The 288358-nt window shown below is 35.2% G+C and overlaps 3 protein-coding genes and 1 pseudogene across 4 annotated transcripts; 2 read left to right on the top strand and 2 right to left on the bottom strand.

Moving 5' to 3' along the window:
* Positions 1–77594: 77594 nt before the first annotated feature.
* On the bottom strand, positions 77595–280041 carry LOC149535076 (putative peptide/nitrate transporter At3g43790). 2 transcript variants are annotated; one of them, XM_089807859.1, is made up of 17 exons: positions 279475–280041; positions 278886–278926; positions 245898–245955; positions 245671–245773; positions 245384–245486; positions 245056–245109; positions 244818–244880; positions 211069–211118; positions 210816–210891; positions 198643–198855; positions 198462–198549; positions 142469–142554; positions 142230–142337; positions 134187–134231; positions 133905–133993; positions 78540–78583; positions 77595–78037 (listed from the first exon to the last, which is right to left on the bottom strand). In XM_089807859.1, exons 1-17 carry the CDS (start codon positions 279620–279622, stop codon positions 77865–77867), a joined length of 1542 nt encoding a protein of 513 aa, XP_089663985.1. In that variant the 5' UTR covers positions 279623–280041; the 3' UTR covers positions 77595–77864. The 2 variants fall into 2 exon arrangements, with proteins under 2 accessions (XP_089663985.1, XP_089663986.1); XM_089807860.1 differs by lacking the exons at positions 210816–210891; positions 211069–211118 and having other exon boundaries at positions 279475–280027.
* Positions 219804–223440, bottom strand: LOC149535079 (uncharacterized). Its single transcript, XM_089806476.1, has 7 exons — positions 223288–223440; positions 222442–223096; positions 222070–222302; positions 221802–221954; positions 221253–221653; positions 220710–221115; positions 219804–220575 (listed from the first exon to the last, which is right to left on the bottom strand). The coding sequence occupies exons 2-7, from the start codon at positions 223062–223064 to the stop codon at positions 219995–219997; spliced, it is 2397 nt and encodes a 798-aa protein (XP_089662602.1). The 5' UTR covers positions 223065–223096; positions 223288–223440; the 3' UTR covers positions 219804–219994.
* Positions 276907–277326, top strand: LOC149535078 (dihydrolipoyl dehydrogenase 1, mitochondrial pseudogene; annotated as a pseudogene).
* On the top strand, positions 277367–278137 carry LOC149535077 (uncharacterized). Its single transcript, XM_089803438.1, has one exon. The coding sequence runs from the start codon at positions 277367–277369 to the stop codon at positions 278135–278137; it is 771 nt and encodes a 256-aa protein (XP_089659564.1).
* Positions 280042–288358: the final 8317 nt, after the last annotated feature.

The following is a 288358-nucleotide window of genomic DNA, read 5'->3' as shown; positions in this document are numbered from 1 at the left end:
ATTTTTTTTCAGTATATATATATATATATATATATATATATATTTCATTATGAATGAATAGCTATTTCTAAAGTGTTCCAAGGTGTACAATGTGAATTTTAAATTTATATATGATTAATATTTTCAATTTTAGTTTCTACTTTGAACTTTTTGACATGTTTTACTTATTTCTATGAAACTACATTTAAAAAAAAAATTTCCACACTATTTTAAATTGCAAATATCAATGATGTACTCTAAACCAATAGTTTAAATTAGTTGTAATTATGTGTGGCTATATAAATTAGGTTTTATATTAAACTATTAAAATTATAGTTATTAGACTTATTAATCTTCAATTTCAATTAAAATTCATTATTTTGTGTAACTGATCTATTAATCATTAATTCTTTTCATCAAGTGGCTTCTAAACATTTCTTTTTACATAAGGCACCCTATATTATGTTTATTTTTACAAGACTCGCACTACAGAAAGCAACGGTTGATATCAGTGGAATTAAAAGACAAGGACTCACTTTTACATCTATATCCGGAGTAAAAGAAATAGATGGTCTTTGTGTCCAACCCAATTTAACTTTTGAATGATACTAAAAACTAAAAAGTAATCCATATACAATTATATGCAAACAAGAGGAGGACCGCCTATATGAGATGGCTCTTCAGACAAAGCGTTTGTATTCTGAGTTTGACAAGAAATCAAAATGACACACCTAAATCAAACATATTACATAAAAAATATACTCAAAAAAATGTTCAAAAGTACATTAAGATTATCGACATAACCCCTTGCACCATCAAAGGTGCAAGTGCTAGTTTTTAATGTTGTTTTTACATGAATTCAAATAGTCATGTAGGCAAAATGAGGAAACATTGATAGTGCCCCTAAAAATACTAAGGTCTTGAGTAGATTTAAGAAAATTTAAAAGAATTTGAAACGTTTCTAACACCTATAAAATATAGTAAAAGTCACACTACTCCATCTTTCAACCCATTTAATGTTGTATTGTAGAAATCCCTTGAAATTCTAATAATGGAAACATGATAAATAAGGATGTTGAAGGAACTATTTTGTTGTTAATCTTTTTGTTGGGATCCACCTCCAACATCTTCAAGAGAAAATCCATGCCTTTTGAGCATTCCATCTTTTCAATTGTACTAACACATTCCTGTTATAAGCTTGTTCATTTTGTATACTAGCCCCCAACTCATTAGAGCCTTCCTTAGAAGGACACCCTATCTTAAAAACACTCACTTCCAAATTGCCATATCCCAAGGCATTGAGAGAAGTATAACATGCATCCACTTGAACATATAACATGTTGTCATAGTGCATAGACATTTCTACTCTATGTGACTGATGCATTGACATTTTTATTCTATGTGATAAGTAGTCATTGTACTTACTCACTATGTACTTATTTATTTCTTATGTAATTTATTGGTCATTTGGTTATTATCCATGCAAAAATTTCTATACAGATAGTTCTCTTCAAGAAACTTTTTCACTTTTATTTTTCTAATATTATGTGAAGAATATGAATAATTATTTCTTACTCCCAGGTTTTGTCCTAATTAATTTTATGAAGCAAAAAAATAAGTTACAATACATTTTTTCATTAAGTAAGACATTGCTACAATAAAACACCAGTTAATTTTTGCTCTTTGTGTTTTAGTTACATCAATCAGTTTCTATTGTTCATAATTTTGTTACACCAACCAATTTCTAGTTGAGTACTAAACTATTCAACCCATCACTCAAACTCTAATTTCTCTAGCTAATGATGATTAATATATTGTGAATGTACATGGTGATTTCTTGTTGGAATTTTTGCAGCTACTAGTCTTATAATATATCAAATTTCTTCTCCATATACAAGCAATATAACAACTTCTAATCTTGGAGCTAAAAATGTCTTTCACAAATCTCTTGATCAACATGGATGAGAAGGATTGTGTGACCCCCATTGCTTCTTCTTCTAAAATTACAAAAGTGGTACGAAGCAGAGAGATGGAGCAAAATCTTCTAGATTTTCTCCATGAGAAAGTTCCAATAGGAAGAAAAGGTGAAGGAGGTTTTCAAAAAGAAGCTTGGACTGCCATTGAGAAGAGATTCAATGAAGAGGTAAAGCCAAATCTTGGAAAAGAAAACTTCAAGAAGAAGTTGAAAATGTGGAAGGCATGTTATAGAGTAATGAAAGAGTTGAGAAATACAAGTGGTTTTGCATGGAATGAGACAATTCAATGCATAGATGTTAAGGATAACACATGGGAAGAGCTTTTGAAGGTAGTGTACTCTTTAAAGTGTTTTGATTTAAGTAAAATATCTCTTATTCAATTGTAATGAAAGAAAAATATCTAATTCTTTAATTATGCCAACTTGTAGAGAAAATGATTCAGAACTACATGAGTGCACAAGAGGCAACCATTCCATTATTTCAATGATTTAGCATTCATTGTAGGTAATGACATGGCTGAAGGAACCATAGTTGCAACACCACAAGAGACCAAAGGACACATTTTGGATGAGGTTGCTAATCTAGAGGATGATGAAGATTTTAATATGCCTATATAAATTTTGCTACTAATTTTGATTCATAAGATTTCCTTCAATCAAACCATTCTAGTGCATGAACTAGACAAAGTCATTCTACACCATCAACAAGGAGGCTAAAGAGGAGGACGACAATCATGATTTCTTCTTTGGATGTAATATCTAAAAGCATCCAAATTATACATGAGGTCTTCAGTAAGCCTCACACAATCAAAGCTGAAAAAACAGATACTAAGAAAGATCTTGCAAGTGTGTATGCTATCCTCAAAGCCATCCCCAAACTTAGTTGAGACACTTTTATTGTGGGATATGAGAATCTTATACTTGAACCTGCAAGATCCGTAGGGTTCTTAGAGATGGATATACAGGAGAGGAAAGATTATGTTAAATATAAGTTTAGAGGACACTAGTTACTTCAATTTTTAGTTTGGTGTTGTTTAGACGTTTGTAACATGATTATTATCTTTGAATGCCAATAAGAAAAAAAATACAATTTCTATAATATTACTATTTACAAGTTTAGAAAATAGCATTTTATATTTCACTATTATTTCAGATTTTGATCAATTATTTTCAATTCATTTTCATGCTTATCATTGAAACTACAAAAAGATAGTGAGATGTGTCTTTGCTTACAATAGTTATTTCAGTTAATTGTCTTTGTTGCATAGAAAAGATCAATAGTTATTTCAGTAGATATCTTTGCTTACACAACATTTACAACCTTTCAAAAAGTCAAATCAGATATTAAAGAGATATATTAGTTAGTTGTATATGTCTATGTGTTTATATATAAAAAAACTTCTTTGCATGTGGAGATGTGTCTTTGATTGGGGCATTTGTAGGGATACACATGAGCAAAGTAACTTAGCCTTACCCACATCAGATGGGGAAATTTGTTCCTGCAATTATAAATAAATCTGCACTGTTCATTTTGGTATACATAGATAAACAAACCAGAATGCGTATAGGTGGCCTTGATTGTGGAATACATTAGGATTTAGCGTTACATGACCCACACGAGTGCATCAAGTAAATTCTACTAATGGCCCGCATCATCCATTAAAAAAGTGGCTACTATCATAGTGAAATCTGTATAGTTGATGTGTGTAATAATGTATATGTTAACATAGGAAAATTGCAATATTGATGTTTGTACATATAAATCCACACATATAAATACTGGATTCATTAGGAAATCGATCAGATACAATGATTTATCATCCAAAGTAGAACAATTTAATAGCGGAGAAAGTATTTACAGAGAATTAGAAGATATAAAAAGGAGCAGTACGAGATGAAATGTAGACACATGGAAGAATATTGTCTGGATGTTGATTTTAGTTGTGAATTTCTTGTTAACAAAATTTCCTTGTAGTTGATTTCATATGACTCACTTCAGTATAAAAAATCCATTCATATTGCGTCCAACTTATAGTTCTTAACTTTTTGTGTGCAAAAGAGACATGCAACAGGACCTATTTAATAGTTAGCAACATCATAAGAAATTCCTCCAAAAGTTTAATAAATTTATTAGGAGTATGGTGTACAGTGTCAACAATGTCAACAAGACTTGATGATCATGTAAAACTCAATGAAAGAACATATGTAGCCAGCCATTCTACTACAAGCATGTAAATAGTGTTAAAGAAATTTAGTTGTGCATTAAAAAATGAAATTGAACAAAAAATGGATATCTAACCCCATTCCTAGAGCAATATATCTCAATTCTGAATGTCAGTCAATGGTAATGGGCAGTATTAATTTTGTAACCTTATACAAATATTTTATTTCTTTATTTTTGATTAAATATTTTGTTTCTTTGTTAATCCTTGCTTATCATCGTTAGGCATTCACAAGAAAAATGCATATAAGACTAGCTATATATACCTCTATATATATTACGCCGAGAGTAATCGTTCTCGAGGCGCCTATTTTTATTTAATCCCAAAGTTATTTTAATCGAAGTTGGGATTAATGAAAATAAAAATAGGCACCTCGAGAACGATTACTCTCGGCGTAATATATATAGAGGTATATATAGCTAGTGGCAGTCGCGGCGCAATAGGAAAAATATTTACTTTTTATTTTTTATTTTGATAAAGTTACTATAAAATTGTTAATTAATTTTTAATTAGAGTTGTATGAAGTTAGTATAAAATTATGCTTCAAAATATTTTTAAAAATTTAATATAAGGAGTTTAATATAGATTAAAAATATATTTTTTATTTTTGGGATATTGTAATGTAAAATGTTATAGTCATACATAGATATATGGTTAGGGACAAAGTTACCATTATAGTTAATGTTAACCTTAGGGATAGAATTAAGGTTAGGGTTAGCATTAGAGTTAGGGTTGGAGTTAGGGTTAGGGTTTGAGCTATGGTTAAGGTTAGGGATAGAGTTATGGTTATGGTTATTGTTAGAGTTATGGTTATGGTTTAGATTAGAGTTATGTTTATGGTTAAGGTTAGGGTTAATGTTATGGTCATGGTTAAGGTTAGGGTTAGATTTATGGTTATGGTTATGATTAGGGTTAGTGTTAGGGTTATAGTAAGGCTAACGTTAGAGTTATGCTCATGGTTAAGGCTAGGGTTAGAGTTATGCTTATAGTTAGGGTTAGGGATAGGATTAGAGTCCAATTATGGCAGAGTTAGAATTAGGGTTAGAGTTAGGTGTAGAGTTATGTTTATGGTTAAGGTTAAGGTTAGAGTAATGCTCATGGTTAAGGTTAGGGTTACGGTTAAGGTTTGAGTCAAATATTATTTTAAATTTAATATAAGGAGTTTAATTTAGATAAAAATATATATTTTCTTTTTGGGATATTGTAATGTAAAATGTTATAGTCATACGTAGATATATGGTTAGGGACAAAGTTAGGGTAAGGGTTTGAGCTAGGGTTAAGGTTAGGGTTAGGGTTAGATTCTAATTATGGTAGAGTTAGATTTATGGTTAGAGTTAGGGGTAGGGTTAAGGTTAGTGTTAGGATTAGAATTAGGGTTAAGATTAGGATTAGAGTTAGGGTTAGGATTAGGGTTATAGATAGAGTTAGGGTTAGGGTTAGGGTAAGGTTCTAGGTTAGGGTTAGGGCTAGGGTCAGGTTTAGGGTTAGAGTATGAGTTAGGGTTAGAGTTTGAGATAGGGTTAGGGTTATAGTTTGAGTTAGGGGTAGACAGAGCATTATAATTTGGGTTAGGATTAGGGTTAGGTTTAGGGTTTGAGTTTGAGTTATGGTTAGAGTTAGGGTTAGAGCTAGAGCTAGAGTTAGAGTTAGGGTTAGAATTAGGGTTAGTTTTAGGGTTTGAGTTACCAATAGAGTTAATTTTACAGTTGGGTTAATGTTAGAGTTAGGGTTAGGGTTAGAGTTTTGAGTCAAGGTTAGGGTTAGAGTTAGGGTTAGGGTTAAAATTAAAATCCAATTATGGTAGAGTTAGATTTATAGTTAGAGTTATGGGTAGGGGTAGGGTTACGCTTACAGTTAGGGTTAGAGTTATATTTAGGGTTAGGGTTAGGGTTAGGGTTAGGGTTAGGTTTATATTTAGAGTTAGGGTTATATATAGAGAGAGTTATATCAATGTTAAGGTTAGGGTAAGGGGATTGAGTCAGGGTTAAGGTTAGAGTTAGGGTTAGGGTTAGGGTTTTAGTCAGGATTAAAGTTAGGGTTAGGGTTAGAGTCTAATTATAGTAGAGTTAGATTTACATAAAGAGTTAGATTTAGGGTTAGAGTTAGGGGTAGGGTTAGGGTTAGGGTTAGGGTTAGAGATAGGGGTAGACAAAGGGTTAGGCTTAGGCTTAGGGTTAGGGTTAGGGTCAAGGTTAGGGTTAGGTTTAGGGTTAGAATATGAGTTACGGTTAGAGTTTGAGGTATAGTTAGGGCTATAGTTTGAGTTAGGGGTAGATAGAGTATTAGAATCCTAGCTACGATTAGGGTTAGGTTTTGGGTTACGGTTATGGTTACGGTTAAGGTTAGAGTTAGGTTTAGGGTTATAGTTATAGTTAGGGTTAAATTCCAATTATGGTAGAGTTAGATTTAGGGTTACAGTTAGTGGTAGGGATAGGGTTACAATTATAGTTAGGGTTAGGGTTAGGGTTAGAGTTAGAGGAAGGGTTATATTTAGAAGTTTTCTTATGGTCATAGTTATAGTTAGGAGGGGAGTAAGGGTTGGGATTTTAGATTATATTTATTATTATATAAGGTGCCCTATATAATAATATGTATATTCCCACGCTCATGGATAAGGTTAGGGAAAGAAGTAGGACTGTGGTTATTAGTGTTACATTTAGAATTTCATTTAGGAGGGCATTGTGTGCTATTTTTTCCCCCTATTCAACCCATCACTGATGTCTGATCTGAGAGACCTTAAATGGGATAGGTTCTTTGCAGAGGGTTAACATCGCGAAAGTTGGCGGCTAACATTTTGTGTTGGCTTGGTTTCTTCATTGACCACGCTAGATCATTTTTTCTTGGTCGGGTTGATTCATGCTGCGAGATTCGATAACTCTTATTTCTTTGCGAGCTATCTTCCCATCTTCCCAAAAGTGCAAGATGTTGCCATGCATTCCCATTCTAACGTTTCTTAATATGCTAGTGTCTTCGAAACACTCTAAAGCCTAGAATTGCACAAGATGCTGCCATGCATCTCCATTCTGATGCATCGTCATGCTACATTGTTTCTTCAATTCTCTAAAGCCCAAAATTGCATCATGCTACCACGCATTGCCTTTCCAACATTTCCTCACTCCACAATGCTTTCATGAGTCTTTAAGACCCAAAATTGTGCCACATGGAGGGGGTTCACACCTTTTGTGCTATCTACTTCGTTTGTTGGGAGGAATCTCTTCACTACATCTTAGTCATGCATTGGAAATAAAGCCAATCTTGATCGAAGAATGTGACTTAATCCTTCATTGGGAAGAGTTTCCTCGTTGCATCTTAGTCATCCTTTTTGAGGGGAGAATCTACATCGACGGTTGCGACTTAATCCTTCATTGGTGAGGATTCACGATGCATCTATGCCATCTATTTCGAGAGGAAGACCTTCATCGATGACCATCATTCATTTTTGGGGAAACCAAATTCCCCCTTGGGATCAACCTTGCATTTTTTGTGGAAGGTTAAGACATCATGTTATCTCTTTTCATGGTTTTTTGCCAGCGACATGAATGTCTTTCCTCTTCTTTCCATGAGTCTCCATTCTAGCGCCTCCTTAAGCTGCATTGTTTCTGCAATGCTCTAAAGCCCAAAATTACATCATGCTACTACATGTCACCTTTATGACATTTCCTCACTCTGTAGTGCTTTCGGAAGGCTCCAAGACCCAGAATTGTGCCATGTAGCGGGGGTCCCCACCTTTCGTGCTATGGTTACAATTTAGATTTTAGGGTTATGGTTAGAATCAAGGTCAATTCTAGAGTTTATAGAATATTTAGAGTTAAGATTAGGGATTAAATATACATGAGGGTTAGCATTGGGTTGTATGATAATTACAGTTAGGATTATAGTTAGATATATCATTTAGATTAGGTTTTAGTCAGGGTTTAATTAGACTTAAGATTAGGGTGAGGATCAAGGTGAAGTCTATATTAGGGTTCATATCATGGTAGGATTGAAACTAATGTTAGGGTTAACATTGAAATTATGATTAGGGGTAAGGTGAAGATTTATATTTGGTCATGATTGTGGTTTGTGCTAGGATTAGGGTCTAAGCTATGATTAATTTTATGATTGTACCTTTAGGGTTAGGGTTTTGTTTAAGTTTATGATTATGGTTACAACTATGGTTTATGGTTCAAGTTTAAAGTTGGGAATGTGATTAGGATAAGGGATTAGTAAATTTTTAAAGAGTTCGGTTATAGGTTTACACCATGGTTAGGACCTTGGGACTGGATTTAGAGTTTAATATCATGGTTATCCATATAGGTAGGTTTAGGATTTTGATCAATATTTTGGAGTTTTTTTTTACATTATGGTTAAGGGTTAGATTTTAGGGTTAGGACTATAACCAATATTAGTGTGTAGGTTTTTGGTTTAGATTATGGTTTGGACTGAGATTTTCATTATATCAATAGGGATATGTTTTAGTGCTATAATTATAGTTTAATGTTGGATTATAGTTATATTGTACATCATTGTTGGGGCTAGGGCTAAGGTAGGGGTTGTTGTTAGGGTTAACTAAGGATGACAATTAGGATGGTTTATCTTTTCAAGTAGAAAAAAAAACTCATATTGATTCAAAAACAAAGAAATTATACTTCGAAAATATTTTTCTATGTCATAATAGATTCATTTATTTTAATTATTGTATTAGTTAATTAGTTGTTTGATGTTTCAAAGTAAACATGGCTTATTTTATTTAAATTTAAATAATATTATTGTTTTAAATTGAATTTAGCTTAATTGTTAATGATCATATTTATATTTCTAATATTAACTCCAATTTGATCAAAGACCAAATATATTTTTGGTATTTTTGTAAACGAACTTGCTTAACACTTCCCTATTTCAAAGTTAATAAAATATCATTTCTATTGTCTTAGATTTGAGAGTAAGTATATTAAATAAGTAATAATAAATGAACATTATGATTAATATATTTCTAAAATAAAAATATATTACTTAAAAACTTGTTTACTTTAAATGAATAAAGTACTCATTTACTTGTAAATTTTAAAAATAGAAATTAATCTACATATATATAAAATATTTATTCTTTTTCCTATTTGCATACAAATTAATTAAAATCTAAACTTTAAACTACATAAATATTTTTAAAATATATATCCATCAATAAATAGTTTAGAATAAAGTAAAATCTAAAAATTAGACACATATAGAATCTTTTTAATTTCTATATACATGTTTTTCTAATTTATTTCTACAAACATGCAACTGATATTTCTATTATCCATTTTTTTCCATTCTAAAAAAATCTAGATGTAAATAGAATTTTTTTAGATGCATGCAATCTTTCTAATTTTTTCTACATACATATATTAACATTTCTATTTTATATTTTGTTTTTACATTATGGTTATTTCAATCAAAATATGTAGATGTAAATAGAATTCTTTTCAAAAAAAATTATTTAAATTTAAATAACATTATTGTTTTGAACTGAATTTAGCTTAATTGTTAATGATCATATTTATATTTCTAATATTAACTCCAATTTGATCAAAGACCAAATATATTTTTGGTATTTTTGTAAACAAACTTGCTTAACACTTCCCTATTTCAAAGTTAATAAAATATCATTTCTATTGTCTTAGATTTGAGAGTAAGTATATTAAATAAGTAATAATAAATGAACATTATGATTAATATATTTCTAAAATAAAAATATATTACTTAAAAACTTGTTTACTTTAAATGAATAAAGTACTCATTTACTTGTAAATTTTAAAAATAGAAATTAATCTACATATATATAAAATATTTATTCTTTTTCCTATTTGCATACAAATTAATTAAAATCTAAACTTTAAACTACATAAATATTTTTAAAATATATATCCATCAATAATTAGTTTAGAATAAAGTAAAATCTAAAAATTAGACACATATAGAATCTTTTTAATTTCTAGATACATGTTTTTCTAATTTATTTCTACAAACATGCAACTGATATTTCTATTATCCATTTTTTTCCATTCTAAAGAAATCTAGATGTAAATAGAATTTTTTTAGATGCATGCAATCTTTCTAATTTTTTCTACATACATATATTAACATTTCTATTTTATATTTTGTTTTTACATTATGGTTATTTCAATCAAAATATCTAGATGTAAATAGAATTCTTTTCAATAAATCTAGATGTATATAGAATTCTTTTAATTTTTTACATACATAAAATCTTTCTAATTTTTTTCTACATACATAAAAGAATAATTTCTATTTTCTATTTTAAAAAAAAAGCTATCATAAAGATTGATAAAAAAATTGATTGCATATGCATTCTTTAGTTTGTGCATTAAATGCACAAAATAAATTGTATAGATTAAAACTTCCCGTGCTGGGCACAAGAATATACAATAGAAATATCAGTTACCAAGAATAGTCGGCCATAAGCAATCAAATCTTAAACTCTGCAAAATTTCTTGCAAGCAATCTTTGTTCTGTCTTCGGCTGAAAAGGAAAAAAAGAATTTCAGATCTGAGATTGTTTAGATTGCCCTATTCGATTCAAAAAGCCATGGAAGTCACCGCAATTACATCTCCAAGAGGCCTAATGTGCCTTGATTCAGTACCCACATGCTTATCTCCACGAAAAACTCTGCACAGGTCCTCCAGTGGCCTCAATTTCGGTCATATGAACAGAATTCTAAATCTAAATGAAATTAATTAAAATTGAAATATAAATCAAAGTAGAATATTATAACTAATTTTGAATTTCAATTTACTTCTACATCTAAATCTAAATGAAAATGTAAATAAAAAATAGAAATCTCACCTGCAAAAATGTTACTCCAAAACTTCAATTTACTCCTATTCAAAAACTCCAATCTAATCCTCCAATAACCTCCACCTCTTCCTTCCTGCAAAAACATAAAATGAAAATGAAATGAGGAGCCTTGGTTTTATAACTTCTGAGAGGCTCCTCATATCCCCCAACAGACGTCTCTTCACATTCCACGAATTTGTTTCAAATTCCCCCACTCCCCGCAAAAAAAAAAGCATGAATGTGCATGCAAAATTATATTTAACAAAAAAAAAAAATCATATTGAAATTATTTCGCCCCAATTTTTTCGGGCCCTATTTTTTTAGGTCCTACTTTTTCGGGCCCTACTTTTTCGAGCCTATTATTTCGGCCTCCATTTGGCTTCCTATTATTTCAGCCAGCTATTATTTCGGGAATTCTTTTTTAATATTTAATTTGGAAGTTTGTAACTGCTCCCAATTCTTTTTTATTGACAAGGAATCTTGGCATATTCCCGTGCTGGGCATTTGTGTTGCCATTGTATAGAACGCCTCTCGGCGTAATAATGAATGTGGATTCTTATGTAATGAATGTACACCAAATTCTATCACGATGCTAATGTAAATTTTTTTTTGGTGTGTTTTATTTGTCCATTATTTTTATAGGGTTGATCGATTTGGTTACTTTGTAAGTGTGTGAATGTGGTGTTGGCTCTATAGGATTGAAGTCCTCATACACAATGAGTAAGCTTGGACAAAATTTTTGTGTTGTCCAAATGGAAAAAAGTTTGTTACTATTTTTTTGTCATGTGAATATTTTATGCAATAACTAATTATTGTGACAAGTAGTATTGTAAATTTGATAATGTAGGGGGACAATGCTTGTGGATTCTTTTGGTGGGCCGATGATACCCCACCTACATCTAGCAAATCTAAATCTATAGTAGATGAAAGTACGAGTGCAAGTTGTGCAAGGTTCAAGAGACTATTATTGTCGTCGAGATTGCTTCCATGACAGAAGTTGAAATCATGTTTTTATGATGTGTTCTTTGTGTTGTAATTTTTTTAATCCCACTAATTTGTTGGGACCAGATGCATAAATGTGGTTAAAAGGTAGAGAAACTTTTGTAGACTCTAACATTTTAAATTTTTTTGTATAGAAATGGTGAACAAAACTTAGTAATGACATGACTATTTTGTTGTTTAGAACTAGTTTATGATTGTGGATATTATTTTTTAAAGATTTTATATAATTCTATTAGTTTCATGAGTATTATTGTGTATAATTTGTTCATGAGTCTGTCTATTTTAAAAAAATAATTAAATAAATTAAATTCTTGATAAATTGAAAAAGAAATACATTAACTTCTTTAAAACAATAACCAATTCTATAAAATGTAAAAAGGAAAAAAAAAAAAAAAAAAAAAAAAAACTTAATCTTATTAAAAACAAGTTTAAAAACTTAAACATAATCTTATTCAAATTCTAATTTTGCACAACCAAACACAAGATAAACACATTCCCATCAAATTCTACATGAACCAAATGGACTAAGAATAAGAAATTTGGAATATTAACAAATTTGAAATAACAAATGCCTATTCCCGCAGCCAAAGAAACCATACAAAACTAAAATGAACATGAATAAAGCAAATATATACTACAGCTAAATTATCTTATTCTACTTGATCAATGTCGCTTTAATTCCTTATATTATTTTTAGTTATTTTTATTATATCTTTGAATTGCCATTTTCCATTTCCATAAAAGAATTAATAAAATAAAATAAAACATTTTATCAATATATTTAATATTTATAATATTTCATTAAAATAGACACCAAATTGTATAAACAATATTGAAAACTTCTAAAAAATGAAAGAAATGTCTTTTTATTAATGTACAATCTTATTTCTTAAAGAAAAGCATGTAAACATGACTTAGTGATAATTAATTATAAAATATTTTATTGTTAAGAAATTATAATTTTTGAACTATATTTATAATAGCAATTAAAAGTTAAATCATATTTACTAAGAAATATAAATTTTAATCTTAATTAAACACATGTTCTATACAATTTTTTTAAAAAAGTTTAAGAATTAAAAATGTCTAAAGGATTAACTAAATTTAATCAACTAACTAGATTGCGGTAAACAATGATGAATCAACCAAGTAAATGTATTTATTAGAATTTAAAAATTATATTTTATTATGTTCAACATCATTGTACACATGAAAAGTAAGATTTATAAATGAATGAAAGTTATTAAAGTCTTTTTTTATAATGAATTCATCTTTTCATTTGGTCAAAACTAGAAATCAAATGTAGTATTCTTCCCCTTCCCTTGTCCCTCCTTCCTCTTCTTCCCCTTCACCTTCCCCTTTCCTCTCCTCTTCTTCTTCTCCTTCCTCTTCTTTTTCCTCTTCTTCCTCTATTATGCCTCCATCACGATAAAATTCTTGAAGTTGTATTTTACCAAATTGAGAAATTGCAAGTATTCCTCTTCTTAATCTACCCTCTCCTTCTCCCTCTCCCTTAAATATGAGACTAAGTTCTTTCTTAATTTTAAAATCAACAATGTTTTATCTAATGAAAGTAACAAATTTCAATTAAAAATATCAAAATTCACAATGGTTTTGTAGACACGTGTTATGTCAGTTTTAAGTGCTTAAACTATGTATAAGTGGGGAATATTACAAGCTAATTTTACTATTTTTAGACATGTCTATTGTTTACTTGGTTACAATGAGGTGATTACTATTTTATTTCATGATTCATCTTTTTTCATTTAGGAAGTTCTCCTTTTGGATTAAGGTTCAAGAATCCAATTTGAAATGGAGTTTAGATTCCTTTGTATAGAAACAATGTGTTATACATTTTTTATTTTTGTCATGTCTAAATACCATTCTTTTCACAAGTTTGTTTATAAGATTAAAACAATTTTGTTGAAATATAGGCTCAAGTTTGGCCTATTCTATTCTTATGCCATATAAAATGCGTATAAATTTTTATTAATAATATTTATGAGATCAAATTTTTAGTAATAATGGTTTAAGATCTATTATATTAAAAAGATGGCTCTACAACTTGCGAATGTTAATTCTCATGCAAATTCAACATTGTACTACAACGAAACAAAGTATGCAATCTCCAAACCACTTACAACTGCGAATTGATTTGACATTCTCTAGTCTATCATAGAACCCACTTTAGTTGTTAACAAGGATTAGAGGAAACCTCTCAGGCCTCCATGCTATGAATCCCATAGTCCCTTAAGGAAAGCATAGGGAGAAGCTATGAACAAGCAAAAAGTCTTTTTCACAAAAATAAAGTACTCCAAGAAAGAGAAGCCTACCTATTTAAAGCTAAAACCATTGAGGCCCTCGATTAGGTAGAACAAATCTCAAGATCAACATAATAGAAACAAGGCGAGTCTTCAAAACCAGAAGTCTAAATACTTGTATTTTGAAAGTTCAAGCAGATGAAAGAGAAATGGATCAAAGTTACAAGTAAAAAAGAGTGAAGAAGGCAAAAATCTAATCCCACTCCCCCATCGTCTCTTAGATTACAACCTCTCCAAATCTTTGAGGCTAATAGGATTCCTCTAGGCCCAAAAATTAGAATTAGTTGTTAGAATGTTTAGAATAATTGAGAGGGAGGTGGGGGGTGAATCAGTTACTCAAGGTCCATAAGTACCATTTGAACAATCAAACATCAAACATTCACTATTTTTCATATCCCGTTGTAGCTCGATCTCTACCGAATACTGATAAACAAAATTACTAGCAATTCACTATCTTAAGATAACAGACTTAGCTGAATGCAACACAAGTTTGACACTAGGATTTTACGTGGAAACCCAATTTGGGAAAAACCACCAGCAACATGTCACCACTTTTTCACTCTTTCAAATTGAGCTCTGTTAGGAGCCAACCCTATTAAAGGTTACAATACACACTATTAAATGTGACCTGGTTAAAGGATTTAATCACCTTGTTAGGAGGGGCCTTGTTAGAGGACTTTGATCATTCTATTTAGAATGTCACCTTGATAAAGGATATACACAGACTGTTAAGTCCTTCAAATGACTATTAGGTCAACCTTTGATTAAAAGGATTTCAATACACACTGTTTACAATTATTAGAAGAAAATAATAGGGTTTTGATTTGTATGTTTACAACTCACTTTTGTAGGTACATATCACTTTTTGGTTCATATGCTGATTCACTGATAAGTCCCCCATTGTCATATCCATCCTTGATCTACCTAACAACCCTTCAAGTAATCAATCTTCTCCTTCCAAACACTTAAGCCTTTTGTTCAAATTCACTTATCAACTTTCAGTAGCATCTACGCAAGCATTTCCTTTCTCTTGCTTCACTCTCTCTCTCTCTCTCTCACACACACACACACACACACACACTTGTGTATTCACCCTTGTGCACCTTTGTTCCACCTTTCTTTGTGTTCATGTCTCTAAAGTTTGGCTCTATACCTCTTTGAATAGGTAATTATGGCTTTGCTATTTTTCATGATCACCATAGATCTTAGGGTTTGCGATTTGGTTCATCAGGTTCATTGTATCTATCCATCTTCCTTCTTTTCTAGAAACTTCTCATCATCAAATTTGATCTTAGGCTTTATACCTAATCCTTACCTTGAATTAAATGATCCAACTCATCAATCTTATCTTCAACATGTTTTCCATATCCTAATAAATCAATTGATTCAACTGTAAATCAGGATTCCTCAAACACATTCACAATACTATCACTCGACAATCACTAAGTTTTGAAACTCGATCATCACTTAATCACTTGGTCGTTACAAAAATCTTAGCTTGACATCAACTAGATTGCTCAGTCAATACCGATGCTCAGTCAACACTAGATTTTCTTGGCACTTATTGTGGCTCATTTGTCACTAACATCACTTGCCATTCCTTAGTCTTTTAGTTTATTTCTCAATTAAGCTTTACATAAATGATATAAAAAATCACTTTGGTTTGTAAAAGTCTAACTAATGAAATGTTCATTGTAACATCCTTTTCATAACTCGACCTTTCCTGTATGTGCTTTTGTTATGAGCAATCTCTTAAATCCTCTTCATCAATGAAAATAGATATGAGATTTAGATTAGATAGCAACATGTGGCATTGGTAGATTTGACATCAATGATGACAAAACAACAATTGTTCCAATTATAGTTTCCAACAACAATATCCCCAAAAAAGATAGGCACTCCCTTGAAATTGATTAATCCTCTATCCACCCAAAATCTCTTAGTAGGGAAACCCTAGATAAATAACTCTCATCGCCTCTTAACCAAGCTCCAATTCTTCCCATAATACACATAAATAGTTGAAATGTTCTTTCATCTAATAGGCCAGCCCAATAATAGAAGCCAAGGATGTAACTATGCATGTATTGGCATAGTCTCCCTGCGAGGATCCCAAGTATCTACTATTTTTGTTAATTTCAAGGGCATCACTATATGATCTAGAATGTTATGAAGTACTGAAGCTGGCAGTAACTTCTCCCATGTCTCTAGAAAATTTAGCATAGGTTCAGGGTCCCTTGGCTCCCAGGGATTTGTATAAGCTATTCTCACTGATAGAAGAATAACTTCAGTGATGAGTTGAGTTTAAGGAGTTGAAGAAGGAAATTATGCTTCTATGTAAATGCCATAATCACAAGGCCCATTCCATTGCAAAAGCCTCTACCATAATGACATTACCTCTAAACCATGCAAAGGATGTCGAAGTGGTTCCTAACCTTGAAACACTCTTATAAGAAATGGCAAAGCAAATGCAGATGCAATACATGACAAATTGCACAACTTGTAGTCCTCCCAATATTTGGACTGTAAATTCTCAAAGACACTTGCAAGTGATTCCAATGTCATAGTGCCTACTGCAAAATTGCTCCCATAATATCCTCTATGTTGTCTAGCTATTGTTTCTGTTGTGCAGTCTCTTTCTAAAGTCGCTCCTTCTCCTTTTGGTATATTGCCATAGACTCTCTCTCATGCCTTAAATTTTGATTATCAAACTTCTAAATATCTGCCTCTACCATATCTAAAATCAACTTCACATTGTGTTTTAACTCTGGCATAGGTGTTTAATCCTCAATAGCTTTCATTTCAACATTCAAGTTTTCAAGATTGACCAACACCCTCACTTGCAGACCTCTCATGTCAAGCACATTTTGTACTTTTTCAACACCAATTCTTGCTTCTCAGCTAATGGTTCTTCAGGTGCATTTTCTTGTAAAACATAGATTTTTCTAAACAATTGTAAACTCTTAGAAAGTGCATTGTTGTTTTCTATTAGCATTGATGGGCTTCCCTTGAACAAAATCAAAATGAAGAGGCATAAATGAAACACAAATTATGACATTTCCTTCATTGCACCCATATCTTCTCTTTATGTCCCTAAGCTAGACAATAATGTCTATTGGTTCTCATCAACAACTAAGATAATTAGTTCTTTGCCACTATCAAAACTTATTAATGGGAGAAAGCTAGTCCAAATAAGTAATCAATATGAAATGGGAGTTGTGTTGATGTAGTAGATATATATGTATGTACATATATATGTATACATATGTATATGTATATATTTGCATGTATACATACACACTCATATGTGTGTGTCTATGTATGTCTCTTTATATATACAGAGAGATCTTTTTCAAGGCCAGTATGAATGGACATATACAGATGAGAAGCAAAAGAATTTTTTAACTGGAGGTCCTCGAACCACATCGTCATATATATATATATATATATATATATATATATATATATATATATATATTCTGAGAAAGAGAACGATTAGAATAGGTTTGCATTCAAAGTTAACACTCTCACCAATTTGGAGAATGAAAATTGACCCAAGATTCATTAATATTTATACATACTAGCAATCACACCTCAGTGTGCAATAGGTATGTCGTAAAGTTATCAAAGGTCAACTAAGTACTTGTCATTTTTTTCCATCTCTCCCTCACATTCTCTCTATATCTTCCTATCTCTTTATTAATCTATCTCGCCCTACTCCATATCTCTTCCTCTTTATCTTCTCATCTCTATGTTTTTAAATATATCTCCCTAGTTCTTTGTTACCTATTGATCTATCTCTATATCTTTTTTTTTTCACATCTCACTCTACCATCTTTCTCCATCGTCCTCTTCATATAACTTTAACTATGCACATCTCCATAATTTTCCCTCATCTCTATCTCTATCTCTATCTATATTTTAGTATCTCTAGATCCCTCTCTATTCCTATATATCTCCTCCTCTCTATGTCTTCATACTCTCTCTCGTGTTCTTCTTGCTACACCTCTCCATCTCTTTATTCCAACTCTCCTCCTATCTCCTCATATCCATCTTCTTTACAATCTCTCTCTCTCTCTCTCTCTCTCTCACACACACACACACACACACACACACACACACACACACACAAAATAAATAAAAAATAAAAATAAAAATATTGATAATAATAAGAATTTTTTAAATCTTTCTCTATCTCTATAGCCCCACCTAACCATATATGTCTTTATAAATCACTTTATATCTCTATCTTCATCTTTCTATCTCCCCATCTCTTATTCTTTTCTTATGTCGCCTCTGTACATATCTATCTCCACCATCTGTATCTACTCCTTTCTTAGCTTTCTTTGTCTATCCATTCTATCCATTTTCTTGTCTACATATCCTTATCCTCTACATTCTTTCATTTTCTTACCTAACAAAATATCCAGCTACTGCACCATAATAATTTGCATAAACTATTATGCCTTTTTAATCCATCATGTCTATACATGATAATCACATGTGTATCACCGATAATAGTATCCTATTCAATTTATAATTGTTGAAGGTTTGTACTGTATTGAAACAAACTAAGACACTCCTCCATTTGTTATGTTGTAAACTACATATCACTATTTTTACATGGCAATATTCATCTTGCATTGATAACATAACATACCAATACAAAGAAAATATAAGTGTGACATATCACAAGTTAAACTAAAATATGTTGATTAATTTTAACAATATTTTTAAATTTGTCATCTCGATAATAAAGAGACAGATTATTTAAATACTCTACTCATCTATTATATTAACGATGAATTTCCTATGTGTTGCATATTTTTGATAGAAAATAAATTTTATATGATTGAATCTTAAAACTAGATACCCTAGGCATTGCATATTGTAGAAATCTAATGTATCTAAATTTACAAAAGAATAAATTATCTTGCAAATATTTAAACAATTAAGAAATTCGTTTATACATCTCTCTTCGTGTAAAACAACATAACCACACTCTTATTTAGTACTTTAGGTTTCATTATGTTAGCTTATATAATTTTTAGATCTAGTTCTATAAGATTTTCTTTTCATAATTGATGAGGATAATTTTTTGTAATTTATTATTTCAATATAAAAAATTATTCAAGGTTTGTTTTTACTTCATATTTCTATTATCTTGACAATAGATTATGAATGTACTATGTAATCTTATACATTCAAATCCAGAAAAATGTCTATCATATAATATTATAAATCTTTAAATAAAAATAAAACTCCATAGAAAAACTACAGGACAACAATCAAATTCAAATTTGTGGGGTTTTATATATATATTTTGTTTATCAAGCATTGAAGTAAGTACATATGCTCCAATAAGTTAGTTAGTGGAACTCGGGATAATGAGAATGAGAAAACTCCAGTTAATAATGGCAAATAATAAGAAATTTACAATGTATGATTAAGTTTTTTTGCCAAGTGCAGCTTTACTAAGTGAACCTTCAAGTAGCTAATATGTACTGATGACAAGAAAGCTCTTCTCAATCCAAGAGAAATTCCAAGTAAGCAAATGATGACTCGTCAATTATGATCATGCCAAAAATTGACTCATGCTCTACCTATCATTCTCATAAGAAAAATATAAATTTTATAGAAATCAAACATGATAAAGCTTAAATATATTTCTTGCTTGCTTCCACTTAAATTAGATACCAATGTACCTAACATAGAGGATCTATATAAAAATGAAATTTATAAGCAGGGGAATCAAAGTAAGAAAAGCTCCAATATTGGCAGGCGAAGACGGATTTACGTAAGAATTAATATTTAAAATTTTATATAGAGCACCAAGTTCAAGTTCTACTTCTCTAATATATCTCTTAAAAAATAATAAAAAAAAGTTATTTCACCCAACGATCTAATCGACAGGATCCTGACGAGAAAGTTTAGGTTTCTGTTAGGAGTTCTATTTAGGTTTCTGATAGGAGTTCTATTTAGTTTTTGCTTTCAGTTTGAATAAGCCCTAGTCTTTAGGGATCTTGTTTAGCATTTCTTGTTGCACTTATCACATTGTTTAGCTGTCAGCGTGCTGTCAACATGCTTTTGTTTTTCTCGTTCAGTTTAGATTGTAAAGGCTATTTATAAGCCTAGATTGTTCAATAAGAAGTAAGTCATTTCCAGAATCATTCAGTATTCTTTTGTGTTTCAATTCTTAACAGATCCTCCACAATCTCTTGCAGATCATAAATTTTATGTAAAACCTGATAGGAATGTTGAAATATAGATTAAAATAGGAAAAAATGAGCTTATGAATGTCAGATTTTACCAATGTAAGATTGGAGGATTGGACAATAGAAAAGATTTGGAATACAAAATTTCCTCAGTTCATTCCACTGAAATTTGATCACGTTAGATGATGTGTCAAGCAATCGTCGGCCACATATTGATAAACTACACAGCTTGACTTGAAATAGGCTCCCACAGTCCTCACCGAGTGCGTCTTGTATGGATCTCAAAGTTGCGATCTGCGAGTAGATAATTGTAAGCAACACATATGAAAACAGAGGAGAATGAATTTTGTTGTGCTTTGAAGTAATTTACTGTATTTTGACCACATCAACAGACAGAATCTCAATTCGCTTGTCTGTCCATGACCAGCCACACACTTCATTTTACCTTTTCTTTAGGCGAATCCTGTCTACTTCTTCGTGATCATGGGAGAAGGTGGACTTAAAAGACACAGCACGATGGTGACAGCTGCAATCAGAGGAGCCTTCAATGCATTTGGTAACGTCAGAGTGATGGCTTTCCTTGTGGTCTTTTGTTGGACATTAATAATATTTTGACTAATACGTTTAAAACAATTAAAGTATTCGAAAGTGGTTTGGATAGACTAGGTTGTAATGTCTGAATTGCATGTCTATCAATAAATACAATATCAAAGAGAATCAAGTATCTGACCTGATTTCAATCTTGTACGATAAAGCTAGATATCTTTTTAGTTTCATCTTTGCCGCCGCCTAAGATTTCAAAAGTGATTCAAGAACATGGTGTTGCTTCTAGAGAATAGTCTCGATCATAAGAAAGACACTAGATTTGTTTAACATGTTAGTGAGCAGCACATCAGAGGGCTGAATTGTGGTAGACTTGTTTACAAATGTAACACCGAAGGCGGTAGAGAGCATCGAGGTGTTCTGCAAGCCCCTCTATGTCATTGTCATTCCCAGCTTGATGTGTTTTGCTGGTGACAGTACCGCTGGATAACTTAATGGATTTTTGCTCCCTTGCCTCTCTTCTTTGTTCTACATAAACTTAATTTAGTAAATTTAGTCAATTGTTATTCTTTATTTTTTAGCAGGGTTTGAGCGTACTAAGTGACTTCCTTATTTAATACCTCTAGCATAGAAATCTATCCCTTACTGAAAACCATAATCTGAACATTACCGAAAAAATAAAATAAGTTAAAGCGCGCGGAAAGAATTTTGGGAATTTTTGAGTGGTATATTTTACAAGGCGACAATTATAATTTAGGGGTTTGGCAATTCTAAGGGAGTCTGTATGTGTCCTTTGGAAGCATGGGCATAGCGGTTATGCTAATGAAGGCTCTGTAGCTCTGCAAATTAGGATTTAAAGGGGGTTTGAAACAAAATGGCTTTATTCAACCCAATGTTTTGAGACCTCCAAATGTGGGCCTGGTTTAAACATCACACACTAAGCTATTGACTTGCTTAGGTGGATGTGGGCCTAGTCCTGTGAGTTAAGAACCCACTATCGTTTGTTCCGTCTACATAAACGACGCGGGTAGCATTCGAATTTGAATTGTCCCGTGTTGAAGTTTTGTCATATGTATTAGATCGCTTTCATCCAAATCAGTCTTTATTTTCAACGTGCTCCTTTCTTTAGACAAAATGGGAGCTTTCGAACAGGGCAGACATCCATCCGAGTATAATAGAAGGGCAATGTTACAGTCGGAAATGCTTTGGTAGACATTTAGCTAAAATGTTCACGCATTGACGAAGCACGAGAACATTTTATCAACCACCTGCCTCATAGAAATATATATGGTCTCACGGAATGGGATGTTATGATTGCAGTATCTGCACAATATGCATTTCTTGAAAAGTGTTTAGGGTCTGGACATTGTCGACCAAATTTGATTAGCAAGTGTGTCAATATCCTCCAGCCTGTGCGAAAATGGGAGCTTTGGAATAAAGTTTGGACGTTCATCACAATATAAATTGTACATGAAATTGTTAAGTGCTGTAGATGCAATTTACCTTGTAGACATGTATGAAAAATGTTTAAAATTAGACAAGGCATGTGAACTGTTTGACATAATGCCTCAAATTAACATGTATGAGAAAAATAAATTTGTTGCAAAGTCTCTAATTTTTTTTTGAACCAAATGTCATTTTTAGACATCCTCTCAACTTGTGTTAAAATGGGGGCTTATGAACATGGTGTGCATATCTATTCGCCACTAAATAATAGAGGAAGTTATCACATGTTATTGCTGCAACTACTTTGATACACGTGTAGACATTAATGTGTAAGCTTACACAAGGCTCATGAGCTGTTTGACATAATGCTTCAAGTGATGTTTATGCTTCCAACTATTCGGATGAGTATGGATGCATTGTGTCAGGTAATATTCATTTATATCTTAGAAATATATAATAGGACAATATAAACAAGACTATTGGAATGTTTGAGACATTGCACATTTTCTATCATATAAATGGATGAATGATAAGCTAGTGACAAACCCTGAAAATAAAAGGCAAATCACAAATAAAATAGTTAAAAAAGAAAGTCATACATATGGACTAGAATCATTAAAAAAAAAAAAAAGTAAAATCAATGATTAATAGAGATGTAAAAGGAAGTTTATTAATAAATTGGGGACCTATCTATATACAAAATATTATTATATATTGTCAGAATTGATAAATATTGAATTATAGGTTTTGTTTGCAAAAAGAGGGGTAAAAATTTATTAAGACAGAAAGAAATACAACAAGGAGAGCTCAACAAGGAGCTCGATCCTGAGCAACAAGATCATCAAATTCTTGCACCATCTCAAAGGACAGTTGCCTCCTATCCCTAATATTCCAACCCGGATCATGACTAGATGTCCATTTGGCTAAACAATCAACAGTTCTATTCCATTCACGAGGAATATACGTGAACCTAATGAATTGAAAAGAGGAAGAGAAGAAAAGAATCTGCTTAACAACAGTGGCCAGCTGCCAACTAACATCCTCAAGCTCTTGCGAAGAAAGCATGTTCACCACCACTTGGGAATCAGACTCACAGATAATCTTACTCCATCCCCGCAAGCAACACTATTCCACAGCATATAAAATAGCCTGAGCTTCCATGAGATTGTTAGTATAACCACCCTTATGAACTGAGAAGAAAAATTTAACATCCCCAGAACTACAACGAGCCACTCCGCCAATACCAGCCGGACCAGGATTCCCACGGGAAGAACCATCAGTGTTAATTTTCAGAACTCCACATGGAGGAGGAGTCCAGTGCCCATCCCAGTTAACCCGACCCTTCCTCTGATGGTGAAGCTTCCTGGACATAGAAGGAAACCTATGAGCTGCAGTCCTATCCTGCAGAGGAAAATTGAGGCGATTACAGATAGCAAGATCAACCGGATCCATACCCCCATCAAGCTCACACTTCACAAGAATAGTTTCCTGAAGAGAATGTGATATTTTCCACCAAAGATGCAAAACACCAAGCCGAACATCTTAGAATATGCGACGATTCCTCTCCAACCAAATATGCCAAAGCATGAAAGATGGGCCAACAATCCAAGCAACATGGAGAAAAGAAGACTTGGAGGGAGCAGTACCCAAGCGGGCCCAAAACTCAGGCAAAGAGGAAGCATGTCGACAAGAGCAACCCCAAGCGCTCCACCAAAGATGCCATATCTGAGTAGATTAGGAGAAATGGAAGAACAGATGGGAGACAAACTCCTCTCCATTACCACACAAAACACAATAAGAGGGGCCCTGAAATCCACGTTTACAAAGATTATCCTAGGTAAGACAACGGTTGTGAGCCACTAGCCACATGAAAAAATTGCACTTGGACCAAGAAACTTTATTCCAAACTTGCTTCCACCAAGGGACCTCAACATCCCCAAATAATTGTCTAGTTATCTCCTGATACCCAGCAGAGACATGATATTTACCAGACAAGGTACCGCCCCAAGCCAAAACATCTGGACCAAGCAAAGAAGAACACTCTCTAGAGGCTAGAATTTGAGAAAGCTCCTGACGATCCATGTCTGTACCTCCAGGAGGCCAATCAGAAGAATGCTTCCATCTGTAACCAACAACAGGTCCCAATTGATAAGGAGTCTTGTAATGAGCCACTTTATCCCATCCAGCGGCAAGAAAAGAGTCACAAAGAGGCTGAAGATGAGGGTATATGGATAAAATGGAAGGGAATCCATCCCAAGCATCATACCAAAACAAAGCCTGAGAACCTCCTTTACATATCCAAAACAGACCCCTCTTTACCAACATTGCACCTGTCTTCAAAGTATGCCAAACCATTGAGCCACGACCTTCAAGAGGAAGTGCAAAAACAGAGCAAGGATCAACACCATGAAAATATTTATGAGTGATAATACGAGCCCAAAGTTGATGTTGTCCAGAGCACCATCGCTAATAAAGTTTAGCAGCCAAAGCTTGACTACTCAATAGAGCAGATCGAAGACCAAGACCACCCTCCTTTTTAGGCCTACAAACAGTTGCCCAATTAACCAGGCTCCATTTAGTACTATGCAAATTACCACTCCAAAGGAATTGTCGAGAAAGAGCATCAAACTCCTTGAGAAAGTAAATAGGTGCAGCGTGAACCATGCTTCGATAAGTAGGAAGAGCTTGGATAATAGCTTGAAGAAGAGTAACCCGAGTAGGAGTAGAAAGCCATCTATGAGTCCAATGATTTACCTTATCCTGAAGCTTGGTAATCAAATTTTGCCAGAAGAGATGTGGCTGCCTGGAAACAGCAATAGAGATGCCAAGATAAGTCAAAGGAAGTGATCCTATCTAAAACCGTAGGATACCAACAATCCTGTGCTGAATAGAATCAGGAGTGTTAAAAAAGTAAATGGAAGATTTGTGCTCATTAACTTTCTGGCCTGAAGCTGCCAAATAAACGTCCAAAGCATGTCGAAAGGCTTCAGCTTCCTTGATCCTAGCAAGACCAACAAGAGCAGAATCATCAACAAATTGAAGATGGGAAAGAGAAGGTAAGCCATTACCCCACCGCCAGCCTTGAATAGAATTCTGGGACATCTGATGCTTAATGAATCTGCCCAAGCCTTCAGCCATGATGATGAATAGATATGGAGAGAGAGGGTCACCTTGGTGGAGGCCTCTAGAAGCACCAAATAGTTGAGAAGGTTGACCATTAATAAGAACAGAAAAAGAGGCAAAAGTAACACAACTCATAATCCAACTCACCCAGTCAGAGCTAAATCCAAAAGAAAGAAGAATACTCCTTAGGAAGCTCCATTTAACTCTATCATAGGCCTTAGCCATATCCAGCTTAAAAAACATGGCTCTCTCCCTGGAAGTAGCCATAGAGTGAATAGCCTCAGTAGCAATAACCACCCCATCCAAAATTTGTCTGCCAGCAACAAAACCACCTTGTTCTTCTGAGATAATAATGGGAAGCCACCTTTTCAATCTCTCAGCAATCAACTTAGTAATAACTTTGTAAACCACATTACATAAGGCAATTGGTCTAAAACACTCCAATTGATTAGCACCCTCTCTCTTAGGAATAATAGTCAAGAATGTAGAGTTCAAAGCTCGAAGCATCTGCTTGCTAGCATAGGATTCTTTAACCACCTCCAACAAATCATGATTAATGATGTCCCAAAATTCCTGAAAGAATTCAATTGGAAAGCCATCAGGACCAAGAGCCTTCCCCTTAGGCATGCCAAAGACCACCTCCTCCAGCTCTTCCAAAGAAATAGGACGCATGAGATAATCATTCATTTCTTGAGTGATAAGGGAAGGAATACAGGACAAAATAAGATTTTCTTCATTATCAGCAAGAGGAGAGTCCTCAGAGAAGAGGGTAGAGAAGTACCAAATAGCCTCCTGGAACAAAGTTGGCAAGGAATTCAGTTGGATACCTTGAGAATTAACCAAAGAAGAGATAGTGCTTTGATTCCGACGAGATTGCACTGTTTTATGGAAAAAGGCAGTGTTACGATCACCTTCCTAGAGCCAATCAACTCTAGCCTTTTGTTTCCAAAAATTTTTCTCTCGAAGTTCCCATTCTTCTAGAGCTCTAGAAGCAAGGGATTCAGCCTTGCCAAGAGCCTCTAAGAAACCTCGATCTCTAATCTCCCTTGTGATGACATCAAAATCTTCTTGAGCAAGCCTTTTCATGAAGTGAAGGTTCCCAAAGCATTCCCTATTCCATATCTTGAGCTGCCTTTTAACATATTGAAGCCTTTTAGAAAATGAGAACATTGCAGTACCATATGCAGGAGCACCATCTTTCCACCAACAGAAAACATAATCATGAAGAGAGGAGTCCCAAAGCCACATCAACTGGAACTTAAAAGGAGGATGCTTCAGAACATAAGCCCCTATAGTGGAAAATTTGATTGGCCAATGATCTGAACCCCTCCAATCAAGGATTTCTGAAGAGATAGTAAGGGTGCCACTAACCCATAAGCAAGAAACAAGAAATCTATCCAGACATTCTGAGATAGTAGCAACACTAGTTCTGCGATTATTCTAGGTATAGAGACCATTAGAAGGCTTAACATCAGAGAGATGCAAAAGAGATATATGTTGCCGAAGAAGAGTAGAAGAAGGCCCCAATCTAGCCAAACCACCATGCTTCTCCTCCAGACTTAAAACTAAATTGAAGTCCCCTGCTAACACCCAAGGATGATAAGGATGGCAAATTCTAACATATTGAATATGTTCCCAAAGTTCCTCCTTTCTCACAAGATCAACAGGTGCATACACATTAGTAACCATGATTACCTCTCCTGAGTCTAGAGAAGAAGCTACCATAGAGAGAGCTGAGTGAGAAGACATCCAACCAAGAGGAGAATTTTTTTGAGGATCCCAAAATATAGCTAAACCACCTGCACTGCTTGTTGCCCCAACACACTGGCATTGGCCACGAGACCAAATACTAGAGGCATGTTGGACCATAGACTCCACAGAGAGCTTAGTCTCTTGGATACAAAAAACATCAGGGCTATGATCAACCACCAAGTTATGAATAGCCTTTCGTCTAGGGATCCTATTCAACCCCCTTACATTCCATGAGAGAATAATCATCATTGGGTAGAATTGGGAAAATGAGAATCCAAAGGTTTCACTAAACCAGACTCAATCAATATATCGCCTTTGAGTTTAATCTTCTCTTGGTCTGTTTTGCGCCCACTCCTTAGAGGAGTAGAAGAAGCCTGCTTAAAGGGTCGAGACATCAACCCCAAGGGGAGAGGAGAACCCTTGCCCTTACCTGATGGTAGCACATCCTTAACCAAGTCAGCTAAAACAACATCATTATCCTCCAACACTGCAGGAGTCACCAGAGCCTCTGTCACAGGAGCTACAGGGCCCTCATAGTTCTGATATACTACAACTTGGGATGCCCCACAAGCATCATTAGGAACAGATCTCTCATCTGGGCAAACTGGATCAGAAGAGATAGGAGGAGGAATACCCTCCTCTAGAACCATACTATCCAGCACCTCAAAGCGGTTAAAACTTGAATTAAATAATCTTTCTTTCAAAGGCCTCTTTTGACCACGACCCTTAGCACGAGGGCGAACAGGGGTAAATCCATCCTTATCCTGCATTTGAGCCTTACCCTTACCTGTAGCATCTTGCGGATTCATCCCCTTGGTAGTATTAGCCATTTGAGATTGTCCTTTCCCTGTAGTATCTGCCAAACCACTAGTATTGCCAGCTATAGAACCATCCACTCCTTTGAAATTTGAGTTACGGGGGCACTAATGCAGTAAATGACCATACTCATGACAAATTCGACAATGGAAAGGGAGAGATTCATAATCTAACTGCTGCACCCAAGAAAAATCCCCCATACAAATTTCCAAAGAATCTGGTAATGGGTTCTTCAAATTAATTTCAACACAAATTCTAGCATAAGAAATAACCTTTTTATCGAGGGATTGATGTGCGATCGCAGCCGGCTTCCCCAACAAAGCAGCAATTTGTCGAAGGATGTCTTCACGCCAACATTCCAAGGGAAGACGAGGCAAGTGAACCCAAACTGGCACTGTTGAAGGGAGATCCTCAACGGAATTAAAACCTGAATGCCAAGGTTTGACAAATAACCCCACATGGTTGTAGAAATAAGGGCCTCCTTCAAAAAAATGATCCCGATCAGACATGCAAGAGAATACAACAAAAAAATAACTATTCCCTGCCAACATAATCTCCATATCACCTTCCACTTGCCATGAGCGGCGGATCCATGCCTCAAGAACGGATAGGGAAATCCGAATTCCAAGAAATTTGCATATCAAAGCATGCTTGGTCCAATAATCAATGTCCTCCATTAGAGCCATTGGAGGAATAATCAAAACAGGGCGATCATGGCTACGCGGAAAACAACCATTAACTTTTTTCAACTTGGAGCTCTCCCCTGAATAAAACGATTCAGATCGCATTGCATTCATAGTTGGAGAAGAACCATCTGTTCTCACCAACGAAGAAGAAATCCCAGGCCCTGCCATGCAAACAATAAAACCCCAATCCAAAATTGACTGCAGAAGATTTCCTAATTAGAAGTTGTAGTCTAAATGTATCTTTGAATGTTTTCACAACAAGATTTTATAATTTTCCAGAACATTTCAACTTAAATCACCTTGAGTCTATCAATTATAGGTTTTGTTCTCTTCTTATGTAAAATCTATTATTCATTGTTCCATGTTGAAGAATTCCTTAGTTGACGAACTCCTCTCATGTTTACAGAGTGTGAGTACATCTTATGATGGTGTAAGAAGTCAAAAAGCCTTTAAGAACCTTACAAATTTACATTTGGATTAATATCAAAGACCAAGATGTTACTCCTTGTGCTATGAATAATACCAATCTAAATAAATCCATAGTGTTAAAATTTTTTGAGAAGAAGAGTACCCACACCAACAAGATTAATATTGTGAATAATTGCTTGCGTGCTTATCAATCGTTTATTCCAAATGTGATATTTTCCAATAGCCCTAGCTTTTCACTAATATAGAAACAATCATAGAAGAGATGTCAATGTTGAAATTGTGTCAAACTAATTCTTTGATGATATCCATACTAAACACTTCTAAGATATGATTTTATTGAAGTTTTAAAATCAAGTGTTGGTAAATAAGGTAGAAAATTATTAGTGGTGATGTTAACAACATTCATTCAAATCCTTTGAAATTTTCACCAATAGATAATGAAGAATTAAAACTAGTGCATTATAATATGAAACATCTTCATAATTTACATGTATATGTATGGTAGGTGTTATAAATTTCATGGAAAATAATAGTAAGTTCCATGTAGATTTGTCTAGAAACTTTACAATTCTAATTTCTTATAAAGAAAAGTATAGGAAGGATTTATTTCATGAAGTGGGTTCTTATTGCTTGATCTTATAGTTGGTAAGTGTCCTGAGGAATGTAAAGTAGAAACAAACTACAATAGAGGTTAAATACCTCGTAGATTTTAATGTGGGATAGAGAATTTAATAGTTTTGTGTTGAATTTTTTTTTAGATGTCTTGACATCTATGATTTTGTTGGTTGTGTATACACGTTTTAAAATTTATATTTATTTTCATTATTTTTTCATTTATGTGGTTGTTTTTGTATTTTGTATTTCCTTATATTTATGTATAGGTACTTTATAACTGATATTATGGCGATTCATTCTCTTATGGGTGTAATAGTTATAATATATTCATTTCATGGGAAAAGGTGCTAATAGAATCCCCCAACAATTTTATTCTAGAGAATGCTAACACTACATCAACAAAATGTAAACATCATTTATTTTTTATAAAATTAGATATGAAATACCAATCAAGGAGAACTAATATACGATACTCTGTTATACATTATAAGATATATTAATAATAATAGAAAATAATTGTATCATGTGAGATCTTGAATAGATATTTTAATCAAAAGGTCTTCACCTTCAAAACCATAACCATATGAAGAAAATAATTAATTATTGATTATTGGGTAAAATTCCATTATTTGATCACACTTTGTGATAGTTTTTAAAAAACACATAAAAGTACTCATCATTAAATAACACATTATTTATCATGGTTAAGTTGTTCCAACTTGAAAAAATCTCAAGTTAGGATACTAATTTTCAAGAAACTTAAATCTATCAAGACACTTTATAAGTACACATAATAAATGATAAAATAGATTCAACCAACAAAATTCTATCTACAACAAATATGCCAAAACATTGTGAAAAGAGGTACATACTATTAATGTGTAATAATACCCAGTTCCAATTTTAAGAAATGATTTTAAAAATGTAGCATTGTCTCCAAAATAATTCACATTAGCAAAGTTATTGAGAAACACAAAATTGAACTTTCATAGATCTAGAAGAATAGTTTCTAAACTATTAGGTTTTATTATTTTAATTATTGTTATTATTTTGTCATTTCTCTACTTGTAACTCACTAATGCCTGGACACAAGGTTGTTTTTTTCATAAAAAGGAATGATTATATCTTATATGAATTAAGTCATTGTATATATAGGAGAAAAAACTATTTATATGACGCTAATATGAGATATAATAAAATTTAAAATTTAAAATACTATGGTCTATGAATCGAATTTTTAAACATAGTATTAAGATTTAAAAGTATAAAGTTCCTAATGATCACAATATTTTATTTCACGTATCCTTTCATTAGTTTCTAAATTTAGTTACCCATTTGTCTCTTTAACCAAACCACCCATTTCTCACTCTATAGCTCCATATGGTATTTATATTTATGGGAAGTAGTGTTTTAATCTATTTTTCATTAGGATTTATTCTAATTAAGATATCATTAACTCTTGAAAACACCCATAACCTATATCTTTGAGTCAATAGTAAATTTGAGTAATGTTGATCCTTTTATTCGCATCATCTGATTGATTGCTGGCATATTCATATATATGGTCTCTTACTTTATTGATTTTCCTTGTCATATTCTTCTCTACATCCTATCATAATAGGTGTGATAGAAATAAATGTAAGGATTTACAAAATTCCACAAAAAAGTATAACCACTCATTCTAGGTTAAATTGAATCCACCTTACCACCATACATTACAAATGATGTTCCTCAAGGGAGCATTGAGATACTTTGCTTAGTGTCATCTCTAATTTCCAATTTAATTATGCAAACTTAGTGTATAATATAGACTTCCTAATTGAACTTAGTATATTCAATTTATTTTTCTAGCGTCATGTATTTATACCCAAGTTATTATTTCTTATGATGATATAATCAGTGGGCCTCAATTGGGGCATTTATTCTTTGTTGAGATTCTAAAATAGTTCTCATGTATCTTATTATATTTTCAATAGTATGTGGACTAGTCTACTTAGAAATGTTATAGTAGTTATTATACATTCCCAACACTCTCATAATGACTAGCATAGGGATATTTTATCAACTGGGGTATTCAAGGTATATGTAGTAATCAATTTCTTATGTTGGCATGTGCTCATCCTTGATCCCCCACTATTTATCCTTCCTCCATGGAATTTAACTTGTTATTTTGGAATGCTCATCTCTCCCTCTCCCACTTCAATATAAAAAAATATTTTTGATTAAGGTAAAACAAGTTTTGAAGGGGCCCAAAATCTTACACAAAGTAGGTTTTAAACAAAGGGACTTGAAACCCGCATCAAAAGATATACAATGAGATCCATATAGAGAAATAAAACAAAGACAAAACATGACCTAAACAAAGAATAGGGAAGCCAAACATCTCACAATCCCCATAGACACAAAATGGGAGTTGCAAAAATAAAGAAATCAAACACCAAACTTGTCATGTCCCCTTTGTAAATAATTAAAAATAATAATCTTTGCTAAGGCAAGCAGGCCCAAAAAGGTGAAGTTTTAGAAAAAGGGGATAATCTTTGGAAGCTAATGGACTAATAAATGAAGATTATTATTAAAATATGTTTTATTAACCCCTCTTTGATGTGAGTTAGGGTTATGCCCTCTTTTAAGGGGTTTGGAGGCATTTTGGGCTGATTTCAGAACTTGATTTTGCTCATTTCTTTGTTGTTCTTCAGAGGCTGCCAAACCTGTGGAGAAGGAGACCCAAGAATGGGAGTTTGTAGGTTTCCAAAAAGGCTAAAGATGTGAGTTTGAATCCATTCCATGTGCATGCTCATGCAAAGTTTGCCTTTGTGCTGAACAGTGCAGATTTGTGGGTTTTCGGGTGTGTTTTTTTGTAAGAGTTTGGTGTTTCTGGTTGAGTATTTCATATCAGTTTGGGTTGCTGCTGTATTTAAGACTTTTAGATGTTAAAATAGAGCTGAATATATATATTTGGTCATGATTATACTTCTATGATAGATTATTAGTGTTTTTGTGGTGTTTTTGGGCTATTCTGTGTTATTTTCGGGAGCCCGATGAGCATTATTTTTATCCTCCGTTTGGGAGCTGTTGTGTAAATGTTATATAGATCTAGAAATGTCATTTTTTAGGCTGTTATGCTGCTGAAATTTCTATAAAAATTTTCACTTTCAGATTTATTAATAATATGTGAAGCTGTGAAGTTTTTGGCACTAATTCGGGCATACCCGATTTGGGGTTTATTGAGAAATTGGTGGATCTTTGAAATATTGGTTGTTTGATTTTAAAGATCTGATTAGAGGCTTGAAATATTATATAAAATTAGAGAAAAAGACATTTCAGTGGTATCAGAGCTATGATCTTGCCAGCTTGAGGGTTTGTAGAAGTTTGCATGTCAGTTTTGACAACTACCAAAATCTTGCATGCCATAATTTATGATTGCATGTTGCTTCTAATCAGCTGCATGTCAAAATTTATGGTTGCATGCTACTTCTAATCATTTGCATGTTAGTTCTTGGTGAATTTGGTGGTTGCATGTTGCTTCTAATCAACTGCATGTCAAAATCTATGGTTGCATGCTACTTCTAATCATTTGCATGTTAGTTCTTGGTGGATTTGGTGGTTGCATGTTGCTTCTAATTAGTTGCATGTCAAAATATATGGTTGCATGCTACTTCTAATCATTTGCATGTTAGTTCTTTGTGTTTGAAGAAGTTATAACCTATTGGGGTTACACTCTACTTTATTCAGAATGGACAGGTATAGTACAGAGTGTATGCCTAAAATGTGAGCATACTTCTATGAATCATTATATTCAAGATTACTCAAGAATGAGGTCTCAAATGGCGACTCATAGCTCTCTAGTCATGGAGTGCAAGAGTTTTGCAATGGAGGCCCTCAATTTGACCTAGTTCATGCCCATGCAAGTACACCATGAAATGAGAGATTCAAAGATCCAAAATGCATGCAAATGGAGATGAAAACTAATCTATATGATAACAATGCAAGAACAATGCAAAATCTAATCTATGAAAGCAAGATCTAATCTTATGAAAGCAAATATGACTCTAAAATAACATGCAAATGCAATAATAAAAGCCCATGATGAAAGCCATGGGTGCAAGAGAGAATGAGACAAGAAGATAGAAGTTCTCCACAAAAAGCTTTAGCATTCAAAAACTCCTTCAAAAATTTCTCTCCAAACCTGCAGCATAACAATAACATCATCCGTGTCTAAAATGAGGAGAGGGCTCTCCCTTATAAAGGAAATTATGGAGGTGAGAGGCTTCTCACAACCAATATGGGATAATAGAGTTTGATCCATGTGAAACGAAATTCCCCCAATGATAAAAGAGGAGTGGTTGAGAAGAAAGTGAAAAGATAAGTCCCACTTAGAAATATGTGCATTTAAGTGTAGAAATTAAATAAAAAAAATTATTTTATTTTCCTTTCATCAACAAGAGATATTTAAGTGAGATTTTTATTTAATTAAAAGGGAGCAAGTTCTTTTAATTAAACAGGAGATATTTAATTAAATTAAAAGAGGGGTTTTTCTCTTAATTAATTAAATGCGGATGAATTATTTAATTAAAAGAGAGGTTTCCTTTTAATTAAATGGGGACTTATTTTATTTAATTAAAAGAGGAGATTTTCTTTTAATTAAATAAGACTTAGGATAAAATGATCAACCTTAAAAATAAAATAATCGAATTTGATCAAGGAAATTGATTTGAATTGATTTAATAAAATATTGCAAACCATTGATTCAAGAAACTTGATAAATTGATAAATTAAATAATGGGGGCCCATAGTCTAGGCGACCATTTTAGGGTGTATATATTTGCCCCTCTTTGACTAATGTGTGATCGATTTGGGAACACATGTAGTCAAAGAAAGAAATTGAATCAAAGATTGAAGTTAATAATTATTGCCCCCTCATGACCAAAATTGAAATGAGATAGAGGAGAGACAACAAATTGATAAATTTGATCAAATCAAACATAAGATAAGGTTCTTGATGTAAGATGAAAGATATAAGAATCATTGAACTAAGGTAGATCATCAAGCATGAAATATTATGCCCCAAAGGTGATTTTAGAAGAAAAGAAGTGGGGGAAAAAAAGAAAATGGAAGATAGAAGTTTGAAAGATATAGAAAGAAATAGAAAGAAGAAAAGAAAATGCCCCAATATCAATCAACTGTTTAAGATAGAAATTTTGATTGAGATCATGAAATAAGATAAGGAAATGAAGATCAAAACATGACCACAGTTGATTAAAAGTCCACAATAAAGATGAAGGGAGAACCCTCTCAAACTCATAATGTAGCCTAGAAATGCAAACTAACATGAAGTCTAATAATGCAAGCTACCTGAAAATGCAATGGTGTACTTGCAAAAGAGCAACTATAACATAAGATTTTGTGTTCATCATTCATTAGAGAATGTAAAGAACTTATTTTCATCATTGGGCCATTATTAACGGACATCAAAAAAATCACACAATCATCACTAGTCACAAGTGCAACTATGAAGATACCTTTCTCTTTTAATTAAATAATTACATTTAATTAATCAAGATAGGTGTATTTATTAAAAGTTATTTAATTTAAGGATTGGTTCCAAAGTCGATGATACGAAGACCAATTGCTAAGCTTTTAAGGACTATCTCTAGAACAGATCTTAATCCCAAGGAATCCAGGCAGAGCACCTAGATACCTAAGATTGAAAGCATTTAGAAGATTATCTCCAGAACAGAGCTTAACCTTCAAGGATCCAGATAGAACACCTAGATACCTAAGATTGAAAGCATTTAGAAGATTATCTCCAGAACGGAGCTTAACCTTCAAGGATCCAGATATAACACTTAGATACCTGAGATTGAAAGCATTTAGAAGATTATCTCCAGAATGGAGCTTAACCTTCAAGGATCCAGATAGAACACCTAGATACCTGAGATTGAAAGCATTTAGAAGATTATCTCCAGAACGAAGCTTAACCTTCAAGGATCTAGATAGAACACCTAGATACCTGAGATTGAAAGCATTTAGAAGATTATCTCCAGAATGAAGCTTAACCTTCAAGGATCCAGATAGAACACCTAGATACCTAAGATTGACAACATTTAGAAGATTATCTCCAGAATGAAGGTTAACCTTCAAGGATCCAGATAGAACACCTAGATACTTGAGATTGAAAGCATTTAGAAGATTATCTCCAGAACGAAGCTTAACCTTCAAGGATCCAGATAGAACACCTAGATACCTGAGATTGAAAGCATTTAGAAGATTATCTCCAGAACGAACTTAACCTTCAAGGATCCAAATAGAACACCTAGATACCTGAGATTGCTAAAAAGATAACAAAGTCTAATCATGAGTCGTAGAATCATCCCCAGAATGAGGCTTGATCCTCAAGAGTTGAGGTTTAGACTGTCCCAATACCTGTCCATCGAACTCTGAGAGGAGCTATTATAAGGTTGATCAATTGATGAAAAGATAAGATAGATAATAAAGATGCCAGATAGAAGGGAACAAGATGTCCCGAGTGATGAGATGCCTCAAGTGATGAGATGCCTCAAGTGACGAGGACATAAGATGGGAACGAGATGCCCTGAGCAATAAGTATTCAATGATGTAATCATCCTGCCCCTTCGGGAGCGAAATCGAAAGATGACACACCAAAAATATGATGTGAAGCAGTATATCAATTTTGAGATTCAATAGAAGAAGTCTGAGATGTAGCAGAATGTAGAAGGAATCATAACAGTTGAAAGAAAAGATGAGAAGATCAGAATGATCAGAAGAAATTGAAGAGATCAGAACGATCTGAAGAAATGTGGAAGTTGATCCGAAGTGATTTTGAGGTCCAAAAGTCTAAGTTCGATTTGAAAAGATTCCAAGAATCACAAAGTATCAAAAGAATTTGGATTGCCCAAAATTCTAAAATGCATTTTTGAGCCACTTAAGTGTGTTAGATTTAGAATTCGATCTTGAAAAAATTGGGTTCTAAGAAGCCAAAGTAGCCGAAAGAGTGATTAATCGATCATTTGTGCAATCATGAAGAACATGATACTTTGAACAGATCAACAATCTCTCATCAGAGAAGGTGAGAGTAGATTCGCAATTGAATCGCATGCTTATACAAGTGAAGTATGCAATGCAAGACTATGTTAAATGCAACCTTAGGTCTGGTTACCAAGCCTCAATATTTAATCATCACCGGATATAGAACAAAGCTTGTAGGTCATACAATTCCCACTGACATTGCAATCATGGAAATATGAATATAACATACCTTATTGGTTTGTCGGGATTAAATGTAAGCATTCGAGGCACAAGAAGCCAAAATGACCAGAATATTTATCCCTTTTAATGTAGCAAGTTAACATAAGCATCAAAGCATAAACGCTAGGATGACCTAAATGTTGCTTACGTAACAAGCACACCAAACACACGGGAGATCCCTCTTATGCTAATTATTTAGTATTTATTCTGTCCACAAGGACCCTTGCATTCGTAACCTAAGACAAAAGTGTGCTAAATATACTCGCAGTGACCCGTACGTTCACTTAGCAGGACGAGTATCAATATTTACTGTAGCGTGAAGAGTTCACTCCAACAAAAAAGGAGAAGAACCAACGTTATTGATGTATTCATATAAAAGGAGTCGAGGTACACATGGCCATCCAATACGAGATGGAGACTCTTATAGTGGACACCCCTCTTATAGGAGTAGATCAACTTATTGGAACTAAATCGCAAACAACAAGCAAAGAAAAAGATCATGCCCCCAGTCATTACTTCTCTAGTCAAAGATGACATCAACGAGTTGCTCGAGGAGATATGATAAAGCAAAACAAAGAAAAAAAAAAAAATGCTCAGCATATCCAAACAAGTATATCAGTTTTGAGTTCAATGTTTTGGGATTGATGTCAAGTGCTAATGTCCAGAATACATTCGAAAGAAATCTCTTTAGTAGGGTGACAATAGTAGGTAGATGCATCAGAATGACTTGTGACTGATGTCAAAGAGGAATCTTCACGATGAAGAACCTAAAGAGGACTGGGCGACAGTAGACAGACACAGCCAGAACGACTGGTGACTGACGCAATAGAGATCTTCCATAAATGAAGCTGGAGACGTGACCTAAGCAACAAGAGGTAGACACAACTGAAACAAATGGTGACTATTGCGAAAGAGATTCTATGAGGAGAATCTCAAAAAGCATGACAGTAGTGACAGTAGGCAGACGTAGTTTGAAACAACTGGTGATTGTCGTGAAAGAGATTCTATGAGGAGAACCTTGAAAAGAGTGACACTAGCGACAGTAGGCAGACGTAGTTGAAACAACTGGTGACTATCGCGAAGGAGATTCTATGAGGAGAACCTCGAAAAGAGTGACACTAGCGACAGTAGGCAGATGCAGTTGAAAAAATTGGTGACTATTGCGAAAGAGATTCTATGAGGAGAATCTTGAAAAGAGTGACACTAGTGACAGTAGGCAGACACAGTTGAAACAACTGGTGACTATCGCGAAAGAGATTCTATGAGGAGAACCTTGAAAAAAGTGACACTAAGGGGGGATGCCCCTGAGCTAGGACAAGACTCAATCCATGGATACATGAGCAGGAAAAGCAGGAAAGCAAAAGCATGAAAGCGACTGTACAGAGTAGCCAGAAGATGCGCTGCAAGATGGAGCATTGGGAACAAGAGGCACCTGTTTACCAGGTTTTCACCTTCTTGGTAGAAATGTTTCTTTTTTTTGCTACCATGATACCTATTTCCAGGTTTTCACCAATGGCACTTTTTTTTTTTTTTTTTTTCAATTTTTTTGTATTTTTCTCTTTTTTGATTTTTTTTGGTGTTACCAAGGTGCCTATTTGCTTGGTTTTTAGCAGGGTAACAATTTTTTTTAGGACTTTTTTTGATTTTTAGAATTTTTTTCAGGACATTACTAGCTCTCAAGAAGGATCACCTTGATTTTGTTCTAGTGTCTAGCAAGGTGTAAGATGAGATGTAGTAGCAAGCTGGTGGATAAGAAGAGATGGAAAGACAAGGAGTATGAAGCGGTGAATGTTACCCTCAAGGAAATTCTTCACAAGATTACCCAAGCTAGGGAAAAGGATAACAATATAAGCTCATGGTGTAGTGAAGGGTATCATGTAGGTAATCCAAGAAAATGACCATGTCAAGAGATTGCTAAGAATTGAGTTGTCTTCTTTCTTTCATTGATCAAGACCAAAGGGTTAACTAAATAGGATAGAAAAGTTTTATTTTATTTTATGGAAGTTATGAGTGAATGACTTCAGAAATGAGGACATCTGAAGGATAAGCAAGATCATGATAGGATGTCATGGATGGAAGAATTACGCATGATGCCTGTTTACCAGGTTTTCATCATGGTACTTATCCAAGGTGCCACAAGAAGTGGTTTTCACCATAGGACGAAATTATTTATCTTTACTTTTGCTACCAAGGCGCCTGTTTCCAAGTTTTCACCAAGGCACTGTTTCTTTTTCTTTTTTTTCTTTTTTTCTTTTTTGAATTTTTTGGACTTTTAGAGTTTTTGGAAAGAATTCAAGCCTTTCTCAAATGAGATAGCACTCCTATAAGAAAGATAAGTTATGATAAGCCAAGGCCATAGCAAGGTACGCTCAAAGATGCTGATAAGGTAATGGAGGGAGATAGGAAAATGACAGGTAGATGGAGGATAAGGTTGTTGGTTTTGGAAGATTGAAACAAGCAAGGATGGCAAGTAGGCATAAGATTTAGAGGATCTCATGAGGGTGGATGATATATTAGGCAAGATCAACATTGACACATACCTTGAAGGGTAGTGGAATGATGGAGGAAATATGGATGAAATAGATTGAGGCTTAGATATATGAGGTAGAAAAGCCATTTTGGAGAGGGGTGGAGTAGAAGGTTTTGAAACCTTTTTAGGAAGATGTTGGGAAGAAGATGGAGTGGAAGCCTTTGGAATCTTGAATGTCAACTTTGATTTGTTTTCGATATTCAAGTCCTTCAAAAGAGACTTGGGAATCCATATAGCTTTTAATTTTTCATTAGATGCTTTGGAATGCATTTCTTCAATAACAGATTTAAGAACCCATACTTTCTTTGGTTGAGCTCTTTGAATAGTGGACTTTTGCAGTCTCTTTTGCATATTTTCCTTCTTGATATTCACATGTTGATTAGGGGAGACATAGTGAGCTTTTGAGGATGGATTCATGCACTTGTTTTTGAGTTGATCATCCAAATTACTTCCAAAGGACTTGGGACTTGTGGATGAATGAGGCCAATATGACTGGTTTAGATGGAAAGTTGAATGTGAAGAGTTCAAGTATATGCATCTTTGTTGATCTTAGGGAGTGTAGGAGGAACATGTAATGAGTTGAGCATGGAAGTAGGAGATAGAGGAACATAAGGTCCCAATATGGATGGAAGACTTGAAGGTTTTAGCTTAGATGGGTAGGGACCAAGGATAGATTTAGAAGATGTGAATGAACCATGAGTATGGATATTGGCATCTTTAGAGTGAGCAATATGACCAAAGTCATCAATAGATTTATGAGTAACTGTTATAAGAGCAATACCTTTGACAGGAGTGTTTAAAGCTTGAGCATAGTTTGGAAGTGAATGTAGCGAGGTAGAATAAGAGAGCGAGGGAACACTTTTCTCTTCAAAAGGAATTTTGGGTAACATAGGAAAAGTATCCTTCTCTTGGTCTTTTGTAATATTCTTAAGGAAGGTGGAAGGAACATCTTGAACTTGCTTAGTAGAGGTGCATAACATGGGAGATGGAGGACTATGTGGCTCTTGAGATGGAGGCACGAGATCTTGGAAGACTTGAAAGGGGATGAAGGAATATTGGTCTTGATCAATACTTGTTTCTTCATCATTTAAGTGGGCCTCTCGACATGAAACCAAATCCAAGGATAAGGGGGTATCTAAATCTGTATTCAAATCCATTTCTGGAGGCTGCATAATAGGCTCTTGAAGAGAAAATGGAGGGATAGTTGGAGTGGGGATAATAGGAGGAGCAACACATGGAGGTTTTGGATCTTTGGTTTGAGTAGTATGGGAGAGGTTTGTAGCTAAGTCGAGATTAGCTTGAGTTTCCTTTAAAAGCAGTCCTTGAGGGTACACATAGTCAACTGGAGGAGTAGTGAGTTTTTTTGGTGAATATGTGTCGGAAAGATTGGACACTTTAGAAGGTGAATGCATGTTGGAAGAAGTAGAGATTGCGTTTGAACCATTACTAGACATGGTTTCATGAGGTTGATCCTTCTTGAGAGTAGAATCTTTAGTATATGAGAGCTTAGATTTTTGAATTATGCCATTGTCAAAGAGATCTTGGATCTTGTTTTTCAGCTCCTTACAATGGGAAGTTTTATGTAAATTATGTCTATGATAGGCACAACAGTTACTCATAAAGGAAACTCCCGCCAAAGTGAGCTTAGGTAAAGTAATGAGTTTTTCTTCAAGAAGTTCTTCCAAGGTTAATTCATAAGATTTTCCCAAAGGTGTGAAATCACGCTTTTGTTTAGGTTCCCAAGGTTTTTCTTCAAAGATATTCTTAGATTTCTTGGGTGTTTGTGAAGTGTTCTCAGATATCTTGGATTCAAGATCACAAGAATTTGATTTTTGGTTATCATAGGAGGATGAGAAAATTTCTCTCAAGGAGAATCTGTTCAATGATGTGTTTTCCTCTTCTTTTAGTCTTTGAAGTTGAGCACTTATCGTGTCAATTTGTTTCTTCATGTTTGTAATCAGAATCCCTTCTTCCTCAATAGGAATATTGGATTTAGTGCATTTGTTGTTAGCCATTTTGATGTACTATGTTTCAAGTAGTGACAGCCAAGTTTTAGAACATAAGTCAATGACAAAAAGCAAAAGCTTAGACAAGGACCACACTAGAACGTAGTCTCAGAAAAGAAAGATAAGAGTGCAATATACTAAGGTATGAATAGTCTGATTTGAAGGCTAGAACAACCAAAGATTATGACTATCATAACACGGAGTACAACAAGCACTAAAGGACAAGAGCAAGATAACTGAGAGACAAGACTAGTTAAAGTATGGATCACAAGTCATTAGCTAAGAAGGATGCCACTATTTGAGACTATTTTTAGATAGAGAAGCAATAAACTGATGCAAGAAACAAACTTGGTATAAAGCACAAATAGCTCTAACAGACTAACTTGACAGTTCAGACTCAAGATCTCACGTGAAGATCCTCTGAAAGGCACATGAGAAAGTACACAGGGCCATGCAAAGACTCAGGATAGCATAAAGATTTCACATGAGGATGTGATGTGGGCCATGCAAAGTAGTGCAAGGTTAACTTGGATAGCATAAAGATCTCGCATGGAGATGTGCAACTGTTTGCACAAGAACTTGGACAAAGCTGTGTGAAGAAATAACAGGGCAACAAGTATTCGAGCAAAAGTTTGCAAACTGTGTGCGAAAATGGAAACTAGACTGACAACTGAACTAGATTTTGAAAAGACTTTGAAGATTTCAGACAGTTTTGGATAGATTGTTGATTCATTTCAGTAACCAGGCAGATAAATAGGCACGTAGAACAACAAGTAGGTGATTTCAAGCACGTCTGAAAACAATGAGCAAGGGAAAAAGCAACCTTGCACATGAACAATCAAGTGACTTAATTTGTGCTAATACCTAGGAGAGCTATTGTGTATGTTTTTAAAGAGTTTTTCAATCATTGCACACATTCCTAGAAAGTGAAAAGTTGGCTTCTCTAAGGTTTTTAGTAATGGTTTGACTCTGCAACTTTTATGACTCACAGGGGTGACCTCCAATCCCGGCGCATCAAGGTTTTGACACAGTCCAAGAACTTAATCTTCAAGAGCTACTGGGGAGATCTGACAACCCACAATGAACCACACCTATGGAGATTTCTTCCACAGGGACATTTATATTGCGGTTGTCACTACCATGGCGAAAATGGCTATTACCGCTTGAGGTTCCGTCAATGCAGTTTTCCCTATAGAGGGATTGTCTGCTACGGTTAACCCTCTCTAAAGGTGACCGACTCATAATAGTGTACCACAAGGGGACTTAGCTTCCAGATCCAAGGTTTTGACACCTTTTCACTTTTAGCCCAATCAAAGAAGATAGATTAATTTGACATGCTAAACTAAGAGTATCTCTTAAAGATCTATGATATCAACTCCCAGTGATCTATCAACCTCTCCGGAGAAAGGATGCCTCAATCAACAAGTTGAAGATTCATCTATCTACGAGATGCTCAAAGTATCCTCCCCACCTACAAGGAATCCGTCGTAGAGAGGAGTTTGACTAGGAACCCACTCTCTCAAGATCCACGAATAGTTTTCATGAGGCCTAATTACTATATGTATACAGATGTTAATTCCTGAAAGCAAATCTATCCAAAAGCAATCAAAGAGCACAAGGTGGTACACTTAACACTTTAACTAATGCAAGGTGAGTCTAAAGATGTGGAACATTTAACCCCTCACACAAGCCAAAACGAGTCCACAACTCAGAAACTAGTGAGTTCTAAAAAGCGCAAAAGGGTTGCCTAGTGGAACATTTAACGCTTCTATCCTGTAGACCCCTCCCCTTTTAACATGGTGCTGAGCTTGCAACCATAGGGTGGAACGAGGGGCCGGAAGATTAGTGAGTCCAATAACCCAAGATAGCTAATTAGATCTATCACAAGCAACTAAGCCTGCTAAATGAAAACTAATGGAGATCACAACCTAGTATCAAATTATGCATGTGTTGTAAAACAAGAACATGGAAGGAAACACACACAAGCTTGACATGAGAGATGTTTGTTTTAGGTCCAAATGAAGTCTTATCAGTCAAAGAAAATTACCTGGTAATCCTCGCAATGCATCTTTTCTTTGTTGTACCTTTCGTTTACACTTGATCGCTCGCTCACAACAAACAAAGCAACAAACTCATGAATGCAATATATGTCAACTCATGCAAAATCAAGGTTAGATCTGAAAATCTAATTTTTAAGAGTGATGATAATCAGCAAGTAACCCAAATGAAAGCCCACATTATGCATTGATTCATTGTAAAAATGAAATGAAAACTATTCATTCAATGCCTTTTTTTTCAATTGATTTTTGACTTAGTCATAAAGATAGGATCTACATGATATGAATTTGGATCCAAAACTCAAAATACAGAAAAGTAACCCCTATCAAAAATTAGAGAGCATTCCAAAAATGTAAATTTTTTGAAAAGATCTTTTAATTTGTGCCCTAGGGAGTTGTTTTGTCAAAACGGACTAGTTTTTGCAAATCAAATTATTGACCTGTAATATGACCTCTAAAATTGAAACAAAAAGAACCAAATCTATTTAAAATTCCAAGAGCTTTTCAAAACTGTTAATTTTTACAAAAAATGTGTTGATTTACGCTTGAAAATGATTTTTTATGAAAAATGAAGAAAATATCATAAAAGCTCAAAAATGTTTCAAAAAAAGTCTGAAAATTGGACCAAAGCTTCTTGGATATATCGTCGCCTTGCGCAAAATTTTTTAGATCAAAACACGCATCCGTTTGAAAGATATGAGCAAATCTTTCAAATCTAGGGTTTCTTTGAGTCTACAAACAGATCTACACAAAAACCAGCAAGCAAAGGTGGGTTGCCCCAAGGTGGGCGCCAAAAATGTATGCCTAAAATATGAACACACTTCTATGAATCATTATATTCAAGATTACTCAAGAATGAGGTCTCAAATGGTGACTCATAGCTCTCTAGTCATGGAGTGCAAGGGTTTTGCAATGGAGGCCCTCAGTTTGACCTAGTTCATGCCCATGCAAGTACACCATGAAATGAGAGATTCAAAGATCCAAAATGCATGCAAATGGAGATGAAAACTAATATATATGATAACAATGCAAGAACAATGCAAAATCTAATCTATGAAAGCAAGATCTAATCTTATGAAAGCAAATATGACTCTAAACTAACATGCAAATGAAATGATAAAAGCCCATGATGAAAGCCATGGGTGCAAGAGAGAATGAGACAAGAAGATAGAAGTTCTCCACAAAAAGCTTTAGCATTCAAAAACTCCTTCAAAAATTGCTCTCCAAACCTGCAGTATAACAATAACATCATCTGTGTCAAAAATGAGGAGAGGGCTCTCCCTTATAAAAGAAATTATGGAGGTGAGAGGCTTCTCACAACCAATATGGGATAATAGAGTTTGATCCATGTGAGACGAAATTCTCCCAATGAGAAAAGAGGAGTGGTTGAGAAGAAAGTGAAAAGATAAGTCCCACTTAGATATATGTGCATTTAAGTGTAGAAATTAAATAAAAGAATTTATTTTATTTCCCTTTCATCAACAAGAGATATTTAAGCGGGATTTTTATTTAATTAAAAGGGAGCAAGTTCTTTTAATTAAATAGGAGATATTTAATTAAATTAAAAGAGGGTTTTTTCTCTTAATTAATTAAATGTGGATGAATTATTTAATTAAAAGAGAAGTTTCCTTTTAATTAAATGGGGACTTATTTTATTTAATTAAAAGAGGAGATTTTCTTTTAATTAAATAAGACTTAGGATAAAATGATCAACCTTAAAAATAAAATAATCAAATTTGATCAAGGAAATTGATTTGAATTGATTTAATAAAATATTGCAAACCATTGATTCAAGAAATTTGATAAATTGATAAATTGAATAATGGGGGCCCATAGTCTAGGCGACCATTTTAGAGTGTATACACAGAGTCTCAGGGGACACGATCTTGGACAATTGATATCTAGAGTTAGAACAATAGAAAGGATGGTTATTTAGACATTCGAGATAAACTTAGGAAAATAAGCCATGACATGTCTGAACAGTTGGTTGAGCACCACCGTATGATGAATGACATATTGTCCGACCCACCTAAGGTGGATAAGTTGACTAGATTTCTATTTGGTAGATTTTCTCATAGGGCAGATGACACAATTATCAAGAACTTGCATGAGGAGTTTGATAAACTAGCTTATAGCCAGACAAAGGTCTTAGATTCTACTCTGCCACAGGAGGTAGTGGGTTTATATGATGATTATGAGGATGTTGTTGTGCATGATGGTGAGATACCTGGTAGAGATGAGCAGACATTGAGCGTTCATGACTTTGTTGAGAAAGAGTACCAGGAACAGTTAGATGTTTCATCACATGAGGTTGAGGCAGGTAGTACTTCACATGATTTGTCTAGCCAGATGAAGGTGAACAAAGATAGTATTGTGACTTCATTATCTCATCATGACAGGATGCGAGATATGATAGAGGATCACATTCAGATGATTCAGTTACAGGGTAGACATAAGGGAGTTTAGGCAAAGTCTCCTTGTGTTGACTTACAAGCGATTAGAGAAGGAATGGGAATGATGAAGGTGAGTTATTTACATCTTCTATTAGATCATGACCATCTTCTTAGCCTTTTTGAAGACTATTCAGATGCCTTGAGGAGGAAGGAGGAGGAAGTTGACAGGCTTTCTCACGAGCTTAAGGACACTCGAGCTTCTTTGGTGAATACTCCATTGGCATTACAAGACTAGGAGAGACATGGGGATAAGCACGACATGGAATTGAATTTAGTTTCATCTTGCACTCCTAATACTCAGCTTTCTACGAATGATAGATCATATGTGGACATTGATAATGTTGCAAGTTCATCTTGCATTCACATCCAGGATATAGGGACAATGTTAGATAGGTATGTGGAATTAGTTGGTATTGGTCATATTACTCAGGTGAGGAGTTTGCTTGAGTTACCAACTAATTATAGTTTATGGATATGGACTTGAGATTGTTATATTGGCATTTGTGATTCAGTTGATTGGAAATCTTTAACACTTTTTGGTAGCAATGATTGTTTGGGTGCTATCATGGATTTGATTAGCAGAATGCATAGTGTTGTCTTTTCTTGTGCCAGGAGCTTATCTGATGTTGGCATTAGTTTTTATACACCAGTGTTGAGCTTTGTTCATACATCCAGTCGACCATTTTGCTGGAATGTGTTGATGATCTTTCATATTTGGCAGTGTGTATAGATGAGTCTCAGGATCATATTGGCATTGATGACATCCAGGAGGATGTAAGCGGCAGTTTTGAAGACTTAGTTTTCTTGGTGGTTTCTTTTGGTACAGAGGAGTTGGATAACAGTGCTACAGTTTTTGATACTCCGTATATTGATATGAGCTTTTAAGTTGATTTGCATGATATGGATGGTAATACTCTAGAGACCAGTAACCTTGAGGATACTCCTTTAGATAGTGCGTCAGAGGAGGTTTGTAGGATACAGTCTAGCCAGTGCCATCATGTGTCTAGTCAGTTGAGAGTTAGTGAGCGAGACATTGCTATTGCTTGCCAACATTTCGATGCTGCTTGTCAATTGTTAGCAGTTTATGGATGGGGTTCTCCTACTAGTGATGAGTAGGGAGGTAGTTATCTTTCCTTGACAGAGTTCCACTCTTTATGGGAGGCTATCCGGATTTTGAGACAGGATTATATGCAGTTGGTAGCCGACAAAGATTATCTTATGGAGTGGGGCAGTACAACATATGATGCATTTTTGGCCAAGGAAGATGAGGTGAGTGAGCTTACTCAGCAGCTTGAGGTGACTTCTAAGATTCTTGAGAGTACACAGTTGGCTTTCAAGGAGTCACAGTTTCATTTGGCTAAGGCGACCATGGAGCTAGAGCAACTACAGTCTTTACCAGATTCTGTACACTCACAAGCTGTGGTGTTTGGTGATCTGAGGATGTCCATGGTTGAGATTGTCAAAGACAGTGGAGATGGGGATGCGTCCATCCTTGATACTAACATTGGCATATCGAGTTTGTCCCCACTAGAGTCAAGATCAGTTGAGTTGGGTGCTGCAACAGATTGTTGTGGTATGCCTGACATGGTGGTGACCTCTAGTACTAATGGCACGAAGACTAGAGATGTTGTATCAAAGACCATGTGTGATGTTGGTGAGCCGATAGTTGGCATGGTTCCTGCTAGTAATACTACTCCCTTGGCGATGTCTTCAGAGGTAGTAGTCAGTTCCAACTTGATTAGTGATCGATTGCAATTAGTTACATTTGGATTGCAGTCTGAGCCACTAACTGAGATTGGTGCATTCTATCGACATTACATTGTGAGGTATGCTCATCAATTTACCTTTGATGACCATGTTGGTGAGATGATGATACAGAGATGTACTTTGGTTCCTAGTGCTTATCATCATTTATGGGATAGTTTGATGCCTCGGGATGAGTGTTGTGATGGGCACGACATGGCGATAGGTTCTGCAGTTGATAGCTTGATAATACATGACTTAGAGCAGGAGTTTTAGAGTGATGCTTCAGCGGGTGTTGTTATTGATTCTACTCCTTTGGCTATGACATCTCCTCACTTAGCTTGTGATCAGTCACAGTGGGTTGTATCACTTGTTCATGGAAAATTTGGTTTGGGTTCCATTTCTTGTTGTTTATCTTGTGATGACTTTTCACCATCAGGGGTGCATGGGAGTTATGGTTATGAGACAATGACCGGTGATTTGCAGAGTTGTGTTGAGTGCAGGAGTTGTACAGTGTGTGGATTCTCCATACTTGGTACAGTTTCATTCGGGAGCATTCACCATTGTTGCAGAGTTGGGTTGTACATTCTGTATAGGCCATTGGGATGCGTTGATAGTATTTACTGTGTTGGCAGTTTGATTTGTCCACTTTACTTGGGTTTTGATGTTCTAAGAGTTTGTGTCTCGTGGGTTTTTGACTGTGGAAGTTGTGACTTTGGAGTTTGGTTGAGCTGTAATTGTCAGTTTGATTATAGATTCCTCTTGGTTATATTGCAGAGGATATTGCAGGAGCCTGTGTTAATTGACAATAGTATAGTTCATGACTACATTTGAGATCCAGGTGGATTGATTGGTTTATTGTTCAGCCATTTCTTGAGGACGAGAAATATTTGGAAGGGGAGGACTTGTCATGTCCCCTTTTCAAATAATTAAAAATAATAATCTTTGCTAAGGCAGGCAGGCCCAAAAAGGTGAAGTTTTGGAAAAAGGGGATAATCTTTGGAAGCTAATGGACTAATAAATAAATATTATTATTAAAATATGTTTTATTAACCCCTCTTGGATGTGATTTAGGGTTATGCCCTCTTTTAAGGGGTTTGGAGGCATTTTGGGCTGATTCCAGAACTTGATTTTGCACATTTCTTTGTTGTTCTTCAGAGGCTGCCAAACCTGTGGAGAAGGAGACCCAAGAATGGGAGTTTTTAGGTTTATAGAAAGGCTAAGGATGGGAGTTTGAAGAAATTCCATGTGCATGCTCATGAAAAGTTTTCCTTTGTGCTGAACAGTGCAAATTTGTGGGCTTTCGGGTGTGTTTTTTGTAAGAGTTTGGTGTTTCCAGTTGAGTATTTCATATCAGTTTAGGTTGCTGCTGTATTTCAGACTTTTAGATATTAAAATAGAGCTGAATATATATATTTGGTCATGATTATACTTCTGTGATAGATTATTAGTGTTTTTGTGGTGTTTTCGGGCTATTTTGTGTTGTTTTCAAGAGCCCGATGAGCATTATTTTTATCCTCCGTTTAGGAGCTTTTGTATAAATGTTATACAGATCTAGAAATTTCATTTTGTAGGCTGTTATGCTGCTGAAATTTCTATAAAAATGTCCACTTTCAGATTTAATAATAATATGTGAAGCTGTGAAGTTTTTGGCACTAATTCGGGCATACCTGATTTGGGGTTTATTGAGAAATTGGTGGATCTTTGAAATATTGGTTGTTTGATTTTAAAGATCTGATTAGAGGCTTGAAATATCATATAAAATCAGAGAAAGGGACATTTCAAAACTGCCCAGGGAAGCTACAAAAATAACCATACATATATTTGAAATTTCACCTTAACTTCCTTTTTGTGGGAGTTAGGAGAAATATCCAATGGATGAGAGGGAAATTTCTTTGAATGGTTTCCTTTAACTGTAATCCATCCCTCTTCAATCTTGGCCGCCACATATTTTCAAACCAACAAATTAGTGTGACTATTTAAACTAGCATAACCAACACCGTTAATGACAAGGCCATGAGCGGTACCAAGGGAGGAAAAGCCAATAGATCCTCCCTTCTCAAATTTTTTTTGGACAAGGCCAACATTCATGAGAGCCTCATTTGTTTTACATTTATCACTTTGAGCCATTACAGACCCAACAACACCATGCTAGACTAAACAATCAACACAATCTTTATCTGATTAACAACAACAATTAAATTAACACCCGAAGCTCCATGAATAGAACTAGCCATAGGAGAGACCATAGAAGCAACACCATTTTGACCAAAAGAAACATCTAATAAATGGTTAGGAGAAGGAATAATCTCACCTTCCTGGCATTGATCAGTCTTAATAGCATTTGAGGGAACTTCCACTATAGGTGAAGGCTTTTTGACCATTGTATAATGCTACTGCAAAGCCCTTTTCCACCATGTGCAAGGAATCTTAAATTTACTTTTTTCAGACTCACACTTTGGTGGAACATGCCTGGTTTTAAAGCATTTTTTGCATCTAGGCAGAAGACCTTCATAATCTAAAGACTAGATCCAAGAGCCAATAGGACTACAAGGGACTGGATCTGTTGGAGGGCCTTTAGAAGAATCTATATCAACAAGAATCCATTCAGAGGTAGAATGCAATGTATTAGAGGAATATGACTCCACCACTAAGAAATCACCTAAAGCCTCTCCAACTTCCTCAAAAACATAATCATGCTAGAGATGAAGAGTGAGGTTAGGAAGTCATACCCATATATATACTTTGTGAAAAGATTCAATTGTTGGGTTAAAATCTTTATGCCAAGGTTTAACCATCAGAAGGAGACAATTTTCCCATATGAATCAATGATCACAGAGAGTGGTTCTCATATCCTTCGCATTATTGAATCTAGCAATAAAAAAACCTTTTTCCAAAGGAAAGATTTGGATAGAATTGGTAAGATGTGAATCCCAATGCTCGTATATCCAAGCATAGATCCCCTTGAGATAATGTCAAAAGCCCCTAAATCAACGAATAATTGCATCCACCTCAATGGCCTCAATCCATTGGCCAATCTCTAAAATTGTATCTTTATCTAAGTTGATTTAAATAGGGCTACAAGTAGGAAGGGGTTTAGTAACTATTGACTTAAAGGTAGCCGCCAAATCCCCACCATTACTTACAAATTGGGCATAAGATGGCCCTTTCATACCCCCAAGCCCCCCATATTTAGATGTGTTAGAGAAGAGGACACCCCTCACAAAACCACCAATGGTTGGCCATGTACAGGGACATCGACACCAACAACTTTCGACCCCACAAGAATGCCTTTCCATGTTAGAGCTTCTTGTAAAATCACATCATCAGCTGTCAAATGAGAAAGTGGAGACACTTCCCCCTTCCAAGCACCCCTAGACATAGAAAGTGTTGGGAGTGAATGACTAGCACCATCAACATCCACTAGAATCTTGTTCCCTACAAAAGTACTCACTAATCCACCTTGGAAAAACCCATCAGTTGCAACAGATGAATCTGCATTAGCTACAGGACCAAAACCCTCACCTAAGGTCGAAAACATCTAGGGAGAAGAAGAGACCATCTCAATGCAAAAAAGTGTATGCGTGTGCAAGAGATTTCAAATTTTTCATCTGGTTAATAAGAGGCAATTGTTTACCCACAATTGTCTCTCCTATATAAAAAATATTTTTAGCTCAAGGAGTGAAATTGAAAGGGATATAATAACATAACAAAGTGGAGGTGATTAGACTAGTGTATAAATATGAGGCTATATTATAATGTAATTTATCTTCAAACTGTCATAGTAAGTCTAATGAAATAACTATTACATACAATATAAGAGATCCTATTAAAATAAAAAGTGAGGGGTTGCAATCATTGTCACAATTGTGCAAGCTTAAATATATATGAGGATGTTAGCTTTTGTGATATCTTTGTGTTGTGTATCTTATGAAGATAGTCTACATTTGAATTATCATTCGTTAGACCCAAGTCTAATCAAAATTATATAAAAAGGACTCTTAGCAAAGTATCTCTTAAATGACAACTTTAGCATGAATAAGTTTCTCCATATCCACATTTTAAAAGGAATAATATGATGAAATTTATATCTCTTATATCTACTTTTTCTACAATTGAAAAACATGATAATAAAAATTATATTAACAAATAATCTGATGAAATACTTGGAGTTTCTCCATGAAAACTAGGATAAAAATTAGATTCCATTTTGGTTTATTATTGTTATTGTTTAAAATAATGCACACTAACACAATGATAATTAAGAGCAACTCATGATGATCATTCTATGTTCATAGAAAAGATGTTTTGTTAAATGAAAAATGAACATTGAAACATTATGTCAAATAGTCAATATGTCTTGTATAAACTTACACATTATTACTTCCTTATGTACTAGAGTAACTGTAGCTATAGCATGTGATAATGCTCCTCTATCATTAGTGTGTGATAGATGTGCACCATGTTCATAAGCTCCCATTTTAACACAACAAGCATTATAGAAAAATTTGTACTTTGCACTTCCATCTGATGGTGTATAGTGTAATTCCATGTTTTAATAGTCTTGGGGATCTAAGTCATATGAAATTGGAAAATTGAGATTTTAACATTTCTAATCTAAAGTCTAAAGGTACAATGTATATGGTATTTATTTATCATCCACTCAACAGTGAGGTTTACAATGCTTTTCTTATATCTATTAGTGTTGTTTTCTTGTCATTAAATACTATTTATACTATACAATTCATTAAATACTATTATAATCCAAATTATGGACTTTGATATTTGATGTTTAGATCATTCTTACTATATCACTAAAATAAAAAATACTACTTTTACATTTCTATAGCATTAAACTATATTATTGACAGTGCGCGGTTACTCAAATATGATTGCATTTTCTCACTAAGCATGTTGTAACTTCTTCAACTGTCAGGATGGGCTTATTTTAAACATGACTCAGCAACCAAATGATGGAAGTAAGAAGGGCTAGATCCAACAACCTTTGCTAGCATCTATCCTGCTATGATAAAATGGGATATTTGGAATGGCTATCATCATCCATCAAAGCATAATGTTCAGGTTCATCATTTTCTGCAAGGTGGTTGATAAAATGTTCTCATGCTTGGTCTATGCGTGAACATTTTACCTAAATGTCTACCAAAGCATTTCCAACTGTAACATTGCCCTTATGTTATACTCGGATGGATGTCTGCCCTGTTCAAAAGCTCCCATTTTGTCTAAAGAAAGGAGCACGTTGCAAATAAAGACTGATTTGGATGAAAGCGGTCTAATACATACGACAAAACTTCAATGCAGGACAATTCAAATGCAAATGTTAACGGTGTTGTTTATGTAGACGAATCAAACGATTGTGGGTTCTTAACTCACAGGACTGGACCCACATCCACCTAAGCCGGTCAATGGCTTAGTATGTGATGTTTAAGTCAGGCCCCAAATGTGTAAAACCAGTAGATTCATGTGAGTTTTAATTGGATATTTCTATCCAGATTTAACTATGTAGTGTATTGTTAAAAAATATTATTATTTTTAAAATGAAATATATTTTTATTTTTTTCTATCTTCTAAATAATATTTGCATAAATTAGATTTTTGTACATCTAGAAAAATCACTATAATATAAAATCTTAATTTTTACACTCAAGATAAAAATTTGACTGAAATATAAAAATTTAAAATTTAAAGACGAACATAATTTTATATCAATCTTTGATTTAATATTTTCATTCCATATAAATGGAAATTAATTGTACATCAAATTATATAAATACTTAATTTAAAATTATACATAGTAATATTATTATTATATTAAAACATAATTTAAAAGATTATTCTTTTAAATGACTATATTTATTTAAGACATGTTATATATTAGATTATAGTATAATTATTATTTAATTTTTTTAATTTTAATTTAAATCTATGAAATTTTAAATATGTAAAATTTATCTATTTATACAAGTGTTTAGGAGCAAAGCTAACTATTTGAACTTTATTCATAAATTTTTTTCTTGCAGCACATTAAAACATCTTATAATGTTTTCAAACTGTATAATAATCCAATTGTGTTGTAATTGATTTGTGAGCAATACTGAGTTGACATATGTTGTTAGAGTTAGCAGGGTGTATGTTATGATATGGGGCATACATCTAGCTACATTCTAATTTCATGGATGGATAGTCGGTGCCTCGAAATAATATGTCTCTTCTTCGCTCAATGTTTTTCGACCTATAAATGTGTACAATTGATGGAGTCATGTCAATGTTATTGATGATGCTAATGAAAAGTACATTCAAGTCTATTTAAACAAGTTTTGATAAAATGATTTCATATTATTGGTGAAGTGTGTTCTTCATATCTAAAAATCAACTTATCGTGTGATGTCGCATTAGTGCAGTAATAAAGCACGGCTTAGTGTACAACCATTACTTTAATGTTTTTGGAATAATTCTGAATACTTCAATAAAATGCATGTTGATGTGGAATCTATTTGATGATGTTGATCATAAACCTTACTAATAAACTTCGGGGACTTGATTTTGTTAGATGTCGTTACTCCAAGTGCCTTGGTAGACATGTATGCAAAATGTAGAAGCATAGACAAAGCAAATGAATTGTTTAACATAATGCCTCACAAATGTCATCTTAACACACAATGAGCACCAACACTTGACACCTTATATTATTTGATCATCTAATAGAAAGCTTCTTCTTTATTCAAATTCTAGAATAATATAAATTTCATTGCACCATGGAACTAAAAAAGCATTTTATTGGCAAAATGTACATTTACTTATAGGTGTAGCAACTTGTAGAAATCCAAAAGGGGGAGACTTTTCATGGTTAGCTCTCCTAAATAAAATTTTAATAAAGGATAAGTTTAGAAGGATGGGTTGATGGCATTAAGGAATTAACTATTAATCATATTTTTAGGTAGTATTGTTAATAACTTAGCCAATGAGGGGAAGGATGGAATTAATGAAACTATTGTGTACCTTCATCATTACCCTCCTTGATCTTGCTTTATTTTTATTTTCTCCTCTCCCCATCCCTTTGCTAAGCTCATGACTTATTAATTAATATCTTATCTTGTATCTCCTATATTGCACTTAAAGAGATACCATGATAGCATATTTGGGATTTTTTACTAAATCTAATGATGCATAATTGTTAGTCAAGGACTCACTTTTCTATTTGTCGATACTGAGACTACATTGGTAATGAAATGTCGCTTGGGAAGAGTGTGGGAAAAATCATATCTAAAAGTCCCTCAATATTGTATTCTTTTATTGGAGAAGGGTTAATCTCTGGCCAATGAACACGAATGGTATTTGGATTTGAAATTCACACTCTTTCTTTGATGATATATATCTCATTTCATTTATTTGATGATATATATAGATGATGATGAGTATGTCATGTCATTTTCATCCTGATCCTCACACACATAGGTTCAAATTCAAGCGACAACTTAGGTTCATTGGCAACATCAATGAAAAGAAGCATGCTTCTAATGCTTATACTTGTAAGGTGTTTGGTACATCAAATAAGGTTATCTTGTAATCATTTGACCATTGGTAAGTGTGGCAGGGTCTTGCAAATTATATTTACAATTTTCTCTAAAGCCAAGAGCTCATTGTTGTGGAAAATCACTCTAATTTTAGTGTTTAGGGGTACAATAGAGATGAAACTTTTTCAAATTTTAACTCGTCTAAAATCTAAGTAGCACAACATTATATTTCATATATTATTTTTTATTTAGTAAAGAGAACTCAATCCATAACTAGAGTAAATACCCTTCATAAATTCAAAATGTATAATTACAAGCCTTATGGTAAATCTCAAAGTTGGGCTTGATATATTTTTGGTTTTAAAGCATAAATGAAGCTTTATATAATAAAAAGTGTCACTAACAACTCTTCCTCAAGAATACATATCCTCCCATAGTTAATGAAATGAGAGGAGACTAAGCATTTGATGTAGTGGCTATCAAACATGGTTTTGAGCTTGTCTTGTTGATTAAGAAGAGTGTCTACAATTATTATTGATGGAGTGGGGATGGAAACAAGTGGGAAATACAATAAACTAGAACTTGCACTCGAAGGAGGTGCAAGGGGATCACTAATGAGAAAGATGGAGACCAAAATAAGAAGGTTTGATTCTAATTATCTTTATGTTTTTAGGTCTAGTATGATTTGATAGTCTTTTCTATAATTTATTATAATCAATATACTTTCTTTTCGATCAGAATATGTATATGTTTTGTGGCAAATATTTTAGGATCAAACACTATGATCTTTCATCAAAATAAAAAGCAAGAGAAGATATTTGGTAGTCTTTAATTATAGTTTATTTATGTGTTCAGATTGAAATCTAGTCGTCTTTAAAGCATTTGATTAGCCATATCATGTTTTTGGGTCTAGGGTGAATTGGTAGTCTTCCATGCTTGGATTAGTATATAAGATTGTTCATTCTACATTGAAGTATGTAAATGATGGTATTCATTCTCAAATCTTAACATCATTTTTTCTTGAATTTTTTTTTTTTTTGCAATTTTGGTTAAGATACAAATATGCGAAATTCATAGATCAACTCAATGTTCTCAAATTTTACAAAGTTTAGTTTTTTGTTATTGAGATGAAAATTATAGCACATTATGATGGCCTCTTTGCAAGAAAGACATCTAGACTACAAAACATGAAAAGAACAACCAAGTTAAGGAACATTTACATTTTTCCAAATTATAATTGTTTGATTTTTTGACAAGGCATGTTAGTATACTAGAAAATAAATGTTTATAGAATAACTTGCAAAAAGAATTGATTTCTCATTAGACATTAATTTTAAAATATTAGAAAATACATTAATATGAGTACAACCATGTAAATACTCTAATTTATAACCAACAAAATTATAGCTTGAAGACTTGAATCATCAACTTAAACTTTATATCAAAATTTGATGAAGGTACACTTTGATACCACTTGATGAAGGGCCACACCACCCTACCAACTCATAACCAAAAAATGCCACAATATAAAGATAAGAGATGACAAAATGCTTCAAACAATTTTATTACACTTGAAAATCCAATATTAATTTCAATAACATTTCTACAAGATCCCTCAAGATCCAATCCAAGCCCAAGCTAGTCTAGATCCACACTCTAGTAGAAACTTTCGAGATCTCAACTTGTGCTCGCAAGCCACCAAGTAACCTCCTTGTTTCTAAACCGCAGTCACTAGCTCTTCTCCAACTTTATCCAAGATCCAAGTGTAAACTGCCTCACATTTGGCGCTCTATCTACACACTCACAACTCCATCACAATCCTACTGTAAACTACCTCACATTCGGCACTCTGTCCACAGACTCAAGAAAAATCACCCTTCACTTCCTCCTTCTTTTTCACACCTTGAAGCCTTCACACCTTCCAGATTTCACACCTTGAAGCTTTACCTTTCCAAGCTTCTCCTTCTTGAGCTTGATTAGAAATGCTCATATGCCTTGCTTAAATAGACACTTACTACCCAATGCATGACTTATCCACAAACTTCTAGAATTCCAGCTACACAATATCCACAACCTTCTACAACTTCAATAACCTTCTACAATATCCACAACTTTCTACAATATCCATAACTTTCTAGAATTCCACCAACACACCTCGATAAATGGAATGACAACCATTTTTAAAATATATTTTAAAATTTTTTCTATTATGCCACCTATGCACCTCGAAAATAGAAATTTCTCCTTTTTTTCTTTTTCTCCTTTTTTTCTTTTTCTCCTTTTTCCCTTTTTATTTATTTATTTTTTCCTCTTATTTTTTTCACTTTCTCTCTCCTCCAATTTTTATTTTTTTATTTTTTTAATAAATAATTTTCCCATGCAAGATGCTCCTGCATCAAAATTATATATAAAAATAAATGATTAACACAATCAAGCACAATAGATCTAAATAATAGTACATAATGAAGTGATTCATTAGAGAAGGTTAGTAGTCGAGGCTCTATATTTTGTCTCCTCTATCGTCAATTTGGGAGTTTTATATTTTTTGGCATCGTGTTTGTAGTAATTGTGGAGAAAAATTATGGAATGGTGAATTGGTTCAATAGGCAGGAGAGTTGTGGATGTATTAGAACTAATGGCATTAGCAAGTATCTTTTACCTATTCATCCCCTCACAATGACCGCTTTCAAATCTTACTCAAGGTTCAATAGGTGGAGTTTGTTGTAGAGTGAAGAGCTGATGACCGTACCAAGGCCATAGATGTTGGGGAAGTATGTAACATAATTGACCATCCTCAAGGATTATTCATGTGTTTCAAAGTTATATGAAAATAATTCCAAGCCATACAAAAGATTATATAGTTTTGTGTGTTGCATAAATTTCAACTTTATTAATTAGTAAAATCTTTGCAAGTGGAGGATATAACTAATTATTTACTCTTGCACTTTTTAATTCTTATAGCCAATCCTTCAAGTCTTGGGTAGTCCATTTTAAGCAATGATTTCATTTGATGTATATACAAATAGTAATCTTTGATGCATTAAAATAAATTTTCTTACTTAAAAAAGTCAAACTTGAAAATTGTCATATTTGTGAATCTTCAATCAATGTGAAGTCGCATGAAAAGAAGTAATGTGTACTAAACACATTATATTAAATTTAACAATAAAATTGTATGTACATGATTATGCTATTTTGTTTTGAAAATAGTTTACTTTCTGGAAAGATAACATACCAATTTAACTATCTTTACTTTAGTTTTTCTCTTTTAAATATTTTTTAAATTCATTTTAATAAATGTAAATGACTTTAAGAACAAAATATGTAAGTTACCCCACCTTTTATTATTTAACTATATCAATTAAGATATTTTTATTTTATTTCATCTTTTACATTTTTAAAATATTATATTAAATGCTTGACAAATAAATTATGCGAACAACTCTCTTATATAGAATTGCAAAAACAATTTAACTATTGGCATATCCCTTGCACCTCCTTCAGGTGCAAGTGCTAGTCTTATCTTATCTTATCTTTGTTGAAGAGTGAAACATGAGAATAGATCTATGTTCCAAATCATTTCAATGGTAATCACTTTCTCTCTACAATTGACAACTATAGAACTATGTTTGCGTGTAGGTGAAATACATTGGCGGCCAAGATGAATTCTATGGTCGTCAATGCCTTCTATGCTACTGCCAACTGTTGATGTCAAAAAGAAGAACCTCCATCTCATATAGGGAATGCCTTAGGCCTAATAATCCATAGATTACTTAAGATGGTATCTATAATTGTTGGCCCAAATAAGTTTAATAGGAGCTATGTGATTAGTTTGGAAAAGTTGAACTAAGCCCGTAGATATTGGATCGTGGGATGAAATTTTGAGATCTCTCCAATAAATTTTTACATATTTATATATATTTATAAATAGGAGATAGACAACACAATTTTGGAATCTTTCCAATAAAATTTTGCATACCATATAAGTGCTCTTGATAAAGTTGAACTAAGCTTGTAGATATTAGATTGTTGGATGAAATTTTATGTTATTTTGGAATAATTTGTTGTGGATGGATCATCCATAAGGAGTCCCTCTCTGCAAATTTTATTTCCGACATCATTTGTAAGCATAATTAATTATTTTAAATTTTGGTGTTGAAAATGTTATAAAGTTTCATCCTTTATAATTATATTTTAAAATTTATAAATAATTTTTATGATAGATAAGTGGACAGGACCAATTATAGTGTTTAAAATTGAATATCATAGATATTGAGAAATATTTAAATATTTTTGAATCTATGTCTGGTTTGTCTTTGAACCACAGGAGTTAAATACATTCTATACTATTTTAAAATTGCGTCCATATATTTGATTTGTCGCATCTCAATTACTAAATTATTTATAGTTGATGTGCATATAATTTTATAAAGTTGTACGTTTAAAACTTATAATATCGACTCTATCACCTTTCATCCCTGGTCTTTCTGTTACTCATAATTCATAATCCATATGCTGGCAATTATTTCACATCTTTCCTTTGAAGAATTAATATTTTTTTTTTGTTGCATTGACCAATACTTATTCTTATTTTAAAAACATTCATATATTCATTTATTGTTCTTGGTTCATAATTTTCTAGTTAAATTTTTTTTATAATTCTTTCCATTTTGGAAGCTTTCGTTGTATTCGAATTCAAGTTAATATGTTATAATTGTCTTGGACTAAGTGATTTGTTTAGGATAGGTATACCTGCCTTGGTCTCGCAGAGCCATAAGTGTAGAAGATTTGAATCGAATTGATCAGTCTTGTCAAATTGGCCTTAACCTATTGGATATCCCAACATCGAGTTGGCAAGACTTGTAGGATTCCAATCTACGATTTTGGGAACCAACAGAACCGACAACCCAAAAATTTCACACTTATGAAGTGAGCTCTGTTAGGAGCCAACTAGGTTAAAGGTTACATGCACATTGTTAAATGTGACACTATTAGGGGATTTACACCAAAGATCATCTCCACTTAATCACTCCTCATTTGAGTGACCTTCTCTAAAGGACAACCATCATTAAACATCACACATTAAGGGAAGAATTAAGCTTGGGACAAAAAAGTCAACTTTGATTATTTAACACTTTTGGTCTAGGAATTAAGCTTAGTGTGTGATGTTTAAGTTGTTCACTAAAGGACTTGTGAATATTCAACATAATGTTAGCTTAAAGGGGATTTACAAATAAGACTGTTAAGCCACTCAATTAAGAGATTTTTTCTACAATTGTTAGAGTAATAGTCAAATGACCTAACAATTAATGCAAGTACCTTTTTTTGTTTAGGATATCCATTTTGCTCATCTTTCCTCTTTTGCTGTTCCTCTTTCTTCCTTCTGGCTAATCCACTCAGTCACACATCAACTTTGCACTTCATTTTCTTGATCTAGAAATATAATTATGCTTGGTGACCCCTTGGTTATCAACTTCAACAATAACTTGATCAGCACAATGAACATCTTGTTCATCCCTTAAATAGACATATTGTTGTATCTTCACCAGATTCTCTGACATTTTGCTGCATAATCGCAATTATTCAATCTTCATCTAGCTTAGATTCATTGAATCTAGCACACTCGGGTATCACATGTTGACCTAACACTTTGTACTCCTCTTCTTGATCATTAAATCTCTTCCATTAGATCTTCTTTGAATTTCACCACTATAGAGCTCATAACAAACTTTGTCCTTATCATAGAAAATTCTCGATCAATTCATATTTTCTTTAAATGTCGCTCTCGTATTGATTCTTAGAAATTGTTCTTCTTTCCTTTGGTTTGTGAATTCTACACTCGCTCGATCAATATTGTGCTTAGTTACCATTGTTCTTGCTCAGTTAAAATATTATGTATTCTTCACTTTTTTGTCTTACACTTGGTTGGTGACTATTGTGAATGCTTAGAAAACTAATCCTTTTTTCATTTGTGTCATTTGTCTAGCTTAGTGCAACTTATTGTTTTCTTGTCTCTTCACTTTATAACTTCTTCCCTTCTTTGTTAACCAACATATCCTACTTATACATGATCTAAACACTTTTATTTGTGATGCCAACCTAGTCACATGTTGGTTGCTGACCTATTTCACCTAGGGCCTATTGTATTATTTGGTTTGGGCTTCTTTGAAAATTTTATGTTATGTACAGGGTTTTAGGGCCCTTCCAAACCTATTTTCCTAAATCAACAACTCATGTAAAACATTCAAAAAAATATTATCTTGTCAAAGTCTAACTCATCAAGTGTCAGATGAAATTCTTTACTCATCAATACTTGCTTCCATCTCTTTTACAAATCCTCTTCATCAATCAACACTAAATCATTTAGACGATTTAGCACTTTACCAAATTAGCATAATGTCTTACAAATTTGGGCTTGACATCAATGATAACATAACAACTAATATGACTCTTTCACATACATTATCTCTCATCTTCAACATTATCAATTGGGGCTAACAATATTGTTAGATAACTTATTCTCATGTCCATAATAACTTATCAACAACTAAACAATTTCATCATTAAATAAGAAAACTCACGAACAATATCAAACTTCACAAACATATACACTTCAATCACTACCAATAAGCTATTACCTTTATTAACTTCATCTATCGAGTATTAGAGCAATTAACTATGTATATTGAGTTACAACAATAAACAATGAAACATGAAATAACATGCAAAAAATTCACCCACACATTTTGACAGAATGATTTTTAATGCGGAAACCCTGTTAAGAGCATAACTACCCAACAATCAACAACCCAAAAATTTCACTCTTCTAAAGTAAGCTTTGTTAGGAGCCAACTTGGTTTAAAGTTACATACACATTGTTACATTGATCCTGTTAGGGGATTTACACTAAAGATCATTTATAGACCTTATCACTCCTCATTTGAGTGGCCTCCTATAAAGGACTTACAAACATACAATGAAATGTACTTAGTTAAGTGATTTTCTACTACAATTGTTAGAGAGTAACAGTGAATTGATCTGACAAATAATGCAACTACCTTTGCTATTTCAAATCTCCATTTCACTAATCTTTCCTCTTTTGTTCTTCATTCTGGTTGATCCCCTTGCACACACATCAACTTTGCACTTCACTTGTTTGATCTGGCAATTAAGTTCTATTTTGTGACCCCTTGACTATCAACTTCACTAATAACTTGATCATCAACAATTAACATCGTTCATTCCTTAAATAGATAGATTTTTGCCACTTCACTAGATTCTCTAACATTTTACCGCTTAATCACAATCGTCTGACCTTCATTCAACTTAGATTCATTGAATCTAGACACTTGGGTATCACATGTTGACCTTAAACTTTGTACTCCTCTTCTTGATCATTAAATCTTTTCCATCGATTCTTTGAATTTTGCTAGCCATAGATCTCATAACAAACTTCATCCTTATTTCAGAAAATTCTCGATCATTTCATATGTTCACCGAATCTCGACTTTAGATTTATTCTTCTATAAATTGTTCTTCTTTACCTTTCTAGGTTAACACTACACTTGCTCGGTTAATACTATGCTCGGTTATGACTGTTCTTGCTCGCTTAATACTATTCATTCTTCACTTGTTTATCTTATGCCCAGTGACTTTGGTGACTATGGAAAGTGTTATATTCCTTGAAAGAGGGATGTAAGAATGAGAAAGCATGGGATTGAAAAGCCAAGATAACACTTTCTCTCTTGTTTTTTACTTCTAGAGATAATAGTGGGTAGTTAAATTTTAAAAAAAAAGGGTCAAAGTGAGGAAATCCAAAAGTATATAATCATAGAAGTCTTCGAAGTAGTCTTGTTTTCTATGAGATCATGTACTTTCCCTTTGGAAGAATTATAAATGGTCAAGATGATAAGCCATGTCAAAAAGATTCAAAATATGGAGAGCCATCATTGCTCTAGAGTAATAATAGAGGAAAATCTATCTGGAAAAATACGTTGAAAGAGAAGAGTAAATGGATGAAGGAATATAATGTTAATATGTAGGAATGTCCAAATACTAATATAAGGAAATAAAAAGGTCTCTAAGAAAAAAAAGGAAAATCGTATGAACAAAAACAAATTAGGCCAAGATATGTTGCTATTAATTAGATTTTCCTTGATGGTTGACCCACTATGGTTGTCTCTGGTTCTATTGTAGTTGTCCCACACGAGTGTGTTGTTTTTGTTTGAGTTATGACTAATGGTTGTCCCCCTATGGATGTCTCTCATTCTATTGGACTCGTGCTGCCTCCATAGGTTTAGTTTGCCCTTGATCCTCATGTTTCTGATGTCCCCTCATTATGATCTCCTACTAGTTTTCTCTATCAAGGTGGGGGTGTTTTTGTATTGCAAACAATTTCTTGGTACATTGTTGTTGGTAGGGTGTAATAAGGCTATATAACAGTTAGAATGTAAGAAATCTAAGTCTCATTAGTACTCGTTTGATATGACCCTTCACTCCCACAAGGGTAAAACTAAGGGAAAATCTTAATTGTATCAGGTTGGTTTTCTTGATAGCCCTTTTTTATTGGTTGCATGTTGTAGTTCTTTCATTTTTATCTTTTGTAATGCAACATCTCGTCTTGTTGGGGGGATGTTGGTTTGTCTTGTTTCATGTATTGGATGTCTTGAATATCTTTAGTGGTGGGATTTCAAGCCCCTCCAATACATACTTTGTAAAGGGTTTCAATCCCCTCCAAATTTTTTCACATAATCACAAACAAATTGGGCCAAAAACAATCTCTATCAAATAATTCAACCTTGCAACGAACCATGAGGAAAATCTTACATAGTAATGTATTTTAAGTGGAAAGTAAAATTGTTGATAGCCCAATTAAGGGTTGGTTCAAATTATTTAAGATGCGAAATTGACAAATGGTTGATTGATTAGTAAGAAAAAGTCAGAGAAGAGAGTGCCTTTTTTGCAACAAGAGATTGGTAGAGACATAATGAAACTTCACCATGGAGTGCACTGCGTACCAATTATGTAAAGACCTAAACAAGAGGCTATATAAGTATCTTTCTTGAGGAGGCAAGATTGGATGAAATTGTAAACTTCTTGATCAAACAACATTACTGCAAATCTTATCTCAAAAGGATTAGAAACTGTATAAAGCTTTGTAGCATTGTTTCTAAGGAGATTTATATGTTGCTCTTGGGCCCCATATGCTACTTTGGTCTTAGTGGACTTTTTGAACAAAGGCAAAAAAGTCATATATATAAATGAAAATCTTACATAGTCCTAAGCAATTTTGAGAAAATCAACATGATATACCACGGTTGAAGAACCACAGAAATCCAAAACTAAAGAGTAGATTGTATTGAGAAGTAGATGAAATTCTACTTCAGAAACCACATGATATGCCATGGTTGAAGAACCACAGAAACCCAAAACTAAAGAATAGGTTGTATTGAGAAGTAGAAAGAAGTAGATGAAGAGAAGTAATATATATATATATATATATATATATATATATATATATATAGAAAACAAAACACTTACTCATGAGAACTATAATAATTTCATGCAAAAAAATGATTTTGACCAAAACCTTTGAAATTCATATCAGCATTTTGTCTAAAGAAGAGCAAAAATGACATTATGAAATAAGGCGAAAAACATTCCTCAAATCTATCAACATATCTTCCTTTTGGCAGTTCAAGGAACAAAGAAATATTGAGAGTTTTCTTAGCAACCACAGACAAAGCACTATCGTGACCATGAGCAATTGTCTCAGATGATTCACCTCTTTGCACAACATGGGGAGCATGAATATGTTGCAGTAGAAGAAAAAGAGCATTGACTTTAGAACAAACTTGCTTGACCAAGGATGAGCCTAACAAAGCCTTATGCCTATAGAGTGCTATGAACATAAAATAAAATTCAACAACAAACTTTTAATGGGATCATATAGAATATCATATGAAAATCCCTTAGCAATTTGATCCCTAGACAACAAACCATTAGAGAAAATGTAATGCCCCGCCAAAGGATCCAAAGAATTAACCTAGAATTTCACTAAGTTTGGTAGCATTTTATTTTTATTTTTATAAAAGTAAATACCACATATAACTGATACATCATAACGGAAGCAATAGCAATGTCCATCTGAAAGTAAACATAACATACATAACAGATTACATTCTTTAAAGATCCCTTAACGTTGAATTACATACATGAATCCATCTAGTACAACATCCACATGAAATAATAATGATAAGTCCAATGTTTATACATTACATTTCAAATGCTCATTCATCCACTGTACATGTCACAGGGTATGACAAGCTCAAAGAATATACATATATAGAATAAGGTACATCATCCTATTATAATCCATGATACATCAAAGTAAAGATAATCACATGATGCATCATCATAGAAGATATATACATCCATCATAAAGATCAAACATAATTAACTAAGTGCACGATTCCTCCCAACCATTAATAGCATCATTAGACCATCGTGGATCCTAGCCATCCCTCCGTGCGTAACATCCCAAATCACCGAAGAGATCATAGGTATTAACATAGTAGGAATGTCACTCCTAACAACATCATATGTAAAAAGTAATCTAACATAAGACAACAACATCTAACATATGCTAATCATCAAATGAAAGGATACATATCCACCATCATGAAGGACGCATCAGCCACGATGTCTCAATGAATCTCAAATGATAAGAGTGGAAAATACACTACCACCCGATCGCGTGGTACCTAAGTGGTCCACTCCCACCATGCTGAGGAGATAATCTCAAGTCCCATACAGGCTAAAAAAATCACATAGCATGGATCTCTATAAGTCCAAGAATCCTATAAGTATACTAACTCAAAGGTTCCAAACACAAAATCCGACATCTAATCCCTAGAGGCACACAATGACATGTAGGAACCTACTATGCAAGTAAGAAAGTGTCATCACAATTATCATGTACAAGTTACCCTGGCAGTTAGCTAAACTCCACGGGTCCATACTGATCTCATGCGGCCACTAGTATCCTCTCATACTGACGAGGCATACTACGGAATGCAAGGTCGCAACCATGCGTTCTCACTACTCCCATCCTAGCCTGTACGAGCACTCAAGGCATGGGCGAGAACAAAACACTTATCTTTTTAGGTTCATTCAGTTAGTATTAGGTGTGAATGTTATCACTTATTAATCCAACTTACAATGAGTTACCCTGGTAGCCTCTTAGGGCCCTAGCCCCCATTGCAAGCCACTTCCCGTCACTACATGCAGATATCCTACCCTAATGCTCATGGAATCATAAATCTCAAAATCACAAAAGATAATCCATAATAAAATCATCAAATATGCATAAAAGCATCAAATCTCCATGAGCAAACATCCATAGAAAATCATGAACACAATAGCTCTCTATTGGCAACTGAAGTATCACTGATAATCAAAGTATCCAATGGTTCTCAATAACCAAAATATATCTCAATCATACTGATTGAAGACTCCAAAAATGGTTGAGTCAAACATGTCACATCATGACATCATCAAGAATAAATCCACATCTCAATCCCAAGGATAACTGATTGATGACCAAAAATAATGGTTAAGTCAAGTGTCTCATACACAAGAATCTCAACTATAACAATCAGTAATCACATCCAATACATAGAGCATTCCATCACATAACCATGGTTGGGTTTATAAAGATCGAGAATAAAACATCATCATGACATCACAATCACATAACTCCAAAGCCTCTGGTAGACGTCTTATACTGGTCAACACTAGTCAACCCAAAACCCAAAACAATAGCATAAAGAATACACAATGCAAACACATGTTTTGGTTTCGCTAAATTTACAACTTGAATTTAAATGTAGAGATCTCAATTTATGTTTCCAAGTTTAGAGAAAGAATTTGAAGGAACATTTATATATGAATACAAATCCATTCTTTAAATATAATTTTAATCCAAATGTTCCCCTTCCAAATCCATTTTTAATATACTTAATAAAACAATTAATTTTAATCATGAGCCTTTGATATATACCAATTATCAAATTTACATTTATAAAACATATAATTATATTTACATATTATATACATACTTATATATATATTTATTAAAATATATACATATATGAATATATAAATTATTTATCATTTAACAAAATTGATTTAATCAAATTTGATTAATGCCAAAATCGAATATGGCAAACATTCTTAAAAAACAACACACATTATTAATATAACCGCCAGTACGCAAGACCCTGCGGTCGCAGGGCCTGCGACGTTAGTGGTACTGCGTACCACTGCCGTCGCAGTACCTGCGACAGGGTACGCTGCGTCCGTAGTGGGGGGTGCCGGTCTCGTCCCCCCCTGACTCAATGCTTAAAAATATTTACTTTTTTTTTTAACAATCGCTACGCGATTTGGTTTAAAACGTTTTCCCCCACGAGTATGTTATCCGATTTTTTAACATATATATATATATGTGTGTGTGTGTGTGTGTGTGTGTGTGTATATGTATATGTATGTATATGTATATGTATATATATATGTATATATATATATATATGTATATGTATATATATATATATATATATATATATGTATATGTATATGTATGTATATATATGTACATATATATATATATACATATATATATATATATACATATATAGATATATATATACATATATATATATATACATATATATATATATACATATATATATATATATATATATATATATATATATATATATAAAAGCAAATTGACCATATATGAATACAAACTTCAATTTTCAAAATTCCTCCATAGACCTTTAATCTCCAAAATTTTTCAATAATTAATCTAATGAGTTTGACTATAAATTTCAACCCTAGCACCGTGTTCTTTTTAGATCCATGCATATAGAAACTCTCAAATAAATTAATCTACCCATATTGAGAATGCACAGTAAATTATGAAATTCTTCAGAAGACATATGGAAGACACGAAGAAGACAAGGAATGCATAATGCGAAAATAGCATAAGTAAAAACACAAGAATCTACTCGGGTTCTGATGCTAATTCGCTTTTCCTTAGAAAACTCGCAAAGTAAGCTCCCTTCTTTAGAATTCTCGAATCCTCCAATGCTCCAATTGCACTCCAAACGCTATGTCTAAACCTCTATGAATGCCTGAATATAAAGAGCTTTCAGGAAACATCTAGAGTGCTTTTAGAAACAACTAGAAGGTGTCACCAACTAAGCATGGGTCTTTCCCAACCTTTTTGATGAACCACAGGGTTGTAGACACCATGCGCTTAATTGATGCACAAACCACCGTGTTGTTGACACAAGAGAAATAGAAAAGTGCGTTAATTCCCATGCAAGCTTATAACTCCAATTTACTTTTATATAATTTCTATTTAAATATTTATAACTTTCATTTTAAGTTTTTATAACTTTTATTATTATTATTATTTATTTATTACTTTATTATTATTTTATAATTATTATTAATTTTAATTTTCTAATTTTCTTTTATTTAATTTTTTTTCTCAATTATTCTCATTTAATTAATTATAATCAAAATATCAAATAACATGATATTTTATATTAATTTTCTCAAATAATTAATTAATTAATTAAATCTATTTATTAAGACTTAATTAATAGAAAATTCACTATAGACCTCCAAAATAAAATATGAAAACCCATCATAGAGCAAATCACTCAAAATCAGTCTAAAGGATTAAAAATCATGAATTATGTCATCCAACACATTCGGTGGGTAAAATATCCAGATACTTGTCCTACCACACTAGGACAATTGGCTTAAAGGTTTGGAATTTGGACTTGAGAATTTATCTCCCTTCTCTTATCATTGAGATAGTATAATAGGGTACGCTCATCTTGGCAATTCAAGGAAGTCGATACCCGGTACCTGCAACCTGCAGAAAAACCATGCATGTACATACAATATATAATGCTAAGCTAAACAGACAATGACAGGAAGTGGTGCATCGTGTAGATTTCGACTAAGAAGGTGACTATGACTCCTTTCCTTAACCACATCAGAAACGCCATACAATAAAAAAACACGCACACCATACACATGCAAGTATGGGGTAAGTATCCATAATAAAACACATGGGATAATAACCATCCAACTAATCATTAACAATAACTGAAAACAATATAATGATCATCATGTATGCATGAAATGTAAAGTCTAAATGATCTCATCATATAACCACTGAATCCATATCATAATATCCGATAGTGTCAAAACAATACCACTAATCCATCAACATAAAACTAGTCCATCAAAGTCTAATAATAATAGCAAGAATAAGTCTAGAAAAGATGTGAACGAGGGTATGCACTACATATATGTTGCAGTAGAAGAAAAAGAGCATTGACTTTAGAACAAACTTGCTTGACCAAGGATGAGCCTAACAAAGCCTTATGCCTATAGAGTGCTATGAACATAAAATAAAATTCAACAACGAACTTTTAATGGGATCATATAGAATATCATATGAAAATCCCTTAGCAATTTGATCCCTAGACAACAAACCATTAGAGAAAACTCACTACACAAATTATAATCTTCAATAGCCATTGATAACGAGTTATCATAAATAACACCATTTATAAGAACCTTATGGACCAACAATACTAACTCATCTTCTTATTGAACTAAGTACACAATGTTGAGAGAAACACACAAAATATTTGGTAAGGATAAATAAGATAATGAGTTACTAGAGACAAAATATCCTCACCAATGATGAGATATCCCAAATGGATATTTGCTCTACTGCTATAATGTTTAATTATATAAATTATATTTTCTTGTAGATTTTTCTTTGATCTTAAAGAGCTAGACAAAAGTTGCAGAAGGTTGTTTTTTGTAATTTTCAGAATATAGGTATTACAATGAATAAATAACAGTAACTGATAAAAATAGAAGTGATAGAAATCATATAAAATAATACATACTAATTTGGAAATGATTCTAAAATCGTACCAACAAAGTCTGATTTATTTCAAAATAGTACGAATACAAATGTACTTCAAACAAGATCGGTGCCAACTGAAGATGGGAACCAACTATAGCCAAACAAGTTCAAATGATAAGGCCCAAGCTTATGCAATAAAACAACTCCAGTTTGTTGCAAATAAACACTACAAAATTCCTCATGCGAACTGCTATAAGAAAATGCCAGGCTGAACCAAAGTGGTCGCCTTCCCTATAAATCCACTGCCTGCAAAGTGTGATTGCAATACTAAAAATTGATCCTCTATCGTGATCAAACTGTATGCATAAGAACCTTCAAATCTGATCTTATTGAGGGCTATGTCATAACAAATATGCTCTCAGCACTAGGGTTTGTGTCCTAGGTGAGGAATGCTCTACTAGAGCAATGACATCCAAAATAAAATAATAAAAAGATACTCATTTTTAAGTTACCATCTCCTTATATCCCCTCTCCAAGGCAAATTGAACCCTAAAAAAACTAAAGTGGATTTCATTTGAACTTTATAATATAACATTATTTTCCCCAATAAAGGCATCCAAATAGAAAGAAATCATTACTTTATTAATGACAAATAGCTCCAAGCATCAAATAAGTCCTAGCAAGTGATAATCAAATAGTAGAGACTGAGCTCTTTCCAACGAGCTCACACATAGGCAAATTGATCCAAATGGAGCTAGAAAACTTCTTATTACTCCAAAATGGCTAAACACTTAACCTTATTTAAATTATTAAAATGCGAACTTAAGAGAATATTTAAATATATTAAAATATTTTCCAAGTAGCCAAGGAACAACCCAAACACCTCCAAAACATGAAACTGAGTTTCTCACTTGCCTATGCTTGATGTTGGATAACCTAGGCCAACTAGCAGTCTCACCCTCAAATCTAGGGATACTCCTTAAAAATAGGAAACACACCAAAATCTCTTGAAATTGAGACCAAAGGTGATCTCATAGAACCTCAACTCCGAAAAACATCACAACCTCCTAAAAGGTAGGAATCTCCTCCTAAAATCAAGGAACTGCTCACAATTGATCTACTACAACCTGAGATAGCAAATCCAGACACTGAAAACCCCGATTGAGTCCCTGATCACCACTGCTAGCCTACGAGACTCTATAATAGGCTACCTCTCATGTCACTGCTAGATAGAGCTAAAGAGGGGACATGGCAAATGACCACATGCACATTCTAATAACATTTACTACAATCCCAATGGAAAGAGTTTAATTTAAATCTGCATCTGAGGTCTCTCTTGTAAAAGCCCTCTAAGAATGAGGAGGACAGACATGTAGGGAAAGAAACAATGCAAAAATGCCTTCCTAATGCTAATTTACAAGAGAAATAATAAAGAATTTAAATCTACTTCACCATATTGAGATAAGTAGAAGAAACAAGAACATAAAACATACCATGTAGACAAGATAAAACACTAGAAACCAAATTTACATGGGAAAACCTTTCGGGAAAAACCCACCACCAAAAAGCCCAAGTGTCTTCTTTGTTACAATAACCTATGTTACATACAAACAACAATGGATTTTTGCACTTGCTCAGATTGCATTACAATCAACATGACTTTACACCACTTTGACACCTTGCACTTCATTCCTAATTAATCCTATAGACATTTATACATTCTGCAATTCATTATGGAATTCAGTATGTCAATTGACATTACATAAATTGATCCACTGACTAATGGTCACTACACAACTGCATATCAATGACATGACATACACTACTCTGCAACAATCACCATGCATTCATTCTACAAGAACTAGCACCATTTTGGAACTGGCACATACTTGACATCATACTTAACACTATTATTGGCACCGTACTTGGCACTAGCACCATTAGTGTACCTGGTTAAATAATGGCCTTGTGTACAACTTATACCCATCGAGCGTGTTGTATTGGCTTCACTGTTGAGCATGTCATATTGGCTTCATTGTACTAGTTTTGCCATATTGCTCCACCATTGGTCTCATCATACACTACCGTTGCTCTAGAATTGGTTTTGGTGTACATTGTACAATGCTACACGATAAGTGACTTTGGCCTCCAAGATGATGTTGTCTGTACATGCCTCATTGTACGATGAACATTTACCATACAAGTCATCCCAAAAATATCACTTGACAAAGTACGTACTCATCCGTAGAGTTACTTAACACGACCATTTGTACCATTCAAACTTAACCATGTTCATGAGATAATTCCAAGGTATACACCATGAATTCAAAATCAACAACATAAACAATCTGTAGCATACAGTCTCAAGCCTCAAAGCAATATCTACCACATATGCACAAAGAGGCTCCCACTGCATAGGTAATGTCCATCTAATGTGAATCCATTCAACATCACATAAAAGCTTAAAAACAAAATTGTAGCATCAAGAACATACATAGTGCATCAACCATGTACCATGTCCTTCCACATACACCTTAAATGCCAATAATGTCAGTACAACAATCATTCCAACAAACACATCGATAATCACAAGAGAATACATCAACACCATCATCTCTAAGTATCCATGAGCACATGTAATTGATCAATCCATGCTGCTTCCAATTGCAACATAGCAATACTTTGAACCATCCGACTCTAAATGCAACATACAAATATCTTGAAGCATCCATAAGTGATCAATATATTCAATATAAAGAAACAATAACAAGACCAATGCCAAACTTCCAATGATGGTCTCAAGAAGGTAAACATGAAAAAATGATCTAAACAATTTCAGCCATAGAGATAAGATGCTCCATTTGAACATACCATAACATGTTAAATGAAAACACAATCAATACCTTTATCAAAGACCTTGTTGAGCCCTTAAGGTGTCAGCAGATTCAATCAGATGAAGATTAACATCTCCAAACAATAGTTCAACAAATGTGAGAAGATCCTTATCAAGATTTATGACACCTTTCGACACTTGTAATACTAGTGAAGATCACTCACTAACAAAAGAATCTACATCACTGCCAACAACTCCTGCTAAAGTGTAGTGTCAACTCAAACATGGCATCTACATCATTGCCAAAAACTCCCACAATATGGTGGCATCGAGTCACACACGACATCGTGACAAACATCTTCCAAATGAAGATTGAAATAATCTAACCAGTCATCATCTGATGATCGATTAGCCAAAGAAACATTGCTAGCATCTTCATCATCACTTTGAGAAGACACTAAATCACAAGAATTCTTTGTTTTCTTCTTTTTCTCATGACAACTTTTTCAAAAATGACCAGTCTATCCGCAGTTCCAACACTTCACTTTGGACTTCTTTCCAGAACATTCAACCTTCATGTCCTTGTTGCTTATGTCCTGTGATTTATCTCAAACGATGAAAGCCTCTTTAGTCTCCCTAGAAGATTTTCTTTGCATCTTTGACAAAAGTGCCACAATTAGTTCATCTGTTTTAAATTGGGTGGTAGTACTTTTGATGGCTATCACAAGATGATCCCAAGAATCAAACAATGAGTACAACAGTAAAATGCAACACTCTTCTTCACTAACAAACACACAAATAGATGTTAATTGTGCAATCACCATATTGATTGCATTTAGATGATCTTCACAGTCGTTCCTCTATCCATCTTAAGAGGGTACAAGTTCTTTCTTAGGAAGAGCTTGTTTACCAAGGCTTTTCCTTGATAAATATCTCCCAGCTTCTTCGAGAAAGAACATGCAATTTTCTCTACATGGACATTTAAGAGAACAAAATCTTTAAGGCTCAACCTTATCATTCCTTTGGCCTTTCAATCTACTAGATCATAATCTTCCTGCTTCACATTTGAAGGCTTGTTGCCAAGCTTGGCTATCCACATATCTCGATCTACTAGCACATATTCAACTTTAAGTTTTCACAACTCAAAGTCTATGTCGTCGAACTTTTCAATGTCCACTCTTCTAAACATACCACCCATCTCAATTTTCAAACATTAACTTTGCAAACTCTGACTAAAACCAAATTGACAAACGACCAACCCTACCCAACAAGGATAACAAAAATTGGTTTGGCTCTTATACCACTTGCAAGGAAAGCAACAACATGAAAAATGCCTTCCTAATGCCAATTTATGGGGAGAAATAGAAAATGTCTAAATCTACTTCAGCATATTGAGATAAGCAAAAGAAACAAGAACATAAAAAAAACCACGGACAAAAGATAAATATAGGAAACCAAATTTACGCAGTGAACTCTTTTGTGAAAACCTCACCACCGAAAACCCTAAGTGTCGATTCTTTGTATTACAATAACTGATGTTACATACAAAGACAATGGATTTTTGCAATAGCTCATATTGCATTACAATCAACCCAACTTTACACCACTTTGATGCTCTACCCTTCATTCTTAACAAATCTGCATATATTTATACATTCTACAATTCGTTGTAGAATTCGGTATGTCAACTGCCATTACATAAACCTGCCAACCAACTCACATTTGTCTAGCCAATGATCACTACAGAACTGTGTACTGACACAACATACACTACTCCACAACCATCATCGTACTTTCATTGTACGAGAACTGGCACCATACCTGGCATATTACTTAACACTATACTTGGCACTAGCACATCATCATACTTCGTTCAACATTGGCCTTGCATACATGTACCTATTGAGCATGTTGTATTGGCTTCACTACCAAGCGTCTCGTACTTTATTCATTGTACTAATATTGTCGTACTCTCCACCATTGGTATCACCATACATTGTATCATTGCTCCACCATTGGTCTTTGTCATACAACGTATGGTGCCTAACCATAAGTGACATTGGTCTCCAAGAGGTTGACATCCATACAATGCCTCATTGTACGACCCCACCATACATGCCTCACCATATAGTGAGCATATACTGTACGAGTAACCTCAACAGGATCAAACACAAAAGTTAAGAGAGTAACTCATTTGACAATGGCAACAATGCACACGAACATGAACTTGTTTGCTATTATCGTGGACTGATTCTGCATAGGTCATATTTGAAGTCGAACCACACCCAAAAAACTTGTGAATGAGAAGCCAAATGCAAGCACAAAATAATGCCATCAGAAAAGGAACAAGATATGGCATGAGGGTAGGTGTGGCAAGAAATGGTAAATAACTCAAATCCCATCAATCTAAAAAAGCTACAACTAGGGAAAAGATATTGAGCAAGTAGTGATTTTGAAAAGACATGCATAAAGGATCAAGAGGGAATGAATTAAATGTTGGAGCAATGGAGGCAGATGGAATGATTGCCTTCCAAAATTCAACCACATCATCCTACCATTAAAAGCAATGAGGTGGCAGTTACCTGATTTGAAGAGACACAGAGGAATCCGAGTCATTTCCAACCACATGGCAGCATGGATGACATAGGATCATCAGCCAAATTCCAACGACAAATCTTGACAACAGATATATTATATGATTGAAGAAATAGGGTGGGAAAGAACTTGTTGTGCACGTTTCAAAACCAATAATTCCTCACTTTTGATCCTTGTCCAATATGTTGATTATTATTGTTGAGCATTCAGATGACATTATAAAAATCTTTCATTCATTCATTTTCTACATTAGTTTAACCAATTTTGTTACTGTTTATCTTACATTTACCCAACTGTATAATGCTTCCTACCTTACATTCATTTTCTACATATTAGTGAAACAGAATGCACTGATCACATAAATTGTTCAAAAACAAAAACAAAGTTTATCTTTTGATTTTAAATAGGCATAGCTTACATTCATTTTTTTAGTGAGATTTAAACTCAGCACCATATAAACGGAGAATCCTTCTTACTTTGATCACATCGTTCTTCCTGAGAATTAATCAGGGCAGCCCACATTTGGAAATAATGTTACAATTTAAAACAATGGTGGGATGTATGGGCAATGATTGAACAGAACCAAGCAAGTACTATTAGTTCAGCGTATGAATTAGTTGCAACTCACTTTTGTAACTAGTCCAGCAGCTTACATGGCAGTAAATAACTACTCAAATTACAAGCAATCTGTACCCAGCCAGTTTCACAATCAAATTTAACAAGCGAATGGAGAACTGGGTTTAGATTCAAATATCGGTCTTACTTAGGACCATCAACATATATCTCAAGTGAGAACCCAAATTTTTTATTTTAATTGTAAGAAAAACCCTATTAAGATATACAATCATAAATAATGGGTGAGTACCTATTAATCTCTGAACAAAGCACAAATTTTTTGTTGATCTGTATGTACACAATTTAGTTCAAGACTTAAACTTACAAATGTCTACCTTACTAATTACAGAGCCAGAAAATATAATAAGAGGTTTCGGATGCTGGCAAAAAATTCCTCATCTTACGATTGTCACTTATTTACTAAATTCAATATATCAAAGCCTTTATGTTATTAGTTTCAGACAAGAAACATGCCATATCCTTTGACCATAGTAGATGTACATTTTTGGAGGTTGTGGGGTGTGATAATTTTAAACAATCTTAACTATTAGTCTTCGGCATAAGGAAAATGCAACTAACTTTGGAACACAGTACTAGCAACATTTTGAGGATGTGAAGCCTTACATAATTTGCAACGGGTAGCATCTAGTATACCAGCAATTGATTTAATTCATCTTACATGTCATACAAACTATCTCTATTTGATTTTTAAAAAAAATTTATCGGTAATATTGTACCTTGTTATTAATATTTAAAAATAAAGGTACACTGCTTGTTTCAACGATATTCCAACTGCTGCACAAACCCCTAAAACCACCCTGCTTAGCTACCAAAATACCACCTTTCTAGCTGTTTACATACAGACATTCTACCACCCGCAAGCCCTTTACGGACCTCCATACTTCCATTTTCATTATACTGCACATTACTAGACGTGTTGCAGTAGAGGGGCATTTTCGACCCCTGTAACAAAATTACAAAGGCAATATTCACAAATAACCACATTAAATCTCCCTACCATTTCCAAAATGCAGGATTTCTTATGCCCAATACAAAAAATAAGGAAACATTTATTTTACGTGAAAACATAATTTACTATACTTTTGGGTTGTGGAATTGAACACACGATACAAAAGCCTTCAATTTACACCTCATTGATGTCAATGATCATACTGCTTTTAATGGAAGCTTTTGTTCATAACATTTAGAGTAACATGTGTTACAAAACAAATATTGACGGAGGAAAATTTTAAAATGAAAACTACTGATTAAAAGAGAGCACTTGTAATCTTTTCAATTACAGAGTACAGAATAATTTGTGGTAAAAGATCAAGAAGATAACAGTGGCTCTTGCTCCTTCCTTTGTTCTTGCTGCTCAGGATTGGAGTCCTTTTGATCCTCTTGGAGAGGTTTATTAGTTGATTGTGGTAGAAAAGGCTCAAATGTTAAAATAACCACTATCACAAGGATAGTGTTTAAGAGAAAGAAGACCATATGATTACCTGACATAGCCAACAAAGTTTCTCCCGTTAAAAAAATGTGAGAGAACTCTAACATTCCAAGGACAAACAAGTGTGCTTGAATCTATCAACAATAAAAAGAAAAGAAATCTGAAGTCAAATGTTAGTAGCGGGAGTTTTATTATCTGACTATTGTTTTGTGTTCTAATTCCAATCAATGCATATAGTACAACAGGAATTTTGTTTTGGTAGTTTCAAAGTAAATCTGCAATATATCTTAACTACTTCAAATTGGATATACATTAAGGATATAAGGTATGCTGATGAGAAACTTGCTTTGAAATGGTTTGTTAAGGAACGACACAACAACTTAATAAACTTCTTAAAGAATTGAAAATAAAGTACCTTATGAACCTTAAAGAGCCTCAAATGACTCATGGAATAGACACTGACCAACAAACTTAAAGATCTGCTTGAATCAACTTTATTAATGAAATTATTCAAACATCAAACATCAAAGAAATAAAGTGTAGCCAATGTGTACCTGGAAGGAAAGATGTATTTTGACGCTTTTGTGCCCATGCAAAGCTACAGCATATGCATCCACAGAAATAGTCAGCCTTTTGCTACAGATTATTTGCAATACTTAATCTGCACCCCCTCATTCACCTATAATACTTTACTAAAACATTATCCCATCAAAATCAAATAAATTTATGCTTTTCGTATATCGAACAATAATAAACTCATGGGATTGAGTTTCCTAAAGCAACTGGTAGAAATGCAGATATTTGTGCTTCAGGATTTGATACAATATCAACACATTTAACTCATGATACATTTCAAAACAGGATTAGTTATAAGATCTGAAGTGCATCCCAAGTACAATATAAATGTGAAAAGAATGTGTAAAAAGTAAAAACAAATAATTCCATCCATTAACAAGATTTACACATGTTCCCTTTTCGAAGAGGATTTCTTTTGGGTTATTCTCAATTTCCATTGCCATACATGTGATATGGACTACAATGCATACAAATATGTAATGTCACAGTTTTTGTGAGCATCAAAGTTTGAGGGATTCGCCTATTAATTGACCAATGTAGGCTAGTATGGTGTATTAGAAGGTCCAGTTTGAGAGTTTTGGAATGTTTCGGGTGTGTTGGTTCCCAAAACCACAGATTGGAAACCCAAGAGCATGCCACTTCTCTGATGGGATTCTTCAATCAGTTATGGCTAACAAACATGAATGACTTCAACTCCCCTGCACTTCAGGCTCCACTACACCTAGGCAAGTAGACCTTCACCTCAAACCTGATCACTTGGTTCAAAGCTTTTATGTAGCAAATTTAAGCTTGGTGAGTTCTCCGGTTGGCAAAATCCTTGAACTCGATCAAAATAAAGTTGAATGTTGAATGTTTAAATTGAATGAATGTTTTGTATAATATTTGTCAGCAATGGATTTGATGCTTGTAAGAAGGAAGTATATAGATTTCTTACTTCGAATATAGATCCAATAACTACAACTCAATGACTTTACGAGACCAATGATTATTCGGGCACCAAAGTCAACTTCAATAAAGATTATCACGTACAACTTTATAAAGTTCAATGCACTAAAACTATAAACAATTTAACAATCAAGACGCAACGAATCAAGTATATATATGCACTTTTAAACTAGTCCAGATTGCACTTTAACTCCTAAGATAGGGAGATAAACTAGACATAAATAAGGAAACAATTCAATATTTCACTATAACTATGATGATTGAGTTTAAAATGTCATAAATGACCCTACCAACTTATCTGATATTTAAATTGTTTACAGAATTTTAAAATTACTTTAAAGAACGAATCAACTGCAGTTTAAAACTCCACACCTTTTAAATAAACAAAAAACAAAAAAGCTTTTATTTATCATTAAAATATAATTTTTGAATTATATGTTACAAAGCCATATTAAAACTCCTTATCCCTCCGTACAAAAGATTATATGAATATTTCTTCTTATCAAATGTCTTTTGAATATATCTTTGTTCAATTAAAATATCCTTTGTATATATCTTATTCAAAGGAGGTTGCAACTTTTCAAAGTCAAGGGTCATATTTTTTAGAAATAAATAATTACATCCTTTTGATAATAATTCATTTTAATTAAATCACACCTTTATTTCTATATTCTGGATAGCCTTAACTAATTACTGTACCACAGGGTAAGAATGAATGAATGAAAGATTTTTTATGATGTCCATGAGGCCATAAGCCTAGGGGACCCACATAGAACTCCTAGTCAATCTGATCTGATTTCTCTAGCTTGTCTCTTTTGTTGTGAATCTGCATAAGTAAAATGGCCCCGTTGAGGAGTCTTGGTCCTTCGAAAAGGTCTTTTACGTTGTTCACTTTTAACATTCTTTTAACATTTCTTTGTGGTGGCTGCGAATGTCTTCGTATGCCGTACAATCCTTCAGATAGTGACACTCTGTTCCCACCACACCCTCGTTGCAAAATCTACAAATTCTGTCCTCCCACTCTTCCTTAGGGATCTCCCATCTACCAGTTCCACATCTCAAACGGTGGGAACCATATCTCAATTGAGTGATTAGGATTTTTGCCTTTCCTTTGATCTCGGCTCCTAAATATTCTTTGTCATCATGTTCGCATGTGGGATTAAATTCTTTGACATAATAGGCTTTTTTTCTACCTAACTGGTTTGCCCAAATGACAGATCTGACTTTTCCAGCCACCCACTTTTTTATTTCAAAATTGTTTTCTGAGCATTCTTGGTAGTCAATGTTCCACTTATTGAACCATTTATCATTTTGTTTCTTCCATGTCTTCTTCCAACGAGCTAGTTCTCCGTCAACCACCCTACTAGGCCAGCGATGTGCATCCATTTTACTCACCTTCTTTAGATAGCTCAACAATCTAACAATTGCCGAGGCCTCCACCGGGAACATGCTCGCCTCCACTAAAATAATCTCGTATGGATTTGATTCCGAGATTAGTTGTGATGAAGTGTTTCTGAATCCTTTCAATTTGTCGCCATTTATGGTTTGATATGCTGCTCCCCCATACCTCGCTGCCATATAAGCAACCCAAAGAGGGATTTCTTAGTCTTCCAATCCCATAACTGTCATGCCTGACCACTTCTTTGGTTTTACTGCATATTAGAAAGTATATTTTAGGTGTTTTGGTGAAACAAATTTGTGAACATTGCGAGCTATTTATTGGTCAATGTTATATTCAGGTTATAATATATGAATTTTCTTTGCCTAGGTATAATTGTTTTAAAAAAAAATTCTATTTAATGTTACCAGATTAAGGAAATATATATATATATATATATATATATATATATACTTATTCAGTTTTTTTTTTCTGTTACCGCTGAGCAGTCATTCAATTTATATTGTTTGGGGATTATAACCTTGGGTTTAAATTATTAGTGATGTTTGTTTTTTGTTTAAGAGCTTTAACCCATGGCTATTAACATTCTCTAGTGGATTAGATCACACCATATTGTTTTAGTGATGTTTGAAATAAGGTTTGAATAACACAAACCTAATGGGATTCACATGCTTATTTATCAAGGGATATTTGTTTTTTTATCTTAGCCAAAATATGGTGGAGGTAGTGGGCTTGCCGTATACACGGCCCTGTTTTGAATGAGAGATCAATGAATGCAAAAGTTATGGGGTTTTATGGCACTGTTAGTACAGTCGACCATTTCATGTTGATAGTTGGGTTATCTATTGAAAAAGGGCCAGAAATTTGGCCGCATTGCTCTGGTTGAAGAACATTTGTAACCCTTGATGCTATGTAATCATGTTCATGGAGGAATTTGTTGAAGATGGTCTTGAGTTTTTAAGGCCGAGCATGGTTGTATTGCTCTCAGCTTGTTATTTTGATAAACTTCTCTTGGATTATGTTGTTGATCATCGAATCCACCGTTGCAAGACAGTATTTGGGTCTCTGCATTTTGGAAGTGTGGTATTTATTTTGGACTTTGGCTTTCTCGGCAAGTTGCAGATATTTTTGGAGTTGAGCAATTACCCTCTACTATTTCTCAAGTAGGGGCAATTTCTTACCCTAATCTCCCTTTTTCTTTATAACTGTATTTGTATTTCAATATGTTTGTTTGAATATGGATTAACAGCGATATGTTGAGTATCTAACACTTAAACATGGGTATATGTGAAGTCAGGTTTTATGAACCTCGCAGCTTTGTATGTATCCATACTTAAATGTGAGGTATGGTGCTGTATTTTGAGTTTTGTTGTATAGGGTATACCTATGGATGTGTATCATTTCTGAGAGTGTGTTTGAACATGTTGTATCAGCATTCATTGTGTTGAGTTCTATGTGCTCTATGTTCAGGGTTTAATAATACCGTGCAGTGTTAATAAGTTGGGCTTGGGCATTTTAACTTACCACTGTGTTTTAAATAATGTGAGAAGGAAAATTTCATTTGGTTATGATGTTTGCATGTGGGTTGTAGTAAATCATAATCTGGGCATTTTGTCAAACAATTCATTTGTAATTGTGTGTTGTAGCCTTTGGTATTGAACTCGTTTTGGTGGTTAAACTTAGTTGGTATAAAACTTTGGTTGTTGATAATATTAAATGACTGTTTTATATTAAAACCATAGCTATGATAAATCAGATCTGTGGTCGATGACATAGACATTCTGTCAAACATTTCGATTGTAAATGAGAGTAATCTTATCACGTCGAACTTAGCAGATTTGGGAATGAGGATATAGAAATTTGTAACAAACAGTAGCATTATTGGCTTTCTGCATTTTGTAAATGGTTAACATGAAACTTAACATAGTTAGATTTTAGCTTTTGGTGTGTTGTGTCATTTTGTGAGTTATGGGTTGAATAGTCAACATTTATTTAAATTGATTAAGAAATAGGTTGGTTTTTATATGAGTTTAGAAGTTTGTTAAAGACTGATAAATTGACACAATATATATATACATTTAGTTGTGAAGATGATATGAAACTTAACAAAGGATTTGTTGATAATCGTCGGTTGGCTATTTACATTAAGATTTTGTACACTTATATAACCATAAGGTAAATATAGGTTCTGAGTTTGAGTTATCCTACGTTGTATTAAATATGAATTATAATAAATAGTTTCATGTAATGGCATAGATATGATGATAACTGTCATAGTTCGAAACTCTAAAGCAAGAATGAGATATGTAATAATGTTTACTATTATTTGGGTAATCATCCAATTAAAAATGTAGATACTTGACTGAGGTTTAGTTATTGGGTAGATATGATTTCAGTCAATTTTTATTATATGTTTGATTATGTTTTAAGGTTATACACAGCCTAAATGCTGACTGCAAGTAGAACTTAACATGGTAATTTAAATTGTGTAGTTGAATATATATATGGTATCATTGTTTCCATTGACTAAACTTGGGTTTTGAGCAATCTGTCAGTTATTTTGATTATGCTGTGAAGTAATTCAATAACAATTGTGGAATGTTTTGAAATGTTATGAAACATAATCCTTTTATTATAAAGATGTTTCAGTTCATTATTGAGATGGAAAGTTGATTTCAAGTAAAAGGTAGAATTATGATATTGGTATGATGAAAGTTCATTTAAAACAGGAATATCATATGTACTTTGATTTTATTATCTTAGCCTTTTCAAAGGATAAATAAGATTATTATGACAGAAGGAAATCAAATATATATAATATTAAGATTGATATATATTGTTAAGCTATTATGTCAGTTTAACTATATGTATGAGATCTTAATATTATAGTTGTTGTTCCTGTTGCTATAGTGACCTAAGTTTACTTTCGAAATTGGCAGCAGAAGATGAGTTTCAAATAGATGAAGAATGTAGTATCATGTTGTACACTGATTAGATATCCGTTACATGTGTAATCTTAGTATATTTGTTTGATGTGTATTTTAAGAATAACTGTGATGAACGTATATCGAGGTGGCTGAATTTGGTTGATCTTATTCAGTTATTTAATTCAGTGATAACTATAAAATGAATTGGGTGGGTTAATTACATATATAGAGAAAGTTGGCCTTACCTATGACTTAGACCTTTATGGTTAAGTACGGAGAACAAGGCATAACTCTATTCTGTCATTGACAAGTATAATAGAGAAAACCGTTATGTGTTGACTATGAGCATATCATACAGGGATGCAGTATCTTAGTGCCATAACGATGACACCTCAATATATATATGTTTCATTGACGTGTTATTCTTAATGCGAGTTTAATTTTACAATAATAAGTAAGGTTTACTTCTTGCATATTAATTTTGGAACTGCACTATCTTGTAATGAAATGGATATCTGCATTATGGTTATGTATATGTTTGACCTAACATGCATGCAGGTGGATTACGCTATTCTACTCAGTGTGTACTGAGCCCTTTTTTGTTTTGTGTTACTTCCTGTGTGTTTCCAGGTGCTTCGAGTTTACAAGTAGCTAAAGATGCTTAATGAAGTTCTACCTGAATCATTATTCATTTGCTTGTAGGGTCCATATTTGGACATAGGCATTTAAAGATGAGATTGTATATCATTATCATACTGAATTCAATATGTTTTAGAATCTTCATGGATTCGTATTTGGATGATGTTTTCATCTATTTTGAGGTTTTCCGTTTAAGAATGGTTCAATCTGTGTACTTGTACTTGTATTAAGAGAAATTAAATAAAAAAAATTTTGCGTACTTGTACTTGTTTTTTTTTTATTGGTTTTGTGGATAGTTGTAGTTGTGTTACAATAACTCTGCTGTCCTGCACGTGTTTTGAATAAAATAAGATGCCTTCCATCCCCCTTGTATCCTTTTTGATCTGCATGTTTCCCAACTGAGCCAGTAATGGAAATCTATCCCCTAATACTTGTATTCTTCTACAATTTCTAGTGCTTTTCATTAAATATGAAAGTGCATTGTTATTTTCTCTTCCTTAGCAAACGGTTTCTAAGTTCTTCAAATGTTCTCTCAGCCCCTGTGCTGTTTTGGCAATGAGAATGAGGTCATTAGCATATAAAAGCAATTTGATCACATAATCAGCCAGCTGAATTCCCTCTCCATTGGCTTTGTTTAGCCACTCCTCTAACTTGTCAATATAGAGGCCAAACAAGGTAGGTGATAACGGGCATCCCTTTTTGACCCCTATGTCACTGCCAAAGCATTTTGACATGCCCACTTTGGTTCTGATTTTCGTTTTTACCCATTCGTAAAATTTATAAACAACAGCTCTATACTCTGTTGGGACCTCTAATTCTTCCATCCTATTCCATAACTTATCCCTAGGGATAGTGTCGAAAGCTTTCTTAAAGTCAACAAAGCAACAAAAAACCTCGTCCCCCTATTTATCTCACGTTTTTTCTACGAGGAACCTTAGGGTAATGCAGTGATCAATGGTGGCATTTTTTGGTCTGAAACCTGCCTATCCCATAGCTCTTTTCCCTTCTTTTTTTGCCCATCTGCTGATTCTCCGCTCTACCATACTTCCATAGAGTTTGTGTTTACCATGATGGTGTGGTAGTTGGAAGGGTTGTTGACATTCCCGCTCTTATGGAGAGGAATAACTACACTGGTGGTCCACTTCGTGGGAAAGCAGCCTTGCGTGACCATGTTAAAAATGTTCTTGATGTGTGGAGTCAACAAATCTGTCCCCCACTTTAGAAATTCAGCCTGCAGCCCATCAATATCCTGAGCTTTTCCACTTGCTAATCTCCTTATCCCTAGAGTATGTCTTCATCGGAAAATAGTTCATCCGAATTGTTGGTTGTGATGAAGCCCAAAAATTTAGGTCTCCATTTTTGAAATAACGTCGAAAGCTTTATAGTATTGTCATTGAGAAGTGAATACTTTATTAGGCTGATTCATTTTCAATAAAATCAGATGCATATCATAATAAAAAAAGAGATGTAGCAAACGATTATTCTTCAGGAATCAACATAGCTGATAGGAGTGGAAGGCAACGACAACTCAAGAGCCACATACAGCGGTAGTGTTTTAATGCATCCTAAAGGTTTCTTGAGTTCTGGCCGTGGTGGAATTCTCGCAGATGAAATGGGCCTTTGAAGAAGCTTTCCCACTTACTGATAGAAGCTCCTATGCAGCAATCACTTCTAATTTGGGCATGAAGGATTCAGAATCTAACAATTGTACTACAGGTGACATATCCACATTTTTTGACACATCTGGAACCGCTAATTGTAGAAAGATTTCTGAAGAATCACCTGGTAAAGTGCAGTCAAAGAATGAAGGAATAACTGATGCTGAGGATGACTTTAGCTCATTAGCGACTCATCTGAAAATTGAATCCAAGAACATGGATAGTATTCATCATGAAGGAGGAGGTTTCTCTAAAGAGGGCTTGACAACTTCTCTTTCTTATCATCAGACTATTCTGGTTTCTTTTTATAGTCACTGTAATTTGAAGGAGGTTGTGTGTGAACATAGCCATGTCTCTCGTGTCAACTATTATGGAAATTATGACAAGCCTTTTGAAAGGTTCGTGAAGGATAGATTATTTGACCAGAGTTCTCGCTGCCATACATGTAATCAACCTCCAACTGCTCATGCTTATTATTTTATTCATCAGCAGGGAAAGCTTGCAGTATATGTTCAACAGCTTCGTTCTGATTTTATTCTACCCGGTGTAGGGGAAGGGAAAATATGGATGTGGCATCATTGTCTGAGATGTGAATGGAAAGATGGAATTCCACAGGGAAACCAGCGAGTAGTGATGCCTGATGCAGCTTTAGTACTCTCCTTTGGAAAGTTTTTTTAAAGCTGATTTTCTTAAATCATTTTGAAGCATGTATCGCAAGTTGTGGACATTGCTTGCAAAGAGACTACCTTCAAATTTTACGGGTTGGGCAATATGGTAGCATGTTTCTATTATTCAGCCATCAGCATCTTTGAGGTTTGTTTGCCTTCTAAAATAATATTAAATCATTCAAAGCAGCAAGAATGTAAAGGATTACACTGAAGATATTCAGAAGTTATCAGGAAGCATAATGTCAATGAGATTTCAAGGTTTCGTTTAGACATGGAAATGTTGCGATGCCTTAAGCAAACCATGGAGATTGAAGGCAATTTATTAAAGCAACAATCCTTCAAACATGTCAACATAGAGATATTGATTGGAGCAGCTTGGATAGTGAATGAGGAATTTTTGAATAATTAATTTAGCAAGCGATTGTATATTAGAGGCCCTGAGCATGGATTTTGTATCAGTACTGGCTATTATTTTTAATATCTAATGTTCTTGCATTTTTGTTGTAGGACTACTTGCGCAATTGGATGAAATAGATATGGCGTCCAAAATTGAACAAGCTCCTCCCGATAGCAAGTGGTGCCATAGTTTCCAGGTGTACCTAAACCAAGTGGAGTCTGCGTTTGGAGATGCATGCGGGAGGGGGAAATGAAATAATGCCAGGCGGATAGAAGCTCTCAGATGGAGAATATCAGAACCTTCCTACGGTAGGGATACTCATTCGAATATTGCTTTGCACTCCCACGTCCAGAAGCACATCAAACTTATATGTGGAGGATGAAGGAATTTGCCTGTGCGTGAATGGAGAGGAGGATTGCGCACAGAAGGATCAGTCCAGACAAAGAAGGCATCCACGTGAAGTCAGAGTATGATGTTTGCATAAAACAATAGAGAACGAACAAGGAATGAGAAAAATTGCGTCCAAAGAAAAACACCCACAGGAATGAGGGAAATCGCATCAAAATATTAGAAGTTATGGATAGATTAAACTGCCCGCTAAAGTTAAAACATATTAAGTTTTTAAGCTTAAATGAGTTTTATAATTAATGAAAGGGTGTGATGTTTCATAAGACAACCGACACCCTTAGGTTCTTTACAAATATATGTAATAGAAAATCAAACGTATTACGAGACAATATTCATATTCATATTTTTTAATTTTACATATTCTGAATTAAGCTTGTGGATGGTGGATTTTCAATTGAATTCTTGTGCGAGTCTGCAGTCAAGTTATATTGGATGGACCATCCATAAGGAGTGTCTCCAGTACGATTTTATTTCCACATCAGTAAGAAGTATTTATTTAATTTATTTGCATTAGAGTTTTAATTTTTTATTAAGTTGTGTCCTTTATAAATGTTTATTATTACTTTCTATAAATATTTTAATACTCGGATAAGTGGAATGGACCATTATTGCATTTTAAATTTGATAAACATAGATATTGTGAAATATTTTATTGTTTCTGTATTTATGTCTAATTTGTCTTCGCAGGAGTTAAAATGCATTTTAGACTAATTTAAATTGTGTTTATATAATTGATCCGTTGCGTCTGAATTATTAAAATTGTTTATAGTTTAATATATTGAACCTTATAAAGTTGTACGTTTCAACTAATAATATTGACTTTATTGCCCATTTAATTAAGCACTGGTCTTTTATTCTTAATTCATAATCCATATGCTGGCAAATGTCTCATTTCTTGTCTTTGAGGAATTAATATATTCATCTGTTGCATTAATCTATATTTATTCTTTATTTAAACATTATTTCAATCATTTACTTTTGTTCTTAGTTCATAAATTGCAAGTTTAAAGTTTTCCTATAATTCTTGCCATTTGGAAAACTTTTATTGTATTTGTGTTCTAATCGATCTGCTTTAAGCATCTTAGATTTAAGTGTTTTGTCCAGGATCAGGTACACCCGCCTCGGTCTTGCAAAGCCGGAAGCGCAGGGGATTTAGATCGCATCGATCAATCTTGTCAAGTTGGCCTTGACCAGTTGGATATCCTAGCATCGAGCAGGCAAGGCTCGTAGGATTCCAATTTGCGGTTTTGGGAACCAACAGGTTGTGGGGAGTGAAACTTCATCCTCCGGTCTCTCATAAAGAGTCTTTGCATACTCTAACCATTGAGAATCCGTAATTTTATTTTCAACCTGTTTCCTACCTTGTAACTTCCTCCAAAAATCTTTAGGATTGTGCTTTCCTAACATGATTAGCTCCTTCCTTTGATTAATCACATATTCTTCCTTTTTGGATTTGATCAATTGCTTGTATACTCTTATGATTGTTTTGTTTTCCTTTCTCCCTTTAAATTTCCTTTTTGCGGCCTTGCATTCTTCGTCATACCATGGATTAGTAGAAAAGTTGTTTGAGATGCTCTTCTTTATCCTTGTTCTCTTGTAACCTTTTAGTGCTTCCTTAATTAGTGGGATTAGAAAACTGCTGCTGATGTGACTTTTCATCAAGATGATTTGGCAAGGATTTGTCCTTATTTCCTCTTTGAAGATGTCTTCTGCGGTGTGCCAAGCTGCTCCAGATGCTATGTATAATCCCACTGATTATATATAGCCGCTCATTGCACGTGTTTTGTTCTCCACAAGAGCTTCCTAAATGATGCCTGTATCCTTTTATCGCTGCCTCCATATATGTGTGTGATGCTTATTATTCTATTAATACTCTCGATGTTTCCCTGCTCTTTGTCCTTCGTATTAATTAAATTTCACGATGGCTCATCTTATTTTCGTTCATCTTTGTTGTATCATCATTGCTAGTTATGTTTGGAAATCCTTCCAGAATATTATAATCACCAGTTAATGGTTTGTATTGTTTGATTGAGCCACCCCTGTGTGAATGACATATGTTGCCTAGACTTCGATGATTCCTTTGTATCATACTACCAAGTTGCATTACATCATAATTTATTTTATTTCATTGTTGCTTATTCAAATATTAATGTCTTTGAATTAGTTTAACATGGGCATGAAGTCACTATTTCATTTTCTAGCCAACTTGCCCATTCGAAGTTGCCATCAAGACCATAGCCATCAAATATATACTAGCATGTATCATTTATCCCTAATTGGAGTGGAAGATTTTGCGCATACCATTGTTGTGGAATTTTGAAAAGTCTAATATAGATGTTCTTGAATGTCTGTTATCTTTATTCAACCATTCTCTGTAAAATGGAGGGCTCTATTTACACAGGTACTTTAGGTGGTAAGGTTTATGCCATAATGTAGATGAAGGGTGAAGCATCTGAAGAATTGGAGATTTTGAGAAAGTAAACCATAATAACTTGGTCAAACTGGAAGCATTTTGTATCAGTTCAAAAGGCAATTCTTTCTTAGCCTATGAATATGCATAGAATTGTCTTTTCAATTGTTGGCTCCATGCATTTGAATTTATTTCAAAGCATAATGCTTCTACTATGAGTTCTACACTATTTTATGGAGGATTAGATTGCAAATTGCCTTGGATGTTGCCAGTGGTTTCAATACATTGATGAATATACAATCCCTAGTGTTACATACAAGGATGTGTCAAGCTATATTCTCTTGGTATAATAATGATTGACAAGTAGTCAAACTCTTATCTAGTTCACATTCAATCTCCTTTTTATTTGTTATCCAAGCCATTGTAGATTTTAAATCTTGCTACAAAAAATTTGATAACTTGTCCATGAATTCATCTTACTTTCTAGACATCAATGATAATCTTTTGAGAATAGTCCAACACTATGATATCAGTAACACTTAACCAAGTCTCAAAATTATTTCGCAAATGGAGGCAACAAATATTAGTGGATATGAAAATGAGGGCTCCATCACGGTGGTCGTTGTAAGGGCTTATCTCGCCAAATCCTTCATTCGTCCCGAGGCATTGAATTCAAGGGTTTCTAATTCTATTTTGAAGAACTTACTATTTATAGTAAGTCATTGGATGCGTAGTGGATGCAGTGATTGACTCTCTAGCTCAAACGACTCATCAAAATAATGAGTATTAAATAATATATTAATATTTTAATGGCCTTTAATGATGTTTAATTATTTGAATTTGTTGATTTATGAAGATCATTGCAAATGTAATAACACTGCTTGTAAAGTACGTGTTTTTCAAGTGCAGATTTGAATGTATATATATAGTAGAAGAGACGTCTCTATGTTAATCAATATTGGTTATTGTAAGTTAGATTGCCATTAGACAAAAACAATATATATATATATATATATATATATATATATATATATATATATATATATATATATATATATATATATATATATATATATATATATATATATATATATAATTGACGATTAATCAAATGCAATAATGCTTAGCCAATAATGACAGAGGGATGGTCTCTAGATCAATTCATTCTAACTAAAGCTACAACATCAACACTCCCTCTTAGCTAGGGAGAATAAACACATGGTTAGATATTACCTCAACGTAATATTAGGTTGGCATGATTAAGAATATCTTTGATTAGAAGATAGTCACAATTTAGATATCATTTCATGATATTAGGAGTATTGGCCTCAGAATAACAAGTCATGTGATATTCACCAAGTACTCTAAGTAATGGACTCAATATCAAGCCACATGATATTCACTAAATACTCAAAAAATGTCCATAGACAATGTATGCTCAATAATACATACCATAGAAACATTCATGGTTTGTTTAAGGAACTTAATCCAATGTGCAAGTTATCATCTATCATGATCTGCTTAGACATGATAAGATGCCCATCACAATATGAGGTCATGGTTTGTTTAAGGAACTTAATCCACTATGCAAGTTACAATCTATCATGATCTTCTTAGACATCATAAGATGCCCATCATAATAGAAGATAAAGTTATTTTAAGATCGTCACTTTTCAATAACTTCTGCAAATACAAGTCATAACCATTTTGAAGTCATCACTGTCTCATGATGTTCATGATGTACACAGGGGGCAATCCCATTAAAATCATGCAGTCACACAAATGGATTTTCATACTCCCTTTATATCAATCTTTTGAGCTCCTCATCCAGTGTTGTCTTTGATGAAGTGTCACACTTCCTTTGAATCCGATATCGATCTTCCTTTTCCTGCAAGGACATCTTTGTAGAGAAATGAAAAGATCAAGAAAAATAGCTTTTATAATACGCATAGAAATACAAATTAGAGATTAACAAAAAAAGTAGTTAAAGGTAGCTCTCAACATATAATAAAAAAAAAAACTTATCTTGCTTAATATCCTTGATGCAAATCGCTCAAATGAGAGTCCACACATCCATTTAGTTCTTGTACTTGAACACCCAAGATTGCAATCAAAGGTTGATTGTAATTTGTATAGTTCAATGAAATACAATACCCATGAAATTGTATAGATTTTTGTTGATAACTTTCCACAATTTAGTTAACTAAAATTGTTATATCATATTTAATAACATATATGTTAAAGGGTTTGGAAGTCCACATCACATTTAATTATATCTCATGATTCAAGATTCCCAATATACATGAGATCTGTTTAAACATATAACTCTAATTGTTAGACTATCTGCCTTTCCTGGTATGCCTGAAAGAGATTAATTTGGCTCTTTACCTTATCCACGTGCCATTATCCCTATCTCCTTGTTCGCTCCACCTAGGCAACAATATGTCTTGTGAATAATGTCTTCCCTATCATATCCCACGTTATCCCATTTACTCCCTATTGTTCCTTCTCTAATTTTTATTTTTTTTCCTCATGTCAATCTAAAATCTCTTATCAGTCCATAACCAACGCACGTAAATAATAGTAATATAAGTTTATTTAGAATATTATTACTATCATTTTTCAAGTATGTGGGAATGTAACCTGACTCTATTTGTTTAGCACAATAGCAAGACGACTCTGCTCATTGTTTCCTAGTAAGGTAATGTTGCTTACAAGTCATGTGTCCTGACTCCTTATCACCACTGAGATCATCCTCTTTTGATGTAGATGCTAAGTGCATCCTCTAACTGATTATTAGACACTGTCATATTTGTTTGACTTCCATGTTGCTTGAATTCATATAAATCAAAAATATATAAGTCGATATTTCACTGGGATCCTTTGTTATTGATTCTGTCCAAATTGATGTTGATTCGAATGTTCAATCTCTTCTTACATTTGCAGCCTTATGAGGATCACTGCAAATGTTATAACACTGCTATGTATTTTTCAAGTGCAGATCTGAATGTTGATCAATATATCTATATATAGGAGAAAGTATGTTCCATTAATGTTATAATTAAAAGTCAAATTTGAATCAAATCGAAATCAATTTAAGTGATTAAAGTGACTAGTGGGAGAAGATTCATGGATTGAACTTCATGATATATCATAAAATCCAACGAAAAAAAGGGATTCATTTATTCATGACTTGTGTATTTTCTTTTGTCAGTGCAGAGAATAAATTGAAACAAGGGTTTCAAACTATCAGCCCGAGGAATTGTAAATTCTTCACTGTTATAGCACTTTGAATTGATCGCATGTTAACAATAAATTGTGCAAGTACTTTGGCTAATACAAAGGCCAAGATTGATTCAACTATTAGCAGAAATTGGTGATTAGAAGTTCCATTTCATTTCACAATTGTTAGCAAGGGAAGAACACTTCAATTTATACAGATCAAGGCCCATATATGGTTCAACGTTTTAAATTTTTAATGGCCTCAAGCCATATAGAACAATGGTAGACTATTTGAGGATAGTGTTCGGTGTTGAGAGGGCCGCCAATTCCCTAGAGGCAGTGAATGGGTTCTTTAGAGATTGTGATGATTATATAGTGCAGTGTTAGACTTCTATAAGGCACATTTGTGGTTGTTTGATGCCTTCATTTAGAGTTCGCGAGCTTTAGGGACCAATATGTGATTAATACAAAAGATACTGATTCGTCTTGGTCAAGGGTGGATGTGGAAGCTGGGGTGTGCAGATGCCTGGTGTGTCCGTAAGCCATGTGGATGGCAACAAGATGCGTGTAGGGTGGAACGACTATTTAATTAATCTATTTTATCTTCTGCTCAACACAATGGAGGTGATAAGACATTATGTGCAGTATGGTTGTCTAAATCCCAATGCATGTAATCAACCAATGGAATATATCACACATCTCCCACTCAAAGTCCCACTGAAATCAACTGTGATTTTGACGCATCTCCAAATTGGTCTCACTCAAAGATTTCTGCTGAAATCAGGGTATCATAATCATGAGTACTCACAATGTTATTAGACATTGTTGTTTCTGCATATGCATCTCCAGATTGGTCAATATATCTGCTAACATTTATATCCTGAGTGATGTCTTTTATTGTCATTACCCATCTGGTAATGCATTTTCTTAAACTTGAACCAAAGTTTACTCAGTAAGTCTTTGGTCAATATATAGTTTTTGAGTACTCACATTTTTTTGGGTGTGGGAGAATCGACATTAGCCAGCCAGGATAGGTTTAATGCATTCTTCCAAATGGTAGAGATATATTTACAATTGTTTTAGTTTTTAAATAAATTTTTGCTTAAAATAGTAATAATATTATTATATAGATAATATTTATATATATGTAACATTTAGTAGTATTATATACTAAGTTGTCGGTTCGGATTTTGTTCGGATGTGGGTTCAACATTCAGTTTCAAAATTCAATCAAAAAATTTTTGGGCAGGGTTCGGGTTCATTTTAGGTTCGTCCATACAAGATTTTTTTAAAAATAAAATAAAATATATATGTAAAAATATGCTGCAGCATACCAGTTCATACACCACTATGCTAATCTAAAGCAATTTAGCAAATTCAACCAACACATATATTAATGATTTGTTCGATTGGCATGACAAAATGTCAAAATATACCACCATTATACCATATGAATGTTTCAGTTCAAAACTTTAATCTGTAAAACAACAATGTCAACATTACTAATCACTAAATCAGTAATCAATAATCAGTCAGACTCATATCTGATCAAATGACAAATATCAATGTATCATCAAAAATAATCAAAGAATTCATCATCATTAGGTAGTTGCTGATTAGAAGCACAATTAGTGCCAGTTGCGTCAGTAGTCTCAACCGTAGCCTCAAGATCAGCTACATCGGTACTATGTATCTCAAGATCACCATCTTCAATTGCAAGTGCATCAAAGTGGACTTCCAACTCCACAGCCTCTGGTTCGACATCCCATTGTTTTGCCTCCCCTTTTTGTACATATTCTCTTTGTGAGTTGTGAGCCTCAAGTTTGAATGCACAAAAACCAAGTTATCTACTTTCTTGGAGTTTAATCGGTTGCGTTTTATCGAGTGGATGAAGGAGTATGTGCTCCAATTCCTCTCAGATGATGATGAACTAGCAACCTATCAAGATTTGCAAATTTTCCAACAATAAACTAAAAATTAGAGTTTTGAATATTTACCAACAAGAAACTAGTAATTAGAATGTTAAGATTAAAAAACTAACCTATGATAAAATTTTGATGACAATGGGTTGCAAGTGTTGGTATTTTTGACCACATTTATGAGCATTAGCATTGTTCTTGTCTTCAAGAGCCTCAATACCACAATCATCGATGCACGCAAAACTCATAAATTCAGACCTCACTGTAGGTCGTAGGTGCTTAGGAAAGAGTCTTCGAAGGGCTGCCTTGTACCCTTGAGCAACTTCAGGATCTTTGTATGGGGGAACTCTAGTGGTACTCCCCTTGAGCACTGATTGGCTATAGAACCTGGAGCTCAATGCAAAGGCAAGTAGATGCAAAGGGGTAGTCATTTTGTTCCATCTCTCTATCATGATTAACTGTAGCTCCTTGAAGAACTTTTCCTCAGGATCTTGCTCTTTCTCATTTATGATATTTCTAATGTCCTCAATCATGGAGTCAATGCCATCATATACCTCTCCCAAGCAAGGCCTATCCATGTCAGTGTATCGGATCATGTTCAATATAGGCTCGGTGATCTTCAGAAGGTACTCAACACGATCCCACCAAGATTCATTCAGTATCAGTCCCCTTATGGTAGTTGCTTTATTACTATTAGAGTGCCTCCATACGGTCCAATTAGCACTAGTTACCATTCTAGTCAATGTGTCTTTAACCTTGATAAGGCACCTCAAAACAATGGTGTTGGAGGCAAAGCGGATCTCAACAACCTACTTTAAAATCAAAACAGTAATAGATTAAAAATTTGAAAGCATAGAAAGTTTACTCAAGTGGCTAGATTTCTAAAACATGTTTCAATTTTAAACAATTCAACTTACCTTCAAGACCTCCAATTTTGAGAATTGTCTGAATATGGCTTGTGTCATATAGTGGTTCGTGAGAAACATTTGGATCTCTTGTGCCTCTTTAGACATTGTTTTTATCCACTCAACCTTAGTGCCAATTTTTTTGAGCATTAGGTTGAGTGAGTGCGCCGTACAAGGTGTCCAAAAAATGTGTTCATACTGCTCCTCAACCAATAAGTCAGCAGCCCTACAATTCTTCGCCTTGTCGGTTATTACTTGAACAACATTTTAAGGGCCAACTTGCTCGATAGCTTGGATGAGAATGTTTGCAATGAAAGGACCATCCTTTACCTCTCCTTCACAATCCACTGCTTTTAGAAACATTGCACCTCTTGTAGATACTGCAAGAACATTCACCAAAGAACAGTTCCTTGCATCTTTCCATCCCTCTGATACTACTATCAAACCTGTTTCGACCCATGCATCCTTGATGGGCAATATGGTATTCTCTACACAGGCCACATCATCATCCAATAAAGTGGTGCATACCTTCTCATACCCAAGGCCCTTGAACCTGTTTGGAGCCACATTAATTGCCCTCACCATGTATTGCCAATACGGTGAGTGAACAACATTAAATGACAATCCATTTGCATAAATGCATCTGGCTATGACTTGATCAACAACGTCTCTAGCTTCATTTTGGAATGATGATTCCAAGGGTCCCGCTACTCTTTTACTTACAATTTGTTGTTGAGGAGGATGCAAGAATGGATGGCCTTCTACAGGTGGTTCACTAGGAGCGGTAGTTAAAGACATAGATGATGTTTTTCCTTTCTTTAGAGGCCTACTGCTTTCCAATGGATGTAAAGAATTTGCCCTCCCAGCAACTTCCTCTGCTTGCTTTTGTTCTTGAATATATTTGCTTACAATGCGATTTGGAAGAAAAGTTTTAGGTAGCACTCTATTTACTCTTGGCTTTTCGGTACAAAATTTGATGCCTTTTTGAGGAATAAAGCACAAATGTGCTTTTACTCTACTATAAGAGCTACTAAATTCCTCTTTGCAGTGACTATAAATCCACACATAACCTCCTCCACCTGGCATTTGTTGAATCATTTGCACATGTCTCCAAAGTGGGAAACATTTGTCGATTTTGAAGTTGGGGTTGTTGACAACATATGCACTTGCAGCCATGATAGAATCTACAAAAAAATACACAACAAATAAAACATTAAAAAAAAAAAAAAAAAAAACTATTGTCAAGTTGTAATGGATTCTTAGCATCTATCAGTAACTTCAGAATGAAAAACTAAGACCAGTTCAAATCCAACAATCTCAAAACAAAAACAATGAACAATTTCTCTTAAATATCTACTATCATAGATTCATAGTTAATTTCTCTTAAATTTAATATATATTATATCAATATGCTATGAATCAAGAACAATTTACGAGAAATTCAAATAATAAATATCAAATATGAAACTATCATCAATAAACAACTATCACACTGAAAGTCTGAAACTACGATGCATAAACAAGTCGCTAGCAATGCCAATATATTATATTTTCTTACCTCTATTTTATTGAATGACTGGATGAAGGAGATGTGATTACCGCTGGTAGAAGCATAAGTAATCACCTCAAATCATGGGTCTTCCTCAACCTCTATTGTCAAAATAAATCGTTGCCTCAATGCTCTCCACCTCAAATCACAGGTCTTCCTCTTCCTCTCTGTTTCAAAGCATACTGCCTCTTCGTTTCAAAGCAAAAATCTCTATACTGGCGGCACAAATAAACATAGGCGTAGCAAGTAAACGCTTTAGGGTTTGGTCGATTACACAAAGAAATGAAGTAAACACATTTTATTATTATTAAAACATTAAAAAAAAGTCAATGTTTTTGGCGCCTGCCCAAAGTTGCTTCAAAGTCGTCAACATTCTTCCCAGGCTCTTCCATTGACGACAACATTTGCTATAAATTCTCCAAAATTCGTCCAGGATTCAAAATACAAAACCCATAGGGAATTCAACAGTAAAATGAAGAATTTGATACAAATGAGAACCAACTTCGAATTTTGGCCAATCGAATGTCAACTTTCAGGTTTCTTGAGCGAATATGGTAACTTACAAATTTATATATAGTAATATTTAGCGATCTTATATATATATATATATATATATATATATATATATAGACGCATCCGTATGCATCCACATCCTCACCCAAATTAAAATCATGCTTCCCATAACCACTTTTGAATCGGCATCCGAATTGATAACTTAGATTAATACCATAAGGCTGCCATTTGATCTGGAAAATTTTTAACATGTTATGATCCCTTGGCTGGGTTTTCCTAGTTGCAATAAACTTACTCATTATATTTAGTTAATCAATGAATGTAATCCATTTCCAAAATAGAAATGAAAGGATAAATTGGTGCAATGTTCCAAAGATAGTTTGATTTCATGTTTTGTAGTATGTTTCCAAGTGTTGACAAAATGTCAAGTTCAATAGCAAGCAATTCGAATGGCATTGCATAGTTGTATGCAAGTCTATGTCAATGAAAAATCACATTATCAGGGAAACTAGGTTTATTCATTTGTATACAAAGTGTTTGTCAATATTTCTTGAGGTCAAATTTCTACCAGACCAGCATAAAAATCAAAAGTTATAGAGTTCTTGACTTGAATAACCCAATGGGTTATTGTAGTGGTATTAGAGCAATTCCCTGTCAGCCTATTGGGGGATCTTCATACATCAAGAACAAAGGGTTAGTTGTGAATCATGGGTAAAATGAAGTCTATACAAGATCCCATGCCAGAGCTCATCTGGGCCTTTCAAAACAATGATAAGAATCAAGGCTTCTACAACATCCAAAGATTTTGGGTCCTTTGTTTGCAAAGAAAAAAGAAGCCAACATTAATACAAATCAAAAAATTCAATATAGAGGAAATAATGGAAACAATAGTGAAATTCGAAGAGAATGTGGGTACTTTCAGCATTAGAGAAGTTGTTATCAGCATGGATAAAATTTCTGATTTTTATAACAAAAGGCTTGGTACTGAGCCTACTCGTGAGAAAGCAGCCATTCCAAGTGTCGAAGATGGTTGCATGGAGTTTCCTAGTGTAGACACTCAAGTTTTGGGTGTTATAAATGATGCAGATGTAAGCCACACCAAATCTGATATTTCAATGAACAAAGGTTGGCAATAGGTCCCAAGATCAGATTTGGGATGGACATGTAGTTACTATGGAAGAAGTGCGTGAAGAGATTGTCAAAGCAGTAGCTTCCACTTTACCAATTGAGCCATCTTTCAAGGTACATAGCAGTACCTTGGTTGCTGATGCGTGTGTTGATAATAGCACACATTATATTATTGATCATGAGGTGACCATTGCAGATAAGACTTCATATTACAATGCAACAATTCAGGGAGCTTGCATAGGAGCCATGAATTTCACAGATATCATCTGGTTGGCCAGCTAAAGTTAAATGATAGAATGATTGCCACAATAGTAGAGCACTTTGTTGTTACTTGTTAGATGTTGGCTACCTATGGTTGGAGCAATCCGCTGACAGATGAGCACTATGATGGAAGTCTTTACCTCACAGAGTTTCATAAACTTCATGAAACCATCAGAACAATGAAATAAATCTATTTATAGTTATTGTTTGGTAGAGACTATCTTATTGAGTGGGCTTGCACTTTCTATGATGCGCTAAGGGGAAAGGAAGAGGAGGTAGATGAGTTCACTCATGAGTTCAAAGTGAGTATGGATTCATTGAATAGAGCACAATTAGTCCTTTGTGAGTCTTAGTCACGGTTAGATGAGTTTACTGTGGAGTTGAGTTTGGCATAGCCTTCACCACCTACAAACACTGGTACATTCTTCTACAATGGTAGTTGGTGATGACCTTATATCCATAGGTTGTGGTGGTGGACGTGTCAAGAATGTAGCTACATCCATAACAAATTTGGGTGCAGTAGTCATTTTTGGGATGAGTATATGGATAAGATAAGTAAAGAGCCACTGGATGCATTAGGTTCTCCCAAGGTCTATAATAAAATAAATAATGCAGGTAATATTGTTGATAGTTCTTGTGTAGCAATGGTGGATTCTCTTGAGAGTTGTGTGTTGGTACACAACACTACTCCATCATTGTCATGGGAAATTCGTAGAGTGTCATTTAGTTGGGAGTACAACTGTCATGTTGATTTGGTTTCCTATCTTGAAAGAAAATTTGTTACTTCATCTCACATAATTGATGGTGGTAGATAGCTTGTGTCACAAAGTTGAAGTGATCAGCTGAGGGTTGCAAACGAATAGGTTGATTCTACCTCATATTGTTTACTACAAAAATTCATTTATTGAGTACCTGCCTGAGACGCTGAGGTTTCATGAGGGAACATTTAAAGTCACTTAGGATACTATTATCCGAGGTTCTTGCATTATTTGACATTTGGTGGGAGCGATTATAGATACTCTTACTACAATCCTTCCTCGTAGAGATTTTGTGGTTGGCTTTGTAGAGAGGTTTACCAAAGGCCCTAGAAATCAGTTGTTCAAGGTTAGGAATTGAAGCCATGTTATGATTCTAGAGTTGTCATAGATGAGTCATTAACAGAGATTGAAGCCTTTTATCATATCTACGGAGTGAGGAGTGCTCATCATTTTTCTTTTGATCCACATTTGGAGGACTTGATGATGCATCAGGGTTGATTGGCTCCTAGATTATACAATCCTTTGTGGGATGGGTATTTAGTATTCACCATCTTTAGTAGATGGAATCAGCGGTTGCAAGTTGGTGGGGGACTACTTGATGAGTCATCACATCCATGGAAGATCAACAAAGGAAGGAGATAATAGTTGTGATATAGACACCTTCAAGAGTTCTTCTCTCCACAATATAGATGGATGTGTCTCAATTGCATTGGGACCCAATTGGTAATGGTGACAGGGTTAGTATTGTAGTCTGGGTGGGTCTTTTTGGTTAGCTTCACCATTTCTAGTTTGGTGAAGTTGGGATTAGAGTTGAGCAATGAAAGTCCGAGGATGTTCATTTTGGCAGACTTCCATAGTGGCTATAAGATCCAGGGATTGTTCCAACTAGAGGATTGCTTCTTCCTTTGGTTGTGCTTGACTTAGTTGTGGTATATAATAGTATTATGTTGACGCCACATGGTTTGGATAAAGTACTCTACATAGTGATTTCGGATCTGTAATGTCCCTTTTTGGAACATTAAATGACAACTTCATGAAGTATTAAAATGACTTATTTGGAGCTTAATGAAAATTATTAAAGCCAACTTAAATTTTAAAAAGGGACAAAAAAAGGAAATACAAAGATGGGCAATCGGAAAATAAAGGGTCATAAGGATGCTCTCTAAAAGAACAAGAGAAGTTCATTTGGATTGGGCTTGGTTTATTCATTTCATTTAGCAAAACTCTGAGACCTTGTTTCAGTTCTAGTTTCCTAATGATGGAAAACCTTGAGATCCATTTAGTAGATTGGACAGAAACCTATTTCATTTCTAGAGGGTGGATCCACGACATAGTTCATAGATGGGAAAACTGTTAATTCATGATTGTTTGGAAAAAAACATGGTTGTAATAGTTTATCCATTTTGAGGACAATATAAAAGATTATGTGTTTTCAAAATTACCTGCCTATTGATGAATAGAAATCAGTTTGCATGAAAATCATATGTTCAACTTTGCTGAAAAATCTGGACAAAACATCATAGTGGGATATTGCAGCGGTATCCAAGATGGTTCAACAAAGGAAGGAGATAATAGTTGTGATACAGACACTTTCAAGAGTTCTCATCTCCACACTGCAGATGAATGTGCCTCAATTGCAGTGGGACCCAATTGGCAATGGTGATAGGGTTACCATTGTAGTTTGGGTGGGTCTTGTTGGTTAGCTTCACCACTTCTAGTATGATGAAGTTGGGATTAGAGTTGGGCAATGAAAGTCCGAGGATGTTCATTTTGGCAGACCTCCATATTGTGTATAAGATCCAGTGATTGTTCCAACTGGAGGATTGCTTCTTCCTTTGGTTGGGATTGACTTAGTTGTGGTATATAATAGTATTATGTTGATGCCACATGGTTTGGATAAAGTACTCTGCATAGTGATTTGGGATTTGTAATGTCCCATTTTTGGGACATTAATTAAATGACAACTTCATAAAGTATTAAAATGACTTATTTGGAGCTTATTGAAAATTATTAAAGCCATTATAAATTTTTAAAAAGGACCAAAAAAAGGAAATGAAGAGACAGGCAATCGGAAAATAAAGGGTCACAAGGCCACACTCTTTAAAAGAACAAGAGAAGCTCATTTGGATCAGGCTTCGTTTATTCATTTCATTTAGTAGAGCTCTGAGACCCTGTTTCAGTTCTAGTTTCCTAATGACGAAAAACCTTGAGATCTATTTAGTAGATTGGATGGAAACTTATTTCATTTCTAGAGGGTGGATTCACGATGTAGTTCACAGCTGGGCAACCTATTAATTCATGATTGTTTGGATAAAAACATGGTTGTAATAATTTATCCATTTTGAGGACAATATACAAAGATTATATGTTTTCAAAATTACCTTCCTGTTGATAAATAGAAATCAGTTTGCATGAAAATCATATGTTTAATTTTGTGGAAATATCTGGACTAAACATCATAGTGGGATACTGCAGTGGTATCCAAGATGGTTCTTCCACCAGCATGTGAGATTTCAAGGGTTAACACTTGCACCATATTTGTAAGGGTTGAAAATTAGTTTCTGAAATAAAATATTTGCATATGTTTCTTATTTATAAATAACACTATTATTTCTGAGAATCCTGAAGTGAATGTGGCATTAGCTTTGAATTGCAAAAGAAATCAATTCAAGAAAATATGTTATAAGCATGACGATTGGGCACAACAAATTGTTGGGTCTTATATTTGCCTTCGTGAAATTAAATCGGATGGTGACTTTATGATATAAAGTTATATAGTTAAATATTTGTCTCTGATTAAAGTTGGAGAAAAAATAATTTATGTTTGGAATACTTCTAATGGCCAAACCATCTGAAGGAAAGTTTTATAAGTTGGAAGTGTTTAATATCTTCCGTAAAGACAGCTGAATAATAATATACAATGAGCACTGTCTTTTTAGTGGGCTAGAAATATATCTTAAACAATTTTTGGGGTTTTTCTTAAAGTTGTAGTAGAGATTTAAGCATAAGACATATAGATCCAATCTTATTCCTATCGGACGATTATTGTTTTAATTTGGGTGCACATATGACATGCTGATTAAAATTAGTCTAACTTCTAAGCACATTATTTGTGTGGGCATTTTATAAATAATCCTACATATATTTAGCAGTGTTTCTTTTCAGAATATTGTATTGTTGAAGATTGTGGATCCCGATTTCTCAATATCAAGGAATAAGGATTATATTTGTGGGTCCTATTGATTTCAAGGAAATACTTTTAAAATTTTACATTTTATGAGACTATTGTTGTGATTGAAAATCATAAGATTCATGCAATTTGTGTATTGAAGTATATTCCCAATGTCTAAGGTTTTGTTTATATTGGTTGGCAAACATTAAACACTGAGAAGATTATTAATGTTCGCTTGTGGTGAATGTCAAACATTGATGTATTGCCAAGGGAAAATATTATTCCCATGACCTTGGGGTATTTGGGATTATTTAGCTTCACAACCAAATTTTGGGCATGAGGGAGGTTATAATACTCAACCAGAAAGCATTAATTTTGACTTTAGTTTGAACAACAATATCTTGGGAAGGATTATCAATTAATAAAGTGGGCATATATAATTTTCACTGGCAGTCTAAATTAGGAGGCACCTAATAAAGATCAATTTTTCTAGGAAATGTTAATTAAGCTATAGTTGGGCACAAATAGTGTACATTCAAAATGAGTAGAGAAAAATAATGAAAAACAACTAAACTAAAACATAAAGATAAACTAGAAGAATAATCAAAGACACAAGACACAAGAAGTTACAGTGGTTCACCACAGCTTGTGGCTACGTCCACTTTCGATAGGGAATTCAAATTATTATTCACCAAGCAATATTCAATACATGACTATGCACATGTATATATACAACCATGTTTAGCTAGAAGATGAAAAAGAAGGGAATTCGAAGTGTCATGCAACCATTGGGCTTTGCATTCCCAACAATCTCCCCCTTCAAGTCCAACTAGCATAGCTATGCATTTTGAATCCCCTGTGTTCTACTGCTAAATTCACAGTAGAACCATGCCCGTCAAAGACCTGTGAATTGCCAAACTTTGTTCACGGATACTACGAATTAGTCTTCGCCAAAAAAGGCCTGAGTCAAAAAAGTCATCGGCTAATAATTTAGTCACAACATTCACACTCATTAAACTGCGTTCGTCAATAAAACTTCCAACATTTGCAAAATGCACTTCCATGTAATCCTCTTTGGGCTCTCCCTTAACAAAATATCATAATCCTTAGTCATCATAAAATTAATCTCCATTGCTAGAGCCACTTGGAGTTGCCTCAAATAAAACAAAGCCTTCACCAATTGTACCATATCATTGCAGACTACCAAATAATTTGGAACATTACTATTATTAATCCTTGTAACCTTTGCCATACTAGCAACATGATTTATGTGGGAAATATCTGGTATAGTTCTCAAACCTACTGTTGTGTTGTTCTCTGCCACAACTTTTGCTGCATGTTGAGGAGTAACTGATCCTTTGGCTACATGCTGAGGAGTAATGACTCCTTTATAGACTGCGAGCTTGTCAGTTGCATAATAAGTAATGAAACTACAATCACACATGAGCAATGGACTGTTTCATGCCCCTTCCTCACTGAGGGCTACACTATTCATCTTCTCATAGCTTCCAACATACTGGTTAATTGTCTGTTGCATAAAACTATCTTCAACTACAATCTTCTCTCTTTATATATTACACAATCTAGTCCCCATGTTCTCCAATGCTAACATCATTGTAACTAGAAACATTATGACTATGTTGCTAATGCTCTTCAACAAAATCGTGCCTTCTGCAATCTTCTCAGAAATGGCTTGTACCTCAGGAATCCCATTTATTTTGTGGCTTTGAGCATTGTTATGTGCAGGGAAAAGAAAAACTGTGGGCACAAACAACTGCTGATTATTATAAAAATATGGTAAGGGATTGTCCACTGTGGACATTTTGTCTATCTTTTTTGTCCAAACAAACTATTGCAAATCTCTTGACATTTGAGTCTCTATCTTGTCGATTTCTCTATTCATCTTCGTCTTTTCATTCACCTTCTTCTACAAAGAACATCTTGTCCATCTGCTCATGCGTGTCAACATTTTGTATCGTGGGAATTAAATCCCCAAAATTGCAATGAAAATTGCCTGGTACACTACCAATTTTTTTTTCCAGATTTTGGATGGAATAATCACTTGGCAGATTTTCTGCAACAATAGTTTGTTCCCTTCTCCTAAGTTCTTGTTCCCTTTCACGTTCTTGTTCCTGTTCTCCCCAAGGCTTAGCTCCCAAAGTACCATGCTCCCCATTAAAGCTCGACATCTCCCCACTATAATGCTCATCAATCACACTACAATGACACCCAACTCCTTGGTTCTAAGGCATGGGAGAGGAGCATGTAGTCAATGCATGACACTCTGCCTCTACTTCAGCGATTTGCAACAACAAATCATCAAGGACCTCATTCTCAAACTTGAAAAAGGCTTCTAGATCACATGCAACCTTGAGCTTGGGGCTCTCTTCAGCCTCCTTGAGCTATGTAATCTCTAAGCTCCTAATATCTCCAGTCCCCAGGCATGTTAAATCTTCTTGTGGTTTCTTTCCACCAAGGGGAAACATCTCTATCAACAAGACATAAATTTTTGTGAGAAAATAGTCCTCTGTCAACATCGCATCATTTTCCTCTTCCTCAAATAAAGAGTGTTATAAAAACTCCCACTCTTTCTCAAAGATGTCTCTTTCTGGTCTAAACAAAACAGTTGGTTTGTGAGTAAGAAGTTCTCTTCCTTCAACCTCACAAAACTTTCCTTTTCATAATCCTCCTTAGTCTTGTTCTCAACTTCCTCTACTTCATCTTCACTTGCTTCAGCATCCCCCTCTTCAACCAAGTCTAGATTTTCAAGAAATTCTTCAATAACAAAATCAATGCCATCCTCTTCTTCCTCCATCTTTGCTCAAGCCAAACCGGCTTTGATACCAATTACAGATTCAAAACAAGCAGAGGAACATAATAAGAAACAACTAAAGTAAAACATAAAGATAAACCAGAAGAATAATCAAAGACACAAGACACAAGAAGTTATAGTGGTTCAGTGTTGATTTATTGGATCGTTCTTGGTGGAGACTAACTAAATTGTATTCTCAAAATGATATAATGAATAAAGCAATATTCAACTCTATTTCTGAATTTTGATATGAGTTTAATTTATTTCTTTTATATATATATCCCTTGTGCTGATGAACAATGACTCTGTTCAATATGTTTAGACCTCCCCTCGAACTATACTGAGGCAGATTGAACTTTCTATATATATATATATATGTATATATATATATATAGAGAGAGAGAGAGAGAGAGAGAGAGAGAGAGGCATGGCCATGCAGGGGCATGATCCTATGTGGCTCATGCCACGTAGGGTCATGACCCTACGTGGTTATGTCCCAAGCACCATCAATTCAATGAAGCCGATAGTCGATACTTGATCGGCATTCTTTGATCAACATTTTAACATACCTGATTATGATTTGATTGGTATTAAGCATTTTAATAATATATGTAAACAAAAGTTGATGATATATGTATATGTGTGTGTGTGTGTGTGTGCATATTAAATTAGACTTAGATTCTCATCAACATTAACATATATTATATACTTAAAGGATTTGCTTCAATTTACTATGACGTGAACATTCTCAACACTCCCTCTTTAGCAAGGAGGGAATTGAAGCAATTTTCATAAAGTTAAAAACACCACCTTAAGTGTGGTCTATGATTTACACTATATTATGGTGTCCAGCAAGATCCGGCCCAAAGAACCATAACAATTTGTTTTTCATGGCGTCTGGCAAAATCTGGCCCAAAGAGCCATGATGAGTTGGTTATCATGGTGTCCGACAAAATCTGGCCCAGAAACCATGATACCACTTGCTCCTAGATATCCAACATATTTGGTGCTACAGGTTAATGTAGCATATCTAGGAGACAGATCAAGATATCTTATATTCGGTAGTGTAATGAATCCAAGATGTCTGAGCCTTCTATGCCATATTTCATTAGGGTTTGATGCTTCATGATTTAGGGCTTGCTTTTGGATGTTACACAGTTTATATAGAGTTCCATCTCTAGACCCTATGGTGATGGCATTCTTAAGGTTAGAATTTTAGGCCAGAACAATACTTTGTCTTCATTAAAGGTAACATGATACTCTTGATCTGCAAATCCAGAGATGGATACTATATTTCTTTTAATGCTAGGTACAAAAAGAACATCTTTTAATTTCATTGTGATCTTAGATCTTAGTTATATAAAACAAGTCCCTGTTCCTTTTACTAGATAGGTGGAGTTATCTCCAATGGTGACTCCTTTGGTGTGATAATTTTCAAGTGTTTCAAACTTATCTTTGAATCTTGTTATGTGACGGGATACACCACTATTGATTATCCACACATTCTCATTGGAGTTCATCTCACTTGATAAAGCTGAGTAGAATAAAATATTTTCTTCCTTTTTAACTTCGGCTATGGAGGCTAGAATTTTTTCCCTTTTTGGAAGAAATCTATAGGTATGTGCAAATTTCTCACACTTCTAACATTGAACTTCAGAGAAGTCTTTCCGATTGTGATTATTGTTTCATTTTCTTTGGTCATTTTTCTTCCCTTTATGTTTGAATTTCCTCTTTTTCCCTTTGTATTAGAGATTGAGAAAAGATCTTGATTTTCTCCCTCTTGGTTTGAAATTATCCCTCTAGAAATTAGTCTCGATTCTTCTAAGGTGCAATCACTTTTAAGTCGATCAAAAACTGGTATTGAAGGTCTACTAACAACTTGGATAAATGCTTTCCATGATATAGGTAGGCCTCTAAGTGCTATCATAGATAATTGTTGATCTTCAATTTTATTTCCAATTGAAGAAAGTTGATTTTTTATTGAAGAAATTCTTCCAAAATAGGATGAGATTGACTCTTGCTTTATTTATTTTTACATTCATAAGTTGATTTTTTAATGTGAGCAATCTACTTGAGTTATTACTCAAATGCATCTTAATTTTTTTACAAACTTCAAATGCTTTCTTGAGATTTCATATGGAATGAGAATATGATCTTTTACTGAATCAACAAAGATTTTTTTGGCTTTATTATTTCACCTTTTCCAAGTGGCTTTGTTTGCCTCATCTTGAAGTATTGAAATGTCTATTTCAATGAATGATTCTAATTCCAATTCTTCGAGGATTATTTTAACTTGAATTTTCCATGAGAAGAAGTTTGTTGCTCCTTCAAGCCTATCCTCGACTCTAGCATTGTTTCCCTTTATGTCACTTTTATTTTAAGAAATTAGTTTAGCAATTTCTCTACCAAGTTGGCTGTGATACCATGTTGATTTATTGGATTGTTCTTGGTGGAGACTAACTAAATTGTATTCTCAGAATGATATAATGGATAGAGCAATTTTCAACTCGGTTTCTGAATTATGATATGAATTTAATTTATTTCTTTTATATATATATCCCTTATGTTGATGACCAATTACTCTGTTTGATATGTGCAAACCTCCCTTCGAACTATATTGAGCCAAATTGAACTTGTTATATATATGGAGAGAGGCATGACCATGTAAGGGCATGACCCTACATGGCTCGTGCTATGCAGGGTCATGACCCTACATGGTCATGTCCCAAACACCATTAATTCAATGAAGTCGATAGCCGATTGTTGATCGGTATTTTAACATCCTAGATTATGATTTGATTGGTATTAAGCATTTTAACAGTATATGTAAATAGAAGTGGATGATAATTATATATATGTGTATGTGTACATATTAAATTAGACTTCCATATTTAGATTCTCATCAACATTAACATATATTGTTTACAAATAGGATTTGCTTCAATTTACTATGACACTAACATTCTCAACATTCAGCACAGCTTATGGCTACGTCCACTCTCAACAGGGAATTCACTTTATTATTCACCAAGCAATATTCAATACATGACTATGCACATCTATATATAGAACCATGTTCAGCTAGAAGACGCAAAGAAGGGAATTCGAAGTGTCATGTAAGCATTGGGCTTCACATTCCCAACAGATAGCTCATGTTCATGAAGTTCGTTAAAGATCTCCTCTTGGCAGTCTTTATATTTTTGTGGCACAGACTCTTCAAAAACAAAGTGTCTTTGAAGACAAAGCTCTAAACAATGAACTAGGTATCCATATTGCTGTAGAACAGCCAACAAACTATTTCACATCTCCAACGGCTATAGTGATTCTCAATGTAAGAGCACAGATACTAAACCTTGGTTATATAGAAGTCATTCCCCGCCATTTTGTGGATCCTGTCATTGTCCTATTGGGTGAGAATATTTGTTTGTTTGGAAGGAGTGTGTTCTTTGGAATTTATGGGGTGTCCCCAGTAACAGATTTTCTTTTGTGAATGTTGGTATTTTTCTTTTCCCGAATTGCGTGGAGATTTTTGTTTCATCATTCTGGAGTTATTGGTCATGTTTTGATGAAACTACATCTTGGAAATCAATAGTGGAAGCTTCATATTAGCCAACACATATTTGTGTTGAAATTATTGAAGAACTGATGGGTGAGTCTTGCAAAAGTCTTCCATCTTTGAACTGTGGAACCAAGGTGACTGGAAAGTGTTTTGATACTTAAGAAATACAGACTTCGCATGCATAGAGCAATTAAAAGGGAGGTCTTTGGATGATTAGCGACTACTATGCTGATGAAGTTGAGTTAAAGTGGGCTGCGTACTGGGTGATCATTGGTGCACAATCCATTGGGACTTATATTCCAACGATAGAAGACGTCAGATGAAATAATTCTTAAGGGGAATAAACAATATCACACTGCTATATTCTGAAAAGTTGAAGTCATTGTTGGAAATATTTGAATCCATAGTCATCTTGATGGGTTGAAAAAAAATAGAAGACTCCAAAAGAGGTATCGTCGTTTAGACTAGCATCAACTGAGCAATCAGACTAGTGATAAAATCAGTACTAATTAGATAAGTACCAGTCATGATGAGAGCAGAAACTCATGAGCCGTTGCTGATGCAGAGAAAAGTAGTAGCACCCAGAGGAACAAACCTAGACATTGCATTCAGACAAGACGTTGAAAAGCAAAGGCTTACAGATTTACAGTTTTTAATGAAAGCATAGTGTAAGCATGCTTTCAGCACCCGAGTTTTAAACTTTAAAAGTCGGTTCGGTAGAAAGGATTGTTTAATTGTTTGAATTTCTCATTGTTTGCTACTACTAACGATGTCCTTGTAAAGATTGATTTGTGAAAGAGGTAATGTCCCGACATTGTGTTGAACTTGAACTTTGAACCACATAGTTCAAAGTTTGAAGGTTCAGATGCATAATTCAGGGTTCACATTCAATTTCAAAGTTCGAGATGCAAATTATTTAGTGCGGAGTTCAGGTTCACAAAGGTTCAAGTGCAGGTTCAAATGTGCAGATTCAAAATAGAAGTATATTTATCTAAGTGTAAAAATTCTCAATAGCAAAAGAAGTCAAGTAATTATTATGGTGTCAAGTATTCTCAATTGAATCCAAGGATAGGGTGAGTATATTTTATCTACTATGTTCATCATCTCTCGACATCAACAAAAAATGGTGGCAATAGTATGAGCAGAAAACATCAATGCCAATATTGCTAGCAGCAATAATATCATGCATAGTCAGGCTGATGGTTAACCAGTTTTTAGTATGATGAATACTATAAAGTTATACCTTCTCAGAGAATTGTCAAAGACTCAAACATGTGTGGAATTAAATCAAATTAGTTCTTAATAGCAGCTCACAATGCAAGTATGAGCATAAAGAATTTTCATAGTTTTAGATACAACCAACAAAGGTGAACTGTTTTGAATACAGAAAAATCAGTCTCCGTGCGGGGGCCATATCTTCAATTCCAACGTTGGATCAAGCTAATTTTTGGATATGTTTTGAAAAACATAAGTCTAAAGATTTTCACCAAATGGTTTTACATTATTCTTTACAGATCAAAAGTTATGCATGTTTGAGTGCAACATTGTCAAAATTGTCCACGACAGTCACAAAATGATGAAAAAAAAACCAGTCATGTTGTGGGGATCATAACATTTAATCAAACCATTGGATTGCACTGATTTTCGGACATGTTTTAGAAATCCTATTTTTCTAAATCCTGTCCAAACGGTTTTTCTATATTTTTTATGGATCAAAAGTTATAGACATCAGAGCAGAGTACTATCAAGATCTCAATGACAGTTGTAAAATGTTGTCAGCATTCCATCACCAGCAAGTGCCACCTGTCCTTAGAAATATATATCCATCTTTTAAGTGGAGAAGTGTCTTAATTATTGCTCCTTTAATTTTATAATACATTAAAACTGATTAAATGACGAAGGAAGAAAATATTAATATAATAATGAATGGATGACATAGGGAATGAAGTTGGAGATTAATTTCAAATTTGTCAAAAGGCTTTCTTTTCAAGATTCAGTTTTAACAACTGAATAGAGTCTTCTTGGAGATCTATTTATTGTAAAAACTTGGATAGAAGGAGTTCTTCTTTTTCTGTGGGGGTCCTGTGGCTAAAGGGGAAGAAGGGAGAATACTTTTGTATTGTTTTATAGCATAGAGGGGGAAATTTTATATATTTTATTTTCTGATCAGTTCATGTAGCTTGATAGAGTTGCAGGGGCAAATAATCATGTGGTTATTTATGTTATGTGTTTTAAATTAAGAGAAAGTTATTCATTCCAGATCCTGTGGTCGGATTGCTTATCTTTCTGATTGAAATCAATCTTATGGTTATTTCTTTCTTATTCAAACACAGTCCTGTTATCATGTCAAGTCAAGGAACTTATTAGTTTGTGTATTCATGTTTTGTGAATCGAGATATTTAATCCTTCAATTTCTCTGCAATAGGGGGAATTTAGTGAGTGATCTTGTAATCATTTCTAAGTTCTTCCTCTTGATTATCTAAGTCTGAAAATAAATTCATTTCATAGTGATGAGTTAATGTCAAAAGCCTTTGTGTCTTCGGGTTAAAGACATTATGTGTATTTAATTTACTCAGAGAGCATTTGCACATAATCATCACAAGTGACTCAACTATTAGTTCAGTTTATCTTCTTGCTTTGGGCATTTAAGGTTCATTTATAAAGATTGTTTTGAGAAGACAAATCTGTTTACTAACACATAGAATGGTGAAAACTAAAGCAGTTCAATTGGTTTAAAGGGAATGGTAGAAGCTTTTGTCCTCAATAATTGACATTCACAATGTTAAGAATGTAACATGATAATCTCCAGGTCTATAAGTGCAGGTCGCACTTATTCTTCTAAATCTAGATGTCTACGAATGGCTCTAAATACTCTCATTATTTCCTTTATAAGGCGGCAACTTTTCAGATTTGCTTGCATTAATACTAAAATAATATTATATGTTTGTTAGTGTTTAATATTAAACTAAGTCTTAAAAGGTTGCCGATTTTGAGAAAGGTTATGATAGCCACACAATCTAATCCAGAAAACTGATCAACATAACTAAAATGGATTGTGGAAATCTGATCGCATTAAGGTTATGATAGCCGATCAAGTATAGGGACATATCCTTTGAGGGTTAAGTCTCTTGGTTTAGATATTTAGATGGGTGCTGATGCAGTTTGAAGGACACACACTAAACTTAAGTCTGCTTCTTCGAGTATCTTCATCCAGCGAATTATAAATCAGTATTTCTCTTCTTCAATCAAGATCGATTTTAGAAGTATTGGATCTGCATTAAACAAGGTGTTAACTTCCTCAATATTTCATAACATTCAGAATATTAAGATATCATTCTCAGCAATTTAAGACTGAATCAAAAGTCTGATCCAAAGTTAAAAGAATTTGCAGAAACTGTACATGGTATCGGAGCCAAGTTATTAAGCCCAGGGCTCTGCAAATTCAGTCATCAGACTTTATATATTCTTAGTAATTTTCTCCTATCTTCAATGGCATATACAATCAGACCCGAGGGCAGGTTTGATGGGAAAGAACACTTTGAACCCTGGAAATTTAGAATCTTAATGATTCTTGAAGAGAACCATGTAAAACAATTCGTTGCTGGAGCATCCAAACAACCCCCAGTTGAACCTCACAAATCCATATGGAGCAATGGAAATGGAAAATCTATTCAAATCATCTTGGATGGAGTTAAAAATGATATCGTACCTATGCTTATGAAACATCAAACTACCTATGATATGATGAATGCATTACAAAATGCATATGAAGTAAACAATGCAACTAGGGTTCTTGCACTAAAAAGGCAACTGAATCACATCCAAATAAAGAAAGAGAATCGATAAACTCTTATTTCCTAAGAGCTGCCGGCATTAGAGATGAATTATCAAGCATAGGAACCATCATTAATGACACTGAACTAACGCTTATGGCTATAGATGGATTGCCAGATTCATGGGAAACATTCGCACAAGGAATAAGTGCTAGAGATCAACTTCTGGCCTTTAACAGACTCAAGAATGATTGTCTTCAAGAAGAGTCTAGAAAACTAAAGAAAGGAGGGAAACAAAAAGTAGAAGATGAAGAACTTCACGTTCTTAATGCAAACTCCTATAAGGGCAAGAAGAAGCATTTCAAGAAGAAAAGGGGAAATCAAAAGAATGGAAAGCCCAAGAAAGATCTATCTAAAATAAAGTGTTTCAAATGTGAAAAGTTTGGACACTATAGATCTAATGTCCTAAAAATTCCAAACAACAGGCAATATGTACAAACACCATTAGAGAAGAAGATACTTATGATCCTAAGAACTGTGTTTTGTATTCCTCTCTATCAAATGAAATTTCAAATAAAGCATGGGTGATTGATAGTGGATCTTCTAGACATATAACGGGATACAAAGAAACTCTAGATTCTTTATCAAAGAAAATTAATGGTGAAGTTACCATTGGTGATAACTTTGCACACTCAGTTGAAGGAATTGGAAGTTGTACTTTGAAACTAAAATTAGGAAATACTCTTCTTCTTAAAGGTGTACTCTATGTACTAGGGATTAAAAGAAACCTAGTCTCAATTACAACACTTGAAGATGATGGACACAATGTTGCATTCGTGGATGGAAAAGTATTAACTTGGGCTAAGAACTCTTTCATCAAGAAAGCAAAGTTAATTGGTCAAAGAAAGGGATATTTGCATGAATTGAATACAAAATCTAGTTGATCCATTCAAGCCCTAGCTCATGAAGCTGAAGATTCAAACAAAATCTGGCACAAAAGATTAGGGCATCTAAATTTTAAAACTTTATCAACTATGGAAAAGATGGTTACTGGATTACCCAAATTAAATAAAGATCACCCTAGTATTTGCAAGGGGTGTGCTTTGGGTAAAAGCACTAGAAGTCCCTTTCATGATAGTACTAGGAAAACAAATAATGTACTTGAATTAATTCATTTAGATTTATGTGGACCTATGTCTGTTCCTTCTCTTGGAGGATTCTGGTATTATATCTTGTTCATAGATGACTCTTTAGGAAAACATGGATTTATTTCTTAAAATGCAAGGAATCAGAAGAAATCCTACACAGATTTAAAGAATTCAAAGCATTACTTGAAAATTTTTTAGGACATAAAATTAAAACCCTTAGAATAGATAACGGAGGAGAATATACCTCAGACTTGTTTAAAAGGTTTTGTAAAGAATCAGGGATCAAGAGGGGGTATACTGTTCCTTATAACCCAAAATAAAACGGGGTAGTTGAAAGAAAGAATAGGACAATTATTGAAGCTGCTAGGGCTATGATTTTTGACCAAAATCTAGAATACTATCTTTGGGCAGAAGCCTCTTGTACTGCTGTATATATTCAAAACAAAAGCACTCACTCCTATCTTAAAGATAAAACCCCTGAAGAAGTATTTACTAAAGTAAAACCCAATATAAGTCATCTCAGAATTTTTGGATGTCCTGTATATATTCATGTTCCAAAAGAAAAGAGAACCAAGTTAGAACCCTCTGGGAGGAAAGGTATCTTTGTAGGGTATAGTGAAACTTCTAAAGCATATAGAATTTTCATACTTGGACAAAAAACTATTGAACTTAGCAAAGATGTAATCTTTGAGGAAGATCTTGCATTCAAAAGAGCCATAAGTTCTGATGAACCTTCTCCTTTATCGAGTTTTGAAAGAAATAGTGAATCTGGATCCCAAAGGGAGAAATTAGAAGAGATCGAAGATGAAATTCAAAATATGAACTTTGAAGAAAATTCAAAGAAAAGACCACTTTGGGCCATAAGAACAGTTGAAGCAGCTCAAGACTTTGCCGCACCTTTAGCAACAGTCAGAGAAACTAAAAGACCTAAAAGATTCTCTAGTTATACAGCAAATATGATTGATTTATCCAAAACGGAGCCAAGCAATCCTTCTGATGTTATTAAACATTCAGCCTGGAAAGAAGCTATGACAGAAGAATACCAATCAATTATGAAAAATGATGTTTGGGAAATTGTTCCAAGACCTAAAGGAAAATCTGTTGTTTCTTCCAAATGGATATTTAAAATAAAGCATACTACTGAGGGTAGTACTGAGAAATATAAAGCCAGATTTTTGTAGCCAGAGGATTTTCTCAGAAAGAAGGGATTGATTATGAAGAAACCTTTGCTCCTATTGCCAGATATACCTCTGTACGAGCAGTCTTAGCAATTGCTGCATCAAAGGGATGGAAGGTACATTAGATGGATGTAAAAACAACATTCCTAAATGAAAAGATTTTAGAAGAAGTCTATCTGGAGCAACCAGAAGGATTTGAAACCCATGATCCTAATGTATTCGTTTGCAGGCTCAAGAAAGCTCTATATGGGCTTAAATAAGCTCCTAGGGCCTAGTATGAAAGGAGTGATAAATATCTCACTGGCTTAGGATTCTCCAAGAATGAAGCCGATCCAAACTTATATTATAAAAGAGATAAAGATGATATGGTAATTTTGATATTGTATGTCGATGATTTATAAATCACAAGTGATGATCATCTTATAGATCAGTGCAAGAAAGATCTAACTAGAGAATTCGAGATGAAAGACTTGGGGCTTCTCCATTACTTCCTAGGACTGGAAGTATGATAGAATTCTGACAGTATCATACTTAATCAAGGAAAGTACACATCAGATATCTTGAAAAGATTTGGAATGTGGAATTGCAAGTCTATGTCTTCTCCAATGGAGACTAATTTACATAAACTTAAAGAAGCAGTTGCAGAGTCACCTCCAATAGATTCCACTCTCTACAGACAGATGATTGGGTACCTTATGTACTTAGTAAATACAACTTGATATTTGCTATGCTGTTAATGCCTTAAGTCAGTTTATGTGTTAACCGAAGGAGATTCACCTCATTGCTGTTAAACACATTATGAGATACTTACAAGACACTCTTAATTATGGACTCAAATATGAGAAAGTTGCTTTAGATTTGCATGGATTCACTGGTTCAAATTGAGGTGGAAGTGTTAAAGACAGGAAAAACACTCAGGATGTTTCAGTTTAAGATCAGCTATGATTTCATGGATATGTAGAAAGCAGTCTTCAATAGCTCAAAGCTCCACAGAAGCCGAATACATTGCAGCAGCGATGGCCACCCGAGAAGCAGTATGGTTGAGGAAGTTACTTGTGGGATTATTTGGGCAAGCCATGAATCCTACGATTATTCATTGTGATAATCAGAGTTCCATCAAGCTCTCAGCGAATCCAGTTTTCCATGACAGGTCCAAGCATATTGAAATTCCTTACCATTATGTATGAGATATGGTAGATAGGAATTCTGTAAAATTGGAATACATTTGCACTGTAGATCAGATAGTAGACATACTCACCAAACCTCTATCTAGAGTAAAGATAGAACACTTTAGGAGGAGACTTGGTATGGTTGAATTGTAATCCATTTGTACTCTCTTGATTATTAATAAAATAATTTTATTTTTGTCAGGCTATTGATTGTTATGGGCTCCACCATTTGAATCTATTTGTATTCATTATTCTAAGAGGTGACGATCTCTGAAAAATAATGAACACTCGTATAAAACATTATGAAAGATGATGATCTCTTAGATAATGTGCTAAATAATAGAGATCTACTGTAAGATCTAGATGAGTTCAAGATCATTTTGTGATGCTGACATTGCTATGTTCATGGGTCACAAATTGGATAAAGGAAGAATCTTAGTATTCTCTGGCTTTATCCTGTATTCTAGTAGATCTTAAACTCAGGATCTTGTTGTGATAGAGAAATACCAGTTTCTATGAGTCACAACTTGGATAAATGAAGAAATTAAATTACTCTTCAAATTTATTCTATAACTTATCACTAGTAGCAGTGATTTGTCATATCACAGATTGAGTAATATGACATTGTGTTATGTGTTCTATTATATCACATACTAAGAAGATTCAAATAGATATAGAGTATTAATTCTTGCCTATTCATCTGTATTGATGTTGCTAGATATAATATCTCTTTGTGAGATTATCAAGTTAAGAGGGAGTGTTAAGAATGTAACATGATAATCTCCAGGTCTATAAGTGCAGGTCGCACTTTTTCTTCTAAATCTAGATGTCTACGAATTGCTCTAAATACTCTCATTATTTCCTTTATAAGGCGGTGACTTTTCATAATTTGCTTGCATTAATACTAAACTAATATTAGATGTTAGCTAGTGTTTAATATTAAACTAAGTCTTATATGGTCGCCGATTTTGAGAAAGGTTATGATAGCCGACCAAGTATAGGGACATATCCTTTGAAGGTTAAGTCTCTTGGTTTAGATATTTAGATGGGTGCTGATGCAGTTTGAAGGACATGCACAAAACTTAAGTCTGCTTCTTCAAGTATCTTCATCCAGCAAATTATAAATCAGAATTACTCTTCTTCAATCAAGATCAATTTTAGAAGTATTGGATCTGCATTAAACAAGGTGTTAACTTCCTCAACATTCCATAACATTCAGAATATTAAGATATCATTCTCAGCAAGTTAAGACTGAATCAAAAGTCTGATCCAAAGTTAAAAGAATTTGCAGAAACTTTACACACAATTGTGGGAGAAACAAGTTTGGTACTGTGTACCTATTTTGGTGATTTCCTTATCGTACAGAGCATTAAGAGGGCTGGGTTAAATCAGAGTGTTGTTACATATGTGTCTTGGCCATTACATGTGAATGCAACAAGAACACATTGGAGTTTAAATCTGGACGTTACATTGAGCAACTGGAATTAACAGAATTCCCTGACAAATTCAAATTCATCTCAAACACAAAGCTTAATATAATTCTAAACTGTTACTAATGTTTTCCCACAAAAATTAACTAAGTGGAGCTGCCTTACATTATGTTTGAGGATTTAATGTGTTAAGTGGGAATACAAGTTGAGCCGTAAAGGCATCACGATAAGGAAGTTAAACATTTGCGGGCCCAACTTTTTTAATCTGTGGCAACTCTAAAGAGTTGAATGTTTTTGTGGCAAAGATTAAACTATTACTGCTGAGAGAAAACAAATTCCGGAACATAATATCATTCTCACAAAGGGTTGATCCAAGCCTTTTTTTTGTCCTGTAGTGGGTTCAATTCTTCTGTATGGTGTTTCATGCAAGTGTATCAAGTTGTGGGCAGTATCGAAGTATCTGTGTTGAAGATGGTAATATAGACCTATATCATATGTCAAGGCCTGGAAGTGACAGAGTTTATTTCATTATTCATGGAAACTAGATGGTACTGAGAAAATATTGAAACTCCATTTTGACAGTAAGTATTGGGAGCAACTCCACAAGATCTTTAGCTTTGGCGTACTTAATCTACCTGGCATATTAATTCTGGGCATTTTCGCACTTTTTTCTAGCATGGTTGAACTTCTCAGCCATCAGCAACAAGGCAAAATTCTCTGATTGGAAGTGTTACCAGTGATTAATGCAAAATGTCTATGATCTGAAGTAAGGTGGATTGGTGCAAAGCAATTTAGGTACAAGTTCAGTAGGCCTTACAGTTACACGTCAGATTTTTCATTTAGAAAAAGAACAAAAAAATTGGCATTAGATTAGCACTTTGTTTCTTTTGATGTCATGTTATCACTTCATTGCAAATCTGTGGGAAAAACAAAAAGTTAAATGCAATCAGAAGCCAAACAGTATACAGTTCCGGATTACATTCACAAAAGCCAATTGATTGATCAAATCACCATTCGTGTGTTGACATTCAGTGATTGAAAATAGCTAATAGGGGTCCCTTAACAGTTCAAAGCAATAAATTACTCACAGAGGGCAAACCTATACCTTCAAATGATGTTCTCAAGGGAAGTAGCATGCTCTATGGTTTGGGAAAACAACTTATGAATCATTATCCATCCAAGAATGTTCTTTTTAAAAAGTTGGAAGAAATGGAAATGTACTCATCAAAATTGGTCCAATCTGATTTTGATGGTTTGAAGTGTGCAACAGACATTCCTTTGGTTGCTTTAGTTCAGTTCCAGATGATGAGGCATTCAGATCAAGATGTGAGACTTGCAGTTAGCACTCGTCTTTGTAACATTATCAGGAGTTGAGACTTTGTAACATTACGAGGATCTCAGCTCCTGGTGTTCCTTATAAAGCTGACATAATGAGGGAGCTTCTACAACTGAACATTGATAGTTTTCATGGGCTATGAGATTGTTAGAAAGTAAAGTCCACCAATATAACTTAGAGGGTGGGGGGTGGGCGGCGAGGTGCGGGGAAGGGGGTAAATCAGTTATGCATTTCAGGTAACTTTTTTCAACTTTAACAATACTACAATATGTAATCAATAGATGCAACAACCACAAGATAATAACCATGCAAAGCGACACAAGATATGTTAACTCGAGAAAACCCTTATCAAAGGGAAAACCCCGATGGCAATGATGGCTACAAAATAATGTACTAATATAGAAAGTTCCTTGTGAAAGGATGTGACCTTGTTAGGAGCCAAATGAATACAATCAGTACATATGAGTCTTTGCTAGGAGACTTTGAATCCCTGGTAGGAGATTCCAACCTTGTCAGGAGATGTTCAACCCCTGTTAGGAGTTAATAAGAAGACAACTGAACCCACCATCCAAATTGTTTTAGAAATGTTTTCACTAAACAATTCAGGATAACATATCCAAGAAAAATGAACTAACTATAACGAAAACTTGTCTTGCCAATACAGTTCCTTTGAAGTTCACAACTTATCCTTAGCATAAAACACTTCTCTGACATTAGCGAATGTGCACCCAAATCTTGCACAACATAACATCACTAACATATGACCACACATGACTATTTCCAACCAAGGAAACATCTCTCCTTCATACCAAATCCTAAAACTAATTGAGTCGGCCTTGAGGCTTTCCCAATGTACAATGAATAATATAGGACCATCATAAGTTATTACAATTAGGTTCCACACGTTACATCACAAATTATATCAATTACATAACTCAGTCAACCTAACAGTTAACATGTAACATGTTACACTTCAGCAACCTCCATAGAATGATCCTTTGATTCTGCTAGCTTGAAAATAGCTCCACAAACATGTATCTGACAAAAATCCAAGCTTTCTAACCAAGCTTCAACCTCACCAAAAAGATACAACACGAAAAACAACATACAGTGTCCTGCAAACTATCCTACAACCAGTCTTCTACAAATCTTCTATAACTCACTAAAAACTTCATTACTCTTTTTGCACACTTAGACGTAGCATCTATAAGCATTCAAGAATACATTTCTAACCCTGCTGAAAGCAATTCAGTAACCTGTGAGCTTGCCAAACAAAACTGTCTCTGCTACTCTGCCACAACTGTCCAGAAAGCTCATATGTTGACATCAATGATAAATCAAGTCCTGAATGCAACACATAAGCACTCAATCATCTCCAAAACACTTCTTGCAATATCCCTAAGGCATTCATCAATCTCCCAGAGACATTCATGCCAACAGAGATAGTATGTAAAGTTTTTGCAATCTGTTATAAAATCAGGCTTTTCTAATACCCTTAGCTTGCTGTAGATGATCTTCTTTATCTTCTAAATGTAGGAGTTATCAGAATATTGAATGTTCAGAATTTAATTGTTTCTGCAGTAAATTCGTATAGGGCAGTATTGCTTTAAGTAGCAAACATCAATGTATTGTGTGTTCTTAAACTACAATAACACCCACCTATTATACCATGACCAAAGGGCATGTCCCTCAAAGGGTCAGGGACATGACCCTCTCTAGGTCGGCCCATACTACACTTACAGAAATCAGTGTCCACAATGGAGATAATATAAATATTAACTAACCATTTAGTTATAGCTAGTGCTAAACATGAATATTTCCCAAGGATCGCCGCCCATCCTTTTGCCAAGTGTAAAGTATATAATGCTTTAAATGGTATGCAAGGGGAGAAGATTAAGGTGCAGTCTGCACTCTCAGACCAGTATGATATCACTGTTATAAATTTAACATAGTAGAGGCTCTTCTTATGATAGAAGGGTGAAGATTCTAGAAATAATGGCTAGTGTTAGGATTTGCATTCTTATGATTGATTTGGATTGTAATGATCTCATTCTCAAAATGTTTCAAATTTTCATAGCTGCAATTAATAAGGATCATGAAGAAAAAATATTCTCTTGCATGAAAACCATTATGAACTTAATCATTGATGAATGTCATATTATCTGTCAGCCTCTTCTATCTATATTATTGGTTGTTATGAAGCAAATGAATTGGTCAGCAGTTTTTTCAAGCAGAAAATTTAATTAATGAAGTGATGAATGCAGCTATTGATGGAGAAATTACCATGGAGCATAGGTAACTTCTAGATGATTCTTGGGTTGATAGAACAACTATTAAGCATGAGGATGAAAATAATGAAATTGATAAAGCAACTTTTGGCACACAATCAGAACAATAAAATGAAGTTGATGACATTAGTGTAGATGTTGAAATAGATGAGCATCTTCTTAGTAGAGAAAAATAGGTGACTATGGACAGCTATGGAGTTACTGTTGACATGTATGACACAAGACCTAATTTGGATATATATCATAGGATAACTTCTTTTGATTTGCATGAACATGGGTGGAAGACCAAATTTGAGGTGATTATGATACCCGTTGTTTGAGACAGGTGCTGAGAATATTATTCAGAATCCATTTTTTGAGTTGATTTATCGAATTACTCTTGATTGCATCATTTCTTTTGGTGGAAATAGTAAGGTTTGGGACCCAAGAATTGAGTTGGAATCTAATTTTCAGCTTAGTACAATGATAGACATCTATTTCTACTCCTATAGTCAAATGGATAGATTGGTTTGGGATTTGGTTGTTGATAGAATCAGTACTTTGTTTCTTACGGATCATGATGAGTTGTGTCACATCTTGAGACATGGTGTTGTTATCTTTCAGAGAGGCACAAAAGATTGGTGAAGCAACATTGGTTGACTTGGGGATCTTATTGATGAATGAGTGGCATCCAAACATTTTGCTTCACATTGTGACATTTTTTATTTCAATTGTTCTAGAATGTGCCAAATAGTACCTTGCAAACTTCTATGGGATCTTGCTATGGGTACACAAAATTCATGCTTGCTTGAATGAATGCATGAAGGATTTTAATAATGTCCACGAGGCCAAAGCAGCCTATGGGACCCTGCTAACAACTAGTCTAATCCACATGTAACCCTTTGACTAATTCTTCTTTTATTTGTTGCATTTTGACGATCAAGTTTGCGGTCTTGTCCAACTGCTTTTCTTCGAAGAGGTGGCTCATATTGTTGTTTTCTAACATCTCTGAGTACTCGGATCTGATGTCCTTTTAGGCCGAGCATTCCATGACAAAGTGATGTTCTGTTTCAATGGCTTCTATGTCATAGAATAGGCAAGTCCTGGTTTCCCATTCCTCTTTGGCACTCTCCATCTACCCATCTCGCATCTCAATTGGTGAGAGCTAGTTCTAAGATGGGCTATGGGCATTTTGGCCTTCAACTTAATAGCCGTGCCTAAAGATGTTTTTTCCTCGTGGCATGTGTTGGGGTTAAATTCCTTAACATGGTAAGATTTTTTCCTCCCCATGTGCCTTGTCCACATGATGCTACGAAATCAATCGCAAACAAACTTCTTAATTTCTTCAGTACTATCCAGGTAGCTATGGATGTTGACGTCCCACTTTTGCATCCATTTGTTGTTTTGCTTCATCCATATGTTTTTTCTCCTTTCTATCTTTTCTTTAATGACTAGCTTAGGCCAGTGATGACTTCCCATGCCCTGGGTTTTCTTAAGTAAGATATCAACCAGTCCATTGAAACAACTTCTAAGGGAAAGGCACCCACTTCTGCCAGTAAGATCTCATAATTTGACTTTAAGGCTGCTGATGATAAGGTGTTTTTGTATTCTTTCTACTTGTCTCCAGTTCTGATCCGACAAGCTGCTGCCCCAAATTTCACACCAATACAAAACCACAGGTGTGATAAGCAACCCAAATGACATTTTCTTTGTCCTCCAATCCTAGAGTTCTGCATTCCTAAACTTATTTTGTAAAGAATACACTGCCTTCCAACCCCCTTGAATTCTTTTAGATCTGCACATTTCCCAGCTGAGTTTGTTCTGGAGGTCTATTCCCATGTACTTATATTCGCTCACAATCTCTAGAGGGTTACCCTCAAAGAGAAAAGTGTTCGAGGGTCTCTTGTTTCTCTTCAACAAGAAGATCATAACCTCGGTTTCGTTGGTGTTAACTTCCATACCCACCTCCTAACAAAAGCTTTCTAATGCCTTCAAGTGCTCTCTCAAACCATTAGCTATCTTGGCGATAATGCTTGAGGAGAGGATTATAATGTCCCTTTTAGGGGTAATAGAAATTAAATGACAGTTCATAAAGTATTAAAATGACTTATTCGAGCATAATGAAAATTTAAAAGCCATTCTAAATTTGAAAAGGGGAATTGAATAGGGCCAAAAGGAAAGGAAATAAAGAGATAGGTAGTTGAAAAACAAAGGGTCCCAGGGATGCTCATTAAAAGAACAAGAGAAGCTCACGTGGATCAGGCTTGGTTTATTCATTTCATTTGGCAGAGCTCTAGGATCTTCTTCTTTTAGTTCTAGTTTCTTGAGGTCAGAAACTCTTGGGATTTATTCAATAGATTGGATAAAAACCCAATTCGTTTTTGGAGGGTAGATTTGCAACAGAGTTTAGAGTTGGTCGAAATTGTTAGAGGCATTTCATGATTGTTTGGGAAAAACATGGCTGTAATAGTTTATCTATTTTGAGGATAATATACAAATATTATGTGTTTTTAGAATTAACTACCAACAAATAGAGATTAGTTTGCATCAAAATTGTATGTTTAATTTTTCATGGAAAAATTTAGGCAAATATCATAGTGAGATATTATAGGATCCCGACATTCAGCAGAGCATTAAGTGTAGAGTTTTGGATACTTTGGGAACAACTGGATTTCATATAGGATTTATAGTTGAGCCATGCAGTTTCTTCAATGTGCTCAGAGTATGTTGGTTCATCCTTACCCCTCTTTAACATGTTCTAATTTTGATGCACAAAACTTTTGTATAGTGGTTGTATAGTTGGCATAATGTTTGTCCTTGGGCAGTTGTGTTTATGTTTGTACTACACAAGTTGGTTTAAGATCTGTGGGACATTATACAGTTCATTTTTAAACCTATGGGGATGGAGGTTCTTTGCAGTCACAATTGCTTGGGGACAAGCAATCTTAGGGAGGGTTGATCGTATTGTCCCCATTTTTGTACGAGATTAGCCTATTAATTGACCCTCATGGGTTAGTATGGTGGATTAGAGGTCCAATTTAGGAGTTTTGGAGCTCTTCATGCGGTCATTGTAAGGAATTAACTCCCCCTATCCTTCGTTTGTTCCAAGGTACTGCCATTTAGAGGTATTTGGTTCCGTTTTGAGAGATTTACTAATTATAGTAGGTTTGTGGATGTTAGTGAGAGACCCTTACTATTTTTAGTAAGACAGACGGATGTGTAGTAGATGCAGTGGTTGACTCTCTAGTTTAAATGACTAGTCAAACTAATGAGTATTTAATGGGATATTTATATTAAATAGGCTTTGATGATGTTTAATTATTTATGTTATACTATTAAGTTATAAATTGACTCTAACATAAAGTGGGTCATTTGAAGATAATGAGTAATTAATACTCATTAAAAAAGTATGTTTCATTAATGCTATAATATATAGTAAACTTGACATCAAAAAAAATGAATTTAAGTAATTAGAGTGACTTGTTGGAGAAGATTTAAGGATCAATCTTCATGATATATTATAAAAGCCAAAAGTAGATAACAATGAGTTGTGCAAGTATTCTAGCCTCATACAGAGGCCAAGATTGATTCAACTGTTAGCAAAAAAATGGTACTTAGAAGTCCCATTTCATTTCAGAATTGTTGGCAAGGACCGGAATGCTTCAATCGATGGAGATCACAGCTCATATGTGGTTCAACGGTTTGAGTTGTTGTTTGAGGACAGCATTTAGGGTTTGGAGGGTCACTAATGCTCTACACGTGGCAGATGGGTTCTTTAAAGGCTGTGAATGATTATATGGGGTAGTGTTTGACTTCTATGAGGAACATATTCGGCTGTTTGATGCCTTGATTCAGAGTTAGCAAGCTTTAGAGACCACGTGATTAATCCCATAAGGCTTCCATTTAATCTCTAGCATTTTTTACATGTTGTGATACATTGCCAGGTTTTACTGGTTGGAATAAATCTACTCTTAATTATATTAGTTGATCAATGAATGTAATATGTTGATTCCATGTTTTGTAATATGTTTGCCAAGTGTTTGACAAAAATGTCGTGTTGAATATTGTAATGTCCTCATTTTTAACAAGACTCTGTAGTTGGCTAGGCCAGTTCATCATCGTGGCCCTTATGAGCTGGTAGTGAGATTTGAGGGTCTCAATTGTGGGCTTGCTATTTTTAGTAAGTCTAATTTGGGCAGTTGCCATATTTGGCAGTGCAGTTGGTAGCGCTGGTAGTTGGTCATCATCTGCATTGGATGGAGTTATTTATTGGTGGGTTCACATTTATTAATTAATTAATGATACACTATTATTATAATGGCACTTAAAGTTATTTAATATTATAAAGTGTGTTATGAACATGAAGCTTCTAAAGTGAAAAGTATGAAGAAGAAGCCGAGTGCCATATTGTGTTAAAAATATGAGCCCGTTTCGAGAGAAAGGCAACAAAATGTCTATTTGATTTATTTGTGAAGTATAATGGATATGGATTGAGATTTTGGTGTCTTCTCATGCTATTGTTACTGTTGTTGAGAAGAGGGTTTGTTAATGTCTTCCATTTTGTGGCTACTGTGATTTGGGGAGACATTGTTTATGCTGAGGATTAATAATTGAAGAATTTTGTTTTTTTAAGGCTTGTTGGGCATCCAATTCCTTCAGCTGTGAGCGTCTTCCAGTCTGCTGAAATTTAATGGATTTGGACTGAGATTTTGGTTTCTCCTTCTACTGTTGTTACTGTTGCTGAATTGAGATTTTGTTAGTGTCTTCCGTTTCTGTGGCTGCTATGATTGGGGGAGACATTGCTTACATTGAGGATTAATCATTGAAGAATTCTATTTTTTTGAGGCTTGCTGGGCATCCAATTCCTTTTGCTGTTGGCGTCTTCCAATCTGCATTCAGGCATTGGGAATCTCCATTACCTAGAATCTTAATCAGTCCATTGTTGGTGTCACAAATCCCTGTAGGTTTTAGTGCCCAAAACCCTTTGTAGTTGGACGCCAATTACTGTTTTTATGGCAGCAGTATTCTCTGTGGACAAGTCTGCATTTGGGCATGCAAGTTGTGTTAGTGGCTGTAAGAGTAGACGCCATATTTTGGTGTTTTCATGTGCAATCAACGACAACCTTGGCGTTGCTGTTCTTGTCATTTCTGGGCACCCTTACCAGACATTTTTGCCTAGACTCAGCCACTCAAGTGTGGGTATTAACTTCTGCAAAATTGCTACACTTCCAATCCTGACACATGAGTAACTTTGGAGGGGAATTTCATAATCACTGGAGCATACATGTTATGGCCAATCAATCAAACTCGCTGCAAAACGACTATGATATACATGTTCCAGGTTACTCACTGAATCTAAACTCACTGAATTGTAATTATAGTTTAGATTCAATCATTATTGTTAATTCTACCAGAATTGCAAATTTGATTATTATTCCAGATATTGGATTTGTCAGTAGCAATAGCTCTTTATATTTCAGTATTTTTTTAATATACATTATTCCAAAAACTCAAAAGGGTGTAACAGAACAAAACTTCAAAGGAAACATATCATCGTTTGCATTGACAATTTGAGCCGGCTGGGGTTATTATTACAATAGTGATATCAGAACTTGCTTGCAAAGTGTTTGACGAAATGTCAAACAACTGATTAGTAAAGGAAATTGGTCAAACACTTTCCTTTACTAATTAGAAGGCAGTGACTTTCCGCATAGAGACATGTGGATGTGTCTTTGTTGTGGGTGGATAGCAGCACTAAGCTTCAGAAAGTTGAGGAATCTAAAGTTGTTGCTGCAGATAATGCAGAGGCTATCAAGGCAATTGTTACCACTAATCGTTCAGACTCTCTTGAGGGGATTGTCTTTGGAGATTGTGTAGAGAGTGTGAGCACTAATGTATATGATAGTTGTCATAGTGATAATTTTGTGTAGGAGACAGTGACTATCTCTGGTGGAACCATCGCATGTTTGGAGCTACCTTGTTGTTATGTTAGTTATCTAGGTGTTACACCGTAGTCAATGGATGTTGGTTCATGCCCTAGCATTATTGATTCACAACTAACATTGAGTCATATGTATAGAGTCAAGTGATAGCAATTGAGGCTCTGTTAGGAGATGTGGATATAGATAGTACGGATGCCTTTGCTAATCCGTCTGAGGATGCTATGAGCTACAACGGGTTTGGTGTTCATTGCCAATTGTTTGGAGATAACTCCGAGGAGGTTTTAGATGGGTCACAAAATTGATGTTTACAGGGACTTATTATTGAGAGTAAAGTCGAGACATGCAAGGAGTTTGATACTTTAAGGGCTTCCACTTCTTCGGGTGAGGAGTTGCTTAATATTGAGGGAGAAGCTTAGACATGCAAGGAGTTCAATACTTCAAGAGCTTCCACTTCTTCGGATGAGGAGTTGGTAGAGGTACCGAGTAGTTGTACCTCAGTTATTGATGTGTGCTAGGATGGTAGCACATAGGATGTTAGCAATCATGGGGTGAGTAGTTCACATTTAGTCTCTTATCACAATACAATCAGTGAGACAGAGAGCTTCCACAAGAGTCATGGGTTACAAAGGTGTCATGTGACTAGTCATGCTAAAGGTGAGTCATAGTGACATTTCTTCAGCTCTTGAGCATTATGATGCTATTGGTCAGATGTAATTCGCATTTGGTTTGGATGCTCCTAGGTTAGATAAGCACAGTGATAGTTGTTTTTCCCTAGTAGAGGTTCATGTGCTTCAAGAGGTTGTCAGGATCTTGAAGCACAATTATTCACAGTTAGTTGGGAACAGGGATTACCTTTTGGAGTGGGGTAGCACCTGTTATGAGACTTTGTTAGAGAAAGAGGAGGCGGTGATGAGCTCACCCATGAGCTTGAGGTGATTGTGGACTCTCTTTAGTATACTAAGTTGGCTCTCCAAGAGTCACAGTCACAGTTGGATGAGGTGACCATTGAATTGAAGTATGTTCAGTCCACACCAACCACAAATCCAGTTCATCTTTAGATAGTGGTGGTTGGTGGTGAGTTTACTTCCACGAGTAGGAAGGATGGATGTGGTGATGAGGCATATACATCTATCCAAGATACGAGTGTAGTAGATATGGAGGACATAAGATCATCCGTGATGGACTGCAGAGTGTTTCTTATTGTGCCAGACTCTCAAATGGTCAACACATTGATAGATGGTGTAGAGAAAATTATTGATAGTCTTGATGGGATGGTAGGGATCCTTCGGAGAGTTGTGTGATAGTTAGTAACACTACTCTCGCCCCTTCACAGGTCTTTGGTGGGTTACCATCTAATTTGGGGACGAGTTCTCATGGAGATTTGATTCCTTCAAGCGGAAGCAAATCTATTATTTTATCTCATACAACTAATATTATTGGACATTTGGTCGTTACACATATAATTTCTAATGTACTGAGTCATTCATTGAGTATTTACTTGAGAGTTCAGATTTGTGAGAGGGTTCATTCAAAGTGTTTGAGGGTACTCTCATCTGGGGCTATCGTGTTATACGGAGATTGGTGGTAAAGATTGTAGAGACCATGGCTACAATGCTTCCCCACTAAAACTTTGTACTTGGGTTTGTTGAGAGTGTTTCTTAGGACCCTACTCGACTGGTAGTTCAGAGTCAAAGATTGGAGTCGTCTCTCAATTCCCAATTTGGTGCTGATGAGCCATTGACAAAGATTGGAGCTTTTTATCGGAATTACACAATGGACAATGCTTAGCATTTCATTTTCAACCCACAGGTAGAGGATTTGGTTTCATGTCAGTGTGGGTTGGCTCCAATTTCATACCATCCATTATGGGATGGGTTAGCACCGTCTTTTGCAGATTAGATTGGCAACTACTAGTTAGGTCACTTGAAGTATTGACACACCCAGGATGAATTAGTAGAGGTTAGAGTTGATGGTGGTGTTTTAGGTATCTATGGTGGTTACCATTCCCACAGTGCATTTGGGTGTGAGTGTTTAAATTGGGACTCAGGTATTCAAAGAATTGATATTTTAGATGGGTTGAGTTTTGATGAGTTGTTTACTTTATCAGCACTTGCAATAATCTTCTGGATGATTCTATTATTGATATAAATTATTTGGGTATTAGTGCTATAGGAGTCAATTGAGCCCGATAGAGATATTACACAGTTTTACCCTTGAGATCCAGGTGGACTGTGGTGTCCATTTTTCTCTGGGATTGCTCGAGGAGAAGCAATCTTAGGGGCGGAGGACTGCAATGTCTCCATTTTTAGCTGGTCTCTGCAATTGACTAGGCCAGTTCATCATGCGGCCCTTGTGAGCTGGCAGTGACTTGAGGGTCTCAGTTGTGAACTTTCTATTTTAATTAAGTATATTTTGGGTGGTTACCATATTTGGAAGTGCAATTGGAGGTGCTGACAGTCATCATCTGCATTGGATGCACTTATTTATTGATGGGTTCATATTTGTTAATTAATTAATGTTATAACGTGGTGTTCTGAAGATGAAGCTTCTTAAGTGAAGAGTGTGAAGAGAAAGGCATCGAATTGTCTATTTGATTTTATTTGTCTCTTGCGAGGGTTTCTGAGTTGTGAATTTCAATCCATTGCTGAAGTATAATGGGTTTGGATTAAGATTTTGGTGTCTTCTCATACAGTTGTTACTGTTGCTGAGAAAACGGTTTGTTAATTTCTTCCATTTCTGTGGCTACTATAATTTGGGGAGACATTGTTTACATTGAGGATTAATCATTGAAGAATTTTATTTTTTTGAGGCTTGCTGGGCGTCCAATTCCTTCTGCAGTGGGTGTCTTCCAATCTGCATTCAGGTGTTGGGAATCTCGATTACCTAGAATCATAATTGCTCCATTGTTGGTGTCACAAATCCCTGTAGGATTTGATGCCTGAAACCCTTTGAGTTGGACGCCAATTACTGATTTTTTGGCAGCAGTATTCTCTGTGTACAAGTCTGCGTTTGGAGCATGCAAGTTGTGTTAGTGGCTGTGAGAGTAAATGCCTTTTCTGGAAGTTTTTCATGTGCAATCAACGCTAACGTTGGCGCTGCTGTTCTTGCCAATTCTGGGCACCTTTACCAGACCTTTTTGCCTAGACTCAGCCACTCAAGTGTGGGTATTAACTTCTGCAAAATCGCAGCACTTCCAAGCCTGATACGTGAAGAAATTTGGAGGGGAATTTCATTACTACTGGAGCATACGACTTGTTCTGGCCAATCAATCAAACTTGCTGCAAATCAACTATGATATACATGTTGCAGATTACTCAATGAATTGTAATTACAATTTGGATGCAATATTATTGTTAATAGTACCAGAATTGCAAATTTGATTATTATTCCAGAAAGTGGGATTGTCAGTAGCAATAGCTCTTTATATTTCAGTATTGTTTTTATCTAAGTCACAAGGTTAGCCAAATTTTTGGCTTCAAGTTCAAAATTTGGCGAACCTAGATTTTTTTTTTTTTTTTTTTTAATGCATATAAATTCAGATTAAGTTCGTACAGCAGGAAAAAAAAAGCTCTAGTTTTATTAAATAATGGCCTCCGTTCACAAGGAAACAGATCCATTTTGGTGCTCTGCTTGAGCTCCGTCGCCATTGCCGTCATCTGTTGTCCACCTGAGTTGTCATCACCACTGTTTCCGTCTCTTCTCCGCCTGAACTGATGTCGTCTCTTTGCAAGCAAACCAGACTGTGCAGTGGAGAAGTACCTACGCTACTATCGACTTGGAGACAGGTAAGAAAGTCGTGCATGGTGCAGTTACGCCCAGTGGAGAAAGAATATCCGGCTCCAAATACATTTTTCTCTTGTTCGAGCTTTTCTATGGCCACAGGATGAATAATATATTAGGTTTTCCTTTCATTTTTAGATTTTTAAGATACATTTCCTTTTATGTTAGTTTTATTTATTTATTAATATATAAAAAATATTTAGGTTTATTTATTACGTAAGATTTATCTTTATTAATTTTGATTACAATAATAATATTTAGTATATAGTTTTTTTATTATTACATTAATGTGTCAACAAAATCAAAATTTGATAATGTTTTATAGTTTTCATTATGTTTGGTAAAGTTTTAATGTATTTCTATTTTATGTTTTAATTAATATAATTGGTGATTTTATTTTGTTTTTTAAGTTTAATGTTTTATAAAATGAAAATTAGTATTATTTTAATTTTCAGGAGTCAAAAGATGAAAATGAAAATAAATTATTGTATGTATATATAAAAAATAATTATTTTATACAAGGTGAATTTAAATTCGAATTTTTATCCATGTTGAACTTCTTCCGAATTTCATTGGCGTCGAATTCAAACTCAAACTCGAACCTTGTGACTTAGGTTTTCATATACATTATTCTAGAAAGTCATAAGGGTGTAACAGAACAAAACTCAAAGGAAACATATCATTCCTCAGCAGACAGTTTTAGCAAGCTGGAATTATTATTACAGTGGAATCAGAACTTGCTTGCAAAGTGTTTGACAAAATGTCAGACAACTGATTAGCAAAGGAATTTGTCTAAGCTATAATTGGTTGGGGTTATTACAAATATTAAGCAATTTGAATGAACTTACATAATTGTATGCAAGTCTACCTCATTGAAAAATCAAAGTATTGGTGAAACCAGCTGTATAAGTTTGCATGCAAAGTGTTTGTCAATATTCCTTGACATCAAATTTCTAGCAGACAAGCATAAAAATCAGAATTTACAGAGTTGCCGAATTGAATAACCCAAAGGGTTTATTACAAAATAATAATGCTTGTACTTCATAATTTATGTCGTGCACTGTCTTAATTCAAATAGTTCTTTGATCCTATAGTAAATACTTTTCTACTTATATATCTGATGACTTTCTACTTGCATTTGAATATAACTCCTGTTTTACAATCATTATCTTAGAAATTTCTCCCCAGCTTGTCAATATACTTATCTGTTATATCAGTATTTCTGATGATACACAACTTAGTAACCCAATGTAACGGTTTCTTTATTATTGAGATACCCCTTGACATTTTATGCAATGTACAGATAACTAATAGATGGCCTCTTACTAGAGGTTAGTACCTAGGATTTGTATCTAGAATTCACAAAGTAGCCTTAGCATTTATGATGTTACCATCTAAGGGCTATGCCAGTATCTGAGCTATATTTGTTATTTAACAAATCTATATCCATTTATTAATTACAATTCAAATATATAAAGGTTTTCTTTTGTTTTGTTTACAGTGTCATATATGCATGTTGTACTTTATAATCTTAGGAAGTGAACTTACCACATATTCAAAAATATTCTTGCATGCTTTTTCTTTTGTTGTTTTCCAAAATAATGTAATGAATTTAGAGCAGCAAAAGCTTTATGTATTTATACTGAAATGTAGTTTACGTAAAAACCAATTAGTACATGAAGAATAACACTACTTATGTGACTGATGATATTCAGATGCAAAATGATGACAAGAAATGGTTTTAAATAGTGAATCTGTTCTCAAGATCTAATTTTTTTTAATATGTCCTCTAGTTCTATTATCTCAAATTTGCAATATGTTCAAACTCTATTCTTAAAATTTCAAATCACTTTCCATTTCGCACTTCCCTTTTTTGTTTTGCGAGTCCAAAAATTTCTTAGACTTGGCTTAACTCAATAGGAATATGCATCTATAGACATGAAGTACACTATTGTGAGGCAATAGCCAAACTAAGGCAAATTTCCAAAACCAAAATTTGAATAGAATTCGTCTTCGGTAGTTATAACAATGCAGTAAATATAAATAATTGCTCCTGTTCTAATACACTTACAGTGAACCTCCACCTGCTGGGCCTAGGGTTTTGAAAAGGGACATTGCAGTCATGGCAAGTCCATTTGCTGCTCCTCTTTGATCTTGAGGCTGCCAAAACAAAAGATATACTCAAACTCAGGAAATGATCAGAGCACATTCAGTATTAAGTAATTATTTTACGTGCCAAATTTAACTTCAAGTCATATAAACTCATTTTTCATTAGATAAATATAATCTCGACAGATGAAAAGTTTTTCAAGCAAGCCAAAAATGATTATATCATAAGTAGAGATGAGGATACCACTGCATTATTCAGCATAAGAAATGTTCCCGTAACAAGTGATATCTGTTCAGAAAACATGACTGATGGTAAGTAATATTACAGTATCCCTATTTATATGCCTGGAAGAAATACAGTGATAAAATATTAATCCGAAAAACTCATCCGATTTCCAAAGTGGTAAATGGAACGTTAGATCACTATTTATATACCTGGAAGACTGGAAGATATAGAGATAAAATATTAAACAGAAAAACTCCTTCAATTTCCACAATAGTAGCCAAACGTAAATTAAAAGTCAAAAATTCAAAGTTCATTCTGAATTCACAGAAGTGTGTTATTCTGAAATATCACATTTATGTAAATTCAGAATTTCAGAATGCACTTAGAATTTTCAACACTTAATTTATCATCAATTATGCCAATCCTTATTATATTCATATGGCCTTGCAATTTATCACATTGTCATCAGTTTAGATTCCTTATAATTTTGCATAATTAGATGTCCAAAAATTAATAACATGAAATTTTCATACGAATTTTCCTTCAGGACAGGAAAGACCTTATTAAGGGATACAAATATCTGTCTAGTGGTCATCTTGTGTTGAGTAGTTTTGGATGCCAAGGGCTGCAGGGAAACTTGACCAATCATTGATCATCCATTCCGTGCATCTTATGTGCAGAAGCAAACTACAAAAATAAAAAGAGCAACACACAACACATGGATTTTTATGTGGAAAATCTAATGTGGGAAAAGCCATGGAAAAATCATTCTCACTAGATGAAGAGCATATTGCAACATCTAAGGCTAAAGGCCAAGGCGTTCAATGCTCTTGATTAGGACCCGTAGACTAAGAAGCACAATCCTAATACAAGATACAAAGGACTTCCAAATTATTGTAGATCACTTTCGTCAAGGGAAGTTATAGCACAAAGTATCACAATAGGTCGGCCAGTAAGTTGTTCCGTGTATGACATAAATTGATGACCCCAAACCTAATCTTCCAAGAATATGTAAGGGAAATAAGACATGTGAGGCATCACACCATGTTAGCACACCTTTCTCTTGATATAAAATTATCACCAAAATCAACACACACCACCACATAAATGAAAACATCTTGAATTTGCCCTCAAAGAGTAAAATTGTTCATGCGCATCGACCAAGCATGCATAAAAAGTAACTCAGACCTCCTCAACTATCATGGATGCAAAAAACACCATTAGTTGACACTAACAAAACAATACTTGAGAGCCACAACACCATATCACTTGAAGACAGAGGAATGCAACATTCCTGCAAATAGATACTATGTCATTGCTGTTGAGGGTGACTTGTACATAAGGCATCGTACATTGAAGGATACGACAAGGCCCAGAACTGCAGTATGCCCCACTTGCACCCCTGCTTAAGATAAGATTTCAAACCTAAGTCCATGCTTTCCAAATGGATTGAAAGACTTTGGAACCAAAAGTAGACAGCTGAAAGTTACCAAATACCTTGTCACATAGAGGAACACTAGTCCATCTTTTATCTCTGTTTATTCCTGATCTACAAGTATTGTTTCTGACAAAAACTTTTGATGGTTCCTCCCCTAAAAGGCCTTGAATAATCCACTTAGAAGCCAATATCATACCTTGAGCTTTCAAATCTTTAATGCCCAGTCTACCTTTTTCCTTTGGTAGACAACACCACTCCCATTTGCAACAATGCCTTCTATCGTTCCTTATCCTATCAGACTACATGAAGTCTCTCATGATCCTTTCCAAGCTAGTAGTTTGATAATTAGCAAACAACCAAGCAAAAGAGAAATAAATGTGATGAGCAGATAAAACCTTTTGGACCACTTGCACTCTGCCATCCAAAGATAGGAGATGTGTTTTTCACTTTAAGTATTTCTTTTCAATTTTGGAAAAGAGCCAATTCCACATATCTTTAAGAGATGGATCAATATTATTCAATAGAGAACGTTATTCCCAAATATCTAACAATGTAATTTGGCCCTAAGCATTGCCACCCTTTGTCGACAATCCACTCCAGGGGGAAGGGAGACCACCCAAGGATGGAAGACTTATGCGGAGCTACTTTAGCCCCAAAGACCATACAAAAGAAACGGAGCCTGTGGATCATGTTATCAAAATCGCCTTCCTCCAATTCTATAAAGAAAGCAGTATCATCTGCAAACTAGGCATCAAGCAATGTCTCCTGATAAGGAAGAGTGATTCCTCTAATTGGAGGCCCTAATTATAAAGATCTGAGAATATAAAATAGGGCATCAGTTGCTATAACCAGCTGGGAAAGGGCAACTAGGCAACCCTGCCTAATAGATCTTTGTAGAATAATACTATTAGTGAGTTCACCATTTATATCAATGACAATAGAAGAATCCTTAAGAAAAATCTTCAAGTGTTATAGGCAATTTAAGTTTCTTAGCTTCATGATTTGAGATCTTCTTTGGGATAAGCTTAAGGCATTGCTCTAGATCAGGTTTGTTATTCTCATTGAATTCTGAGGTAGAGAGATCCTTATAGAATCTGAAGAAGGCATCCTTAATACAATTATAGTCATTAGTAACATCACCACTAATCTGTATATTCACGTTAGAATCATTCTTGTTAGATTGGAGCGACTTTTCACCTTCTTTAGGGTTGGCTTTAATATTACTGTTGAATCTAGGGTTTTGCAAGCTACTAAGAGCTGAACACTCCTTTTTGGTGTGCCTATTCTTTTTACAATGGAAGCATGACCCTAAATTCCCCAGAAGAGAAACTTCCCAAAATAACCTTTCTTCTTCTAAGTCCATCAAAATGAACTCAAGGAATTCAATATCAGATGCTAGAGCTAGCAAAATCCTAGCATTAAGATGCGGTAATATATATCTAGCATCTTTAACAATGAAATGCCAAAACTTTGGTTGGAGATATTTGATTTCAATCCAATGTGGGATGGAACGAGCCACAAGCTTTTCAACTTTTCCTTTGGCCAACCATTGAAAGGCTCTAAACAGAGATCCACCCACATTACAATAATTCTTTTTCAGAACTTTTTCCTGCATTCCACGAGTTTTGAAGAAAACCACAAATAACCCTTTTTCGATCATTCTACAGAAACTTATTTGAATTCCTAACTTTCTTCCCCAAATGTTAGCAATCCAGCCATCAAAGAACTTGCGAAAAGGTAAGGAATCTGTATCTAAACAAACAAAGAAGATAGCAATGTCTTTCAACCTCAACTACTCTTTCCTAATGGCCAAAACCATATCTTCATTAGGAGAGAGGGAGAGAGTTTTAAAGTCATGGGGAGTGGGCTTACCATCTTGACTGTTTCTAGCAGTTGCTCCTTCGGATACTCCACCACACAATCCACCTCCATCAGTTGTGGGTCCTCTCAAGACACCTTCTTTCCTGTAGAAAACTCCATTAAAAGATGTCAATGGTGGACATTCAAGCTTAGATTGTTCAGACAACACTACCTTATATGAGGGCCTAGCATCTCCTCTATCATTAACCAGTATTGCCTTATCATGGTTGTTGCAATAATTTTCTAGACTACCCTTATCAATATCCATCCCAGATTCAGAGTGATCATTATCCTTCAAACCTCCCGAGTTGCACACGGGTGAACTAGGCTAGGAGTCAAGAGGACTCGGCTCCGTAGACAAGTTATCGAAAACCCTACCTAGCACTCAAAACACCAAAAAGACTCGAACAAACACAAGGATGTAAAATAAATAATGGTAAGGACACCACAAAAGGCACGCAAATACCAAGAAAAAAGACTAAGGCCACTTATAGGACTAGAAAGGAACCACAAGGTTTTGAATAGGGTACGGCTGCCAACAGTGGATACATCACTATAGTTGTATAGTTGTAGAGCCCACTTTTCTAAGTCAAACTTAATTAATAACCTTCATTAAGCTCTTATTGTCAAAGCTCTATAAGCAAACTGAGATAGTCTAACCCAAGGCATCACCATTGTGCATTGCTATAAATATTAACCAACTGTTATAGCTAACTATAGATAGTAAGTTGCACCAATGAGCACCCTCAAATCCCAAGTGTCAACTCACAAGGGTCGTGATGATGAACTGAGATACCCATGCTCATAGGCCCTGCTAAATTGGAGACACTACATTGTGAACCCAATACATAACATCTCTATGAATCTGATTTAGAATAATGTGAAGCCATCCATTCTCATAGCTGAAGTCGGGGAATTCTTTCTAGATTTGAGCACTAGTTCTGGAATCTACCTATACTTCGTTTTAACAAAGGTGCATGGACGTATAGTCTAAAATCCTTTATATGCACATCATTGAACAATACATTCAAAAATATGCCATGCTTATACATCTTTGTTACCATTAAAGCATATGGATTGTGGGTTGATCGTGGTTCCAAAGCAGCACCAACAACGATTAGTGTGAGCATATTGAATACCAAGATAGAACAAATAGTTCTAAAATGAGAATACCTTCAAACACAATGGCCACAAGGGTTGGGAATAGGCAAAGCACTAAGAAAACATTTTGGACACGAGCTCTAAAAATCTCACGAATATAACTGATCAAAATAAGGCAAAACTTTGAATATCTCTCTTTCCAACAGACACTTATAGTTATGCATTATTTGTATATGACCATTAAAATTTCAATTTAAAATTGCTGCTTTGTATTGCCAGTGAGTACAAAAACCTCTGCAAGTCTCCTCAAATACTTAAAATGCTATGGAAATGACCTCATAAGATCTTCCATGTTGAAAACTATCTAAGGTACAAACTATCAAGCGGTTTTTTCAATCTACAATCAAATCTTCCCCTAAGACAATGCCTTATGTTTGGTTTTCAAAGGAAACATTTGCACGACCAAGGGTTACAAACACATCCTAAGATTTTTCTTCCATATTCTCATCAGATATCTGCACCCATGTCTTCCTCATCTTTCTTCTTTCCTCATTCACATCAATCAGCTTCTTTTTACGAAGCAAAGGTCTTCAAGTTCTTTCCTTTTGTAAAACTTAGCAATGTGACCTTATGTTTTACAATTGTGACATGTAGAACCTTGTTGTGGGTCACTCTAACTCACTCTTCCATTAGATCTGCACTCAACAAACATGTGTCCATATTGTTGCATGTTAACAATATCTATTGAAGTACTATGCATTTCATCCATTATTTAAACCCATCAATCTTCTTCTACATTTGTTGTGCCTAAACTTATTGGAAACATAAGAATAACCATTAAATCATTATGATCTCATCAAACTTCTACATTTACTACCATTATATCCACCCTTGTTAAAAGAAAAGCATCTATCATTGAAAGATAAAGGATATTTAGTTTGGGTAGGTATACACTTTCTGAAATTCTTGTTCCAAACTAAAGTAAAACCTTTTGATCTTCATTATCCTTCTTAGATTCATCCTTGGCCTTTTCCTTTCCCGTTCCCCCGTTCTCTTTGTTTGGAGAAGGCCTTTCCCGTTCCCCTGTTCTCTTTGTTTGGAGTCTTAAACAACTTTCTTCTTTGTTAAATTCATATTCACATTTGTCACTAGAGGGGTTTTGAAAAGATGACTGATGCCCTAGAGTTTCATGTTCTTTTCAACATGTTTCCTCTGCATCTTTTAATTCCTTCTTTAACATCACTATAAGAAGTTTCCTAATACAATATGCCAAGATCTACAAGCCCAATGAATAGCACAAGCAAGAGAGACACGATGATATGATTAGTTAATTTAATGGATTCAATAATGATCAATAATGTTCATAATCAATATGTTTAATGCAAATGTGCCTAAATACATAGGCAACGCATGATGCCTAGGAGATAAGCAAGAGATAATCTATCACCCACACAAGGTGGCATCACATGTCCACCAAAGGTGGATCATCCTCCATTGTACAATGAAGTATGCGCAACAATGTGAGATGTGATAAGTGCACTAAAAGTGGATCTCACACATAAAGTGAAAACGTGATAACAACTATCACTATCTAAAGTGGAATTTATCCTACACCATGTGCAAGAATAAGATGCAAACTCCTAAGTGTCTACCATGTAAACTACTATCAATGCATTATCCTATGTAAGCTTAACTAAAGTGTCAAAGTATAATTAGAATTAACTAATTACACCAACACCCACCCTAATTGCAAATTAGGGGATTGCACTTAAACTCACAATGCTAGATGACAATGTTGGATGAACCCCGACTACTAGGCCATGTTAGATACCCATGTGCAATATGCAAGTGCAGATGCAATGGAATCTCTCATAAAGCGAATAAAGAGAGAAAACCCATTGGGACAAAACTCGCCCCCAAAAGAGAGATGAAAACACAAAAGAGAATGGATAAATGAAGTACTCAAAATCCCCCTAGAACTAAATATATCATGTATATACAATCAAGTATCCCCCCATAAGGAGGAAAGGAGACATGATAATCCCCTCCCCCCCGCCCCCCCCCCCCGAATAATGAACAATGTCTTACAAGAATGGTCAGTGCTTGAAGACAAAACATAGACCAATGCCTACATACAATATTTCTCCCCTTAGAAAAAAGATAAACCAAGTTAAAACTGAGGAACGCTTCAGATTTTGGAAAGGAAATAGAAAGGGGAATCCAAATAAAGTATGAAGATGATGTCTTTGAAATATGCTCATGTGTCACCGTGCCCTTTGATAATGAAGATGTCATGAACCAACTAGGAAGATAACCAGTCATAGTAGAAGGTGACAAACAAGGAACCAATTGTAACTGAGTGTGAACAAGCTCCAAAGAAAATAATGTCTCCTCTCAATAGGAAATATGAAGAGAGACAAAGTATCTCCCCTCAACGTAGAAGGAACACCAATGGTAGATAATCCAGGCTCAATGTAGAAATTGTTCCATAACTAAACAACATTACTCCCCTTAGGAAGAAACAATACCAAAGGTCTATGAATGAAGCCTCGATCTGTACAAAGAAACCTCAAGATGTATGGTGTTTGAAAACTGAATAGGAGTCTCTAATACATAAGCATGATAACCCTTAACCAAGCAACGTAACATATAAAATGAAGGAAGAGACTCGCGCATGTCAATCTCTAAAGACTCAAATGTCTCCTCTGAAGATAAACAGACCTACTCCAAATATTGTATCGAAGGATCCACAATCATTTCAAATTCGAATGAAGGATCAAGTAGAGAATGAACAAAAGGGGCATAGTGTTCCCTCACAAGAATTGTTGAAGATAAAGAGACCTCCAAATGTTGTATCAGAAGATCCACAATCATTTCAGACTCAAAAGAAGGATCAAGCAGAGAATGAAGAAGAGGGTCAAAGTGGTCCCTCGCAATGAGAAAGTTTATCTTCATCAAAAAGAAGATGAAGGTCATCAATAGCGTCTCCAAAATCTGCATTGTAGGACTCCATGAACAAACCTGGAATGTTTGTCAAGAAGTCATCCCATGAAACTTCAATTGATATAGAAGTCCCTACACCCAAAGCTTTGGGAAAAACAAAGGAATTTTTTAAGGCATATTACATTGGATTCGTGTTTTAATGGCAGCTTATTTTCCAAGAATTCATGATAGGTTCATTTGGATTTGACCCAGGAAAAACCTCACTGATTTCACAAAGCCTACACTAACACTCTGCAAACTAAACCCGGATCTTGTAGGTCCATAGAGGTTAACCAGTGACATAGGTTTGATGTGTGGGAAAGCTCTTTATTTTAAATACACAATGATACTGATTTCCAAAATGACATTCCAGAACATACGAGTAGAATAAAATCTAATGCAGTCAGCCTCGAATAATAATGACTAAGAATTAATAGCCCAGACTATAGGGTGGGGTCTTCAAGTATCCAGATTTCTTATGTTCAGCTCATAATTTCAAATAACATAACAATAATTTTTCATTGATAAGGAATAACAAACACAATTTACAAACAAGAATGGCCACATAAGAAATTTGAAGAAATCAATCAGATGAGATATCCAACAATTAATGACAACCATCTTTTTCATGGACTATTTTGAAATTGACGTTACCCACAAAAGAATATCAAAATACTTACAGAGAGTATATTTTTTATTAAAGATGCAGAATTAATCACCAACCATAGAACTATGCCAGACAGCATGGTGAAAAATGGGTAGATTGTCAATACTGGTATGGTCAATACCTGCACTTCAATGTACATTTTGTATCATTATATATAACTTAAACCTCGTTATCAATCCATACAATCATTTCTTTTAGGGATCCAATAAAATCAAATATATGCTCTGAAGAAAGCCAAGGAAAAATTCATACTGCTGATATACGGGTTACAAGAATAGCTCCAACAAGATTTGCCATCGGTGGGAAGATAAGAAGTTGAAATATCAGTAGCCCAGCACCTAAAAAAATAATGAAAAATGAGAATGGTTAAGAAGTATACATTTATTTATACAGAAGTCAGTATTTTACCAGCTCAGCCTCAAATCAATGATTTGAATTGAAAAAAATATGCAGACCAATGTATTGTTTTAACAAGTATGTCTGAAACATATGACGGCCATGATCCATGGAAGATGCAAAACGTATAGGCAAAAATGGAAAGTAATAGTAATAAAAAAAATAAAAGATTTGAATTGCAAAAGCTGAATGATGCTTTGACAGCAACGATTTCCATATAAATAAGCATCATAGGATATGTATATTCTTACACAATTAAGTTATTAGCCACTTCATTAAATAATCATTGAAAAGAATAAAGTAACTTGGAGCTAAGTCTTTCAAAAAGTAAGCCCATGTATACCCTTATATTGCTTACATTACATAGAAGTTAGTGATGTGATGAGGAATAATTTGAAAAATAAAATCAGACTTGACAAAAACTAACAAGAAAAAAATTGGCTATCAAAAATAACCAGGAAGTGTGACCACGAGAAATTTTTAGATTAACAAAGTTGCAATATAAAGAATTAGTGGAATATGTCGATAATAAATTACTAGTTTAAGGAAACCAAGATATTATAATATAATTCAAGATCTGAACAGGTATAATAGAACATTAAAATGAGATGTCCTTACAGCAAGACATGTCTCCAGTAAGCAAGAGACATCCCCTTCCATGTCTAAATGCTTCTTGTAACAAAAACAAATTGTCAATATTGTAAACATAACTTGAATGAAATACTGTAATTCCAAAAGGCCAAAAGGACCCAACAAATACATTTCTTGCTCATTTAAAGAAAGAAAATGGCAGAAATTCTGGAAAGCATGCAAAACATGTAGATTTTCTAGACAAAGAAGATAAGATAAAGATAAAATTTATTAATGTTCAACTAATGACCACAAACAGGTCAAAGAAAAAGAAGATAAGATAAAGATAAAGATGAAGAGCAAGTTTAACAAAATTTTGAAGGTTTAAGTTTGTGAGGAAGAATCATCATGTCTATCAACTTTTAAAAAAAAAAAATTTTAAATTTAAAAAAAAAAAACTAAAAAAAAATATAATATTTTAAAGTCGTGATTATTTCATGTACCATTATTTTTCAAACAATATTCTCTCCATGCTTATCTCATTTCTATTCCCATTTCCAATGGAAATTACGATTTTTTATAGGTTAATTGAGGGTTCTATAAGGGTCATTGCCACACAAGAAGGCAAAAATATAATTTAGGTCATAGAAGTAGGAAGACCAACAAGGCTACATTCAAATTCCAAGAAAACAACATTGTCTAAAAGAATTGCACCCAATGGCGAAGAGTCTAGAAAATCTAAAACGATAACCATCAATTTAAATAGAAAATCACTAGGATGGACACAACATTGGTTACTTCTTACTCCACCTCAATGTCAAGTTTCAAGAAAAAGTGTGACGAGAAATGTAGAAGAATCCACTCTTTGAACCAATAAGGTATATAAACTTGAAACCTCAGGGCTCACATCATGGAGAGGACTGTGAAGATTATCCATATATAGAATGAAATATCCTGAACTGATATTTCTTTCCGAATTTTCTCATATTGTAATAAAGAAATTGAAAAAAACAAATATGCATAAAATTCCTTCCCATTCATCCAGCAAAAATATGGTATTTCAAAAATGAATATTACAAGCAAATCTTCAGCATAATAATAATTGAATCCAATCGTAGCACAGAGAATGCAGTTGGATTGGATAGCAAAAGATAAAGTTTAAGCCCAAGTGTGAAATGTCCCTTTACTAATTTTGTATGATATTTCAAGCCTCTAATCAGATCTTTAAGATCAAACAACCAATCTTTCAAAGATCCACCAATTTCTCAATAAACCCCAAATCGGGTATGCCGGAAATAGTGCCAAAAACTTCACAACTTCACATATTATTAGTAAATCTGAAAGTGGACATTTTTACAGAAATTTGAGCAACATAACGGCCTACAAAATGACATTTCCAGATCTATATAGCATTTACACAACAGCTCCCAAATGTAGGACAAAAAACCATGCTCATCGGGCTCCTAAAATTAGCACAAAAATGCCCGGAAACACCACAAAAACACTAATAATCTATCTCAGAAGTTTAGCCACGTCCGAATAAATATATTCAGCTTTATTTTAATATTTAAAAGTCTGATATACAGCAGAAACCCAAACTGATATGAAATACTCAACCGGAAACACCAAACTCTTACAAAAAAATACACCCGAAAACTCACAAATCTGCACTGTTCAGCACAAAGGCAAACTCTGCATGAGCATGCACATGGAATGGCTTCAAACTCCCGTCCTTAGCCTTCCGGAAAACCTGCAAACTCCCGTTCTTGGGTCTCCCTGGAAACTTGCAAACTTCCGTTCTTGGGTCTCCTTCTCTACAGGTTTGGCAGCCTCTGAAGAATAACAAAGAAATGAGCAAAAATCAAGTTCTGGAATGAGCCCAAAATGCCTCCAAACCTATTAAAAGAGGGCATAACCCTAACTCACGTCCAAGAGGGGTTAATGAAACATATTTTAATAATAATTTTCATTTATTAGCCCATTAGCTTCCAAAGATTATCCCCTTTTTCCGAAACTTCACCTTTTTGGGCCTGCCTGCCTTAGAAAAGATTATTATTTTTAATTATTTGAAAAGGGGACATGACAAGTCCTCCCCTTCCAAATATTGCTTGTCCTCAAGCAATGGCTGAACAATAAACCAATCAATCCACCTGGATCCCAAATGTAGTCATGAACTATACTATTGTCAATTAACACAGGCTCTTGCAATATCCTTTGCAATATAACCAAGAGGAATCCATAATCAAACTGACAATTACTGCTCAACCAAACTCCAAAGTCACAACTTCCAAAGTCAAAAACCCATGAGACACAAACTCTTAGAACATCAAAACCCAAGTAAAGTGGACAAATTAAACTACCAACATAGTAAATACCATCAATGCATCCCACTGGCCTATACGGAATGTACAATCCAACTCTGCAACAATGGTGAATGCTCTCGAATGAAACTGTACCATGTATGGAGAATCCACACACTGTACAACTCCTGCAGTCAACACAACTCTGCAGATCACCGGCCACTGTCTCATAACCATAACTCCCATGCACCCCTAATGGTGAAAAGCCATCACAAGATAAACAACAAGAAATGGAACCCAAACCAAATTTGCCTGCCATCAACGCCTCAACACAAGGATCAAATGCTAACTGATGTACATACCCTGCAATGTAATGCTGATAAAAAAAACCAACCTCAGTCAACAGCTCACCATGAACAAGTGATACAACCCACTGTGACTGATTACCAGCTAAGTCAAGAGATGTCATAGCCAAAGGAGTAGAATCAATAACAACACCCGCTGAAGCATCACTCCAAAACTCCTGCTCTAAGTCATGTATTATTAAGCTATCAACTGCAGAACCTATCGCCATGTTGTGCCCATCACAACTCTCATCCCGAGGCATCAAACTATCCCATAACTGATGATAAGCACTAAGAACCAAAGTACATCTCTGTATCATCATCTCATCAACATGGTCATCAAAGGTAAATTGATGAGCATACCTCACGATGTAATGTCGATAGAATGCGCCAATCTCAGTCAGTGGCTCAGACTGCAATCCAGATGTAACTAACTGCAATTGATCACTAATGAAGTTGGAACTGACTACTACCTCTGAAGACATCGCCAAAGGAGTAGTATTACTAGTAGGAACCATGCCAACTGTCGGCTCACCAACATCACACATGGTCTTTGATACAACATCTCTAGTCTTCGTGCCATTAGTACTAGAGGTCACCACCATGTCAGACATACCACAACAATCTGCTACAACACCCAACTCAACTGATCCTAACTCTAGTGGAGACGAACCCGATATGCCAATGTTAGTATCAAGGATGGATGCATCTCCATCTCCACTGTCTTTGACAATCTCGACCATGGACATCCTCAGATCACCAGACACCACAGCTTGTGACTGTACAGAATTTGGTAAAGACTGTAGTTGCTCTAGCTCCATGGTCACCTTAGCCAAATGAAACTGTGACTCCTTGAAAGCGAACTGTGTACTCTCAAGAATCTTAGAAGTCACCTCGAGTTGCTGAGTAAGCTCACTCACCTCATCTTCCTTGGCCAATAATGCGTCATATGCTGTACTCCCCCACTCCATAAGATAATCTCTGTCGGCTACCAATTGCATATAATTCTGTCTCAAAATCCGAATAGCCTCCCATAAAGAGTGGATCTCTGTCAAGGAAAGATAACTGCCTTCCTGCTCATCACTAGTAGGAGAACCCCATCTATAAACTGCTAACAACTGATGAGAAACATCAAAATGCTGGCAAGTGATAGCAATGTCTCGCTCACTAACTCTCAACTGATTAGACACATGATGGCACTGGCTAGACTGTCTCCTACAAACCTCCTTTGATGCACTGTCTAAAGGAGTATCCTCAAAGTTACTAGTCTCTAGAGTATTACCATCCATATCCTGTGAATCAACTCCAAAGCTCATATCAACATACGAAGTATCAAAAACTGTAGCACTGTTGTCTAACTCCTCTATACCAAAAGAAACTGCCAAGGAAACTAAGTCTTCAAAATTGCCCACTACATCCTCCTGGATGTCATCAATGCCAATATGATCCTGGGACTCATTTGTACACACTGCCAAATATGAAAGATCATCAACACATTTCAGCAAGTATGGTCGACTGGATATATGAACAAAGCTCAACATCGGTGTATGAAAACTAATACCAACATCGGACACGCTGCTAGCACAAGAAAAGACAACACCATGCAATCTGCTAATCAAATCCATGATAGAACCCAAACAAACACTGCTACCAAAAAGTGCTAAAGATCTCCAGTCAACTGAATCCCAAATGCCAATATAACAATCTCGAGTCCATATCCATAAACTAGAATCAGCTGGTAACTCAAGCAAACTCCTCACCTGAGTAATATGACCAATACCAACTAACTCCACATACCTGTCATGATGAGATAATGAAGTCACAATACTATCTTTGTTCACTTTCAGCTGGCTGGACAAATCATGCGAAGTACTACCAGCCTCAACCTCATGTGACGAAGCATCTAACTGTGCCTGGTACTCTTTCTCAGCAAAGTCATGAATGCTCAATGTCTGCTCATCTCTACCAGGTACCTCACCATCATGCACAACATCCTCATAATCATCATCTGAACCCACTACGCTATAGTCACTGCCTGTTGTAACTATACCATCTTGAATACTTGTGACATCACCCTTTGACGACCTGTATATAATTGTCTCAATTTGAGTATCAAGTTGACCATTACTATCAATCTGTGTAATATCCTTTCTCACTACCTCTTGTGGCGGAGTAGAATCCGAGACCTCTGCCTGGCTATAAGCTAATTTCTCAAACTCCTCATGCAAGTTCTTGGTAATTGTGTCATCTGCCCTGTGAGAAAATTTGCCAAATAGAAATCTAGTCAACTTATCCACCTTAGCTGGGTCAGACAACATGTCATTCATCAAACGGTGGTGCTCAACCAACTGTTCAGACATGTCATGGCTTATTTTCATAAGTTTATCTCGAATGTCTAAATAACCATCCTTTCTACTATTTTGACCGTGGATATCAATTGTCCAAGATCGTGTCCTCTGAGACTCTGTACTATACCTGTCCATTTTGGATAAAGTAGAGTGTAACCCCAATAGGATATAACTTCTTCAAACACCAAGAACTAACATGCAAATGATTAGAAGTAGCATGCAACCATAGATTTTGACATGCAACTGATTAGAAGCAACATGCAACCACCAAATTCACCAAGAACTAACATGCAAATGATTAGAAGTAGCATGCAACCATAAATTTTGACATGCAGCTGATTAGAAGCAACATGCAATCATAAATTATGACATGCAAGATCTGGGTAGTTATCAAAACTGACATGCAAGATCTGGGTAATTGTCAAAAATGACATGCAAGATATGGGTAGTTGTTAAAACTGACATGCAAGATCTGGGTAGTGTCGAAACTAACATGCAAGATCTGGGTAGTTGTCAAAACTGACATGCAAGATCTAGGTAGTTGTCAAAACTGACATACAAACTTCTACAAACCCTCAGGCTGGCAAGATCATGGCTTTGATATCACTGAAATGTCCCTTTATTGATTTTGTATAATATTTCAAGCCTCTAATCAGATCTTTAAGATCAAACAATCAATCTTTCAAAGATCTACCAATTTCTCAATAAACCCCAAATCGGGTATGCCGGAAATAGTACCAAAAACTTCATAGCTTCACATATTATTAGTAAATCTGAAAGTGGACATTTTACATAAATTTCAGCAACATAACGGCCTACAAAATGACATTTCCAGATCTATATAGCATATACACAGCAGCTCCCAAATGTAGGACAAAAAACCATGCTCATCGGGCTCCTGAAATTAGCACAAAAATGCCCGGAAACACCACAAAAACACTAATAATCTATCTCAGAAGTTTAGCCACGTCCGAATACATATATTCAGCTTTATTTTAATATTTAAAAGTCTGATATACAGCAGCAACCCAAACTGATATGAAATACTCAACCGGAAACACCAAACTCTTACAAAAAAATACACCCGAAAACTCACAAATCTGCACTGTTTAGCACAAAGGCAAACTCTGCATGAGCATGCACATGGAATGGCTTCAAACTCCCGTCCTTAGCCTTCCTGAAAACCTGCAAACTCCCGTTCTTGGGTCTCCCTGGAAACCTGCAAACTCCCGTTCTTGGGTCTCCCTGGAAACCTGCAAACTCCCGTTCTTGGGTCTCCTTCTCCACAGGTTTGGCAGCCTCTGAAGAATAACAAAGAAATGAGCAAAAATCAAGTTCTGGAATGAGCCCAAAATGCTTCCAAACCTCTTAAAAGAGGGCATAACCCTAACTCACGTCCAAGAGGGGTTAATAAAACATATTTTAATAATAATTTTCATTTATTAGCCCATTAGCTTCCAAAGATTATCCCCTTTTTCCGAAATTTCACCTTTTTGGGTCTGCCTGCCTTAGAAAAGATTATTATTTTTAATTATTTGAAAAGGGGACATGACAAAGTGAGACACCTAGTATGATGTCTCCAACAGACAATGGGTTTCCATCCACTAACGTTCGGCTCGATGGTTCAATCTTGAAGATGGTTGAAAGATAAAGCTTACCACAACTCTCCAAAGGAGAAAATGTAATCCAAATCATTAATAAAGCGTCTTAAAATGAATCAAGCTTCATTGTATGCCTAGTGCAATGACTCTTCAATTTCTCTTGCACATCTCTTTATCTTTTATTCTTTTACTTAAAATGCCCTTTTTCCATTTAGGCAAATAACAGGCCTTTTAATAATAAGGTGACATAATAACATGTGCTTCAATTTAAATGTCACTTATTTAAATAAATATTGAATCTTTTGGCATTAAAATAAATAACCAATCAAACTCATAACAACATATGTGATAACTCATTCAAAAGGTCTCGACAAGCCACTTCAAATCCAATACTGAAATACCAAAATACATAGCCCCGTCAACTTACTATAAATAGTAAGTATTTTGGAAATCTTGTTATATCACTTTGATTGACCTTAGACTAAAAGTACCTAAGCCAAAACTTGTACTGATACTAGTAAAATCCTAATTAGCCCATGGCACCATGGTGAAAAGGGCTAAGAAAGCATCAATAAAATAATGGACTACAAAATGGGGACATTATAGTCCTCCTTTCCTAGAGATTGATTGCCGTCAAGCAATTTATATTTGCATGTTTGTGACCATACTACCAGGATCCCATACTAATCTCAAGGAAGTTGCTCCACCAAGCCGTTGTGCTACTCTAAAACAAACATCATGTCCAAAATTGTAATGCCACTCATTAATACCCCACAACAATGCATCAAACATACTACTACAAGGATCCCAAACAATCATGTTGTCACTGTTGGCTAAAATTTTTGTATGTCACAAGATACCATAACTTACAAAATTGTGACTTAAGGCAACACCTCATGAGATTTCCCTCTCCTCTCAGCAACAGGGGAAGCTCCCTTCTTAGCATAGGTGGCTTTAACAAGGGCATAACTAAGAATGAAAAAAGCGGGCGGTTCTCTCAATCCATTCCTCTTTCTTTAGGAATGATTCAATAAACAACTTATGAACAAAACTAATGCTTAAACGAAAGGACATGTTGCTACGATAATATTGGTGACCCTACAATTGATGTAAGAATGATACCAGGGTCAGCAATTTACATTTTATATTTCGTGAAACAAATACAAAAATCCAAAGTCTCCTATACTTGTATCGAATGAGGATTCAAGTAGAATAACCAACAAGGCACAAAGTCTCTTACTGGATACTCCCAATTTTTTTAAAAATACCTACAACTGAAGCCCAAAGTCTGCAGTTCTAAGTAACTGCAGCCAATACCAACTATAAGAACTTGTCCACCAGCAGCACAAAGTCTTCAAAAGTTTAACTTTTCTTTGAATAAAATAGACAACTCAAAGTCTACACAATTGAATTCAAATCCCTCTTGAGCAAAGCATTAAAACTAACAATCAATTTAAGAAAATGTTGTACCATAACAGGTTGGACTGGCACAAAGTCTCAATAAAACCTATCTCTTTTATTGAAAGCAATTCAGAATTACATCTAAGCTCAAAGTCTTAGAGTTTATATACAAACTGGCAGAGTTTTCTCGCGTTGCCAAAAGATGACTATTTACAATGAGCTCCCTCTTATATATAGGAAAAGAGTGGAAAGAGAGGTGGAGAAAGAAGGGAAACTCCTTAACCACCTTGACTTATTCTCTAACTAACTAACTAGCTTTGACATATTCAATGCTACAACACTTAAAGCACTTGCAACATGCTTACATGTTTCAGCATTGCATGTGATACTCTCTGTTGGTTAACAATTTGTTCCCCTATTAGATTTTATAACCCGACTCTTTGATACCCAATGTTTTGGAGAGACAAAAGGATGTTACCAACAAATGGGTCAGTGTATGTATTCTATCATTACCCTCTAAATTACAAGGTACAACTCCCTTATGACTTGCAATGATATGCAATGAATATGTCTTTATTAGATCAGATGTTTTGACAAAATAAGCTCTTAACCTGAGAGCAATAAAGGATAACCAAATTGTTTGTAGGCACAAACAATTCAGGCAAAATAGATATGAACAACCTATCACACCCAACGGAATGACTGTAGTAGATTATCTTGAGATTTTGACTCTTACTTCTATTCTAAGTGCAAACTAACCATCTAAATGCAAAAGAGGAAAGGAAGAAGAGATGCACATGAGGGCAAATGAAATTGCTTTAACTATTAGTCTTGAATGAAATGGAATCCAACAAGTTACTAATAGATTCATCCACATTTATCCTTCAATTCCCAATGAAACTATTTAACATACCATTAAACAAGTGAGAGGAGAAGCAAAAACACATATGAAGAAGCAAATGGAATCACCAATATTGTAATTACCATAATAAAATGGAATCTGCATGATTATCACCGAATCACATATAACTGTCCTTCAACTCTCAATGCAGAACTAATCTATGGGCACCAAAACATGAAAAGCAAATTAGGGAAATGGAATTATAGAGCCAATTCATCATCAAGTTTGCCGACCTTTGTAGTATCAGATGAAATTACATTTATAGTTTTCTGTCATCTGTTAGTTCAGTAGTGCAACAATCACAAAATAGAAAAGAAAATGATAATACAATATGGATTATCCAATGATATTAACACTTGGCATCTTTTTTATCGATGATTCTAAATCCACGATACTTCTGAAAACACATGATGACTGTTTATCTTCATGCAACTTCAGGAAATCTTGTAAAAATATTCATTTCTTCATATTTTGTTGTTTGGCGCGAAGTCCATATAATTCATATTATAACGGTCATTGTAGCTTTGAATTTCCATCGTTGATCTCAAATCAACAGTCAAGATTAAATCATGATGAACCTTCTTTGTTTTTCCCTTTGTAATTTCCTCCATGGGTCTCTCTCTGTACATGCGTCGTGCGCTCATATTCTCAAATTATCTAAACCTCATGGAAAAGCAAGAATAGGATAGATGCCAATCTCTTCAAATATGATGGCTGAGATTGAAAGCCATAAACTCTCTTTGATGTCACATCTTCGCAACTATCATTCCTTTGATGCCTTCATTTGATACGATGATGTGATGATTGATTGTCCTTATTTCACTACTTTAATCTCTGGTTAGTTTTAATCACCTCCGACCTTGCGAACGACTTTCACAACTTCGTCGTGTTAACTCTAGGTTTCATCTAACTCCTCGCAACCATGCGACTTCTGTTTTCACTCTATCGCCATGCTAACTCAAGGTTTCATCTAACCCCTCACAACCATGTGAATGCCCAAATCTTTAAACTGTTGTGGTTAACTCTTTATCAAAAGAACAAAATGCCACTTCTTTCGACACCCTTACTCAATACAATGATACGATTAAATTTAATCATTTTCGCCAGGTCGCAACTTAACATGTCTTTATTCTATTAACTGCAGCGACTTGGCGACAACCGCACATTAACTATGATCGTGATTCCACAACATTAAATGTAACTAACATTTCAGACCTGCGATAGTGTGATTAACATGCTTTTGCATCTCTGTGACCTTGACCTTGAGTTAATTTGAACATCCTGCGAACATGCGATCTTTAGCTTTCCACTTCTTCATAGCTCTAACCAAAGGTAAGTCTTAACTCCATTCGACTATGCAATCTTTTTGTTTTCGCTTTGTCGCTACCTTAATCGCGGGTTACTTCTAACCACCAGCGACTATGCAATTCCTTTGTTTTTGCTCAATCGCAAACCTCAGGGTACCTTCAATTGCCAACGATTATGTGATAATCATTGATCTTTAAGATCTGACGGATGGGACTTGGAACTCTTGATTCTTTGGTTTTCTCTGCAGTGTGGGTCCACTTTCCAGATATGCACATTGTGGCAGATAGGTGGCACGATTTCATTGCCCAAAGGATCTAACATTGACCTGCCTTGCTTCGTGGGAGTTCGTGACTAGGTTCTAACTATTTCTCGTGGAATATGATGGGACAATCGGGACACATGTTGTTTTGTCATAATGTCGCTTTGGTTATCTTTCACGCATCTCTGAAATGCGAGAATACAACAACTGTTGATTAATTTGGAGATAAACGATGACAAGAATTTCTTAAGAACCTGACTTTGTTTTCCATAAAACCAATCAAATGAAGGCACTTATCACCTCGTTTGACAATTGTATTGGCCGCAAAAGGGAATGGCCCACAAGAACACGTGTTGTTTAGTTGTAATGTCACTTTGGTTATTTCTCATGCAGCTTCATAAAGTGAGAAAGTGACATTCATAGGTCTTTTAAAATCTGACGGCTAAGATTACAAGGTCTTAACTCTCTCATTCACTTTGCAATACAGGCCCGCCTGTTCCACGTGTCCAATCATCGCTTTTTCACTTTATTTATTTTATGCGCATCTTTAAAAAGCGAGAAAGCGAGAGACGTTGATCTTTATGATCTGATGGCTAGGAAGATACCTCTCTTAAGGACCATTATAATTCCATCTTAAAATGCCATCCGTTGATCTAATCTTCATCTAACGATCTAGATTTAATCTCTGAGACATTTGACTTGTCAACTTTGCAACGTGGACGCACGGATCAAATATCAGCCATCATTTGGATTTCAAAGAAAGTAACACCACCGTTGACCAGGTTTTTTCACCATTTCTAATGATTTATTTGCTTCTCTTGCATTCGATCTTGATCCTCTACAATGTCCTCCATGAAAATTGTAATATAGCATGAATCGTCATCTCCAACATGATTAAGAATGAAGATAGATGAATTAGTAGAATATCCAAACCTTCTTCTCATCAAGGAAACGCATAACAAACCCTCCAAAACCTAACCACCTAGCCTTGGATTGGTGCATTGCTCATATGATTTCCTGCATCAGGTTAGCTCAAAGGAATGATGAGAAGAGAGGCCATCCTATGGGCAATCCAGGCTCAAACTCAGGTCATTGACACTCTGATATGACTCTAACTTAAAGCAAAAAGATATGAATTGAAACTTGGGCAACGACTAAGCTCAAAGTCTTAGAGTGTATATACAAATTGGTAGAGTTTTCTCGCCTTTCTAGAAGATGACTATTTACAATGAGCTCCCTCCTTTATATAGGAAAAGAGTGGAAAGATAGGTGGAGAAAGAAGGGGAATACCCTGAACCACATTGACTTATTCTCTAACTAACTAGCTAGCTTTGACTTATTCAATGCTACAACACTTAAAGCACTTGCAACATGCTTACATGTTTCAGCATTGCACGTGATACTATCACATGCAATTACAACTTGTTTTCACAATTACATGTAATTTGTCAAATAGAAATTACAAATACATGATGAAAATATTTTAAATGGCTAACAAGACACGACACCTTTTACTTCATCCTTTGCTGGTCTTCATGCAACTATAGGATGCTCCAAGTTTGGCATATTTGGGTTTGGTGAAAGCATCTTGAATTGGGATATGAACATGCGTACTTGATTGTGTGTGTTGACCATTTTTGTCTTGAAAGCAGTGTATGCTTGTAATCATTTTGTTACCTCCTTGTAGGCTCCATTATGTGATCATTGTTGCCTCATGTCCCTCTCTTGTTAAAAACCCCAACCGGTTCTAACCTCAATTATAGTGGTTTTACATTTTGTCAAACAATTATCATGCAAGCTCTAATACCACTATAAGAGCCTTGTTGCTTGTACCTTCGACAAACACTATATTTGTTTCAATTTTGGATTTTTGACATTTTGTCATCAAACACTTTGCATGGAATCTAATTAATTGATTAAGAGCAGTTCAGTTATGACATTACATCAAACATTGGGAGTGCATTCTTATTCATCCACAACCAATCAAAAAAATCTACAATGACAGCTTAAGATATTTATTCATAAATTATAGAAAGGAACCTGTAGCTGATTGCATGCATTATTTGACATCCAAGTTGTAACACAGCCCTTATTGATTATCATTGTTCCCATAAACACAAGTGCTGCCCAAAAATATTGAACGCAAGACTAAAATAAACTGTCGTTGCCTGCGAATGAAGGATGGCTTCCCGACTCCTAAACGCTGGCCTCTAAAAGAAGCAATCTGCACTTAAAGATATTACTAGCTCTGCAATTTAAGATTAATATGAAATATTGGATATTGTTTAGATACCAATTTAAGCACACTCCTAACCTCTGGATGAGATTAATGCTAGCACAATTCACTCGAACAGATCAATCAATTCAAAGTGCAAAATACTGAGAAGGATTTACAATTCCTTCAACAAAGAAACTTCTCAAAACCCTCTTTAGCATCAAATTTACAAAAACATTAGTAATAGAATGATTAAATCAAATCTATAGGCTTGCTTTTATAATAATCAAGGCCAAAATATTCTTCAACACCCCAACAACTAATAGCTTCTTCCGTACACTTTTCACTTAAATGCAAAGTTTGTTTTTTTGTTGCAAATTTGAATTTTGAAATATGGTAACTCCATGCATCCTTCAATTAATGCCCTACTATAGGCTTCCATGAATTAATTAAATAAATGGCCCCTCCCAATGATAACTCAACCCTCAACTTAAGTGAAATTGAGGATAAGACCTTGTATGGATTTCGTGGATCTTTTCTCACCCATGATGAATACATCTCTAATACAAAGGCCTCCCCCATAAGATGGCAGGAAACCACTCTAATACCACTGTAAAGAACCCCAACTAGTTCTAACTTCGATTCTAGTGGTTTGACATTTTGTCAAAAACTTATCATTCAAGGTCTCATAACATTGCAAGAGCCCTACTAGTTGTACCTCGGAGAAATATTGAATTTGCTTCAATTTTGGATGTTTGCATTTTGTCAGACACTTTGTATGCAAGACCTATCTCACTGTATTTTATTTTCAGATTGTATTTGCTTGCTTGGAATTGCCTCAAATGAAGTTAGAATGTTTGCAAAAGATTATAAGGAGATCCACGTAAAGAACTGAAATACAAATGCAATTTTTTTTAACCATCCAAATGGATACATATGATTTCTACATGTAAAATGTGCATCTACATCCAATAGACATTTTAACAAACACTTGGCATGCAATCTAATAAACTAATTTAAAGCAGTTCAGTTAAGACATTACATCAAACACTTGCAGTATATTCTTATTCCTCCACAACTAATCAGAATAATCTACAATGATAGCATAAGAAATCTATCAGTATTACGGGGAGACTCGTCTTCCCCCTTGGAGACGCGTCTCAAAGATGGAGACACGTCTCAGATACTTTTTGCATCTTCGAAGACCTCATTACAGGCATCTCCTTGAGTCTCTAAGTCTCCAAATCCAAAAAGTGATGTCTCGCCAGAGTCTCTTGATAAAAAAATGAATGTAAAATATAATATTAAATATTTTATGTATTAAAACCCTCATTTAATGTATTTTAATGCAAAAAAAACCAGAGACAATTTAAATGATTTAAACACTTTAATATTTTTTAAATAACTTAAAAAATATTAGAAGCACTTAAAAAAAAAAAATTAGTTCTTGAAGCCAACCCCACCAGCAATAATTAAAGATACTTTTAACTTTTATTTAAATAATATGGAATACAGCATGGAAAGTGATGATTTTTTGGAGAGCATGATAGTTGAAGACCTTGAGATGGATGATGACAACCTTGTGAAGTAGATAGTATCATCATCATACTAGATGCTAGATAGATGTCTGATTTTCGTTTATAGTACTAAGTGTTTTCATTTTTGTTTGCATATCAGCGATTAAGCATCGAACTATATTTTTTGAATTAAAAAGTTGAAATTGAAATGATAATCTCAATGATTATTACTCCGATGTGCTAATGATCATATGCAACATTTAGAAATCAGATATTACTATGAGATACAGTAATGTGACTCTGAGTTTTGAACTATTTGACTCTATATTAATGTGACATTACTATTAGTCAAGGTGACTGGGAGACAGGAAAACTTGCAGGTCTCCGGTACTGGTACTGGTACCAGTACGGAAAATTTTCAAAAATAGGAAACGAGGGTACTTGGAGACGGCAATTTTTTTTTAATAGTTTAAAGAGTCTAATACTAAATACAAAATTTGAAAATAGTATTACTATATAACTAAAAGACTAAAGTAAATAATAATAGTAATGTCACATTAATATAGAGTCAAATATTTCAAAACTCACATAATCACAATATTGTATCTCATAGACATACTTGTTTTTTCGAATATTGCACATGATCATCATCATATCAGATTGATAATCGCTGAGATTATGATTACATATTCAAATTTTAAAAGTATAGTTTGATGCTGAATTGCCAATATGCAAACAAAAATGAACAAACTTAGTACAATAAAAAAAAACAAAAATCTATCTAGTACTAGTATGATGATGGTATCATCTACTCCACAAGGTTGTGATCATCCATCTCACGGTCTTCAACTGTCATGCTCTCCAAAAAACCATCTCTCCAACTTAGGTTCCTCTAATGGTAGTACAACTAGGGGCAATTCATTAAGGCCATTTGGTTCAACTACTTCTTCCACCATGGCTGCAACATCTCTATCATGTGTGATTTGATCCCATTTTGCTGAGGGACCTTCCATATATGTAGGATGAACATGAGAGAGAAGGCGGAGTCTTCTATGAATGTACACCAAGTTCTCTGCTTTCTTTGACCCCAATTGGTTCCTCTTCATTGAATGAATAAAACCATTAGTGCTCGAAGAACTAGCCACTTGTGACAACAATCTTATTGCAAATGATTGCAACTCAAGAGTATCACCTCCATGGTTCCACCACCATTCTATAGGGTCTTTCTTTTCTTGCATATCATATAAAGCTTCCATTGAAGCAAAATCACCCTGTCCGCATGAAAACTTATTCCATTGACTCCTTATAACTGAAGTCCCATCACCTTGACCAGAAATCTTTTTTATTGCAGCCCAAAACCCCTTCATTACCTCTCTATCCTCATGCCGGGCCCTCTTCTTGGACTCTTCTATATTATGCCATTTAAGATTTAAGGCATATGCAACACAATGAAGGGGTGTGTTCAGCTTATTCCATCTTCCATGGAGTTTATCTTCTATTAAAGGATATAAAGTGGGATCTCTAGCATTTGTTATTGTCTTGATTCTTTCACACATGGATTCCATTTCCTCTTAAATCTCCCCCAAACATGGCCTATCTGAGTTTGCAAATTTGATCATTTCACAAATGGACCTAATAAATGCCACAACAAATCTAACATCAACCCAAAAGTGATCATCAAGAACCAAACTTCTCACCTCAACTGCAGTGTCCAATTTAGTGTGAGGCCTCGCCCCGACCCATCGTAGCATAGTTGATACATTACTATTTTGATACTCATGACTCGATATGTCGGGACATTACTTGATGCATTGAACATTATTATGCTATTTTGTGATGTGTGGTGCTTTACTTTCAGATATTTGATTTCGTCATTTAATGCTTTATGAACATGTATGATGATGAAGTAAATGAATACAGAACTAACACTTTGATTATGCAATTTTGATGGTCGAAAATATGAGTAGAATCAGATAAACAATTGATTATTGGAAAGATGGATGTTTTAAATTTACATGATTTTCCTAATACGTAATTTACATATATGCATGTGGTTTCTTGAACTACTGATGTGTGCAATTAGTGTGTAGGATATTTAACCGAGAAATCTAATGGAAAGACGGAACTGTACCCCTTGCCAATTTGTGCAATTTTACAAGGTCTTTCCTTGAAGGTTTTTATATAGTCTTAAAATTCTCCTAGCTTTTGTTTGGGTTTTATTAAGTCTTTAAAGCCTCAAAACATTAAATTTAAGTATCCTAGGGGTAAGGGTATGGGTTGGGAGTACTTTCGACCCCCTTAGCCTCTTAAGTTGACTTTTAGGGTCACTCAAAAACCCTACTTTTGGTTGATTGCGAAAGTTGATTTGTCTCCTTCATGAGTTGGTGACTCAAACTCCACCTTGGGGTTACCTAAAGTCTAGTTGACTTAGGATCATATTTAGAGGCATTTTGGGGAAGTTTGGTTTTGTTACCCAATCTCTAGTTTTTAGAGAGAAGTGGAAGATTGAAGGAAAGGAAGGAGAAGCTCTTCTCAACTTATCATTTTATCATAACTTTTTGGTAAAGGTAGAGTTCTTCACTCTTTTGATCATGTTTCTTCTTATTGTTCATGCTTGATTCATGCATAAGGCATTGTGATGATCTTTGTATTGCTTGTATATGTGTTGAGAGTGTTTTGAGAGGAATCTTAACTTGTTCTTGGATGTCATTCTTATGTTTTTCTTTGAAATTTTGAGAGGATTTCATGGGGATTGTTTTGGCATTACTCACCCTTGGATAGAGAAGAAGTGGCCAAGTATGGGGGAAGGGCCTTAGTTGGACCTCAATAATATAGAGTCTCCTCTCGTGGTGAAAAGAGGGAAAGAGGGTACGGTGTATGGGCCCCTACTTGTCATCACATACCTTGTATGAAAATTTGAATTCTTGTAGAAGGGAAGGAATGAAAATCCTTGTTGCATTGGCCTCGAAAGGGCATTTGTAGAAGAACGGAAGTTCTTGAATTTTTAGCCCTGAAAGGGCTATGTTATGGTATGGTGCTTGACATCTCCTATTGAAAAAATCCACCTCCCCCCTATTTTGGTTCAATGTTGAACCTATTGTGCAAAACCGGGTTGGGAATGCATGCTTGAATTGTTCTTCATATTTGTTGTTTTAGCTCCGGGTCAGCTCTTGTCTTTTCCATGGTTCCCTTGATGCATTGAAGACATTGGAAGATATCTTTTGTGAAAGCCCTAGAAGAGAATTCAATTGAATTGTAACATTATATAAAAATGTATTTTAAATGTTGATGTATTTGGCAAAGACGTCAAATTTTCTTACTGGTTCTTTCCCGATGGAGCCTTGAACCATGGTTAATTAATAGAGAGAAAGGATTGAGAAAACCTCCTTGCATTATATCATGTGTTATTTTACTTCACATCTAAGTGTGTGGAAGAATAGTTTAAATGTTGATGTTTTCCGAGCTATGCAATTCTCAAGTTCCAATTATGTTAAGGAAGAAATTTTGTTATGTTGAAAATTTCAATTTGACTCATGCTTATTTGGAGATAAAACAAACCTCACATAGTTGATAAACTAAATCCATTCAACCCTCTTGTTAACAAAATAATTAGTAATTCAATTTGATGAGGAAGAAGATATAAACCCCCTTGTATAAAAATCCTCAAGACACAAAATATGCCTTGGAGAAATTATGCATGTTAGGAATATATTCTACACTCAAAAGAAAATGTACATACCCAGGAGCATTTTGCTCTCTGGAATTTGTATGAGAGACCAAAATTTAATTCATTAAGTAATAGAGCATATCCTATATTGATTCCTTTTTTTTTTAATCTATTTATCAAATCCTTTAAATATAATATTAGTGTTAGAAACAAGCAAACAATGCAAAAAAATAAATATATAACTGTATCCTAAAACCCACCTAAATAACTTTTTACATTTAATTTCCACCCTCTATCCTAGTCTCTAACCCACCCCCCCACTCATCATTCCACAGCCCAAGAGATTTATGGCGACATGGCTTTGTACCCCCCCTCAGCTCAGCATGGACCACGTGGGTGGCAAGGAAGTGGGTGAGATGGACATTTGACTTCATGCAAACATATTGTTTTCAAAATAAACTTTTTAACCCCCACACCCCTTCATTCCAAGCATTCACATCTTGGAAGCTTAGCATGCACGTTATGGGGGTTGTACCTGTCCTGTGGGCAGCTCTATTAGTGCCTAAGTACGATGGGACAGCAAGCCTCCTCTCTTTATTAACATCCGGGAATGCACAGGCCTGATGGCATTAAGTCCTTGGCATTAATTCTTTTTTTTAAACCTTGTTTCCTTCCTCCTTTTTGTAGCGCCACCTTGGGTTGTCGTACGCAGTGTTTGAGGGGGCACATCTGCCACAAGTACGCCCAGTCAGCACTTGGGCAGCGCGCTGCATACTTGGGCAGTGGGGTAGGTGGCTTAGGATGGCGGTAGTATTTGGAATAATTAGCATGTAGGTTAGTTTGTTATTTAGTTATAAGTTCTCTTTAAGATAGTTGTAATTTCTAATTTGTTTAAATTTATGATTGTTAGAATTTAGTTTAGTTCTTTATTTAAAATTTTCTTTTTGTTAGTTATAAATCATGATTAGTTTAAAGTTATGATAGTTAAGATTTGGTTTAGTATTAATATTAATGTTTGTTTAAAAAAAAAAACATTATTAAGTAGTGATTAGAAAAAGAAAAAAAAAAGGGATTGTAGTTAGATGTATTAGGATATTTTAGTTAGTTTTTAGGTTAGTTGTTTTAGTTAATGATTAGGAGTTTAAGTCCGTAGTAAATTAGTTGTTTTCCTTTTATCAATGTTATTAAATTTAGTTAGTTCAAATGCTATGTAAGATGTTTGATTAGTATTAATTTAGTTAGATTTGGTGTTAGTGTGTGTTAGTGTTAATTTAAATGTGTTTTGAATTTTAGTTAAAGGTTAATTTATGTTGTAAATATAAGTTATTTAGTGATGTTAACAATTCTATCAACTTTAATGTTAGATTGGTAGATGGTGATAGTTTGTTTTATTTTATTATCAAATCATGTTTGAATTAACTTATATTGTAATTGTCTTTAGGAATATTTTATTAGAATTATAGATTAAATAAAATTGTGATTTGAACTATATAAGTTCTAAGTAAAGTTTAATTATGAATGTATCGTCACATTAATTAGTAAGTTCTTTTGGAAATTGGTTTTGAATAACGTTAAGTATATTGTTAATATATTAATGAACAAGTGTCGTTATCAATTTAATAATGAGAGCTTAAATTTAACGAACTTTTCCTCATGGTTATAAACTCAAGATGACATGTAGTGAACCTAATTATTGTTTAAAAAATATATATATTTCTGTGCGTTTTGCCCTAGATTTTGGGCATGACATTTAGACTATCTCCAAGAAGCCCATGCATCGCTAACCATGGTGGAACACAAAGCTCCTTTGACTTCACAAAGGCAGTTAAGAAGAATAAAATAAGATACAAACCTTGTATCAACTGGTTTCAAAAGTTCCACTCTGGCAAATTTCTAAAGTTTTTAAAGTTACTAATTTATTCAATAAAATATTTTAAATTATTTAATCATTTAAAGCGTCATTGGTCTTAATTTTTCATTAAAAACATTAAAATGAGGGATAAAATTATTAAATATTATATTTTAAATTTATATTTTATCAGGAGACTTCACCTTTTGGATTAGGAGACTGGGAGACTTCAAGAGACTTTGCCACCTCCAACCTTTTTTGAGGTCTCCGGAGATGCAAAAAGTCTCCAAGACGAGTCTCGGTCTCCAAGACATGACTTTTAGGGGGGAGATGGGTCTCCTCGTAACCATGCTATTAGTATTTACTAGTCTTTTCGTTTTACAATTTTACAATTTTGTATTTAATATTAAACCCTTTAAACTATTAAAAACAATTGTTGCCTCCAAGAATCCTTGTCTCCTATTACTGAAAAATAGTCGTCCAAGTGCTACTACTGGAGATCTCGAAGTCTCCCCATCTCCTGATAACCTTGAAATTTATTTATAATTTTTACAAAGGAACCTATGTCTGTTTCCATACATTATTTGACATCCAAGTTGTAACACGACCAATATTAATTATCATCGCTCCTTTAAACACAAGTAGTGCCCAAAAATATTGAGCGCAACATTATAATAAACTGTCATCGCTTTCAAATGAAGGATGACTTCCCAACTCCTAAACGCTGCCCAACAATCTGCACTTGAAGATATTATCAGCACTCTGCAATTTAAAACTGATATGAAACGCTGGATCTACTTCACAATTTAAATACCAATTTAAGCACACTCTTAACCTCTGAATGAGATTCACGTTGGCACAATTCACTAGCAAAGATCAACCAATTCAAAGTGCAAAATACTCAGAGGAATTTACAATTTCTCCAACACCAAAACTTCTCAAACTTCTCAAAACCCTCTTCAACATCAAATACACAAAATAACATAAGCAATAGAATGATCAAATCAAATCTAAAGTCTTGTGTTTATAACAGTAAGCTTGATTTTATAACAATTAAGGCCAAAATCTTCTTCAACACACCAACAGCTAATTACTTCTTCCATACACTTTTCACTTAGCTCCAAACTTTTCTTTTGTGTTGCACATTTAAATTTTGAAATATAATTACTCCATGTACCTTATAATTAATACCTTACGATAGGCTTCCATGAATTAATTAAATAAAAAGCCCCTTTCAACAATGACTTACCCTCAAGTGAAATTATAAAATTAATAACTCTATAATAAGTCATTTAATAATTTAATATTAATTTAGCCAATAAAGTAATAATACCTCCCAAAATGTTTGTTCTTTTAACATGCCATCTGAAACAAGAGTTGTACCTATTATTACCCCACATGACCAAATTCCAAAATAGAAAGGGTCCCTCTCAATCTACACTAGACTTGTCATAAATAGTATGTACATAAAACTAAGTCCAATCTTGTTAACATGGATCTTTTCTGCAAATGTACTAACATGGCCATTGTAACTGATATGTTCCAAATGCAGATTTGGATCTCATATAAATATGAGAGGAGAAGACATGTAACTCAAAATTAAAATATAACATAAAACGTTCTATATAGTCAGTTAAGTGATAAAGTAACTCAAAAACATAACATAAAGTAAATTTATGTTATATTTTTCGAAAAGTGAATGTGAACATTAAAATATCTTTTGACTGTCAAAGTTGATTAAGCCCTAAGATATACCGAATTGAAGGGAAAACTGAAAGAAAGGGTTTGAGCAAAACTAAAAGACCAAAAGCAATTATACACACACTCGAAAACGCAAAAAGGGCCTTTGAAGGCTTCAAAAATCAAGCGTAGGCTTAAGGAAAACAAAAAAAAAGAAGACTTGACGAAAACTTTCAGTAAAAGAGTTCATTATATGAATTGGAGTCGACTGATTGATAAATACTAACCAATGAAATAATGAACTAATCTTAAAGAAATGTGAAACTAAGTACAAAGGAAGAGCTGATATGAAAAGGAAAGATGTCAATTTTAATGTTGGCGAAATAGTCCTAGCTCATCTTAGAAAAGAAAGATTCCCAAGAGGAGAATATAATAAGTTGAAAGCAAAGAAAATTGGTCCATGTTAGGTTCTATAGAAGTTCTAAAACAATGTGTATAAACAAGCTTCCAAATGGCATCAACATTTCTCCTATATTTAATGTTTCAGACCTATATCATAATAAAGATGGGGAATAAACCACTTAGGACCTTGAAGTTGTTGAAGAACAAGTCATCAAATGGGAGCAGCAACTACCAAAAGCCACACCAAAGCAACTTGAATTAATATTGGACACAAAAGTCATCAAGAAAACTAGAGGTAAGGAAACTCTACAATACTTGGCCAAATAGAAGGGCCACCTACCTAAAGATTCCACATGGATGACAAACTCATATCTATTCGAGTATGGTGTCAATGTTGAGGATCTCATGGACATGAGTCCATGAACAAGTCTTTTGTTCCTTGGGAGTCTGATGCAAAAGCAACGAATCAGGGCGAGGATTATGTTTCTAAAAGATAATCCTACCGAACAGATTTTATTAAATTTAGAGTTTGTTGAGATTTTAGATAATTAGAACTCTATAATGTTAGTAACTGTTCCAAATTTTGTGGAGAATGCGATTTCACATTTTTGTATGAATATTGTAGTCCATAAGGTTGAAAGGACAGATTGAATGTGTGTAGAATGGGAATAAATTGTGTTTTATTTATTTTCTTGTTATACATTATTTAACTTTGGTTTGTACCTCAGGACATTCTATATCAAAGTTGTGCACCACACTCTAAGGAAAAGGCAAAAAAAAAAGTGTCAAATTGTAAAGGGTTGCAATTTATGACACTACACTAATAAACTAAATAGAGTTCAATAAAATTGATGGGCCTCCAAAAGGCCATCTTTCTGAGTTCTTTTTATCTTGGTTTCAACAGTTATTTTGCAAACAGTGATGACTTTATTGCTTCAAGCATCTGAACTTATGTTTTTTTTATGTGTATATATATGTATGTGTGTGTGTGTGTGTGTGAAGACATGAAGTAGGGACATGGATAGTTCAAAGACATTATATTTGCTTGAATTTATGGACAGAAATAGTATAACGAAGTAGTTATACATGTTGATAAATGTTTCCCCGTCTATGCTATGTTTTGAGTAGTTTACCTCCTGTAGCCGTAAGACTTGCAAGAGTGTTAATTGGAACTTTACACCTTTTCTCTAATATTGATGATGAGAATATATATGTATATGGAAGGTTGTGTACACATTGATTATTTCACAGGTATTGACTGTGGGTATGCAAGGATCAACATTTCAGTGCTGGAGTCAAAGCCAACCGTAGATTGCTAGACCTTCACAAGTAGGGCAAAACATTTATTGCTTTCTGTTATATGTGGCGCATGGATGTAGCTTCCACAACTTGCTATATCTCTGTAAGATTTATTTGTGCTTAATGTTGTTTCTATTTTGAATTTTATGAATCTGTAATTGATCCTCATTAATGGAGTGATCTTAGATTTAGGAAGTAGTTGTAGGTTTTCCTTAAAATAACGATTATTGTAACTTTGAGGTCAGTCGAAGAAGTGGAATGAGTTGATTTTCATACCAGAACTACTATTTTTCAATTAAGTGTAATCTTTTTCCATGAATAAATAGAATGCACAGTTCAAGTTTATATCTTTTATCTTGATTGTATTTCCTGTTCACTCATCCAAGGGGGCCCACTTGATGAGAGAATTGTTCTATTAGAGCAGATTTCATTTCCTTGTTCATTCTTAAGTAAGGTAGAACTTTGTTGCTCCTGCAACCATTGATAATAGAATCAGTGAATTGTTCCTGCAGCATAGGCAGTTAGAGTAATTCCTATCCGTGATTACATGCTTTGTTAAGAGTAATTCCATTTATTGGTTTTAGTGTAGTTTTCCTGAAGCTTAAGCATTTGAATTCCATAGGTTAGTTTTACGATTGAGAAAGTTTAAAGAATATACTTTGCAAATGCCATTCCAAGTTTACATCCTTGGTCGATAATTAAATGAGATTGAATAATTCATTTAGAAACCAGTTAGGATGTTTAATCCCGAATAGGCAGCCCATTGCTTAAGGTTTATGATACCATTATTTGGCCAACCATTTTGGCGTCGCTGCTGGGGATGGTGTTAATTTAAACTAATCTCAGTAGTTGCATTTCCAGAGTTTAGTTTTAAATAAGCATTTTATGCGTAGAGGGAGAGACCTCCTTGGGAGATTCCTTCCTCATATCATTCCATCTGAATGACCTTTTTGCTGAACTAGAATACCAAAATAACACTTTTGCCCTTGCTATCTATCAACAACCACCACCAGGAATGGCTCAGCCTACATTTCCTTATCCTATCCCTCCTTAGCAAGGTAATCAAAATTTGAAGAACATACCTTCTGCTGCACTTCTCAAATTCTACGGCCTAATCACTAAAGATCCTGAAACCTTCCTCTTTGAGTTTGACATCCTTTGTAGAAGCTATGACTATACAACTGATGCCCACAAGCTGAAGTTGTTTCTATCTACCCTAAAAGAAGCTGCTCTGAGATGGTTCATGGGATTAAGTGCTAATGCTGTAGCAAATCAGCCTGTAATGAGCAATCTATTTCTCACAAAGTATAAAGAATATTGCAGGGGTCGAGATTTTAAAGGAGATGACATTTTCAAAATGTCCCAAAAAGAAGATGAAACCATGGGGGATTATGTTTCGGGTTCATGTTCAACCTGCAGCGTAACACACAGCACCAGTTGAATGAAGGATCAAAGAAACATCTTTTTTCTGAAAGGTATAAATGATGGAAGTATTGAGGCCCTAGATCTTATGGCGGGAGGAGATATCACTCAAAAAAATTGGGTTGATATACAGAATATATGTCTAAATTATTCAAGGGCTACTATGAAGAAAGGTAGGGGACTTAGAGACCTACCGCATAAGTCCAATGATTGTTCAGGGGTATCTAAGATGGAGCTGTCCAACTTGCTGTCAAATTTCAAGAAAAACATCATTAATGATGTCGCCACTCAGCTAGATACCATGCAAGCGAGAAGGAAGTAGGACAAAATTGATGCCATGTTAGCTAAATACTGTCCACATTGTAGGGAGAAGAAACGGAACTGTAGATGCAAGTTTGTTGCAAGCCTGGAGTCACAACCAGTGCCTACTGAGTTTAAAGCCATCGATGAAAATGGAGAGGTTCTCTACGTTGCTCAACAAAGGCCATGAGATCAAAGACAAGGTATGCCACAAGATCCTCTCCAAAACTATAATAATAACAATCAATGGGAAAATGCTTAGAGGGATAAGAAACGGAACTGTAGATGCAAGTTAGCTAAATACTGTCCACATTGTAGGGAGAAGAAACGAAACTGTAGATGCAAGTTTGTTGCAAGCCTGGAGTCACAACCAGTGCCTACTGAGTTTAAAGCCATCGATGAAAATGGAGAGGTTCTCTACGTTGCTCAACAAAGGCCATGAGATCAAAGACAAGGTATGCCACAAGATCCTCTCCAAAACTATAATAATAACAACAAAGCTATGCTATTTCCTTGAATGATATCCACTTAAGATCAGGAACTACTCTTCCTTCACCACAAAAGCCTATAATAACTGAAGTTGAAGATTCCCCGGCTGAACAAGTGGATGTATCAATCCAATGGACCTCTCTTGTAGCTAAAGAGCCCCCATTTCCTAATAGGTTGAAAAAACAGGGTCAACCTACAGAGAACCGAGCAGTAATTGATTTGCTTAATCAACTGGAGTAGATGACAGTAAAAATACCATTACTTGATGCTATTAAGGAAGTTCTTGTCTATACTAAAGTCATCAAGGAAGCATGTATCAAACAACCAGGAAGAAATGATCCAAAAACTATTCATGTCTTAGGACAATTGTCTAATCTAATGTTGGAGAAACTGACCGTACCGAAATATTTTGACCCTGGGAGTCCTGTGGTTACTGTTACCATTCATGGGATGCAAGTAAAAAATGCTTTGGTTAACCTAGAAGCATCCATAAATGTCATGACGAAAGAGGCATTCTATCAACTGCATATCATTGGTCTCCGAGAAACACCATTCATACTTCAGCTTGTTGATAGTTCTACTATCAAGCCAGATGGGATGATAGAAGATGTCATAGTCACCTTAAAACTCTTGGGAATATCCAATAGACTTTGTTGTCCTCTCTCCAAAGGCTAACATGGGTGGGTATCCTTTATTTCTAGGGTGACCATGGTTAACTACTACAAATGCCTATATAGCTTGCCGGTCTGGGAAGATGACAATATCCAATGGTACCCATACTAGGAACCTGACTTCATATTCCCCTGCTCGGCCATTGTTACAAGATGATCAAATAGTCTGGCCAGATTTGGGTAATGATGATCCAGAGGTCAATTCCATCCATCAGCTAATGATGATAGGTCGAGAGTCATTTGTAGCTTCTCGAGAAGATGAGATAATTTCATCCATTATCATGGAGTATGAAGTAGAGTCTCAAGTGTGTCCTCAAGCACACTGTATCCTAGGAACCATATTACCACCTTTAAACGCACCTCAACAACCAAAAGCCTCCCAATTCCTTTACTCATTATTACCTCATAAGGTAGATTCTTCTCAAGTTGCTCAGCTATTTGTGGCAGATAAGGTCATCAAGATGGAAGTTGGTCCAGAGAGAGACCTGAATGTCAACAATGCTTTACCACCTTCCCACCAGAAGAGTGTATTGCAATTACTACAGGAGAATCAACAAGCATTTTCTCGGAACTACATGGACATGAAAGGATTGGATCCTACACTCTGCACTCACAAGATCTACATCAATCCTAAAATCAAACCTATCTATCAGCATCAAAGGAGAGTCAATCCTATTTTGAGGGATATAGTTCAAAATGAACTGCAAAAATTGCTAAGTGTTGGTTTTATCTACCCCATCTCTAATAGCCAATGGGTCTCACCCCTGGTTATAGTGCCAAAGAAGGGAGGAAAATGGAGAGTTTGTGTGGATTATAGGGAGCTCAATTCAGCCACTAAGAAAGACCACTTCCCATCGCCATTTATAGATCAAGTTCTTGACAACCTAGCTGGCAAGAAATATTTTTCTTTCCTGGATGGTTTTAGTGGTTACAATCAGATACAAATAGCTCGAGAGGACCAAGAGAAAACAACATTCACATGTCTATGGGGAACGTTTGTCTATTCAATCCTACCATTTGGTTTGTGCAATGCTCCAGCCACATTGCAATGAGTTGTCATAAGTATCTTTTCTAATATATCTGCTGATTGTATGGAGATATACATGGATGATTTTACTGTTTATGGGACTACTTTTGATGAAAGAAAGACAAATCTCGAAAAGGTACTCAAGAGATGCCAAGACTATAACCTTTCCTTAAATAGTGACAAATGTTTCATGATGATGGAAGGAGCTGTACTCGGTTATTTCATTTCATCACAGGGCATCCAAATAGACCCAGCAAAGATTGAGGTAATCAATACCTTGTCCATGCCAGAGAGGAAGAAGAATGTGCAAAGTTTCCTTGGACATGTAGGGTATTACAAAAGATTCATAAAGAATTTCAGTCAACTTGCAACACCACTTTATAACCTATTAAAAAAGGATTATGAATTTGCCTAGGACTTTGAGTGTACTACATCTTTCCTACAACTTAAAGAGGTTCTCACCATAGCACCAGTTTTGAGAAGGCCCAATTGGGGGTTGCCTTTCCACATTCATATAGACGCCTCAGACTGCTATCGGTGTCGTGCTAGGTCAAAAAGTAGACTAAGTTGAACATGCTATTTATTTCATCAGGAAAAATTTGCAAGGTGCAGAGTTCAACTAAACAGTCACTGAAAAGAAGCTACTTGTAGTTATCTATGCACTGAATAAATTTAGGCACTATATTACTGGATATGAAATATTTGTTCATACTGATCACTCTGCTATAAAGTACTTGATGAATAAACCTACAATATCAAGAAGATTGGTTAACTAGTTACTCCTTATGCAAGAAATTGATATCACAATAGTAGATAAGCCCGACAAGACCAATGTGGTAGCTGACTTTCTCTCTCAGTTGCATGTTCCTGATGATCCTACAGCCATTGACAATAGTTTCCCAGATGAACACCTCTTTTTGTTGTTAGCACAAAATCCATGGTATGCAGATATTGCTAACTACTAACCACAGGAAAGACACCAACTTGCTTCTCTGCTAAAGAAAGGAAGTTATTAGCTGAAAAGAGCTTTAACTATTCTTGGATTTTTGGATTTATGTTCTATACTAGTCCTAATCAAGTCATGCAGCAGTGCATAAGGGAAGATAAAACATATGATATCTTAAGGGCATGTCATGATGACCCTGTGGAGGGCATTTTGCTGCCAAGCAGAAAGCCTTTAAAATATTAACCACTATGTACTTTTGGCCAAACTTACACAAGGATGCAACTCAGTACACAAAGAAATGTGATAAATGTCAACACATGGGGAGACCCACTAAAATAGATTAGATGCCTCTGTAGCCTCAAATAGTAGTTGCACCCTTTGATAAATGGGGGATTGACTTTGTAGATCCTATTGAACCCCCTTCACAAGATAAATCCTATATTCTAGCTTGGTATGGAACTTACTATTGTACAGCAAGATTGCGCAAGTCTGCATTGAATAATACAAAACTCATCCAGCATCAAAGGAAGCAGTGGCATGATAAGTTTATCAAGAATAAAATGTTTGTTGTGGGAGATTGGGCACTTCTATATAATTCCAGGTATCAACACAATCTAGGGAAGTTTCAAACTTGTTGGTTAGGACGATATGAAATTGTTGCTGTCTTTCCAAATGGAGTGATCCAAGTCTCCACCATTGACCTTGTGCGGTTCAAGCTACTTGTCAACGAGCATTGACTCAAACTCTACAACAAACCAGTCAGTCATGAGAAGTCCTTGCAGTAATTCCAGTACAACAAAGACATATTACTTCTTGCAGCCTAAGCATCTGAGTCTCTTACCCCGACTTCTGTTGATTCTTGATTCCATTCAAGATCTCCATAATAAATATTTCACATTTTGTCAACTCACTTCTCCGCCATACACTCCATCTCACCCTCTCTTTCCACCATTTTTCATACCATCCCATCACTCCATCAATACAAGTGATCTTTGTTTGCCGTCTGAGTAAATAGATTAATGCATACAGACAATGAACATGTAACAGTAGTACTCCTCTTATTATTCGTATGTGCCAAGAGATTACATAAAGCTTCCAATGATGATTTACAATGATCTCAAATTGGGTATATATACTTCCCACCGAACCTTCCCGAAGGGGTCAATCGGCTACATGACAATGCTAATCTACCCGTCGGCTACACAATCTTTACCAACGACATCAACCCGTCGACTACACAATTTCTACTAACAAAATCATCCCCCCCAAAAGAAAAGTCGTCTCCTGGTAACTTCAAAACTAACAAAAATAGGAGATCACAAAATACAATATAGAAAGAATATATGCTAGAGAGGAGGCCGTGATCTTGAAGAATGCTGCTGCCGGCGCAATTCATATACTTGGTTCATCTGGATGCTCAAATCCTTTTGAATCCGTGTATTAACCTCTACGGCTTCCTTTAGAAGAAGCGCTGCGTCCATAGCCTGGGCCTTAGCTAACTGTAATTCCTGCTCAGCCACTTCCTTATCCCACAAAAATGTTGCACGCTCAGCTGCCCACGCTGCTTGCTGGCTGGCCAAATCCGCATTTACCTTTTCTCTAGCCTCCCTCTCTACTGCTAGAGACCTCTTAGCTATGACCTTGTCTACTGCCCTGTCCACCTCCGCATGCCTGCAAGCATAATAGACTTCTTTGTACAATCCTACTATCTCATGCGCCAGCTTCTCCATCGGAGTGGTGCACGGCCCCAACTCAGACTCGGTGGCCCAATCCGCCAACATATCAGGTGTCTCAACTGTTGGCCAACCCCTGTCCTCAAAGCACGAACGAAATCGCTCCGGACAAACCCCCCTGATATAAGCCCGAACCAAATGCAACTCTTTTTGACGAGTTAATGCCTGTAATGCAATGGTGTGTCCCTTCTTCAGTGCAACTCGCATGGCTCTGAGGTAGTCCCTGCATCTATCCTCATCTGACCCATAATCCTCCTTCGCCACATCATCCATGGTCCACTCCCCATCACTACTTGTCTCTGCCACTCTTGCGGTAACCATGTCCACATTTGGTGCCGCCGCCTCCTTCTTGGGCGCATCCTCAGACTGTGAAACTGCCACCTCTTGTGGCTCCAATATGGTTGCTAGTCTTGGGAAGACTCCTCCATGCCTCGGGGACTGAATGGACGATCCGACCTCTACAGGAATGAGTCGGAACTACTGCCGCAGAAATGTGCTCACCCTAACTATCACCTCCATTCTCTCAGGCTGCTCTGGCTGGGCTGGCTCGATGCTCTCCTCTTGCTGTGTTGGCTATGCCTCTGTCAACAAGGAAGACGAAATAGTGACCACCGCATCAGAGCCAATCACATGCAAACGAACCTGAGGTTTCGACTCTGGCACTGGCAACTCTACTAACTCTGGGGCTGACTCTGCTAATGCAACAGAGTTTGGTGTACAATCCTAGGGAGGCATGCCCTTGGTCATGGCCATAGGAGAAACCACATCAGCCACGACCGTTGGAAAAGCAACCTCTGAAGTGGCCGCCGGTGCAACATCTGTTGTCGTCCGTAGGACATCTGCCACTGTCGGTGGACAAGTGCGCCGAAGTTGGCAACTGTGACGGGGTGAAAAATGTGGACTCGCTAACTGCTAGTTCGCTGCCAACTTTCGTAGTACACTCTTCCTCGTACTCAGCCCCACTGCTCTTTGAAGTGTCCTCCCGTCCGTTGTCCGTGTCCCCGTAAGCCTCCAATCCTTGGAATACCTTCTTCTGCCCTACTATTGTTCCACTTGTGTCCAAATGTCTCCAATAGAATATTGGAGGCTCTCCTGGCGCCAACTTCACCCGCGGTGGAACCTGAAAATCATCCATTGGTATCTGATTAATGGCTGCCTCTAGAAACAAGCCAATGGCATGACGTGGCATAAAGAACGTCTGGTGCTGAAGTGTCATGGACCTCCATCCTGTCGGCAAGGACCGTTGCCCAATCGTACACTGTGTCGTTCATGATACCGTTCATGAATACAATCTGCGACAAAGCTATATCTGACGCTCGACTTGCCCCTGTCAACTTGCTCTTGATGAAATTCATGATGCATCTCCAGTAGCCCTCCCGAATAAAATCTCGTCGAAGCCCTCTACATTTGGCACCCTTGACCACTGATTCCATTTCTTCAAGCGTGAGATCGCAGCCTACTAACTTCACCCAATATTCTTTCCGTTCCTATGACAGCTTGTCCTTTTTTATTTTCACTTTTCGTCCTCCTTGGCCAGGGATACTAAAAACCCTAGTGAAATCCTTCGGTTTAAAGAAAACTATCATGTAATGCTTCTTGTACAGAAATGTGTTGGTTCTGCTGTGCCTATTGTATGATTCTATCATGGTTTGCAAAACCAATTCAAATAATCGAATGGAAAACACTGGAAGCTGTATGGCCCAATGCACCTGTGCTCGCACCAGAATTTGTTTAATTACCTCTGTGTTCGGAGTCTTTTGCCACAATTTCCGACATTCGCTGCCATTGAGCCCTTCAAATTGAACCGTGCGGTGAGAGAGTTCAGCCCTTACTTTTTGCTTCTTGCTGGCGAATGCTGATGGCCCTGCAACTCGGATTCCAAAAGCCAAGACTCTAGCATTCTTTTCCATACTTGTCTTTAGCTAGTTCTTCCACTGCTTCGTTTCCCTGCCGATTCCATAATAACGGCTTCTTGCTTGATCTTTATAATGTAAGGTTCCTCCTCCTATCGCTTATGTCTTCCGTGGCCAAAATTTGACAATGCACACTTAGCTGTTTGAAACTTTCCGATAATCTTTCTTAATACTTCTCTTTCTCCCACAACGCGGGAAAAAAAGTTCACACGAAGCCTGGTCTTCTATCCCTTGGAGATTTAAAACAAGACAAGTCACAGTTATACAAAGCACGTCCTGCGGAGAAAAATAGAGGCTACGGAAGTGAGAAACGTAAGCCGCGAATTGCCAGGTGCTTTCACTGTCGACTTTCTAAAGAATCCGGCTTCAATCCCTTAACTAGCTTTTTCACAACCTCTTCCTACACCTCGAAGACTTTCTCTTAAGGCGATCAAAATATCAAAATCGAGGTCTTTTGCTATAGACTGATAAACATGATCTAAATCTCTGCCGCAAGAGTATGTTTAACACCTATTGTTTTCTCATTCACCCATTTTTCTATGCTTTAGATGCTGCTGCACGCGTCCTTCCCAAGAACAAGCCTTAAACCAAAGGGTACCGCACAAACTCACAATGCCGCCTTAGTCTAATGTTGCGTGCCTCCATGGAAAGGAATGAATAAGGTGCAGAAAAAAAAAAACAACTCCACGGTGATAAGAAGGCAACCCGCATAATACAGCGTCCATGGAAGAGAAAAGTTTAAGCCGCGAGGAAATAAAAGGAAACCCGCAGAACTTCCCGTGACACACACTACCCACGAGACAGGTGTCCGCAGCCATGCCTTTTTCTTTTTCTTTTTTTTTTAAATTATTTTTATTTTCTTTTACAACAAAAAATCAATTCTCCCTCCGAGATTCGCCACTTTCTGACAACGAGGGGATCGCTCTAGCATGGTACCTCTTTAGCTTCAAACCATTGACTACCTCTGGTATTTCTTGTCCGTCCAATGTCCACAACTTTATTGCTCCATTATCACCACCTCCCGACTCTTGTATGGCCTGACCTACTTGACTTTAAACTTGCCTAGTTTGATTTCATTCCGTCTATCATACTTCAACACCCACTATCCCCGTAGGAACTTGTTCAGTTTCAAGTGTTTATCATGCCACGCCTTGCGCCTGTTCTATGTCACCTTCGTGGTCCATTGTGCCAATAATCGCTTCTCTTCAAGCTTGTTCAAATTATGCAACCTTTCCCTCAGGCTTTCCATGTTGCCTAACTTATTTTCCAACGCGATCCTCAAGCTCGGTATCATGAATTCTGTTGGTACCACTGCCTCTTGTCTGAACATCAACTAGAACGGTGTGTCCCGTTGTCACCTTACACGTCGTGCAATATGCCCAAAGGGCAGAGGGCAATTTTTCCTCCCAGTCTTCACCTTCAACCGCACAAGACTTGTAGATAATTGCTACCAGGATCTTGTTCATAGCCTCAGCCTGTCCGTTTGCTCTCGGGTAGTATGGGCTCGATAATGAATGATAGCTCTTAAATTCAGTAGTGAGCAACCGGATAACATGGTTGACAAAATGTCCTCCCCTATCATTTGTCAACTGTAGTGGAATCTCGTATCTGGTAATAATTTGTTCATAAATAAATCTTGTTGTGCTTACTACAGAGTTGTCCAGTAGTGCGCATGCCTCCACCCACTTGGTCAGATACTCCGTCGCTACGACAATGTATTGGCACCACCTAGTTTTGCTCACCTTGAGAAGTCTAATAAAGTCCAATCCCCATCTTTCGAAGAGTTCCTACGCGTGTGAAGGGTTAAGTGGCATGAAGTCTCCCTTCAGCGGCTTCCTTGCCCTTTGGCAAGTGTCACAACCGACGACCCATTCCCGCGTGTCGTTGTACACTATTGGCCACCAGTCCTGCCAATAGAATCTTCCTTGCCGTGGTGTCGGGTCCCATATGCCCTCCTGCTGGTCCCTCATGCGCTTCCTTCAATAATTTTGGTATTTCCTCCAACACACATCATTGCAGGATGTGATCTAGCCCCATTTTGTACAGTAATCCATTAATCAACTGAAATGTATGTCTCCTTAATACCAATTTTCGTCTTTTATTCTCTGGCATCTCCCTCAATGGCTATCTCGTGGACAGGTACTCCCCAATACTCGTGTACCATTTTGGCAGTATTGCAATTTGAAATAGCTGTGCATCAGGGAAATCATCATTCACGCCTCCATCCGTTGGTTCTCCTGTTTTAATCTATGACAGATGGTCTGCGCTGACATGTTTCTTCCCGGCCCATACAATTTTTTTGAAGGTGAATTACCGTAGCAAAAGTAGCCACCGGCTGATTCTTCCTTGGATTACAGGTTTACTCACCAAGTACAATAGAGCTTGGTGGTCTACATAGAATACGAACGGTGTCGCTAGTAAGTAATGTCGGAACTTCTGCACTGCGTAGACCATTCCCAATGCCTCCCGTTTCGTTCTACTGTAATTTTTCTCTACCGTAGACAATAGTCGACTGGCAAAATATACTGGGTGATCTAACCCATGGCTACCTATCTACGCCAAAGTTGTTCGATTGCATAGTTGGATGCATCCACGTGAACATGAAACTCCTTGTTCCAATCTGGGTACGCCAATATAGGTGATGTGGTCAACTGTACTTTCAACCCTTCAAACACCTCATCCTGTTCTTTATCCCATTTGAACGGTTCCCCTTTGCATGTTAACTTGTCCAGTGGGTATGATACTTTGGCAAAAATTTTGATGAATCTTCTATAATAGCCTATGTGTCCGAGGAATGACTTTACCTCCGTTACATTTGTGGATGGCTGCATTTCCATTATGACTCTGACTTTGTCCGAATCTGCTTTTAATCCTTCCTTATAGACTATATGTTTGAGCTATCTTCCCTGCGGGACCATGAATCTGCATTTCTTTGAGTTCAAGGTGAGACGTGCCCTTCGACATCTTTCCATGCATTTGCCCAACGCTGTGAGATGGTTGTCCTCGGTGCTGAATACAGACCAATCATCCAATAATGCCTTGAAGTTACCAACAGACATCTTGTCGGATATGTGTAGTATGATCCGCTGGAACGTCGCCGGTGCATTGCACAGGCCGAATGGCATCCAGTTGTATGTGTACACCCCATCTTCTACCACAAATGTTGTTTTCAGTTTGTCCTCTTCTGCTATGCAAATTTGATTATACCCCGAGAACTCGTCCATAAATGAGTAAATTTCATGTCCGGCTACCTCCTCCAATATGCTGTCTGTGAATGGTATCACAAAGGGATCCTTAATTGTTACTGCATTGAGGCATTCGAAATCGACACATATCCAGATCTGAGTGGTATCCTTCCTTAGGGATATGACTATGGGCAACACCCATTCACTGGTTTGAACCTTAAAAATAATACCACCGTGCAGCATCCTGTTAATTTCTTCTGTAATCCGTGCGATGTAGTTCTTATTCATCCTGTAAAGTCACTTTCGTATAGGTACTGCACCTTCAACCAACGGAATGCGGTGAACACACAGCTCCGATGGAACCCCCTTCAAATCCTTATATGTCCAGGCGAAGACATCTTTGTATTCCAGGAATATTTTAAATGCTGTTGTATTTTACTACTGGATCCCAATTATCTCCCACCAGTATGTTCTTTGGTTCTGCTTCATCTCCCAAATTCATGGTTTGTACCATGACTTCATCATATTATATCTGCTTCCCTTCACTGAATTCATGCGCAGGTGTTTCATCCAACGGCACGTCTCCCTCTTCTATTTCCCTGAATTCTTCTGGAAATTCATCTTCAGTGTGCCCTTCCTCTATCATGAGCATGTTGCAACTTCGGAATAGCTCGTAGTCCTCCATCTGCCAGTGAAAAAGGCTGTTTACTGAGTCCATATCATCGTCTGTTGATCCTCCTTCCAATCGTAGGACGCCTTCCTGATCGGGTTCCATCCATTGCTTCCCTTTATCCTCTTCTTCAGAATCTGATGACAGAGCTTCTTCGCCCACCATTTGCGTGTGTAGATCAATGATGAATTTCCGTCCTTTGCTTTCTAGTGATAATGTATTCTTCTTCCAATCATGTTTAACTTTTGCTTGTATGAGCCATCCACGGCCGAGAATAGCATCATATCCTCTTCTCTTCAGCGGGATGACGACGAAGTCGAGCAGGAACGACTGTGTTCCAATCGTCAGTGGTTGTGCCATCAAGACGTCGAGAGGTTTAATGCCGTGTTGGTCTGCTGTGAGCAACTGGAATGTAGGTGGCCACAACGTTGGCTGTCCCAACCTCTTCCAGGTATCCTCTGGTAACACATTCACGCCGGACCCTCCATCTACAACTGTGTCTGTCAGAACCATTCCCAGAATTCCCATTTCGACGACCGCCAGATGTCGTCCGGATATAAGGACTAGCAACATCGGGTCCTCTGGACTTGCTCTAGTTTCTTTCTCCTTTCCTTGTTATCCTAGTAATTTAGTAGTTGGAGCGATGTTTGTGAGTGTCGATCGAAGTTGAGGCATTGTGAGCAACAGATCGTTTATTTTGATGGGTACCTTAGTTTGCAGTATCTATCGTACAATGTTTTGTTTCGTGCAGTTCCTTGTCAAGGTACCTGTGGTGTCCCTCAAATGTGCTTTTTCCCCCTATGTCTCTTTCTCAATCTCTGTCCGCGCTTCCTCTAGTCTCTTCTTTTCTTCCGTTGGGTCAGGGTATAGTTTTGCTTGCTTCCGTGTGATTGCCAGAACCTCCTCTTCTTCTGTCCTGATGGTGATCAAATTCACTCCTAACTTCGGACACTTGGCATCCTCATGATCTCTAGGACCGCACCATCGGCATAGCAACTTTGGTGCATTTGTCGTTGTACAGTCTCTGGCAAAGTGGCCCCATAAATTGCATGTGCAACATTGTACCATTGGGCGGCCATTCGCATCGTATTGAATTCGGCTGCGGCTTCCATTATTGGCATTGTTATTGTTTTGACCTCGCCTATTATTTCTATACCCTCCTGACGTGGCACCCTCGTTGCTGATGTTTCCACTCCCTCCTACCACGAAAGCCTCCTGTGTGAGAAGTACTTGTTGAGGTCCTCTTGTTTTCATGTTGAAGGGGTATTCTTTTAAAGAATGTCCCATAATTTGGCAGATCTCACAGAACTAGTTCTTTGGACAAGATCCCTTTGTGTGACCTTCTGTCTTACATTCCATGCACTAGAGGTCGTTTCCCTTCGTCTCTTTTTGCATGTTCTTAAATTCTTTCATCATTCGGATCATATCTTTCTGGAGAGCTTGGACCTTCTTGCTACCTTTTTCGTCATCGTTGCTCTCTTCTTCTAAAGACACATTATCGTCTAACTTGGATGAGCTACTCTTCTTCTTCTTCTTTGTTTTCTGCTCACTTTCTAAGTTCATCGCCCGATTGTATGCTTCAGTGTATGATGATGGTGGCACAATCTTCATTTTCTTCCGCAACTTCGAACGTAGTTCTTCAATGAACCATCTCTTTTGCAACCCATCTGCTGGCTTACTTTCCATCTTGTTTATTAAGTCTTTTAATTTTATGGCATATACTCGAACTGTTTTTTTTTCCCTTGCTTCGTGTTTTATATCTTTGCTACGATCTCATTGTCATCCCATAACAATTGAAATTCGGTGGTAAATTCCTTTTTAACGTTGTCCCAATTGGTTAATTTTTGGGGATTCGTATTGGCAAACCACTCAATTACTACCCCGCTTAGGGTTGCCGGAATTTGTTGGACCCATTCATTTGTATCTGTTATGCCATTCGCCCTCCAAATTGTTTCGCATATTTTACAGTGTCAAATTGGATCGGCTGTTCCATCACCATCAAACTTTGGCAACTTTTCCTTCGGTCCAGCCATTAGTACTTGATTGTGTGTACAGACGCTATTTGGAACTCCCACACCGGTGTTTTGCACTCTCACACTAGCACTCTCTCCAACAGTTGGCTTATTTCCAACAGCTATGTTTCTTGGTGAAGAAGGGTCTTCCCATTCTAGAAGTGTATCACGGATGAAGAGTTCACTCCATGCTCATGCTCCCTCGGCACTTTGTGCCGTGTGAGTTAATTCCCTTCCGTCTGGATTCTCTTCCCTCGACAAATACAGGTTCAAAAATTCTTCCCTTGCTGCTTCCACCAATTCCACCCGCTATTGAGTCTCCTCCAACAATTCCTCAGTGCTTCGATATCTGTCGGCAATTTGCTGAAACGTCCATTTGCGTTCGGCCTGTTTTGCCAAAATTAAATTTTCTTGTGCGGTGTGTATTCCATCTTTTCCCTTTAGCTTATTTCTATCCTTGTAAGGCTGATTCGGCATTAGTTTGCATTCCTCTACCTTCGTTCCAGGTCCATCAGGCAACGACGCCAAATGTTTACCGTTTGAGTAAATAGATTAATGCATATAGACAATGAAAAAGTAAAAACAATACTCCTCTTATTATTCGCATATGCCAAGAGATTACATAAAGCTTCCAATGATGATTTACAATGATCTCAGATGGGGTATATATACTTCCCGCTGAACCTTCCCGAAAGGGTCAGTCGGCTACATGACAATGCTAATCTACCTATCGGCTACACAATCTTTACTAACAACATCAACCCGTCAGCTACACAATTTCTACCAACAACAATCTTTTTCAAAAGCACTTTTCCTACAACACTCGCCAGGTTCGTGCCACATAACCTCATACATATTTTATTTTATACATTTTTTATTACGAATTTGTGTCAATTTAATTTTCTACTCTTGCATTTCCTAGCCTAATGGGTCCCATGCCTTTACTTAATTGGGGGGAGTGATATATTCATTTTTCAAACTTTCAAATTGCATGCAAACATTGAGTTTTTGTCCTCTTGAGATGACTAACGTCACATGCGTGATGATGTAAAAACCCTTTGTCAGCTATAACTTTATAACACCAATTTCTTTAATATTTAATGGTTAGACATTCTATCAAACACTTGTAGAGCAGCCTCATAACCACTGTCAATGACATAGCTAGATGTGAACTCTCATGCCACCATAGTCAAGCCAAATACTGAAATAATATTTGTAATTCAACTTGATAAGTATCAACTTATAATTTATTATTCAAACCCTTGGGGTTGCAGACTTACACTTAACAAAGATAATGATGAAAACTTTAATTACACTACCCAATAGCGACAATACAATCTTGGCATACACTTATTGGCAAACCATGTGCAAGATATAAGAAGAATCTAATTTGAAAATGTCAATGATTGGTCATAATATTGGAATCACAATCCAGATTGAAGTCAGCTTTATCCTTCTATCAATTTGCAGCCTCTAGATGGAAATGACTTGCAATGTGCATGTAATCATGACCCCAAAAACTTGATAACCTTAAACCACTAACCGCAGGGCTGAATAACTAATTGACAGCTCAATTATTGAGCGTTGGATGGAGTTGGGCAGTAATAATCCCACAAAGTGCAGCGCTAAACCCAAATTCAGCTCCCAAGTCCTCACATCAATGCCATAAACAAATCACAAGTGGTTAAGCATGAACACAACACCTCTTGGTTACCACGTGGAGCTTAGAAATTGCTATGACAATTTTGAAAAATCCCAAATGCTGCACACAAGATCAATGGTTGCTTGCAAGAAACCCACGCGAGCCTCATATGAATCGCAAGTATGCTGGAAAGTCACAAACTCCTTCACAAATCAGTTACGTCTCACAAAAGCCAATCTCCAAAGATACAAGATGGACAGTAGGAGATATGCACGCTATATAACAACACAATTTGCCAATGCAATTCTCAGAAACTTCTTAAAACCCTCAACCAAATGCACAATAATTTCAGTATAATCAACAAGATTATTTTCCCTAGATATAGAAGATACAATAGGAGAGAGTTGGCTAATTGTATACTTCAGCACAATTGCCAAGAACTTCTCAGACGAGACCCTTATACTTCAACAAGGGCTCACAGGTCAAAAATCAAAAAAGCCACAAAGGCACAAAAAAGAAATATATTTTTCAAGTGTGCCTTTCCCAATGAAATGAGCTTTCATTTATAAGTTTTTGTTGGCAAAAGTTTCCATAAAACTCCACTTCAAAAAACGAGGAAGTTTCCCAAAAGAACTCAACACTATAAACTTTCCAACTTGTTTTTTTAGAAATATCTTTAAAAGTTATTATAATAATATAGACATTATTATAATAATGCAACTCAATAAATAATAAATAAATAAGAGCTCATGCAATTATTAGCATGATCAACTGCAGGTGACAACCAATTACCAAGCCACCCACTGCACTACCAAGAATAGAAACTACTAAAAATAGACTTACTAAAAATAGCAAATCCATAAATAAAAATAGTAAATCCATAACTGAGACCCCCAAAAAAACCCTATTAGCTCATGAGGGCCACTATGATGAGCTAACTCTATCAACCACACAGACTGGTCAAAAATGGGGACATTACAGTCCTCCCTCCCTAAGATTGCTTGTCCCCAAGCAATTCCGAAGCAAAATGAACACACAATCCACCTGGATCCCAAAGGTAGAACTGTGTACCATCCCTGCTGTGTACAAGCAACTCATGTAGCACTAATACTGACCCGAGGTGCTAATGAAGGCAACAACCCATTAGAACTCAACGCAACTAGAATACCAATATTGTCCACACCTGAGTTCCCATCAAACTGATAATCACACCCAACTACATTGTGGAGATGGTAACAACCATAGGTATCTGAATCACTAACACCAACTCCAGCCTCTGTCAAAATGTTTAGGCACCGCAAGCAGTTATCAATCCCATCTGCAAAAGATGGTGCTAACCCATCCCATAATGGATGGTATGAAACTGGAACCAACCCACACCAATGTGAAACCAAGTCCTCTACCTGTGGGTCAAAAGAAAAACGATGAGCACACCTTGCAGTGTAATGCCAATAAAAACTCTCAATCTCTGTCAATGGCTCATCATCATCAAACTAGGAATCAGAAGATGGCTCCAATCTCTGACTTCAAAATATTGGTCGGGCACGATCCTAGGCAACCCTCTCAGCAAACCCAAACTTAAAATCCCTGTGGGGAAGCATAGCAGACAGAGTCTCTACAATCTTTCCCACCAACCTCTGAATAGCATGAGAGCCTCGGACAAGAGTACCCTCAGACACTCCATATGAATCCTCCCTCATATCCGAACTCTCCAACAAATACTCTATGAAGGATTTTGTGCAGTAGAGATTATATGTGGAAGCATTCACCGACTCCCCTACAACCTACAATTGATCCCTCTGAAAATGTGGCACTACAAACTGTCCAATGCTATAAGCTGTATGAGATGAAAAAATAGATTTGCTTCCAGTAGAAGGAAGCAAATTAGCATGAGATCCCAACTCCCCTGATACTCTCATCTCATCCATCCCTACTGCACCCATATCTTGGATGGATGTGTTGGCCTCATCATCATGTCCATAATCCTCAATTGTAGAAGCAAACTCACCACCAACTACAATATGCAACTGAACTAGATCTGGGGCTGGTGTGCACTGAGCATGCTCCAACTCTACGGTCACCTCATCCAATTGTGACTGTGACTCCTGAAGAGCCAACTGAGTACACTGAAGAGAGTCCATAGTCACCTCAAGCTCTTGGGTGAGCTCCACCACCTCCTCCTCTTTCTCTAACAATGTCTCATCACAGGTGCTACCCCACTCCAGAAGGTAATCCCAATCAGCAACTAGCTACGAGTAATTATGTTTCAAAATCTTGACAGCCTCTCGAAGCGCATGAACCTCTGCTAGAGAAAGATTAGTATTATTGTGCTCATCAAACTTAGGAGCACCCCAACCAGATGTAGCTAGCATCTGATGGACAACATCATGATGTCCAAGAGTTGAAGAAATGTCACTATCATTTTCCTTCAGCTGACTGGTCACATGATGTCTCTATAACCCCTGACTCCTATGCAATCTTTGTCTCACTAACTGCACTATGATAGGAAACTGAATCAGAACTGCCCACCACAAGATCACTCATACATGTGCCACCATCCTCGCACAATTCCTCATCCAAAGAAATGGAAACCCTTGCAATATCAATCTCCTCGCATGTCTCAACTTCCAACTCAAACATAAGATCATGTAAACATCAACCCTAGAACTCATCAAAACCCTCCTCGGAGTCATCACCCAATATCTGATAAGGGCTATCATACCCAGTGCAACTCATAGTATCATTAGATGTGTCCATACCATTTGCATCCACATCTCCCGACTTCGTTGTGACACCTATATCACCAACATCATAGTTGGGTGACTCCATACGTGCTTCGGTCCCACCTAAGGAAGCAACTGCCTCTTGTACTGGAGCAACACTATAGTAGTTGACATATAAGTCACCAATAACAACTCCCTCCTCCGGTGAGTCTGAAAAGTTAGTGACAACTCCATCATCAAATGCATCTGAACTAACCATAGCGCCTACCTTGGGAGCCTCAACCTGCTGAAGCATGTTAGCTTTTATAGATCTCTAATAGACAAAACTATTACAGTAAATAATGATAGATACTCTTACTTGTATGACTGCAGAACAGATTTGATTCTCAAGTGGTGACTGTTCTGTGATTGTTGAGATGACAAAGATCTTCCAATGAAGCCTGTTGATAACCTGTACTATAGAGTGAATATAATAATTGTCTTTCAACAAAGAGTGCAGAGGAGAAAGTTGAGAATGATCCTGTAATTATAGTGCAGATCGTTGGGACTTATAATGCCTTGTATTGATTGTTATCCTCAGCGATCTGCCTATCCATTTATATATTGGTGAAGGGTCATGACCGGCCACGAAGAGTCATGCCTCTACGATGGCATGACTAACAACTATTTGTTAGTGTAACTTAATATATACACAAAGCAATCGGTGTTATATTCCAACATTGCCAATATAATGTTCGCTGATACAACATTGTTGATACAATAAAGGTCGCTGATATAATATAGTCTGTTGATATAACTATCTGTCGATAATGTCATTAAATGTATGTTAAACACACACACACACACACACACAGATATATATACATACATACATACATATGTATGTATGTATGTATGTATCTATGTAAATAACAACAATGAACATTTATCAGAGAAACCCAATACAAATTTGTATATATCAAAGGAGCACCATTACTTCTACTGATGCTATACATCAACACTCCCTCTTAGCAAGGGAGAAGTAATACACCTTTAGATTTCAGAATAGAATATCTAAACACTTTATCTGATCTTAATATTCTGAAACAGTGACTAGTCAAATAATTAAAATCACCATGCTATGAACACTATCATAACGTACATTATGATCTCTAATTGTCCGAAACAATATCTAGAGTAATCTTAATGGATATGTTATCCACGATCTCTAATTGTTCGAAACAATATCTAGAGATGTCCATGATAACATAATAGATTCGTTACTCATGATCTCTAATTGTCCAAAACAATATCTAGAGATGTCCATGGTAACAGGCCTATCATTTGCAAGATCGTCACCTTACAAACAATTACTTTTTGAATAAATATGTCCATGAAAGATCGTCACCTTTCATTACATATCTGATGCGACTAAACAACAATAGAAGCATGAACTCACATGAATTGAAACTTTAAATTCAATATTCAATATTACAAATTAATCATACCAAGTTTTTCTCTGAAGTATTTCAACTTCACTTTAGCAAGAAGCTTAGTAAAGATATCAGCTTTTTGCTCATTAGTACTGATATACTCTAGTTGAATGATTCCTCGATTCACCATATCTCGAATGTAGTGGTAAGGAATTTCAATATGTTTGGAACGATTGTGGAAAACCAGATTAGTTGAAAGCTTGATGCAACTTTGATTATCACAATGAATCACAGTGGGCTTCAAAGGTCTTTTGAACAAATCTGCTAACAACTTTTGTAGCCATACTGCTTCTCTAGCACCCAAGGAAGATACAATGTATTCTGCTTCAGTAGAACTTAATGCAACTGAAGATTGTTTTCTGCTGAACCAAGAAACCATACCAGATCCTAGACTGAAGCAACATCCAGAAGTACTCTAATGTTCAGTAGGACTGCCTACCCAATCGGAATCAGAATATCCATGAAGTTCAATGTTGACTTTATCATATTTGGTTCCCATGCCAATAGTACCCTTTATATATCTCAAAATCCATTTAGCTACATGTGGATGTATCTTCTTTGGTGCACACATAAATTGACTCAAGGTGTTAGTAGCAAAACATATCTCAGGATGAGTATTCACCAAATACATTAAAGATCAGATAATTTGTCTGTAGTAAGTGGAATCTGTAGGTTCTGATTTGATCATATCATCCTTCAACTTGCGTAGATTGACTTCCATGGGAGTAGAAGATGGTTTACATTCCATCATTCCAAATTTTGTTAAAATGTCGACTGTATATTTTTCTTGATTCAAACGAATGTAGTTATCTTGTTGCCAGACTTCTAATCCAAGAAAGTAGTGAAGTAGACCTAAATCTTTCATTTCAAACTCTGTTGTGAGTTCTTGTTTGCATTTCTTTATGAGATGTTTACCTATTATTAACAAATCATCAATATATAACACAAGAATAATCATATCATCACCATCTATTTTGAAGTATAGATTAACATCAGCATCATTTTTAGAATATCCTAACTTCATTAGATAGTTGTCTATCCTTTCATACCATGCTTTGAGAGCCTATTTGAGACCATAAAGAGCTTTCTTTAATTTACAAATGTGAGTTTTGTTGTCATGAGTGTTGAGTCCTTCTGGTTGCTCGATATAAACTTCTTTAATTTTGCCATTTAGGAATATTGTTTTTTACATCCATTTGATGAACCTTCCATCCCTTAGATACTGCGATAGCCAAGATGATTCTAACTATAGTATATCTAGCAACTGGTGCAAATGTTCCTTCATAATCAATGCCTGCTTTCTGTGAGAAAGCCTATGCTACAAATCTGGCTTTGTACTTTTCAATGCTGCCATTAGATGCATGCTTAATTTTAAACAACCATTTTGAAGAAACAACTGATTTATTTTTAGGTCTTGGTACAACATCCCATACATCATTTTTTAGTATGGAGTTATATTCTTCAATCATTGCTTTTTTCCAAGACTAATTTGAAAGTGCTTCTTTAACATTTGAAGGTTTGGTTTTTATAAATTCAGTTAATAATGCAACATAACATGATTGATTTCATGTTCTTTTACTTTCTCGAATCACTTCATTAAGTTTAACTTGATTTTTTCTATCATTTTCCTAGCCCTCTTTTTATTGTTGACATTTTCAGAATCTTCATGATTAGACATAGTGGAAGAGGATGGTTCAATATCATTCTCCCTCTCAATTTCTGCTTAGTGATTTCCATCTACTTTAGGAATAGATTCAGTAATGGATTCATCACTGTTTCTAGAAATATTAAAGGCGATATCTTCTTCAAATTTCACATCTCTGCTTATCTCAATTGATCTTTGACTTGGAATGAAGACCTTGTATCCTTTTGTTGTTTCATTGTATCCAATAAGTATCCCCTTCTTCCTGGATGGTTCTAGTTTTATTCTTTTCTCTTTAGGAATGTGGATATAGATAGGATATCCAAATATTCTTAGATGACTTAAAACTAATTTGATGCCCGTAAATACTTCTTCAGGAGTGGTGTTCTCTAATACTGAGTGTGGACATTTGTTCTGAATGTAGATTGTAGTGTTAGATGCTTCAGCCCATAAGGAAGTATGGAGGTTTTGATTGTGCATCATTTCTTTAGCTAATTCAACAATTGATCTATTTTTACATTCAACAACTCCATTCTGGCGAGGATTATATGGTACAAAAAACTCCCTCTTAATCCCAACAATGCAAAATTTTTTAAAAATATCAAAGATGTATTCACCTCCATTGTATGACTTTAGAATTTTTATTTTTTGTCCTCACTGATTTTCAACTAGGGCTTTGAACTATTTGAATTTTGATAAAACTTCAGCTGATTCTTTCTGTTTTAAAAAGTAGATCCAAATTTTTCTAGAGTAATCATCAATAAAAATTACATAAAAGAAGCACCCGTTAAGAGAAGGTACAGACATAGGACCGCAAAAGTCAGTATGAATCAGTTCAAGAATGGATTTTGATTTGTGAACACTTTTAGGAAATGATTGTTTAGTATTTTTGCCTACAGCACATTCTTTGCAAATACTTAAGTGATCAATTTTGAGACTAAGTAAACTTTTTACAATTTTTCCTATGGATGATAATGCACGATAGTGAAGGTGACCTAGCCTCCTATGCCAAATTTCGGTGGAATTTGAAGTTTCATGAATAAGAGCTAGGTTTTGATTATTACAAAGTTTATATAGACTTCCATCTCTAAATCCGATGGAAATGGCTTTCTTGATATTAGAGTTCTTTGGCAAAAATAGAACTTTGTCCTGTTGGAAAGTGATTCTAAATCCTTGATCAGCAAGACCAGAAATAGAGACTAGGTTTCTTTTTATTCCTAGTACATATTAAACATTTTTGAGTTGGAGAGTAATTCCTGAATTTAGGTATACTGAACACGAACCAATGCCTTTGATAGGATGAGTAGAGTTATCACCAATGGTAACTTCTTCTGAGGATTGTTCTGAGAAAGTTTCAAATTTGTCTTTAAAACCAGTGATGTGCCAAGATGCTCCACTATCTATGATCCATGTGTTGTGGTTTGAGTTTAATTCACTTGAAAGGGCTAAGTAAAAAGCATAGTTTTCTCTTTCTTCTTTCTCTACTTCCTCTCCTTTGATTTTTGCTAAGGCTACTTGAATTCTCTTCTTTTCAGGGCAAAAGTTATGAGGTGACCAATTTTATCACATTTGAAACATCTAACTTTGGACCAATCACGTTTCTTATATGATTTGTCAAATTCGCTTCTATTATGTTTGAATTTTCTTTTCTTGTTTGAATTTACATGAAGTGCTTGAATGTCTCCCTCTTGATTTGTCCTTAGTCCTCTTCAGACTAATCTTGATTCTTCTTGTGTGCATTCATTCTTTAGTAAATCAAATTTAGGGAGTTTGGGTCAAGAGCTTAAACCTCGAATAAATGTTTCCCAAGATAGAAAAAGATCTCTTAGTGCTATCATGTTGAGTTCTTTGTCATCAATACGATTTTTCATTGTTGCAAGTTCATCTTTTAATTCAAAAATCCTTAAAAAGTAGGATGTAATAGATTCTCCATTTTTCATTTTTATATATAGTAGATCTTGTTTTAGGATTAATAATCTACTAATATTGTTGATTTTAAATGTATCTCTTATAGTGGAGAACATTTCAAATGCAGTCTTGAGACTGGATATGGATGGAAGAATATGATCTTTTACAGAATCTATTATAATTTTCATTGCTTTGTTATTATGTCTTTGCCATGTTACTTTCTTTGGATCATTTTCAGGAATGGATATGTTTGTTTCAATATACTCCTCTAATTCCATTTCTCTTAATATTATCATGACTCTAATTTTTCATGATGAAAAATTAGATGCACCCTCAAGCCTATCTTCTAGTCTCACATGATTCAGCATTTTGATTTAATAATATAATTTAGCTTTTGTAAATCTGAGACTTCAGATTTTAATTCTGAGTAATAGCTTTTCTTATTAGAATGGCTCTGATACCATGTTAGTTTTTCTAGATCTTTGATAGAAAAAACTATTACAGTAAATAATGTTAGATACTCTTACTTGTATGACTGCAGAACAAATTTGATTCTCAAGTGGTGACTATTTTGTGATTGCTGAGATGACAAAGATCTTCCAATGAAGCTTGTTGACAACCCATACTGTAGAGTGAATATAATAATTTTCTTTCAGCAAAGAGTGTAGAGGAGAAAGTTGAGAATGATCTTGTGATTATAGTGCAGATCGTTGGGACTTATAATGCCTTGTATTGATTGTTATCCTCAGCGATTTGCCTATCCATTTATATATTGGTGAAGGGTCATGACCCCCGTAGAGTCATGACTCTACGGTCACATGACTAACAACTATTTGTTAGTGTAATTTAATATATACACAAAGCAATCGGTGTTATATTCGAACACTGCCGATATAATGTTCGCTGATACAACATTGTCGATACAATAAAGGTCGCTAATATAATACAGTCTGTCAAAATTACTATCTACCGATAATGTCATTAAATGTATGTTAATCTAAACACACACACACACACACAGATATATATATAACAACAATGAACATTTATCAAAGAAACCCAATACAGATTTTTATATATCAGAGGAGCACCATTACCTCTATTGATGCCATACATCAACGAAGCTCAGTGCTGCTATCCATCACAGGCACATCCACATGTCCTCGTGAAACGAGTCCGTCATCAACATTGTGGATAGGACTAGCAGGTGCTATACTAAATGAAGGAACATCAGCATCATGGACACCTGTCGGGGAAAACTCAAACCTCCTTCCCTGCAACCTCAATGTCGGCTCTTTAAAGGCGGAAACCATATACCCCGCAGCCCTCTCAACTATCATTGCATCTAACAAACTCTTTGCCAGCCTCTATTGATGAAGCTTAAGTTTCTCCATACTCTCCTGCAAAGCATTCATTTTTAAGCTAACTTCCTCATTACTCCATCGATTTCTAGAACTGCTAGTCCTATGTCTGTCCATAGCTGGAAAAATTGAAGTGTTGGTCATTTTAATAATCAGATTTGAAAATCTTCAAAGTCTAACACCGGACAAAATTAAAACTGAGCCCAGTTCTTGCAAACTGGCAGGAAACCGCTCTATTACCACTATAAAAACCCGTTGCCGATTATAACTTTATAACACTAATTTTTTTAATATTTAATGGTTAGACATTTTATCAAACACTTGTATAGCAGCCTCATAACCACTGTTAATGACATAGCTAGATGTGAACTGTCATGCCACCATAGTCAAGACAAATACTGAAATGATATTTGTAATTCAACTTGATATATATCAACTTATAATTTATTATTCAAACCCTTGGGGTTGCAGACTTACACTCAACAAAGATAATGATGAAAACTATAATTACACTACCCAATAGAAACAATACAATTCTGGCATGCACTTATTGGCAAACCATGTGAAAGACATAAGAAGAACTTGATTTGATAATGTCAATGATTGGTCATAATATCATAATCGCAATCCAAATTGAAGTCAGCTTTATCCTTCTATCAATTCATAGCCTCTAGATGGAAATGACTTGCAATGTGCATGCAATCATGACCCCAAAAACTTGATCTGCAACCTTAAACCACTAACTGCAGGGCTGAATAACTGATTGACAGCTCAATTATTGAACATTGGGTGGAGCTGGACAGTAATAATCCCACAAAGTGCAGCACTTAACCCAAATTCAGCTCCCAAGTCCTCACGTCAATGCTAGAAACAAATCGTAGGTGGTTAAGCATGAACACAATGCCTCTTAGTTACCACGTGGAGCTTGGAAATTGCTATGACAATTCTAGAATATGCCAAACGCTACATGGTTGCTTGCAAGAAACCCACCTGAGCCTCATATGAATCGCAGGTATGCTGGAAATTCACAAATCAGTCATGTCTCACAAAAGCCAATCTCCAAAGATACAGGATGGACAGTAGGAGATATGCAATGCTATATAACAACACAATTTGCTAATGCAATTCTCAGAATTCTCATGAACTTTCTTAAAACCCTTAGCCAGATGCACAATAATTTCAGTATAATCAACAAGATTGTTCTTCTCCCTAGATACAAAAGATACAGTAGGAGAGAGTTGGCCAGTTGTGTACTTCAGCACAATTGCCAAGAACTTCTTAGACGAGACCCTTATACTTCGGCAAGGGCTCGCAGGTCAAAAATCAGGAAAGCCACAAAGGCATAAAAAACAAATATATTTTTCAAGCATGCTTTCCCAAATGAAATGAGCTCTCATTTATAAGTTTTCGTTGACAAAAGTTTCCATAAAATTCCACTTCAAAAAACGAGGAAATTTTCCAAAAGAACTCAACACTAGAAACTTTCCAACTTGCCTTTTTAGCAAAATCTCTAAAAGTCATTATTATAATAATGCAACTCCATGAATAATAAATAAATAAGAGTTCGTGCAATTATTAGCTTGATCAACCGCAAGTGACAACCAACTACTAAGCCACCCACTGCACTGCCAAGAATAGCAACTAGTAAAAATAGCAAATCCATAAATAAAAATAGTAAATCCATAGCTGAGACCCCCAAAATGCCCTATCAACACATGAGGGCTACTCTATCAACCGCATAGACCGGCCAAAAATGGGGACATTACAAATGACATGTCCTTCCACAATTACATCATAAAGGAAATTAAGTACATTAATAATTGAAGTTTAACTTTTAATGATGTATTAGTGACATGTTTAGGATGGTAGGCCTTGACACGAGCGAAATATCACGAGAATTGATACAAGTGAGATATCATTAGATTTTGTGCATTAAAAACATTTAATTCCAAGAACCCAGTAGTCCTTGTACACCATTTTTTTTTTTAGTCTATAACATCCTCTACTGCAACATTGTGAATTTTGATTGACTAGCCATTGTTGTGTTCTGCAAGCATGAAGATTTTATACAAATCTGTTGTTCATAACAATGGGAGGAGATCTTCAAAGATATGAGCCGGTGGATCACAGGGTTTCGCTGGATGATGTGTCTAGTTCCAAAATGTTTAGAAGGAAAGGATGGTTAGACTATTGCCTGAGTCTTAAGGGGTTTGATGAGGAAGTCGCTCTTCAATTTTTAAGTACTTTTAAGGATGGATTTGCAAAGGTCAAAGGTCTAGAAATTGAGTTTACAAAGGATATTGTGGCCGAAGTAATTGGTTTGTCACAAGAAGGTGAAAAGTGGGTAAAGGATTTTGATTTACGTCCAACTAGGGCACAGTTTAGTTTGCACAGTGATGCTCCGTTGGATATAGATAAGAAGCAAGGCACTTCCAGATTATCTTTGCCCTTAGAATTCATGCAACCAGCATAATTCATCAATAGTACTTCACTTGTGAAGGGCACTATAAGTATTTGGATGGTCTACATTTCAAAATTTTGGCTCATCTTCGACACGACAATAGACCAGTAAATCTTCCTAATTTCCTATTTAATCTTATGAAAAAGCAAGTTCCTTTAGTTCAATCAGGAAAAGACCAGTCTATTTCACATCATTGATTGACAAAATTAATTGTGGAAAGGGAATTAAACAAACAATCAATTGGGACATGGGAAGAGTTTCTGCAAATGAAAGAGGTAAAACCTAGGTTGGTCAACCCTAGAGGCTAGGGTGTTGGGCGTAGGGAACGAACATCCACTGGATATTGCAAAGTTATTCCAAGGACAAAGGATGTTCCTGAAGCCTCTCCTTCCAGTTCTAGATCCTCTAGGAAAAGAATTTACAAAGCTGATGCCTCTGCGTCTAAAAAGAAGAAAAGTGAAAATAAAGGAACTACCAATGTTCCTAAAACCCCACCGTCTGTAAAGACTAGATCCACCATTAGGGGAGACAGGGGTAAAATTGTGGAAACAGAAGAAGGAATGTTAGACCAGCAACTTGATAGCGGAAATAATGTCAATGAAACTATGTTGTCCCATGGGGAAGAAAATCCAAAAAAACCTCTTCAAGTAGCTACGGAGGAAATAAACACTAGCATGAGGAAACGAAAGAATCCTCCATGCTCGTCTACACCCTCTATAAGAAGAATTGTCAGGCTTATTTAAAGCAATAAGGTTGCTAAGGCCTCCATTCTAATTGTCAACCTAGAATCCTCTGAGTTTGTGGAGAGGTCCTCTTCAAAAGGGTGAATTTCAGCAAAATGTAGCCAGTGGCACTGAACTCAACAGCCAGAATCCACAAACAGAAGTTAACCTTAGTGTTAACTATGTACTTGTTAATAGTGATGGAGATTTTGAGGAGTTAGGAGGATTTGAGGAAAATCCTGTCATGCTAGACACTTGTGAGAATTCAGAAGACCTTCCTTCTTAGGAATACCCAGAATTTAGACAAGAAATTGTTAAAGAAGTGCTAGAAAAGCTCAATCAAGATGGATTAGAGACGCTGGCTAAAGCAGTACGTGAGTCTAGTAAGGAGGAAAATGTAGTGACAACGCTTGTTTAATAGAAAGGAGAACCCTCCAAGTCATGGAGCACTATAAAAGTTCCTCACCAGGTACCTGGCTGGGTAGATATTTTCAATCAAGAACCCTTGCCACCACCTGATTTGTCTACACCCCTATATGTAGGGATCAATGTCTATCAACAATTGTTGTGGGAAAGAGCAAAGTGGATGTTAGAGAAAGAAAATTTGAAACATGTCATTGATGAGCAAGGTCATCAGCTAAAGCAAACCTCAGACCAAAATTGAAATTTTGAAGGGACAAATTGGATGAATCACAAGGTTGATTCCTAAGTTTATGGCATGCAGATCACCCTTTCCGGTGTATGCATTATTCCTCAAGGAACAACTTGCTAATTTCAAATTGACAAGAATTGTCAAAGGGCTCAATCCCTCTATTTCAACTCATGAATTTTATGATGCATTCTAGTCTATTCCAATGACTCTGAAGAACTTCTTGTGTGAATTATACTTGCATAAATTGGTAGTGGCAAATGATACAAAATGGAACTCACTCCTTTATGCAGGAGATGTGCAAATGAGGGAAGATATGTCTTGGATGCAGAATGAAATAAACAGGGAAAACACCAAGATGCACCATATAGGGATAATGAAATGACAACTCCTTTGTTGATGAGGCCTAAGGTTCAACAGTCCCCACAAACATTTCTGGATTGGATTTCTATTCTGGGAAACCCAAGCAGAGCTAATAAGGTATATCCAGTAAGAGAGCAGGCTTTTACAGTTTGGGAACAGCATGCATCTCGTGATATTGAAACAACAATTGTTTCTTCAAGACAAAGGTGGACATGGATGTCACATGATTTAAAGATAAGGGAACCCACTCTCCGCAAAATTTAACTTTTGCCACTATAAGAGCCCCATGGTATATCGAATTGGGAAGGAGTTTGTGTCATTAGGAGCTTCCATTAAGGTTTCAGCCTCCCATACTCTTGCAACCATTACTAGCAATGAATGATAATGCAGAGGATCATGATATGTCTATAAAAGTTCGGCAATGGAGAAGGCTCAGAGAAAATTATGGATATTTTGATTATGTTAAGAATGGGCTTGGGGAAAGGACAACTAGCGATTGGAGAGTTTGTGCTAGAATCCGAAATTTCATGGCTGCTATGGACCAGCAATAGTTCAGTTGGGGGGAATGATGGGCCTCCAGAAGACCATCTTTCTAAGTTCTTTTAATCTTGCTTTCAACAATTATCTTGCAAATTGTTATGACTTCGTGGTTTCAAGCATCTAAACTTATGGTTTTTTATGCATATATTATGTGCGTGTGCATGTGAAGACACGAAGTAGGGACATGGGTAGTTCAAGACATAATAGTTGCTTGAATTTATGGACAGAAATGGTATAATGAAGCAGTTATAAATGCTAATAAATGTTTCCCCATTTATGCTATGCTTTGGGTAGTTTACCTCCTATAGCCGTAGGACTTGCAAGAGTGTTAATTGGAACTTTACACCTTTTCTCTAATATTGATGATGAGAATATATATGTATATAGAAGGTTATGTACGCATTGATTATTTTGCAAGTATTGACCACAGTTATGAAAGGACCAACATTTCAGCACTGGAGTCAAAGCCAACCACAGATTGCTAGACCTTCGTAGGCAGGGCAAAACATTTATTGCTTTTTTTTAAATGCAGCACACATATGTAGCTTCCAAAACTTGCTATATTCCTGGAAGATTTATTTGTGGTTAATGATGTTTCTATTTTGAACTTTATGAATCTGTAATTGATTCTCATTAATGGAGTAATCTTAGATTTAGGAAGTCGTTGTAGGGTTCCCTTAAAATAACAATTGTTGTAACTTTGAGGGCAGTCGAAGAAGTGGAATGAATTGGTTTTCATAGTAGAACTATTTTTTTTCAATCAACTATAATCTTTCTCCATGAATGAATAGAATGCAAAGTTCAAGTTTATATCTTTTATCTTGATTGTGTTTCCTGTTCACTCATCCTAGGGGGCCCACTTGCTGAGATAACTGTTCTGTTAGAGTAGATTTCATTTCCTTGTTCATTCTTAAGTAAGGTAGAACTTTGTTGCTCCTGCAGCCATTGATAACAGAATCAGTGAACTGTTCCTGCAACATAGGCAGTTAGAGTAGTTCCTATCTATGATTACATTTTTGTTAAGAGTAATTCCATTTATTGGTATTAGTGTAGTTTTCATGAAGCTTAAGCATTTGAATTCCATGGGTTAGTTTTAAGATTGAGAAAGTTTAAAGCATATACTTTGCAAATGCCATTCCAAGTTTACGTCACTGGTCGATAATTAAATGAGACTAAATAATTCATTTAGAAACCAGTTAGGATGTCCAATCCTAAATAGGCAGCCCATTGCTTAAGGTTTCTGATACCCATTATTTGGCCAACCAAAAATCACAGCATGGAAAGTACTACAAAGTTCAAACTACCTTAAGAATCAAAGTAGTTAATTTATCACGAAGTATGCTCAACTCTAAGAATGCTATAGCCAATACAATAAGGGGGAAGGTCATAAAGAGCTTGCTATAGCCTAATTAGTATTTGGAAGCTAGAATACTAAGGACCCAATAACTGAATCTCCACTATATAGTGATGAAGTAATTGCAGAAAGTCATCTTTAGTAGAAATCCTAAAAATCTAAAACCACTATACGTAGAGAAAGTTGGCATGCCTATTTTGTTAACTACAAATTTGAATTTTCTATGGGAGATGTAGATAGAAATAAACCTTTTTCGATTTATAAGTACTTGTAAAATCAATTTATTTTTGTAGTTCATTGGCAGAATTAGGTAGTTGTTATTCAATAATTATATGTGATAGTCAATGGTAATGGTCTACCTTCTTTCCAATGGGTCTTCTACATAGAATTTTCATGGTCGAGGAAGAGGTCTAATGATAATCCATCAACTGCCCTTGATCTACTTGAATTGTAATCAGGCAATGCCCTCAAGAAAGCATTTATATTGTTATTATTGTACAATCAATTTCGTGTTTATTGTTCTTTATATGTTTATTATTACAACTGAAAGTTTAAAAGGAAAGTAAACAATATAGTACTTATGTATTTGAAAATTAAGATTACACATTCATTATGAGGGAGATATCACAAATTTTATATGAATAAGAAAATCCATGTAGCTTGCTTTGGATATCTCAAATCTCTTCCCACATTTAAAAAAAAAAATAAAGTACTAGAAGAGATTTACAAGTCCAAGTATTTTGATTTATATCAACTATGCCAATTTGATCAAACATCATTGAAATGGATTTTAAAATAAATGAATTGCAAGCAATATTTTGAGTGCTCCTCATATGCTCAAAATCTAAAACATGCAATTATTTTGGACAACTTTGTTGGAAACAAGTATATAGTCCATACTACATCAAGAATATATGGTTGTGCAACATATTTATCAATACTAGCAATAAAATATTATAAGAATCGTAAAGACCATGTAATACCCGTGATTGCTAAAACAACTCCAACATCACTACTGGTAAAACTCAATCCTCCAAATTCTTTAGGGCTTACAGCCCAAAGAGAAAATATCTACAAATGTAAAAGTTAAGTTAGAGAGCTAATTATATTTGGAAGCTTTAGATCAAATGTTAACTACTTGACTATCAATATAGTATTCCATACCTCTGAATATGCAATATCATGCAAAGCGAAAGCACAATATACAATAATTGATGCAATTGCTGGCCAGTTCTTTAGCAGCGATTTCTTGTGCACTTGTTTTGTTTTGGTAGTTTCTTCTTTAATATTTTCTTGAATAGAATTTCCTCTTGAACCAAGCTCTGGATCACAATGGCCTTTCTCCTCACTTTCTAAAGGGTGATTATGAAGTGTCTCCTACATTTTAAAAACAAATAGCTTTTTTTTCAAATTTGAATTTAGAACAAAATATACACTTTAGTTTATTATTTTGTGTTTATAAATTTCTTATGGTGCTTGAAGTTCATGAATGAAATACCATACACTAAAACAGACGGAACATACAAATGTAAATTTGGAATAATACAGTAAGAAACTACATTATTCAAGTAGTATCCGAGATCCTAATAGTTTTGAAGACATTTAATTGGAAATTATCTACTTCAATAAAAATGGAAAGCACTCAATTCTACTTGCATCACTATAATCTAGTTCTATGAAGAAAAAGTGTTGTCATTGCTTCTTAATTTTTACAAAAAAATTTGAAAACCCTCTTACTGAAATTCAATCCTAGAGAATGGAAAAAGAAACAAAGATTGGATTCAACACTTCTACAGATTACACTCTTTATGGTTAAAAAGGATTTGTCTTACAATGACCTTAACGGTCAAATGTACACTTATACGCGAAATCAAGAGGTACTTTGAACTTGAAGGTATCCCTAATAGGTATCAATAACCTTTTAAGGACCCTTTTTTCTGATAGTGGTGGGTTGAATGGGTGAACTAAAAACTATGTATGGACTAGTATGGAGTTGGGTTTGATCTTTGCATGAAACCCTATGGTGTGGTTGAGGTACTATTATGGGTCACCTCCTAGGAAGTCTCAATGCTTCAACCCTTTGAGCATCAATTGGATGTAATATAGGCAAAATGGACTGTTCATGCTCATGAGATATATGTTTACATGAACCACTACTAAAGAAATATAAATCAGTTATCTTGAATCAAAAAGTGTGCAATTGAATCCCACTAAAACATTGTGATATATGTATAGACTACTTAATAGTGATAAACAAAGTCCAATTTATGAGTCTAAGACGTTAGCTTCTTTAGCTCTTTAGTCCATTGAATCAATTCATGAGATTAGATCATAGGCAATAATAAAGAAATAGAATAAACGGGTTTCTTTTATTCATGCTTTGGCAAAGTCCATTAACAAGTTGTTGAATTTGCCTATCAACTTTAACATACTTAAGATGCCACTTTTATCAAATTCAACACAAATAAAGTAAATAAATCTGTAATGTTTGACATTTTTATATGGATCTTGATAAGTCTTCTAACAAGTGGAGTTTTTTAGTAGAATAAATTATGTCATGACTCATGGGAATGTTTGGCAATATCAGGGTTTAATGGTATTTGTGAATTCTGTGAAAAGTATGAACATTTTGTGCACATTTTCTTGAGTTGAATTTGTCACATTAGTATATAAAACAAAGTAATTTTTCAAAAAAATAATAGTCATAAAAAAATTTATTCAAGGTGCACCTCTCAAATTTCTTGAAGCCACTTTCAGTGATATTTCCTATTGAAGATCTGTTGGTTTTTATGGAAAAAGTGAAAATAATGAATTTTTTGCAAGGAAAACAAGTGGTTCATAATTTATATGCTCAGTTTAAAAATGGCCTAAGTACTTCCCACATTCCTTAATGAAGGAATCTCTAGACAATGTTCCATACATCTTTTGTAATATCCCTTTTTGGATATTTACTAAACAGTAAAACTCTTGATGTAAAACTTATAAATTTTTTACTGAACAGTAAACCAGTATTTGATATAAATTCCAGAACTTAAATAAACTTTATGACCAGCAGTTATGCATATGAGACAACCTAGAAAAGTGTGTTTATTTTCTCCAATATTCAGAAGTACATATTTAGACCAGCAATGAATACAAATAGTTGCCAAATGACGTTACTGTATTATACATCAGCAATACAATAACACGCAACAATTCAGAAAATCCAATCTTATAAATAGAAATAACAGTCAGATTGGCAATATAGATAAACTTGTAAGAAGGCTAGGTTTGTGTCCAACCTCCAAAAGCTTCTTCAAAGGTTTGCATCCTCGAAAAAATAACCAGTAACTGTTTCCAACTTCCAACTTAATATTTGTTTTAAATATTATAATCTTCATAACTTCCCATGTGGAGTTTCTTGTACCTTTATCACTTTTTCCAATGTAATGCACGCTATTTGAAGCAATGTGTGATAAAGCACCTTTTTTGTCCTTTAGTCCCTTAAGTGAACATAGTACTTTTTTGAAAATAACGTAACAAGTTAAATGAACTTTAATAGTCACTTAGTCAGTAAATCATATAATCATCAGGCATTAAAATAATTGATCAAACGAACTTGGATAAGCACGTGCAATAGCTCGTTGGAAAGCTTTCGGCGAGACACTTCCAAACCAACACTGGGATATCAAGAATGTTGAGCTCTGTTTACTTACTAAAAATAGTAAGTATCCGAACAACTTGTCAAAACTGCTCTAATAGTTCTAAAACTGAAAAAGTCTACGCCAAACTTGAAACTGAACCCTATAAAGAACCTTTTCACCCCCGAAACCTAGGCGAAGTGAGTTGAAACAAAGAATTATAATGTCCCAGAAAAAGAGGACATTACAAAGCCTCCCTTCTCAAAGATTGCTTGCCCTCAAGCAATCCGCTCGTACCTGCAGAAACCAATGCCAGGATCCCAAGTGAGAACTCGTGGGCTGTCTAAGATACCACTAACCAGCTCCCGTAATATTTGTACCACTGTAACACTCCTGCAATAACTGTACCGATGACAATGCCAGATCCGGCCAATCTGACTCCACCACTATATCACTCTGGTGAAAACGAAGTAATCCTAATCTCTGGAACTCTGATGTGTCAGAGGGTTGAAACACACAAATCATAATCCTATGACTGTGTAACAACACAACATAATCCACCAGAAGTAAAATACTATTAACACCTGGATTCTCGATCACCCAATCAAGATGATCCTGGATAAAGGAATTGTTGGTGAATCACCAACATCATGAATGCTCACACTGTCTTCAATATGCTGTTGGATAAAAACTGAAGGCACCTCATGTGGAACGTAGAGTACTGTATGTCCTCCCCACTCATCTGCAAATAACTCATTGACCCCTGAAGGCCAAACAGAATCAACAAATATACTACTAACGTCCACAGGCAAGTCACTGATAGCTGGAATGTACCAACAAGAAAAATCACCAATCAACAAGTAGGTCGTGGTCATCTTGTAAGAACTGAGTGATAAATCTCTAGGTAAGTTGAAGAATCCCTCAGAGCATGCTAAGAATAAATCTAAATTTCCTACTCCACCATAAGTACCCTCGCTTATGTCAAAATCTTCATAAAAGGAAGGTTCACCATTAATTGAAATCTTTGAATTATCCTCACTTGTATCACTAACCATGTGCTCATGTGAAGATTTACAACTATTGTCATAAAAATAAGAATTTTCAGATTCATCAACTTGTTGATCCATAGAATTCTTCTCATAAATGAAGTCTCAAATGAGGAACACGTGATTGGATTACATTGTTTGCTTTCACATCTACCTGCTTTATGAATTTTTTCAATGATTTGCGTGATTTCTTGTGCCCTTGAACCACGGTTATCTTCTTCATAAGTGGCTGCCCCACTTGTTTGATTTTCAGCTTTGTGGATGGAGTAATGCGTTAAGCTCAATTGAAGGCATAGCTCATCTACCTCATTCTCCTTGTCCTTTCTAAATTTTATGGCTAGATCTCTATCCATTAATAATTGCAAGTAATCATATTTTATCATTTTCAAAGTTTCAAAAATAGTATGTAAGAGAGGGCTTGTGACACCACATACACTACCATGTCTCTCTTCTATCACAATCTTCCGCATGAGATCCTCAACCAATTTGGAAGAATCATCCATCCTTGTCAACACTTGGACAATCTTGTCCTCTTTGACCAAAAGCATATCCAATAAGTCAGGGAGCGATAATGATTTTTGACCAACTCCTTCGAACACAAGCGGGTTGTTCTCCATAGAATCTTCACCCAGGGAGACAACATTTTCATATATGTCCTCTAACTCAACGTGTGCTAGATCATCTATCTTGCCAACATTGCAGTCCATTTGCTCCTCCTCAAAATTTGACATAATTTCCAACCTAGTATTACCATAAAATTTATCCAAGCTAATTTCCATGTCGCCAAATATGATGGAGTTTTCCATGTCTAAATAAGATGGCGAGTTGCCAACGTTGACGGTTTGGTCAACTCTTTTACCTGAGCCATCAATATGCTCATTAGAAGGACTAGTGTAAACAACTCCATAAGATACTTCTGTCTCCCAATTTCCTGTCAGTATACTTGTGCCATTATTAGTATTTTGCATATTATCATGCGAAGGTTGCTTTTCTTTCTTAGAGCCATTATCAAGTTGATTGATATCTTCCCTATGCAAATTTTTGTAACTGTCCTCTGCAAGGAGATCCTGCGCCAAATCATAGAATTTGTTTCTTATCATATTTGTCTTGTTTTGTAGCTCTAGCTGAAGGTCCACATATTCCATGAAGGGTAGTTCTTTCTGAATCTGTGGAGGAAATTTGTTGCACTCATCATATATACTCATTATTTCAGTGCTCATATCAGATTGAAAATTTTGGGCTAATTGTTGTTGCGATTTAACAATGTCTTTCTTGACTCTCTTTTTTTTTTAGCCATATATTTCCCCATTTGCAAATTTGACTACCTGATGTCAACTACAGCCCAAAAACAAGAATGAACTGGATTCATAGAGGAAGGAAATAACCCTCAAACTACTTAGTCTCAGCTTCAATCCACAAAGGACTCTTCCAGATATAGCAGCCTTGGATGAAGGACCAGTATTATCCATGTTGAACAACAATAATACACATAAGGATCTAAACAATGACCCCTAAACATTTCCCGTGCCTAAGTAGGTTCTCCTGTTTAACACATTAATCACTGCATTTCCACGGCTGGAGTGGCAGAATAGAGCTGGGTGGAAGCAGAGACACACAACACTAGCGTCTATAAGTTTAATAACTTTCCAACTCAACGTATTCCTTTCCTGGGATATACCACTGAAGAAAAAACTGAACACAAAATTCAGTTATGAGATTGAGACATTTTATCAAACACTTGTTGTGTAAACTTAACCTTTTCAATGTATTATTGTTTTGCAATCACTTAACTCCTTCGAATGCTCTAAAGGTGTCTGCAAATCTAATGTTGCCTGGATAGGCAACTCTAATTTGGATCTCAGACCGCAGTGGTCTTTCCCACCCTCACAATCTTCAATAAGTTGAGGAATAGTATGTTTAATTGTACCAAACTTGCTCACAAATGCATCCAATATACACCCAAGTAAGGCCCGTCCTTCTTCCTTGCTGGCAGGATCAATGCCTCTACTAAAAATAGGTTCAACCAGATTAAGCATCAATCGTACACAAATAGTTTGTACACTAAGTGGGAGAGATGAATCATGCATGTTTCTTGAAAACAAGTATATAAACTGTGAGAGCTGAGAAAGTGAAAGATCCAACCGAACATGATGAATTAACTCTACAAGAAGAGTATATGCCAATGGCCTTAGAGTTTTGAAGCCAGCTCATCCAGTCCCTACTAAAACCCTTCAAACTTTCAATTGTTGTTATTAGCTAGTTCCATACAAGGGTGGTCTCAAACCTCTTATAAGTATAATTGGTGTCTGCTCGTCATCATTTCCAACCGGATTATCTATGAGAGCCAGCTCAAGATAGTTACAATCCACACCAAATGATGCGGCCAAGATCTGCACCTGTTTTAAATCATTTACATCCACAACAGCCACGTCATGCCTTGTTTTTGACTTCAAATTATTAGTTGTTTCCTGCTAGTCAATAAAACATCCCTCAAATTCCCAACACTCTAACTATGATAGCAATCAAAGATGCAAGCACAATTCTTAACATTCCAAAAATATCGATGAGCGTCTGCATGCCACATGCAGTCGCTAGAGATGATGTCGGATGAAACAGTCGGCAAACAAGACGAGCTAGTATGCCTGGATGTATACCATGTGGATGATGAAAACGCCTTGTAATAGCCCGTGTGTTTGGGACTGAGGAGAGCCTGCGACTCAAAGGTGTTTCCAACATGCAGCTATAGGTCGTGTTCCCTCAGAATATCCATGCTGTGTCGTCGACAGTGGTCTCTTCCAACCTGTGTAATGACAAGATAACCTCCGTATGTGGTTGCTGCATAAGCTACAAAATACTGGTGCATCCGTCGATGTTTATGTCAGTCAACTTCCAATCCGGCTATCTAAAATGTTATTTGGCAAATCTCCAACCCATGCTTCCTATCAACTGCGGCATTCTCTTTCCTTGCCCCCGTGTTCTGTGTTGTAAGAAGAACAAGATCAAATACCGCATGAGGATATGGTACTTCTCCTTCAAACAAACTGCCGACTACACCCTGTACTTATTGTTCTGATATGCTGCGAGTCCTCTATTACTGTGTTTGTACGCAGTCTGAAAGGGGTAACCGGCTAACAACCAGTTCTGTCGTATTCCAAAATTTTGTTCCTATGCTAAAACAATGTATAGTATAAATTCCGACTCAAAGAATGTTGCTCATGTGTGTCTTACCTCTACTTAGTATAAAGGGCCTCCTTGTTTGATCTGATGATATTCCTTGCTCAAATCTCATGCCTTCCAAACCGGATAGAAATTACTTCTGATGCTGCAATCTCTATTAAATCTATTACTAGGAAATCACATAGGCTGGCAAAAAGACTAGATCTGATACCACTATAATATCCCTTTCCAGATATTTACTAAAACCCTTGATATAAAACTTATAAATTTTAAACTGAATAGTAAACTAGTATTTGATATAAATTCCAGAACTTAAATCGACTTTATGACCAATAGATATGCATACGAGAAAACCCATAAAAGTGTGTTTATTTTCTCCAATATTCAGAAGTACATATTTAGACCAGCAATGAATACAAATAGTTGCCAAATGATGTTACTGTATTATACATCAGCAATACAATAACACACAACAATCCAGTAAATCTAATGTTATAAACAGAAATAACAGTTAGATTGGTGGTATAGATAAATCTGTAAGAAGGATAGGTTTGCGTCCAACCTCCAAAAGCTTCTTCAAGGGTTTGCATTCTCGAAGAAATAACCAATAACTGTTTCCAACTTCCAGGTTAATATTTGTTTTAAATATTATAATCTTCATAACTTCCCATGTGGAGCTTGTTGTACTTTTATGACTTTTTCCAATGTGATGCACGCTCTTTTAAGCAATGTGGGATAAAGCACCTTTTTTGTCCTTTAGTCACTTAAGTGAACATAGTATTTTTTTAAAAATAAAAAGACAAGTGAAATGAACTTTAATAGTTACTTAGTCAATAAACCATATAATCATTAGGCATTAAAATAACTGATCAAATGAACTCGGATAAGCACGTGCAATAGCTCGTTGGAAATTTCTCAGCAAGACACTTCCAAACCAACACTGGGATATCAAGAATACTGAGCTCTGCTTACTTACTAAAGATAGTAAGTATCTGAACAACTTACCAAAACTACTTTGATGGCTCTAAAACTGAAAAGTCTAGGCCAAACCTCGAACTAAAACCCGTAAAGAACGTTTTCGCCCCCGAAACCTAGGCAAAGTGAGCCAGAACACAGAATTATAATGTTCGAGAAAAAGGGGATATTACATCTTTGCCTTCATAATGTTCCAACATGTTCCTCATATAGGCTTGTGCCGACTTACCAATATCTATCACATTTTTATCCAACATATTTGATATGGATGTAAAGATATGATAGCTATATGTACTAATCAAGCAAAATTTCTGTAACTCATTCATAAAGTAGACATATAGAAGTGTTATGTTTGGTTGTACACTATTGTATACCTATGAAACACAGAGTTTGTGCTTTATTTTTCCCAGTTGTTTTCAAAACTGATTTACATTGTATATTAACCAACTTTAGGTTGTAGTTGGCCTCAGTCAATTCGCTAGGTAGTTGTGTCATACTCTTGTTTATTAAGTAATAAATTTCACAAGTCAATGGAGATTGCATCTATTCAACATAAAATTGTTAGGTTTTTATTTTTTCAATGGAAATGGAAGCAGCAAATATGAAAATGGATAAGGTAGGGAAGATGCACATTTGGAGTGGTTTTGCCACATGGAAACTCTATCCAAATTCTTTAAAATGGCCCAAGTGGTCAACTTCTCAAGATTGGATCAAGTGAAAGAAAATACCAATTCAAGGAACTAAAACCTTTGCTTCCTGACTTGAGCTCAGTGGAAGATGGACATTTGGAGTGGACATACCACATGAGAAATCCATTTATACTCTTAAAAGTGGTCAAGTTGAGCAATTTTACAATTTAGGCTCAAGTGAAAGAAAACTCCACCAATTCAAGGGACTAAAATATCAACTTCATAACTTGGGCACACGATTGTAATGGATTGACCCTCTAGAAATTTTATTAGAGGTCTCAAACTTGACTCAAGTGAGTGGAAATTCAACCTAACATACCATGAATGCCTAGAAATGATGTAAACTCCTACACAGACATTTGTGATGCATCACCATTCTTATTTATTGATTATCTACCTTCAAGAGTCTTAAAATAGTGGAAACATACATTAGCTAGCCTTTCAAAAGGAAATAATCACAAGTTTTAAAATATATTTGATACCAAGTAACTGCAGTAAACAATTTCACGCTTAACCTCAGATCCTACGTCGGTCCACATATATTATCAATATATAGACTATTTAACTTTACCAAGTAAGTGTTGGAAATAATTTCAAACTTAACATCAAGTCCTCCATCTTGTTATCAATGTTGATCTTCTAAGCCCATGCTTTCTAAATTTTCTAGATATGCCAATAGCAATAGTACACTTCCCTCAAAGGGAGTTCAGTCATAATGAAGTGTACCAAGATTAAATCATGATATGAAGGTCAATAATACAAGAAACCAAGCAATCACCTTATACAGAGTTATCAAAGTGGATCACATCAATGACCAAGGGATGTGGTTAACTTGGGAAAATGTTAAAATGAATTTTCAAATTTCATTATCCAAACTTTGAACAATGTGAACCATTGCTTCTCAAGGAGGGGTGACTAATATAGGATGTAGTGTATGTAGTACAGTGATTATCAGGATCTTATTTGTGTACCTAATTGGAAAATATCTACCACAATGTTGCTCATAAAGTGCACTTAAAGATGATGTCATGTGATGCCAAGAGAAAAGAACGTCAAACATCAAGCCATACATGGTGTTAAGACCCAACAATAAAACAAATAAGCTCAAGCAACAAAATCCAGACTTTTGTGCTTTATGTAAAAAAACTCTTGTATCTTTTTCAACAAAATCTGCTGAGAATAATTGCTCAGCCTCCATTCCATTGTTTGATTCATTTACATATGAAATTATTCTCAAGAGTTTGTATTAAACAAGTTATAAAAATTTTCAATCCAATTATATCTCTTGTGTCCATGTGGATAATCGTTTTATTGTACATTTCTAAATTCATCACATTTCCATTTTCTTTGCCTAAGACCTCTTATTTCTATTTACAAGCAAAAATATAAATCATTTCTACCATAGCACTTCAATCCTATCATTCAACTTGTGGTCTTCAGAATAATCCATGGTTCATATTAATCCAATAAAATGCTAAGGAAATTCTTGTATGACAAGTTCCTCCAAATATTTTGTTTGAAATATTGTCTCATGCATTCCTCCTGGCATTAGAGCTATTACAGTGTCATCTATTGATTTGAGATGAGCCTAACAAAGAATTGACCTTTCTATTATCTTGGAGTCTTATATATCATAGAAGCACATACATTTAATTTCTCATGATTCCTCCCAATAAATTTTTGTTCACCTCATCTACCATAAATTTCCAATATACTTGTGAGAAATCAATCTATCAGGTCATGTAAAAACCCCTAACTGGCTATAACTTGAGCAATTCCAATCTTCACTAAATTTTCACCAATTCGTCCTTACAAATCAGATGCTTAGCATTTTTTTTGTTACACATTTGGCACATTTATTGTATATATACATATTTGGAATGTACTTCTTTTTTGAGTTTGACATATATGAATTGCAAATTTTATGCATTCAAATGAAAATACTGAAACCAAATGCTAACTGAAATCATTACTTGTGTAATCCAATGAGTTCCAATGTTTGAGACTAACTCTTTTAAACCACAACAGCTAATTGACAATCAAACTAATTACAATCTCTCACCACCATGAAACAAATATATAAATCTGATTGCTCAACCGTAAGTAATAACAAATGAGAATCTGAATTTCGATTCATATTGCACAATGCATAAGCTCCGCAATGCCTCCGAGTTGCAATGCCTGTAGCCGCAGAAACGGAAATGCCAATGCCTCAGGAAGGGATATACGGCGAGTTACTAGTATTGCAGACCTGAATAACGTCCTCCTTATATGCCCAATTAATGCATCTGTTCATTGACACGAGTCCTCCCAATACTAGATTGCAAGCCTGCAAGAAATTGCAGAGCTATCTAGAATGTGATGGCTTGCCCACGAACTCAGTCGCTAGCACTGCAATTGCCTGATTTCCTTGGATAAGTATGTGCAGACGCAACCACAACTAGCTGCCCAATTTTGTAAATAACAGTTGATTCAGGTGTTCATGCACAATACAAACAAATTCGAAAACATTATCTTCCACTTATATCGATCTCCACTACAAGAAATAAATGATGAAGCCACAACGTCTCTCCACTTCAATCAGCTAGCCATCAGCCAATTCTGGTCTCCTTAAAACAGTAAAAAACAATAGGAGAAACTTTTACAACCTGTTATACTCCAGCAACAAGTTGCAACTCAACCTTGATAATTCTCACAAAACTCCACAGAAATCCTCAGCCATACTCTCAATGAGTAAATATAATTTCCAATGTAATAAACAAGATTATTCTCCTTAGCCACAAGAATACAATAGGAGAATGTTGGCCAGTTGTATACTTCAACACAATTGCTAAGAACTTCTCAGGCGAAGACCCTTACTTCAGCAAGGGCTCACAGTTTAGAAATCAAAGAAAAGCCACAAAGGCACAAACAACAAATATATATTCAAACGTGCTTTTTCCAATGAAAAGCTCTTATTTATAAGCTTTCGTTGGCCAAAGTTTTCTTAAAACTCCACTTCAAAAATTGTGGAAGTTTCCCAAAAGAACTCAATACTAGAAACTTTCCAACATGCTTTTTAGAAATATCTCTTAAAGTCATTATTACAATAATATAAACATTATTATCATAATGCAACTTAATGATTAGTAAATTAATAAGAGCTCATGCAATTATTAACTTGATTAACTGCAAGTGACGACCAATTGCCAAGCCACCCACTGCACTGCCAAAAATAGCAACTACAAAATATAGACTTACTAAAAATAATAAATCCACAACTGAGACCCCCAAAATGCCCTATCATCTCACGAGGGTTGCTATGGTGAACTGAATTGGCCAATTGCAGGAACCTACTAAAAATGGGGACATTACAGGTCAACACATTTCTAATAGTTTTTGGCCAATTTTTAATCTAGTTTACTACCAATAAAATACAGAAATCTAATTTTATGGTGAGTATTTGCGATTCTTTTGGAACTAAGATTTTATGTTGCTTAACTCATTTAAACTCGTGGTCCAACAATGTAAACCCTTATTTAGTTGCATTTTACACCTCAAGTCAAAGAAGTTCTGACTTGCAGACTTCATCTTCCTCAAGAGAATGAAGGATTATCAATATAATTTATAGCACTTTATGGCTCAAGTCAAAGATATTCTGAATTGCACAGCATAATGTGCTTTTTTAATTGTTTACAGTTCAAGTAAATATGTTTGATACTATGTGCTACATTCTCCATGCCAGCATAACCATTACAATTGATAACAGATGAAATACTTAAAAACTTAAAAGCGGTTGCCTGGAACGGTAGTTTTATAATCTGAAAGAGAGGAAAGTTGACTATACTTACTGGAAGCCAAAGTGTGGATACAAAAACTATAACTGCAACAACAGAGGTGCAAAGACATGGCAAAAGATATGGGAACCTGCATGTTTTGAGGCACATTCATAAGCATACAATGTTGAAATAGTTTAGCAATTTCAAATATAATTAATATGGAAATTGATAAATATTATTATACTAATATCCATGGTTGACCACAAGTTGGTCGGTGGCCAAATTATCATATAACTAAGATCCAATCATTGTTTTTGAAAATTACCTTCCAAATAAAGATTTCTTTGAAAATATAATTGGATATTTGTCTGCTGGCTGTCCCAAAAAACAGAAAAATCAACATATAAGTAACTTTAATTTGTAGAATTAAGAGAATAATGATGAGTAATATATACAATATTATTGCAGCGAAGATAAAAGACATAAAATGTTGTCCTAAAAATGCGCTAAGTATATGAAAAACTTTTTCTCAATGAAAATGGTTGTATATATCGTATTAGAAAAGGTATCTATCACAAAAACACTCCAGGGGGGAAACTAAACTTTAACAATTTAAAATCCTTCAACGTGAACAGGAGCTATTACAAACAAAGCCAAAAAATAAGAATTATATGGATATATTTAAGATGCTCACTTAACAAGAATAGCTTTTATCAAGTGGTCCTTAGGATTAGCTTTAAGGCATTTTTTTGAGTTCATAGGAAGGCATCTTCAGAAGTTGTCTCACTTAAATATGTTCGCAGTTGTGTTACATCCCAATTTTTGCCCTAATTTCTCTTTAGTTAAAAAATAGCCGTTGTGATCATGTGAAATGAATATAGTTTATAGTTGTTGTGTTCATGTGAAATGAATATAGTTTATAGCCGTTGTGTTCATGTGAAATGAATATAGTTTATAGCCGAAACGAATATATTTTTTCTTTAACCATTGTTCAATCAGTTATTATGTATGATGAAATTTCTAACGATATTTTTTAATTATGAAATTGATGTTTTGGTGAGAATGATTGTTTTGAAGGTTGCTGGATAAAGACTCGAGAAGGAGGGGAAGCATTACGAAATGAGGTCATATGGAATTGGAATGATCATATGATCTAGTTATCAGGAATATCAGGTTTGATCAAAAGTCACCATGGCAGGATTGTTAAAGCTTGACAACAAATAACAAAGTGGGAAGTTACATGAGCTAAAAAAATAATATAAGATTTTAAAAACTAAATAAGAAAATTCTTACCTTTATTTAATAGTAATATCATTTAATAATATATCATTATTCTGATTAAAATCATAATTAAATATTTGTAAAGTGGCACTATTATATTAGATCTATAATACAATAATGTCACCTTATATATACTTAATTATAATTTAACCAAAATAATAATACAACATTAAATTATATTAGTAAAACCTTTATCCACCTCTTGGTCCAACGATTCATATTCCAATCGATGGAAATTCAAATCGCAATGTAGTCTTGTAATGGCAGAAGATGTAAAGCCATGCATATCAATTTATATGTAGTCTTTGTCGTTTTCAAGGTAACAAGAAGAAATCCGCCTATTCACGTTCTTGCCTTGGTCTGAGATATCGTTTTTTCTGTAACCCGAGCTAGTGCACAAAGAAAGTCTCTCTGCTGTGAGTAATCGGTCCTTGGTCTTCCATCTAAATATCCATCAACCTCTCTGTTCAGCTTCCAATGTTTGCTTTAAAATCTGGTTCCACGACGAAATCATTAAACTGATAACACGTGAAGCCATCCTTGCATACTATTTGCGCTACGGACTTCAGTGTAGGCTGAAGACTTCTCCAATCAGGACGCACAGTATACTACAGACAAGTAAGGGTGAACTGAAAATGTTTATATCTTCTTTGCATACGTTTCATTTCCATCTCTTTTCCTGTCCTCTTTTCTGATTCGGGTTGAATCACTGTGAAAAAGATGAATGTTCAGGTTGAGTCATAATTCCACACTTGTGCTTATCACATTAGTATAATATCAACTGAGTGTTCAGCAATAACAGTAAGTAATGTCTAAGACAGAGTTGATAAAGAAATTAATAAGACCTCTGATCTCTTTTTATTGTCTGATTTTACCTCAATGATTATTTCTTTCTTGTGTGAAACTATACCAATATCAACCCATGACATAAGTCTGTGGAGTTATGTTATAAACTGTTCTGTATCAAGCCATAAAACCAGTAATAAAGATCAAGTCTGAGTACTAAGGAAGATTTGAGTAGGCAAAACCAAAATCTTATGATTAAGTATAAGATGTAATGGATTCAGGCACCGAGGAATCACCAATCTAAAGATTTGCTGATGGTGAAAAGTGTAGGTGAATCTGTCACAAGAAAAATAAGAAAGATTATCAGTAATTGTTAATAATAAATAATTTGATTAGCTCATGTAAATCCACTTTGAAGAATTAATTGTCAAGCTGAGCGGTGGAGATCGGGTTATAAAAACCCACCTCTGAAATCCCTGGCCAAGGCGATAAAAGGGCGAACATGCCACAACAAAATGATCACGTTGTTGTCCTGATACTTCAACTATTCAATCTAATAGTTGTTGGGACCTCAACCCACCTGAGTACTCTGATGACTGGATCGATGAACATCCCAAACCTGACCTCAGGGTAGGGAGGGCCATTCTATTTATTTAGAACTTGTGGGGGATAAGTAAAAAGGTCCGCGGTTGGGAGGTTAAGCCTACGTTAATGCTTCTTGTCTCACCAAAGTCAGAGCTTGGTCAATTAATTGGAAAAGTCTTTCAAGTAAATTAGTACGTATCTTTGTTTTATTTAAGTTTCTTTATTTCTATATGTATATAACTGAAAGATTCTTTCCCTGTAATTAGATGTATCATAAATTGATTCTTTAAGTATATTAGATGCAGTTTTCTGACAATAATTTAGATTAGAGTTAAAATTCAGTATTCTTAATGATTAGAATAAATTTGATAATCAGTAATAAAAATAGATTTAGAGTTTTAGATTAACTTCAGTATTATTTTAGATATATCTCATCAGATAATTAGAATATTAAATTCAGCTGATTTGTAATTGTAGAATAACCTGATGTTTCATAAAGATGTGAAATAACCTGATGTTACAAGTTGTCTGTTGCCTGCTCACATTTTCTTTTATTTGGAAAAGCTTATTCCATGATGTAGAAAACCCAAAAGATCTTGGTTTTTGAGCTTTCATTGGCTACCCTTCAATAAGGTGGTATACTTTTTGCTGCTACTGAACCAGACCATAAATAAAAGACTAATCATCAACAAGTAAATTCATATCAGGAGTAGAAACGAAGCAGACTATTTCTCATTCATTGCTTCAAAATTGCACTATTACACATAGCTTCCGCCCTCAATGGCCAGAAGATACACAGAAATACTGATAAGTTAATGTTGAGACCGAATTCTAACAAAAGCTCCTAATAGCCATCTCAAAAAATTATAATGATTTGCAGAAGCATACGCTCTTGATCAGGTCTAAGCAAGAGCCTAATTTGAAAAAAAAAGACCAGAGATAAGACCCTAGGGAGAACAAATTTTCTCAAAAGAGGATATGAAAGATCTCTAGATACCCTTGGACTCATAAAGGGGAGATTATAAAGCATATAATTATTTCCACTAGTTGCAGTTTTGGAATCCACATTTAAGTGTCTAATTAATTGAATCATGTTTTCATGGAAAGAGATCAAAGGTGTGTATGTGTTTGAAAAGCCAGCGAACCTCCAAGTCTCTTGATTTTACATAGGTGACCCATTTCTCTCTATTTTTGTCACTGCTTCAGAATGCCAGCCCCCACATCTTCTCAGTAGACTGCCTACAACTTCCTAAAACAAACATTCCTTTATTTCACATTATTATATTGGATTGAATTGCTGAATGTTTCAGCAAAAATGCCCACTAGAAATTCCATAGGAAGGATCTTCCAAGAGCTCATGCGCAATTGAATGAAGAGATCTATGGTTGGCATTCTCAGGAAGCACTTTCCTGTGTCTGATCAAGAAAATTAATAGATTGAACTTCAATGCAAACCTTTGGATTTGGCATTGAAAATTGAGGTTTGCAATACAATGTTTCAAACACGAGATTTATGGCACCTTTGAAGGATCTTTTATTGGAGTAATAAACAACTTAGGACTTATTTTTTATGAATGGAACCAATTATGAATAAATTAATTAACGAATTAGGGGAGAAAGAAAAATTACAGAATCAAAATAAACAAAGGCCAAATGACACTATTTGTAAGGCCCAAAGTAACGTGAATCGGAATCGGATCGGAATAAGCAGGGTCAAATCGAATCGCAAATCAGCCATGAACCAGAATCAAATCGGCAAATTTTAAAAACTCTTGAAATTTAGAGATTTTAACAATTTATAACGTATTTCATGCACCCTTTATTGAATATAACTTAAACACACTACACCACCATCAAATAGAAACTAAAATACATAAACAAGGAACATAAATGATTAATCCATCATATTCGTTACATGTAAAATGTAAATTGTAGCTGAAGTAAATTGAAACCATAGGATCATAAAGAGTCAAATCATAGAATGTATGTAAGATGAAGATCCATAAGACATCAAATCATAAATGTATGTAATATGAAGATCCATGAAACGTATGTCTATCAATATATTTAAACAAAATGAAAAAACAAGGCTCTAGCTCAAGCCTCATCATCATCCTCAAGCTCGGTTGCAGCCTCAACCTCTGAGTATCTTGTTTTCCTTCTACAAAGGCATCTAAGGTAGGTCATAGAGGACTGTTGAGCCATAGCCTCCACATGTAAGATGGGATCACGAACAACATCACTAGGGCCTATGTATGTGTGTGTATGCATGCATCTACCAACACCTCAGCCTCTCTATCTACCTGGTCAACCCACTCATGGTCTGCCTCAGTGAAGACGGATCCACAACCTCAGTGAGCCACTTTGATTCTAGATCAATATCCTCCAAAATTATCGGAGAGGAGTCAATGCCCAAAATCTGTCTAGTCCTAAGCTGCATAGACTGATTTTTTGCGATTTATGCAGGCGATTTTGGTGATTTTTGGATGAATCACTGAATGAGCGATTCATGGCGATAAAATTGCCGATCTAATTCAACAATTCAAACAAAATCAGGAAGCCCAAACCAAATTGCCAAAAAGGAGATTCACGCGATTGTTGGGCGATTCTCATTACTATGGTAAGGCTTTCAACAATATGTGCCATTGGGTAGAGAACTTTATTAATCCAAAGGCATAATAATCTATAGAAAGATCAATGAGGACATCATATGGGAGGCTTGTTGTAAAGTCCCCTTTAGTGGAGTGGCAGGAATCATAGTTTGCAACCTTGGACTCAGAGAGTACTCGGCAAGCCCTAAAATTTCAACTTTCAACTCGGGAAAAACTCGGCAGCTTGGGAAGAACTAAATATTAAGTTCTCCTAAAGAAACATATTTTTTTTATAAAATTCAATTATAAAATTTATTAAATTAAAAATGACATCTTGAAAGAGAAAATGCATAGTTTTGTAGCAAGAACAGAGTAATGTTCCCGTCATTAAAATAAATATTTAATCAAACCTTTGTCAATGGGCTGATTGATTTAGTATATCTCGAACCCATTTTTATTTTTGTTTCCGTAGGTAGGTGTAGTCATTGGCTATCTTTGTACACCCTCGAAAAGGTTTCTCCAATGCGTATTTAAGCACAGCTTGTTGGTAGTTGTTGGTATGCGATTTGGTTTATTTTTTCTCTATACTGCGAATTCCCATTGAGATTTCTCTATTGTTCACCATTTCGGAAGTGAAAGACCTTCCCTACTTGGCTTTTCCGATTTCGACGGGATTCAACCTCACCCTATTGCATTTGTATGATTTGGCTCGGATTTTGACAAATCGGAGCAGCATTTTATCTATCATTGTATCTGGCAAATCTAAAGTGCTATTGTTATTTCTCTATGTGCAATCATTTACAAATAGTTATTGGTAACAAGTGGTCTTCCTACATGGATGAGTGAAATACTCCAGCGATCACATTCCGTCACCCTCCACCCATACACCATCTGATTGCAGCCGCACAAATCCATCTACCATCACTGTACAGATTGTGCAACATCACCGTACGGCCTCCCTCGGTCTACATTCATATTGTACGGCTACTCTACAACACCATAGGGCCAAGGCCTAAAACACCATATGAACCATCATTTCTCTGTCGTACGGCCAACTATGTCTCACGTACACCCTTCGGTCACCCAATTTTACCCTGTATGGCCAACTGTATATCTCGATCAACACCAACTTACCACAAATAGTAAGTACAAAAAACTAAGTCCAAACGAAGTCCGATCTGAGCCAAATGAAGACCAACCTATAGCTTACTAAAATGTGGAGAAGATAAGACACTCCCAAGCCAAGCCACTGCCACAGAGGACCCTCTATACACAATAATTAGCCTAGGAGGATCACAATAATAGGCTAATCCCTGAAACTTTGATGCCGAAAAAATTGGGGACATTACAACTTTTCACAAGCAATGTGGGATATAGTGTTCTAAAATAAAATAACACCTTATGTCTTGGGCTTCCCTTTTTCAACACAAAACCCAACATGAATAACATTAAAGTAACAATTTATTATTTTCACATTTAATTAAATGTTACTTTAAAAAACTTCAAGCGTTAAAATAAAATAGTAATTGGGCTTGGAATAATATGAATGATAGCTCGTCAAAAAGCTCTCATTGAGGATCATCAAACCCAATCACTAATTATGGCATTGTCCATGCCCTGCTGACTTACTCAAAATAGTAAGTTTGCCCAACACCATGTAAATCGACTCCGTTATAACCCGAACTAGAAATAACTAGGCCAAATCATCTCAGGATCCCACTGACCTCTTCATTAGCCTCCAGGACCACACAGAAATAGGCTAACGGTCACACAACTGGACAACTGCTAAAGTGGGGACATTACACCATTATGAGCATGCTTTGGTACACTAACATGAATAAGCATTGCCTTACAGAGATCTATGATGACATTAGACTCAATGCTTGAGAAGATCAAGCAAAATTGTAAATGAAAAAGAGAAAGATCACGAGAAGACCTTAAAAGAATTGCAAGGAATTGTTGAAGAACGATGGAACAAAATGACCACTCCACTACATTTGCTTGCCTATGGATTGATGCCCAAATATTATAACACACAATATATTGATCTACCAGGAAGGCTGCCATAATATAGAGATTTATAAGTGTTTGATGGGTACGAGACAACATTTGAAAGACTCTTTCCCAATGATGATATGCAAGATTTGATTACAAATGAGTTCATGGAGTTTGCCAATGCAAGAGGTCTAAGTAATGATGACAAAGGATGAGTTTACAGAGTTTGTCATTTCAAGAGGTCTAAGTAATGATGATATTCGTCATTGGTTAGGAAATGCTCATAGTTGATGGTACCTCCATGGCCAAAGATTTGAAAGGTTGAAGCCCCTTGCAATCAAAATTATATCACAAGTTTTATTTTTAAAAATTAGTTTACTTTATCTTCATGAATTGCTAGTAATTTTTATTTTGTCAAATTAATAATTTTATTTTAATTGTTTACTATGTCTTGTCTTCATAGATTGCTAGTTCATCTACATTAGAACAAAATTGGAGCACATATTCTTTCATCAACTTAGTAAAGCGCAATAGGTTGCAATTGAAAAGGGTAGACAACTTGGTATTTGTGCATTACAACTTGTGTCTTGTCTCATACAAAAGGGGAGACGAAGATGTGGAATATAAATGCAAAAATGTGGACTTGGATGCTTCTACTTTTGGCTTGCACTTGATGAAATTGAAGATTTTGACACCAATAACATTATTAGCGCATCTGATCCTAGCTCTATTTGTGAGTCAAATAATGCTAATGAAGAAGAAGAAGAAGATCAATAAATTTTCAATCCATTAGTTGAACTTGAGAAAATGATACTTGAACTTGTTTTGATTTATCACTTGACATTCTAATGTTTTGAATTGTTAATGTTGAACTCGAAGTTAATGATGCTATGATCACAAGTTTATAATGTTTTTGGTGTTTAAATGTTTTTATGATACCATATGACATTCTAATCTCAACTCATACTTCTACGCTTCATAAATATGTATGTATATATATATAACTCTATTAATGCTTTTGTACAAACAAACCCAAACCTTTTTCAAATTTTGTCGTATTGGTGAACCGGTCCTTCAACCCCGAACTTGAACCAGAACCAACATCCTAGTACACACACATATATATTTTATATTTAAAAAGCATTTTTTTGTACAGACTATTAAATTTTATAACCAAAAGTATATACAAATTGCAATAACTAAGATATAAAAACAATATCACAAGGAACACCAAAAATGCCTTGGGAAAACCACTCCTTAACAAGGGAAACTACCCAGCCCATCAGAAATCAATCATTTATTAGGATATCCAATCCAATTACATAGTCTTTGTTTTAAAAGTAAATCTTCAATAAACAATAATCATATATGATCAATGAATTTACTCAAGATATGCAGATGTGCTGAAAGCACTCACAATATGTTTGCCTTTTGACAACATATCGTATATATTAAACCACATAACAAAACTACTAATTGCCTCAAACTATTACACAGAGAAAATTAAAATCTTATATATTGACCAAAGAAACGTGAATCGGAATCGGATCGGAATCGGCAAGGCCGAATCGAATCGTGAATCGGCAATGAATCGGCAATGAATCGGCGATGAATCGGCAAATTTGAAAAAACCCTTTAAATTTAAAGATTTTAACAATTTAAAACTTATTTCATGCACCCTTTATTGAATATAACTTAAGCACACTATAACATCATCAAATAGAAGTTAAAACTTAACATACATAAACATGAAACATAAAATCCATCACATACGTAACTATGTTATCTAAGATTCTAAAATGTAAATTGTAGGCTAGCTGAAGTAAATAGAAATCAAATGATCATAATGATTTAAATCATAGAATGTATGTAAGATGATCCATAAGACATCAAATCATAAATTTATGTAAGAATCTAAGATGAAGATCCATGAAAGTTTGAAACTTTGAAACATATGTCTATCAATGATTCAGTATCAATATCTGTAAACAAAATATAAAAACAAGGCTCCAGCTCAAGCCTCAGGCTCATAGTCATCATCATCCTCAACATCATCCTCAAGCTCGGCTACAGCCTCAGCCTCAGCCTCTGAGTATCCAGTCTGCCTAGTAGCAAGGCGTCTAATGTAGGTCCTAGAGGACTGTCGAGCCATATCTCCCGCATATAAGATGGGCTCATGAATGTCGCTAGGGCCTGTGTCTGTGCGTGCACGTGTGCATCTACCAATGCCTGAAGAACGTGCTCTAGCTGCCTCAGCCTCTATATCCACCTGGTCAATCCACGCACGGTCCTCCTCAGTGAAGACTGGATCTACAACCTCTGTGAGCCACTCTGATTCTGGATCAATCTCCTCCAGAATGATCGGAGAGGAGTCAGTGCCCAAAATCTGTCTGATCCTAAGACGAAGGTTGTAATGAACGAAGACAAGATCATTCAACCTCTGCACTGTCAACCTGTTTCTCCTCTTCGAGTGGATGTGCTCGAACATGGACCAACTGCGCTCACATCCAGAAGCGCTGCTTGGCTGACTCAGAATACGAATGGCAATTTTTTGAAGTTTTGGGGTTGTGGCCCCAAACATTTGCCACCATCTATCTGAAATAAGGGAAAATAAAAATAATTAGTCTCATTTACAAATTACAAATTACAAGTTAACTCTAAAATTACATAATCAACTTTAAGTTTAGAATCTAGATTCATGAACATTGAATATATTATTTAATTTTTACCTGGCTGTATTGTTTCCCGAGCATCTATGGCTACCCTGCTAGAGAAAAGTGGCCCTTCTTTATTATTGAACTTATCAAGCTCAATAATTGCAGCACTGCTATCCTCATCAGTACTCAACCTCTGGATCACTGTATATAATCCGATGAGAACCTCCTCATCCGCCTTGAAGTCAGGACGGAAACGAAATGCCGAATTCAAAAAGTAAGCTGCTGCATGGATGGGTCTGTGGAGCTGATTCTGCCATCTCCTATCAATGATGTCCCAAATAGGGGCATACTTCTCCTGCACTCCTGCATACTGAGCTCTAATGGCCTCCTTGGCCCTATCCATGCCCTCATATATGTAGCCCATAGAGGGCTTCTCCCCATCAGCAGTTCGTAGGAGAGATACAAGAGGCTCAGTGGCCTACATATAAAGTAAAACAAAAATTTGAGTCAAAACTTAAACATAGAATAATTCAATAATATAAGGTAAAACTAAATCATTAAACAATTAGCATAGTAAACTGTAAAATATTAAATGTTAAATTGCAATAAAATTACCTTAAGTATTTCTCTAGCAGGTTTCCAAAAACCATCATCATCAAATATGCAATCCACCACATCTATCCCTGCAGTGGTCGTAGCATAGGAAGATGAAATCCACTCCCGCCCAACAAACATGCTCCTCAAATCATCCCTTGATGTCAACAAGGACTGCAAGGTGATGAAATTCGAGGCAAACCTCGTGATCCCTGGACGAGCTAACTCTTTGTCTCCTGTGTACTTCCTCATTGTGCTAAGGACAAATGAATGATTATAAATAAACTTACATATGTTTTTTGCCCTTTCCACACATGACTTGACCCACTCAAGTTTGCCAATTTCCTCCAACATGAGGTCAAGGCAGTGTGCTGCACAAGGGGACCAAAATATGGTGGGGTGCCTCTCCATCAAAAGTTTGCCTACAACAATTTTAAGATAATTAGAAATTCAAATTTCAAACATGTTAGAACTTAGAACTTAGGAAACTTAGAAATTCTAAGTTAGAATTAGAAAAAGTTCAAAATTCAAATAAATTTATTTTCAAAACTTAAAAAGTTAAAAGTTTACCTGCAGCAACATAACTTGCTGCATTATCCGTCACCACTTGCACCACATGTTGTTCCCCCACCTCTGCTATAACTTCCTCAATAACCTCACATAAGTATGTGGCGTTTTTTACATGAGCAGAAGCATCAATGGATTTGAGGAACATGGTATATCCTACAAGTAACAAAACAACGAATTATAATTACTATTAGCAATCAACAAATCAAAATTTGAAATAGTCAATCACGATTCAAAATTATGTATGTAGGAAAGTAGAATGATCAATCACCTCCACAGGATACAAGAAAATTGAGGAGTGTTCTTCCCCTCCTATCTGTCCAACCATCAGTCATGATGGTGCAACCCTTTTCGATCCACTCCTTTCGGTTGTCCTCAAGCTCATGCCTCATATCCTCAACCATTTCCTCTAGGAGGTATCCACTGAACTCAGCCTCAGTTGGGGCTTTAAACCCCGGACCACAAATGGCAACTGCATCTATCATGTTCTGCCAATAAGGAGTCCTGTCACAAATAGATAATGATATTGATTAGAAATTTAGATGTCAAAAACTAAAATCATAAAACAAGTAGATATAATCAAAGTTTTACTTTTACTTTTAACTTTAACTTTGAAGATAACAAAGAAAAAAGAATCAATTACCTGGCTGCAATAAATGGAATGTTGCAAAAGTACCAGAATTTGCAAATCTCTTTTCTGGCAGCATCATGAATCTCCTTGTTCAAACCCATGCCCTCAAGCGTGGGTTGGGAGCCAGGAGTAGTGCAGGGCACAAAGTAACTATCCATTCTGCTTTTCCGCACTCTAGGCCGCAATAGGTTGGTGTTGGACTCTGTCTCAGTATGAGACCGACTACCACTAACACTCACATGAGCACTAGCACTAGGATGAAAAGGAGGCCTAGAAGAACCCTCCCCAACACAACTTACGGATGCGGAAGCTGATGCAGATGCACTTGCAGATGTAGATGCGGTTGCGGATGTGGGAGCACGGGAGCCAATACCTCTTAACCCTTCAAGTTGCATTTTCTTAGTCAACTTGTCTTGTTCAATTTTTTCTAATGCCACTAAACAAGAGCGTTTTGCCTCAGCGGTTTGTTGAGTGCAAACTGTGACATCATGGCCAGGTATGCTAGCAATGTGGTATTTCAATCTATAGATACCTCCCGAATTTATTTTTTCTTTGCAAAATATACATTTTGTTTGATATTTGGTTCTCCCAGGAAACTCTTCATTATATTTCCAGCATTCATCTTTTTTACCCATTGTGGAAATTGGAAAATGAAAGCAAAGGGCTGCTGCAATAAAAAAATTCATGTAAAAAATCAAAGTTTGCAACTAATAAACAAAAACTACAAAACAACAAACCCTAGTTTGCAATTTAGTAAAACTAAAAATAAAAAACATTCAAGATTTGCAAATGAACACTAAAAAAATTTAACAAAAAATGCATACTACACTAACATGCAAAAAAAAAACCAACACTTACCTCTTGCAAATGAGTTGAGGAGTGTTGATATTGACTCCTTAATGCTCCCAATGCAATTTATGGCCTCCCCAAATGGACTTCTGATCTCTTTGGTGCTCTTCCTTCTTGCCGGTTGGAAACCTATGGATTCTCTTTTCTCTTCTTCTCTCTCACTCTTCCTCTCTTCTACTCATACTAAGCAAATAGAAGGCTCTTTAGGGTTATAACAAAGAGGAAAGTCAACTTAGCAAATAAAACATGTGTTTTTTTTAAAAAATTGAACTTTCTATCCTTGCTGCCGCGGCCGATTTCTGGAGATTCACGATGGCGATTTTGGCGAATTTTGCCATGAATCGCCGATTTTGGCGATTCAGGCGATTCACACGAAAAAATCACCACCAGCGATTTCCGATTCCAAAAAAATCGGGAGCCATGAATCTTATCGCGATTTCGGCGATTTCATGGCGATTTTTGGAACTATGATATTGACACAAAAAAATTACTATCTCATATAATGACACACCATTAATTATTTCTTCTAATCACTAAGACTTTGAATATGCTATCTCCCACACAATTTCGTTACCATACAAAATGACTATATCAAAGAAAATGTTAATCGAAGCTGAAATTGAATAGTCATCATGCCACGAATCAATAATTGTCGTCTTCTATAAAATAGACAATTTGAACAAGTATGGCCACTGACAACAATAAGAGATTGCCAGCAAGGACAAGTGACAACAACCATCTCACTAGAATGCCAAGACGATAACAATCACAAACCAAAAAGAAAATATGCGCATACTATAAACGATGTCAAGAGTAAAAAAAATGACATAAGGGCAAGAAAAAGCACCAATAAGCACCTCAACAACATGCATGAGATAAACAAGAAAAGTCTGGCAATGAACTATGACATCGAGAGAATAGAACCAATATGAGAAAATATGAATGAAGACCAACAATAAGGGCAGGTATGAGTAGAAGACATTTGTCACTGCTACAGTGTGCTACTACTTCAACACTCCCTCTTAGCAAGAGAGAAATCTTAAGAATGGGTTCTCATGACAAGAGCATATAGCTACAACCAAAAATCAACACAAAATCTCATCATAGATTTTCTTAATAAACCATTGGTATCTTAGCATAACAATATTCACCATAGCTACTCCTAGAGGGTGAAACATAAAGATATAAAAATATTCACCATACCTACTCCTAGAGGGTGAATCATAAATATAGTCATGGAGTCACACACATGACTTTCACCATGCCTACACACAGAGGATGGAACCATCATGCCTACTTGTAGAGAGTAGAACAAGGGTTTTCACCTCAAACTTCTCTGTAATGTCCCCATTTTTGGTGAGTCTGTATAGTTGTTGGAGTTAGCTCATCATAGGGACCCTCGTGAGCTGATAGGGTGTTTTGGGGGGTCCCAATTGTGAACTTACTATTTTTAGTAAGTTTATTTTTGGTAGTTGCGATTTTTAGCAGTGCAGTGGGTGGCTTTGGTAGTTGGTCATCACCTGCAATTGATCAGGTTAATAATTACATGAGCTCTTATTTAGTTATTTTTCATTGAGTTGCATTATTATAATAATGTTTATATTATTATAATAATGACTTTAAAAGATATTTCTAGAAAAGCGTGTTAGAAAGTTTCTAGTGTTGAGTTCTTTTGGAAAACTTCCACAATTTCAGAAGTGGAGTTTTTTAGAAAACTTTGGCCAACAAAAGGTTATAAATAAGAGCTCATTTCATTGAGAAATGCACGCTTGGATGTTTATTTTCTTTATTGCCTTTGTGGCTTTATTTGAGGTTTTGAAACTTGATGCCCTTGCTGAAGTATAAGGGTTTTGATGCTGAGAAGTGTTGGGTAATTTATAGCTGAGGTATTGTGAATTCCCTTCTTGAAGATTATCTGAAATCACTGCTGAGGTAAAGTGATTCGGTTATTTGTTGAATCTCCCTTACTGTTATTGTCTGTGGCTAGGAGTTAGTGTTTCTGTTGGGGAAATTAATTGCAATCTGTGGAGTTCAATCTAGTTTTGAGCAATTTGAATTTGGGTTTTATGTGCAAATTTGGACATCTAATATAATAGCAAGGCTAGAGCATATTTATGTGATTTGGAGTTATTGATTGGAATTGCTCTAGTTCATAACAATGGCAAACATATAATTCTGCCTGGGGGGCATTTGTTCTAGAATTTACATTGAATTGGTGACTTGTGTTGTCTAGTAAAGAGCAATGTTTGAATTTCTCTAGACACTTGCGACTAAAATTACAACCTTGCCATCTGATTTAGGGTCTGTGATATTTATTCTAGAGCCTAATCTGAAGGGTTTGGGGCTCACGCTAGAGCAGCTAGGCATGTGGAATTGCCTTACCAAGAAGCGTCCAACATTGGCTCTGAATTGGGCATTATCTGCTACATATTGACATGCAATCAAATGTTGTTCCTTCTTCTCTAGACGTGGTTGTGTGAGGGTGCTTAAAGCAAGGAAGGACCGAATAAACTAGGGCCAAAGGCACAACCAGCTATCCAAACCACCTTGCAAGATTTAACACAACAGAAGCAAACACAAAAGAGAACAACACCACAGAGAGAGAGAACAATATTCTTTATTGATTCCTAAAAATATCATCATACATGCCCAGTTGTAAGGCCTTCTGGGTTACGGCCAGATACAAATACATTCCTAATCTATGATCTAGCTTCAGATTTGCACATTCCAGTTCTACCCTTCAATCATCTCTAAAAAAACTCTTTAGCTCTAAGCCTTAACACTTTATTTATACTAGCCAAAATGGCTTACAGATCATTCTAGAACATTGAGAAGCCACAAGTCGGCTCTCAACAAATATTAAATGAAAATAAACCTAACATTAAATACTTGAAGAGCCACAAGTCAGCCTGCAACAACAATTAAATGTCTAGAAATAGATGTCTAAGCGATATCTCCTAGCTCCGGTTGAATTAGAACTCATGCTTCAAACCGTAGGTAGTACTTTAGGTCCTCTACAACCCCTTAAATGCGCAAAGGCTGATTCACCAAGAAAAAATGCGCATCCACTCCGAAAGTCAAGCACAGAAAACTGTCGCGCAAAACTGCTAGGAATCAATAGTCCGGGAGAATCGCCGTATCTCCCAACTTATGAGGAATTAGAACTTGCGCCCTTGACACAAGGACGTACTCTAGGTCCTCTTCAATTCCTGAAGTGCAGAGTCTCTCATTCATTAAGGATAATTAGTTACACGGTTTGCAACAGGCACCTAGAAACTAGAAAACACAGTTTCAGCAGCAAGGTAAAAACTGAAAATATGCAGGATAGCAATGCAACCTAGGATGCTCCTACATTAGTGCTCCTGGCAGCATTCTTCCAATCTGTGTTAGCTGCGATTTGGGTGCTCTTGGCAACGTTCTTATTCTACAGGTAAGAGTGGCCTTCGTTTAGAAATTCATCATGTGAAGAGGGTCCAGCATTGTGGCCAGACTTGCCGGTGCATTTTGGGAGAAGAATACATCATTTCCATCAGGTTTTTTTGCCAAAATACTTATTTGTAATTGCAATATTCAGCAGAGTTGACTGTGATAACTGAATGGAAGATTGAATACTTTCATCTATGGTTTGTTTCTTGGTGTTATTTTCTATTTACTTCCATATATATATATATATATATATATATATATGTTCAAAATCTTATGTACTGAAAATCTATAATTTGCAAGACACGATAAATTGACTAATTGATATAAGGAATTGGTAAGATCGGAATTATTCAAGTTGTAGCCAAGTCAGGGTTCTTACATTCTCCCAAAGAAGATTGAATTTCCATCATGCCTGCTCGCAGAGGGTGGATCCAGCATACCTACTCATAGGGGGTGCAACAAAAGATCTCACCTTGAACTTCTTTCTGAGAAAAGAATCAAGAAATTAATCATTGAGGCTGAGACTCTTTCTTAGCAGGAGCATCATTCTCCATGATACCAAGCTTATCCCAGGAGTAACAAAACTTCACTCTTTGAAGTGGCTAGGTAAGAATGTCTACAACCTGTTCCTTGTAAAAATGTACTTAAGCTCAATGGCTCTTCTTTGAACCATATCCCTAAAATAATGAAATTTAATTTCCACATGCTTCATTCTATCATGAAATGCTAGATTAACTAACAGTTTCCCACAACTTTGGTAATCACACATAATCATAGTAGGTTCAAAAAGCTGTCCAAATAAACCAGCAAGTAATTTTAAAAGCTGCACGGCCTCTTTTGTAGCCATTGAGGTTGCAACATATTCTTCTTCAATAGTACTATAAGAAATACAAAATTGTTTTCTGCTACACCAAGAAATCATGGATGAGCCCAAGCTAATACAACATCCTGAAGTATTTTTCCTGTCAAGTACACACGCTACCCAATTTGAATCAGATTCAGTTCCACAACTGAAGAATATTGTAGACCGTATCCAATTGTGCCACGGACATATCTCAAAATATGTTTGGCTGCCACAAAATGAATCTTCATTGGCTCACACATAAATTGACTCAAAGTATTTACTACATAGCATATGTTAGGTTGAGTGTTAACTAAATATATTAAGGATCCAATAATTTGCCTATACATAGTAGGATCAACCAAATCTAAACACTTGCATTCTTGTGTACTTTTTTTCAGATTAGCTTCAATAGGAGTAGCCATAGATTTATAATCAAGCATACGAAATCTTGTCAAGATATCTATTGCATATTTTACTTGAATCAAAATAATTTCATGAGATTTTTGCCATACCTCAAGCCCAAGGAAATAATGTAACAATGCAAGATCTTTCATTTCAAAATTTGATGTAAGTTCATCTTTACACTTAACAATAAGACTATCATCATCAATTAAAAATAAATCATCAACATTGATGGAGCTAGAATTTCCAAAATTTTAGGCCCCCATTTATACATCTTTTCTGATCTTCTTATCCTATATCTTATCTTATATTTTTCATTAAGATTAGGTATAATATATGATTCCCATATTCTTGAGATATGCTGTTCGTCATATATAAGCCTTAAACATTATTTGAGATACTATATTTTATGAGACAATCCTACAGTTCATACTGTTTTAACATTTTAATAAATTTGATTTGCCTATCTGCAGATACTATTACCTCATTTTTTATAAGGACAAATGGTGCGCCTGATGCAGAATTCACTGATGTATACACACAGGCAGGGAACATAAAAGGCCCTGTGTGTGGTAGGGGCATTTCATTGGTGAGATTTCATCAGACTAAAAAGTCTGGAAATAATTCAGATGTTCTTGAGCATACTTATGGCAGAATCTCCAGACTATTTTTCAATGATGATACTTGACTGGGTGCAAACACTGATGTCAGACCACCATATTTTTACATCTACTTTATAGACATTACACAAGATGGGACTATGAAAACTTGTGAAATGTTAACTATGCACAGCTGGATACATATATTTCACCACAGGGAGATGAAATGATTTTTCCTTGTTAAATCTGCAGCAAGTCTGATTTTTGGGTTTCCGGCATGGGATTTATAAAATATTCAGAAGAATTTGTATGTAAAGCAGAAAGATGTCATTCAAAGTCAACATATCATCTCGAACAAACCATTAATACATATGAAATCAAAAAACTAGTAATAAGAATTGCCATCCAAAATCTATTTGTAAAAATCCAGATAAAACAAGCAACAAATGAAGCAATACATGTCACACGAATGCACGCAGAGGAGAGAGCATTGTTAGTGATGAGGAATTTTCATAGCACACCAATGTGCGCTAAGTTTTCATTAGGATTATTATCGAAGCTTATCTTTAAAGAGCAATAATTCAATAGATAAAGTGAGTCTCTTGTTGGCATGAAGTCTATGTGGAGGCATCATTGAAGGAGGTTTTGTTCACCAAAAACAGAAAAACATATAAATGAAGTCCAATTAGATATTGCTAAAGAGTTATGGATGTTACCGGGAGTATTCATTTTTCAAAGGGCCTCAATCAGAACTTAAACAAATCAATCGAAGAACCATGTATCATCTGTATAATGTGTGTGGGAATCAGATGAAATTAGCATAAATGAGTTGATATTGAGCATTCAAAGGAAGAAATGAGGGCTCGTGGTTGATCTTAGGAATGAACCTATGCAGGTATGGAACACACGATGTCCTCACATCATATCGATTGGAATTGGATGTCATGCGTTTGTTATCCGCCAAGTCTATGTGATTTAAGATGGGGAGGAGTGTCACCGAGGTGTAGACATGAGGATTATTATTGCATGAATGATTCACTGCCTAAGAAACCCATTTCAGATACTTGGTCATACAATTGTATCATCAATGACAAAAATATCCGCAGAGGATCTGTGTATGTGTGGAGTCCAAACACAGTGGAGCTTGTGCCGAAGGAGAAAGGCGTGTGCGTGAGAGAAATCTATGGACAGCGATTCATTGCACAAAACTCATTGGTGCAATTAGAGAATAGAATAATTCTACCAAGTTTTTATTATCTTCCAAACATTAATCAAATTGGACATAAGTTAATGTTCGGTGGGCATTAACTTTCAATATGATTTAACAAAACATACAAATTAGTTTATAGTTTGGAAATGGTATGTCGTTTGGGAAAGATCTCATATCTTTTCGCGTTTATAAATATGAAATGTAAGAGAATACAAATTCATATATTTCTCCTACAAAATTTAACATACCATATAAGCACTCTTAATATATATTATTCTTTTTTTTTTATGGAGGGTTCAGACCTGCAAGACATGAAGTCTGCGAACTAACAACCAGCAAAGGCCACCACATAGACGATGTAGGAACCCTATATGGGCCAACTCGCGCCTAAAACCTTTTCGGCTTAGAGCCAAGGACTAAGGGGCATCCACACCATCAAAATCACTCGAGGCATGATTCCGGCCTCATCCCTTATGATGTTGAAGCCTTGCACTCAACAAGACTTGATCCCTGGTGGGCTCTTTGCGAACCATTCAACTTCACCAATAGACCAAGGGCCCATTGACACATATAATATTCTTTCATTTGGTAAATAATTAGAAAGTTGACCTAAGCTCATAGATATCAAATCATTGACTGAATTATTTAAATGCAACCTTGAGATTGAATTGCAGTGGATCGATCATTAGTAATGAGTGTCTTCACTGCATTTTTGTTTCTTGCATAACTAGTAAGAATGTTCAATTTATTTATATGCATAATGCTTTAGAGTTGGAAATGTTATAAAGTTTCATCCTTTATAATAATTATTTTTTAATTCTATAAATAATTTATATGATAGATAAGTGGACAAGGTCAATTATCACATTTTAAAATCGAACATCATAGATATAGTGAAATATTTAATTGTTTATACATTTGTGTTTGGTTTGACTCCCAACCATAGGAGTTAAAATACATTCTAGACTATTTTAAAATTGCATCCATATATTTGATCCGTCGCATCTTGATTACTAAATTGTTTATAATTGATGTGCATAGAATTTTATAAAGTTGTACATTTTAAACTTATAATCCTAACTCTATCATCCCTTTAATTTCGGCACTAGTCTTTATATTATTCATGATTCATAATCCATATGTTGGCAATTGTTGCACATCTTTCCTTGGAAGAATTAATATGTTCATTAGTTGCAATAATCCATAATAATTATTCTTTATTTAAAACACTCTCAAATTTGTACATTCATTTATTATTATCAATTCAGAATTTGCAAGTTAAAAGCTTTCTATAATTCTTGTCATTTGGGAGGTTTTCATTATATTCAAATTCTAATCAATCTGCTATAAGTACCTTGGACTTAAGTGATTTGTTCAGGATCAGATACACCCACCTTGGCCTTGCAGAGCCAGAAGTACAAGGAACTCGGATTACATCATTCAATTTCGTCAAGTTGACCATAACCAATAAGATATCCCAGCATCAAGTTGGCAAGACTAGTAGGATTCCAATTTGTGGTTTTGGGAACCAACAAACATAAAGCACGAGAATCAGCACTTTACTATCATTTACCTTGAGGTATAAATTTGGATCTGCATCATTCTTTTGAAAGTCTAAACTTAGACGATAGTTATCAATTCTCTCATACAAAGCATGAGGGGTTTGCATAAGACCATACAAAGCCTTTTTCAGCTTGCACACATCAGACTCTATCATGAATTGTGAACCCTCCAAGCTGCTCAATGTAAACTTCCTCTTCAATGACTCCATTAAAAAATGTTGTTTCAACATTTTTTTGATGATGTTTCCAACCCTTCACAGTTGCAACAGCAATGATTGTCTTGATGGATGTATAACGTGCTACAAGAGCAAAATTTTCTTCATAATCCATTCCTTCCTTCTGAGAGAAACCTCTAGCTACAAATCTGGCCTTATATTTCTCTATACTATCATCAGTAGCATGTTTAATCTTAGATAATCATTCACAAGAAACTACAAATTTACTTTTTGGTCTTGGAACAATATCCCATACATCAATTCTAAGAATAGACTAGTTTTCTTCCAGCATTGCATCCTTCCACACTGCTGATTTGAGGCTTCTTCAACACTAGAAGGTTCAGATGCAATTGTGTGACTCATTAATGCAACATAACCAACAAACTTTTGAAGCCTTTTACTTTCTTTTAAGTACCACGAGGGGTTGAATAAGATTCAGCTTCTTCCATAATGTTTCTAGCCCATAAAAGTATTTTCTTATTGACTAGAGTAAAACTGGGACCTATTGGTGTGTCCATGGAATGCAATAGACTAATTTGATCCACAAGATCATCTACATTCTCCCTCTAAAACTCTGAAGGTGGATTTGGATCAGACACGACTAAATCTTAAGGATGCATAAAATTTTCATCATTATTCTCAATGATAGATTCATTTGAGGGATTCCAAACTACACTTTCATCAAATGTAACATCCCTTTTGACTCAATTTGTTTATGCCCTGGAATATAAATCCTATATGCATTTGAAGAACTACTATAACCAACAAAGATACCTTACATTCCTGAAGGTTCCAATTTTGATCTTTTCTCATTTGGACTGTGAATATAAATTGGACAACCAAAAATTCAGAAGTAACTAATGTTTGGTTTAATACCTAGGAATGCTTCTTTTGGTATCATGTTTTCAAGAATCTGATGAGGGCTACAATTCTAAATATTAGCAGCAGTCCTACAAGCTTCAGCACATAGAAATGTTTGATTATGAATCATTGCCTTAGCTGCCTCGGCAATTGTTCTTCTTTGGGTCACACTATTTTGTTGAGGATTATAGGGAACACAAAACTCCCTCTTAATCCCAGCTTCAACACAATAATTATGAAAAATGGCAGATACAAGTTCTCCACCATTTTCTGACCTCAAGATCTTAATCTTTTTGTTTGCCAAATTTTCAACTAAAGCTTTGAATTTTTTAAAACGGAACACTTCATCAAACTCCTTGGTTTTAAGAAAATAAATCCAACATTTATCAGAAAAATCGTCTATGCAAGTACTGTAATACCAAAAACCACTAAGAGATGCAACAAACATGAGACCACATAAGTCTGAATATCTTTAGCTCTAGATTCACTAAAAGTACTCTTAATATTCTTACCTAGAGCGCATCCCTTGTGAATTCCTTCATACTTCTGATTTAGCTTAGGAAGACCAATTACAGCTTTTCCCATAGAGGCTAAAGTTCTGAAATTTAAGTGCCTAAACCTCTTGTACCATAATTCATTTGAATCGAAAGAGAGATGAGAAAATGCATGAAGAGAACTAGCAAAAAGCTTGTAAAGGCTATCAAAACGAGTCCCAATTTCATGAGCTATTTAAAAATCAGAAACTTCTTCCATTCCAAAACTTTGCCATTAGCAAAAGCAACATGTTATCCTTTGTCTTCCAAGGTTGACATGGAAATTAGATTTCTTTCTATGCCAAGAACAAATAATACATCACTGAGATATAGAGGAATACCATAATCCAATTTGAAGGATGTAGAACAAACACTTTTAACTGAATAACTTGCATCATGACCAGTAACAACTTGTAAATGAGTATCTTTTTCTTTCAAATTAAATAAGTGTTCTTTGAAACCAGTGATGTGATGAAAGGCATCACTGTCAATCAGCCATGTTTCACAATTTGTTGGAATATTGTTGGAAAGTACAGAGATGAATACAAAACCTCCATAGTTATTGCTAGAGTCTCTTTGAGGAGAAGGATTCTCAATCTTTACCAAAGCAACAACATAAGGCATAGGCCTTGCGGTGCAATCTCTTGCAAAATGACCAAATTTATCACAATTGGAACATTGAACCCGAGAGAGATCTGTTAGTTGTTGTGTTTGCTGCTAGGCCAAAAAATTGGCCTGTTAAAGCACAATACACCCACACGACTTATAGAACACAGGAGACGGTTAAGCCACATCGTGAATCCCAAAGGGAAACGTTTGCCATTAGTCGAACAATCCCCCCCCTCAGTGTTATCCGAGGAGATTTGAACCTATGACCAAGCTATGATACCACTTGTTAGGCGTCACGTTTGTCACTATGCCAAAAGATCAACCAGTTAACACGTGATATAATCACATGACTTATGGAACATAGAAGGAAGTTAAGCCACATCACAAATCTTGAAGGGAAACATTGACCGTTAATCTAGCAAGGTCTATCTTCTTTTTCTTAAAGTCAAGGCCTATCTCAAAACTCTTTATCTCTAAATCTTTTAAAGTTCTCTTTCTTCCCGTTCTCTTTGAAGGTATGAGCTACAAGAAAGTGATCGTCTCAATGATGGTCTCCTTGACCATTTCCTCTTGCTTGTAATCTTGCATTCTTCTTGAATGCAATCTTCCCTTGATCTATCAAATTTTGGAAGCTCATCTCTTCTAGTAACACCCTAAATAAATGATTCCCAAGAATGAGGGAGCCCATTCATAACAAGTGTCAAGCATAACCAAATCTTTATCTGAAAATGCTTCTCCTTTTGCACTAAGCCGATCCTTGAATTCTGCAATTTTCATAAAATATGAAACCACAGATTCACCTCCTACCATCTTGACATGCAACAATTGACATCTTAGTGCAAGAACTTGACTGGTCTTGTTAAACTTGTATAAATCCTTAAGAGTTTTAAACATTTCCTTAGTTGATTCCAATTTGGAGATGGCAGGAACCAAATGATCCTTGACAAAATTAATCATAATCCTTTTAGCCAAGATCTTGTTCTTCTTCCACTGATTTTTTCCTGCAGCATCAGATGGCTCAACAACATCCGAATTGACATAATCCAAAAGATCATTTTCTTCAAGAGCAACCAAAATCTTGGGTTTCCATGAAGCAAAATATGAAGATCCTTCTAACCAGTCTTCAACGTTCAACCCATTCACCATTTTCACACATAGATATAGATTGAATAGTGACGAGATAAAGACCAAAAATGCAGAACACTTCTAGTACTGGATCAATTCCTTCAAACCCGCTCTGATACCATATTAAATTTTGAAACCAGAAGAATATAGAAATTGCAATAACTAAGAAACAAAAGCAATATCTCAAGGAACACCAAAAATACCCTGAGAAAATCCCTCCTCAACGAGCAAAACAACCCAGCCCACTAGAAATAATCTTTTACTGGGATCTTCAATCCAACTACAAAGCCTTTGTTTTGAAAACAAATTTTCAATACACAATAATCATATATGATCAATAAATTTACTCACAATATGCAAATGTGCATTCGCCTTTTGATGGAATACAATATATATTGAACCACGGAACAGAACTACGAATTAACTCAAATTGTTACACAAAGAAAATTACAATCTTATATATTGACAGAAAAATTAAATAATTCTTCCATTCGTTGAGTCTCTGAATATGCTATATCCCACACACTTCGATTACCATACAAAAACTACATCAAAGAAATTATTAATCAAAAGCTGAAACTGAACAGTCATCATGCTACAAATTAAGAATTGTTGACAATGAATAGCCAATAGCACTCATAAAATAAACAAAATGTCATATTCTATAAAATGGATGATTTGAACAAGTATGGCCACCAACAACAGTAAGAGATTGCTGGAAAGGAAAAGTGACAGCAACCATCTTACTAGGATGCCAAGACAAGAACAATCACGAAGCAAAAAAAAAACTGCGCACGCTATAAACAATGTCTGGAGTAAACAAAATGGCATATGGACAAGGCAAAGCCCCAATAAACATCTCGACAACATACATGAGATAAATAGGAAAAGCCTGGCAATAAACCGTGCCATCAAGAGAACAAAACCAATATGAGAAAATAAGAATGAAGACCATGGGTACAGGTATGAGTAGAAGATCTCAATTGCTGCTCCTACTTCAACATGGACAAAACCAAACCGAATTCGAACCCACCCAAAAAAAATTGAACAAATTTTGAACATGAATCTCAAACCCAAATCTGAACCGGCAACTTAGGTGCATAACCATGCATATATGGCAGCATAGAAACTTGGTTATGTTAAGTATTGTGGATCTCTGATAGATAAAACAATAACAAATAAATGCTTGCAGAGAATTTCTAATTTGAATAATGCAGAATATATTTACTTATCTTTGGCTATGACCTCAATAATATATTTGATTGTCTTCCTCCTTCAGCAGTAGTTGTAGCAGTGGACTGCTATGTAACAAATAAAATGGTGTTGATAACAGTAAGTAATGTTTCACAATATTGATGTTGACTGCAGGTACTCGGATGCCATGTAATTGATGCTTTCCCTGTGGCAGTTTATACATATATATAAAAAGGGTAAAGACATGACTCTGAGACATCCCTCTTTGGAGGTATGTTAGTTTAATTAACAACCAATCTTCGAATCAGTTAGTGCCCAATAACAAATCAAGGCAAGATAAGATTAACGCCCGAAAAAGTAACAGGGCACGATATGTATTAAGACTCGATACAAGGCATGAAACTTAAGTCTGCCGATAATATGAAGCTCGACTATTATGAAGTCAGTCAATAATATGATCTCTACACTGTCGATAATCCATGAAGCATAACAGGGATGTAGGCATATGTATGTGTATACGTATATTAATATGTATACATATACGTATGCTTATATCTTTGTGATTCATAGAAAACAGTAGTAACTTCAGTGTATCAAGAAATTCATGTTTTGCTTCTTCTGATGCTAAACATTAACGCTCCCTCTTTAGCTAGGGGGAAGTAAAACATTAATTAAGTCAGAATCATCATATAAGCAACACAATATGAACACTAAATGATCTCTACTTGCACTTAAGCAATGTCTAGAGATAGCACATATAATCTCTACTTGCACTTAAGTAATGTCTAGAGAAGTACACATAATCTCTACTTGCACTTAAGCAATGTCTAGAGAGGCCCAAATAATCTCTACCTGCACTTAAGCAATGCCTAAAGAAGTACACAATTTCTACTAGCACTTGAGCAATGTCTAAAGAAGCCCAAATAATCTCTACTTGCACTTAAGCAATGTTTAGAGAAGCCCAAATAATCTCTAATTGCACTTAAGTAATGTCTAGAGATGTCCATAATAGATTTATTATTTACAAGATTGTCACCTTGTAAATAATTTTCTGCAAATGAATATGTCCATGAAAGATCATCACCTTTCATTACATATCAAATACTATTAAGTAACCAATGAAATAAATCAAATACATATCAAATACTATCAAATGATATAAACTCAAATGAAATAAATATTTTATTTCAAAAATTTATCATTACAATTAATCATACCAAGTTTTTCTCTGAAGTATTTCAGTTTCACTTTAGCAAGAGGCTTGGTAAGGATATCAGCAGTTTGATCATTTGTACATATGTATTCCAATTGAATGACTCCTCAATTAACCATATCTCTAATGTAATGAAATGGAATTTCAATATGTTTGGAGCAGTTGTGAAATACTGGATTAGAAGAAAGCTTAATACAACTTTGATTATCACAATAAATCATAGTGGGCTTCAAAAGTCTTTTGAAGAGATCTGAAAGCAACTTTTGTAGCCATACTGCTTCTCTAGCACCCAAGGAATACATAATGTACTCAGCTTCGGTGGAACTCACTAGACGAAGAAATCATACCAGATCCAAGACTGAAACAATATCCTGAAGTACTCTTTCGCTCAATGGAACTTCCAACCCAATCAGAATCTGAATATCCAAGTAGTTCAAGATTGACTTTGTCATATTTGATTCTCATTCCAATAGTACCCTTCAAATATTTCAATATGTATTTAGTTGCATGTAAATGTATCTTCTTAGGAGCACACATAAACTAACTCAAGGTGTGTGTTGCATAGCATATATCCAGATGAGTATTAACCAAATACATTAGGGATCCAATAATTTGTCTGTAGTAAGTAGGATCTACAGCCTCAGATTCGTTCATATCATCTTTTAGTTTGTGTAGATTTATTTCCATAGGGGTAGCAACTGGTTTACATTCCATCATTCCAAATTTGGCTAAGATGTCAACTGTATATTTTCCCTGGTTTAGTATAATACAGTTGTCTTGCTGCCAAATTTCTAATCCCAGAAAGTAGTGAAGTAACCCTAAGTCCTTCATTTCAAATTATGTAGTGAGTTCTTGCTTACATTTCTTTATGAGGTGTTCCTCACCTATAATTAGCAAATCATCAACATATAACACAAGAATAACCATGTCATCACCTTTAATTTTGAAGTATAGATTTGGGTCAGCATCATTTTTGGTATATCCCAATTTATGTAGTTGATTATCTATTCTTTCATACCAAGCTCTGGGAGCCTGTTTGAGTCCATAAAGTGCTTTCTTTAATTTACAAACACGAGTCTTGCAATCATAGGTATTGAATCCTTTTGGTTGTTCAATGTAAACTTCTTCTTCAATCTTACCATTGAGAAATGTTGTTTTGACATCCATCTGATGTACTTTTCATCCTTTGGATGCTGCAATTGCTAGGTTAGTTCTGACTGAAGTGTACTTGGCAACAGGGGCAAAGGTTTCTTCATAATCAATACCTTCTTTCTGAGAGAAACCTCGCGCTACAAATCTTGCCTTGTATTTTTCGATACTACCATCTACAACATGTTTAATCTTGAACAACCATTTGGAAGAAACAATTGATTTGCTCTTAGGTCTAGGTACAACATCCCATACATCATTTTTCAATATAGAGTTATATTCCTCAATCATTGCTTCCTTCCAAGATTGACGTCAAAGTGCTTTTTCAACATTAGTAGGTTCAAATTTTATGAGTTCAGATAGTAATGCAACATAACAAGATTGATTTCTGGTCTTTTTGGTTTCTTAAATTACTTCATCTGGTTCAACTTGATTTTCCGCTAACATTTTTCTACCCCAAAGGGGTCTCTTTTTATTGCTATTGTTGATGTTTTCAGGTTCTGTATGATGAGACATGGAAGAGAAGTCAAAATTATCCTCCCTCTCATTTTTTGTAGGTTGATCTTCTTCTGAAATGGATTCATCACTATTACTAGAAATTTTAAAGGCTGTGTCTTCTTCAAATATTACATCTCTGCTAATTTCAATTGTCCTTGGCCCAGGAATGTAGATCCTGTATCCTTTTGTAGTTTCACTATATCCAATTAATATTCCCTTTTTCCCGGAAGGCTCCAATTTGGTTCTTTTCTCTTTTGGTATGTGAATATAGACTAGACATCCAAATATTCTCAGGTGGCTTAAATCTGATTTAATGCCTATAAATACTTCTTCTGGAGTAGTATTTTCTAATATGGAGTGAGGGCATCGATTTTGAATGTAGAGAGCAGTAATGGATGCTTTAGCCCAACTTGAGTAATGAAGATTTTGATCATGTAACATGGCTCTGGCTGATTCAACAATAGATCTATTTTTTCTTTCAGCTATTCCATTCTATTGAGGATTATAAGGTACAAAAAACTCCATCTTAATCCCAACAGAAATATAGAAGTTTTTAAAGATATCAGATGTGTACTCACCTCCATTGTCAGACCTTAGGGTTTTGATCTTTTGACCTGATTGATTTTCAACTAAGGCTTTAAACTCTTTAAACTTGGATAAGACCTCAGATGACTCTTTTTGTTTCGGAAAATAGATCCAGGTTCTCATAGAGTTATCATCAATGAAAATTATATAAAAAAGACATCCATTAAAAGAGGGGACTGACATAGGACCACAAAGATCTATATGAATCAATTCAAGAATGGATTTAGATTTATGATCGCTTTTGGGAAAGAAATGTTTAGTATTTTTACCTAAAGCACACCCTTTACAAATACTTGAATGATTTGCTTTCAAATTAGGTAGACCTTTTACAACTTTACCTATACATGATAAGGCTCGAAAGTTAAGATGACCTAATCTCCTATGCCAGATTTCAGAGTAATTTGACTTATCATTACTAAGGGTTAAGTTTAAATTAGGATTGTGATTATTACAAAGCTTATAAAGACTTCCATCTCTGACTCCAATGAAGATGGCTTTCTTAATAGATGAGTTGTCCAAGATAGAACTCTTATCTTCTTGAAATTCAATTCTATACCCTTGATCAGCAAGTCCGGAGATGGAGACAAGATTTCTTTTGATCCCTGGTACATATAGGACATTTTTGAGTTGAAGTGTGATTCCAAAATTCAGTTGTATAGAATAAGAACCAATTCCTTTAATAGGGTGAGAGAAATTATCTCCAATAGTTACTTCTTCTGACTCATGTTTTAGAAGGTTTCAAACTTATCCTTAAATCTAGTGATATGACGAGAAGCTCCACTATCTATGATCTAGGTATTGTGATTAGTGTTTAATTCACTTGAGAGAGCTACGAGGAATGCATAATTTTTTTTATCCATTTTCTCATTATTTTCTTCTTTGACTTCTGCTAAAGCTGCTTGAATTTTCTACTTTTATGGACATACATAATAAGAGTGACTAAGTTTATCACATTTAAACATCTAACTTTGGACCAGTCACGTTGTTTGTGAGATTTTTTATTTTTGTTGAAATCCTTCTTGTTACTCTTAAACTTTCTTTTTTTATTTGATTTGGTGTATAATGCTTGGATGTCTCCCTCTTGATTTGAACTTAGACATCTAAAAGCTAGTCTAGACTCCTCTTGAGTGCATTCATTCTTTAGTTGATCAAATTTTGGAAGTTCATGTCGTGAACTTAAACCTTGTATGAAAGTTTCCCATGACAGAGGAAGACCTCTAAGAGCAATCATGCTTAGTTCCTTATCATCCACTTGGCTTTGCATAGTTGCAAGTTGATCTTTTAATTCAATAATTCTTAAGTAAGAGATTATGGATTCTCCACTTTTCATCTTTATATAAAGTAGATCTTGTTTTAAATTTAATAATCTACTTGTATTGTTAATTTCAAATGTATCTTGAATGGAGGAGAACATTTCAAATGTAGTTTTAAGATTAGCTATAGATGGAAGTATATGATCCTTTACTGAGTCTATGATGATCTTCATCGCTTTATTATTATGTCTTTTCCATATTACTTTCTCGAATTCATTTTCAGGCATGGGTAAATTTGATTCAATGAAATTTTCTAATTCCATCTCTCTTAGCACTATTAATAATCTGATTTTCCAAGATGAGATTGATGCTCCATCTAGCCTATCTTCTATTCTTACGTGATTCACCATTTTAATGCTTTGAAAAACTTTCTTCCTTTAACTTTTGAAATCAGTTTAGGATGAGTATTTTGTAAAAGTTTTCCTATCAGTACAGCTCTGATACCATGTTAAGTATTGTGGATCTCTGATAGATAAAACAATTACAAATGAATGCTTGCAGAGAAATTCTAATTTGAATAGTGCAGAATATATTTACTTATCTTTGGCTGTGACCTCAGTAATATATTTGATTGTCTTCCTCCTTCAGCAGTAGTTGTAGCACTGAATTGCTATGTAACAAATGAAATGGTGTTGATAACAGTAAGTAATGTTTCACAATACTGATGCTGACTGCAGGTACTTGGATGCCATGTAATCGATGCTTTCCGTGTGGCAGTTTATACATATATATACAAAGGGTAAAGACATGACTCCAAAGAGTCAACAACCAATCTTCGAATCAGTTAGTGCCCAATAACAAATCAAGGCACGATAAGATTAACACCCAATAAAGTAACAGGGCACGATATGTATTAAGACCCGATACAAGGCATGAAACTGAAGTCTGCCGATAATATGAAGCCCGACCATTATGAAGTCAGTCAATAATATGATCTCTACACTGCCTATAATCCATGAAGCATAACCTGGATGTAGGCATATGTATGTGTATACGTATATTAATATGTATATATATACGTATGCTTATATCTCTGTTATTCATAGAAAACAGTAGTAACTTCAGTGTATCAAGAAATTCATGTTTTGCTTCTTCTGACGCTAAACATTAACAGGTTATAGAGGTAGTTAGGTGGTTGAAAAATTGAGTCAACATTTACCTCCAAAACTAGGAATCAGTCACTCATTTCTCCCTTCATATTCACCTCCATTACAATGCAAATAAATCACCTTGTATTGCTGCAACTTTCTTTCATTGTTGTTTCCACTTTCATCCAGAATTCTTGGATTAATTTCTACATCTTCTTGTGTGTTTGAGTGTAGATTTGGGAGTGCTTTTAAGGATTCTTCCAGCCTTGAGTCTTTTGGAGAAGTAGTTTAGTGCTTTTGCATGATTTTGGAGCTTTTTACTGATCTAGTTGTGGTTTATATGCAAAGCAAAATTCATTACAGACCAGCATTAATAGTTTTTTATTTTTTGATAAAAGTGTGCAGAGACAATATAAACTTTGTTAAAAACAAAACAAGGAAACAAGAAAGGGAACAAGGAGGAAGGAAGCTGGCAAGAGAGCCTCCACAAAGAAGAAAAGCAAAAGATAGGGCTGGGGCCAACAGCCATCAAAAGAACAAAACCTATGTTAGGTAAATCTCACTTCCTCTATGAGTCTCTTCACAACAGCAACCTTAGAGAAGGCCAGTTTAAGAGTATCACCATGGAATGTAGTCAAATCTTTATTGCCATTCACACCAATATTTGCCAACCAATCAGCTAGGCTTTTAGCCTCCCTATAACAATGGCCAATAATGTATTCAGAGAACCTAGGAAGGAGCTTCCAAACTTCCTTAATTATATAATGAAGGTCCCACGAAAATTGGCTTTGATTTGCAAAGGCCGAAATAACTATTTGAGAATCACCTTCAATGAAAAGGTATGAGATATCCATGGAGATAGCCAGTCTAATACCTTCCAAAAGGGTTCTCACTTCGGCCTGATTATTCGTACCATCTGGAATCCTTGCAGCAAAAGCACTAATGACTTCCCTATTAGAATTCCTAATGATGCCCCCAATACCAGATTTTCCCGGGTTTCCTTTACAAGCACCATCAAAATTTAGTTTTAGGAAAGGCCCAACTGGAGGGCACCATCTAGCCTGCAATCTGCAATCTAACTTGGTTGGTTTACTTACTAGGACCCCCTTGAGGGGAATGGAAATTCCCTTCCAGCCATTTAATATTCTGTTGTCAGCCAAGTGGAAATGGGAAGATAAGGATTTAGTCCTTCTTGTGAAGGCATTTAGATTTTCTGCGATAGAACCTTTGATTAACTCCCAAACTAGCTCCGACGAAGATTCCAGCATCAATAGTTAATTAACAAGCGAAACGTGATTAAACCAACATCTGTTTTCATATCCATCCCTCCATATTATATTGTTGTCATTTTCAATTTGGGTGAATTGTTTATGATTTTCAGCTCTTTGGGTATGTTACACCAATTCCATTTATAATATATATCATCAACACTTATTACCAACAGCTAATCTTCCTATTTGAAGGCAATAATGAATTGGTTCTAATTTTTAACCCTTAAAATAATAATGCCAAATATTTACCTTTGGCCTTCTATTCTATATTGTACCACTTTGCATTAGTACCAGCAATGGCTAAATCTTGTTATCTTCTGCTATACTTACCCCACTAAATAAGAGGTTAATTTAGATTAACTTTTCCCATCAAATAAGTGGACAATACCATTAAAATTCCCATTGATTTAGTGGGTGTACCCATTTTTTTTTGCCTCTAAAGCAAGTGGAAGATTCTTATTTCATTTCCTAAAATGCATAAGCAGTCCACTAAATAAGTGGTATTGTCTGGTTTACCACCTAGTGCTTTCCTTTCAATTGCTACTTTTTAGTTGGTTGCAATCTTGAACACTGTATGTTGCCACCTTACCCGTTTTGGGATCTGGGTGATTAGAAAATGGAAAGGAAGTTACTTTCAATTCAATTCAATGGATGATACTTTAAAAACTAAAGCCTGTAGTGGCTTCTACACAAGGGTTTCATCCTCTGACCAAAAGAGGAATATAGATGCTTAATCTTTGTGTAAGAAATTTTTGGCAAAAATAATGGATTGTTTTCCTCAGGCCCAGCTCCTTTTATAAACACTAGTCTGCTGTTTTTAACCATCTAGAAAAAGTCTTTAGAATTTATTTTTCTTTTAATTTTAATATTACAATTTGTGCTCTTGTCCTGGCGACTTTTGACAATATCAGTTTATAATATCACTTTATGTACTTCATTATTTGATGATAAAATATAAATTGTCTCTTAATGTTATTAAAGTTACATTTATGTAACTAAAATTGAATTATTAGATGATTTTCTTCATCCGTAAAGGGGTATATGGCAGGGGGGGAAAATAGACAGGACTATAGACCTTTTAAATTATTTCTCTATCACTATAATAATATAATTGGATTTGGATCTTGCCTTACAAGAATGTCAAGCCTCCTGATAAGATGAGACACATACTTTCAAACCAAAAATAAAGGTTTTAATAGTTGTTAAGAGTAATTTAATTTATTACAAACATAAAAGTAGTTACCATTAAATGCAATTTAAATACATAGTATGCACACTGTCCTAAACATAGAGACCGTGTTATAATGTTATCGACATATAGTAAGCCTTCCACCAAGATCTTAGAAATTCAAGAGAGCTACATAAAATAATGTGTAATTGCAAAAAAAAAAAAAAAAGAAGGTGCAAGCCTCAAGTATGTAACACTAAATCTATCCATCAAGATGTGATCTGCCAGGCAAGCTCCAGGTTTTGCAAACTCAGGTTCAAATCCATAAGAGGCATGATTGTGGTGTATTTGAAGCTTCCAAGATTAGTTGGGCTTACCTACAATTTTTAAATTGTTTACACCCCATATTGAGTGATATGGTTGAATGGAGGTTTTCTCACTCGCAAGAAAGGGGTGCACGGCTTGAGTAAAAGAAACGGTAGGCAAATATTGGCCTTCTGGTACAATTCAAGCTGCTGGCTCTCTCAACAAGAACACTATCACTTTCTTGTGTAATCATTCAAAAACGTAAGAATGTAAGATGATGTGCACATTTCTAAAACATGGCCTTAATTATTTAAATCGTCAATATACTCAAAATTCTCTTAAAACTAAAATCAGTAACTTAAAGATACCTGAGCCAAAAAACCTCCTAAAGCTGGTCCAATGATCAAACCTATCCCCCACATTGTACCAACCTGAAAATTAAGTGAATGACATATTAAGTTTCTTTGGACATCTAGAGCTGTCCTAAACATGTTGCATCCGAGATAATTTGAAACATATTATGCTAAATGAAAATGTTACTAATAAACATCCACCACAAATTTATCTTCTTAGGGATGATGAGACAATTTAGTTGAAGAACAGTACAATGGATAGCCCAAAAGTTTGATGTTCTTCTCTGCAAACTTCTGATGCATATGCCTGCGTCCAAAAGTAGTAGTATGCCACCCAACAATATGAAAGATAGAATTTATCAATCAAAACCTATCAAGATGCTAAGAAAATCGGAAGTAAAGCAAATTTCATACACTAGCATTTTACATAACTGTGAAAAACAGAAAATGATGGATTTGTCCATCGATCTTAATTTTCTTTTACAAGGAATTTTTAAGAAGCAGAAGGAATTTATTTGATTTCACTCTAGAAATCTAAAACTTAGCTTTGGACAAGTCCAGCAATCAAACCACAATTTTACCTTTACTGGGCCAATTATTCCATTGAAGCTTCCAAGAAGAAATCGCATTGAAACAGCCATCCAAAAATTAACGCTCATTCCAAATAGAGTATTGAATATAATTCTACAAAATTAATCATGCACAATAAAAGGAAACTCAAAACAGGTCCATCTGGAAGACAAACTTATCTTAAGACAAAGTTGTTATGCAGTACTAAGAGATTTTTCTTAAATTAATCCAAAGATAATCTAACCAAAACAAATTTTAAGATCCTGCGACTATCTAGATGGTAAAGAGTTCAACTAACACAGAAGCAACACCAATAAGCATAACAGGTTTACGTCCATATTTGTCTGCAGCCATTCCCCACAGCACAGAGGTCAAGAATCGCCCAAACATAAAGGATGATCCTGCATCAATTATATTCCAAAAACTCCAATGATTAAAGTCCATTAGTGATATTCAACAACAAAGTTTGATCAATGCAATGATGCACATTTTTATAAACAAAAGCAAGTTAGTTCATAGACTGACCAATGTAGCCTGCATAGTATCCAATATCTTGTGTCTTTGCCATATGAAAATCCTGTACCTGTCAAACAGATAGAGCTTGGAATGAGATTGTGATTTGGCTCCCACGTATTGTCATAGTAAATTTATAAAATAATATTTAGGTGAAAACGATGAGCATGTGCAATAGCATTTTTGTTAGTTCTTTCTAAGTAGTAGTTAAAATAAGCACTTCTCCTTCAAAGGTCTTTCCCTGCCGAAAAATATGATTTGATTAAGATACAGTTTTCTGATTGGAACACATCACTTTTCATTTTCTTCATTTTCTAGTTTAGCATACAAAGTTTTAAGAAATGAGAAGAGCTGACTTGGTTCTGATTTGCTGCATCAGGTTGGCAAATTTGGTTGATGTCATTGTGAACAATTGGCTTGTTCTTGACAGTGCAGTGTCAGGTTCTGAAATTGAATCTGATAAATCACATGCTACTGATTAAGAGGACCAACCTTGTAGATTGTTGACTAATGACTAATCAGCTATGTTACTCCCAGTTTCCGGGACAAGGATGGCAGGGGACAGCAGGACAGGTTTACAGGACGGCAAAAAGTTTTGTCAATTTTGGGGACAGAAGGGGACAGCAAATGGGGACGGCTATATAACAATAGGGAAAATTAAAATGTGTAGAGATATTTAAAATATTTATGTGAAAACATGGATAAAGCATGTAATTATACATAATAGAACCTTAAAATATAAGAATGAGCAGAATTTATATGCCAAATTTGTGTTACTTTGAGAGTCAAAGTCTAATTTGTTCTAGAAGTTAGAGTCAAAGTCCCCTGAGTGTCCCCAAATCTCCGAGACATCTCCAGGATGGGATGGCTGAAAATATACCGGGGACGCGGCCCCAAGTAACAGTGGTAATTAGAGAAGAGACTAAAAACTCATCTGCTCTCCGTTGCTAGTAAGTTTGAAGCCTATTGAAAAGCTTTTTTTTTTTTTCCTGTTCGAGAACTAGTGTTGGACAAAACATCCAAACCAATGAAAATAATAGACTTACTTTAATCAAATAACATAAATAGAAAAATCTACATGTTACAAAATAATTAGAATACTCTACACATAAAGAGAGGGCCATGCTTCGGAAATTTTGGTATTTCTAAGTGGATTACAAAATCAATCGGGCAACACTGAAATAAACTTCCCTCATGAGGGAAAAACTTTATATGATTACGTTGTTTGCATAATACTCTTATTAAGTGTCATGTCTCCTCTTTTAGCTCAGTCTAGCAAAGACATGTGAGTCAGCTTATTATGGGGTCTTGTAGGCTGATAGGGTTGGATAGAGACCCAATATGGTTATTCAGTGTTGGAGACTTGATGTTCTGGCAATTACTGATCAGTTAGGAGACGTTCCTTGTTTTTAGGAGGTAGTTCCTACTTTTTAGGAGGAATGATCTTGCCCAAGGTTGGGTCTCCATGAGATTACTCTTTGGGTTTAGTTTCAGAGGGATAGGGCTTGTTTTCTAAATTTCCCTGGATTTTAGGGATGACACTGCCAGTGGATCCTTGATTTCCGACTTTAGTCACAGACAGGTGATAGGATGATTTTATGGTTTGTGATGTCAGTTGGGCATTTTGTGGCTATTTGGGTTATATTTTTAATATTTCCTAAGTTAGCATTTAATAATTAAATAAGGCTAAGTTATTAGCCATTTTGGAGTAATAAGGGGTTTTTGGCCTCATCTGGATGTGCATCCTATGGTGTGATAGCTCATTGGAAAGGTCTCGAAATTCTCTAAATCTTTCTCTTTGGTCTTAGGGCAATTCAGTGAACAGATCTCTGTCTACGAGGAAAAAGATCATTTTCTAGTAACATGACCACTTTAAAATAAGAAATTATAACACTTTCACTACCCAACGCCACTTGGAGACACTTAGGATTCGATTTGCAATTGAGAGGGGTTATAAGGAGATAGAAGCTTCATTCTAAGATCATCTTTTGCATATTTGACAACTTGTTTATGAATTTTCTCTGAACGAGCGATTTCTAGTCTGGGACGCAAACCCTAGGTTAGTGATTGGTTGGGACGTAGCCCTCAGCGATCTTTAGCACCGAATCTCTTAGGTATTGTGCGTGGTGATTAAGGACAGAGGCATCAATTCTCATTGGGGTTTCAGCGTGGCATATTATCTTCCCAGTTGGGACGTGGTTCATTACAGCCTATGGGACGCCATTTGCAGTAGATACACCACGTGGTGTATAGAGTATTGCTTGTATTCACCTCTGAATGTATGCTGGATTCAAGAACAATCTTCACCTTCCAATTTGACATCAAATTTGTATGTGAGCTTTGGGAAATGCATTGGATTTATTGCTTGGCTCTATAATTCAGGCAAATCTGCCTGGTACGGTTTGCAATAATTCTAATTTTTACTAAATACCTTATTTATTTCAGTTTTGTTTCACGGTTGCTATTCCCTATTCCTTTCTATGTTATAAAACCATAAAAAACAAACAAACCTTTATGCACTTCGATCTAATTCTACAAGAAAACATAAATAAACAAGAAAACTGATTTAAAAATATAAAATTAATCAGGGATCTTTTAGGGGTATTAGAGCTTACATCCTGCCAGCTTGTAGGGTTTGTGAGAAATTGTCACAACAGATTTCAGCATTTGGGTACTGGCTAAAAAGTTTTGATAATTCATTTTGGCATGTAGGTATTGGATAAAAAAATTTGATAATTCATTTCAGCATCTGGGTACTAGCTAAAAAGTTTTGATAATTCATTTTGGCATCCTGGATCAAAAGTTTTGATAATTCATATTAGCATTTGGGTAGTCACTAGTTGGTGGATTGAATACAAATCTATGCATCCAAGAGCTGAGATACACAGATTTTATACGCGCAGGAGAGCTCAACTTGAGCAAGGGTTTGGAATAGACCAAAAACCTATTATGGCAAAAGAACAAGTGGGCGGCACAGGGAATCAAGATGATGAAGAGAAAGAGATGGTGCAGACCCTATTCACTACTCAGCCTAGGATAGCTTAGGCTTTAGACAGATTACAGGAGACCTTGGAGCGTTTGGAGATGGGTGGACACAGAGGCGAGTGAAGTAGATTAGTTTCAGTGATTGGTAATCAACACACTCATCAGTCCCATTTTTCAGTAGGGAGCTCCCTTCATTCCTCTAGGTGGCATCGCCATCATACACCTACTACAAATAGACCATTGCTTCCTCAGTTCATACTAGGTGAACGGCCAGCACAGGTGGAACCACCAAAGGTGGGGTTCCAGGAGTCAGTTTTCGTAGCCATAGCTGAGTGGAGAGCTCTACCCCCTGAGGTCAGGGATGTCTTCCCTCTTCCCTAGTATTGTGCATAGCGTACAGATACAGCTAGGTTCAAGGGAGATCGTGGTTATAGACCACCATAGCAACAATAGAACTATGACCTCAATAGAGCTACTGGGAAGATCACATTGGCTACATATAATGGCTCATGAGATACGAGTGCACGAGCTTGGGTTCACAAGTTGGATATATATCTTTCATTACGGCCCATGCCTGAGCGTGAGGCTATTCAGTTTGTTGTGTTGCATCTAGAGGGGATTGCCTATGATTGGTGGCACCATGGATTGGTTACCCAGGATCACGCCTTGGTACATTCCTATGTTGAGTTCACTGAGCGACTCATTACACGGTTTGACCGTAAGGATACAGAACTTTACTATAGAGAGTTGGTTCATCTGAGACAAATTGGTCATGCAGAAGCTTATATTAATGAGTTCCAGCACATTGCAGTTATAGTACCTAATATGACACAGAAGCGTAGTGTGATGCTATTCATTGAGGGATTGCAGGACAGGCTTAAGGGATTGGTTCGTGCTTTCCATCCGGCCACTCTTAAGGATGCTATTGATGTGACATTGAGATTGGACACCACTCCTACCTCTTATCAGACTGATAAGAAACCATCGGGGAATATACAGGAACCACAAAGACCTCCTTTACAGGCTAAGGACACACCACCTCCACCTCCCAAAGTAGACCTGGATTCTAGAAATGAACTAAGGAGGAGGAAATTATGTTTTTCTTGTAAGGAGCCTTGGGTACTGGGACATAGGTGCCTTGGGCAGGGAAAGGCACATCTTATTGAGGTCATATCAAAAGCAAACGATGAGGAGGTTTCGGATAGAAATGACAAAGATGATGGTATCCAAATTGAGCTCAAAGATGATGAGGTAGCAGTCGCAACACAAGGGACTATGGCTACGTTGTCAAGTGCACCGATGATTCACCTCTTCTACATCTCGAGTATGATCCATGGGCATACTGTGTATTGTTTGGTGGACAATGGGTCTACACATAATTTTATAAATACAAGAATGGTAGACCGATGTAGTCTACAAGCACAAAATTTTTCAGGAATCGATGTGACTATGGCCAATGGTCTTACTCTGCAATGCGTCAAGGGTATCCCATAGTTGAGCATAGGCATAAAGGGATACGCCTTGATAGATGACTTTTACATGTGGGATCTAGGGGCCACGGATGTAGTTTTGGGTGTACAGTGGTTGCAATACTTGGGGAGATACAGCCAAGATTTCAGGAAGAGGCAATTGGAGTTTATGGTGGGGAGAAGGAAGATCATGCTCAAGGCATGCCCACTTCCGTCTCAGGGTGGATCAGCTAGGAGTATGATTACTGATTAGGACTCAGATAGTAACAGTGATTTGATCATAACCCCATGTCCCTCAATATCTCAACACACAGGAGCGGATGCCTTAGATTTGCCACAGAGATTGTATGAGGTTTGGGACGGGTTGCATAAAAGACTGTTTTGGGACCGGCTATTGGTCTGAATTTTGACAAGAGGACAGGATGGCCATTTGTTTGGATTCTTGGGTGTAAGGGTATTCAGGGGTGGATACTCTACTGTGACGATGTGATCTACTTCACTTCTACACCTTACAGTGGGGAGTATGTTTGTCCTAACGAGACACTTTAGGTTTGGGGTCGATCAGTGCTTTGTATTTGGATTGCTTGGGATAGTGGAGGATTAGTGTTGTATTGCTTGTGGGCAAGCATCTCCAAGAGGGGAGGACTGTCATGTCCCCTCTTTTAGCTCAGTCTAGTAGAGACATGTGAGTCAACTTATTATGGGGTCTTGTAGGCTGACAGGGTTGGATAGAGACCCAATATGGTTATTCAGTGTTGGGGACTTGATGTTCTGGCAGTTATTGATCAGTTGGGAGACGTTCCTTGTTTTTAGGAGGCAGTTCCTCCTTTTTAGGAGGTATGAACTTGCCCAAGGTTAAGTCTCCATGAGATTAATCTTTAGGTTCAGTTTCAGAGGGATAGGGCTTGTTTCCTAAATTTTAAGAGCATCCCTAGATTTTAGGGATGAGACTGCCAATGGATCCTTGATTTCCAACTTCAGTCACAGATAGATGATAGGATGACTTTATGGTTTGTGATGTCAGTTGGGCATTTTGTGGCTATTTGGGTTATATTTTTAATATTTCCTAAGTTAGCCTTTAATAATTAAATAAGTCTAAGTTATTAGCTATTTTGGAGTAATAAGGGGTTTTTGGCCTCATCTAGATGCGCATCCTATGGTGTGATATTGGTCTCAGGGCAATTCAATGAACAGATCTCTGTCTATGAGGAAAAAAGTCATTTTCTAGTAACATGACCACTTTAAAATAAGAAATTATAACACTTTCACTACCCAACGCCACTTGTAGACACTTAGGGTTCGATTTGCAATTGAGAGGGGTTATAAGGAGACATAAGCTTCATTCTAAGATCATCTTTTGCATATTTGACAACTTGTTTATGATTTTTCTCTGAACAGGCGATTTCTAGTCTGGGACGCAAACCCTAGGTAGTGATTGGCTGGGACGTAGCCCTCAGCAATCTTTGGCACCGAATCTCTTAGGCATTGTGTGTGGTGATTAAGGACAGAGGCATCAATTCTCATTGGAGCTTTAGCATGGCATATCATCTTTCCAGTTGGGACGTGGTTCATTATAGCTTGTGGGACGCCATTTGTAGCAGATACACCACGTGGTGTATAGAGTATTGCTAAGTTGCCAGTTCGGGTTCGGTTCCAAGTTCGCAGTTCAAGAACCAGTTCGCTCGTTCGTCAAAATTTTGGAAGGGGTTTGGATTCGTTTGGGTTTGTTAGTACAAAAACATGTAATATATATATATATATATATACATATATATATATATATATATATATAATCTTTATGAAGCATGAGTTAAAATTAGAATGTAGCATAGTAACATAAACACATTTAAACAACAAAAACTTTAAAACAGCATAAACAATAAGTTATAACATATCATGGTGATCATACCATCATATAGTAACATAGTTCAATCAACTTCAACATCAAAGATGAAAGATTCAAAACATTTAAAATATCAAGTTCAAGTATCATTGTTTCACGTTCAGTGTTTAACAGTAACTAATGGAATAAAAATCTATTAAAATTCTGAATTTTTAGTTCTAAGTTCTTCAATCTTCATCTTCTTCTTCATCTCCTCCTCCGCCTCCGCTATTACTTGCACCAAGGCCAATGGGATCAGCAGCAGAATCAACAATGGTATTGACATCAAAGTCATCAAAATCATCAATTGTAAGCCTAGCCGTAGAAGCATCCAAGTCCACAATCTCTACATCAGTGTTTAACACTAACTAATGGAATAAAAATCTATAAAAATTCTGAATTTTTAGTTCTAAGTTCTTCAATCTTCATCTTCTTCTTCTTCATCATCTTCTTCTTCATCTCCTCCTTTGCCTCCGCTATTACTTGCACCAAGGCCAATGGGATCAGCAGCAAAATCAACAATGGTATTGACATCAAAGTCATCAAAATCATCAATTGTAAGCCCAGCAGTGGAAGCATCCAAGTCCACAATCTCTGCATCTACATCCCACTTCTTTGTCTCCCTTCTTTGTATTCTTGACTCTTGTGCGAAAGAAGGCACAAGTTGTTATGCACAAATACCAGGTTCTCTGCTTTTTTTTATTGCAACTTATTGCGCTTCATCGAGTGGATAAAAGAATAGGTGCTCCAATTTCTTTCTGATGTTGAAGAACTAGCAACCTATAAAGACAACATAGTGTAAGCAATTAAAAAAAGAATTAATTCAATCTTATAAAAAAATTCTTTTGAAGATAAAGTGAGCTAATTTTTTAAAAATAAAACTTACTTGCGATATAATTTTGATTGCAAGGGGCTGCAATGTTAGGAATTTTTGGCCATGGAGGTACCACCAAGCATGAGCATCCTTCTTGAAGCAATGAGGAAGAGCATAATTACTTAGACCTCTAGCATTGACAAACTCAATGAACTCATCCATGATTACATCTCTTATATCATCATCAAGAAATATTCTTATAAATGTTGCTTGGTACCCGTCAGACACTTCCATATCTCTATATGGTAGCAACCTTCCTGGTAGATCACAATATTGTGAGCTATAATATTTGGGGGTCAAGGCATAGGCAAGCAAATGTAATGGAGTGGTCATTTTGTTCCATCTTTCATCAATAATTTTTTGCACTTGTTTGAAATGGGTCTCTTGTGGATCTTGCTCCTCCTCATTTATAACTTGTCTGATCTTCTCAACCATTGAGTCTATGCCATCATAGATCTCTCCAAGGCAAGGCCTATCCATGTCAGTGTACCTAAGCATGCTCATAATGGGCTCGGTGATCTTAAGGAGATATTCTACACGTTCCCACCATGACTCAGCCAATAGCCTCTCCTTTATTTTGTTTGTCCTTTTAGTGTTCTTTTGCTTCTATACACCCCAATTGTTGCTGATTACCATACCTTGAAGTGCATCTTTCACTTGCACAAGTCGTCTTAAGACAATTATATGTGATGCAAAACGGGTCTCAGCGATCTATGACATAAATTAGAGCAAAAAACAACTACTATTAGATACATATTTTAGAAAACTAAGAAAAGCATCCACATTGGCAATTGCACAAGTAAAATATGAAAAATAAAAAATTGTCAAATATTAAAAATTAAATTACTAACTTGAGTTCAAGTTCATTTACCTTCAATAGCTCCAATTTTGAGTAGTTCCTGAAAAGAGATTGAGTCACATGGTGGTTTGTGACAAACATTTGTATGTCCTCAGCCTCTTCATACACTATTTTGATCCACTCAATTTAGTTCCCAATCTTTTGTAGCATAAGATTAAGTGAATGGACTGCACAAGGTGTCCAAAAGACATGTTGATATCATGATTCAACCAACAAACCTGTTGCTCTACAATTCTTTGCGTTGTTTGTTATGACTTGGACAATGTTTCTTGCACCCACTTGTTCAATGGCCTCAATTAGGATATCAGCAATAAATGGCCCATCTTTTACTTTGCCCTCACAATCCACCACTTTCAGAAACATTGCCCCTTTAGGAGACACCGCAAGGACATTGATCAAGGGAGAGTTCCTAGAATCCTTCCAGCCATCTGAAACAATTGTCACCCCTGTCTCAACCCATGAGTCCCGTATGGGCTTCAATTGATTTTCAACTCGTTGGACCTCATCATCCAACAAGGTGGTGTGCACTTTCTCATACCCGGGGCCACAATACCCTTTTAGAGCTTCATTGGCACCCCTCAACATGTCCTTCCAAAATGGAGAACGAACAACATTAAAAGACAACCCATTTGCCTACAGGCATCTTCCCACCTTAATGTCAGCAACTTCCTGGGCCTTATTTTAAAAAGAAGTTTCTAGTGGCCCCTTTCTTTTGTGTACAATGGGGATAGATTCAGTGTCAGTTTCCATTGTAGTACTGAAGAAGGGGTGGTCTTGTACTATAACATCTGAGGGGGGCTGCATTCCCTCTGCTTTTTTACTTTTATTGCTACTAGTACTGAGTTCTATTGCCTTGCATCCTTCTCTCTCTTTTGCTGCCTCATACTCTTCAATATATTTTAACATACAATGATTTGGTATAGGGACACCATTTTTGCCAGGGCATTTCTTGACTCCTCTTCCAGTATAACCACATAAATGACCTACCACACGATAATAAGAACTATTTCTTTCTACACCACATCCTCGACATCTCCAACGGAATGCACCACCTCCTGGAATGGGTTTTATAATGTCTACATACTTCCATAGAGGAGAATCAGAGTTGGGTTCCATTCTTTGTTCGGCGTTGCCTATTGATGAAGAGGTAGATGACATTCCTTTCGAACCTTTCCCTATGGCAAAAAATTAGATACATGTTCATAATCTATATGCAAGAAAATGACAAATTTTGGAAAAATGGAAAAGATTCAAGAACATATGAAGATTGAAAGAGAAATGAAAAAATGGAAATTCAAAAACTAGAACAAAAACAATAGCAAATGGAATAAGATCTTACCTTTTGGTCCTTTTCCAGCCATTGCAAGTTTGTAAATGTGTATGAATGATGCACAAACACTTGAAGAACACCAACAAATCAATCTTCAAACTACTCCTTGCATAATCGGATGATTGCTCAAAAACTTATGTGCTCTCCTTCAAGGCAAAATAACCTATTTAGAAACATCAAATGACAATGAGAGGGCAAAAAACCAATTAATAACACCTTTTTAGGTTACATGGACGCCAAAAATTAATCAAAAAATGCAAATAAATCAGTCAAATTGATGTCTATAGCCGCGGGTTCGACCTTGGTTCAATTTTTTTTATGTGGTTCGCCCAGGTTCAAACCCTGGTTCGAACCAAATCGAACTAGGCCTGCAAAAAAGAACCCTGGTCGAACCAAGTTCGAACCGGACCCAAACTTGGAACCGGTTTGAACCAATTCGTGGTCCGAAGGGGGGGGCGGGAGGTACCCGTGCAACTTAGGTCAATATTGCTTGTATTCACCTCCAAATGTATGTTGGATTTAAGAACAATCTTCACCTTCCAGTTTGACATCAAATTTGTATGTGAGCTTTGGAAAATGCATTGGATTTATTGCTTGGCTCTATAATTCAGGCAAATCTGCCTAGAATGGTTTGCAATAATTCTGATTTTTACTGAATACCTTATTTATTTCAGTCTTGTTTCATGGTTGTTGTTCCCTATTCCTTTCTATGTTATAAAACCATCAAAAACATACAAACCTTTCTGCACTTTTGTCTAGTTCTACAAGAAAACATAAATAAACAGGAAAATCGATATAAAAATATAAAATTACAGCAGATCAGCAGAAGAGATCCATCAGGGATCTTTCATTAAGGTTCAAGGATCTCAGTATTGCATCTCTGTTTAGAAATATTTGCTATTTAAGAAATAATAAGGTCCTTAGCTTTTTGTTTTGTGTGTTAGTTTCTGTTGGTCGATGGCATTCCCCTACAAGGACTAGAGAGGGCTTTGCATCCCTGAAAAGAGGGTATTCTGATATAAGTTAGGTTATATTGGTTGGGCCTCTTGAGACGAATTACAAGGCAGATTTGAATTAAATTTTGAATTATTTCATGCAGAGAGACTCACATTTCCTTTATTCTGAAAGCAATGGATTTTTCTTGTATAACCCTGAACTGGTTATGTACTCCAACAATGAGGGTCAAGTTGCATTGAATAATTAAAAACCGTCTTTTGACTGTACAACTATATATATACTCTTAACATCTAATGATCTTGATTGTCAGACATCTCATTTAGGATTTCTCAAATGAAGTAGAATCCGATTTGTAACTCCTCTCAAGTTAATATCTTGACATCAAAGTCGGTGATGTTCAGATTTTGATATTGTAAATATTTTGACACTCATTAATACAATATTTTCATCTATCTCTCTATACATTTGTAGAAAATTTTAACTCTAGTCATAGATAAATGGCTGAAAGTTTGGTCTAAAATCTTTCGCTCCTATCTGGCCTTCCTTTCTAGAACCAAATTTATCCAAGTTCAGATGAATTTTTGTTTTGGGACAAATTAATTGTTGGCTTGTTTTGAAAAGTCTGCCCCTTATGATAGCTTTAGATAGAAACATATCATCTCCCCCGAAACTGTTAAGCGTGAATTCTACGAAATTGAATTGGCAGTTACAGCATATTAAGCTGACAGCATTCCAGATTGGAAGCTATTTTTACTGAGGGACATTTCATGGATAGATATATAAACCAGGTAGCTTCATCTCATTTATAATTTCTGAATTAATAAGAAGCCTTGTTTGTTTTTGACTGAAATTCTTTAGCTATTCCTCTGATTTCTCTATGGAGGTATTATTTTTATCTCTTGAGCATTGTTATCATCTGCAGCTTGAGTACTAGTGGTAGTGATATCCAAGGACAATTTATAGTAAGGACGCCCTAGCTAAATAGGTGAGGCACTTCTCTCATGCACAAAGCAGAAATAATAGCAACACTTCTCAAGCCAAATTTGCAAAACCAGGTGTTGAACATGTTGCTATCAATGCACTTCATAACATACTACTACATTTGTTCTAAGAGAATTGCTTTTATGTCCATGCATATGAGCATAATATTATCAGTGAAGCTAATTGGTAAAAAGAACGCAATTTAGGTGCATAGATTCCCAATACCCAAAAGAAGATTTTTTCTTTTAAAATCCATGATGTCAACTATATTGAAGCCATTGCCTACCATGCTGCATCATGTGTGAAAACCAGCATGTCTTAAATGAAATGACGTCAACACTAGAAATTACTTTCATCTACTCATCTTACTTCAACAATTCTACTTTGTCCATGGGAGATTTTAGAGTCATCTTGGCAGTGCTTTACAATTCTACAAGTGATGTGAAATTGCACATGAAAATTACATAGGTAATCATGATATCATGTATCTACATACAACAGTGAAAAGTTTATTTTTCTATTTCCAGTGTTCTCAAGGAAAAAACATTGTTCTAGGGCTAAGTTGCACAGGTACCTCCCCCCCCCCTCCGCACCCAAGAAAGTTTGAACCAGTTCGAAGTTCGGGTTCAGATCAAACTTCATTCGACTAGGGTGCAATTTTGGCATTGCTGATTTGAACCCGGGCGAACTACCTTCATATTTTAGAACCCAGTTCGAACCCGCAACGAATTGGGCCCCACAGACGGCTGGAAAAGTGTATTATGAGCAAGTTTTAATTGTTTTTTGCCATCCATAAAACCTAAAAGTTGTTATGAATTGCTTTTGTGCCCTCTCATTGTCATTTTATGTTTCTAAACATGTTATTTTGTCTTGAGGGAGAGCACATAAGTTTTTGAGCAAGCATTTGGTTGTACATGGAAGAGTTTAAAGATTGATTTGTTGGTATTCTTCAAGTGTTTGTGCATCATTCATACACATTTGCAAGCTTGCAATGGCTGGAAAAGGTAAGATCTTATTCCATTTGCTATTGTTTTTGTTCTAGTTTTTTCATTTTTCCATTTCTCTTTCAATCTTCATATGTTCTTTTGAATCTTTTCCATTATTCCAAAATTTGACATTTTTTTGCATATGAATTATGAACATGTATCTAATTTCTTGTCATAGGGAAAGGAATGTCATCTACCTCTTCATCAATAAGCAACAAAGAACAAAGAAAGGAACCCAACTCTGATTCTCCTCTATGGAAGTATGTAGACATTTTAAAACCCCTTACAAGAGATGGTGCATTCTGTTGGAGATGTCGGGGATGTGGTGTAGAAAGAAATAGTTCTTATTATCATGCGGTAGGTCATTTATGTGATTACACTAGAAAAGGAGTCAAGAAATGCCCTGGCAAAAATCGCAAAAAAGATGACCCTGTACCAAATCAAACTGTGTTAAAATATATTGAAGAGCATAAGGCAGCAGAAGAGAGAGGACGCAAGGCAATAGAACTCAGTAGCAATAAAAGTAAAAGAGCAAAGGGAATACAGCCCCCCTCAGATGTTATAGTACAAGACCACCCCTTCATTAGTACCGTAGCGGGCACTAACACTGAATCTATCCCCGTTGTACACAAAAGAAAGGAGCCACTAGAAACTGTTTTTCAAAATAAGGGTTGGGAAATTGCTGACATTAAGGTAGGAAGATGCCTGTATGCAAATGGGTTGTCCTTTAATGTTGTTCGCTCTCAATTTTGGAAGGACATGTTGAGGGGTGCCAATGAAGCTCCAAAAGGGTTTTGTGGTACCGGGTATGAGAAAGTGCACACCACCTTGTTGGATGACAAGGTCCAACGGATTGAGAATCAATTGAAGCCCATAAGGAACTCATAGGTTGAGACGGGGGTGAATTTTTTCAGATGGCTGGAAGGATTCCAGAAATCGTCCCTTGATCAATGTCCTTGCGGTGTCCCCTAAAGGGGCAATGTTCCTGAAAGTGATGGATTGTGAGAGCAAAGTAAAAAGTGGGCCATTTATTGTTGATATCCTAATTGGGGCCATTGAACAAGTGGGTGCAAGAAACATTGTCCAAGTCATAACGGACAACGCAAAGAATTGTAGAGCAGCAAGTTTGTTGGTTGAATCATGATACAAACATATATTTTGGACACCTTGTGTAGTCCATTCACTCAATCTTATGCTACAAAAGATTGTGAACCAAATTGAGTGGATCAAAACAATGTATGAAGAGGTTGAGGAAATACAAATGTTCATCACATGACTCAATCTCTTTTCAGGAACTACTCAAAATTGGAGCTATTGAAGGTAAATGAACTTGAACTCAAGTTAGTAATTTAATTTTTAATATTTGACAATTTATGATTTTTCATATTCTACTTGTGCAATGTGTATACTTTTCTAAAATATGTATCTAATAGTTGTTTTTTGCTCTAATTTATGTCACAAGGTATTGAGACCCATTTTGCATCACATATAATCGTCTTAAGACGACTTGTGCAAGTGAAAGATGCACTTCAAGATATCGTAATCAGCCACAATTGGAGTGTATGGAAGCAAAAGAACACTGAAAGGGCAAACAAAATAAAGGATAGGCTACTGACTGAGTCATGGTGGGAACTTGTGGAATATCTCCTTAAGATCACCAAGCCCATTATGAGCATGCTTAGGTACATTGACATAGATAGGCCTTGCCTTGGAGAGATCTATGATGGTAGACTCAATGATTGAGAAGATCGAGCAAGTTATAAAGAGAAGGAGCATGATCCGAAAGAGACCTTTTTCAAACGAGTGCAAAAAATTATTAATGAAAGATGGAACAAAATGACATTCCATTACATTTGCTTGCCTATGCCTTGACCCCCAAATACTATAGCTCACAATATTGTGATCTACCAAGAAGGTTGCCACCATATAGAGATATGGAAGTGTCTGATGGGTACTAGGCAGCATTTAGAAGAATATTTCTTGATGATGATATGAGAGATGTAATCACGGATGAGTTCACAAAGTTTGTCAATGCTAGAGGTCTCAGTAATGATGCTCTTCTTCATTAGTTCAAGAAGGATGCTCATGGTTGGTGGTAGCTCCATGGCCAAAAATTCCAAACATTGCAGCCCCTTGCAATCAAAGTCATATCACAAGTAAGTTTTATTTTAAAAGAATTAGTTCACTTTATCTTCAAAAGAATCATGACTAGAAAGTAATTTTAAGTTTTTTATAAGATTGAATTAATTCTCTTTTAATTGCTTACCCTATGTTGTCTTTATAGGTTGCTAGTTCTTTTGCATCAGAAAGAAATTGAAGCACCTATTCTTTCATCCACTCGGTGAAGTGCAATAGGTTGCAATGAAAACAAGTAGAGAATCTGATATTTGTGCATTACAACTTGCGCCTTCTTTCGCACAAGAGTCAAGAATACAAAAAAGGGAGACAAAGAAGTGAGATGTAGTTGCAGAGATTGCGGATTTGGATGCTTCCACTACTCGTCTTACAATTGATGATTTTGATGACTTTGATGTCAATACCATTGTTGATTCTGCTATTGATCCCATTGGCCTTAGCGCAAGTAATACCAAAGAAGAAGAAGATGAAGATTGAAGAACTTATGGCTAAGAATATTAATAGATTTTCATTCCATTAGTTAAACAATGAACGTGAAACAATGATACTTGAACTTGATATTTTAAATGTTTTGAATCGTTGATGTTGAAGTTGATTGAACTATGCTACTATATGATGGTATGATCACTATGATTACAAGTTTAATTGTTTATGGTATTTTAAAGTTTTTGTTGTTTAAATGTGTTTATGCTACTATAATACATTCTAAATTTAACTCATGCTTCATAAAAATGTGTGTGTGTGTGTATATATATAATTTTTACACGTTTTTGTACTAACAAACCCAAACCCCTTTCCAAAATTTTGTCGAAACCTATTCTCGAACTTCGAACTTAGAAATGAACCCGAACCGGCAACTTAGTTCTAGGGGATGGGGGCATCCCAAGAAGTGTGGGATGAGGACGAACTATCTGCCATCCATAGGCATTTCCATTTAGGGAGTGCTTAGGAATAGGCCATCATGTAGTCCCTGGGGCAGACAAGGGACATGCAACTATTCCTCAACCATGCTAGGGGTGGCACGGCATCCCTATGCCACATTAACAAAATATGGAAAATTATAATATAAATCTAATGACAAAAAGAGGAATAGAGAATGAGGAAAAATAAGTAACCTATGGTTCTCTTACAAATTAGTCAATTAAAATCAAAGTTTTCTAAGAAAAAAAGGTGTGTGCATCATGAATGTCCTTGTTGCCTCCAAGGCTTTAATTTGACATAATGACAGAGGCTTTGCCCCATTAACATACCCCGTAATCTAAGAGAGCATGTGCCTGAGATGTTATCCTTGGACCTAAAGGGCCGAAATCTTAGCTCTAATTCTGCACCATATTAAATCCAAACTAAATAATTTTCATTTGAGCTTATGCTTTTGCTTTGCTGAGTTAAAATATTGATTTTTGAGTAATGTCACTATGATTACAGCTACATTGTTAAGTATAGTGGATCTCTGATAGATAAAACAATTACAAATGAATGCTTGCAGAGAATTTCTAATTTGAATAATGCAAAATATATTTACTTATCTTTGGCTGTGACCTCAGTAATATATTTGATTGTCTTCCTCCTTCAGCAGTAATCGTAGCACTGGATTGCTGTGAACAAATGAAATGGTGTTGATAACAATAAGTAATGTTTCACAATACTGATGTTGACTACACGTACTCGGATACCATATATCAATGCTTTCCTTGCGGCAGTTTATATGTATATATACAAAGGGAAAAGACATGACTCCGAAGAGTCATGTCTCTACGTGGCCCAAGAGCCACGTAGGGACATGCCTCTTCGAAGACATGTTAGTTTACGTAACTGCCAAGCTTAACAAAAAATAATAATAAATCAAGGCCCGATAAGGGTTAACACTTGATAGAAGCAAGGCACGATATGCATGAAACCCGATACGAGGCATGATCCTCAAGTCTGCCGATAATATGAAGCCCAACGATTATGAAGTCAGTCAATAATATGATCTCTACACTGCCGATAATCCATGAAGCGTAATAGGGATGTAGGCATATGTATATGTATACATATATTAATATGTAAACATATACGTATGCTTATATCTCTGTAATTCATAGAAAACAGTAGTAACTTAAGTGTATCAAGAAATTCATGTTTTGCTTCTTCTGACGCTAAACATTAACACTCCCTCTTTAGCTAGGAGAAGTAAAACATTAATTAAGTCAAAATCATCATATAAGCAACACAATATGAACAATAAATGATCTCTACTTGCACTTAAGAAATGTCTAGAGATAGCACATATAATCTCTACTTGCACTTAAGCAATGTCTAGAGAAGTAAAAATAATCTCTACTTGCACTTAAGCAATGTCTAGAGAAGCCCAAATAATCTCTACTTGCACTTAAGCAATGTCTAGAGATGCCCATAATAGATTTATTATTTACAAGATCATCACCTTGTAAATAATTTTCTACAAATGAATGTGTCCATGAAAGATTGTCACCTTTCATTACATATAGTAACCAATGGAGGCATAAACTCAAATGAAATAAATCTTTTATTTCAAAAATTTATCATTACAATTAATCATACCAAGTTTTTCTCTAAAGTATTTCAGTTTCATTTTAGCAAGAGGCTAGGTAAGGATATCAGCCATTTGATCATTTGTACATATGTATTCCAATTGAATGACTCCTCGATTAACCATATCTCTGATCTAATGAAATGGAATTTCAATATGTTTGGAGCAGTTGTAAAACATTGGATTAGAAGAAAGCTTAATACAACTTTGATTATCACAATAAATCACAGTGGGCTTCAAAGGTCTTTTGAAAAGATTTGAAAGCAACTTTCGTAGCCATACTGCTTCTCTAGCACCCAAGGAAGACGCAATGTACTCAGCTTCGGTGGAACTCAAAGCTAGTGAAGTTTGTTTCTAACTAGACAAAGAAATCATACGAGATCCAAGACTGAAACAATATCTTGAAGTACTCTTTCGCTCAATGGAACTTCCAACCCAATCAAAATCTGAATATCCAAGTAGTTCAAGGTTGACTTTGTCATATTTGATTCTCATTCCAATAGTACCCTTCAGATATCTCAATATGTATTTAGCTGCATGCAAATGTATCTTCTTAAGAGCACACATAAATTGACTCAAGGAGTGAGTTGCATAGCATATGTCTGGACAAGTATTAACCAAATACATCAGGGATCCAATAATTTGTCTGTAGTAAGTAAGATCTGCAGCGTTAGATTCGTTAATATCATCTTTTAGTTTGCGTAGATTTATTTCCATAGGGGTAGCAGCCGGTTTACATTAGATCATTCCAAACTTGGTTAAGATATCAACTGCATATTTTCACTAGTTTAGTATAATACAGTTGTCTTGCTACCAGATTTTTAATCCCAGAAAGTAGTGAAGTAACCCTAAGTCCTTCATTTCAAATTCTGCAGTGAGTTCTTGCTTACATATCTTTATGAGATGTTCCTCACCTGTAATTAGCAAATCATAAACATATAATACAAGAATAACCATATCATCACTTTCAGTTTTGAAGTATAGATTTGGGTCAGTTTCATTTTTGGCATATCCCAATTTCAGTAGGTGATTATCTATTCTTTCATACCAAGCTCTAGGAGCCTATTTGAGTCCATAAAGTGCTTTCTTTAATTTACAAACATGAGTCTTGCAATCATAGGTATTGAACCTTTCTGATTGTTCAATGTAAACTTCTTTAATTTTACCATTGAGAAATGTTGTTTTGACATCCACCTAATGTACTTTCCATCCTTTGGATGCTACAATAGCTAAGATTGTTCTGACTGAAGTGTACCTGACAACAAGGGCAAAGGTTTCTTTATAATCAATACCTTCTTTCTAAGAGAAACCTCGCGCTACAAATCTTGTCTTGTATTTTTCGATACTACCATCTACAACATGTTTAATCTTGAACAACCATTCGGAAGAAACAACTGATTTGTTCTTAGGTCTTGGCACAACATCCCATACATCATTTTTCAATATAGAGTTATATTCCTCAATCATTGCTTCCTTCCAAGATTGATGTGAAAGTGCTTCTTCAACATTAGTAGGTTCATATTTTATGAGTTCAGATAGTAATGCAACATAACAAGATTGATTTTTGGTCCTTTTGCTTTCCTGAATTACTTCATCTGGTTCAACTTGATTTTTCGCTAACACTTTTATAGCCCAAAGGGGTCTCTTCTTATTGATATTGTTAATGTTTTCAAGTTTTGTATGATTTGACGTGGAAGAGAAGTCAGTATCCTCTTTCTCAATTTCTGTAAGTTGGTTTTCTTCTGAAATGGATTCATCACTATTACTAGAAATTTTAAAGGCTGTGTATTCTTCAAATATTACATCTCTGCTAATTTCAATTTTCCTTTGCCTAGGAATGTAGATCCTATATCCTTTTGTAGTTTCACTATATCCAATGAATATTCCCTTTTTTGCAGAAGGCTCCAATTTTTGTTCTTTTCTCTTTTGGTATGTGAATATAGACTGGACATCCGAATATTCTCAAGTGACTTAAATCTGGTTTAATGCCTGTAAATACTTCTTCTAGAGTGGTATTTTCTAATATGGAGTGAGGGCATCGATTTTGAATGTAGACAGCAGTATTGGATGCTTCAGCCGAGAATGAGTAGTGAAGATTTTGATCATGTAACATAGCTCTGGCTGATTCAACAATAGATCTATTTTTTCTTTCAGCTATTCCATTTTGTTGAGGATTATAAGGTACAGAAAACTCTCTCTTAATCCCAACAGAAATACAAAAGTTTTTAAAGATATCAGATGTGTATTCACCTCCATTGTCAGACCTTAGGGTTTTGATCTTTTGACCTAATTGATTTTCAACTAAGGCTTTAAACTCTTTAAACTTGGATAAGACCTCAGATGACTCTTTTTGTTTCAAAAAATAGATCTAGGTTCTCCTAGAGTAATCATCAATGAAAATTATATAGAAAAGACATCCATTAAGAGAGGGGACTGACATAGGACCACAAAGATCTGTATGAATCAATTCAAGTATGGATTTAGATTTATGATCACTTTTGGGAAAGAAATGTTTAGTATTTTTACCTAAAGCACACCTTTTACAAATACTTGAATGATCTGCTTTCAGATTAGGTAGACCTTTTACAACTTTACCTATAGATGATAAGGCTTGAAAGTTAAGATGACCTAGTCTCCTATGCCAAATTTCAGAAGAATTTGACTTATCATTACTAAGGGTTAAGTTTAAATTAGGATTTTGATTATTACAAAGCTTATAAAAACTTCCATCTCTGACTCCAATAGAGATAGCTTTCTTAATAGATAAGTTCTTAGTCCAAGATAGAACTCTATATTCTTGAAATGCAATTTTGTATCCTTGATTAGCAAGTCCGAAGATGGAGACAAGATTTCTTTTGATCCCTGGTACATGTAAGACATTCTTGAGTTGAAGTGTAATTCCAGAATCCAGTTGTATAGAACAAGAACCAATTCCTTTAATAGGCTGAGAGGAATTATCTCCAATGGTTACTTCTTCTGACTCATGTTTTGAGAAAGTTTCAAACTTATCCTTAAATCTGGTAATATGACGAGAAGCCCCACTATCTATGATCCAGGTATTGTGATTAGTGTTTAATTCACTTGAGAGAGCTATGAGGAATGCATAATTTTCTTTATCCATTTTCTCATTATTTTCTTCTTTAACTTCTACTAAGGCTGCTTGAATTTTCTACTTTTCTAGACATACATAATAAGAGTGACCAAATTTATCACATTTAAAACATCTAACTTTGGACTAGTCACGTTGTTTGTGAGATTTGTGATATTTGTTGAAATCCTTCTTGTTACTCTTAAACTTTCTTTTCTTATTTGATTTGGTGTATAATGCTTGGATGTTACCCTCTTGATTTGGACTTAGACCTCTGGAAGCTAGTCTAGACTCCTCTTGAGTACATTCATTCTTTAGTTGATCAAATTTTGGAAGTTCACGTCGTGAACTTGGACCTTGTATGAAAGTTTCCCATGACAGAGGAAGACCTCTAAGAGCAATCATGCTTAGTTCCTTATCATCCACTTGGCATTGCATAGTTGCAAGTTGATCTCTTAATTCAGTAATTCTTAAAAAGTAAGAGGTTATGGATTCTCCACTTTTCATCTTTATATAAAGTAGATCTTGTTTTAAAGTTAATAATCTACTTGTATTGTTAATTTCAAATGTATTTTGAATGGTGGAGAACATTTTAAATGTAGTTTTAAGATTAGCTATAGATGGAAGTATATGATCCTTTACTGAGTCTATGATGATCTTCATCACTTTATTATTATGCCTTTTCCATGTTACTTTCTCGGATTCATTTTCAAGCATTGGTAAATTTGATTCAATGTAGTTTTCTAATTCCATCTCTCTTAGCACTATTAATAATTTGATTTTCCAAGATGAGAAGTTTGATGCTCCATCTAGCCTATCTTCTATTCTTACGTGATTCGCCATTTTAATGCTTTGATTTAAAAAAACTTTCTTCCGTTAACTTTTGAAATCAGTTTAGGATGAGTATTATATAAAAGTTCTCCTATCAGTACAACTCTGATACCATGTTAAGTATAGTGGATCTCTGATAGATAAAAAAATTACAAATGAATGCTTGCAAAGAATTTATAATTTGAATAATGCAAAATATATTTACTTATCTTTGGCTGTGACCTCAGTAATATATTTGATTGTCTTCCTCCTTCAGCAATAGTCGTAGCACTAGATTGCTATGAACAAATGAGATGGTGTTGATAATAGTAAGTAATATTTCACAATACTGATGCTGACTGCACGTACGCGGATGCCATATATCAATGTTTTCCCTGCAGCAGTTTATATGTATATATACAAAGGGAAAAGACATGACTCCAAAGAGTCATGTCTCTATGTGGCCCAAGAGCCACATAGGGACATGCCTCTTCGGAGGCATGTTAGTTTACGTAACTGCCAAGCTTAACAAACACATGTTATTGCCCGATAATAAATTAGGGCCGGATAAGGGTTAACACTTGATAGAAGCAAGGCACGATATGCATGAAACTTGATACAAGGCATGATACTGAAGTCTCCCGATAATATGAAGCCTGACCATTATGAAGTCAATCAATAATATGATCTCTACATTGTCGATAATCCATGAAGCATAATAGGGATGTAGGCATATGTATATGTATACATATATTAATATGTAAACATATACGTATGCTTATATCTCTCTAATTCATAGAAAACAATAGTAACTTCAGTGTATCAAGAAATTCATGTTTTGCTTCTTCTGACGCTAAACATTAACATACATGATTTAGAAACTATATATAGTAAGTGTGATAAAAATGCTTGGATTTCAAGGACAAGATCTGTAAACACTTTCCAAAAATTGCCTTGCTACCAAGACTCCAACATAAGTGTTCTCTCCAAGTCCAAAAACGTCCACTTTACATTACATATAGCCTTGTATTTATAAGCTTTTTCACATAACTAACCCCTCTCCGAGTTAATAACTAACTCCATTTTACGTGTTTTGGGAGAGGTTAATTAACCTTGGCAAAATTGACCAAATATGATCTGAAACTTGTACCATAGACCTTTTGAAAGAAGGATGAATAATCAATCCTTATTGATCCCCTCCCCCAAGTCCAAAAAAGTCCACTTTACATTACAAATGGCCTTGTATTTATAGGCTTTTTCACATAACCAACCCCTCTCTGAGTTGAAAACTAACTCCATTTTACGTGTTTTGGGAGAGGTTAATTAACCTTGGCAAAAGTGACCAAATATGACCTGAAACTTGGACCATAGACCTTTTGAAAGAAGGATGAATAATCAATCCTTATTGATCCCCTTTTAATCATTTGTTCTAATTACATCGCTTTGTCAATGAACACATAACCATCTTGCCGAGAAGAGGTTAAGAAGATAAGATATTGAATTTATGTTCACCATCTCCCCAATTGTGTATCATGAAGCAACACATCTTTATAGCATTATATCAAACATTTGAAGATTGTCGCCAACAACCCATTCCAGAAGTCAAAACCCAACACAAACTTCTTTAAAGTGGGTTGACACCACTCAAATTCTACATAATATCTCCACTATTCATCATCGTATCCTTACTATGTGCACAATATTCTCTAAGAATTTGCACCTTCCTCAATATTTTCCCAAGTGACTTCTATAAATTTGATTACATATAAGGCCATGATTGGGGAGACACTTGATTTAAATGCTTAGGATGTATGCACAAAGGCATTGTGGGTAACGAAGAGTTGATTGTGAACTCTTCTTTTCATTTGAAATGTTCATTACTGAATAAATCAAGCAACTTCGTGCATTATATGCATTTGATTGTAAGTGGATAAATCTCAGCTCTTCATAATCATGTTCTTATATTTTCCTAGCATGTCTATGATTGCGGTCATAATGACAACTTTTGGGTATCTCTTCTTATTGTGTTTCCCTTTGACAGAGCTTTCTTGTCGATTCCTACTGTGCTTGCCCATATATTGCTCGAGCCTTATTTCTCAAGAGTCAATCATGGATGACATGACAATTTTGTCAAATGATTGATGCACCTCCCAGTGAGATGTTAAACTAAAGAGTTTTTCATGTCCTTGTATACATGTCAACCAGAGCCCTATCACAAAGAAAATACATTCCATGGTATGTTGATTATACAAAGCGATCATGGAATTTGGTTGTACACAATATGAATTTCATTAGCTTTAGAATTTATAAAGCTTTCTAGTTTGAACAGACACATAACCAAGACAAACATGATTCGATATCTCTTTGTGTACACATTCAATCAAGTAGCAACATTGCCTTTGTGTCTTCAAAATGGTGTGGCACTATCACTGCGGGCTCCTATTCGATATATTCTGATAATGTTTGATGCTTATTCAAACAGTCATGTCTGGGATTTAGGAGCAAGCTTTATGCCAATTTAAAACTTAAAATCATCCCCATTATCATTGTTTCAACTTGAGAGCTTTCTTATGATTATAATGGGTCTTCACTATTGGCACAGAGGCATTAATGACAATAGACTTTGCTATACAAAGAAGTAGTTCATTCTGAATTGGCATCACTCTAATAAAGGGATTCATGCCCATTTCCATTGTCATTGGCTTGCATATCTAACTGTGGGCTATGGATTAAGTGTACACCTGATGTTCTTGTGTTGGCGTTGCTTGTATCATTCCAATGGATCATGCATTCTATCAAATAGCTTGGGTGCTAATCTACATTTTGAGTTCATGACCGCCCTCATCGAGAGCATACAAAAACTCCTTGAAGTTTCCCATTCTTGATGTATACGGACATTACATGAGAATGATGTTGTGAACAATCTGACTTAAATGAATTTGTTTTAAAAGTTCCTGCAATCATTACATTCCATGGAGCCATACATTGTTGAGGTATTCTTTCAAACAGTTGTAGTGCCTTGTCTCTACACCACATTTAGCATATAGGTTAATAAGAACATTGTGTGATGCAAGACTTGCATGTATGTTGAGATAGATTTTCTAGCTAAGTTACAGTTTTCATGTTTTCATGAATCCGGAAGCCTCCATTTGTATTTTAAACATTCCTCTTATGCGCAAAACCAAAACTTTATCCTTTCCTTCATAGGCATTATGTCCAACAATTCACTGCTATTGATGAGTTTAGCTACTAAAGAAGTCCTTGAGGGTGATAAAAGTTTCACTACTCAGCTCTTGAGTTGTGGGTTCTTGCAGGCAACCTTTGAAGAATTATATCGAACAGTACATGTGCCTTTTCTTCTTCAGTTCAAACTCACCATTTAGTTATCATTGTGAAGGTTGTGATTTTAGAAACCTATGTGTTGAGAGCTTCTATCATCTCTAGCATTCTACGAGATGAAAACTCTTTAACAAACTGTCATCACTCTTGTGACATTGATGGATACCCATATGCTTCTGTAATTAGATAGAATGTTGATAGACATCTAAAAGCTCTTCAAAGCAATCTGCATTTGCATCATGCCATGGATGTATTTTTGTGTGATTCTCCATAAAATAATTAACTTTTATACAGGTTAATTAACCTCTAGCATTTGGACAAATAGGTTAAGAATCATCTCCAAAATACATGTTTCGGGTCTTATGCTTAACCTTTTCGGTTTTTGGAGGTTAAGGTTTGGGGTTCAAAATGCACATTTGAAGTGCTTTCCTTAAATCTTTATTTTTGGATGGGGGAGGTTAAAATTTCAAATGAAAATATGTGTTTTGAACCTCGTTTCTTAACCTCTTAAAGGTTTAAAGGTTAATGTTTTGATTGACACATTTTGAGAGCTTTCATTAACCTATCATAACTTGGGACTCAGGTGTCGAATTTCAGAAATTCAAAGTGTTGGGCGGAGCTAAAGATGAGTCAGAGGCATCAAGACCATAAAATCACTAAAAATGCAATAATCACGTATTCTTTAAAAGCCTAAGGTTTGGTACATTTATGACTTGTCTTGACTCAAAAAGATGGAATTTTTGTGATTTTTGCAGGTTCAAGAATAGAGGCAATACTCCATAATTATTTTGTATAAATTTCAACTTCTTTTATTCATATTGTTTACATAATCATAAATTACACTTCCTTTACTAATATTTAATAATTCCTTTTTATAGATATTAAATTATTTTTTTAAAACTCCCGCAGAAATGATTTGTCATCCCTTAAAAACTCGTCTCCTATTCCCTCATCCCCACCCATCACACCCATCTCCAGTATCTGTGAAACACTGCTGAAAACCTTATCCAAAAATGAGTCAAATTTGCTTTCAAAACCCACTTCGAGGCTTGATATTTCCCCTTTACTTTCAACTGACATTTGTCATGCAACATGAACAACCCAACAAAAACATAAATACTAGCACTTGCACCCGGAGGAGCAAGGGGTATGCCGATAGTGACAAAAAGTGAATTCTTATATACGATGGTTTCACATATATTATTTTTGGTATAATATGGACAGATTATTTTTGTTATAATATGAAGGGAAATTTAAAAGAGGAAAACAAAATAAACATAGTTTAATAATAAATAGTGGGTCACATACATATTTTGTTCTTTAATTCATTTGTCATTCTTATCCATACCACTAGTTTGTTGTAGAAAAGGATTTCTCTATCACTTTTTTGTAGAAAATTGTGAACCTTTAATGCAAGAATATGGACGTGGTATGCAAGTTATTAATAATTTTATTTGCGTTATTTTTTACTTTTACGGATAGATGGAATGCCACTTGAAAATAATTATTAAAATTCTGGCCATTTAGTGTCCACGACATAAAGGTGAAGAATAGAGTAAGGGATTCTAGTTAGTTCATCATATGTATTTGAAATCTCACCACAATATTTTCTCTAGTACGCTCAAGTTCCCCACAAGGAAAATCCAAAATGCATCTTTTCTCTAGCCAATTGAGTTTTGGGAAATTGTTGTATGTGGATGCAAGGTTTTTACTGTGGTTGGGATGCAATTGTCTAGATTTTTCTTAACAAACGCATATAAATCGTCAAAGAAACCTTAAAAATTAAAAATAAACATGACACCCCTTCTCATTCACCTTAATTTGACACTTCTCCAATAAATGAATATAATATTGAGGGTCTTCAAGACATGGCTTTTCCTAAACTCTTCCTGAATGACACTGTATTACACTTGAAACCTTGATGTAAACAAGTTGAGTTATACGAATATGTTTTGTACTTGATGAGATTTCATGATAATAGATTGGCAAGTCATTCAAGGTTCAAATATTTTGATTTGAATCTTATTATGGGACATCATAGCTAAGGACTTTCTTCTATTTCTGATGAAGAAAAGTATAGAGGTTACATTCCCACACCCCTTGATAATCTTCACCTCCACTAATAACGATTTACCTACACATGATTAGATGAAGATACTTAGAGTAAGCAATTTATTTTGCAAATCTCATTACCTGAAAAATTTAAACCAATGTGAAAATCTCAGGAATTTCTTAGTGAGCAAGGCAAAATCTAAAGTCCTTGAAGATCTACTTCTATTAAAGTTAAATGTTAGAAGATCAAAACCATTCAAAATGGTGTAAACATGATGAAAGGTAGAGTTGCATCCAATCCTCTATTTGTAGAAGCTCAAAAAAAAGCCATGCCTATTCTATCTCAATCCATAAATCTTCTATATAAGTCTTGATCAAATTAATAAACATAAACCTAAAGCCATAAGGTCAGTCATAGAGAAATCAATCCAAAAACTAATAACTAAACTATATATACTGTCACATAGGGTAAAGCTATAAAAGAGATCTTCGAGGATCCACCAAAGTCTACTAAAGATGAGAAAACAAAACCTAAAATTAGAGAAAGCCAAAAAACTTGGAACACCAAGCCACAAAATGCCCTACGCAGAAATAGGTAACGTTAAATTGTTAATTGTTCTTTTCGTCCTCCTTCAACTTTGAAAACATCAATACTGTACAATCATCTAAAAAATTTAAACAACTCCTTGGTGACATGTTCAATAATGTCCTCATTTTTCTCCTTGACCTATTGCAAAAGGCACAAGGTTGTAGCCAAAGAGTGCATAACTTTATAAATTTAGTGCAAAGTTGGCCATCGTGGAGAAGATTTTATCCAAAATATCCAACTCCTTTTTTATTTTCATGATTTCCTCGCCATTGACATCACAACCCCCATAACTACCAGCATTGGCCTTCTTACCACCAACATCAGTGACATGTGCAGAGTTGGTGTTGTTATTTTTGGTATCTTTGTCAAATAGAGACTTGTCACTACCCTTAGAATTAGTCAAGTCCTTATCCTCCACGAGAACTCCCTCTCTCATCATGATCTCCTTCATTTCTTAGTTTAGCAAAAATCCTACTAAATTAGTTGTAGAGCATGACCTTTAATATTTTGATCAATGTTTTAGTGACTTATCCTAAAGGGGTTGTCTTCTTGAAGGTTATTGACACTATGAATCATAAAAAAGATTTCTGAATATATATTTCAGATATTAGAGAAAGCAATTCTTGAAGTAGGGGTTGCAAATGTAGTTCAAGTAGTTACTGGTAGTGTAACAAATTATGTCTGATTTTTATTTTTTATTATTTGCATTGTTCCAATTCAACTTCTTGCTTCAATTTTAAAAGAATATTAAAATTAAAATGAGCAGTAGTGAGAGTAGTGGTAGTGAGGATTAATTGCCAGCCAACAATAGGCATAAATTTAAATTATAACATTTAGTTTATAATAATAATTTTTGATGAATTGAAATACCAACGTTAGTTGATAGTAAATAACATTTGATGAATTAAAATAATAGTTTTTAGTTTAGATAAATAACATTTTTGTTTGTAATGGGCAGTTTCAAATTCATCATTTTGTACTTCTAATCTAATGTCATACATAATTAGTTGTAAAACATGACCTTTAATATTTTGTTTTATACGTGTTGGTATTTATTGAGTCTAATCATTTTAAATAATGCATACAAAATTATTAGGAAAGGAGAAGAGGCTTTCCTGCACTTAACTTCATACAAATTTTAACAAAATGTTCTTACAGGATCCTCCAAGTTCAAGACTCTTAAGAAACCCAAAAGTGAGCACAAAGTCCATATGGTAGATTTTGCAACTAAGGCTAGTGAAATCCATTATTAATTTAGTAGGATTTTGGTGAAACTCAGAAATGAAGGAGATCATGGTGAGAGAGAGAGTTCTCGTGGAGGATAAAGACTTGACTAATTTTGAGGGTAGTGATACGTCTCTATTTGACAAAAAATACCAAAATAACAACACCAACTCTGCACATGTCACTTATGTTGGTGGTAAGAATGCTAATGGTGGTAGTTATGGGGGGTGTGATGTCGATGGCAAGGAAATCATGAAAATAAAAAAGGAGTTGGATATTTTGGACAAAAGCTTCTCCACAATGGCCAACTTTGCGCTAAAGTTATAAAGTTATGCACTCTTCAGCTACAACCTTGTGTCTTTTGCAACAGGTCAAGGAGAAAAATTAGGGCATTATTGAAGATGTCACCAAGGAGTTGTTTAAAATTTTCAGATGATTGTACACTATTGATGTTGTCAAAGTTGAAGGAGGACGAAAAGAACAATTAACAAATTAAGGTTACATGATTTTGCGTAGGGCATTTTGTGGCTTGGTGTTCCAAGTTTTTTGGCTTTCTCTAGTTTTAGGTTTTGTTTTCTCATCTTTACTTCAGTGGATCCTCAAAAATCTCTTTTATAGCTTTACCTTGTGTGATAGTATATATAGTTTAGTTATTAGTTTTTGAATTGATTTGTCTATGACCAACCTTATGGCTTTAGGTTTATGTTTATTAATTTAATCAAGACTTATGTAGATGATTTATTACGATCATTTCATATTTTACTATCTGGTTATGGATGTCACAGGATGAGATGAGATTATGCTAATTTTATTTTCCATTAGCTCCTGGGATGAGCTTTTGATTTTAAAAGGGAAGGGGGGAATTGATTGATAGTTTGTTGTCAGTATATTATTTATAAATTGGTATTGTTTCTTATTGTTCATGTTGTATTATTTATCTATGCCTTGTAATTTTGAGACAATCCCCTCATTTTGACAACTTTAATATAAAAACAAACATCACTTACCAAAATCTCATAACTTTCAAATAAAATTTAAACACAAAACTATCTTATAGACTATTAAAATTATACAATTCTCTATAAGAACACAAAATATCAAATTGAATCCTTCAACACGGATCCATCAAGTTCACTTGCATTGAGAAGCGCAGTGCCTCCACCCAAGCACCTGCCTCAATGTTGGTTGCATACCCTTCAAGGTTCTCAATCTTTTTCCCCCTTTCCCATTCCTTGCTGAGTTGGAAATAATTACCTTAAATAATTTTTTATTTTTTTTAATATTTCATGGATTAAGTTCCCCAGTTTCACCCTTTCATTAATAGTTAGTTCTTGCATAGCAAGAACTATTGCCCAGGTGTTTAATTAACAAATGATTAATGTTTTTTTTCTATATCCAATCAAAATGTTTCATTGCCCTCCGTTAATGTTCACTTTTTAATATTTCTATTTTTTAATTGATGAAGATGATTGACATTTATCTGCAGATTATGAAACTCAACACTTTCACAAAATTCAATGCAAGAGAAGAGGCGAAAATATAAGGATCTTGGAGTTAGATTATTGCAGACATAGCTGGCATTTTTGACATGACTTCTAGTGTCTGGGACCTGTCATTCTTATGGAAAGACCAAAACCGGCAGTGTGACTGTAGATGAAGCCTCCATATTGCATCAAAACTACGCATGAAGCCTCCATGTTGCATGAAAACTACGCATGTCCACAAAATGTTAAACCTCTTTATAACTTGGTTAAATAGCCTTCTGTGATGTAGCTAGACGCATTGGTTGTCATTCTTTTTGGTTGATTTTGGTCTTTTAGTTCCATTCCTGCCAAGGCAAAACTATTGGAAAGGGGCTTCACTTAAACCTTGATTAAACTACATTATCACGACCAATTAGAATTCAAACTAATTAGGAATTGTTTTATGTTTCTAAATAATATACAGTAACATGCTCAAAGGTTAATAATTAGAAATTTGATTCTTCACCATTGGCCTGGATAAATGGCTACAAAATTCTTCTAGAGATATGGAGTTTTTCTAGGCGAAAGAAGGCGTAAATATCGAAGCACGTCTTTCCTTCAAATTTTCTCTATTTGCTAAGTTTCGTTAAGAAAAGTTGCATATATTCTAAACAAAATATTAATTTAAAATATTCTTACGCAATGTTATTGAGCAATATATAGGTTGTTGCATATCCATAAAACTTTAGAGCTTCCCCATGAAAAGAATGTACATCTCTCAATACATTGCTCTCAACTTTACAGATTGCAGATATCTAAGGCACAGGTGTTTCAAAATTTTCTGACCCGCACAACACATGCCTCATGCTCTGTATTACCTATGTACAGATTGACACATGGTCTCTCCACTTGATGTGCCTTATCTTATTTGCATTGACATTTATATTAATGATGGCCATATTTGAGCAAGAACTTTCAATGTTCAAGAAGCAAAAACTGTTACTGTTTGTTGTTCTAAAATGTCTATTACAATAAAAGCATGGACAATGCTAGTAAAGGTTGTAGACTTTGGCTTTACACGAGCCAATTGGATTTTCTTAAAAAACTAGTACATTCAGCATTTTTTTAACCATTGCATTCCTTATTCTTATAGATATTGTTGCTAACGATCATTATTGGTTTTATTTTTTCATATTTTATTTGCAAAAGAATTTGCTAAAAGTCTATTTATGACTCATTTCTTGAGATATCTGGGCATTTTACTTGATAGTCTGATTGTCTTGTAGTAATTAATGAACTAATTGAAGAATTTATTTTTGCAGGATCTATCACAGTGGAAAGAAAGTAATGGCAAGAATTATAGTTGTAGCTTGCAGCTCCACTTCTTCAAATAATTTCAAATTGCAATATTGTGTAGGATTTAATAGCTACTGACTCCAATTCAAAATGAAGGCTATGACTGGTTTGACAGAAGGAATTGAAGAGCTTTTTGAGAAGAATAAAGTCACTTATGTTAAAAGTGCTGGGAAGATTGTATCTGGAAGTGAAGTGTTCGTGGATCTTGTAGATGGTGGAAATAATACTGTGAAAGGGAAGCATATAATCATAGCAACCGGTTCAGAAGTGAAACCCCTTCCTGGAATTTATATTGATGAAAATAAAATAGTTTCATCCACTGGAGCGCTATCACTTAAAAAGGTACCAAAAAAACTCGTTGTGATTGGTGCAGGATACATCGACTTAGAAATGAGTTCAGTATGGGGAAGGTTGGGCTCTGAAGTTACCGTCGTAGAATTTGGTTCTGACATAGTTCCATCCATGGATGGGAAAATTCGAAAGTCTTTTTTGAAGATATTAGAGAAATAGAAGATGGAATTTATTCTGAAAACTAAGGTGACTGGTGTTGATGCTTCAGGACCAGGTGTCAAAATTAATACTAGAGCTAGATTTGGGAGGTGAGCAGACAACATTTGAGGCAGATGTAGCTACCACTGTCAGTGGAGATCCCTTTGCAGCATCCATGAATGTCTCGGATGATCTATTCAGTGGTGCAGTACCCAATTCATCAAATGCAGGTGATCCCTTTTTGGATTTATCATTTGGGGCAACCGCTGGGAGAAACGGTGATCCACAATTTGTGGATCCACTTAATTCGTTTGCTTCCTCAACCAAAGCACCTGCTAAAGCTGCCGATCCATTTGAAGCGTTAAACAAAAGTTTTATTTCTCAGAAACAGGTCACACAAGGGAAGAGTAAAGATCCCCTGAATTCTTTATTCACGTCTTCTGCTACTGGTAGCCAGAGAGGTTTTACAAGTCAACCACTTTCTGAGACTGATGATTGGGGCTTGGACAGTGATTTTGGAGGTGCTGACACAGGTCCAACAATGGAGCTGGAAGGGCTTCCTCCTCCTGCAGGAGTCAATATTTCAATAGCGAAAGATAAAGGTATGGAGAGTTATAAGCAGGGTCAATTTGCAGAGGTCATAAGGTCGCTCTCATGGCCGAAGGTTCTTTTAGAAAAAGGCGGCAAAGACTATGGTGTTTCTGCAGAGGTATTAACTTGTAGGGCAATCGTGCTGAAACAACTAGGTGCTTCTCTCTTTGGCTCTGATCTAAGACGAGGTCTTTATAGAATGAGAAGATCGCTTAGATATTATATCAATTTGCAAATCTAATTTGATTCTGAGAATTTGCTTAGATATTATATCAATTTGCAAATCTAATTTGATTATGAGAATTTGTAAATCTTATGTCATCATAAGCACATGATTGAAAACTGCGATCAGCCGTCAAAAACAACTAGCTGTTTCAAGGTGTTGGACAGGTTTATATGAAATGCCCACCTATAATAGCCTATCGGCTAAGTAAAGAGCAACAATTTGGCTGCGGATAGTTAACAAAGTTCCAAAAGAAAACGCTGAAACAGATAATGAACAGAAAAATACTTCGTGTTAGGACTAATTGTCTTTCCGGGCGTGGACGATTTATTTTTACTATGGAAAGAATTTCATGTCGTTTAACAGTGAGAAAGAGATAAAAATAAATCCCCAAAGGTTCAAATGTTCGGTTTTGATTATGACTTATTTTATGCCAGCACTGCACATTTATGCAGAGCCCAAACAGTAATCAAGGGCGATTTACGACCACAAAATATAATATTGTGTCCCATGCGTTCTTCATTGCCTGCATTTATAAACCATATGCTCAACGAATAATTATTTTAAAAAGAGATTTTCCTGAACCTAGATTCACTCCTTTGCCAATTTAGACTTTTCGGAAACTTCAAAAGAGATCAATAAACCGAACAAAGAGCTCCCGACATTTTTCCATAAAAAACGATTTTGGACGGTAAAACACACGTACAGTTGAAGAAAACAAAATGTGAAATTACGAAAGAGTAGCAGATTGAGTAAAAAGACATACCATAAAATAAAGGAACGGGAACAAGGAAGATGTCGGAAGAGCTGCAAAATGCCCAAACACCGAAGCAAAATATAAGTACCGATAAGACTATATTGTATGAATTAAAATCAAACAAAAGATTTTCGATTTGCAGAAGTGCGGAGTTCCGTCCTCTGGAAGAACACACAAATCATATAATCAAAAAATAAATAAATAAAGAGTTATTTCCAGAACACATAAATAACGTCACAATATGCAGCCTCCCATGTTTAGATAACTATTTTCCAAACTCGAAACAACTCATCTGCCTCAGAAGACGGCTAAAACAAAACCTATAGCTGCCGGATGAATTTCAGTAACATGCGTGCAGATAAATATTAGCTTAAAAGTCGACGACTCCAATTCTTCACCAAACAATTTATTAAAAAGCCAAGCTTGCACATAACTCCATGCAGACTCTCTTTCAATCTTATATTATGCGTACAAGGATATGAAACAGCCTTTGACAGTTCCCAAACCAGGTAGAAGAAAACACATTTTTAAACAATCGGAAGAATAAATGAAAAGCATTACAGGTGAAACAATGGTAAGAAAAGATGGAAATTGTTACAATTGCAGAGAACAAGCAACGCAACAAGGCTCAAATCTTTAATAGGATAGCCCTTTTGCGTTGCTTTACGCAGGTCAACTTTGCAGCCGGGGCAATTCTCATAATATTTGGCGCCGTTGTTTAACAGCGGCTCCTTGCAACGATCCATTCCCCTCGATTTCAAGCTCGAAATTACCCGACTTGAAGAAATTTCGCTCTGCCAATAGTTATAGCACAGAGAACTGTGTTGATATAATTTATAAAAATGCTGTAAGGACTAGATTATCTCAACATGTTTTGAAACGTCTTCTATTTGCCTTCAACAACCATGAATGCAGACATTCATATATTCATTTAACAGAACATTTGATTTAGAATAAATTTCATCACGAAATAAGTCGACATATTACATCATTAAAAACATGTTTTAAAAGTGTGAGTCGGAGAAAGTGAAAACATAATATCAAATTATTAAAGCCTAAAATGCTTCGGTGAGTTCAGCTGTGGGATTATATCGCTTTTAAAACAAGAGCTCTTTGGAACTGGAGTCCCTGCCTTTGGACATTATAGCAAACAACAAGCCTTCACAATTTTTTTTTGTTAAATTGTCTTTTTTTCATCCTTTGCTTCTTTTTTTAACCAACAATAGACAAGTTTTTTCTATCGAATATGACAAAACTTTTTAAATTTTATTTAATATCTTTATGCAACACACTTTATTAATTTTTCATTTTTTCTTATTCTTTTTTTAACCAACAAATACCAAAAAAATTCATTAATTTTTGTAGATTTTAAAAATATATACACAAATTTCTTTTTTTAACCAACAATAGACAAGTTTTTTCTATCGAATATGACAAAACTTTTTAAATTTTATTTAATATCTTTATGCAACACTTTATTAATTTTTCATTTTTTCTTATTCTTTTTTTAACCAACAAATACCAAAAAAATTCATTAATTTTTGTAGATTTTAAAAATATATACACAAATTTCTTTTTTTAACCAACAATAGACAAGTTTTTTCTATCGAATATGACAAAACTTTTTAAATTTTATTTAATATCTTTATGCAACACACTTTATTAATTTTTCATTTTTTCTTATTCTTTTTTTAACCAACAAATACCAAAAAAATTCATTAATTTTTGTAGATTTTAAAAATATATACACAAATTTAAAAGTTAGAGAACAAATCTTAATATTTTAATATAGTAAAATACTGTTGGTTGAATTAATTGTACTTATGCACAAAATAGAAAAAATTAGATTGCTATCTCATTGGCAAAAGCTTTAAGAAACATTGTAATTTAAGAATTATACATATATAACCTGTTTGTCAAATGTCAAACATGTTAAATATTTTGTTTATATTATAAAAATTTATCATGTAATTTGATATTCCAATAGCTAAATAAAATTGTATGTTATTAAGAACTTCTCCTCTAATCCTTTTAATAAAATATTCTTCCTTTAAGAAAATTAAATAAAAATATATAAAATATTATATATATTATCCAATATATTCCAAAATATTTAAGTTATTCAATATTATCTTTTAAAATATTATACTAGGCCTAAAAAGTCTTTTAAAAGGTTGTAAAACCAATTGAATATTATTTTTACAGCCTAAATATAATCATTCGAAGCAACTTTAAACCTAAATGTCTCTCCCGATTATGTTCCTCATTTATATTTTCTTGATTCATAAAAACTTTATGGTATATGGAAGCGCCGAATATTTATCTAATTTAATGTCTCCATTCACACCTGCTTACATGTAGAGATGGAATTCGTGAAGGACATTTTGCTTTATTTTAAACTCGGCAACAGAGATCCGATTTCTCAATCCATGATGGGCCAAAAATTTGTTCACGCTGCCCGAAAACATTAAATAGCCTCTGTAGCCTCTGCCAACACCACCTTTAAATTCCTGAATTTCGATTGACAAAAATACTCATAAATCCCAAGAAATTATCCTTTGACGAATCAAAAATTCAGAATTTGTATTCTATAATTGATTTTTGAAATCAAACTTTAGAAAATATCGTGCATTGGGACTAAAAATATACGTGTCTATTTTCGTACTTGTACTTGTAATGATTGTTGATCATGCCTATGCCTTTTCAACTATTTGACGATATTATGTTTTCACTTTCTTCGACTCACACTTTTAAAGCACATTTGTATATTTATTTCCTCTTATAGTATATTTGTATTTTTCTTTCTATAGCACATTAATATTTTCTTTCCTCTTGAAAAACTAGGCAAGGTGTACAATGAAACTTTGAAGTACTCAATCTATATTTAATATATTTATAGCACATTTGTATTTTTCTTTCCTCTTGAAAAGACTAGGCAAGGTGTACAATGAAACTTTGTAGTTCTCAATCTATATTTAATATTTAAAGAGCTTTCAACATAGGTAAGGACAAGGACATATTTTTATAGTTCTTTGTTTTAGGCAAGACATTATTGTATTGATTGAAATGCTACTGTTCAAAATTTTAAAATAGATAAAATTATATATTTGACTTTTTTTTGTCTTTGGTACATTCTCTTTCGACCAAAGTCTAGATTATGTGGATCAGAACTCAAGCCCTCCCAAATAAAAAACTCACAAATTACTATTTGTTGTAGACTCTAACCTATTAATATACATTTATATTATTTATTATATATTTATATTAATTTAAAGTTATTTTAGAAACTTTTCTCCTTTTTATAGTTTTTTACATGTTATTAATTTTTAATTATAAATTTTTCATAACAACTTTTTATATATTACTAAATTATATTTATTATTTTCTAGTTCATATTATTTAAAAACAAAGTGTCCCTATGATATTTCTATCTAAATGTATAGTTTTTTAGTCAAACTCATTGGTCCATGTTTCATGAGTAGTGGAACACGATCTAAATAATGCTCACAATGTGAAGCATAGGGACTTTCTAAGGTCATCCATCTGAGTACTACTCTAGCTCGAACATGTTTGACTACATAATTTCCTCACGATAAGATATGTATTTGAGTTTATTGCATGTAAGTTTTTCAAAAAATATCTAATCTTTAAAATAAATAAAATTAATTCATATAGATTGTTGATTTACTGCATCATTCCAATTCTATAATTTGTTACCAATAATCTTATGTTTTAATTTATATAAGAGCCCATTCTATCCCTCTTGATGTTTGAAACTAATTCAGACTTTTTGAAAATAGAAATGCATATTAGGAATAGGAATGGCTATTCCAATAAAATTTATATTTTGAAATGGACATAATCTCATTTTTGAAACAAAATAAGAATATATATTCATATCCCCTATTCCAATTACAAAAAATAGAAAACATATTCATCGTCTCCTATTCCAATTAAAAAAAATAGAAAACATATTCATGATTTCCTATTCCTATTCCAATAACCAAACTACCCCAATATCTTGTTCTCCTCCTGCATTTTGCATTTTTGATGTCATTGAGTTAGCGTACTGGCAATTAAACCCTTCCGAGGACATTTCTCAGATGTCATTCTTCGAAGAATAATTTTTGTGCAGATCTAATAAGTTCTGGAATAAAGATAAACAGCGGCGGAGCGGAAAAAATGGTAGGAGGCGGCATCGAAGTCGTTGATTCTCCCACTTGGCTACACTGAAGGGAGCCCTGAAATGGTAACGTTGGGTGTCCTTACTTATATTGATGATATTTGTAGTTGAGTTTGGTAGGACCAAAACCCTCGACGGGACATGGAAGATGGATGAAAAAATGAAGGCATTCTCATGAATTCTATTCCTTTCAATAAATGATGTAAAAAGTAAACACTGTCAGATCTTACAATATGTCTTAGGAACAACCGCTTCTGCAAAGAATCACCAATCTAGAGTTATTTCATTATTTATCCATTTCAAAACAATGGGTGACGCTACAATGTACAAGAACGCTTACAAATCTGGTTGAGAAAATTAAAACAGAACAACTATTGTAAAGAAAACAAGGGTTGCACTGTCGCTCGAGTCCCTGTCAAGTCCCTGTCAAATGCGAGAAGCATGCCAAAGAATGATGGAATTTGAATTGATTTATTTGGCAATTTTCCTTGTATCTTTTCAGTGGCTTTGTTTAACTTCAGAAGGAACTTTGTACTTCATTTTTTTTTACTATACTGCAAATTTTTAGATTGCATCAGCATATAACAGAGAGACAATCATATACTCGTGTCTATATTCACTCTTCACTATTTTTAAGTCCAATGCTGGAAACTTTTTTTTTTCAAAAATGATTATTTACCTAATCGGAAGTAATAGGCGGCCATACTATGGAATCAAAAGAGGGAAGAGAGACATTTGTAGAAGGGGTGGTGCTTGTTGATGTCTAATTTGAACTAATTTTTAGCCTCTCTTTTTGTTCTGCAACATCTTCAATATCTGGTCCTGCAAAAAAAAAAAATATCCAAAGAATACAAAATATTATTCTAACATTTTTAGAAATACTATAGATTTCACAAGAATTTATGCATCGGATTCATCGAATTATTTCCACTCAAAACATGCAAATAAACCCAACTCAACAAGTAATCTAGCTCTCCAACCAAACCATGCATAGAGATATGCAAACTACAATGCTCCACCTTCTAATAATGATAGTTGCCACACTTTCAAATATTTTAGGTAATATTCTTATAGAAAAAAAAGAAAGATTGCCAGAAAAGATAGCAGCAACCAATAGAAAAAAATTAATTTATATAAATGACATCAAAAAAATCAATATTTTTAAAAAATTATAGGCTTAGAGTGTATTATCAAGAGCCACAATTTCCAACAAGCAAAATAAGCCTTTCAAAGCACTCAAAAGCTTCAGTCTCCTGCCTATATGGCAAGGACTAATAAAAATGGAGCAATTGTGGTAACTCCTATTTATACTTTTTTAAAGAAAATGCTGCCCTAAACTAGATGAAATATTGTGAAAGCCTAAAGTATATTGGATTGTTTCTAATCTCCAATTTAGCAAATGAACTAGTTCAAGATCCATGTGATTGCCAACAAATTCTCTACCATAATGATTTGACCATTAAAGGTGTATATTTCAAGACAAGGTTATTTATTTTTTATCAAAAGGGGTGCAATGTTTTAGTGGATGGTAAGATATATCTAGTATTAGATTATGATTATTTCAGAAGAAAATAAAGTTAGTGAATACATAGGAATGTGCTTTGTGTTTCCCTTCACTAATCCAATTACTTGGTATAGCATCAGATTTCAATTTTTACTTTTTTATTTTATTGCGAAGATATTCCTCAATCATTCGTCCTTCTTCTTTTTTACCTTATGTTCTCATGTGATTGCTTAAGTTCAAGTTTTGTGCTCAAATTTAAGTAGTTAAGTGCTCCTATGAATATTTTAAATTGCCTAAAAAGGATAATTTTGAATCTTTGGCTATTTTACTGGAGCAGTTATTATTTAGCAATTGAAAATAAGCTAGAGTAGTTATTGTTTAGATTCTCTCGAAGGAGAACATTAGATGAATGTGAAGGTTGTTTAATGATTTACTATTGACATAGTTGTGAATGTCAAACATTGCCTCTATGTTATGCAAATGGTGATTGTTGCTTTTTGTAATGTTAGCTCATAGAATTTGTAGATTGTTATAGTGCATGCCATGGTAAGCAGTATTTGTCTTTGATTACCTAGTGACATAGGAATTATTGGTATGATAATTGGGTCACCCACATTTCATGGTGAACCACAATAATTATTGATCCTCACTACAATGTATGTTGAAACATCTAGTGGTCTAGATCCAAGGGTGTAAATAATTTGAAGTATTTCACCCAGAGCTCCATTTACCAACTATTCATGTGTCCATATGTTAACTGTCAGCATCATACATTGGCCTTGACAGTGTAGGATGTGTTACTCTAGTCATTCATCAATGATGTTATTTTCTATTGTGCTTCTAGTGCTTGTTGTAACACTCACTACAATTGGACAATTTAGCCTTTTTAATTTTTTCCTATTGTGCAGCCTGACAAAATCGATGTATCAAATAAGTGCATTGATTTGTAGATAAAACACCAAAAATGGGGATGTCTTCCAAATTTTTAGTCACAATATTGCATTATGTGCAATGTCAACTCATGCCTTTGTATTTGTTTAGTCATGGTTGCATAGGTTGTGTAGGTCCATTAGGAAATAGGGTAGGAAATGCCATATCAATAAATCCTTGCATGTTATTCATTTATCAGAGACAAGTTCATTTATGGCCAGTTTGTAATGTTTATCAATTAAGGGTTAAAATAGGTTTTTTACAGGGGACCCGAAACCCCAATAGTCATTATAAAACTTTTTGAAAAGTTTATCAATTATAAATTGTACTAGAAAAGAAAACCAGGACCCCTAGACAACCAGTGATTCATGGCACAAACAACACCAAATAGAGACCAAGACAAGCTACAAATCCAATCAACGAACCAAGACTAATGACTCAAAAAACCAAAAAGATAAGAAAATAAGACAACTAACCAAACATTAGGCTGGCTCAAGAGTCAACTCCTCATTTTCCTTGATCATTTCCACGATAGCTTTGACATACTCTTTGATCAACTCATCATTCTTGGCCTTCAACTCCCTCATTGTAGATCTAGTTCTTTTCTTCCACTAAGACTCTTCTGCTTCCTTAGCTTCATCCAAGTCCAGCACCACAATTTTGTTCGCATTTAAATCTACATTACCTACAATTTTATTCATACTCTCCACCAATGCCTCCAAAAGATTCTGGTAATTATTGACCAAGCTATTAGTAGTTTTTCCCAAGTTCTCAATTATGTTTATCAGACGCTATAACAAATTGTTCTTATCTATATTATTCCCGGTGGCACCAATCTTAGGCCCCTCGTTAGGATTATTTGCAACTTCCTCAATATTTGCATTTAGAGCTATATAGCAAATATTGAGCTTCTTTATGGAATTAAAAGTTCATTGCACCATTCTGAAGGTGTACATGGAGATAGCCTTCGTAGTTTGGAGCACACCCAGAGGACGTTGAATGTTCATCCCTTTGAGATCATCCTCTAGTAGTTTCACTTTGACCTCATTTATATCACCTAGATTGGCTAAAGGGAAAATCCTTTCTTTATTTTCTCATTATTTTCTTTTTTTTTTTTAGGGGAGGCTTTAGGTTGTGAATTATCTAGTCCAATGAACACATCATGGGTGATGGTTTCCTCAAAGGAATTGAAACATAAATCATCTTTATCAAAATCCTCCTCTTCCTTGCTAGTATCAACATTTTTGACACCCACATTCTCCTTCTACAAACCTTTTTTCACTTCCTCAAAATGGACCAAAACAAGGGAGGGGCACAAGCTAGGCACTCTAAATATTTTTCAACTAACTCACCAGAATTATTACTCTTAGCATCCTCCTCCATTTCCAAACTTGTTACATTTTCCTCGCTAGCATCTTCACAATTAGTCATCATTTTTTCTATATTTTTTCCTTTTTATAGACTCCAATAGTCATGTCTGCGGTTTAGGAGTAAGATTTACGCTAATTCAAAACCTAAAATCATCCCCATTATCATTGTTTCAACTTGAGATTTTCTTATGATTATAATGGGTCTTCACTATTGACACAGAGGCATTGATGACAGTAGACTTCACTAAACAAAGAAGTAGTTCATTTTGAATTGGCATCACTCTAATAAAGGGATTCATACCCATTTCCATTGTCATTGGCTTGCATATATATAAATGTAGGCTATGGATTAATTGCACACTCCATGTTCTTATGTTGGTGTTTCTTCTTTCATTCCAATAGCTCCTGCATTAGATATCAAACAACTTGGGTGCTAATCTACAATTTGAGTTCATGACTGCCATCATCGAGAGCATTTAAAAACTCCTTGAAGCTTCCCATTCTTCATATATACAAACATTACTAGAGAATGATCCCAGAAATAATCTCACTTATTAAATTAATTTGTTTTAGAAGTTCTTGCAATCATTACATTCCATGGAGCCATACAGTGTTGAGGTATTCTTTCAAACAGTTGATGTGCCTTGTCTAAACACCACATTTAGCATATAGGTTTATAAGAATATTGTGTGATAAAAGACTTGCATGTATGTTGAGATAGATGTATTAGCTAAGTTACAGTTGTCATGTCTTCATGAATATAGAAGCCTCCATTTGTATTTTAAACATTCATCTTATGCGTAAAAAAAAAACTTTATCCTTTCCTTCACAAGCATTATGTCCAATAGTTCATTGCTATTGATGAGTTTAGCTACTAACGAAGTCCTTATGGGTGATAAAAGTTAATTTCTCTTCTCTCGAGTTGTGGATCCTTGCAAGCAACCTTTGAAGCATTATAGATCGAACAATACATGTGTCTTTTCTTCTTTGGTTTGAACTCGCCATTTAGTTATCGTTGTTGAGGTTGTAGTTTTAGAAACGTATGCGGTGCAAGCTTCTTTCACCTCTAGCATTCTATGAGATGAAAACTCTTTAACAAATTGTCATCACTCTTGTGACATTGATGGATACTCATATGCTTCTATAAGTAGATAGAATGTTGATAGACATCTAAAATCTTTTCAAAGCATTCGGTATTTGCATCATGTTATGGATGTATTTCTGTGTGATTCTCCATAAAATAACTAACTTTTAGAGAGGTTAATTAACCTCTAGCATTTGGACAAAGAGGTCAAGAATCATCTCCAAAATATATATAACCTTTTTTAATTTTTGGAGGTTAAGGTTTGGGGTTCAAATTGCATGTTTGAAGTGCTTTCGTTAACTCTTTTTCTTTCGATGGGGGAGGTTAAAATTTCAAATGAAAATATGTGTTTTGAGTCTCATTTCTTTACCTCTTAAAGGTTTAAAGGCTAATGTTTTGATTGAAAACATG

Source organism: Cupressus sempervirens, chromosome 10 (genome assembly GCF_028749045.1).
Source record: "Cupressus sempervirens isolate cs-2001-9-10 chromosome 10, ASM2874904v1, whole genome shotgun sequence".
Lineage (NCBI taxonomy): Eukaryota > Viridiplantae > Streptophyta > Pinopsida > Cupressales > Cupressaceae > Cupressus > Cupressus sempervirens.
Note: the sequence above shows the minus strand (reverse complement) of the source record. Positions and strands in the feature narration are given on the sequence as shown.

Excerpts from the sequence above, each read along its gene's own strand:
- LOC149535079 (XM_089806476.1), bottom strand. The coding sequence starts at position 223,064 with ATGGGTAAAAAAGATGAATGCTGGAAATATAATGAAGAGTTTCCTGGG. Across the intron at positions 221,654-221,801 it reads AGCAAGTTATGTTGCTGCAG|GCAAACTTTTGATGGAGAGG; the intron begins GTAAACTTTTAA and ends AAATTGTTGTAG. Across the intron at positions 220,576-220,709 it reads TCGGGAAACAATACAGCCAG|ATAGATGGTGGCAAATGTTT; the intron begins GTAAAAATTAAA and ends CCCTTATTTCAG.
- LOC149535076 (XM_089807859.1), bottom strand. The coding sequence starts at position 279,622 with ATGGATCGTTGCAAGGAGCCGCTGTTAAACAACGGCGCCAAATATTAT. Across the intron at positions 134,232-142,229 it reads TAATAAAAAATATACTCTCT|ATATCACTTGTTACGGGAAC; the intron begins GTAAGTATTTTG and ends TTTTCTGAACAG. Across the intron at positions 78,038-78,539 it reads AAATACATCTTTCCTTCCAG|GTAATCATATGGTCTTCTTT; the intron begins GTACACATTGGC and ends TGGCTATGTCAG.
- LOC149535077 (XM_089803438.1), top strand. The coding sequence starts at position 277,367 with ATGCTTCAGGACCAGGTGTCAAAATTAATACTAGAGCTAGATTTGGGA.